At 50.0% G+C, this 280,420-nt stretch overlaps 8 protein-coding genes and 1 long non-coding RNA gene across 27 annotated transcripts in view; 4 read left to right on the top strand and 5 right to left on the bottom strand.

Annotated features, from left to right (window-relative positions):
* Window positions 1–5,875, top strand: part of LOC310692252 — a 24,004-nt gene extending 18,129 nt beyond the window's left edge. The window contains exon 4 of the long non-coding RNA XR_014518679.1: window positions 5,723–5,875. This is a non-coding gene — a long non-coding RNA (uncharacterized lncRNA). The remainder of the gene's footprint in view (window positions 1–5,722) is intronic.
* Window positions 5,222–49,614, bottom strand: MYH7 (myosin heavy chain 7). Of its 3 annotated transcripts, none has more exons than XM_083472449.1 (40): window positions 49,514–49,614; window positions 46,515–46,567; window positions 45,819–46,030; window positions 44,713–44,856; window positions 43,579–43,735; window positions 43,004–43,031; window positions 41,305–41,419; window positions 39,757–39,849; window positions 39,054–39,117; window positions 38,622–38,720; window positions 37,470–37,573; window positions 37,222–37,360; window positions 36,042–36,160; window positions 35,734–35,883; window positions 34,732–34,902; window positions 31,468–31,777; window positions 30,333–30,406; window positions 28,764–28,851; window positions 27,925–28,042; window positions 26,139–26,262; window positions 25,667–25,803; window positions 24,624–24,879; window positions 23,877–24,119; window positions 21,720–21,896; window positions 21,388–21,533; window positions 21,177–21,267; window positions 19,855–20,244; window positions 19,433–19,559; window positions 18,156–18,274; window positions 17,840–18,036; window positions 16,751–16,934; window positions 16,302–16,467; window positions 16,074–16,198; window positions 15,510–15,818; window positions 14,535–14,738; window positions 11,859–11,984; window positions 9,777–10,052; window positions 8,285–8,380; window positions 5,511–5,645; window positions 5,222–5,386 (listed from the first exon to the last, which is right to left on the bottom strand). In XM_083472449.1, the coding sequence occupies exons 3-40, from the start codon at window positions 46,020–46,022 to the stop codon at window positions 5,366–5,368; spliced, it is 5,826 nt and encodes a 1,941-aa protein (XP_083328575.1). In that variant the 5' UTR covers window positions 46,023–46,030; window positions 46,515–46,567; window positions 49,514–49,614; the 3' UTR covers window positions 5,222–5,365. The 3 variants fall into 3 exon arrangements, with proteins under 3 accessions (XP_083328575.1, XP_083328577.1, XP_083328576.1); XM_083472451.1 differs by having other exon boundaries at window positions 5,497–5,645; window positions 49,514–49,605; XM_083472450.1 differs by having other exon boundaries at window positions 45,819–46,032; window positions 46,518–46,567; window positions 49,514–49,578.
* A 10,316-nt stretch (window positions 49,615–59,930) lies between these two features.
* Window positions 59,931–70,882, top strand: NGDN (neuroguidin). The gene is made up of 11 exons (XM_083472802.1): window positions 59,931–60,071; window positions 61,806–61,865; window positions 61,970–62,041; window positions 63,307–63,444; window positions 64,391–64,475; window positions 64,585–64,637; window positions 66,496–66,619; window positions 67,139–67,307; window positions 68,817–68,973; window positions 70,045–70,108; window positions 70,726–70,882. The coding sequence occupies exons 1-11, from the start codon at window positions 60,021–60,023 to the stop codon at window positions 70,743–70,745; spliced, it is 993 nt and encodes a 330-aa protein (XP_083328928.1). The 5' UTR covers window positions 59,931–60,020; the 3' UTR covers window positions 70,746–70,882.
* A 13,195-nt stretch (window positions 70,883–84,077) lies between these two features.
* Window positions 84,078–139,389, top strand: THTPA (thiamine triphosphatase). The gene is made up of 4 exons (XM_083472884.1): window positions 84,078–84,451; window positions 134,298–134,407; window positions 135,924–136,556; window positions 137,895–139,389. The coding sequence occupies exons 2-4, from the start codon at window positions 134,344–134,346 to the stop codon at window positions 138,029–138,031; spliced, it is 834 nt and encodes a 277-aa protein (XP_083329010.1). The 5' UTR covers window positions 84,078–84,451; window positions 134,298–134,343; the 3' UTR covers window positions 138,032–139,389.
* ZFHX2 (zinc finger homeobox 2) lies at window positions 96,705–129,067 on the bottom strand. 4 transcript variants are annotated; one of them, XM_083472429.1, is made up of 10 exons: window positions 129,005–129,067; window positions 112,391–114,921; window positions 110,903–111,402; window positions 110,287–110,587; window positions 108,606–108,671; window positions 107,781–107,827; window positions 106,398–106,598; window positions 105,029–105,161; window positions 100,225–103,683; window positions 96,705–98,930 (listed from the first exon to the last, which is right to left on the bottom strand). In XM_083472429.1, the coding sequence occupies exons 2-10, from the start codon at window positions 114,864–114,866 to the stop codon at window positions 98,095–98,097; spliced, it is 8,019 nt and encodes a 2,672-aa protein (XP_083328555.1). In that variant the 5' UTR covers window positions 114,867–114,921; window positions 129,005–129,067; the 3' UTR covers window positions 96,705–98,094. The 4 variants fall into 4 exon arrangements, with proteins under 4 accessions (XP_083328555.1, XP_083328557.1, XP_083328556.1 ...); XM_083472431.1 differs by lacking the exon at window positions 129,005–129,067 and having other exon boundaries at window positions 110,356–110,587; window positions 112,391–119,572; XM_083472430.1 differs by lacking the exon at window positions 129,005–129,067 and having other exon boundaries at window positions 110,903–111,372; window positions 112,391–119,572.
* On the bottom strand, window positions 138,323–167,324 carry AP1G2 (adaptor related protein complex 1 subunit gamma 2). Of its 7 annotated transcripts, none has more exons than XM_083472592.1 (22): window positions 167,012–167,324; window positions 163,056–163,260; window positions 161,849–161,973; window positions 158,417–158,558; window positions 157,558–157,654; window positions 156,246–156,322; window positions 154,164–154,259; window positions 152,147–152,227; window positions 151,715–151,813; window positions 150,315–150,370; window positions 148,908–149,021; window positions 147,737–147,877; window positions 147,032–147,086; window positions 146,406–146,528; window positions 145,739–145,828; window positions 145,463–145,593; window positions 144,338–144,445; window positions 143,366–143,522; window positions 142,423–142,540; window positions 141,098–141,264; window positions 139,899–139,997; window positions 138,323–139,300 (listed from the first exon to the last, which is right to left on the bottom strand). In XM_083472592.1, the coding sequence occupies exons 2-22, from the start codon at window positions 163,257–163,259 to the stop codon at window positions 139,196–139,198; spliced, it is 2,385 nt and encodes a 794-aa protein (XP_083328718.1). In that variant the 5' UTR covers window position 163,260; window positions 167,012–167,324; the 3' UTR covers window positions 138,323–139,195. The 7 variants fall into 7 exon arrangements, with proteins under 7 accessions (XP_083328718.1, XP_083328721.1, XP_083328719.1 ...); XM_083472595.1 differs by having other exon boundaries at window positions 144,338–144,442; XM_083472593.1 differs by lacking the exon at window positions 167,012–167,324 and adding an exon at window positions 164,247–164,267.
* A 2,663-nt stretch (window positions 167,325–169,987) lies between these two features.
* Window positions 169,988–193,234, bottom strand: JPH4 (junctophilin 4). The gene is made up of 6 exons (XM_083472638.1): window positions 192,202–193,234; window positions 189,451–191,209; window positions 187,915–188,704; window positions 181,143–181,261; window positions 176,992–177,611; window positions 169,988–171,080 (listed from the first exon to the last, which is right to left on the bottom strand). Exons 2-6 carry the CDS (start codon window positions 189,827–189,829, stop codon window positions 171,000–171,002), a joined length of 1,989 nt encoding a protein of 662 aa, XP_083328764.1. The 5' UTR covers window positions 189,830–191,209; window positions 192,202–193,234; the 3' UTR covers window positions 169,988–170,999.
* A 188-nt stretch (window positions 193,235–193,422) lies between these two features.
* On the bottom strand, window positions 193,423–215,520 carry LOC310692189 (dehydrogenase/reductase SDR family member 4-like). 2 transcript variants are annotated; one of them, XM_083472853.1, is made up of 9 exons: window positions 215,388–215,520; window positions 214,979–215,153; window positions 211,497–211,674; window positions 208,995–209,096; window positions 207,937–208,007; window positions 206,734–206,785; window positions 203,296–203,430; window positions 202,127–202,182; window positions 193,423–194,543 (listed from the first exon to the last, which is right to left on the bottom strand). In XM_083472853.1, the coding sequence occupies exons 2-9, from the start codon at window positions 215,110–215,112 to the stop codon at window positions 194,429–194,431; spliced, it is 843 nt and encodes a 280-aa protein (XP_083328979.1). In that variant the 5' UTR covers window positions 215,113–215,153; window positions 215,388–215,520; the 3' UTR covers window positions 193,423–194,428. The 2 variants fall into 2 exon arrangements, with proteins under 2 accessions (XP_083328979.1, XP_083328978.1); XM_083472852.1 differs by lacking the exon at window positions 215,388–215,520 and having other exon boundaries at window positions 214,979–215,381.
* Window positions 215,521–224,509: 8,989 nt separating this feature from the next.
* The window catches only part of CARMIL3 (capping protein regulator and myosin 1 linker 3), an 88,088-nt gene continuing 32,177 nt past the window's right edge, over window positions 224,510–280,420 (top strand). For 5 of the 7 annotated variants that reach the window (XM_083472471.1, XM_083472470.1, XM_083472466.1 and 2 more), the window contains exons 1-19: window positions 224,511–224,656; window positions 242,579–242,673; window positions 248,069–248,119; window positions 250,597–250,656; window positions 251,563–251,684; window positions 255,461–255,558; window positions 261,217–261,287; window positions 261,998–262,071; window positions 263,517–263,592; window positions 265,380–265,468; window positions 269,507–269,601; window positions 269,704–269,790; window positions 272,606–272,715; window positions 273,463–273,540; window positions 274,548–274,624; window positions 275,143–275,247; window positions 277,871–277,940; window positions 278,154–278,235; window positions 278,995–279,091. In XM_083472471.1, coding sequence (XP_083328597.1) covers window positions 224,617–224,656; window positions 242,579–242,673; window positions 248,069–248,119; window positions 250,597–250,656; window positions 251,563–251,684; window positions 255,461–255,558; window positions 261,217–261,287; window positions 261,998–262,071; window positions 263,517–263,592; window positions 265,380–265,468; window positions 269,507–269,601; window positions 269,704–269,790; window positions 272,606–272,715; window positions 273,463–273,540; window positions 274,548–274,624; window positions 275,143–275,247; window positions 277,871–277,940; window positions 278,154–278,235; window positions 278,995–279,091 — 1,577 coding nt within the window. In that variant the 5' untranslated portion in view covers window positions 224,511–224,616. Of the gene's footprint in view, window positions 224,657–242,578; window positions 242,674–248,068; window positions 248,120–250,596; window positions 250,657–251,562; window positions 251,685–255,460; window positions 255,559–261,216; window positions 261,288–261,997; window positions 262,072–263,516; window positions 263,593–265,379; window positions 265,469–269,506; window positions 269,602–269,703; window positions 269,791–272,605; window positions 272,716–273,462; window positions 273,541–274,547; window positions 274,625–275,142; window positions 275,248–277,870; window positions 277,941–278,153; window positions 278,236–278,994; window positions 279,092–280,420 lie in introns of all 7 variants that reach the window. The other 2 variants (XM_083472469.1, XM_083472465.1) reach the window with 1 other exon arrangement.

Genomic DNA, 280,420 nt, shown 5'->3' with positions numbered 1-280,420 from the left:
TTCAGGTATTCCCGGACTACAACTCCCATCAACCCTGGCCATTGGCCAAGCTTGCTGGGGCTGATGGGAGTTGTAGTTCAGCAATGTATGAAAGGTCATAGTCATCCATTATGACTATGGTGAGAGAGAATTGTAGTCCACCCCTCACAGAGCTCCAATTCCCAGCATCCTCAACAAACTATAGCTCCCAGGATTCTTGGGTGGGGGGAAGCTGTGTGCTTTAAATGTATGGCATGCATGTATCCGAAACTGGTGCATACTGGAGAACAGAAATGCACATAAATGTCCCTCTCCACCCAGACTGTGTTGGAAGGTAGTGGTGTTCTTCTTCACTAAGTTTTTTAAACAGAAGGTGCGCCTTGCAGAGGATTTCCTGTGTTGGCCAACAAGGGCCTTTGAGACCCTTCCACCTCTGTGATTTGGCAAAAGGCTATTCCTGCTGTCACAAGGCTGGCACCAATCTGTGGTTTGGATACAGCATGGGACTTATAGGCTTTCTGCACAAAGGGCTGTGACTTGGGGGCAAAGCGCCGCAGGAATCACAAGCGCAGGTTTATAGCTGGGGTGGGGTGCTTGTGGGTCTCTGGGTGTCGCTGGGCTGCAGATCTCATTGGCCCACTGCTCCTGCCTGAAGCTCTGAGAACCGAGGCTCAGAGAGGAACGCCGGGCTGCTTGAAAGCGCTTTTGCAAAGGGCTCTCGCAAAGCCCCACAGCTGCTGTTTTCGGAGGCTCAATCAGGAATGCCAAACTGCTTGGAAGCGCTTTCGCCAAAGGGCTTCCTGGCAACCCCGCCAGGCTCCTGCCTGAGCCTCCCGAGGCTCAAAGAGGAATGCTGGGCTGAGCAGGATTTAACCCCCGTTAATCAGCTGACAAGTAGGGATTAAATCTGTGATCCTTGGGATGCTGAGGACCAATGCACCAGGTATCCCCATAAGACCAGGACGGGGACTTTTGCAGAGTTTAGCTTCACTTTCAACTGTCCCCAGAGGGGCTCATCTGGCGTCTTCATTACATATCTTTAGGCGCCAGGCGTAAACGTTTCTCTCTAACCAGACCTTTAGCTGATTAACATGCTATGGCCTTTTAATTGTGCTTGCAGATTGTTTCTGTTTTATTACTTTGCATTCTCATTTTCTATTATTGTGACAATTATTATTATTTGTCCAGTTCTGGGCACCACAGTTCAAGAAGGACACTGACAAACTGGAACGTGTCCAGAGAAGGGCAACCAAAATGGTCAAAGGTCTGGAAACGATGCCTTATGAGGAACGGCTAAGGGAGCTGGGCATGTTTAGCCTGGAGAAGAGGAGGTTAAGGGGTGATATGATAGCCATGTTCAAATATATAAAAGGATGTCACATAGAGGAGGGAGAAAGGTTGTTTTCTGCTGCTCCAGAGAAGCGGACACGGAGCAATGGATCCAAACTACAAGAAAGAAGATTCCACCTAAACATTAGGAAGAACTTCCTGACAGTAAGAGCTGTTCGACAGTGGAATTTGCTGCCAAGGAGTGTGTTGGAGTCTCCTACTTTGGAGGTCTTTAAGCAGAGGCTTGACAACCATATGTCAGGAGTGCTCTGATGGTGTTTCCTGCTTGGCAGGGGGTTGGACTCGATGGCCCTTGTGGTCTCTTCCAACTCTATGATTCTATGATTCTATGACACGAACCGCTCTGTGACCCTAGATGAAGAGCAGTACACAGTTTTAAAAATAATAATAATGTCTGCTGCCTTGTCTGAGCTAGCCGGTTTCCTGCTAGATTTCACCCTGTCCTCAGTTGACATCAGCTGATGGGTGGGTGTAATTTGGGGGGGAAATGCCTTGTGGGCCAAATGGGGTGCCCTGGAGGGCCACGACTGGCCTTTGGAACCCTGCTCTAGACCAGAGGTTGGCAAGCTAAGGCCCATGGGCCGGAAGCAGCCCACGAGCCGCCCCAAACTGAGCCGCCCGCTTGGCCAGTCCCCGCACACTGCGCTAAACCGGCACAGCGCGTCACGGAGACTCTCTTCCGTGGCTCCGGAAATCGCTTCTGCGCATGCCCAGACACCGAAAATCATAGAATCATAGAATCATAGAGTTGGAAGAGACCACAAGGGCCATCGAGTCCAACCCCCTGCCAAGCAGGAAACACCATCAGAGCACTCCTGACATATGGTTGTCAAGCCTCTGCTTAAAGACCTCCAAAGTAGGAGACTCCACCACACTCCTTGGCAGCAAATTCCACTGTCAAACAGCTCTTACTGTCAGGAAGTTCTTCCTAATGTTTAGGTGGAATCTTCTTTCTTGTAGTTTGGATCCATTGCTCCGTGTCCGCTTCTCTGGAGCAGCAGAAAACAACCTTTCTCCCTCCTCTATGAGACATCCTTTTATATATTGGAGCATGGCTATCATATCACCCCTTAACCTCCTCTTCTCCAGGCTAAACATGCCCAGCTCCCTTAGCCGTTCCTCATAAGGCATCGTTTCCAGGCCTTTGACCATTTTGGTTGCCCTCCTCTGGACACGTTCCAGTTTGTCAGTGTCCTTCTTGAATTGTGGTGCCCAGAACTGGACACAGTACTCCAGGTGAGGTCTGACTGCTCAGTCACTGCTGCTCAGAAGCGATTTTTGGCCTCTGGGCATGCGCAGACGTGATTTCTGGCGTCGCGCTGCACCGGCCCGGCCCACGGACGATCTCCACGGGAGTGATCCGGCCCGTGCCCGGTGAGCCTTGCCGACACCTGCTCTAGACATTCAAATAGTGCACCTGAAATTATCAGTTATCTGATTTCTTACCCACCTTTTGCTTTAAGGTCCCAGAGATATCCAGCGTTATAGCAACTTAAAAATAAGCTCAAAACTATGGCAAAGAAAATCTAAATCTTAGATATCCAAGTCCAGGAAGGGTAAAGATGTGTGCTTTCAGCATATGATGGAGACTATATAATGATGCAAAGCACACCACTTGGAGAAGGGAATTCCACAATTTAGGGGCTGCCACAATTATACTGTTAGATCTTTTTTAATGTCTGCATTATTCTTTTTTACTTGCGCGTAAATCAATTCAGGAATTTTAGTGACACCCAATACACAAATTTAATCAATCGAAAGCTAAGCCTCAAAGTCAGGGTTATAACCAATATTAGCGCCCCACTGTGTAAATCCACTGAAAAGAATGAACATGACTAAGGTCCGTTGATTCCAATGGTTCTAACTCTGAGTAGAATTCAGGCCACATTCGTGCTACACATTTAAAGTGCTATGATACCACTTTAAACTGTTGTGGCTCTCCCCGCCCCCCAATAATTCTGGGAACTGTAGTTTGTTAAGAGTGCTGCGAGCAGCTTGGAGACCCCTCATTCCCCTCACAGAGCTACAGTTCCCAGAGTCCCCTAGGAAGAGGGGTTGATCGTTAAACCACTTTGTTAATTGTAGCTCTAGGAGAGGAAGAGGGCCCCCCAACAACTCTCAGCTCCTTTAACAAACTACAGCTCCCGGAATTCTGTATGGTGTGATTGTGACCCTGTTATTGTTGTTTAGTCGTTTAGTCGTGTCCGTGTTTTCGTGGCCCCCTGGACCAGAGCATGCCAGGCACTTCTGTCTTCCACTGCCTCCCGCAGTTTGGTCAGACTCATGTTTGTAGCTTCGAGAACACTGTCCCACCATCTCCTCCTCTGTCGTCCCCTTCTCCTTGTGCCCTCCATCTTTCCCAACATCAGGGTTTTTCCAGGGAGTCTTCTCTTCTCATGAGGGGGCCAAAGTCTTGGAGCCTCAGCTTCAGGATCTGTCCTTCCAGTGAGCACTCAGGGCTGATTTCCTTAAGAATGGATAGGTCTGATCTTCTTGCAGTCCATGGGACTCTCAAGAGTCTCCTCCAGCACCAGAATTCAAAAGCATCGTTTTAGCAAATCTCTCTTCCTTACAAGGAAAGAGATTAGGCCCAATTAGCCAATAACAGGTGAAAGCCACAAGGTGGCAGCCGTTGTTCAGGAAGGGGCTTGAGATACTGCTAGAAAACTGGGCAAAACACCAACTCTGGATACTTTGGACAAAAGGGAACTTTGCCTTTTGCTGTGAATTTGGTGCTTCTACATCAGTGAAGAGGCAGACTCCCCCAGGGAGAAGGGGTTGGTCAAGGGTGCTGTCCTGAGAGGACCAGGGCTGCAACACAGAGGGCATCTCCAGGCTGCATTTTGCACGGAGAGATTCAGACACATATCCGGAAACTCGGGTTTGCACAATTAAGATGGATTTAAGGGCTCTGTCCCCCTAGTGCCACAAATCCTCTTAAAAAGAGAGAGGGCTTCTTGCAGTGATGGGAACATATGTTGGAAAGTGTGGGGCGAACGAATGACGGATGGGAATACATATAAATACCCCGCAAACAGATCAGAAGCAACACTCAGTAAATACCGGGAATAGCCTGACAGCTGTGTAAGCTTTGTGCAATTAAAAAAACAGGAGAAATGGGGTATAAACAGGTCGTCTGGATGAGCCCAGAGATTGTCTCTTTTCCTCAGGGCACAGATTTTCACCCCCTTATACTCTGGGGAAACCCAGCCCGATGAGCAGGGTACAATTATTATTATTATTATTATTATTATTATTATTATTATTATTATTATTAAGCAGCAATGCACCTTTCGTGCCACTAAATGCTTAGTAAAATCATGATTATTCCTTATAATTCTGATGTTTAGGATAAGAGTGCCATTGTTTCTGAAGCCCAAACAATACCACACACCAAAAAAAAACCCAGGCAGTACCATCATGTTTAGGGGGAACCGCAAATTTGCAGAAGGACAACAGAAAATCTTTAGGGGGGAGGACTACTAAAGAGGAAGTAATCCCTAAAAAGAAAAACTCAGGGAGGACTGGGCAGACTTTGTGGCCACTAATAACCAAATATCTGCTGGGAAATGAAGCAAAAGAAAACCAGGGGAAGAGTGAATGGAATGGTGTTTCCGGGGGAGGGCGGTAGAGCTCAGCTGGTTGGAGGACAGAGCTGGAGCACTTCATGCTGCAACATTTTATTGCAGCTCGCAGTTTGGTTTTATTTAAGTGATCTTTCAGCACCAGACCAAAAGGCTCCTCTAGCTCCAGCACAGTGATTTAGCAAAACGCCTCTCTTGGCTTGCCTCTAGCAACCGGCATTCATTCGCACGTACCCTGCGAGTCTTTATATCATATACCACTCTGGCAAATAGCCCCTGACACGTACAGAGACACACGGAACGCAATAGCTGTTTGATAGCCTTTATTCTACATTTCGGGGGCCGTGCTGATATACAGAGCGGGGGGGAAGCGTCCTCCACTGCCTTTCAGGTGTGGAGCTGGGGGTACACGTGTGATTCGAGGATGGGGGGCGTCTGATCTTCAAAAGGAGTTACTCCTCGTTCAGACCTTTCTGCAAGGGGACAGGGAGAGAGGAAGAAGGAGTCAGTGGAGAAATGCAGATATCAGGTGGCGGGGGGAAGAAACTGAAATTATAGGAGTTGGAGAGGAGCGATAACACACCAGAGGTTTCTCACCTTTGCCCCAATATCACGGCTCTTGGCCCTCAACTTGTTGACTTGGGACTCGGCGATGTCCGCCCGCTCCTCGGCCTCATCCAGCTCGTGCTGAACCTTCCGGAATTTGGCCAGGTTGCTGTTGGCCTGCTCCTCCTGGATTAGTGGGGCAGAGAAAGAGATGGGGCGAAATCACAATGGGGTGGTGTATTAAAGCTAGTTCGTCCTACCAGGGGGCATCGAACGGAGCCGAATGTTGGGAGATGCGAGACAAAACGAAAGAACCTTCTTCGCACGGTGCAGACTGCGGAACTCCCTGCCACAAGGGGTTAGCGGCGGCCAGCAACTTGCATGGCTTTAGAAGAGAACTGGAAAATTAACGGAGGGTAAGGCTGTCTGCGTCCAGGGACGCGGACTTATAAAAAATATTGGGGGGGGCCCGGGAAAGCTCATGAATAATAAATAAGCTCATGAATATGCAAATAAAGTGGCCCCGCCTCCTCGTGAGCAAATAGGGGAGAGCGTGCTGCGCCTATTAATCAGCTCCGAAGGAAATTGGGTGGAGCTTTTGCTCGGGAGGGAGGGCAGGAGGCATGCAGCCCGACCCTGTGCATTTTGGGCTGGGGGAGGGGCGGCGATGGCGCTCTGCTGGAGGGGCGCCGGAGATTTTTGGTGGGGCGGAGCCCCCCCAAACGAATTTTTGAGGGGGCTCGGGCCCCCTCAAGCCCCATGGAGTCGGCGCCTATGTCTGCGTCTACCGGAGACGAAAGGCTTAGGTTCTACCTCCGCTGTCAAATTGCTAGCTGCTGGAATCGCAAGTGGGGAGAAACTCTGTCCCTGCAGGTTGCTGGATGAGGAGGAAAAGGGATGGAAGGGGAGGCTCCGCCCCATTTTTCTCCAGCTCCACCCACTGTTGCCATAGCCACGCCCACTGCCAATGCCCCTTCCGAGCGTCAGGAGGAGGGGGGGTTGTGGGATCGCGACCCCACCCACACTCGCTCTCGCGAGGCTGGTGCCAGCCTCGCGGGAGACAGGGGATTCCCTCAATTAACATACCCTGTGGCGCCAGCCAATCGGCTGGCGGCAGGGGCGGGCCTTTGTAAGGCCACTTAAGGTCGGGGCAGCCCTTGGCTCGCCCCTTTCTTCCCTGGAGACGACGCGGTTTTCCCACCCACCCGCCCTTTAGGTTCTGCCACTGACCTTGCTATGGGCTTCGGCTGGTCGCCGCAAGGGGCCTGGTAGGAGTTTTTCCATTTGGCTAATTGGCTGGTTTTGTGAGCCACTTGGTTTTTTCGCCTACCTCGTAGCAAATCGTCACAACTCCCTCGGTTTTGGCGGTAGGCATTGGCCGGGGTATTGTCATGCAGATGAGGTTGGGGGGGAGGAACGCCATCACCTCCCCCAATGCTTGAAGGGTAGTTCGTTAAAGGACTCCGAGGGGCGACGCCTCGTCCGAAACCTACGGAGGCTAGGGCCTAAAGCGCGCCCCCGAGCGGTAACCCCTCGGGGAGCGCCTAGGGATATGCATCTCGGGTGGCTCCCCCTGTTGGTGTTTAACCCTTCCCGGTCAGACCGGATAGTCGGTTAGGGCCAATGCCTAAAGCCAATACCCTTCTTTCCTGTAATCAATAAAGTTGTGGCCAATTTCGCCCATTAACCTAAAACTCTGTGTCCGTTGTCTTCATTTATTCCACCTGTGGGGGGGGAGGGAATAGCCACACAATATGCAGCCCCTGACGCATTATTCTCAAAGGAATTCAGCCCTCAACAGGGAAATAAAAATGTTGCCCACCCCAGTCCTACAGTAAAGACCTTTAGACGAGCCTCGCTCCTCCTTTATGCCAGAACCTTGAGACAGACATAAAATGAGGAGCAGGGCCTTATCGGCATGGGCGCCCCTAGAATGGGATTTCCTCCTCTGGAAAGATGGTTATAAACCACTTCTGTCCTGACTAACTAACAGAAACAAAACAAAAACCTCTTTCCTTTTTTCCCTTTTCTCCCCCCAGCAGGCATTAGAGCAGGTGACGGTTGATTTTAACAGTCTGGCTGTTTTTAATCTTGTCATTTTACATCCTGCTGACATGTGGTTTTATTTGATTTTACGCCGCTTACAAGTTCTGATTCTAATGGAATTGGATATTGGATTTTCATTTGCTTCTGTTGTCATTTTTTTCCGTTCGGCTGCCCTGTCGGCGGGGACGGGGTGGGGAGAGGCGTAAACAAGAAATAAGATAATACTTCTGAGTGCGTGTAGCGCGAGGGGGGAATCTGGGGAAGATGGAAGTGCTCTCCGCAGTTGCCCACGGTGACCGCAAAATGCTCACCCGCAGGTCCATTTATTGAGGGACGTAAATGGGGATAATGACGGGGAATGGAGAAGCGAGGAGTGGATGCAGAGCTTAGTGGTTAGAGCACCTGCCTTGTGCTCAGGGTTCAATCCTCAGCATCTCTGGGTGGGCTGGCAGAGACGCTTGTCTGAACCCCTTGAGAGCTGCTGCCAGAAATTGCAGGCATTACTGATCTCAATACCAGTATAAGACAGTTTTCTGTGTTCCTAGGTGGGCCATGTAGGAGGCAGGTCATGACGAGTTCTCCCAGGTGTCAAGGAGGCAGAGGGAGCCTAGGAGAGTGTTCCTCAGCCTTGGGTCCCCCAGATGTTGCTTTGACTACATCTTCCATCATCACTGACCGTCGGCTAAACTGGCTAGGGCTGATGGGAGTTGTAGTCCAACACCATATGAGGACGGCGACCCGGGGCTGAAGGATGCCAGCCCTGATGGTTGCGTGCTTACCGCTTCTTCAGCCTGCCTCTTGTAAGCCTTGACTTTCAACTGGAGTTTATCCACCAGATCTTGGAGACGGACGAGGTTTTTCCGGTCCTCCTCCGTCTACAGCACAAAATGAAAGAAAGGAGAGACAGGCAGGTTATTTAGCTGAAGAAGGAAACTGACACACACTGCTGGGTTTACAGATTTGCCACCTCCCATGTAGTATTTGCAGGACTGCAAATGGTCCACGGAGGCTGGATTAGAAGGAACAAACTTTACCCAGCAGCCGTAGACGGCTACCAAACTATTCAAAAACTGAAACAAGGTTTTCTTAGGTTTTCAAAAACCGAAACAGGCCTTCTTAGTTTCCTTTCCCTGCTGGACTCACCCAGAACTGATTCTTCCCCCATACATCCATTCCTAAATGACTTTCGTTCCTGCTCGCATTGCATCCTAGAGCTGGCCTTACCATTAGGCAGCAATCAGCATTTGCCTCAGGTGGCAGATACGATAATCTTTATTGTCATTGCCCCATACAGAACAACATACATACATCCAGTTACAGATAGGTAGCCGTGTTGGTCTGCCATAGTCAAAATAAAAAATTCCTTCCAGTAGCACCTTAAAGACCAACTAAGTTAGTTCTTGGTATGAGCTTTCGTGTGCAAGCACACTTCTTCAGTATCAGTATTTTGATCTCCACACTGTGTGTGGTTATGTCTGGTGAGGGGGGGCACTATTGAGTTCACTGTTCCAGAGACATTTTTCCTCTCTAGAATTTAATCAAAAAACCATGCTTGGTTCCAGAAGCCGTTCCTAAACAAATCCACCTGTCTCCTGCAACATCTGGCTGACCTAATAAGTTACATTTATTAATTCATGTCTGGCTAACCTAATAAGTTACATGTATTAATTCATGTCAGGTGTACATTTTCAGTGCAACACACCTGAATTTTCATTTTCAGGAGAAGATATTACAGTGGTACCTCAGGTTACATACGCTTCAAGTTACATACGCTTCAGGTTACAGACTCCGCTAATCCAGAAATAGTACCTTGGGTTAAGAACTTTGCTTCAGGATGAGAACAGAAATCGTGCTCTGGCGGCATGGCAGCAGCAGGAGGCCCCATTAGCTAAAGTGGTGCTTCAGGTTAAGAACAGTTTCAGGTTAAGAACGGACCTCCGGAACGAATTAAGTTCTTAACCCGAGGTACCACTGTACCTCTGAATTCTCAACTAGTTTCAACTCTCCCTGTTATTCGAAGATCACAGAGCAACGCAGCTCTTCATTAGATTTTGTATGCCAACAGTTCGATTAGGTGATCTTAAGCTTGGCGAGATCGCCATCCTGATTCTAGATCTTTCCAGATCCCTGAGCCAAGCCACTAGCAATCGGGGGTGGGGGGTGGCGCTGACAATGTGTTCTGGAGGCTACTTGCTCGGAATGCAGTTAGATTGAAACATGGCTCAACTAGATGCTGTTCTGCATAGAAAGGAGGTCTGTGAGCCCCCGCACCTGGTAGGTGAGCTCCTTGATGCGCCTCTCGCACTTGCGCATGCCCTTGACGTTCTCAGCATTGCGCTTCTGCTCCATCTCCAGCTCGTTCTCCAGCTCCCGCACTCGGGCCTCCAGCTTCTGCAGCTGCTTCTTGCCGCCCTTCAGGGCCAGCTGTTCTGCCTCGTCCAGCCGCAGCTGCAGGTCCTTGATGGTCTGCTCCATGTTCTTCTTCATCCTCTCCAGGTGAGCGCTGGTGTCCTGCTCCTTCTTCAGCTCCTCCGCCATCATGGCCGCCTGGAGGAAGCAGAGAGAATGCAGAGAATTACCTCAGCCTGGCAAACCCAACGCTGGCCTTAAAAATCCCGAGGGGAGGAGGTGAAGGGGGCAGGAGCGCATAACTGTAAAGGTAAAGGGACCCCTGACCATTAGGTCCAGTCGTGGCCGACTCTGAGGTTGTGGCGCTCATCTCGCTTTACTGGCCGAGGGAGCCGGCGTACAGCTTCCGTGGCCAGCATGACTAAGCTGCTTCTGGCGAACCAGAGCAGCGCACAGAAACGCCGTTTACCTTCCCGCCAGAGCGGTACCTATTTATCTACTTGTACTTTGATGTGCTTTCAAACTGCAAGGTTGGCAGGAGCAAGGACCGAATAACGGGAGCTCACCCCATCGTGGGGATTTGAACTGCCAACCTTCTGATCAGGAAGCCCTAGGCTCAGTGGTTTAACCCACAGCGCCACCCGGAGCCCGTACTCTTCTTTATATCCCTGGACCACTTACAGTGGTACCTCGGTTTTTGAATGTCTCCGTTGATGAACATTTCGGTTTACGAACGCCCTAAACCCAGAAGTAAATACTTCAGTTTTCAAACATGCCTCAGAAGCGTAGCTGTCAACGTTTTTTTAAGGGAAATTCCCTTATTCCGAACAGGATTCCTTGCAAGAAAAGGGAAAAGTTGACAGCCATGCTTGGAAGTCGAACATGCCATGCGGCTTCCACTGAATGCAAGATCCTGAGGCCTAGCTGTCGGCTATTGAGTTTTCGGTTTTCGAACATTTCAGAACTCGAACGGTCTTCCAGAACAGATTGTGTTCGAAAACCGACGTACCACTGTATTCTGTCAATGTGACTAACAGGCCTCTCCTCATTTTCCACCACAGAGAGGATGGCTCCTTCCTCCTCTCAATAAATCAAAGGAAAAAGTGAATTCTGGGATATGCTCTCATTATCCTCACTAAACATGGTTCTACTAGTGGGGGAAGAATACAGTGTTCTGGGTGGGGGGGGGGCAACATTTTTTCTGTCAGGGCTGCATTCCTTAAGGAGTCCGCATGCTGGCAATGGGCAGAACTGCTGGTGGGTGAAGCCAGCAACGAAAATAGGCTTTTTTTTTTAATCCAGAAAAAGAAAAGAAAAAAACCAGCTCTGCTTCAATTTTCACCATGGCTACCTCAGATTAGAATTCCTGGTCCTGCGAAAATTCAACTCAGAACGAAGCGCCACTGAGTTAAATGTTGCTACTCTCAGGAAAGTAACTATACAACAGAACTACAGCAAATGAACAAAATTCCTTTCTGACTTTAGTGTGCTTCAGCGGACGCGCACACAGATGACTGAAATCTATGCGTTTGTTCTCAGAATGATGGGCCAAAATAAACCTTTGCCATATAAAACGGGGAATAGTTTTTTAAAAAAAGATCCCATCAAGTTATTTTAATCAAATAAAGCAATGCACCTTCCAGCTGTTTTGAAACTACATAGAAAGTGGGGGGAAACACTAGGAATAACCTAGAAAAAGCAAGGACGTTAACAGGAAGGAAGGGAAGATGGATCAGCTTTTGGGAGCTGTTGGGGGCCGCACATGATGAGGTCAGGGCCGCGGGTCACCTGCCCGTGTTGTAGTGTGCAGTTGAGGCAGCTCCTAATAAATAACCTTAGTGCAAATGCTTCTCGTCTGTCTAAACCCTGCCGGTCAGTGTAGACAACACTGAGCTCAATGGACCAATGGTTTGAGGCAGGTTTCCATGTTCATAAGGAACCCTTCCAGGTTGGAGCCACTGCTTCCATGGAGAAGAAGAAGAGCGCATCTCTCATTCCACTCACGTCCGTGATGGCCTTCTTGGCCTTCTCCTCAGCGTTCCTGCACTCCTGAATTGCCTCCTCCACCTCCGTCTGCAGCTGGGACAGGTCGGACTCCATCTTCTTTTTCTGGTTGATGAGGCTGGTGTTCTGTGAAACAAATACACCGTGGGGTTTTTTTGATCTAGGGCTGCTGGCCACCGGAGAAATAGGAGGAGCTGCCGAAATATGACCTCAGAAAACGGCTTCATAGCCTGAGGCAAAGGCAGCCACTCTTTCTAGACCTCGTAGCCCCCACTCCCCAATTTCTGAACCATCCTAAGAAATCCCACAGCACGCTGGTCTCATGGTTTCTGGAATCTTCTATGGACGGAAAGTCCATTCCCCCACACCAGAGGCAGGAGTGGCCGACCAGCGTCGTGGGGAAAGAGGGCCTTCCTAGGTGCGGCTTCCTTTCTGAGGGCCTGCGCTTGCCCCTTCCCCACAACCCAGATGTTTCTCTGGCAGCCTGTGGCACTGCTACCATCTCCCCCAGCTAAGAAATGGATGACGTGGAGCTATACCAAAATTTCTTAGCTGGTGGTGGAGCCTGCTCGCCGTTAAATTTCGGCATAACCCCTATCTACCGTGCTCCGTCCTACTTAACATCGCTCATGGCAGCGTCTCACCAATATGCCTTCATTAGAGCTAGGTTCAATGTTTTTCCAACAAACGTGCTGAGACATAGATTCACCAAGGGCCAAGTCCCTTCAACGTGTGCTTGTGAAATGAAAACATCTGAATCCCTACATCATGTTATGTTTATCTGCCCTATGTACAGTTCAGCTCGTGCTAGTATACTAAACTCCATAATCCAGCCTATGGCTGACAAACCAGTAGACCTACAGCTTGCCTGGGTTCTTCAAGATGTGGATCCCTATATTACCTTACAGGTTGCTAAATTCCTAACAGCCGTTCTCTCGTACAAGAGACGGAAAGGAATGTTAGCGGATTATTGATAGTTATAAGAATTTCCTACAATGACATCAGATATTGATTTTAGTGTAGTGCCTAAAATTTTAATCTTAAGCTTAATTTTTTCTTTTGAATTGTTAATATCTGTCCTTGTGAGCTGTGAATTGTGTTATATTATTTGTGGCTTGTACGAGCCCGCTGTTTTATTTGATTTCTTTTGTTGTGTTGTGCTTTATGATGGGCGTAAAGCCGAATAAACAAACATTCTTCCGCAGCTAAGAAATCATCTCCCGACTCCGGTCCGTGCTTGCCATCCCAAGCTTCTGCTACTGGTCAATCCATAAATCCATTGCCCCACACCACTCCTGAGGCAGTGGTAAAAACATTAGGATTATACGGTGAATGCTGGTCTCTGCTCAGAACGTTCTAGAAAGCCCAGGAGCAGCTCACCGGGCAGGGAAGAGCTGTGGCAATAGCAGTGGCATCACTGCCGAGGTGTCGGTGAGGTCAGGGCTGCGTGGCCGCACCAGGGAGGGCCCCAGTTTGGATGCCCTGATGCCTCGATTAATGAGAAGTTACTGTATTTTCCCGTCCCCATGTATAAGACTCCCCCTATTTTTGGGGACTCCCGTTTAAGAAAATGGGGGGGGGAGAGATCTATCCATGTATAAGACACCCCCAAATTTTGTACATTATTTTTGAGGGGGGAAACCTAGCCTTATACACGGAAAAATATGGTATTTATTTCATTAAAGTTATGCACCACTTGATTTAAAATAAAATAAAAATAAAGCACCTCAGAGCAGTTTGCAAAAACAATAAAACAATAAAATTATCAGTCATAAAGAGTTAAAAACAGCTATTTTTTGAAAAAAATCCTACTATTAATTAAAAACAGCTGTAAGCTAAAAACAAACAAACCCCAATTAACATGCTCCATAAGTGAGTAGGCCTGTGTAAACAAAAATGATTCTAAGCAGGCGCCGGAAAGAGCACAGGGAAGGCCGCACCCTGGTGTCAATCGGCAGGGAGTTCCGAAGCATAAGGTGCTGCCACACTAAAGTACCGATTTCTTACAAATGCAGGATGAGTATTAAGTCACTCCTGCGAATGCCACTACAGTGGTGCCTCGCAAGACGAAATTAATTCATTCCGCAAGTTTTTTCTTGTGAGTTTTTCGTCTTGCGAAGCACGGTTTCCCATAGGAATGCATTGAAAATCAATCAATGCGTTCCTATGGAGACCGTCCGGGGACAGAGGGGAAGCACCGCGGGCCTTCCCCTCTGTCCCCGGACCTGTTTTAAAGCCAGGGAAGGGGCAGCAGGGAGAATCGCTTCTCCCCGTTGCCGCCCCTTGGTTCAAAAGGGGTCCGGGGAGAGAGGGGAAGGCGCGGGGGCGCCTTCCCCTCTGTCCCCGGAGATTGTGGGGCTGGCAACGGGGAGAAGCGATCTTCTCCCTGCCGCCCCTTGCTTCAAAAGAGGTCCGGGGTGCGGGGGCAAGCTTCGTTTTGCGAAGCAAGCCCATAGGGAAATTCGTCTTGCGAAGCAACTCGAAAACAAAAAAACCTTTCGTCTTGCGAGTTTTTCATCTCGCGAGGTGTTCGTCTTGCGGGGCACCACTGTATACTGAGGAATCGCGAAAATGTACATAATAGGAGGGGATGTCTGAGGGCAGAAATTTTCTGTTTCTCGGCTGATCCCAATCCCGGAGGTTCAGTAACAGCCTTGCTTCTGAGGCTGCTCTTACTTGCGTGTGGAGGAGCTGTACTCTCTCGCTGGTTTCTATCAGCTCCTGCTCCGCCAGCTTTCGGGCCCGCTCCGTCTGCTCCACCACGGCACGCAGCTCCTCCAGCTCCGCCTGCAGCAGGTTGTTCCTCCGCTCCACAATGGCGATGTTCTCTTTCAGGTCCTCGTTGGCTCGGACGGCGTCGTCCAACTGTATCTGGGTGTCCTGGGAGGGAAAAGGAGGGAGTCGAGATAAGTGCTGGAGATGCAGTGAGACTGAGGCTGCGGTCCATCATGTGTGGTGGACCTGAAAAAGGGTAAAAGAGCATTGGGAAATAATTCACAATGAATTGAAAAAAATGTTTAAAAGTACTTTTCAAAAAAAAAACCCCAAAAAACCCAGAGTCCTTTTTGTTGGGGATAATTCAGATGGAAATTCCCAGGTGTCAAAAAAAGGTTATTTATGTATGCCACTACGGCGGCCCGTGTTTTGTTAGCCCCAAAATGGAAAATGAGCGAGGCTCCAGCTAAAGAAGAATGGCAGCTTAAAATGATGGAATATGTGCAGCTTGCAGACTTAACATATAGAATAAGAGAACAAGAAGAACATACATTTATAAAAGATTAGAAAACGTTTCTTGAATATATGGGGGGGAATTGGGTATGTTTGAAACCGTGGGCAGCATTAAGATAAATTAAATGGTGTAAATAAGTTTTGATGGCTGTAATAATGGAATACTGAATAGTTGATATAAAATATGCAAGGATTTATGTTATGCGAAATGAGCCGTGGAAAGAGAAGAAGGGAAGTCACTGATATTTTAAGGTTGTTTAAATGAATATTATAAAATGTGAAACAGAAAATTTAATAAAAATTATAGAAAAAGAAGAAGGGGGGCAAGATGAAGGCAGGGGTTGTGGGGAGGGAGAGATGAGGTACAAACTGAAGGGGGCTTCACCCCACTGGGGACAAGAAGACTGAACTTTCTGGTGTTACCTTGAGGTATCCCTGCAAGGTTTTGACTTGCTTCTGCGCCTCGGCCGCAATGCGGTTGGCGTGACTGAGCTGGATCTCCATCTCGTTGAGGTCGCCCTCCATCTTCTTCTTGACCCTCAGCGCCTCGTTGCGGCTGCGGGTCTCGGCGTCGAGGGAGGCCTGGAGCGAGTCCACCATCCTCAAGTGGTTGCGCTTGGCCTGCTCCATCTCCTCGTCCTTCTCGGCTAGCTTGCGCTCGATGTCGGCCTTGATCTGGTTGAACTCCAGCTGGGCCCGCAGGATCTTGCCCTCCTCGTGCTCCAGAGAGGCCTGGATCGTGGAGGGAGATATAGGGTAGAGGGAAAGGAACAAGGTCATGCCATGTCCTCCCGCATTCCTCAGATGAAAATAGGGGCGAGGAGAGAAAGGCCTGACAGAGAGGACATTTGTACATCTGTAGGCGAAAGATCGTGAGGGGAGGATGAAATGAATAGGAGGGAATGGAAAGAGGAAGATGGAAAGGCCAACTGAAAAACAAGATGGCCGCAGTGTCGCTTTTGGATCACAGCCAAAGGCCCTCCTCACCTCAGCCTCCTCCAGAGCCGCCTGCAACTCCATCTTCTCCGCGTCGAGTTGCTTCCGCACTTTCTCGAGCTCGTGGATGGTCTTGCCGCTGGATCCAAGCTGCTCTGTGAGGTCGGAAATCTCCTCTGCCGGGAACAGCAAAAAGGTAGGGAGTCAGGTGGCATCCGACAGGAGCGGGTATCGTTCGGGGCACGGGACGATTGGCCCCTGAGGGAGAAAAAGGCTCACCTTGCAAGTTCTTGTTCTCCCTCTTGAAGGTCTCCAGGTGCTCCAGCGACTCCTCGTAGGCGTTCTTCAGCTTGAAGAGCTCGGTGCTGAGAGAACGGGCCTCCTTCTGCGACGACTCCAGCTCCGTCTGGGACTCCTCGTACTTCTGCTTCCACTCTGACAGGAGCTGCGGTGGGTGATGGAGAAGCGGAGAGAGTAAGGTTTGAGAATAGCTATTTCTTGAGGCACTCCTAGGCCCGCTGCTCCCAACAACGAGCAAACGGACGCCCTTGAAGCCAAGCCGTTGTGGCGTACTGGTTAACGTGAGTTAAGAGCATGTGGCGCAGACGTGAGCTGAGCTTCACAAGCGTCCAGTACGGCCCAGTATCCCCACCAAGCAGAACTGGGGTACCCACAGCTGTCCCCAACCCAACCCTTCCGGATCATTCCCTCCACTTTTCCCGCCGTACTTTGTCGAAGTTCCTCTGCTTCTTGTCCAGGGCAGCTGCGGCCGCGTTTGAGCGCTCCACGTCCACCATGAGGTCTTCGATCTCGTTCTGCAGGCGGTGCTTGGTTTTCTCCAGCGAGGAGCACTTGGCGTTCACGGCCTCCACCGCCTCTTCGGCGTCTTGCAGGCGCTGCGCCAGCTTCTTCCTGACACACAAACGGGTCAAGATGACAGGCACCATAAGCCAATGGACGTGGAAGGAGCCCAAATCCATGACAAGGATTTGGGGCTTAAGGAAAGGAGATAATCAGAAGGGGCTCACCCCTCCTGCTTTGCTTAAAACCACAACTCCTCTGGAGGAATTAAATTTGGGCTGGAGTCAAAACGGTTGGATTCCAGCCCCAATTCAAGGATCTCGTAGTGCCGTCTAAAACCCTAGGCCACTTAGGCCTCAAGAAAGATGGCCTCCGTCCCTAAAGACTCTCTCAGGTGTTGAGATTGGCAGACCCCTTGGTACTTGGTCTACCCTCTAAAATGCAGGGCAAGAACTTTCTCTGTGGCAGCCCTTAAGCCATTGAATTCCCTCCTCACAGAGCCTAGCATCTTCAATGTACGGCTTTCGCTGTACACACCTCTTTACTTTCACCTATTTTGTTTTACGAGACCCATTTCTTTTGCTGAATCGACTGTCCTGTTTTCGGCTGGGACGGTTTTACCGTTCTACGTGTTTTTGTTGTTTCAATTGCATTTCCCCCCTTTACAGTCATACCTCTTGTTACGTTTGCTTCAGGTTAAATATTTTCAGGTTGCGTCCCGCAGCAACCCGGAAAGGGTTACTTCCGGGTTTCGCCGCTCACGCATGCGCAGACGCTCAAAATGACATCACACGCATGCGCAGAAGCGGCAAATCGCGACCCACGCAGACGCGGGTTGCATTCTGCTCATGTTGAGAATGGGGCTCCGAAACGGATCCCGTTCGCAACCAGAGGTACCACTGTATTGCATTGTTTCAACTTGAACATACAAGGGTGGGAAAGGGTGGGTGGTGCAACAGGCCTGTGGTTGTGAGGTGAGGCGAGTTGTGGGTCTCATTGCCCTCCGCCCCACTTACTTGGCTTCCTCCAGCTCCTCCGTCCTCTGGATGGCATCAGTCTCGTACTTGGTCCTCCACTGCGCCACCTCGGAATTGGCCTTCGACAGCGAGCGCTGAAGCTCCGCTTTGGCCTCCGTTTCTTCCTCATACTGCTCCCTCATAAGGTCGCAGTCATGGCGGGCCGACTGCAGCGCATGGGCCAGAGCATTCTTGGCCTGAGGGGAAGGGAACAGCCACGTGGCCTCAGTGACCGTCAGTCCTGACAGGACCAGTATCTACCCTTCGCGTTGAGTCCTGTGGACTTCCTTCCCAAACCTCTTTGCGTCCCCCTTACCTTAGCTTCTTCTTCCAGTTGCCTCTTCAGATCTTCCAGTTGCTGGGTGTACGTCAGCTTCCCTCGCGTCAGCTGGTTGATCAAAGCGTCCTTCTCATCCATCTGGCGGGATAATTCACCTAGGGAGAAGAGTTGGGGCGGAGGAATCCATTATCTCGGGGAGTTTTGTCATCGGAATCGGCAGCCATGTTGAACAGGGACCCCACAGGCTGACAGTGTCTGTCTCTACACGCTTCTCTTCAGAAAATGCTCTGCAGAGGGTGCCATCGAAGATGAACACCAAATTAGGTGGACTAGGTTTTTTTTAAAAAAAATAGAAGTTAGTGGCTAGCTGGTTCCCCCTCCTCCCTGCAGGGTTAAGAGTTAAGGCATGAAGGGTAGCTTGGGTCATTTATGTATTCAAGGTTTCTTTTGGAGTGGGGAGGAACATCAGAATGTTGGTTTTTAGCTTGGAAAGTACAGTGGTACCTCTGGTTAAGAACCTAATTCGTTCCGGAAGTCCGTTCTTAACCTGAAACTGTTCTTAACCTGAGGTACCACTTTAGCTAATGGGGCCTCCCGCTGCTGGTGCGCTGCTGCTGCGCGATTTCTGTTCTCATCCTGAAGCAAAGTTCTTAACCCAAGGTACTATTTATGGGTTAGCGGAGTCTGTAACCTGAAGCGTCTGTAACCTGAACCGTCTGTAACCCGAGGTACCACTGTAAATGAAAATGGTACAATGGTACCTCGTTTCTCGAATGTCTCCGTTGACGAATGTTTCGGAACCTGAACGTCGAAAACCTGGAAGTAAATGCTTCTGTTTTTGGACGCACCTCGGAAGTCGAACGGCTTCCGCTGCGTGTTTTTCAATTTCCTCAATTGAATTTGCAGGTCGCCCTTTGTGCCTCAGTTGTCAAACGTTTCGGAACTCGAACGGTCTTCCGGAATGAATTACGTTCGAGATCCGAGGAACCACTGTACGAGCAATCATTTTGAAAGAAGGGGAAAAGAGGGAGGGGTGATGAAAGTAGGGCGTGGCAGGAAGGAAGAAAAGAAAGAAAACTTTGAATGGATGGACGGATGAATGGAAGTTTAGGTAGGTGGGAACCTGGTTGCATCTGAGCAAAGATGGAGGAGAAATGGCTAAACCAGAAAACTGTCTGGGAGGGCCAGCCACCAAGCTATGGGAGAGGGGTTTTAGCTCAATGGTAGAGCACCTGCCTCGCGTGCAAAATGTCCTAAATTCAATCTCCATGAAAAAGAAGTCGTATGAACGTGCATCAGCCTTCTCTACTCACCATTCTCAGTCTGGAGCTTAGCTCGCTGAGAGGTGAGGTCGTGGACCATTCGCTGACTCTCCTCAGACTTGGCCCGGTGCTCGTTCATTTGGTCCTCAAAGGTGCGGCACATTTTCTCCAGGTTGGCCTGAAACCCAACGGCGAGAGGAGAGGAATAAATGTAGCGGTGAATGGAGAGTAGCAGCACCCAGTCAGAGGAGGGAACAATTTTAATTTTAATTCTGGAATGAAGGGTGCTCCCTCCGAATCTCATCCCCTCCCTATCTTTGTATCCCAGTCCAAATCAACCGGTTCGATGTCTCCAGGTTGTTCTCCCGCCGTGCTATAACCCTGCCGCAAACTGTGACTCCGCCCTCAGACCATGACATCACCTGCCTTGCCCCACCCCAAACAAACCCCGCCCCCATTCTTTGGCTTAGAACCTTGGCTTTCAGCAGCTGCTCCATGTTGGAGGCGACATCGTCCAGCTCCAACTTCAACTCGCTCTTCTCCTTCTCCAGCTTCTGTTTTACGCGCTGCAGGTTGTCGATCTGCTCCCCCAGCTCTGCCGCCGAGTCGGCGTGCTTCTTGCGGAGCGTGGCCGCCGTGGCCTCGTGCTGCAGAGTCGCCTCCTCCAGGTCGCGGCGCATCTTCTGGAATTCCGCCTCCCGCTTCTTGTTCAGCTCAATCTGCACGGACGTGGCCCCGCCGGCCTCCTCCAGCCGCTCGCTGATCTCCTCCAGCTCCCGCGAGAGGTCGGAGCGCTGCTTCTCAACCTTGGCCCGGGCTGTGCGCTCCGCCTCCAGCTCCTCTTCCAGCTCCTCAATCCGCGCCTGGACCAGGGAAGGAGGGAGACATTCTGTCAGCAAGATCCAGAAAAGCACGCTCCAGGAATTCTGTCGGCGGCCTCCATTTCAAAAGCCCAGGCCTAGATCCAGATTCGTGAAGCTTCCATGGAGGTTCAAAGGTCAATAACATCTAGGGGCACTGGAGGATTCCATTCAATCTAAATCTTTAAGTGGACTGACCCAATTTGCACTTCCTAGACTAATACATGGATCGGAACACAGTTACAGTCGTACCTTGGAAGTCAAACAGAATCCGTTCTGACTTCCAAAATGTTCAAAAACCAAACTGTGGCTTCTGATTGGCTGCAGGAAGCTCCTGCAGCCAATCAGAAGCCCCGGAAGCCCCGTTGGACGTTCAGGTTCCAAAAGAACATTTGTAAACCAGAACAATCACTTCCGGGTTTGCAGTGTTTGGGAGCCAAAGCGTCCGAGTTCCAGGGCGTTCGGGATCCAAGTTACGACTGTATCCTTCGGAGTGAATGAACGATGCAATTCTCAGCTCGTAAGGTTGCATCCAGAAATGCATTTCGTAGGAAAGTGCATGCAAACGTGTATATTTTAGAGGGAAATGCATATAATTTAAATGCGAGAGGTTTGTGAGTTTAAAAAAAAATGGCAGAAAACTGAGCAGAATGTAAAGCTAACATGGTTGCTAATAACATCCCCATTCCTCACAGCAGGTATTGGAGGTACAGAATTTCTCGAAAGTTATTGCTCTGTTGGATGCAGCTATCCTCTGCCCAAAAATATGACTCATTTTGGTCCTTAGTTACACACACACACACACACACACACACACACACACACAGATAGAGACAGACAGACAGACAGACAGACAGACAGACAGACAAAGGGGGAGAGAGACCACACCAGTGAAGTTGGCTTCAACGCACACCACCCTGTCATCAACCTTTTACCTGTAGCTCTTTGAGCTTCTTCTGCAACTGGATGGCCAAGGATTGCTCATCTTCAATTCTAGCATTGAGTGCGTTGAGCTCAAAGTCTTTCCTGGGGAAGACAAGAACCAACTTGCTACATCCAACCACAGAGAGGCAGGCAGCAGTAGAACAACAACTATCCACAACAAAAGGGAGGCGGGGAGTTGGCGATAAACTAAAGCACCCCTACTTCTTCAGCTTCTCGTCCAACTGCTGCTTGTCGTTCTCCAGGTCCATGATGCTTTCTTGGGTCAGCTTCAAGTCCCCTTCCAATTTCCTCTTGGCTCGTTCCAGGTCCATACGGATTTTCTTCTCTTGCTCCAGCGATCCTTCCAGCTGTTGAGCAAAGACAGTGAGACCCTGAATCCAGAAACTGAGAAAGGAATTGCTACTCCTCCTAAGATCAACAAAGTACTTGTGTGGGGGGCTTTTTCACTACACTGAATGCCTCCGACTACTTCAAGGAAGGTGCGAAAAATAACAGGCTGTCTCCCCTGCGAGTGTTGCAGTCGATGCACTTACATCGTCCACTTGCTGTTCCAACTTGACCTTGGCTTTCGTAAGGGTGTTGACCTTGTCTTCCTCAGCTTGTAGGTCATCCAAGGCTTGCTGGTGGGCCTCCTGGAGAGCTTTCTTCTCCTTGGTTAGCTTCACGATGATCTCATCCAGGCCAGCCATCTCCTCTGTGAGGTTCTTAGCCTATGGGCATATTATAATTTTGAGTTATTAGATGGAATCCTCGAAAGATTCCATCAACAGTGTCTCAGAAAATTTTTACACATCACTTGGGCAGACAGGTGAACTAATGCCAGTGTATTACAGGGTCTCTGTAGTATAGCGTATTTTAAAATGGGGTTTTAGAGTTCTTAGGGGTTTTTGAATGTTTTATGTAGTTTTGTAGTAGTTTTATGTAGTTTTTATGTAGTTTTATGTAGTTTTGTGGTAGTTTTATCTAGTTTTTATGTAGTTTTTCAATTTCATTGTTCCACAAGGGACAATGACAATAAAGATATCGTAATCGTAATCATAGTGGAAGAAGCAAAGCTCATCAGTGTCGAAGCAATGATTCTTCAACATCAACCTCATTGGACTGGTCATGTTGTGTGGATGCCTGATTATCGTCTTCCAAAGCAACTACTCTATTCCCAACTTAAAAATGGAAAGTGTAATGCTGGTGATCAGCAAAAGAGGTTTAAAGACTATCTCAAGGCAAATCTTTAAAAATGTAGTTTAATGTTTTTAAAGATTTTTAAAGATTTTAATCTTTAAAAATGTAGTTTGGATGATGGACTCAAGGGCATCCTGATCAAATTTGCAGATGACACCAAACTGGGAGGGGTGGCTAACACCCCAGAGGACAGGATCACACTTCAAAACGACCTTGACAGATTAGAGAACTGGGCCAAAACAAACAAGATGAACTTTAATAGGGAGAAATGTAAAGTATTGCACTTGGGCAAAAAAAATGAGAGGCACAAATACAAGATGGGTGACACCTGGCTTGAGAGCAGTACATGTGAAAAGGATCTAGGAGTCTTGGTTGACCACAAACTTGACATGAGCCAACAGTGTGACGCGGCAGCTAAAAAAGCCAATGCAATTCTGGGCTGCATCAATAGGAGTATAGCATCTAGATCAAGGGAAGTAATAGTGCCACTGTATTCTGCTCTTGTCAGACCTCACCTGGAATACTGTGTCCAGTTCTGGGCACCACAGTTCAAGAAGGACACTGACAAACTGGAACGTGTCCAGAGGAGGGCAACCAAAATGGTCAAAGGCCTGGAAATGATGCCTTATGAGGAACGGCTAAGGGAGCTGGGCATGTTTAGCCTGGAGAAGAGGAGGTTAAGGGGTGATATGATAGCCATGTTCAAATATATAAAAGGATGTCACATAAAGGAGGGAGAAAGGTTGTTTTCTGCTGCTCCAGAGAAGCGGACACGGAGCAATGGATCCAAACTACAAGAAAGAAGATTCCACCTAAACATTAGGAAGAACTTCCTGACAGTAAGAGCTGTTCGACAGTGGAATTTGCTGCCAAGGAGTTTGGTGGAGTCTCCTTCTTTGGAGGTCTTTAAGCAGAGGCTTGACAACCATATGTCAGGAGTGCTCTGATGGTGTTTCCTGCTTGGCAGGGGGTTGGACTCGATGGCCTTTGTGGTCTCTTCCAACTCTATGATTCTATGAAACACCGACAATTGGGAAACACTGGCCAGTGAGCGCTCCAACTGGAGAACAGCCTTTACCAAAGGGGTCATGGGCTTTGAAGACGCTCGAACTCAGGACGAAAGAGAGAAATGTGCTAAGAGGAAAGTGCATTTGGCAAACCCTCACCGTGATCAACTCCTGCCCGGAAACCAATGTCCCCACTGTGGAAGGACGTGTGGATCCAGAATTCGCCTCCACAGTCACTTACGGACTCACTGTTAAAACCGTGTTTATGGAAGACAATCTTACTCGGCTATAAGTGATCGCCAAAGAAGAAGAAGGTGGATGTAGGCAAAATTCAAGGTGGCACTGAATGGAACACAACAAAGGTTGGAGACTCCCAAAAGAAAACTCTAAGTCCACCCAGCACAGGAATCTCTTGGAGAATCAACTCTCCCGGCTGACAACCTTAATCCAGACCCAGCTGATAGTAGCAAAAGCTCCTTGGATTTCGCTTCCATCCCCGCTCACCTTGTTCTCCGTGGCGTGCTTCTCCTTCTCCACTTTGGCCAGGGTCAGCTCCAGGTCATCAATGTCCTTCTTGAGCTCCGAACACTCGTCCTCCAGCTTCCGCTTCTTGGCCGTCAGCTCGGCGTTCATCTCCTCCTCGTCCTCCAGCCTCTCCGTCTGCTCCTTCACCTTGGCCTCCAGCTGAATCTTGTTCTTGATCAGCTGGTCACAGCGCTCTTCTGCATCTGCAAGGTTGTCTTGCTCCTGGCAAAGGAAGAAGACACGCCCAAGGCTTTACTGTGAAACCCGGAGTTCATGGTGCTTTTCAGCCACTTTGCCTTTCGCGGTTAAGTAAAGGTAAAGGTGAAGGGACCCCTGACCATTAGGTCCAGTCGTGACCGACTCTGGGGTTGCAGCACTCATCTTGCTCTATAGGCCAAGGGAGCCGGTGTTTGTCCGCAGACAGCTTCCAGGTCATGTGGCCAGCATGACTAAGCCGCTTCTGGTGAACCAGAGCAGCACACGGAAATGCCGTTTACCTTCCTGCTGGAGCGGTACCTATTTATCTACTTGCACTTTGACGTGCTTTCGAACTGCTAGGTTGGCAGGAGCAGGGACCGAGCAACGGGAGCTCAGCCCGTCACGGGGATTTGAACCACCGACCTTCTGATCGGCAAGTCCTAGGCTTTGTGGTTTAACCCACAGCGCCACCCGCGGTTAAGGGAGAAGGTCAAATCATATCTTTGTTGCCCCATCGCCCCAACTTACAGCCTGCACTTGCAGCTGGAGGTCATTCTTCTCTTGGAGCAGGGAGACCATCTTCTCCTCCAGCTCCTTCCTCCGGGCCTCCGACTTCTCCAGAGCCTCCTTCAGCTTGGCAAACTCCTCTTTCATGGCCAACATCTCCTTCTCGGTCTCTGCGCTCTTCAGCAGAGGCTTGATCTTGAAGTAGAGCCTCATCCAAGGCCAGTTCTTGACCACCATGAAGGACCGGATGTTATACTGGATCACCAGCAGCGATTCCCTGCCAATCAGAGAAGGGGAGAGTTTGGAGTGGCGTGGTGAGGGAGGACACATCAGGGCACAGAACACAGAAAAGGCCACCTGGCCAAGTGGGAGACCACGCAGCCCTGCCTGAAACAGGAGGCTCCCTTGCAACAAGCAAGGTTGGGATTATTCCACCATTTTGCAGTTGCATTCAGTGCAGGAAGCACAGAATTCCACATCCTGAGAATGTAATCTTCCATAAATTTTATAGTCCTCAAGATTATACAGAAAGGCTTAGTTTGTATGTGAGCAGTTTCCTGAGTCCACCTAGTTCTGACTAAGGGAGGAGTGAGTCTGTCTATTTTGGTGTCTCTCAGCCTCCCAATTTCCCCTCGTTCAATTCTCCACATTAGTTTGCAGTTCTTTTTTTAGAAAATCCCTCGCAAAAATTCACCAGCGAGTGTTTACCGCGAGAGTATGCAATTTTGCCGACTGCACCCCCCCTTTTATGCATAGCTTCATGTTAATGTATTTATTTCCACTAATACGTGCGTTTCTCTGCACACTTCACCCTGCTATATGCATTTGGGGGCACATTACTTGCCTGGAGAACGGCATTTGCAAAATTCGGGGAGCTGTGAATCTTGAAGGATGACCAGGTTTCAGTTTCCGTAACCGTGAATTGGGCAGGTTCACTTTTAAATGAGAACTGGACTGAATTTCTCGCCTAATCCCTAATTCTAACCGGAGGGCTCCAACGTGCCCAGGCTATTCCCCATCTAACCACACCTACAAATTCCGGGGAAATCCACTAAGGGACTTACTTCCTTTCCATGATCTTCCTGACTTCTATCCTGGCGAGGACCCCGCGGGACTGGGCCTGGATGCGGGTGATGATGCGGGAGAGACGCTCGTCCCTCATCTCCTCCAGCAGACCCAGGAGACCAGCCTTGAAGAACACCTGGGCAAAAAAAGAGAGCATTGTGGTTGGTTGGTTTTTGTTTTAAGAAAAACAACCTGTGCTCAGACCCCTGCACAGGTTACCAATTTGCTACTGGGCCTATATAATTTCGCTTGCCCTGCTCTGTACATATTGAAGCTTAGGTCCTGTGCCTGTGTTTGTGTGTCACAGCCAAGCCAAACCTTACCAGGAACCTTGACAGCGGAGAAAACACATACCCCAACCCAGGATTAGCCCTAGCCTCCTCTGTTGTGAAGAGCCAATCAACAGCGCGACCCAGAATGATGATGTCACCGCCTTTTCCCTGTGAGGAAGTGTCTCATCCCGCCTCTCACCTTAGTGTGCCCAAATTTGTACTGGTTGTGGTCGATATCAAGGGAGCTCAACAGCTTCTCCGCCCCCTTCCTGCTGTCGATGAACTGGCCTTCGGGGATGGCGGCTGGGTTCAGGATGCGGTATCTGGGGAAGAGGAAAGGAAGCAGCGCTAGATAACCCCCGACAGCTTCCCTTCCATAGGCTTTTTCCTCTCAACGTGGGCAGATGCCCAGATCAAAGGCCAGGACCGTGTATATTTCACAACTAAATTGTGGCAGAATACTTGGGGCCCGGAGAATCTCATCTTTCTCTCTCTCATCAACTTTCTAGTCCTCATGACTGTGAAAGCAAGTTTGGAAAGGTGTGGCCCATGCCTAAATCTCAAGAAACTAGAGATTTGGGTAGGAATGTTCAAGAGGACTTCAAAGTTCCCCACAGAACCACCTGAAAATGTTGATGATCAGGGGCTTCCAGCTGAGCGCGCGCCATCACAGTCGGGGGTCTCTTCGTCGGAGGAGATCTCGGTACATCAAAGGTGAGGAAAACCACTCCAGCGTAGCGGACCCCCAGGAAAAAACTCAAATTCTGAGGACGTGGGATCCAGCGGGGGTCAAAAGCCCCCCCCCCCCGGCAAGCTCTGTTTTGAGCTCCGAGAGCGAGGGGGTTGGAGCTGCGACACAACGGATAGAACGCTTCCTTTGCTGGTACGAAGCTGCGAGACTGTGAGGCATTAGCGGTCAATTCTTCCAACGCTAAAATCATTTAAGGACTGTACCGTGAGTACCTTTTACATTTGGATAAAATGTTGGAGATCGAGCGGTATATAAATGTATTTACGGTCGGGCCTTGGGAGTCGAACGGAATCCGTTCCGGAAGTCCGTTCAACTTCCAAAACGTTTGAAAACCAAATCGCGGCTTCTGGTTGGTTGCAGGAAGCTGCTGCAGTTAACCAGAAGCCACGGAAGCCCCGTCAGACATTCGGGTTCCAAAAGAATGTTCGCAAACCGGAATAATCACTTCCGGGTTTGTGGCGTTTGGGAGCCAAAACGTCTGAGTTCCAGGGCGTTTGACAACTAAGGCAGGACTGTGTGTACAGCTATGATTTCTGCACCGCAGGGGGTTAGACTAGATGGTCTTCAAGGTCCCTTCCACTTCTACTGTAATGGGTATGAGTTACTCGTGCGTAAACAGGTGCCTTTCTCGGTTAATTTGCCTTGTTAAAACTTTCTGACTGCACAGCCCCTTCTCATGGTGGCTGCCTCAGTCACTGGCAGAATCCATCAGTGGGCGTTTCTTGAACCTCTTCCAACATAAAAGTTGTTTGACACCCAGTCTCCTCCTCCTCTCACTGCGTGGGAGTCTTCTGCGCAGGGAAGGCGTGGGTAGCAGAGGACCTGGGCTCTCCTCACTGATGTCCAGTGAAGAGTCCTGGAGCCCTCTCTCCACTTCCCCCGTCGGCCCCCCTTTATCCCTGGTGTTGCGCTGATTGGCTTCCCCCTCTACTGAGCTGTTTCTCCCCCTGTTGCTGGGTCCTTCGCCCGCATCATCTGGGAGCCTCCCCTTCGCCTCTCCCTCCGATGTCAGTTCCCTGACATCTACAATTCTCGGATTCTATAAAAGGCAGGATGCATTTTCTTTTTGAACTGAGCAAACATAACCCTGACAGTGAACTGCCATGCAGGCAACTTTCCTCCGACGTTGCCCCATTGCGCTCGGGGCACCCCCATATTCATGTACCTTCCCCCAGTGACACTCTCAGCTTTTCTGAAGCATCATCCGTCTTCACCACTTGAGAGTTAAGCCTACCTTTGACGGAAGTCCCCGTAGAGGATCCGGTTGGGGAACCCCTTCCGGCAGATCCGAATCCCCTCCAGCACCCCGTTACAGCGCAGCTGGTGCATGACCAAGGGGTTGTCCATCACACCTGAGAGGGCCGGAGAAAGGGGAAGGATGCATGAATGGGGGAAATCGGTCCCTACCACATAAGCACTTTAATCTAGTGATTTAAAAGCATTTCCTAACCACTTAAAATACTTCAAAAAATCTCTCTCACTGGGGTTACCCCAGTTACAATGGAAACCCTGATTGGAGACACCAGGGATTGAACCTGCGACCTTCAGTGTGCAAGGCAGGTGGCTCCAGGGACGCGGACTTGTAAAAAATATTGGGGGGGCCCGGGAAAGCTCATGAATAATAAATAAGCTCATGAATATTCAAATAAAGTGGCTCCGGCCCTAAATAGGGCAAGCCACGCCCCCCCGCCAGCCGATTGGCTGGCTGGGAGGTGTGGCCAGTCGGGATTCCCCTGTTCTCGCGGGATTTCCGGCAGTGCCTTGGCAGTCGAAGCAGCGAGGCAGAAGCCCCCGCCATTAGGGCGCGCGGCTGGCTGGCTGGCGAAGGAGGAGGAGGCGGGGGACGGCGGCGGCGCTCTGTTGGAAGGGCGCCCGAGATTATTGGGGGGGCTGACCCATGGAGTCGGCGCCTATGGGTGGCTCTACCACTGAGCTACAGGCCTTCCGCAAGGACTACAGCTCTCACCACCCCTGACCATTGGCCGTGCTGGCTTGGACTGATGGGAGTCCAAGAGAGAGGGAGAGCGGTGGGGCCCCAAAGGCATATCATACAAGGGGGACCTGGGATCTCACCTGGAGACTTCGTCTCGTTGGGGATGATGCAGCGCACAAAGTGAGGGTGGGTGGAGCGCAGGTTGGTCATCAGCTTGTTGAGGTTCTCCTGGGTGAGAAAGGAAGAGCAGGTGAGTTGAGATGGGGTGGAGGAAGGGGAGAGTCGAGGAAGGACAACTGGGGAAGGCAGGCAGGTAGCTGAGATCGAGCGAGTTTTATGAAAGAGGGCGGAAGGAGAGGTGTCCAGGCAGGCAAGGCAGAGGATGGGCAGATGGATTTGATTGACGGGGAAGGAAAGCAGGCAGAGAAAAGGAGTTATAGTTTTGCTGGAGACAGGAAGGAGGATAAGAAAAGGGGATTGGAGACCACAAGGCAGGCTTGGTCAACCTCTAAATCAGGCACGGCCAAACTTGGCCCACCAGATGTTTTGGGACTACAACTCCCATCATCCCTAGCTAACAGGACCAGTGGTCAGGGATGATGGGAATTGTAGTCCCAAAACATCTGGAGGGCCACGTTTGGCCGTGCCTGCTCTAGATGCTTTGGACTACAAATCCCATCAGCCCCAGCCAGCCGAGTTGCAGTCCAGAATAATCAGGATGTCTGATTATCGTCTTCCAAAGCAACTACTCTATTCCGAACTTAAAAATGGAGAGCGTAATGTTGGTGGTCAACAAAAGAGGTTTAAAGACTCTCTCAAGGCAAATCTTTAAAAAATGTAGTATAAACACTGACAACTGGGAAATATTGGCCTGCGAGCGCTCTAGTTGAAGGACAGCGTTTATTAAAGGTGTCAAGGACTTTGAAGACACTCGAACTCTGGACAAGAGGGAGAAATGTGCTAAGACAGCAGTTCTCAACCTGAGGGTCCCCAGATGTTGTTGGACTGCAACTCCCATCATCCCTGAGCTCTGGCCTTGCTCACAGGTTGAGAAAGGCTGTGCTAAGAGGGAGGCACAGTAGGCAAACCCTCACCATAATCAGCTCCCGCCCGGAAACCTATGTGCCCACCATGGAAGGACCTGTGGATCCAGAATTGGCCTCCACAGTCACTCACAGACTCACTGTTAAGACCTTGTTCGTGGAAGACAATCTTACTCGGCTACGAGGGATCGCCAAAGAGGAGAAAAAAAGAAAAAGTCCAAAACATAATATAGAAGAGGCTGGGATGGGATGAAAAGAAATTAGAAAAGATTGAGATGGACATAAGTCAGTGGCTGGGGAGAAGAGATGCGTTTGTCCACTTGGCCCTCGTTGTGGGAACTCTCAGTGGCCTCCACTGAAGGGAGGTTTGGGCGATGGGAGCAACAAGGCAAGTTTGGATCAGGCCTCGCTGGGTCCCCCAATAACATCCTTGTAACCCCTTTTGTTTCCAGACAGCCGACAAGGTTGGTGGTGATGGGGCAAGTAGACCTAAGGAGAGCGCTGCAACCAGAGGAAGCCCACCACAGAAGCTCATCCTCCTCTGGGGAAAGGGGTGCAAGGAAGCAGAGGAGCCCCAGGAGTAAGGAAAAAGCACAGCTCAAGGGCTGCCGCCTAAGGATGGTGCTGCCAGACTCTCCAAGGAAGCAGGCCTCAGGATATCCTCACCCGGTGCAGAGCAGACACAGTCTGGAAGGAAGAGCCCTTCTTTTTGTGGGTCGTTTTCCCCTTGGAATCAGGAGCTGTTTGGAGAGAGAAAAACGGGGTTTCAAGATGCAGCCTAAAGGGTGAGGATATGTGCAGAAATACCGGAATGCATTAATCAGGGAGGCGTGGGATCCAACAGGAGAGGGTCACAGGCTTCCCCGCTACAGCTCAAATATCTACATGGTTGGAGAGGACTCCCATGAATTTAAAGCCCTTCACGGCCTAGGACCCTCGTACCTACGGGACCGCCTCTCCCAGTACGCCCCACGGAGAGCCTCAAGGTCCATAAATAGCAACACCCTAGTGGTCCCGGGCCCTAAGGAAGTCAGATTGGCCTCAACCAGAGCCAGGGCCTTTTCAACTCTGGCTCCGGCCTGGTGGAACGCTCTGTCTCATGAGACCAGGGCCCTGCGGGATCTGATTTCTTTCCGCAGGGCCTGTAAGACAGAGTTGTTCCGCCTGGCCTTTGGCTTGGAGCCAATTTGATTCCCTCCCCCTCTATCTTTTTCCTTTCTCCTCCTGTGATGAGGCTGAATTTTAATATTTTAATGTTTCAATATTTCAATGTTGTATTTTAATCTTGTTTTTAAGTTGTATTCATTCAACTTGTTTTTATTATTGCTTGTTAGCCGCCCTGAGCCCGGCCTTGGCTGAGGAGGGCGGGGTATAAATAAAATTTATTATTATTATTATTGGTGGCTGGCCTGAAACTATATGCACTGTGACAAGGGCAGGGCACAAGGCTGACAAAGGGCTGCTGATTTTTATTGCAAATACACAACACTGTTTTGCTTTCATCGCAATGCCGGTGTTTGCTTTCGTTCGCGTGCCCTAGTAGGTCGGGCTGAGAGCGAGCGACAGGCCCAACATCGCCCAGGAAGCCTTGCGGCAGAGCGGGAATTCGAACCCCAGTCTCCCAGGTCCTAGTCCCACACTCCAATGGCCGTGCTGACTGAGAGTCACTGGGCTGCCATAGTATTAAAGCGAATGACTCCAAACCAGAGCCTTTGGTTTTCTATAGATCCAATCTCACGGACCGGAATGGAGTTTGGGATGCGGGCAGCCCGGCCTTGCCCCCTTCCGTTCCCTCCCTTACGTGCGTCCGATCCGGTGTAGTTGGCGAAGAGATGAGCCAGGAGCTTGAGGGACGACTTCTGGTAGAGCCCCACCACGGTCTCGTTGAGGGGATCCTTGTTCTTCTGCAGCCAGTGGTTGATGTTGTAGTCGACGGTGCCGGCATAGTGCATGAGGGAGAAATGGGCCTCCGGCTTGCCCTTGATGTTGCGGGGCTTCCCAAAGTTGGCCGACTTGCCCAGGTGGTTGTCGTACAGCTTGGCCTTGAAGGTCATGTCGGTGGCCTTGGGGAACATGCACTCTTCCTCCAGGATGGACATGATGCCCATGGGCTGTGGAAGAGGACCAGGTGTCAGGGGATGGAGGGCAAGGAGGATGAGGCACCAGCAGGCAGCTCCGCCCTGTGGCCGTTTGCTATGGACAGAGGAAGCTGCCTTATGCTGAGCTAGGCCATTGGGTCCACCTAGCTCAATACTGCCTACACGGACTGGCAGCGGCCCCCCAGGATTTTGATCGCACAGAAGCTGAGCAGGGAGAGTGTGATGGCCTGGGACTCGGACTTGGAACCAGAGGAGACTCAGTCTGCACCAGATCCTTTGCCTCAGGCATCATCTGAACCAAGTCTGGGGCCAGATCCTGAAGAGTCCCAGTCTGTACAGGTTCCCCTGCAACAAACACCAGCTGGGCCGAGTCAGGGGCCTGAGCCTGCCCTGGCTCCAGATGCGGGGATGACCTCGTTGCCTTCAGCTGGGCCATCACTTACAGCTGCTCCACTACCGGTTGGGTCAGGGGAGGCTGAGGCGGCCTCTGGGTCTAGTAACCCACCGACGTCTCCCGAGCTGCAGAGACTGAGGTCTGAGAGAAGGAGAGACCTGAGTACTCGCAGGAGGAGTGCTCGCCTTCAGGTGAATCAGGGAGGTGAGTCACCAGGGGATCAGGACCGGCCGATACCCCGACGAAGGTAAAAGGCTGTCGGACCCTGCCCCAGGTTGCGGGAGCAACATTGCTGTATGCTAGATCCTGCCTGAGATCCTGTACCTGTCCTTGCCTGGTTTCCTGCCTCATGTCCTGCCTTGGCCCTGTCGGACTGTCTCCCATCAGAACCTTTGGATTCTGGACCGGTCCTGGACCGTGTTTCATGGGTTACCCCCAGGCCCAGCACAGAGAGAGGCCAGGGATTGGACCTTCTGCATGCAAAGCAGGTATTCCACCACTGAGCCATGGTGCTTCTCTTTAGGGCATTCACCATAAAGAGCAGCAGCAGCATGTAATCGAAGAATGGTAGAGTCAGAAGCGCCATCTAGTCCAGCCTCCTGCAACCAGTGGCGTAGCGTGGGTTGTCAGCACCCGGGGCAAGGCAAGTAATTTGTGCCCCCTAACCCATGGATTTGCGCCCCCTAACCCATGGATTTGCGCCCCCTAACCCTAACCCCCAGATGTTGCGCCCGGTGCGGCCGGCCCCCCCTGCACCCCCCACGCTACGCCACTGCCTGCAACACAGGAAGAATCCCTGGCAGGCGGCCATCCAAGCTCCGCTTAAAAACCTTCCAACACTGACAAAGGAATACTCTGACTCTGCAGATTGTGGAGGCCACAGGTTCATATGTCAGGGCATCCAGATGACCTCAGGTGGTTCCCCTCGTTTAGGGATGGAGGGGAAATTTGTCCAGGCTGCTTTTGGAAAAGGGCCAGCTTGATTTGCCAGTCCCAGACTGAGTGTGCAGATTGGAACACAACTATTAAGTGGATTTTGCAGAAGTCCGAACGTCACCATGCATTCTTGGCGCCAATAAATGTATATAAAAATACAGTGGTACCTTAGTACTCAAACACCTTGGTAGTCAGACCCTTGGTTCACAAACACCGAAAACCTAGAAGTAATTTTTCCGGTTTTTGAACGTTTTTCGGAAGCCAAACATCTGATGCGGCTGTTGGCTCTTGTTTCCAGGGCGCCTGCACCAATCAGAAGCTGAGCCCTGGTTTTCAAACATTTCGGAAGTCGAATGGACTTCCGGAACGGATTAAGTTTGGTGCTTTTGTTTTTGCTATTTATTTTGCATTTTTGCTTTTGAGGCTTTTTTGGTTAATTTGTTTTTGTGACCGTGTGGAACCCAGTTCAGCTACTGATCAATTGATTGTGTGACTGCGGAAATGGATAAAAGTGATGACTATCATCAGTGCAGGTAAGAAATTTTTTTTTAAATTTTTATCATTTATAATACTATCTTATTTATTTTATAGTATAGTACATTGATTATTGCTTTCATTTTAGGATCAATGGTCTCATTGGATAGTAAGATTCATGTTAAATTGCTGTTTTGGGGTTGTTTTTAAAAGTCTGGAACCAATTATTCCGTTTTGCGTTACTTTCTATGGGAAAGTGCGCCTTGGTTTTGGAGCGCTTTGGTTTTGGAATGGACTTCCGGAACGGAATAAGTTTGAGAACCAAGGTACCACTGAATGCATTTTACATTTTTAAAATGCGTGGGGGGGGGATGCATATTTTGGAGCTGGGTGCTGAAGAGGATGCAAAAACGCACATTCCCGGGGGAAGAATTGTGCATGAAAGGTGGACAAATGCCAATTTCCCATGCATTCTTTTGAAAAATCCATGGTATGGAATGGGCCTATGATTGTGGCACATGTGAAACTGAGATGGAAGAGAAATAGACAGATCTAGTAATCATTGGGGGTTTTTAAACAGAGGTTGGATGACCCCCTGGAAGGGATTCTTTAGCTTTACCTCAGGGGGTTGGAATGGATGACTCTTGAGGGTCTCAACCCCACAATTCCATGATTCTACAATCATGGGATGCGGGTGGCGCTGTGGGTTAAACCACAGAGCCTAGGGCTTGCCGATCAGAAGGTCGGCGGTTCGAATCCCCGCTACAGGGTGAGCTCCCGTTGCTCGATCCCTGCTCCTGCCAACCTAGCAGTTTGAAAGCAAGTCAAAGTGCAAGTAGATAAATAGGTACTGCTCCGGCGGGAAGGTAAACGGCATTTCCGTGCGCTGCTCTGGTTCACCAGAAGCGGCTTAGTCCTGCTGGCCACATGACCCAGAAGCTGTACACCGGCTCCTTTGGCCAATAAAGCGAGATGAGTGCCGCAACCCCAGAGTCGGCCACAACTGGACCTAATGGTCAGGGGTCCCTTTACCTTTACAATCTCTTACTGCCCTACCTATCGACAACCTTGCCCACTCTGGCAGGCAATTGCCCCAACTTAGGCGTAAATAAGTGAAGTTGCCCTTTGGGGACTAAGGAGGGCGCCGGAGGCAAGGAGTCACCTTCTCGATGAGGTCGATGCAGGCCTGGAGGTCCATGCCAAAGTCGATGAAGACCCACTCGATCCCTTCTTTCTTGTACTCTTCCTGCTCCAGAACGAACATGTGGTGGTTGAAGAACTGCTGCAGCTTCTCGTTGGTGAAGTTGATGCAGAGCTGCTCAAAGCTGTTGAACTGGGAAGAGAGACGGGGGGAAGGAAATCAAGGAATGGCAATCTGTCCTCCCCTCCAGGTTGTCTCCCTCTACTTACGTGTCTTAACCAACCTTTTTCCTCATAAGGAGCCAAGGTGGTCACATACAGGTCTCCCCCTCCTTTTCAATCCATCCCTGCAACAACCCTGTGAGGTAGCTTAGGCTGAGAGGCAGTGATGGGTGCACTCAGTGAGCTTCGTGGCTGAGCAGGGATTCGAACCCTGGTCTCCCGGGTCCTAGTCTGGAACTCTAACTGCTCCAGCACACTGGCTCACTAGCCAGGAGTGATGTTGAAGGCTGCCAGTCTTTGCAGGAAGCCTTCTGAAAATTACCTCATGAACTATTTTGCATAGATTCATGAGTGGGTGGTAGTAGTAGTAGTAATAATAATAATAGTAATAATAATAATGCCACCAGAAATGGGGACCAGGCGGTTATTTGTCGGTCACGCTGGACCACCCATTCGTCTTTCCTGGTTTCCACCTGGCAAAGCCAAGCTAGACCACCCAGTTATTTACCGTATTTTTTGCTCTATAAGACTCACTTTTTCCCTCCTCAAAAGTAAGGGGAAATGTGTGTGCGTCTCATGGAGCGAGTGCAGGCTGCGCAGCTATCCCAGAAGCCAGAACAGCAAGAGGGATTTCTGCTTTCACTGCGCAGCGATCCCTCTTGCTGTTCTGGCTTCTGGGATTCAGGATATTTTTTTTCTTGTTTTTCTCCTCCAAAAACTAGGTGCGTCTTGTGGTCTTATGAGTGAGAAATACGGTACTCAAAATCTCAAAATGGATTCTCCTTGGAAGAGAACCACTTACATCGAAGATCTCAAAACCAGCAATGTCCAGCACCCCGATGAAATACTGTCGCGGAAGCTTGGTTTCCAGCGTGACATTGATTCTGGTCACCATCCAGTTGAACATTTTCTCATATACAGACTTGGCCAGGGCTCCAGTCGAGTAGTACACCTGGGTTGTTTTTTAAAAAGGGGGGAGGGGAGAGAGAGAGGTACATCTCGTTAACCAGCTAAAACAAATCTGGGAAGGTCGAGGGGGCAACCTGTGGCCTTCAAAACCTCGAAAGAATGCCCCCCCCCCCACATTTCACATACAGGTCTGTCTCTCACCTGCTGGACATTTTGCCCTTTGGTGACGTACTCATTCCCAACTTTGACCCTCGGGTGGCAGAGACCTTTGAGCAGGTCGGCTGAGTTCAGGCCCATCAGATAGGCAGACTTGTCGGCTTCTGGAAATTCAGAATTGAGGCAGGGGGTGGGTGGGGAGGAAACCACTCGGTTATACCACGGCTCGCCTTGGTTGAGGAACGGCAGAAGAAAAGACAGAAGGGCTTCCAAAAGCGAGGCAGCCTCAAAGGCGGACCCCGTGAGGGAAGCGGGCCCACCTCTCCCAACCTCTTGGGGGCGCTCGGAGTACGCACAGGATTCTGCTACCGACTTCTGCTACGTGTCAGGAAACCGAGAGGGCCTCCTTTCATTTAAATTCCATTTAAAATTATTAAAATGATCAAGGCTAGAAACAGGGCGGAGGCAGCAGGCAAGGCATGATGAAATCTTTAGGGAAGTTTTGGATGTTTGATGTTTTATCCTGTTTTTAATGTTCTGTTGAAAGCCGCCCAGAGTGGCTGGGGAAACGCAGCCAGAGGGGTGGGGTAGAAATAAATTATCATTATTATTTGGATGAATAAATTAATGAATAAGAGAGGCAGCTGGAATTTCTCCAGCTGCAGGAGGGTTTCATTGCCCTACGTGACTTCTGCCCAGGATTTGCCAAAACAAAAGGTAAAGGGACCCCTGACCATTAGGTCCAGTCATGACCGACTCTGGGGTTGCGGTGCTCATCTCGCTTTATTGGCCAAGGGAGCTGGCGTGCAGCTTCTGGGTCATGTGCCCAGCATGACTTAGCCACTTCTGGTGAACCAGAGCAGTGCACGGAAACGCTGTTTACCTTCCCGCCAGAGCGGTACCTACTTATCTACTTGCACTTTGATGTGCTTTTGAACTGCTGGGTTGGCAGGAGCAGGGACCGAGCAACGGGAGCTCACCCGTCACAGGGATTCGAACCGCCGACCTTCTGATCGGCAAGTCCTAGGCTCTGTGGTTTAACCCACAGCGCCACCCGCGTCCCTATATGCATATACATGTATCTATAATTTACACAGGTTGTGGGGTTCTGTTTTCTTGACGCAAAGGAGGCATCAGGTTGGGGAAGGCTGGGACAGACCATCCTGCCCTGCGACCCAGCATTCATTTGCCTCGCTTGCGTGTCGTCGCGAGCGTCTTCCCTCACCTTCTGTGCCGTCGGGCTCTGCCTGCTCCTCGCGCTGCTTCTGTTTGAACTTCATGTTTCCGTAGTGCATGATGGCGCCCGTCAGCTTGTAGATGGAGTTCTTCTCTTCCTGGGTGAAGCCTAAGACGTCAAAGGCATTCTGCGGGCGGAGGAAGCAAAGGGAGGGTTGGGTGTTGCTGCCCAGACGGCCGCGAGGGGTGGGTGACTCGCTTGGAATACGGCTTCTGCCCCCCCCCCCAGCTACTCACGTCAGTGGCCAGCAGCTCCTCAGCGTCATCGATGGACGGCACCGTCGTCTCTCCTTGGGAGATGAAGGCGTAGTCATATGGGTTATTGGTTACCAGCATCATGTCTGGGAAGGAAAGGCATTGGGCAGGGAATAAGGCAAAAGGAAGATTGTCCCTTTTCTTTTTTTAAAAAAATATATATTTTCATTTTTTTTTAATTTCCAATTTCCCCCTATATTTTTTTGCATCTTATTACATTTTTCCAATCCATTTTATCTCCTTTTTTACCTTAACTCATATTACATTATAAGTGTTACAACAATCTGACTAATGTTTTTAAGTATACAGTGGTACCTCAGGTGAAGTAAGAGGGAAAGAATGGGCACACTGGTGATCCATGTGGCAATTCCCAAACCGTCCGCAGGCCGGGTCCAGAAGGCAATTGGGCCTGATCTGGCCCTCGGGCCTTAGTTTGCCGACCCATGCTCCAGCTCAGCATTGTCTACTCTGACTGGCAGCCTTTCAGGCAGGGAATATTCATAGCTGTCAACCATCCCTTATTTGGCGGGAAAGTCCCTTATCCCAGCGCCGTGTCCCGCTGCCGTCCCTTATTGATGATGTCCCTTAAATTTCCCGGGTTTCAAAGGAAGCAGCTCCTCTCCCTCCCTCCCTGCCGGCCAGGGAGGAAGGAGGCTCCAACTGTGTTGCTTGGCTGCGTTGCTCACCCAATAAGGAGTCTAAGAATGACTGGGGGGTGGAGCTTGCATGCCTTGTGCCGATCAAATCGGCCGCCTTGCCTGGGGACTCGCCTTTGCTCAGCGCTTCCCAGCGGAGAGGGGACGGTGGTTTTCCTTGCTTCGTCCCCTTTGCCGGGTTGCTGCGCTGTGGGAACCACCGCTTGAGGCTTTGTTTGGCTGCTGGTTGACTAAAATCCCTTATTTTGGCTGCTGTTCCCTTATTTTCGAGGCTGCTGGTCCCTTATTTTCAAATCCGTAAGTTGACAGCTATGGGAATATCTCCCATCCCTACTATGCAGACGACCCTAGGACCTCCTGCCCGCAGACCAGGTGCCCTACCGCCGTTCTAGCGCAAACTTAGATTTCTACCGCGTACAGAACATCTCAGCAAGATCTCGGATCCAGGCCAGAGTGGCTCTCCTTTGCAGCAACTCACCCAGGAGCTCCGGCTTCTTGTTGGACAATATCTGGTAGTAGATGTGGTAGTTCCTCTCAGCTTTCAGCTGATTGATGACCCGGGACTTTTCCAGGAGGTCTGAGGAATTAAGAGGAAGTGAAGGCGGGGCAGTTGAAATGGAGGAGCAACAGCGAAAGGGGAAAAAATTCACGGAGGATAAAGGCTTCTAGCCAAATGTCCGTCTCCACTGTTGGAGGCAATATGAGCAGCTGGAAATCGCAAGAGGTGAAGATGTTCTTGCACTCAGGTTCTGCGTTTTGGGGGCTTCCCACAGGTGAGAACAAGGGGTGGGCTAGGTGGGCCATTGGCCTGATCCGGCCGGCAGGGCCTTACTTGCGACCTTACGTTAATTCAGGGAGGAGGGCCAGAGATCAGGAGAAGTAAAGAAGGACAGGCCTTTGGCAAACTCACAGGTCTCTATGTCGGCTGAGGCCAGCTTCCCCGTCGCCCCAAAATGGATCCGGATAAATTTGCCCTGGAAGAGAAAAGAAGAAACTGAGCAGGAGGTGCAGGCAGGGCGGGGGGAGCACAAATAATAATTATCTATCGGTTTTATTCTCCCCTCCCCAATTATATACCACTTGATGGCAGAGGAAACCTTCACAGAAGTTTACAAAAAAGAATAGAACAATGAAATTATCAGTCAAAACAGTTCGGAACAGCTATTTCAAAGAATCGTATTTCAAAGAATCATGCAGCTGTCCCATACGGGGATTTAACCTGCAACCTTGGCACAATCAGCTCTAACCAAGCAACCCAAAACATTCAAAAAAATAAGTAAACGATAAGACAAGAACGTATGAAAACACACAGCAATGTTCTAAATCTCGGGATTCTTGCCTAGACAGAAATGCGTTTAGCAGGTGCTGAAACGAGTCCTCTGATATCAAGTGGCAGGGAGTTCCAAAGTTTGGAAGCCGAAGCACTAAAAGATCTGTTTCTCACCATCGCAGAACGAGGGTGATTGGGCCCCTGTAGCAGTGCCAGTTCTGCAGGTGGAAGCGACTTGAGTGGGCCTATATGGGATTATGCAACCTCGTAGGCAGTTATTTTGGTAGTGTTTCCTCCCCCCCCCCTCGCCCCTGCCTCAAATTCCCTCTCGAGTGACACTCACAAATCGGGACGAGTTGTCGTTCCGGAGGGTCTTGGCATTCCCGAAGGCCTCCAGCGCAGGGTTGGCCTGGATGATTTGATCTTCCAGAGTCCCCTGTTGGTAGAGCGAAAGGTTAGAAACATTCTCTCTACCAGCTCATTATTATTCCTTGTTCATTTGCATGCCTCTTCATCGCCAAAAGTGGCTTACAAGTCTAAAACCAATATATTTGTATCTATAGACACATACAGTGGTACTTCGGGTTGAGAACTTAATTCATTCTGGAGGTCCGTTCTTAACCTGAAACTGTTCTTAACCTGAGGTACCACTTTAGCTAATGGGGCCTCCCACTGCCGCCACACAATTTCTGTTCTCATCCTGAAGCAAAGTTCTTAAGCCAGGGTACTATTTCTGGGTTAGCGGAGACTGTAACCTGAAGCGTATGTAACCCGAGGTACCACTGTATAGCAAGACTTGAATAAAATCCATAATTGCAATGTACAATAAAGGAAGCCCATTTAGAATAGCAACCAAAACAATGAAAGAAGGAGGTTTGAGTCATCAGATTTGGGGAATGCCTGTTTAAACATGTGAGGACCAGTGTGGTTTCATGGTTAGAGTGCCAGACTAGGACTTGGGAGACCAGGGATCAACTCCCCTCTGGGCCAGAAAGCTCGCTTTGCGACCTTGGGCCAGTCACGGTCTGTCAGCCGAGCTTACCTCACAAGGTTGTTGTGGGGGTAAAATGTGGAGGGGAACATCTTGGGGGAAAGGTGGGATATGAATCAGTGGCGTAGCGTGGGGGGTGCAGGGGGGCCGGCTGCACCGGGCGCAACATCTGGGGGGGGGCGCTCGCACTTGCAGCTCTCTGCCGCTACCTGGCTCGCTCACTCTCTCTCACTGCAGTGCTAGCTGTGAGAATCCGATCCGAGCCGCTGGGTCGCCGCCCACTGTGGAGGGGGTGGGTGCCAGGCGTGCGGTGCGGAGAGAGAGCGAGGGACTATCTGGGGGAGGGACAGTGCAGCGGCCGCCCAGCGCAGCGCTGAGCGCGGGAGAGAACCGCACCAGACCAGACCAGGCAGCAGCAAGAAGAAGCTGGCAGCGGCGGCAGGTTAGGGGGCGCAAATTACTTGCCTTGCCCCGGGTGCTGACAACCCACGCTACGCCACTGATATGAATATAATATCATCAAACAGCTTAGAGGTGGGAGGAGCAGGAAACGTGGTTAGCAGTGGGAAAGATACGACGACAGAAGTCGGTGGACAGCGGCAACTCCTTCTTCCTTGCCCCTCTGGCTTTCCTTGGCTGCTTGAAGCTCTGAGTATTTGTGGTCGGGCTGCTTTTCATGTGGTCTGGGTGCAACATGCAGCCATTGGAGGCTGGTCCTTTAGGCTCTCAACTAGCCCTCGCCTGCCTGCCTGCTTCACCTCTAGCCAATCAGGGGGTGGGTGGTTCCGCCTATCGTTTTCTCTGGCGCCACCTGGTGTTCATCTCCTGTCCTTCTGCCCTACGAGCCCTGGAGGAGGCCAGCCACCACTACAAGAAGCTAGAGCCAGACAAAACGGTCACCTTGCCAGTAGCCGCGGCTTGCTCCTTCTTGGTCCGGTCGCCGATGGCAGCGATCACCGCGAAGTACTGGATGACACGCTTGGTGTTGACAGTCTTCCCTGCCCCGGATTCTCCGCTGCGGGGTAGAAAAACGAGGCTGAAGAGCGGTTGCGTTTGTAGACTGATCAACCGATCAATCAGCTACATCCTCATCCCACTTTTGACTCAACATGGAGGCACTCCGGGTGGCTCTCGGGTGATTTCCCCCACTCCAAAATCAAGGGTATTTTTTAAAAAAATGTAATTTATTCTTCTAATATACCATGGCTGTTCTTAAGAATACAGGCGTCATGGACTGCCACTACAGCATCAGCCATTTTGTGTTGCAAATAAGGAATAGTATTGCAGCTTTGCAGAGAAACAACTAAGGCAAGGAACCTGATTTTTAATAGTTAAGTCTGTGGAACAAACGACAGCAGTGGGGAGGGAGAACCACCCAGTTTTGTGAATCTTCCTTGCTCAGATGGTCACCTGGCCAATTCCTGCCGCTCACCCCAGGAGACCAGGCAAGGAAGTGATAGTTCCGTCCAGGGACAGAACAGGGCAAATGAGAAAAGGGGGAAAGCGTGCGAGCTGGAGGTTTGCCATGGCGTCGATGGGTTTTAGGGAAGACCTGTTTAGGGAATTTTTAAATGTTTGATGTTTTATCATATTTTTATATTCTGTTGGGAGCCTCCCAGAGTGGCTGGGGAAACGCAGCCAGATGGGCAGGGTATAAATTGCTGTTGTTGTTGTTTTGATGGAGACAGCCAAAACAGCAGTGTCAAGAGTTGATGGCCCAACAACTTGGAGGGTTTAAAAATAAAATCAAGCAGTATTGTTATGTACTGAGTTGAATAGGATCCAAACTGCAGCAGTCTGATTGGTCCTAGAACAATAGGATCCAAAATGCAGCAGTCTGATTGGTCCTAGAACAATAGGATCCAAAATGCAGCAGTCTGATTGGTCCTAGAACAATAGGATTCAGAATGCAGCAGTCTGATTGGTCCTAGAACAATGCATCAGTATGATTGGTTGGCAGGAACCACCCAATCCTGCTCCAGATAGAAGTGAATCCACAACCTGATTGGCTTACAGTAGAATTCCGGAATTAGCCAATCATGTGCAGCCCATTGTGTAAATAATGTATATAAAGCAGATACTGTGAGGGGACATTCATTCATTCCTCCTCACCACTATGAGCTGAATGAAGAGCATGAAATCACTTTGCGACTCTGAGCATATTTCAAGTATGTAAATTTTATGAAATAAGATGAATAGACCAAGAGGCAGCCTTAGACAGAATGGCAGGTTTTAGGGTGGAAGAGCCATAACATCTGCTTTACATTCATAGAATCACAGAATTGTAGAGCTGGAAGGGACCTCGAGGGTCATCTAGCCCAACCCCCTGCAGTGCAGGAAACTTTTGCCCAATGTGGGGCTCGAACCCACAACCCTGAGATGAAGAGTCTCACACTCTACCATCCAGGGGATCCCAGGTTCATTCCCCTGGCTGGGAAAGAACCCTGTTGGAAAATCCTGAGGAGCTGTTGCCAGTCAGTGCGGGCAATATGGAGCTAGGTCTGACTAGGGCAAAGGCAGCTTCCTCTGCACCGGAGGGTCTTCTGGAGACTTTGTAGGGAGAAACAGAAAGGAGAGGGGAAGGGAAGGGAGGACTTACGTGATCAGGATAGACTGGTTCTCACGATCTAGAGAGATAGAGAGAGAAGAGTTGAAAGGGAAGAGAGGAGGGGAAAATGGAAGGGGAGAAAATGCAGAGGAAAATAGAAAAGCAGGGTTTTTGCTCCCCAGTTTCTTGCCAACACACACACACAGACACACACACACACACACAGTTTCTGCACCCTCCCCTATTCCTTAAAAGGTAAAGGTAAAGGGACCCTTGACCATTAGGTCCAGTCGTGGCCGACTCTGGGCTTGCGGCGCTCATCTCGCTTTATTGGCCAAGGGAGCCGGCGTCCAGCTTCCGGGTCATGTGGCCAGCAGGACTAAGCCGCTTCTGGCGAACCAGAGCAGTGCACGGAAATGCCGTTTATCTTCCCGCCGGAGCGGTACCTATTTATCTACTTGCACCTTGAAGTGCTTTCGAACTGCTAGGTTGGCAGGAGCAGGGACCGAGCAACGGGAGCTCACCCCGTTGCGGGGATTCAAATCGCAAGCCTTCCAATTGGCAAGCCCAAGAGGCTCAGTGGTTTAGACCACAGCGCCACCCACATCCCTCCCCCTTTTCCTTACCTGTCAGCATATACTGATAGGCGTTGTCAGAGATGGAGAAGATGTGGGGAGGGGCTTCGCTTCGCTTCTTCCCCCGGTAGGCAGCCACCACTTCCGCGTTGTAGACCGGCAACCACTTGTAGGGGTTGACGGTCACGCAGAAGAGCCCGGAATAGGTCTATAGAGGAGAGAGGGAGGAGGAGGGAGGAGGAAGGGCGTTCTGTAAGAAAATGATGTCTTATGGGGAATTAAAAGGGCAAGAAACTTGAAGGGTGGTGTGGGTAGTGAAAGGAAGCCGAGAACCTCAGGAGGCCTGGAATTATTACTTTTTAACCCTCCCTGCGGGTTTCCAGGAAACCCGACGACTGTCCACTGTTGGAAGCCGAAACCTGGGGTAGGTGGAATTCTGGTTTGATCCTGCAGGGCTCTCTTGACACCCTTAACTATCAGTGCCCAACAAGTCCACTCCAGCAAGGTGGGAATATTGCAGATTCTGGATAATGTTCAGGTGCCGGGTAAGGGGGAATGTCTGCCGCGCCTCTCAGCCCAGCGGCTGTCGTGGTGGACGGGAGGAGGAAGAGTCCAGCGTCACCCAGAGGCCTGCAAGTTTCCTACAAAGAAGGGCCGTAGCTCTGGGAGAGGACGCCTGCTTTGCATGCAGAAAGTCCCAGGTTCAAGATCCCTGCCTGACACCCTGGAGAGCCACTGGTGGTGATACTGAGCTAAAGGTAAAGGGACCCCTGACCATTAGGTCTAGTTGCGGCCGACTCTGGGGTTGCTCATCTCGCTTTATTGGCCGAGGGAGCCGGCGTACAGCTTCCGGGTCATGTGGCCAGCATGACTAAGCCGCTTCTGACGAACCAGAGTAGCACATGGAAACACCGTTTACCTACCCGCCGGAGTGGTACCTATTTATCTACTTGCACTTTGACGTGCTTTTGAACTGCTAGGTTGGCAGGATCAGGGACCGAGCAACGGGAGCTCACCCTGTTGTGGGGATTCGAACCGCCAACCTTTTGATCGGCAAGTGCTAGGCTCTGTGGTTTAACCCACAGCGCCACCCGCGTCCCTTAATACTGAGCTACACGGACCCAAAATGGCCTGACTTGAGATAAGGCAGATTGCTGGGTGCCAGAAAGGATTGTGCTCACTTACATAGATCATCCAGGCGGCGTAGCGCTCCTTGAGGTTGTAGAGGACGGCAGGTTCGTGCAGGAAGGTCAACATGGCCATGTCCTCGATCTTGTCGAACTTGGGCGGGTTCTGCTGCATGATCTGGTCTTCCTTCACCGTCACCGTCTGCGGAGAGAAGGCAGCGAAGCCTCAAGCCAGCGGGACAGACAGCGCCCAAGGGACGGCGAACCTCTTCCTCCCCCAAAATTGAACCCACCGGGTTGCGTCCAGTGCCCTCCTCAGAGCAGATGCAATGACGTTAACGGGCAGCACTCAGGTTCGCGGATTCCAATGGGTCTACTCTGAGTAGGACTAGCAATGGACACCACCTCTTTTTTTACTTGGGTAGCGGGGAGAGGATGGAAGGAAGCCATAGATGGGAAATGGGAGGGACACGACAGGGATGCCCGCTCGACAGAACAGGGGCAGCCGCACTAGAAGACCCCAGTCAGGGCATGGCAGCTGGCACTTCGCCTCACTGGGGAGGTGGGGGGCCAGAATAGCATTTATAAAAAGACAGAGGAGAGATCATGGGGGCATGGTGTCGGGCAGAAGGGAAGATGGTTGTGGGAGGCATTTTTTTAATGCCAAAGTTTTGGAGCACAACATGCAGAAGAGATACTACATAGGCTCCCAGCACGTTTCTGAGCACAATTCAAAGTGTTGGTGCTGACCTTTAAAGCCCTAAACGGCTTCGGCCCAGTATACCCGAAGGAGCGTCTCCACCCCCATCGTTCACTGAGGTCCAGCTCTGAGGGCCTTCTGGTGGTTCCCTCACTGCGAGAAGTGAGGTTACAGGGAACCAGGCAGAGGGCCTTTTTGGTGGTGGCGCCTGCCCTGTGGAACGCCCTCCCTTCAGATGTCAAAGAGATAAACAACTATCTGACATTCAGAAGACATCTGAAGGCAGCCCTGTTCAGGGAAGTTTTTAATGTGTGACATTTTAATGTATTTTTCATATTTGTTGGAAGCCGCCCAGAGTGGCTGGGGAAACCCAGCCAGATGGGCGGGATACAAATAATTTATTATTATTATTACTATTATTATACGATGGGATGGGCATGAGAGCACAAGAAACAGTCTAGCACCTTGCCATTCTCTGTGTCCGCGGTGACTTTGCCACCATCCCTGGACGTGATCTTGGCCTTGACAAACTCCAGCTTCTCATCCGGCACGAAGACGTCCTTCTTCATGTCAAAAGGCCGGTTCTGCGCCTCAATCCTCTGCTTCTCCGACATGCGCAGGTAAGGGGCTGCGGGGCCAAAATCGGCCATCTCGGCATCCGAAGACATGGCTGGAGCTGGAACGGGAACATTTCCAAGGTTAACAACCATGCAGCAAGCAGAGGCGTCCTCGCAGCAGTGAACAGGAGCCCGGGGCTCGTGGGATTCGAACCCGGGACTTCAAGGCCCAACGGTTGGGGATGGTGCAATTTGCCAACCAGCCACCAGGGGGGACCATCACCCCATGAGGAGGAGGTATGCAATATATGCAGTTCACAAAATGCCCATGGGGGGAGCTCCACGTTGCCCAACACACCTCTCCAAAAGGGAAGCTGTTGTGCTGCTGCCCCCAAGTGGACATTGGGAGGACTGCGCCGTGCTTAACGCCGCGCTGCCTCCTGGGCAAATATTCTGCCCTCTTGTGGGCTTTCAAAAATAAAACAGGTCTGGTTCTTCACCCCTAGAAGATGCTGCAATCTGGATGCCAGCTAAAAGCAAGCTGTGAATAAAACACCTGCCCGCAAAAGCAACTGCTCCTGGACAGAAGCGCCCCATATTTACCTTTTTTATTTTCCTAGGGTTCCACAGGAAATCGGCTACCTGGGGCCGGATGACTGTAGGCGAAAAACACAAAATATAGACGTGTTTATCCTCCCTGGCCTGCTCATCACAAACATATACGATATCTATAATTCTCTTCTTGCACTTTCCTGAGAATTTTCCTGATTTGCAATTCCTGAGCCAATACGTGAACAAAATCCTTTAAATTCGCACCTTGCCAAATCTTGTGACCTCAGATTTTGTGACTGACCTCGGTCTGCCATCAGAGCCCATCTGACGGCCTTCTTGCTTATACCCTGTCGAGCGAGTGACCCTGTCTGTCAGCTTCCTTCTCCTTCATCTTGGTAGAACTCAACAGGGAGGAAGGCAAGGGCAGAACTAAAACTCAGCGTCTCTACCTAGCATGGTTGCGACGGTCATTGGCTGTGGCGCCACCTACTGCTGGCCTCCTGCCTTGCGTCCCTGCCTCCCACCAGTTCCACCATTCCCAGTGGGCCCCAGCAGCAGGGAGGCGGCTCCATGGATAGAACTTCCTGTGATTGCGAATGGTGGGCCTGGAGGAGCGAAAGCCCCAGGCAAACATTTATGTACATGTTGCCCTTGCACATAAATCTTTGTGAAAAGTTTTCCTTCGTCCGAGGAGCTCGGGGCAGCATACACAGTTCTCCACACACATTTTATCATCGCACAACAACCCTGCGAGGTGTGTCCACCTAGGAAGTTGGGGCAGGCAGAGGGAGACTGGCCCAATGTCACCCTGCGGGGTTTGCGGCCGAGAGGAAACTTGAACCGTTGAGCATCTCACACCCAGTTCTGCAATAATACATATAATTAGCCCCATGCCTGCATACAGACATAAGAAACTGTTGCTGTTGGACTACAACTCCCATCATCCCTGGTCACCGGAGATGCTGGCGAGGGATGATGGGCTTTGTAGTTCGACAAACTACCGGCAAAAGGCTACACTCCTGGGTTACAGCCTGCCCCATAATGAGTCACAGCAGAAGCAGTACCGCCTTGCAAGTGTCAGTCCCCACGTGCAATTTTGGGCTAAAGTTAGATAGATCCCTGGTCTGAAAAGAGTCAGGAACCTAAAGTAGAGGCTTTCCCAGCCATCATCCGAGTTAAAATATTGTTTTGATGGGAGATGCCAGGGAACCCTGAATCTTCCACCAGCGATTCATGTGCTCAGTTATTGAGCTGTGATGTTCTAACCATCACTGTGCTGTGGGGCTGCCTAGATAAGAGCATGAGATGAGCCCAGCTGGATCTGAACACAGGTCCATCTGTTCAAGCATCCTGTTTTCATAAGAGCCAACCAGATGCATATCAGACGCTTGTAAGCAGGGCTTAAGCTCAACAGCGCTCTCTCCTCACCTGCAATTCCGAGCAACCAGTAGCACATAACCCATTACGGCAGGCAGATTTATTGTCCATGAATTTGTCTAAACCCCTTAAAACCATTCAAGGCTGCGGCCATCACTATGCCTTGTGGCAGCGAGTTCCACAGCTCAACTACGTGCAATCTGAAAACTGCTAAGCTCCCTGTGCGATTTGTCTCGCGCCAAGGTTGTGATTTTGCACAACCACTTCTAAAGGGGGGGATGAACAGCTATGGGTTCTTGAGACAGAAGCACCCATACAATCAGCTCACCAGTTTTCCTTCCAGAGGGAAAACAAGCTAGACTTATGGCTAGCACAAAAACAAAACAAAAACGGAACGACGATTCGTTATTATAAAATTTTTCTAGAATTCTCTCCTTGGGCCACACTGAAGCAAACCCGGGAGGAAAGTCCTTCGTTTCTCAACATACAGCCCATGGAAATTCTCACCCGATTCTCAAAGCCGCATGTAGGCAAGAGAAATCCCGAAAGATTTCAAAGCCTAAATTTCGAACTTAAGTTTTAATATTCAGTTGGTAGGGGAAGTCTAATGGAAATACTTGAGGTGGGGGGGGAGAGGAAATAGTGGAGTGTTGTCTTCAAAATTCAAACAAGAAACGCCTTTACACCACCCATTCTCAGGATGTAACCATTCTCAGAAGGATGGATGAAGTATTTAATGGTATAGCCACCAGCATCCAGATGAAATTCTCAGATCTCAGGATTTGCAGAATTAAGACACACTTTTTGAATTTGCTGGAAATATACAACCTGGCACACTCACCACTACAAACTCGCCTTCTTACACACTCACGAAAACACAGGCAGGGCTCTGTGCGGATTGGACACAATCCTAGCCCCTTCGTGCAACGCATTTTTGAGAGCCGCGTCCAATCCTCACAAGCCCCACTTAGGAAGTGTGCTTATTTGCATATACTGTTTGTTATGTGCGTGCAAATCTCTCTCCGAACACACGACTCACCAACGGGCGCGAACAAAGCCCCAATTTTGCACAGAGACCCCAGCCCAAACACACAAGCCCGTGTATATTTGCAAACACCGCAGGCCATTCCCAATTCCAGCCACTGTCTTGCGAGCCGCTAGCGTCAGGATTAAGAGCTGGGAGAGATCAGGGTTCAAATCCACAAAGCTCATGACTGAGTGACTCTGGACCGGTCAGCCTAGCCTACCTGGCCGGGTTGTTGTGGAAATTAAAATGAGGAGGGAGGGGGAGAACTAGGTATGCCAGCTTGAGCTCCTTGGGAGAAAAAGGTGGGCGATAAAGGCAGCATTCTACCATTTGCCTGCATTGCAAATGTGCAAAAAATAAAATAATCACGAACCACCAGGTACATTGAAAGCACACCTGGCTGCTTGGATTTCATTCCCTGCCCCCAGGATAGATTAGGTGGTAGATCATAAGACTCTTAATCTCAGGTTTGTGGGTTCAAGCAGGGGGTTGGACTAGATGTCCTTCAGAGTTCCTTCCATGGGTGCAAACTCCCTGCCTAGATTCTCCCATGCCCGGATGGCCAGAGCCCAATCACCGGCAAACACGATACCTTCTCAGCCGCCCCCAAACCCTCTAATGCGGAACAGCTGGCGTTGGGCCTTACCTGAGACCAGTGCAAGATGGGTGGGGTTGTAAGCTGGGTGCTTGGCCAGGACTCTTGTTATAAACCCCCGCTCCCCCCGCTCCCTCCCACCGGCCAGCCTCATATGGGCACACGGACCCATTCCTCTCTCTCCTTCCCCCCCCCAACCACTTCCCTCCCCACCACCCCAATCCTATCATGCTTCCCCTGGAACAATTGGAACAAGTCGTCATTGTTGTGGTATGAAGAATAAGAACAGGTTCAGGGAGGGGGGGGGCGGTGGACATCAAAATATCTTGGGACAACAGGGTTGAGATTCCAGTGGGGGGAGAGGAGGGGGTCTCAGGGGAGATGAGAGAAAGAAGCTGCGCATCCTTTTGGCAACCTAGGAATATTCCACTGCCCTCCCCAACGCTCTGTTTCCACGTGGAATCTCTTGCACACCCTCATCCATAGTTTATTGAACCCCCCCCCCAAAAAAAACAACCCTTAGCCATGGTGTATCTGAAGAAGTGTGCATGCACACGAAAGCTCATACCAAGAACTAACTTAGTTGGTCTTTAAGGTGCTACTGGAAGGAATGTTTTTATTTTGACCATAGTTTACTGTTACCCCTGCTACACCCCACCTGGCAGAAATGTAACGGGAAGAATCCAGAGAAAGGAAAATGTTGCGTCGAGGCATCGCGTTATTAAGTGCCGTTGATTTCGCTGCAACCCAAGCTCCGAAATGAGGGTTTGGGGATGGTTTTGAACATGGGTAGGCAAACTAAGGTCCGGGGGCAGGATCTGGCCCAATCGCGTTTTAAATCCGGCACGCGGACGTGTTTTTACATGAGTAGAATGTGTCCTTTTATTTAAAGTGCATCTCTGGGTTATTTGTGGGGCATAGAAATTCGTTCACTTTTTCTCCCCAAAATATATTCCGGCCCCCCACTAGGTCTGAGGGACAGTGGACCGGCCCCCTGCTGAAGAAGTTTGCTGACCCCTGGTTTTGAAGGTGTAACTGATTTATGTCCAGAGCCCCGAGTTGCTTAGGGGGGCTCACTAACCCCACTTGAAAACTTGTCACCATCCTCCGTTCCTCCCTTGATCCCGGAAACAGAATCAGGCAACGTGAATCTGATTTCAGGAACCTCATCTCAGGTGAAGCTTTCCTTTGCCTTCTCCTGAGGTCTTTTGCTTCCCCCCAGGCAACCAAAAAGCGAGTGCCGTCATTTTCAGACTGAGGGCCTCGGGAAGAAACAACTTTAGATATCCCCACGTTGTGCTTTCACTGCCTGAATTATCACTGGAGGAGGTGTTCATTTCGATGCGAAGTCTGGCCATTTCTCCCCTGGCCACTTTCCCTGTGCGGACTCGTTCCCTGGAAAATATCGTAAGAGGGTTTCTATTGAGAGAGGGATATATATTTCCCTATTTTAAAAATTATTATTTGAAAGCTGTTGCAGAGGGACATGATTTGGTTGAAAGGAGGGCCGCTCCTGAAAGATTAAGCAGTGCTTGAAACTTCCACCCACACAGGCGTGATAGAGGGACTTCATTTCTCCCCCAGAGAGGCTAAAAGCAGCTTCCAGGCAACGGGATTTGGGGTGGAGGAAAAGAGGCAGAGAAGGTTGAACGCTGCCCTAGCTCAGTGATAAGAGCATTCGCTCTGCATGCAGAAGGTCCCGAATTCAAATCCTGATATCTCCAGGGGAGAATGGCAGATATCCCTGCTTGGAACCCTGGACAGCTGCTGCCAGCCAGTGTAAGCAATGCTGAGCTAGCCACAAAATGGAACTATACCACCCAGATGCCTGTGGAAAACTCGCAAGCAGGATTCAGGCATAAGAGTCCTCTCCCCTCCTGTGGTTTCCAGCAGGAAAAGCGTTATTTCCTCCAACTGTGAAGGCAGCAGCAGATCTGATAGCACATCTCACATGTAGCAGCTGTCTTGCTCTCACTTTCACAGGGAACAGCACCGCTGGTCCCATTTTACAGCTGGAGAACTGAGGCCGAAAGAAACAACTTGTGCAATGCCGCACATTCGGTCCGCAGCAGAGGGTTGTTTACCTGCATGGACAAACTCGCCTTTTCCTCTTCTTTCGCTCAGGTGGAGAAAGTTTATGTATACGAGACTCAGAAAGTCCAGCTGACAGCCAAACCACGTTCTGGTTGTCTTTCGATTTATAGTTCGATTGCCCCGAGGCGAAAACATGAACCTGTTTAAACTTATGTAAGTTAAGAGAGTGATCTCTCAAACGGTACAAAATCCCTCAGAGCAGGACATAGACAAAACCCCAGCTAAGTAATATGTGGAGAGCTGCACTTGGCAGCCATTTTTTAATACTAAAAAGGAGGCTTTTCATTTGAGGGAACAGAGTTAATAGGCAGTAAAATCCAGATGTCTTTCCCCCCCAGCAAGTAAGTTTTAACCAAGTCTTTTCTTTTTTTCTTTTTAGAGAAATCCACTGTTTCTCTGGAAGGGCTTGAAAATCATTGCAAAAGCTATCTAGAGCAGCCGTGTAATGACATAAAAACAGTAGTAACAGAACTGCCGTACTTCTCCATCCTCCCACTCAACCCGTTTTTTTGCAAAATGCAACAAGATTTCGATTTCAAAATTTGGATCCAGAATTTGCAGGGTTGCGGGGAAAGCATGGGATCTATGCTAAGCCCAAACTTCCCTGGGCTTAGCTGCAGAGCCAATTTCAAACCACCGGGACTCCGTTCTGGAAAGGCAAGGCGAGTGTACCTCTGAGCATGCACAGAGTGGCTTTCCTTTGCCATTTTGCCACCACGCATAAGAGCCATAGCTGTCAACTTTTCCCTTTTCTTGCGAGGAATCCTCTTCGGAATAAGGGAATTTCCCTTCAAAAAAGGGAATCGTTGACAGCTATGATAAGAGCTTCCGAGCCTGGGTTTTCTGTTCCCCCCTTTCTTGGTTTTTAAACGTGAGAAGTTTGAAAACAAAAAAGCTGCTTTTCATTACACCCCCCCCCAAAAAAAGCCCTAGGCCTTTTAGCCCATCTCTGAGGCTGAATTTGGGTTTTTCCATAGCCTAGCCGAGGGGACGGCTGGGACCCTGGACTCCTTTGTCCCCAGGCAGGACTCCTGGGTTCTATTCCCGTCTCCCCGATGAGAGGCTATAATAAGGAGCCTTTGTGGCGAGGTTGCTATATAAGGGCCGCCAGAGGAGCCGGCCGCGAAGGTCACGCTGCCTCAATGCCATTCCTGCCTTTTGTTCTGGGCCAAGGGGGGGCCATCGGCGGACGTCACCCGCCGGATCGAGTGACGGCCTGGCGTGGCCGGCGGCAAGCCGAGAGGGGAGGCGAGGGCCTGACATTTGGGGAGGGAATGCCGTGAGGTGGGGGCGCAGGCCATGTCCTGGAAGGCAGAAAGGAGGCCAAAAGCCAGGAGGGCGGAAAATGCCCACAGACAACGCCGAAGGGAGGCCTGCATGGCGTTAATGGCCGGAAGGTGGCATCTCCTGGCACGGTGCCGCCCTGTTTGCTGGCGCTGTGCCCTGCCCCGGATTATGAATTGGCTCCGGCCTCCCCCTCGCACCTGCTCCCTTCTTTGTCTCTCGCCTGGGACCCCCCACCCTCTGCTCCCATGTGTCCATTGTCTGTCCAAATGCGCGGCACAAATATAGCCTTTCCAAGGTGCTCTCTTTTTCCACAGCGCCCTGGCCACCTCAGCAGAAGCGGGAGGGATAAACACCGGACGCCTCTGAAGAACTGGCCCTTCTTCTTAGTCTTCCGTTTCTGGAAATTGTGTTTTTGCGTTGAGTTGCCTTTCCTCCTCTAACCACTACACCCGGCTACCCTCTCGCCCTGGCTCCTAACCGGGAAGAGGGCTCCATCTCCGTGCGCCCTGAACACCAGCGACGCATGAGCATCGCTCAGCTGACCATAAAGACGCAATTAGGAGTCATTCGGGGCCTAGCAATTCAGTTGCCACGACAGGCAGGAATACAGTGGTACCTCGGGTTAGGTACCTAATTCATTCCGGAGGTCCATTCTTAACCTGAAACTGTTCTTAACCTGAAGCAACAGTTTAGCTAATGGGGCCTCCTGCCGCTGCCACTGCCCCGCCACCGGAGCATGATTTCTGTTCTCACGCTGAAGCAAAGTTCTTAACCTGAAGCACTATTTCGAGGTTAGCGGAGTCTGTAATCTGAAGTGTATGTAACCTGAAGCATATGTAACCTGAGGTACCACTGTATGTCATTGTCAATGGACGCACGGAGGGCAGGAGAGCTTGAGAAGCACAGCCCCGAACCACAAAAATTATCTCAGGAATTTGCATCACCATCCCAAGCTGAGCTAAAAAAGCAGACATCTCTGCAAGCTTGCTCTAACCACAAGGCCTGCTGCCCAATCTTTCGCCTCCTGAACCTGCTCTTTAGGCTTTGCTGTTTCCGTCAGAGAGGAGAGAGGAAAGGTCCCAGGAGTCCTGGCTCCTGACCCCCTTCCTTTACCCTGAGGCACCCCAATTTTCTTCCGACAGACCCCTGAAGTCCTAGCCTTCAGCGCTCCTCGCACACCCTGCTCGGACCACTAGGCCTCACGCGGCCCCCATTTTGAAATCTGAGCGCAGGACTCGGCGGTCTGTAACGCACGCTCACACTTCCGACAAGCCAATTTCCCCAGCTTCCCCCCAAATGAGCCATTTCTCTCCCCTGCCTGATGGGCACTGATGACTTTTTGGAGCCAGAATTCCAGCTGCGAGGATAATAGGAAAGGTTGTTCCAGGAGCCCAGCTGGGAATGTAATTGGCACGAAAACCATGCAAAAAAAACCCCCCACACCAAACAGAAGCAGCTTGAGGGAGTCCCCAGCTAACGAGAGGGATGGGGAAGAGGGAGGGGGCAGCCCTGGCAAGATGCCCCCCATTGCCTTCGAAAACAATAGGCAGGTGAAAGAAAGGCCAAACGTGGGCTGGAGAGACGACAACGGGATTTCTGGCGCACCCTGGCACTATGCGCCTGGCTATTGTTCCTGCAGCCCTGGCAAGATGCCCCCTCTGCCTTCAAAAACAATAGGCAGGTGAAACAAAGGCCAAACGTGGGCTGGAGAGACGACAATGGGATTCCTGGCGTGCCCTGGCACTATGCGCCTGGCTATTGTTTCCAAGCCAGGATAGAGCAGAGGCCTCGACAGGACAGGAAAAGATTGAGAGGTCAGCGGGAGGGAGCGTTGCACCACCGCACAATTGCGCCACCCGCGCGGCATGGTGGCCAAGGCAAGGCTAGAACTCGGGGCATGTGTGGATGTCAACAGAGCCAGCACAGACCACCACTAAAATGCACCTGGGTTACGTTCGCGGGCAAGAAGCAACTTAAGTACCCGCCAATGAATCCGCCTGCAAAGCGAAACAGGAAGGGCCTCGTAAGGTTTATGCACATCGTAGGAACATAAGAGGCGCTGGCTGGATTGAGCCAATGTCCCCTCTAGTACAGCTTCCTGTTTCCTTTTTTTTTAATAAGATATTTATTAAGATTTTCCAAATATTAAAAATAAATATTAAAAAATAATTTCCCAAAAATAAAAATAGAAAAAAATACAAAATAAAAATAATTAAAAACAACTCAATCTTTCCATTACTTATTTTTCATTAGCTTGTTTCCCGGACCTCCTCACGCCTCCCTTTTTTGTATTCCAATTCAATTTGTTGGTTCAGCAAATCCTTCCCCTCTTTGTTTATCCTAATCTTTAATCTTAAAATATTGTAACATTAAATCTTTACCTATTAGTAATCCATTTTTCATATTCCCTTATAGTATTGCAGCTAAAAACCACTTAGTTTCTATCCAACATCATTCTATCATTCATTAATTTTACAATATTTCTGTAGATAGTCTTTAAATTTCTTCCAATCTTCTTCCACCGACTCTTCTCCCTGGTCTCGGATTCTGCCAGTCATTTCCGCCAGTTCCATATAGTCAATCACCTTCATCTGCCATTCTTCCAGAGTGGGTAGATCTTGTGTCTTCCAATACTTTGCAATGAGTATTCTTGCTGCTGTTGTGGCATACATAAAAAAAGTTCTATCCTTCTTTGGCACCAATTGGCCGGCTATGCCCAGGCAGGTATGCCCAGCTTCCTGTTTCCACAGTGGCCAGGCAGTTGCTTTAGTGGAAAATCTGCAAGCAGGATTCGAACGCAAGAGCGCTTCCCCCTCTTGCAAACACCGGCAACTGTTGGTGCTTTCTGCTCAACAAAGTCCCAAAGTGATTTGCAACCAATGGGGTTTTTTTAACCATGAAATAAAGATCATGTAAAAGTTATTACATGCTGTGGTAAGAATTTTAAAATCTTAGATATATAATAAATGTTCATAAATGTACCAACCAAGCACATACAGGAAGACTGACCTGAAACCATTTTTGATTCCCAAACTGACCAAATGTTTTCTCTGCAAGGTCAAAGGAAAATGGAAAAGCCTCCCCATTGTCTTTTCCTTCACAAATACGGTCTTAAGGGTATGTCTGTCTGTGTTTGAGTAGGGTGAGCCTGTGACCTGGCTCAGGAACTAAGTATTTATTATTACAAAAGACTGGCCAGGCTTCCCAGGGTATCCAATCAAGTGAGCATTAACAGGTAACCTGTCAGACAAGATAAACAACGCACTCATATTTCTGCTGTAGACCGCCTTTTCTGTGATGTATGTGTGATTTATGTATGCTGTATGGAGGGGTGCTCTGAAGCAATCTCTCTCTCTCTCTCTCTCTCTCTCTCTCTCAGGCCTTGCCTTATATACCCAGAGCAACCTCCTGAGATGGGTAATGGCTCTGGGGGAGAACAGCTGCTTTGCCTGCAGAAGGGCCCAGCAGAAAGGACCAGGAGGGTGCTTCCCAGGGCTCTTTTGGGGAGAAGCCAGATGACTGTCTAAACTGGTATAAGGCGTAGGCGACCGTCATTCGCCTCTTTTAGCCCCGGCATGCTTGTTTCGAAAATATCAAGCAGATAAAGCACGCCAGAGTTGCGAACAGCAGTAATGTCATCTTCTGGTTGGCCAAAGGGATGTTATTTGCTGGGAGGGGGCCAAGTTATGGGGGAGCTCAGGGGGGAGGAAAGAAACGGCCAGAGGGAAGAAGGAATATTGGGAGTGGCGGACGTGGTCGAGAGAGAATGAAATATTGTGAGGACCCTAAATGGGGGGTGGCTGTGATACCCTCTGCACTTTTGCCCTTGCTGAGAAATACTTAAATACTTGCAGCTTCCACCCAGCTATCAGCGGCTTATTAAGGTTCTCAATCATTGACATTGCATCGTCGTTGCATATTATAGGAGAGCTGAAACAGCGACAAGGCTAACCCTCTGTGAATGCTCTGATCCACCTCTCTCAAACTTTCCTTCCACTTTGAAAACCCCTCTCCCTCTTTTAATGCACGGCCGCAATTATTATTTTTCACGTAGGAGCTAAACCCATGAAAGCGGGAAACAGCCAAACGGAAGGTGGGGACATTTATTTATTTTTAAATCAAGTCTGCTGCTGTTTTATTGGATTTGGCCTCTAAGGTTAGTTTCCCCCACCCCGGATTTTAGGTTATGCTTAAAGCTCTTAACATTTTGCAAGGCGCTTGGAGACGTCATATGCAGGTAGCAACTGAACAACTGACTTATTATTGATAATGATAAATCCATCAAAGAATGAGTCAAAACTTGGGGGGGGGGCTTTCTAGGGCGAGGACTGCACTCTGCACACACACCGTACATTTAAAGGACATGTTGTTGTTGTTTAGTCGTTTAGTCTTTTCCGACTCTTCGTGACCCCATGGACCAGAGCACACCAGGCACTCCTGTCTTCCACTGCCTCCCGCAGTTTGGTCAAACTCATGCTGGTAGCTTCGAGAACACTGTCCAGCCATCTCGTCCTCTGGCGTCCCCTTCTCCTTGTGCCCTCCATCTTTCCCAGGGAGTCTTCTCTTCTCATGAGGTGGCCAAAGTCTTGGAGCCTCCGCTTCAGGATCTGTCCTTCCAGTGAGCACTCAGGGCTGATTTCCTTCAGAATGGAGAGGTTTGATCTTCTTGCAGTCCATGGGACTCTCAAGAGTCTCCTCCAGCACCAGAATTCAAAAGCATCCATTCTTCGGCGATCAGCCTTCTTTAAAGGACATACGTAGCTTTAAATCATGGGAAGTGAATTTTGGGAGTTGTAGTTCTGTGAGGGGGGAAACTACAGTTCCCGTTATTGTATTTTTGGGGTGTGTGCTTTAAATGTAGAGGGCGCAAGCAGCCTCTGGAAAGGTGCAAGAGGGGGACATTATGAACAGCCAAGAAGAGACAGAGGGGATTGGGGTTCTTGGCAGCAAATTTAGCATTTGAACAATAGCAATGCAGATTCCTGGAAGCAGGAGGTGAGGGGAAGGAATGCCTGGCATCCCATTGTCTCTCTCTCTGACTTTTTACTAGCTGCCATGACATCACTCGCTCGTTGCTTCAGAGGAGACTCTGCCAGAGATGGGGGTCTCCACACCCTCAGTTCTTGCCAGGCACATTCTCAGCTGCGCCTTCGGGTGGTACCTGCCCATTGTCCTCGCGGCTGCAGGCCTGGCACCGAGGACCACTTGCGCTGCCAGCTTGGCCCTAGATTTAAACATCGTGCTAAACATACAACAGACCGGGGTCCCGCTATGCTGTAATTATCCCAGACTTTCTAAGCGCAAAAAATGGTTGTTCGCTTGCTCCAGTCAAGGGTTTCTTAATGGCGGCTGTACACGTGACAAGAGAGGTCTGTGGGTGGTACGTTTTTCCAGACCAAGATAAAACGAAGAACAGAATAGCTGTGTTTGTTCTTGTCGGGCCTACTGCGCAGGGTAGTTGTGAAGTCAAATGGGGCGCAGAAGGCACGCATCACAGATGCCACCTCCTTTGAAGGGCTGAATAAAAATGTCTCACCAGTAATAAATGGTGAGTCAAAACTTGCAAAAGTTGGCAATGGATTAAACCCTTCGTGGTGTTCTTTGCTGTAAGGTTGCAGTTGGGTGAAATGAGCTCCGGTCCACAAAAGCTCGTGCCGCAATCAGTGTCACTCCTTAAAAAGTAATTTCAATGACCTTAAAGTGGAAGAAAAAGAAATTTCTAGTAATTTCTAAGGGACACGGGTGGCGCTGTGGGTTAAACTACAGAGCCTAGGACTTGCCGATCAGAAGGTCAGCGGTTCAAATCCCCGCAACGGGGTGCGCTCCCGTTGCTCGGTCCCTGCTCCTGCCCACCTAGCAGTTTGAAAGCACGTCAAAGTGCAAGTAGATAAATAGGTACCGCTCTGGCGGGAAAGTAAACGGCGTTTCCGTGCGCTGCTCCGGTTCGCCAGAAGGGGCTTAGTCATGCTGGCCACATGACCTGGAAGCTGTACGCCGGCTCCCTCGGCCAGTAAAGCGAGATGAGCGCCGAAACCCCAGAGTCGGTCACAACTGGACCTAATGGTCAGGGGTCCCTTTACCTTTATGACCTTTGCTGTTAACGAATGATCGGCCACATCTTCACCTGACATATGCAACAAACTGTGTGACTGTACTGATTGCGGTTCTGTATCAACAAAGAGGGACAGACGGGGCTCGTCCGCCTGGGAAGGCAGCCCACCTAGGAGAAGGGAAGCTCTGGTGCTAAACCTCTGCTGCCTTCTTCGATTTACTTCAAGAAAAGGCTCAGGAGTAAATTTTACACAAATCCGCAGTGGAGTCCCTAAGATGGTTGCATGGTTCCTGGTATACCTCGTTCCAGAATCTCCTGCAGCCAAGCTGGTGCTAAACGTATTCTTCTGATTTCTTTGGACCACATCAGCCAGGCCAAGGTATTAAACAGTATTAAAATACAGCATTAAAATAAATAAATCCTTAGGCTAGAGTTTTGTCGGACCTCCAGAGGACTGCACGACCCTCATGGAATTGTAGACTTGGAAGAGACCCCCAAAGCGCATCTAGCCCAACCCCCGGCAACGCACGTGAATTCCAACCACTCCGATTCTCAACGCAAAACTCTTTTATGAATTGGAGTTGTAAATCGGAGAAGGTCCCGCAGATTGGGCTGCGTGTTTCCCGCGGGGCGAGTTTCAAGCTCCAATTGGCTGCTGCGATCAGAATCCCCGCCTCCTACTCCTCCCCCGCCCCTCTTCAATAGAATCCTGCTCGCACCTCTTTTCTCTGTTTCGCTTCGCAACCGCCTCTCCGTGCCTCTGATTGGCCAGCGTTGCCCGAGAGGCCCAAACCTTGTCGCCTCATTGGCCAAACGTTCCCCGCAGGAGGCGGCCTTTCGGGCGCTATTGGTCATTTCTATAGCAACGGGGCGTTCCTCTTTGTAAAGAGGCGGAAGTCGACGAGGCCCCTTCGCACACGGACATTCGCGGCTCCGCCTTGGACCTCGTCCTCCGCGCGATTGGCTGGAAGGGGCTCCCGCGGGGCCGAAGCCTTCCGACCATTGGCCCGAACTCTCGCGAAGGGGGGGAGGCTACGTTTTGATTGGTCCGCGCCCTCAAAGAAGGCGGGGTGTTCCACCCCAGATGATTGGAGGCTCCTTCCTTTCCACGTGGGAGTAGGAGCGATGGCCATGGCGGAGAGTCAGCCTGGGCCGCCTGCCTCTCTGGACCTGGGGGTAAGAAGGGGAAAGGGCGAGGGAGGGGCGGGAAGCGAGGCAAGGGTGCCCCTGAGCATGTGCAGAGGGCCTTGCTTTGATCTCTCAGTTCTTGCAGGCACGTTCCTGAATTTACACCAGCTCAGTTGCTTCATGATGCCAGTATGTAACTTCCCCCCCTTTTTGTCCAGCCCCATAAGATTATTGAACTCTGTTGTTTATTGTATGCGCAATTGTTTGTTTGTTTATTAAGTTTGTATACCGGATGTCTCGGGCTGGCTAACAGCATAAAAATGCAAAAATACGCAGTAAGAACAAGAACAGAACAAACCATTTACCGACACACACCCCTCCCACGAAAAACCCCATTTAAAATGTTATTTCCTTTTTTTACAACGCTCTTCTTGTCGGTCTTCATGTCGTAGCTCTTGATTTTACGGTGGTTTTATTTTTCAGTGTTGTACCTTGGTAACTCCTCTTAGAGATTTTTAATATTAAAAGAATGATGCTTTTGATTAAAGAATGCCATGCGGGGTTTAAGCCATTACCAACTGCTGATCCCAACAAATGGGGTTCTGGCTGGCTTCAGGATGGAGGATATTAGGATATCCTGTAGGCTAGAATGAGCCCAGTTTTGTCTTCTTTATTTCTTCTGTCCTGCCTTTTGAAAACCCTTTTCATTTGGGTTCTCATTTGATTTATCTCTCCGTTATCTCTACGGAAGTAGAAGTGGTGTTTGTGTGTGTGTAAAAAAAAAAAAAAAAGGCATCCAAGTTCCTTATTTTATATAGGTGTGATAATAATCTCTCATACCTAGAAGAACCTGCTTAAAGCTAATTTTGTTGGTTAGTAACTAAATAGCAAAGGTAATTTAAAAAAACCAAAAAATTCTGTACCTCTCACTTTAGAAATGAGCAGTGCAACTCTGTGCATGTTTTACTGGGGCTTGTAGAATTTCAGCTTCCCAAAATCAGGGGTGCCCTCGGAATTCAAAATATAGTTTGGTTGAATTGATATAATTAAGCTTTGCTCAGTAGGTAAATCGTGTGTAAAATTGATTAGCAATCATTTAAATGATTGTCAAGTGTTTACAGCTATATATTATTTTTAGACCCATTTCAGAATGTTTTCAGAACCATTTTTTAAGGCATGGAATGCGTTGCGTTAATCTAGGCCATGTTTGCACCACACATTTAAAGCACAATGACGCCGCTTTAAGCAGCCGTTCACGGTTTTCCCTGAAATAACTCTGGGAATTGTAGCTCCAAGAGGGGAATTGGAAGTCCCCATACCCCTCGCAGCACCCTTAACAAACTACAGTTAGCGATTTAAAAGCATTGTGTGGATGGGGCCCTTGTCTGGATGGGGCCATGGCGTGGGTGACGGTGGCTGGATATGCTTTACCAAGGGATTTTGGGGTGAGGTTCTAACAGAGAGGCCTTTTATATGAGGAAATTGTGCATTTTGGTATTGGGAGCAGTGAGGCAGGTGAGAGGATGATGGGGGAGAGAAGCCCGACCTTCTGCTCTCCAGAGATTTTGGACCAAAACCTCCATCATTCCTGGCGGCTGACTGTTCCTGGTGGGGTTTTTCTTCCATATCTGGAGCGCTTTCTGGTTCATTAAAAGCTGTGGCAGTGCGTTCTGGGGTTGTTCACCATATTATGGCCAGTTTGCTTTTCCCCGCTTGCTTTGGGAGGGGAGAGGTGCATATTTTGAAAATTTCCCCTCCTTTCTGTTTTCCTCCTTGCTCCAGGAGAGAGTGGAAGCAGATCTGCCGGCAGCCCTCGGCCTCTTGAAATCCCTCCAAGACCAGGTGAGGGGCACCTTCTTCCTTTTCCCTTTCCCGGCAGACATCCCATCTCCCATCCCTCTTTAAGCTTCACAATCTTTCTTATTTTGCCTCTTGCTGGGGTACAGGTGGTTGCAGTGACCCATCATGTACAGACTCTGGCGCAGAAGGTTCGGGCAGGAGCCTACCCCACCGAGAAGGTGAGTTGTTCTTGGAGGAATTTGGGGTGGGGAGCCTAATTCGCACCTGGCCCTGGCTTCTCTGTGACTGCTCCATTCCTTGGTATGGTAATGTGAAACCCCCCCCAAAAGGCAGGTGCCTCTGAGCACGTGAAGAGTGTCCTTCCCGTTACTGTGCTCCAGCTTTGGGGCAGGCCTCAATCCCCAGAGCATTCAGCTAAGGCAGCCCTCCCCCAAGTTTTATAATTCTGAAGTTTGAATGATTTTATATATACTGTATTTTTCACTCTATAAGACGCACCAGACCATAAGACACACCTAGTTTTTGGAGGAGGAGAACAAGAAAAAAAAATATTCTGAATCCCAGAAGCCAGAACAGTGAGAGGGATCGCTGCGCAGTGAAAGCATCAATCCCTCTTGCTGTTCTGGCTTCTGGGATAGCTGTGCAGCCTGCATTCGCTCAATAAGACATACACACATTTCCCCTTACTTTTTAGGAGGGAAAAGGTGTGTCTTATAGAGTAAAAAATACGGTAAATAACAAGCTGCCTGTTTATATGGACAAACTTTTCTACTTAATTTTGTTTCAAAAACAATCATATACCACTTGATTATTATTTTTTTGCAAATACCTCAAAGCCTTTTTCAGAAAGAATAAAAATGAAAATTTCTGTTTAAATAAATGTTAAAGGTGATAAAACATTCAAGAAATAATCAGAATCAATTTTAAATGGAAAGGCAGATTAAAATACGCATCAACATTCTGCATGTCTCGATAGCCTTGCCTAAAAAATGTTTTTAGCAAGTGCTGAAAACAGTACAGGAAAGGCCCCTGCCTGGAATCAATAGGCAGGGAGTTCCAAAGGTTAGTACCAACTGAGTATTATGGGACTCGCAACTCCCACCTGTCCCAGCCATCATGGCCTCTCATGAGGGATGATGGGAGTTGTAGTCCAAAAACTAGGGGAGGGGCACCTGCGTGGGAGAAGGCTATCGTAAAGAAAATACCATTGAATTCCCAAGGTACTGGCCACTGATCTCTGACTTCAAGTCTTTCTTTCCAGTTAAAAATGTCCCATAATTTCTCTTGTTGGCGTATTGGGGGGAGAGGCTCCCCCATTTATATATTTAACCAAGTCAAACCAGATTGAATAATGTGTGTCTTTCCTTGATACCTCTGTGTGAATGAACTTTATGCATTAGCTTTTCTGTCATGGCCAGAATCCGTGCCGCACCAGATTTCCCATGAGCTTCCAAAACCATCCCTTACTCTTTCTCACTCCCAGGGCCTCAGTTTCTTGGAAGTGAAAGACCAGCTGCTGCTCCTCTATCTCCAAGACCTCTCTCACCTGATCCTGGAAAAAACTTCGGGGAACTCCCTGGCTGACAACCCTGCCTTGCTGCGCTTGGTGGAAACCAGAACGGTAGGCGGGGGGGGGGGGAGGAGGCCTGGAATAGGGGGAACTTTTGCAGTGATGATTCCTTACTGAATTGGTTTGTTGCTTTGTTTTGCCCTGGGCGACCCGGAGCATCTTGAAGCCAACCAGCCAGACAGATAATAAAAAAGCTCACATAGATAACACAGGAAAAAAGAAATACGTTAGAAACATCCCACCCATTTCTAAAGGTCACAGATCGTTAAAGGCCTGTCAAAAGCTGTCAAAAGTTTCCTATAAATCCTCAACAGGCTCTTTTCACGGGTTACTCCCGGTCTCGAGAAAAGTGGTACTTGGTCAAAACAAATAAACTCTTGTCCTCCAGCACAATAACTTAGACTTTTAAATCCGTGGAATTAATAATTTTTGTCCAATCACGAAGAAAAACAACAACTCTTCTCACAACCTTAGTTGGCAGATCCTTGCTTTAAACTGTTTACAATGGGGGGGAGACGGACTTCCTCTTTTCACCTCCCCCGCTCGTGCCAAATCCGTAAACGAAATAATTTAAGTCCAGTTTCCAAATTACTCACGGGTTGTTGTTCTTGATTTTAAGTCCGAATTTTTAAAAGGAAGAAGTCAGCGCTCTCCGACAAATGGCATGCGGCTTCACTCGGCAGGGGAAGCAGAGGACTCACAGCACCACGCCGCTCCCCGTCACCCGTTCCGTAGCCTTTAAAAAGGCTCCTTTGCAGGTCGGGAGGGCGCTAACGGTGCCCGCCGAGTCACCACGTCCATGGGCATCCGCGCCCGTGGTTTTTAAGGGTCCCCGTGTCGCCGGCACGGCAAGACCCAGCCCCTGTCGAGCAGATTCCCTCCGGAGCTCGGAGGGAATCCGGCATTAGCCGATCGCGCTAACCCGGAAGTCTGAATTGTGGGTCTGTCTCTGATCAGGCTGCAGGCTGACCCCTCCCTGTCCTTGACATCTTGGCAGGTCTTGGAGAAGATGCGTCCCATTGACCAGAAGTTGAAGTACCAGGTGGACAAACTTGTCAAGGCGGCCGTCACAGGGGCCCTGGGTGAGACATGCGGACATTTGCAGCTTCAGAGTGGGGAGGAGGGAGGCAATCCGAGGGCTCTTCCGAGAGTGCAGCCTAATTTGCAATCCCGGGACACTTTTCTTTCCAGGCGAAAACGACCCACTGCGGTTCAAGCCGAATCCTGGCAACCTGATGAGCAAGGTATGACAAACGGGTGCTGGGGGCAGCTTTGGTTCAGGAGCAAGGCCTTCTGGGTTTGCCAGAAGTAGCGGTGGGCTGGCATTGGTCTGGGGTGGCATGTCTTTGCTCATTTTAGAGACACAAAATAGAAGGGCCTGTTCAGGGCCTGTTGTTTGGCGGGGCCTTATCAGTGGTGGCACCAGTTCTCTGGAGTTTCCTTTTCGGGGAGCATGAGAGCTTATATTTTCTGATGTCAACCAAACACAATACTTTTACCAGAAGCCTTTGTCTACCGTGGGACTTTACATCTGAGTAAGGTTCTGTAATTCAGCAGGTTTTTTTGTTCTTAGTTTAGAATTAAGAGATTTTTAAAAAATGCACTTCTTCTTACATCATTACTGCTTTTGATGTGTGCGTTTCTGCATCACTTTTAAATGAGCCCTTATGAAAATGTGACAAACTTCAAGATTTCCAAGTGGTTAAGGTGTGCCTCGTCTCAATTCATAGAATCATAGCTGTAGAGTTGAGAGGGACTACGAAGTTCATGTAGAGCAACCTTCCTCAATGTAGGAATCTTTTGCCTATTGTGGGACTTGAACCCACCACCCTGCGATTAAGAGTCCCGTGCTCTACCAACTGAGCTTCACTTTTAAGAAACTACTTAAAAGCTTCATTATTTGTTTGTTTCTTTGGTCTTTCCTGTTCCTACATTAATAATAATAATATAATAATAATAATAATTTATTATTTATACCCTGCCCATCTGGCTGGGCTTCCCCAGCCACTCTGGGCAGCTTCCAAAAGAATATTAAAATACTATAATACATCAAACATTAAAAGCTTCCCGAAACAGGGCTGCCTTCAGATGTCTTCTAAAAGCCTGGTAGTTGTTGTTCTCTTTGACATCTGGTGGGAGGGTGTTCCACAGGGAAGGCGCCACTACCGAGAAGGCCCTCTGCCTGGTTCCCTGTAACTTGGCTTCTCGCAATGAGGGAACTGCCAGAAGGCCCTCGGTGCTGGACCTCAGTGTCCGGGTAGAACGATGGGAGTGGAGACGCTCCTTCAGATATACTTAAAAGCTTCATTATTTATTTGTTTGTTTCTTTCGTCTTTCCTGTTCCTACATTAATTCTTGTATTTGTTGTTACTCTTCCCCTCTCTTACTCTCCGTCCCGTGAAGAAGTTTCCCACTTCCTTCAAGCTCCATTTTGTGGGGGTTTGATGTATTTTACGATCAGCCCTCCCCACCTTGGGTTCTGTATGTTGTTGAACAGCAGCCTCCCATCACCCCTGGCCATTGGCCATGCTGGCTTAGAATGAAGAGGGTTGTATCATTTTCAGATTGTGAAACACTGGGCATTGAATGATTGTATTCTGCCCTCCTTGTTACATCTGTACAGTGCCTCACCACCAGATGCTAGATACGCAGCATATAAATAAAGATTTTATAACACCTCGGTGGACCAGACCAAGGCTTGTGTATTCAAGAATCCCAGCAACCAAACGTTTATTTTAAAAAGGGAAGAATCACGGCAAACAAATGTTGATGTGGCTGGTTGGGGCCTTGCCTGTTCTTGAACCGATTGAGGTCCTGTCAGAAGGCATTTACAGTGGTACCTCGGGTTAAGTACTTAATTCGTTCTGGAGGTCCGTACTTAACCTGAAACTGTTCTTAACCTGAAGCACCACTTTCGCTAATGGGGCCTCCTGCTGCCGCCGGAGCACGATTTCTGTTCTCATCCTGAAGCAAAGTTCTTAACCTGAAGCACTGTTTCTGGGTTAGCGGCGTCTGTAACCTGAAGCGTCTGTAATCTGAGGTACCACTGTAATGACTAAAAAAAAATGCTTGATCCGTGTGATTTTCCTCTCTTAATTGCAGCTCGACGACTCGGAGGAGAGCGAAGATGAAGAAGCCGCTGGTGGCACAAAGAATTCTGGGAAGGGGGCGTCCAAAGGAGGGAGCAGGAAATATGTCCCGCCCCGCCTGGTTCCTGTACATTATGGTATGCAATTTGGGTAGCGGTAGAGGAAGGTTGGTCTGGCATTGCTAACCAGAGCTGGGACGCGGTGCTGGCAAATTTGCCCTTGCCCCACCCCAGAAGTGGCTGCAATTGAGCGGCTGGTAGTTGGCTGCATCAGGCCCATAGCTGTCAAGCGTCCCTTTTTTGGCGGGACAGTCCCTTATCCCAGCGCCATGTCCCACTGCTGTCCCTTATTGATGATGTCCCTTAAATAAGCTACTGAAGGTAATGGGGCCCTTTCTATGTCCAGCTGTCCTTTGTCAACAACAAATTGTTGCTGTTTTTTTTGTGTTGAATATATGCTATATGGTAATTTATGGACCTAATAGGTATCTAAAGCCATTTGCACGCAACAAAATATGTATTCTATCAAAGTAATTGTTGATCCCTTATTTTGGCTGCTGATCCCTTATTTTCGAGGCTGCTGGTCCCTTATTTTCAAATCTGTAAGTTGACAGCTATGGTCAGGCTGTGTCAGACTGTTGCTTCTCTTTGCCTCAGATGAAACGGAAGCTGAGAGGGAGAAGAAGCTTCTGGAGCAGGCCAAAAAGCGAGCGCTCAGCAGCTCCATCATCCGGGAGCTGAAGGAGCAGTACTCGGATGCCCCGGAAGAGGTCCGCGAAGGGCGCTACGCTCACGCCAGCCGGCAGAGCCGAGAGGATGAGCACCGGTTAGTTTGGAGGGGTGGGGAGCCCTGGGGAAGAGAGGGGCAGGAGTCCAGTGTGTCTTGGCAAGTGGAAGGGCTGTGAGAAGCCAGGAAGAGCTCGGGGGCTGGATGAAGCCCAGGATGAAGCTGGATTAAGCCTCGTCCAGCAGCTTGTTCTCACTGTGGTCCAGCAAATGGGAAACCCCGCGAACGTGCTGTCCTCACTTATGAATCCCAAGAACTATTATTTTGAGGCACAGGTGTGGTAGGAAATACAGTGTTACCGTGGTTGTCACGCGCTTTGGTACTCAAACAACTTGGAACCCAAACACTGCAAACCCGGAAGTGTTCCGGTTTGTGAACTTTTTTCGGAAGCTGAACATGCTCCGTTTTGAGTGCCACACTTCCGTTTGGAGTGTTACGCTGAGGTCTGCCTGTTTTTGCTATTTATTTTGCGTTTTTGCTTCTGCGGCTTCTATTTTGTTTTGTTTTTGTGACAGTGTGGACTGACGGATTGATGTTGTGACTGCAGCACATTGTTTATTGCTTTCATTTTATGGTTCCAAGGTCTCGTTAGATAGTAACATCCATGTTAAATTGCTGTTTTAGGGGTTGCTTTTAAAAGTCCAGAACGGATTAATCTGTTCTGAGTTGCTTTCTATGGGAAAGTGTGCCTTGGTTTTGGAACGCTTTGGTTTTGTAATGGACTTCTGGAACGGATTAAGTTTGAGAGCCAAGGTACCACTGTAGCCGGTTTGGACTCCGCTACATCTTGTGGTGAATTCCATAGTTTAGCCATCACCCATGGATTCTGGTATGAAAAGAGAGGGAAGAGAATCTTCCCTCCACACAATGCCTAATTTTCTGCGCTTCTTCTGGTCTGAGGGTTTTGGGTTTTCTCAGAGTGGAGCATGGGTGTTGCAAGGGATTCTGGGGGCTGTTTTCAGGCAGAGGGTGGAGCATGCTGGGAGATCAAGCTTCCGGGCTCCACGCCAGAGCTGCAAAAGCCACAGGCCCTGTGGGAAGGTTGGAGAGACTGCCTTTCAAAGCGTAGTCCAGCCCCTGTTGAGTGCAGGGATTCTGGAGTTTGAGCCTCGGTAGCTGCTGGCTGCTTTAAGAAAAAAAACCCACATTCTGAAGCAGTTTTCAGAAGACGTCTGAACGTAGGCAGGGTTGATTCCTGCCAAACCCCCTAGTGGCAGGGAGTTCCACAGGGCACTAAAAGCACAATCCCTAGTGAAGGCCGACTGGACCTCAGGGGTGCTGGGAACTGCCAGAAGTGCCCCCTCAGAGGGTCTCTGGATATCTCCACGGCAACTGGTCCCGCCTCTGAGCTGCTCTTCCTGCCAGGAAGATGATCTCCATGTTCAAATGAGTGGCAGGATGTGTGTGTCCAAGAGAGATCTTTCTATTGGTCCACAGCGGCTGGTGGAGCAGCCACATTCAGAGGCAGCGTACCTGCTAAACTTTTTTCGGCGTACCTTGAGTTTTGGTAACAATTCTCCCTGCCTTCCCCATGGCTTCATTCTGCAGGACGAACTACGAGGAGAGCATGATGGTCCGTCTCAACGTGACCCGGAAGGAGAAGGCGCGCCGTCGACGAGTGGGGGACCTGGGCTCGCAGCTCAGCTCCCTCACCCACTTCGGGGACATCACCGCATTGACCGGGGCAGCAGCCCCATTGGGAGAGGTGAGCCGTGGGTGGGTGGGTGGGCGGCTCTTGCCTGAATCACACAAAGTAGAAATTTGCAAGGTATTCATGCAAGTCCCGCTTTCTGAACTCAGTGCGTTCGCTGGAAATTGTTCGTGATGCGAGTGTTTGCATAGTGGATTGACGGTTTCCACTGATTCCCACAGGGAAATTTCTAGTGCGTTTCCGACTGTGGGAACTCTGGGAATTATAGCTCAGAGAGGCGAATAGGGGCCTCCTAACAGTGTTCTCGAAGCTACCAGCATGAGTTTGACCAAACTGCGGGAGGCAGTGGAAGACAGGAGTGCCTGGCGTGCTCTGGTCCATGGGGTCACGAAGAGTCGGACACGACTAAACAGCAACAACAACTTAACAATAATAATAATTAGTAATAATATTTAAACCCCAGCCACTCTGGGCGGCTTCCAGCAAAATATAAAAAATGCAATAAAACATCAAACATTAAAATCTTCCCTAAACAGGGCTGCCTTCAGATGTCTTCTAAAAGTCAGATAGTTGCTTATTTCCTTGACATCTGATGGGAGGGCGTTCCACAGGGCAGGCACCACCACCAAGAAGGCCCTCTGCCTGGTTCCCTGTAACTTGGGGGTGATGGGGGTGGAGATGCTCGGGGCCAAGGCCGTTTAGGGCTTTAAAGCACCAACACTTTGAATTGTGCTCGGAAACATACTGGGAGCCAGTGTAGGTCTTTCAGGACCAGTGTTATGTGGTCTCGGCGGCCGCTCCCAGTCACCAGTCTAGCAGCCGCATTCTGGATTAGTTGTAAATAACAAAGCAGTGTCGCGCTGCTTTGCCTGCGTCCCGGAAATGGAACCAGTGTCCATAAAATGTTCCCGCCATTCACTTTTCGAATGACATTTGTCTAGGCCTGCTTTGTGTAGGTGAACCACAAAGCTAAGGGTCGCTTGACGGTCTGCTTAAGCAGCTAACAGTCAGTTCAAAAATCTCTGTATGCGCGTCAAAAGATGCGATTTAAAATGCCGTTTGATGACAGCCTGCAGTTCCGTGTAAGGTTTTCATGTTTTCTTTCCTCGCATTCCCGCCTTTCAGGATTCGGGCCCCCAGAGGAAGAAGAAGAAAAAGGTCGGCATGAAACGAGGAAAGCAGAAAAGAGGTAAGTGTCATTGAAAGATTCTGGTTTTCTTGGCGAGGCGAAGCTCACCCTCGTCCGCACAGAGGCCCTGTCGAACCCTACACTTAAAGCTCTATGATACCGCTCTTGGGCAGCCAGGAATTTCCTTGAAGGACTCCTGGGAAATGTTGTTCGTCAAGCGTGCTGAGAATTATTCCTTTCCCAGAACTACAATTCCCAGTGTGCTTTAACATTCAGTCCCTCTTTCCAGGGAACTCTGGGAATTGTAGCTCTTTGGGGCAGGAGGAAGTAGGGGTTTCCCAGCAACCCTCAGCGCCCTTAAACTACAATTCCCAGGAGTCTCTGGGGGAAGCCGTAACTGTTTATAAAGTGCTGGGGCTACTGCTTTAAACGCACGCTGCTTGATGTGGCCGGATGAAAAGCAGGTTGGTAAAATTTGTACCTGGAGGGTACAAAAAAACTTTGCTGGAAGCTGTTCTGTAGCACTGAGTCTTCCCCCTCACCCCATGTCCCCCTTCTTGATGCCAGTTCCTCACAGAGGTCTAGCTGCATGAGATAACCCATGTACATGTCCTGTCCTCTCCTTTATACTAACTCACTCTTTTTTTCTTTCTCTTTCTCGTTCTACCCCACCCCAGGTTTCCGCAAGAGGCGATAACCCCCTCACAGTACTTGGGACCGATCTCTGCAACCCCCAATATCTCAGGATTTTTCACATCCATTAGATTTGGTAACAATAAAGCTCAAGCGCTCATTTCTCTTTTCCCTGTCAAAAAAAAAAATTTGTCGTGTTTTTCTTTCCATCTTGCGAAGGGAGGGTGGGAGAGACCCAACTGCAGGAAATTTTCATGGGGCAGGAGGATCAGAAAGAAAGCTGGGAGCAGGCTGGTTTGTCTCGCACAAAACAGAAGAAGAAGCAGGGAGGCAGTATGGTGCATTGGTTAGCGTGTCACACTACTAGGGTCTTGGGAGAGCCAAGGTTCAGCCATGAAGCTTTGCTGGGTGGGTCTTGGGGCCAGTCACTGCCTCTCAGCCCAGCCCCACCTCACAGGGTTGTTGGGATTAAATGAGGGGGAGAAGAAAGATGTATACTCCTTGGAGAAAAATAGGTGGGGTATAGTGAAGGTAAAGGGACCCCTGACCCTTAGGTCCAGTCACGGACGACTCTGGGATTGTGGCGCTCATCTCACTTTAATGGCCGAGGGAGCCGGCGTACAGCTTCCGGGTCATGTGGCCAGCATGACTAAGCCGCTTCTGGCGAACCAGAGCAGCGCACGGAAACGCCGTTTACCTTCCCGCCGGAGCGGTACTTATTTATCTACTTGCACGTTGACGTACTTTGAAACTGCTAGGTGGGTAGGAGCAGGGACCGAGCAACGGGAGCTCACCCCATCACGGGGATTCGAACCGCTGGCCTTCTGATCTGCAAGTCCTAGGCTCTGTGGTTTAACCTGCGTGCCTAGGTGGGGTATAGATGCAATAAATAAGAATAGTGTTTTCATTTCTCCTCATATTCTAGAAACTTGGTCTGTTTTTTCCCTTTGAAAATGAAGACTGGGAACCTGGGGGGGGGGGTCTCCCCAACCCCCAGATACCCATGGGGGGGACACCATTGATTTGGAATGGAAATCAACACAGTTAAATAATATATTTTTCAGTCGGGTCCGTAACCACTCGATCCCTCCTAACACCTGCTCCCCATGTTGATCCCCATGCCCCCCCCAACAAAATATGTGCCTTGCTCCCCTCCCTCTCTGCTCGCTGTCAAAAGAGGCGTGTAAATTCGCAACTCCTTTCTTTTTTTATCTCTTTTTCTTTTTTCCCTCCCCTTGAGCAAGGAAACCCCTTTTTAATTCGGGAATCCCCACGTCTCTTTCTCTCTCTCTCTCTCCCCCCGCCACCCTGCTTGTCTGGTTTAGAGCTACTGGCAGAATCAATGCCATCGACCTGGTTTTGGGGGGCCGGAGCGGGAAAGGGAATCCTCCGCTGCTTTAAACCCTGATCGGGCTAAGTGGAATCCGATAAACACAGGGAGGAAATCAATCGCCTGACACACTCGAGGAATTGGGGGGGGGGGGCGGCGCTGCTGGAGACAGAAGAAGGGGGGGCTGGCTTTCCGGCGAGCTTAGAGAGGGATTTCCACAGGATTGAGGACCAGGGCTGTTTGCAAGGGGTGGGGTGGGGGGGTTGAATTGCAAGGGCATCTTAATTGTTCTGTCTCCTCTACATGCATAATTTCCCTCCTCAGCTCAGAGGCCATTTTCTCCTGCGCCCCCCCCCCCCAAAAGACACAATATCTTGAATCCTAACCCCCCCCCCCCCGGCATGGGTTTCCTGAGTCAGCATCGGCCGCCATGACCTTTACCAGAGTGCAAAGGAGAAATAGATTAATTCATTAGCACGGTTTTTATCGGGAGGGGATTATGATGGGGGTAAGGGGCGAGGAGAGGCGTGAATGTGGGGGGGGGAGTGGGGTTTTAAGAGCAAGAGAGGGGGGGGCTCGCAGGCATGACTACGACTGGATAAAGGGGGGCCTTTTGTGGTTTGAATATCGGGTGCGAAGGGGGAAATGAGCAGGTTTTTGGGGCAGAACTGAAACTTAAGAATGAAATATTGGGATAAAGCAGGGAGAGTTTTTTTGGGGGGGGTCAGGCTGTAGTCACAAGGGGGGCATTGGTAGATCTCAAGGGGAAATGCGGCCGTAAAAGTGTTGGAATAGGAACTGGGGAGATCAAGGTTTGAATCCCCACTCGCCCCATGAAGCTCCTTGGCCAGTTGCTAACCTCCCTCACAAGGTGGTCATTGGCATTAAATGGGCACCTTGAGCCCCTCAAGAGGAATAAGGTGGGGCTGTGAATGCAATAAGATAAAATACTAAATATGTGAGGAGGCCTTGCTCTGTGGCCTGGTCCACCCGAGGCCTTTTTACACTCAAGAGAGCAAGAGCCACCTTTGAATAAACTGGTTTTTTTCCTGGGAGATCGCTCCCTGCCCTCAACCCACTGCCACCATTTCTGTAATCCCAGTGCACTTACTGGTTTTTCCTCCAGGTGGTGCTGCAGGGACCTCTCCCCCCCCCCCCAGTATCCCAACTCCTTTCCTCTTTGCCCCCCCCCCCCCAACCCGCCTCATTTTCATTCCATCCACGCATCCTCCGGCTCCCGTCCTCAAATTAATTTGGTGCCATGTATTGCTGCAGTTTCTTTCTCGCTGCATCCCCCTCCCCAGCCTCATCGCTCTCTGTCTTTCTGCCTTCTTCCTGCTGTCCGTCCGTTGTTATTTTTCCCCTCCCCTCCCCGGTTTTCCCTCTTCGCTCCCTCTCTTTTTCTTCATAAATTCTCTTGCGTTGCAGTTTGTTTTTTTTCCTGGCCCCTTCCCTTCTCCCCCACCCTGCCCCTCGCAAGCCCAATTCCGCGTCTGTACGTTAAATTCCCCAAGTGCAAAAGCATTGGGAAAGGGGGGGGGGGGCATGCAATGAAAAGCCCGCATGACAAAGTCATTTTATAATTTATCCACAGGGCCAGTGTGAGGCCATGCGTGATATCATTAAACACATAAGGGTTTTCCATTTGAAATAAAATACATCTGGGTCGCTGGCTTCCCCCCCACCCGCAATATCCAGGTTTTCGCCCCTCCACCCTCTGATTGTTCCTTACTGCTTTTTGACTTCTGTGGAATTGCTCTTCGTTTCTGCCTTTGCATTTAAGGCTGCAATCCCGTATTAATAATAATAAATTTCAGGAGACCTCCTCGGAAGCACCTCTTGCAATGCAAGGTCTATAAAGCAATTGCACTTGCTAAAAACACTTTTTGCGTTTTACCCGCCCTGGCAGTCATATTCAGCGGGCTTTACTTCCGAGTTGACGTGCGTCGAGTCGTGCTGTAAAGGCGTTTTTATTCCGCCCTTCCCATGGGGCTCGCGGCACGTCAAGCGCCGTTTCCCCCCATCCGCAAACCCCCGTTATCCTCACAACAATCCTGCGGTGTAGACTAGGCTGAGGAGATTGTGACTAGGCCGGGCTGAGCGTGACCGAGGCGAGATTTGAACTTGGCGTTTCTTTGTCTGGTCCATGCATGGGGGAATCTCAGGATCGTGGACTCTTTGACTCAGAGCAGGGGCCAGCAAACTTTTTTCAGCAGGGGGCCGGTCCACTGTCCCTCAGACCTTGCGGGGGGCCGGAATATATATTTTTGGGTGGGAAATGAACGAATTCCTATGCCCCACAAATAACCCAGAGATGCGTTTTAAATAAAAGGACACATTCTACTCATGTAAAAACACGCTCATTTCCGTACCGTTTGCGGGCCGGATTTAGAAGGCGACTGGGCCGGATCCGGCCCCCGGGCCTTAGTTTGCCTACCCATGACTCAGAGAATAAGACTGTGTACAGCCTCCTCCTTTGGAGGCTGTGTGTCTCTTGCCTGCTGGTTTTTGGGAATCGCAAGTCTGGGAGATGGGGGTTCAACAGCAAGTTGGAAGGCCACAGGTTTCTCCCCCAGACCAGCACCCTAAACTCCACACTGCTATTCACCCACCAAAAACACCTTCCTTGGGACAACGGCCTCAGCCATCCCTTTAATGCCATAGTTTGCACACTACAAAAAAGAGAATCTTCGAGCTGGAAGGGCCCCAGGGTCATCTAGTCCAACCCCCGGCAATTCAGGGATCTTGGCTAAAGCAACCCTGGCAGATGGCCACCCAACCTCTACTTAAAAACCTCCAATGAGGGAAAGTCCACCGACTCTTGTGAGGGCCTGTTCCCACGAGGAACAGTCGATATTTGGAGTGGCAAAACTTGAGGGTCTGAGTTTGTGAGAGAGAGACTTTCTGCTGCTTCCCCTCAGCCCCTCGCTGATACCAGCTGCTATTTTGGTTATCTTAGGAAGCCCCATGCGATATTCTGCAATGGTGGAGGGTGTTCTAGGAAAACAAGATGGAGTCCAGGAGCAGCGAGGGGCCTGGGGAAGCGACTGCGTCCCTAAAATTCAGAGGGGGAAAACAGTTTTGCAGGTGTCCTCTTTGCAGAAAGACAATCCTCTTGTGTTTACTTCTCTTCCCCCTGTTTAACTCAGTAAAGAATTATTGGTTTATTTTCTCTCTGGGCTTCGGTCCGCTTTGTTCCTGTCGCTCGGCTGCCATGACATGCCCGCAGTGGTAAGTTAATAGCACCATAAGCCTGCCCCAAAGGCCATGGCTCTTAGCTCAGCAGCCACATTTAACTTGTCTCTGGGCAATTGGCCATGATGAGCCCTCCCGGCCTGTCCGCAGACGTGTTGGGGGGAGATCAGATATATCACTCGGTGTGCTTGCACTGGGTCGCCCTCCGAGCTTGAACTTAAAAACGCAAAATTCTGAATGATGGGGAAGATACGGAAATTACCGTATTTTTTGCACCATAACACTCACTTTTTTCCTCCTAGAATGTAAGGGGAAATGTCTGTGCGTGTTATGGAGCGAATGCCTGCGGGTGGCGGGGGGGATCTGCTGCAGTCGTGAGCAGAGGATCCATGGTTCCCCTTCCTTCCCTCCTCTGTGGTTACAAAGCATGGATCCACATGGATCCTCAGGATTTTTGCATTGAGCTACTCCAAACTCACTGTCAGATCACATGTCTGTGGCCACAGCATGAACCACAAAAATCATATATCCACTATTTCGTTTAGAATATTTTTTTTCTTGTTTTCCTCCTCTAAAAACTATGTGCGTGTTATGGTCTGGTGCGTGTTATAGAGCGAAAAATACGGTAGGTAAATTGGCCAGACGTTTTATTTTGCAGTTTGATTCTGCAATGGTTGCTATTCTATAGGACAGAAATGGGGGGATATTTGGTGGGTGGGGCCACAGGTGAAAGGGGGTGGAGTGATATTGACTCAGAATCTCCTTTCTTGTAACTTGAAGGCGTTGGTTCAGGCCCTACCATCCAGAGCAGGAGAAAACAAGCTTGTTCCGTCCTCCATGTGATAGCCCCCGAGATATCTGAAGATGGCTATCATATCTCCTCTCAGTCTTCTTTTTACCAGGCTAAACCTACGCCATTCCCTCAACCATTCCTCATGAGGCTCGGTTTCCAGGCCTTTGATCATCTTGGTCGCCCTCCTCTGCACATTATTCCAGCTTGTCAATATCCTCCTTAAATTGTGCCGCCCAGAACTCGACACAGTACTCCCAGTCTGAACCAGACAGAATAAAATAAAAGGGTGCTATGACTTCCTTTCTATACTTCTGTTGATGCAGCCTAGAATAGCATTTGCTGTTTTGCCGCAGCATCACACTGTTGGCTCGTGTGAAGTTTGTGGTTCACTAAGACTCCTAGATCCTTTGCACATGCACTATTGGCCAGCCAGGTGTCCCCCATCTTATATTTATGCAGCGGATTCTCCATGCCCAAGTGCAGAACCTTACATGTGTCCCTATTGAAATTCATTTCTGTTAGCTTGGGCCCAGTTCTCCAATCTGTTACGGTCATCTTGAATCCCGATTCAATCTTCTGCGGCATTAGCTACCCCTCCCCAGTTTGGTGCCTCTGCAAATTTGATGTGAGATCCCCTCAATTCCTTTATCCAAGTCGCTTATAAAGACGTTGAATAACAATGGGCAACGTAGAGAACATGCCTGGAGGCTTTTATATTTCGTTTTCTATTTTGTTTCTATATTATATTACATTTCCGAGCACAATGCAAAGTGTTGGTGTCGATCGTTAAAGCCCTAAACGGCCTTGGTCCAGTATATTGTACCTGAAGGAGCATCTCCACCCTCATTGTTCAGCCCAGACCCTGAGGTCCAGCTCCGAGGGCCTTCTGGCAGTTCCCTCACTGCAAGAAATGAGGTTACAGGGAACCAGGCAGAGGGCCTTCTCGGTGGTGGCGCCCGCCCTGTGGAACACCCTCCTGTCAGATGTCAAGGAAATAAGCAACTATCCTACCTTTAAAAGACATCTGAAGGCAGCCCTGTTTAGGGAGGTTTTTAATGTTTTATGCTGTATCATGTTTTTAATATTCAATTGGGAGCCACCCAGAATGGCTGGGGAAACCCAGCCAGATGGGCAGGGTATAATAATAATAATAATAATAATAATAATAATAATAATAATAATTACTTTTATTTAAAACCATGGTATAATCATGGGCAGGGACGCGGGTGGTGCTGTGAGTTAAACCACAGAGCCTAGGACTTGCCGATCAGAAGGTCGGTGGTTTGAATCCCCGTGACAGGGTGAGCTCCCGTTGCTCAGTCCCTGCTCCTGCCAACCTAGCAGTTCGAAAGCACGTCAAAGTGCAAGTAGATAAATAGGCGGGAAGGTAAACGGCGTTTCCGTGCGCTGCTCTGGTTCGCCAGAAGCGGCTTAGTCCTGCTGGCCACATGACCCGTAAGCTGTACACTGGCTCCCTCGGCCAATAAAGCGAGATGAGCGCCACCACCCCAGAGTCGGTCACGACTGGACCTAATGGTCAGGGGTCCCTTTACCTTTACCTATAATCATGGGTTGCCAACGTGGCACCCTTGAAATCTTAGCCTGGTGCCAATGAAACCTCTGAGCCAAGCCCCTCACTGTCTCCTTGGGCATGAATTTCTGGGAATGTTTACTTTCTCCCCGCCTTGACCTGAAGGAGGAAGTTGGAAAAGTGACAATCTTTCTCCACTTCCTATTACATCTCTCTGTGCTTTTTGAGGCTCTGGCTAACTCTTACCCAGATCCCTTGAGAAAGCGAAGTGCGTAATACAGTACAATCCGGAGAAGAAAAGAGACCCAGCGGGGTCGGTGCCCGCAGCCCTTGCTCAAAAATCCCAGATGTGTCTACGGTGCGACCCCTGCTTTTTATATGAAAGCACGTATCGTCGCAATACTTAAAGCAGCATCAGTGTGAAAAAATAAAACAACTCAGGCATCCATCTCCGCTGCGAGAGATTTATTACAATGCAACTCGGGGATAAATAGGGGAAGTCGGAATGGTGGAAGAAGAACAATTTTTCATACTGTGAGACTCTCCATATTGTGCCGCCTTGCCTTGTTTAAGGAATAAAAATGGTGCTTTTTGTGCTGCTAGAATGCATAAATAGACTCCCCCCTTTTTTTGGCCTAACGTTTGTAATGGATCTAATGCCTCGGGTTGCTTGTGGCTCCTGGTGATTTTGTGGGATTTGGTGTTTAAGGAGGGGTAAACAGGACACAGGTGGCGCTGTGGGTTAAACCACAAAGCCTAGGACTTGCCGATCAGAAGGTTGGTGGTTTGAATCCCTGTAACGGGGTGAGCTCCCGTTGCTCGGTTCCAGCTCCTGCCAACCTAGCAGTTCGAAAGCACATCAAAGTGCAAGTAGATAAATAGGTACCGCTCCGGCGGAAAGGTAAACGGCGTTTCCCTGCGCTGCTCTGGTTCGCCAGAAGCGGCTTAGTCATGCTGACCACATGACCCGGAAGCTGGACGCCGGCTCCCTCGGCCAGTAAAGCGAGATGAGCACCGCAACCCCAGAGTCGGCCACGACTGGACCTAATGGTCAGGGGTCCCTTTACCTTTACCTTTAAACTGAACCCATGTCCTGTAATGGTCCAGCATAGTGCACCCTGGCTGAATTTCCTTAGCTCTGGACCACACAGAAATGTTAAGTAGTATCCATGGAAAGGGCTGCTTAGGATAGAGGCGCCCTGTAAAATGTAATCTTAAGATGAACGCTATGATTCCTCCATCGCATGGGGGTGGGCTGGATGACCCCTGGAACCCTTTCCAACTGTACAATTCTATAATGCCACTGACTAGAGGAACTCCTACTTGGCTTTCTTGAATGGCAGAATCCCTGCTGCGTGATAAGCAGCTTTGCCAACCTAGCCCACTGTGGACATAACACTAAACCGTAGTTTAGTGCAATCTTCCCCAACCTGGTGCCCTCCAGATGGTTGGGAGTAGGACTCCCATATGTCCCAACTACCGGGGCTGATGGGAATGGCACTCCAAAACATCTAGAGGTTGGAGGAAGGTGTTTTGACGTTCGGAGAAACCTCAGACTACCCCATGTCATCCGAACAATGGTTAATCTTAACTGTGGTTTGTTTGAATCGTGGCTTATAGAGAAGCTGCGTCTCCTCTACAAAGTAAACCATAGTGAATAATAATTTTTAAAAGCAAATTTGGACCCTACCTTTCCATCCAAAGACGCGACTGGCTGTATAAAATCCAAACACTTGTTATTTGAAGCGCTTTTAACTCTGTTCTGTGTCCCCAAAATGGCTCCCAGGTTGATTTATAAAGATCAGTAATACGACAGCCCCTGCCCCCAGGCTTGCGATCTTTAAAAGACATTGCATAAAAGGGGAAGGGAGGAAGAACAGGAAAAAAGCAAACCGAGACTAATTCTTAGTTTACAGTGGTACCCCGCAAGATGAACGCCTCGCAAGACAAAAAACTCGCAAAACGAAAGGTTTTTTCGTTTTCGAGTTGCCTTGCAAGACGAATTTCCCTATGGGCTTGCTTCGCAAAACGAAGCTCGCCCCGGGGACAGCGGGTCTTCTCTTTTGAAGCAAGGGGCGGCGGGGAGAAGCGATCTTCTCCCCGCAGCCCCAGGTCCGGGGACAGCGGGAAGCGCTTCCCGCTGCCCCCGGACCTCTTTTGAAGCAAGGGGCGGTGGGGAGATCGCTTCTCCCGGTGCTCTGAAGCCGGGCGGGGGGCGGGAACACCTGCCCCAGCCGCCCCACTTCGGAACGCTGCTCCGAAGCGGGGCGGGGGGCGGGAACACCTGCCCCAGCCGCTCCGCTTCGGAACGCTGCTCCGAAGCGGGGCGGGGGGCGGGAACACCTGCCCCAGCTGCCCCGCTTCGGAACGCTGCTCCGAAGCGGGGCGCGGGGGCGGGAACACCTTCTGAAGGCGGGCGGGGGGCGAAAGTCTTTGTCCCCCCTGCCTGCCTTCCCAGGGGCTTTTAAATCGCCCCGGACAGCGGAGAAGTCCTCCGCTGTCCCGGGGCGATTTTAAAATGCCGCCCGCCAGCATTTTAAGATCGCCCGGACAGCGGAGAAGTCCTCCGCTGTCCCGGGGTTTTTTTAAAATGCTGGGGGTGGGAAGAAAAGCCCTTGTCCCCCCCCCCCAGCCTTCAGAAGAGGTCCGGGGACAGACTGTCCCCGGACCTGGTCTGAAGGCGGTTTCCCTAGGAACGCATTAATTGATTTTCAATGCATTCCTATGGGAAACCGTGCATCGCAAGACGAAAAATTTGCAAGACGAAGAGACTTGCGGAACGAATTAATTTCGTCTTGCGAGGCACCACTGTACAAATTTCTTCTTATTGGAAATGTGGCAGCAGGGACCATTCAGTTTGTAACGTAAGGCTTCATTTTGTTATCGGCAAGTCAGCTGGCGAAGAGGGGGTGCGTAGCAAGCAGGCAGTGTGGCATGATCTCTAGTAAGTGGCACGTGCTCTGATTGGCTGTGTAGTTCTGAGGGAGCGCTACCTCTGTATGTTTAGTTGAATGTCTCTCTGCTGTGTACAAGGCCTGAAGTCAGAAAAACGAAACTTCTTTTGTTTCTCCTCAAATTATGCAGTTTTCCTCCGGAAAGCATTATCAGGATTTCATTTCTCTCTGGATACCGCCTGCGTTACTTAAGTGGCTTGGCTCACACTTCTAACAACCAGCTGGAGAGGAGAACCCAACATCCCTGATCTCAGAGGATAGAGCAGCTCTGCTTCCCATCTCGGAATGATGGAAAACAATCGCGGGTAACGTTACAGAAAGAAAAGAAACGGAAGAAATCTAAAAGCAAGACAGAACAGCAGATAAAACCCAGAACCCGGTGAATCAAATGTATTGAACAGCTGCTCCAACAACTAAGTCTTCAAAAGGCATCGGAGTACCAACAAGAAAGTTCTTTCTGGGCAGGCAAGTTCTAGCAGTGTTTGAACTGAAATCTGGGGCTGTTTCCAGCATTTGCGATCCTTTGGAATGAATGGGTATGACTCAGTTACCGTATTTTTCGTTCTATAACACGCACCCGACCATAACACGCACATAGTTTTTAAAGGAGGAAAACAAGAACAAAAAAATTCTAAACGAGACAGTGGATGTATGATTTTTGTGGTTCATGCTGTGGCCACAGACATGTGATCTGACAGTGAGTTTGGAGTAGCCCAATGCAAAAATTCTGAGGATCCATGTGGATCCGTGCTTTGTAACCACGTTTTAAGTGGAGAGGGAAGGGAAAGCACTCAAGGGACAAGGAGAAGGATGCTGCTAATAATGCAGAAGAGGGGTTTAAGGGGAGAAGAAGCATGCGTGGGGTGGGTGGAGAAGGATGCTGCTAATAATGAAGAAGAGGGGTATAAGGGGAGAAGGCTCCTCTCCTCTCCCGCTTTGCTCCTTTAAAGCAAGCAGGCTCTCTGTCCCTCTCTCCTCCCCACTCAGCAGCTCTTCTCCCGCTTTGCTGTTTCAAAGCGAGCCACGGAGGAGGGAAGGAAGGGGAACCATGGATCCTCTGTTCACGACTGCAGTAGATTCCCCCCCCCCCCCGGCCACCCGTAGACATTCGCTCCATAACACGCACAGACATTTCCCCTTACTTTCTAGGAGGAAAAAAGTGAGTGTTATGGTGCAAAAAATACGGTAATTACAGGGAATCTACTCTTGAGTCCAATTTAGTTGGATATAGCCCAAACATTCCCATCTCATAGAACTGGCCCACAAGAATTTGATCAAATTTCTGGAGTCCAGTGTTTTTTTTAGAAAAGGGGATTGTTCTAGCCCTGATGAAGGAAAATTGACCTTCGAATCCCCATCGAAAGCAGTTGTGGCCCTGCGGCAGATAGAGAGCCACAGACTCAAGGTGAGGTTCAGTCTAAAGGAAGCCCATTAAGGTCCCATTGATATTAGTTGGCGATAATATGAAATGTGATGAACTCCACTGGTGAAATCAGCACAGCAGGCAAGCGATTGACTTTAGCTTATGGGAAGTTTGCCCTCAGCTCCACCATTTAAAAACAAAGGGTACCAAACCAATTTTTGGGATGTAAATTTGGAGTTTTGGGAATTTTTTTTGCAATTGTGATTGGTTTCAGTGGGGAGCAAGTGTGTTTCAGCACTTTTGATTCTCTTTTCGTGTAACATTTCCCTCCTTGCCATTTCAGATATCTCTCGTTATTTAATTCGTAACGTTCATATTTTTGCCAGTTGGCCAATAATCTTGCCCTTGCCTCCCACCCCCCAAAAAACACTTTCCCTAAGAGGAATATTGGTTACATTAAAATATCTGGACACCAAACCCCAAGTTGTTGCTTTTTAATGTTTGCATCACAATTTATAATTACTTCTGATTATTGGCTTCCCTCCTTCTCAAGGTCCTATCCTTGCTCCCTCCTAACACTCTACTTTCCTCCCAGGTTTTTTTTTGGGGGGGGGGGAAGGCAAAACACTTCCTGCCCCCCATTAAATGGCACCCCCAAATCCTTGACTTTCTTTGCCCACTTTTCCCTCTGCCTCGATGCCCGCCGGAGATCCCTCTTCCGAACCCCTCCTCTTCCTCCCCCACCATTGCACCGTCGGAATGTTAATTAGCATCCAGGATTTAATTAATTCAGCTGCCAATTAGTGCGGTGGCGGGGGGGAGGGGTGCTGCAGACGGGGGGCACAGATGGTTGTTCCTGGGTTGGCACCGTGCCACTTTCAACGGCGGATAGGGTGGGCGCGACGAAAGCCCAAGGAGTCGGGTGTTTTGTGTGTGTGTGTGTGTTTCGTCTCTTCTCCGGAAGGGACGCCAGGCTTGGTCATGCAAACACACACATTCGCACAAACCCTTGTATCTCTCTCCCCCCCCCCCTCCCCGCGTGGTTGGCATAATGGGCTGGCACCTGCACCACAGGACATAACTGGAAATGGGTGCTGGAACGAGGTTGGCACCGCATGAAGGAGAGAGAGAGAGAGAGAGAGAGAGGGGAGGAAGAGAAAGGGTGATAGGAAAAGAGGGGGGAAAGGATGACAGTGTGGAGGACGAGGGTTTCGAAGGAGAGCGAGCGACGAGGGGAAGGGGGCAGAGAAGCAAGGGATGGATAGAACGAAAAAGCGAACGATAAGCGCAGGGATGGAGGGGGGAGGCAGAAGGATGGAGGTTGTGGGGGGGGTGTGGAGAGGAAGGAGAGGAGGTGGTATATGCCAGCCCGATACCCGAAGCGATTCTGCTCGGGGGAGGGGCGATGACAGCTGGCACAGAGCAGCCGCCCGCCCTGCCACCCTCCCTTCCCTCTGCGGCATTCGCTCCGCTCGCCAGCTTTAATGCCAACCGGGCAGGGGTGCTGGTGTGTAGGGCGGGTGGGGGGGGAGGCTGAGTGTGAGATGCCAGGTTGGTGCATGATGACAGCGAAAGGGAGTGGGGGGGGGAAGGAGCAGGCAAGGCAGCAAGCAGCAGCTGGCAAGGCTGTGCCCGCAGGGAGATGGGAGGCAAGAGAGAGGGCCAGAGCGAACGGATTGGCACCAGGGTGGAGGCTGGCGCGCCGCGTGCAAATCTCTCTCTTTCTCTCTGAGATGTGTGCGAGGGTGTGCGGCGCTTTTCGCGTGCTTGGCACCATGCCCCCCGGCTCCGCTCTCTCCGTTTGGCAGCAGCTGGCAGGTGGCGAGGTGTTGGGAGGCATGGAAGAGGCAGGAGGAAGGCGAAGGAAGGGAGAGGAGATGGAGCCGGGTGGGTGCTTTGGTGACGGGCATCTGAGGTTGCACCCGGGCGGAGCTGCGGGCATTTGGGATGAGAGACTGGGATTGACACTAGAATAGGATCAGAGAGAGAGAAGGAGAGAGGTAGACGTGGAAATAAAAGCCTGGGCAAGTGTGGGGGCGGGTGCAACTTGAGGGGTGCCATTTGGGGGAGAGGAAGGGCATCTGCCAGATCGTGCCGCGGGCATTATTGGCACCCAGATCAGTTCTGTATTAAACGTCCCTTCCTCCTTCTCTCTCTCTGTCTCTCCCTACCCAGCCCCACTCCCTCTTTTCACACTGGCACACCTGTGACCATCTGAAGTTGGCACTGAGTCAAAGCCGGTTGGGGCTGGCATCACCCGCACTGGCACGTGAACAGAGTCGCTGATCTTGGCACTGCGGCAAACGGCAGAGAAGCAGAGGAGAATGATAAGTCGCTGCCATCCCTGCTGCCTGGGCACAGCCTCGTCGCGGCAGGCGGAGACCCTGGCGGGCACGGGAGGACGTGGCGCAGGGGGAACGGGGCAGACCGAGCGGCGTTCGGTCGGGTAGACATCTTCCTTTCTCCTGCTCCTTTCCATCTATCTGTCTGTTTTCTCTTTCTCAGCCGTATCAATCTGCCACCATTGAACGGATGTCTGCAGGTCAAGACCAGGAGCTCGGAAGATCTTCAGTCTTCAGCCAACCTCCTTCGTGGACCAACAAGGTATAGACTTGAAATTTCTTTTCCTGCACCTCCAGGAATAGGAGTTGTGGGTTCTCTGGCAGCAGTTTTGGGAGAGGAGGGTTGCTGACATGATAAATGTTTGCATTTTATGTTGGGTGGGGCATATCGTAGGATGGGTATGGTGGTTATTCAACTACCCATAGCGAGAAGCTGAGCAAACGGTTTGTTCAGATTGGTGGAATGGGAGGCCGATGGAAGCCACCTTGGCTGTTCAACGTAGTTTTGATATTTTTGCTTATTGGGTTGTGGTTTGGCTACAAATGGTTCCATAGAAACGGTCCGCCCTTATCGGCGGAAGGAATGAAGTGTTAAAAAACCGGAATTATGAACCTTAATTTTTGAAGAAATTTGTTGAGGCTTTCAGGGTTTGCCTTCTTAAAGATCCGTATAAAAACATTTTTGTTTTCAGGATGCTCCTGTTTCAATTTTTGCCCCCCCCCCCTCTTCTAGTGGGGCTCAGGGGGGAAACAGTTTACTTTTACCCCTGCTGTAACGCTAGCACAAATTAAAATGTATATTAGGGGCGAGGGGAGAAAGAGAGAACTTCCAAGACCTTTGTGGCTCAAAAAGAAAAAAAAAATCTCTTAAAATGTTCCTCCTCATTTTAAATATTTTTAATTAACATTTTTTAGTGAGCTGACAACCTATAATTTTCCAGGTGGCTTAGAGGGAGGGGAACATCCAAACCAATTAAGAACTTTTTTGATGAAGATAATGGCCTTGCACTAATCATTAATATGATCAGTGCACAGTCAAATGTGTCCCATTAAAATCAACTAGAAACCAGCATCCCAAGAACTGGGTGGTTAATTCATATCAATTTGTGAAATTCAGCCCTTCTCCCCATTTCTTGTTAGCTCCTTCTTTGTTCCCTATTTTCTCTTCCGTTTTGCTGAAGCTTCTTTCTCTTCCCCCAACTTCTCGCTGTGTTTCTGTTCTGTTCTGTTTTGTTTGGTTTTTGGTTTTTTACCTGTTTCTTCATCCACCTTACCTCTGGGCTTCTGGGCTTCTTTACTTTCCATAATATCTTCCTTATCCTCAGACCAAAGGTCGTTGTGAGGCTTAAATTCCAGCCAAACTCCTAGTTTTCCCTTTCCTCACAGAAACCGGACCTACAAACATTCCAATAGCTTTGTCCCCATAGAACCTGGAGCACCTGAAAGCATTCCGTGTCATCACAGAAGCTCAGCCAATCACTGCTGGAGGCTTCAGCAGCACACTTACTGTGCAATATAGATACAAGCCAATTTATCGGTGGATCCTTATTGGTTCGGAGTTTATCTGAGATGTGTTGCTTGAGTCGAGGGGTAGTCATAGATGACTTACAAACCAAAGATGCCTGCCCAGACAGCTCTGATTAAAATCTGATTAAAACCCCACGTTTTAATCTGTGATTAATAAATTACTTGATTAATCATGTCTATCAAGTCTTCAGCCCTAATAAACTCTAAGAGACAATTTTCATCAAGGAGAATTATTTTCAATTTCCAAAAGCTTTAAAGCGAAACACGTTATAATTGTCCAGACGCAGAGAGTGCGTGGAGAGGACCCCTTTTCCGGTCTGATCCTGTGCCCTTTTAGAATTTCAGTTTTCCCCCTGCCCCTTTCCTGCTTCCTAATCACTCACTTCATCAGAGTGCCAGGTGGAAAATGCTACCCCACGCCAATTCCGGGGGTTTCGTGTGTGTAAAAAGAATTATTTTAACTCAGTTTAAATTACAAAATAAAATCCCTCAAGCCCCGATATTCATTTTGACGTATGAAGTCTTTAATCATTAGGATCCTACGTACCCCAAAGACTGCCTCCTCTGTTTTGCCCCAATGCCAGATTCAGCCATCTTGGACGCAGAGCAGGGTGGGGAATGTGAACTCCAACTCCCATCAGCCCCAGCAAGCATGGCCAATGGGCAAGGCTGATGGGTGTTGTAGTCCGACCACATCTGGCGGGCCAATGGTTGATTATCCCAAATACAGACAGAGGTGTTTTGGGCAGGTGAAGGGCAATCATTTTTACCCAGAAGTAAGTCCCATTGACCTCAGTAGGGCTCATTTCTGTAATAAATCTGCTTCGGGTCTCTGCCTTACAGATCCATTAAAGTCTGACCTGGAATGTCTTCCAGGAATGCCTTCCAGAAGAAATAATGCCTATTTATTTTATCTGAAGCATTTTTAGCCTTCTCTTTGGCTGGAAAAGGATTCCAGAGCAGTTTACAAAGATCAGTGAATTTCATATATATATATATATATATATATATATATATATATATATATATGGCTTTTCACTTGAATGTTTCCCAAGTCGTCTTGCAGCGTACAAATGAGACGTTAACGCCAAATGTAATAACAAGAATAAAAAGAAATTCTAAAATGCTTGTATGTATTAGGACAGGTCCACTCCGTCGACAAATAATTATAAAGAGAAGCCACCGACATACCCAGGAACCCTTCAAATTAAGGACCAAATGTCTGGTTTTGCCTGGCACCTAAAAGCAAGCCATGATTTTTTTTAGTTACAAAATTCTTATAACGACCTGATGGACTGGAAACAGCCGAACTCTGGCTTGTTTTCTGTAAATATGGTTAAGTGTCATGTCTGAATGCCCAGCTAGACCATCGCTTAAAAGGATCGCCCACCAACCCGGATTGTGAAACTGTGGTTTGCAGTGGGCTTCCAAAGTATGGTTTGCATGGTTGAGCATTCCAGCAAACCACAGTACATACGGCGATAAGCCGGTCTCTTGCTGATATCTCCATATGCCCGTCATCGAGGGCTGGTGCTTAGTTTAGTAACCTGTGCTGTAGTTTTGCTGTGCAATTGAGATAGCAGCGAGCGTTTAAGGCCACAAACCATAGTTAGCACGAACCGTAATCGTTGTGCCTGCCTTGGTTCCTTGTTTGGTAGCTAGAGTTAAGAACTGTGCATGTTTTTAAGCTTTTTGTATGATGGGCGTGAAGCTGGCTGGTTCACAAATCTGCCTGGCTCGAACGCCTCAACACATTGGGCTTTTTCTTTGCAGTTGTGATTCAGTGGTGGCTGTTTTCGTGGCATTTTGGTTTCCTTTTGGGTAGAATTCACCTTCCCTGAGTCCTTTGGAAAGGCTGAACTGGAAAGGCAACTTGCCAGCCAACTGAACAAATAGTGCCAAATTAGTACAGAAAGAGATCTCGTCATTCTTTGAGCCTATGTAAATGGGACTGAGGAAGTTCCCCTCTTAATCCGGGCTGGAGTTCTGTTTCCTTTCTTTCCTGAGCATCGGAACTGTATGGTAGTAGGTTTTCGACAGCTGAAGTAAATTCTTTGCGAATCTCAGGACCGGCACAGAGCTGCTTTGCACGTGCTGCTAAACCGAACTGTAGCTTAGCATTAAGGAGGATATTGACAAGCTGGAACGGGTGCCGGAAGACAGAGACCAAGATTATAAAGGTCTTTAGGAGGAACGGTTGAGGTAGTTGGGTGCCTGTAGAAGAGAAGACAGAGCCGCTATGAGAGCCATCTTCAAATATCTGAGAGAGCCAGTGTGGTGTAGTGGTTAAGAGCGGTGGACTCGTAATCTGGTGAACTGGGTTCGATTCCCCGCTCCTCCACCTGCAGCTGCTGGGTGACCTTGGGCCAGTCACACTTCTCTGAAGTCTCTCAGCCCCACTCACCTAGAATCATAGAATCATAGAATCATAGAGTTGGAATAGACCACAAGGGCCATCGAGTCCAACCCCCTGCCAAGCAGGAAACACCATCAGAGCACTCCTGACATATGGTTGTCAAGCCTCTGCTTAAAGACCTCCAAAGAAGGAGACTCCACCACACTCCTTGGCAGCAAATTCCACTGTCGAACAGCTCTTACTGTCAGGAAGTTCTTCCTAATGTTTAGGTGGAATCTTCTTTCTTGTAGTGTTTGTTGTGGGGGAGGAAGGGAAAGGAGAATGTTGGCCAATTTAAGACTCCTTAAAGGTAGTGAAAGACGGGATATCAAATCCCAACTCTTCTTCTTCTTGAGGGGCTGCCCCATGGAAGATGGGGACAAGCTTGTCTCCTGCTGCTGCAGAGGGTAGGAGACGAGCCAGTTTGATTCAAATCACAAGAAAGGAGAGTCCCACCAAATTTAGGAAGAACTTTTTGACCAGAAGAGCAATTCATGGTGGAACATGTGACCTCGGAAGGTGGCAGAGGTTGGATGGTCAGGGATTGTTTAGTTGTGGTTCCTGCTTTGTGGGGGTTCAAAATAAACCACAAGCCTGGGTTCAGGTGGCACGTTGAGCCAAACCATGGTTTAGCTCTCAGCAGCAGCACAGTGGCTGCAATTTCCACTTTTAACATTTATAGCTTAAACAGAATTTCATGTTGAGAATGGGGGAGCTCCTTTTGAGAGAAGGTGGCAAGTAGAAGTCTGGCTATGGTGCTTTCTCTTAAGAGACATTTTGCTTTCTTCATATTTATATACCTACTCAATTTATGCAGTCATACCTCATGTTGCATTTGCTTCAGGTTGAGCGTTTTCAGGTTGCGTCCTGCGGCGACCTGGAAGTACCGGACGGGGTTACTTCCGGGTTTCACCGCTTGCGCATGTGCAGACGCTCAAAATGATGTTAGGCACATGTGCAGAAGCGGCAAATCGCAACCCGCGCATGCACAGACGCGGGTTGCATTCTGCTCATGTTGCGAACAGGGCTCCAGAGTGGATTCCTTTTGCAACCAGAGGTACCACTGTATAGTGTTCCCATAGCAGAAGTACGCTAGGAAGCCAGTGTGGTGTAGTGGTTAGAGTGTCGGATCAGGACCTGGGAGATCAGGGTTCAAATCCCCACTCAGTCATGACGTTCACTGGGTGACCTTGGGCCACTCCCAGTCCCTTAACCTACCTCACAGGGTCGTTGTAGGCATTAACTGAGAATGGGGGTGAACCATGTACCGCTTGGAGGAAAACATGGGATATAAACACAATAAATAAGCTTTTCTGCTTTCCTGCTTAAGGAAGTTGGACGTGCCAGCCGGGTGGAGAGGTCGGTTGCCAACCTGCCCTCCATAGATCACCATGTGGTCGCAATTGGACGTGGACCAGTCGCAAAACATGCTTGGCGCCTTGGGGATTTCTGACTGGTTAATGTTTGCAGATGTTAGACCAGTTTCAGACCTAATAGCTGTGCCTAGCAACTAAAAGTTGATGGACATAGGCTAGGGAAGAATTTTCAGCCTCCCCAGAAGACTACAGTTCCCACGATTCTTTGGTGGTGGAGAAACACTCAAGAGCTGAGCAGGCTTCAAAATGTTGCAGGTCTATAGCACAGGTGTAGTTTTTGGGGTTACCAGTATGATGTTTCAATGCAGAGCATGTCATACATTTGGAGCAGAGAGCCGATGGGTGTCACTCGCCTTGTTCTCATCCATGGTGTTTGTGTGTATACAGATCTAGGTAGATGTGCAGTGGTGCCTCGCAAGACGAAAATAATCCGTTCCGCGAGTCTCTTCATCTAGCGGTTTTTTCGTCTTGCGAAGCAACCCTATTAGCAGCTTAGCGCTATTAGCGGTTTAGCGGCTATTAAAGGCTTAGCGGCTAAAAGGCTATTAGCGGCTTAGCAGCTTAGAAAAGGGGGGGAAGCGGAAAAAAACGCAAGACTCGCAAGACGTTTTCATCTTGCGAAGCAAGCCCATAGGGAAATTCGTCTTGCGAAGCGCATCGAAAAACGGAAAACCCTTTCGTCTAGCGGGCTTTTCGTCTTGCGAGGCATTCGTCTTGTGGGGCACCACTTGTATATATTTTGCAGCAAAAGAGCACTGATGAGTCTGTTGATTTGGTGATGCTGAATTTAATCAGCCCACGGTAAGTAGCAAAATATTTTTGCTCATCAATGCAGATAATGATCTTTGAATATCCTCGTAAGGTGAGATGATTCAAGAGAGGAGCCATTGTTCAGGAACCTGAGAGAAATTAGCGGAATATTTTTGCTAATCAATGCAGATGATGGTTTTCAAATATTGTCGTAATGCAAGATGCTTCAGGAGAGGAGAGGCTTGATCTGGAGCCAGAGTTTAGCCCCAGAACCTGTTTATTGTGCCAGAGATTGAGCACACTGAAACAAACAGCAGTGTCAATGTCACCAAGCCCATTGCAGAAATATCCATGGTGGACTGTACCACTCAGACTACAGATGGGGGAATCATCTGTTTGAATGCTTTCCCCATTGTGGGGGGAAATATTGCAAGCAAAAGAGAGGGTTAGATTAGAATGCTGATGTGCTCATTTTTTAAGAACAGGGAGGTGTGAGGGGGTGTTATTGGGACTTTCCAAGCTTGCAGTCTGAAATGGTGCAGTCTAGAAAGGACTGTACTCTGTGTTGTATCAGCTTGGAGTCGTGTTTTCGTTGACAGAGAAACAGAGAGCCACCTTCCTCCTGCCCTTCTCATTTGCCTTTCCCGATCCGTAGGGAAGACGTCAGAAGAAAAGTACCGTGAGTCCAGCGAGTTCTTAGACTCAGCTCTCCCTCCTCTGCCCAGACCGCAAACAGATGCCTTCTTATCATTTGTTTCTTCAGCTTTTTGATTCCAGCACAAACCCGTTTCTAAGCTTCACACCCCTAATGCCCCAGTACAGTCATGAGGGCTAGAAACGTCTTTTAAAAATCAAGCATTAATTGATCCTCTGAAACCAAAACATTTATGTTAGAGGCCAATCTTTGCCACAAACCCCAAACAGTATTTTTGCGGGGGTCAGTTCTGCTTTATTAATGTGTGTGTGTATTTTCATTTATTATGTGCGGGTCTGTTTTCAGCCCTGTTTGAACTCAATAAATACCGTATTTTTCGCTCTATAAGACGCACCAGAGCACAAGACGCACCTAGTTTTGGGAGGAGGAAAACAAGAAAAACAATATTCTGAATCTCAGAAGCCAGAACAGCAAGAGGGATCGCTGCGCAGCGAAAGCAGCGATCCCCCTTGCTGTTCTGGCTTCTGGGATAGCTGTGCAGCCTGCATTCGCTCAATAAGACATACACACATTTCCCCTTACTTTTTAGGAGGGGAAAAGTGAGTCTTATAGAGCAAAAAATATGGTAATTGGCGTGTGATAGTGAAAGGCAGGCATTGGGTCAGGCCTAGCAGACGTAGGGAGATTGTGGAGAGATCTTGAAGCTGAGATTCTAGCGCTGGTTGGGACTGTGCACAGGATCACTTGGCAGAGTCTGATTCTATTTCCCACCATCAGAAGTAATTATTATTATTATTATTATTATTATTATTATTATTATTTTCACCCTCCACCCTAAGGTCCCAGGGTGAGTTACAATTAAAAAGCAATATGAAAAACAGTTTGAAACAACCCACCAGTACAGAAATAAGGTGGGTCAAGAATTACGCACTTTTGAGTGCCGAAAGCTAGGATAAAGGGGTGCATCTTCAGCATTTGCCAAAAGCCATACAATGAGGGTGCCAGGTACACCTCTCTGAGGGAGTCCCACAACTTAGGGGCTGCCACAAAGAAGGCCCTGTCCTGGGCTGCCACCTCCCAGAGCTTGTGAGGGCACTGGAACAAGAAAGAGGGCTGCCCCTCTTTGCCAATCTAAACACCTGAGAGAGTCTGTATCGAAGGAGACTGTCTTTCAGGTATTCAGGGCGTTTACGGCTTTAAACACCAACATGAGCACGGTGAATTGGGCCCAGGGGCTTTTGAGATCTACAGGGAAGCCCAGCCGCTAATGTGGCCGCTGCAGTTTGCACCAGTTGAAGTTGCCATGTTGTCTTCCAAGGGCAGCCCCACATAGGAACAGTGGGGCTGGTGGCAGCGCAGGAGCCTCTGGCACAAAGCCAATGGGGAGCTGTGTGGGGCAGGCAGGCAGGCAATGAGTTTTGAGTTTTGTAGGCTGGTCCAAGAGATGGGGAGGGCATAGGGGGTGAGTTTTATCAGCTAGGCAGGAGCAAAGTAGGAGCTGCCCGGGGCTGAATTGATCGGTTAAATCTGAGCTCTTTGAGCCTCTTATTACACCAAGGGTGATGTTGACCCAACAATATAGCATTATCCCAGGACCCCTGAAGGTAGAAATTAATCTTAACGTGTCTTCTGTTGAGGGCTGTCTGCTTTCTATCTTTTGTACTCACAACCAACCTGTGAGGGAGGTGCAGCTGAGGAAGTGTGAATTGCCCAACATCGCCCAGTGAACTTCATGTTTGAAAAGGGATTCGAACCCAAATCTCCCTGAGCTGGCCTTTTGTGGGCCTAGATGGGGTATGGCGTATGTGGGTCTGCCCTATGAAATTTGGGGTGGTGAGTCAGGTTCTGTATAGCTTGAATAGGAGCTACAGTGGGGATGGGGAATTTTTTTTTTCCAGCCAGAGGGCCGCATTCTGATCTGAGCAATCTTTCGGGGGCCGCATGCCAGTGACTTGACACGGCCAGAGGGAAAAGTGAGGGGGGCAATAATTTTTTATTTTACGGTAGGCTGGTTTCTACATACTTTGCCCCCCCCCCGCCCTTGGGAAAATTCCCATGGTCTTTGCCCCCTTCCGTCAGCCCACTCCAGGGCCCTTTGCTCTGCCCTTATGTCAAAAGACTACAAATAGTCTTCTATCAATGTCTTCAAGATGGCGCCCGTTGCCGTGGCAACAGAAACAGGGAACCAGGCTTCCCCTGGCTTGAGAAACACAGGCCAAAGATGGCAGGCTACCTTCTCCCCGCACCCCACCCCTCAGACGTTTTAGGGTTTGGCAGAGAAGAGGGCGGGGTGGAGACAGATCGGGAAATGCGTGCGAATTCTGCCGCCATTACAAAACAATAGATGGGGAGTTGACTGATCAAGGACACGGCCCCAAATAGATGTCAGAGAAGTAGTGCACTTGCACCTCATATCCCAAGCCTTTAAAAATGGGTCAGCCCACATTGTACGCCGGTATTTATGCTCTGTTGCACATAAAATATTCCCTTTGCCCTTGACAAAGACTTTCCAACATGCAGCCTGTTAGCAGGTGATAACGCTCCTCTCCCATGCTGTGAAAATCTTTCCCCTCCCTGATTCCCAGATACCAAACACCAACATGGTGGAGCATCTTTCCCACGTGCTGAAGGTCCCGGGTTCAATTTCTGTCACTTCCAGGCAGGGCTGGGAGAGACCCATGGGCTTCCTCCATGGGGTGGCACCCAGCTTCCTGAAATCGTTGTCTTATTATCTCATTTTATTTTCTAACCATCCTGGGCGCCGTTCACTCCTATGAGAGAAAACAGAACGGATCCCCCTTGAGGATTTTTTTTTGGGGGGGGGCACCTAAATCTGCTCCTAGTTGATCTCAACCACTGAGAATCTCCTCTGCTATCTTGCACAGCCTCTTCCTGACTTCCGTTCCTTGGTCACACTCTAGTGTGACCGAATTTTGGAAAAACCATGGTGTTTAGGAGGACAGCATAGCTAGGAGAGGGCAGCCGTCTTGCCTGATGCCAGAGACCTTGTTTAATTTTCGAAAGTCTGCCCTGCTTTTCGTCCAACAGAAAACTCTCAAGAGCACCTGACGGTATGGAAATGAAAAAAGAATCAGAATAATCTTACTGGTGAACTTAGTTTAAGCCAGTAGCTGGTTTGGATTTCTTTGCAGGGTTTCCCCTTCCAAATCAACCTTACAAATTTCAGAATATTTGGATCGCCTGCTAAGAAACTGGCGCCGGTTGGAAAACAATATTGTTTTTCTTTCCACGCACATTTCTTGCTAAGCAAAATTGTTTTAGAACATTTTTGCATTAAATCACAGGGTTTGAGGTTTTATTGGGGTTTGCACCCATTATTAGCAGCGTTATGGAGAGGCAGATAACAGTCAGTGCTAAAGTCTCTAGCCCATCTAGAAAGAAAGTTATGAAGCAAATCTGCAATTGTTCTTATAAGTATTTTCTATTAGATGAGCCAGCCTGGCTGCTCCCGCCTTTTTTGGTTTTAAGCCAATGAGTGAAGTCATAGCTGTGATTGACAAGAGTCTGCCGATTCCCTTCTTCTGTCTCAATTTTCTCATCCTTGGGATCTCCATAATTTCCCCTTTCCCTGCAGCAACTAGGATGCGTCTTTCCTCTGGTGGGTTTGTCTGAGCTGTTTCCTGCAAATACTCTATACACAGTGAGTCCAGGCGGATGTTAAAGGAATTCCCCCCACCTTCAGATGGCAATGCAATAATAATAATAATAATAATAATAATAATAATAATAATAATAATAATAAATCTGCAAAGAAAGAGGCTTCGGCATAAACAACAAGCAATAAGAATTCACTGTATAGGCAATTTGCAGTATAGTGGTATACGTAAGAAGGGATTACAGTGGTGCCTCGCAAGACGAAAAGAATCCGTTCTGTGATTCTCTTCGTCTAGCGGTTTTTTCGTCTTGCGAAGCAAGCCCATTGAAGGATTAGCGGATTAGCGCTATTAGCGGCTTTTAGCGGCTTATCGGATCAGCTGATAAGTGGCTTAGCGGCTTAGAAAAAGGGGGGGAACCCGCAGGAACTCGCAAGACATTTTCGTCTTGCGAAGCAAGCCCATAAGAGATTCGTTTTGCGAAGCACCTCCAAAACGGAAAACTCTTTCGTCTAGCGAGTTTTCCGTCTTGCGAGGCATTCGTCTTGCGGGGCACCACTGTAGGTCTTACTCCCAGGTAACTGGGTACAGGACTAGGTTTTGGCTTAGGGTTGGCATTGAAAGCCAGCCTTCAACGGCTGTGTGGCAGGCAGAAATTAAGCAGGTTCAGCTCTTTCTAGTTTGGAAAGACAATTTGGGGGCGGAAGAGTGGTGCGTTCGAATTCTGCCGGTCGGGAATGACACAAAGCAGACGCAAACGTCATGCCAATCCGTGCCCTCTTTTTCAAGTGTGTTGGAGGACCCAGGAAAAAAACAACACAGAAAACCCTTTTGTGGCCCTCCTGTACCACAGGATTTCAACTCTTTAGCGCGCCCGTTTTGTGGCACTGCTTTCTCAAGGTATATGGATGATCAATTACCGACTAAAACAGAAGCAGCTAAGTCCTGCATCCCCCTTGTTAATAAGGGAGGGAGGGTGATACTGCTTTGGTTTTAATTATCTACTTGTGTTTTTATCTTGTATTTTATTCGGTGAACCTGCCCTGAGACCTTGTGACGAAGGTCGCTATATAGATTTAATAAATAATAACAACAACCCACATTCATTGGCACTGTGCAAATAAACCCCTAGATCAAGAAATTCACATAAAAAAAAAGTCGTTTTGGGTGCACATGAAAGATACTTTCCCTGCTTCACAGGAAAAAGCGAGACCTTAGATCAGTATCCAATATTTGTCTATTCTTCGGTGCTTTTACTCTCTTCCCTCTCCCCGCACAAATATATTCACCCAACCACCACCCTGCCAAAAGCATGTTCCCCCCGCAGACCATCTCTTTAATATAATTTTTATTTCTTTTTAATTTTTTTATTGTACCCCATCCCCCCCTTTAAATACACAACAGAAAGACATTTCCCCTCGCCCCATTCTGGGGTGCAGAGTTGTGGGGAGAAGGGGGGCAGTCTGAGGAAAACAGGGTGGTCTCGGAGGGTGAGCCGCTGTAGGAGCCCACCCCCTCTGGACGCCCCGAATGTAGTTCGTTTGGTTATTTTTGTGGGGGATTCTTTCTTTCTTTTTTTTGTAATCCCCCCTTCTCTACCCCACAGGTTTCCACTTCCATCAACTTCTTAAAATTCTTGTCCATCTTTGTTTTAAGTGGGAGAGGGCCTAAAAAACACTTGGCAGGTCGGAAGGGGGGGGGAACAGGGCTGGGGAAAGAAAAGAACGGGAGAAGGAACCCCAAAAGAACGGACACAAAGAAGGAAGAAAAACGTGAGGGCGTAACTTTTCTTCTTCTTCTTCGTCATCGTCGTCATATGTCTTTTTCTTTTAAAAAAAGATTATTTCCAGTTTGCTTTTTATTATTCCTTTTTGTTGGTGGGTAGTCTCTCTCTCAAACTGTTGGTTTTCTTTTTGGTTATTGTATAGAAGTTTTTTTTTTTTAAAGAGCTTTGGATTCATAAAGAGGGTTTTTTGTGTTCTTTTTTTTTTTTCCTTTTTTTCTTTTTTGCAAGGACGTCGGCACACCAGCACATGGCAGGTAACTGTGTGTGTGTAGACGGGAGGATCCTTCTGGTTTTATTTTATTATTATTATTTTCTTCTCTTTCTTTCTTTTTTTAAAGCCATCGGAGTAGGGGTTTTTTTTGTGTGTCGTTTCCCGCGCGGAGACGGAAGTCACGTCTATCAGGAGGAAAAAGACAGCGAGGTTGTTAGTTTTATTTGGTTCCTCAGTGCGGGCAGAGACCCAACTGGGGACGAGGAGGAGGAGGAGGAGAGAGAGAGAGAGAGAAGAGGGAAAAAATGGCAGGAAAGAAGAGGGAGAGGTGCCTTTCTTCCCCAGTTTGGTTGCTGTTCAAGTCGTTCAAAATCCATCAACAAGTTCGGGAGTCTGTCCATCCGTCCAGGCCGGGAATTATTATACACAATGGGCAGCACATGCTCTAGGAGGGGTTGGGGGTGTGGGGTTGGGGACTCAGTTTCTCATCTTTGCCCCCCTCCCCCCCCCTTAAGTTTTGTTTCCTTGGGTTAATAACTTTTCTTTCTTTCCGTCCATTATTTTTGTTTGCTTTTTTTTTTTTTGGCCTTTCTCAAGTCGGTAATAACACAGTAAAAGGGTGGAAGGTGAGAGAGAGTGAGAGAAGGAGCACTAAGCAGGTGTGTGTGAGAGAGGGACGGAGAGGGAGGGGACCAGGTTCGCACGAGGGCGTGCGACAGGTGTGCCGGCAGCGGTCACAAGCGTGTGTGGAGATGGGCGGTTTGGGCAGGAGTGTGGCTCTCGCACACATGAGGGGTAGGACTTTGGGCAAAGGATTCTGGGAAGCTCCCGTTGACACGAGGAGATGGCGCGGCGGCCTTTGCGGGCGAGGGAAAGGGGTCCTCTCCACTGGGGTCGGTATCCCCCAAGGAACACCTGTTGAGATGCCGGGGGACCCTTGAGGGAAAACATGGAGGACACCGAGACCTGAACCATAGACAGTGAGAGCCTCTCGTGCCTCTCTCATGTGAGGTACATGTGTATGCCACAGGAGGTGGAAGACTCTGGAATACACAGGCATGTGTGAAGGGACTGCGGGAAGGCGATGGGTTGGGCACCCATGTCGGATCCAGGATCCCTTTCTGGGAGGAGAGACCCTGGGAACTGGCGTCGGCTGGTGCACAAGGGGCAAGGGGCACGGTGGGTGGCAGAGGAGAACAGCTTCTGCACTCCATGCAGAGCGCAAGGCATTTCTGAGGTGGGCACTGTTGGGGGGCTCCTCAGGCGGCAGGCGGCATTTCTGTTCCGCACCAGGTCAACTGGTCTTCCCTCAAGGTGGCGGTGGGGTTGGGGGAGTGGGGTGGGACGGCTGAACATCTGGGTCCAGCTTTGCCCATATGGCTACCCAGGGGTCTGGGAAGAGCGTGGCCTTCGGGCAACTGGGTGTCGTTTCTTGAGTTTACTGGTGGCGGGGGCTGCGTGATGGGCGTTTGGTATGGGCAGAGGGCAGAGGGCACGCCAGGCGGGCGCCCTTCCCTCCGCCGGCTGGTTGGCTAGTTGGTTTGGTTGCTTAGTCCTTCTCTCTCAGTCGGTGGCAGTGTAGCATCCGTCTCTATAAAGCTAGTAGTGTCGTAGAGGTAGCGTTACTTTTTGGGCTGGAGTCCGAGTGAGGTAATTTGGATTCCTCTTTGGCAAACACCGATGCGGTTGCTGCGTTGGATCCGGCCTTGCGCCGGTGAGCGCTGGAGCGAAGGTGGGCCCCCAGGGCCTCGCGCCCGCTCACAAGCACCTCGCAGGCCAGGCAGTGGTAGGTGCACACGGGCACCCGCAGGGGGGGCGGGGCCGCGGGGGGCTGGCGCCCAAAGTAGCAGAAAGTGGCCTGGTGGGCGGCGGCGGCCCCCTCGCTCTCAAAGGCTGCCTTGCACTGGCGGCAGAGGTACTGGTGAGTCACGTCAACCGTGGAGATGCCAGGGGCCTCGGGCACCTCGACGGGCGGCTCGGGCATGGGCGTCGGGAGCAGGGGGCTGGGCAGCAGCCCCATAAGCGTCTGAGGTATGACGGGGTTCATGGGGAACAGCCCCTTCTTCATGCCGTAGAGCTGCTGGAAGTAGGCCCCGGGCAGCTGTGCCCCAAAGAGCGAGGGGGCTGCCGCCGTGGCTGCCGCCGGCAACGGGAAGGGCAGGAACTGGCCTCCCAGCAAGGCCGGCACGGCGGCCTTCAACGTCTTGAGGTTCTTCACCGCGGCGGTGGAGGGCACGGAGGGTTCCTGGGCTGAGCTGGAGGCGGGGTCTGCCTGGCCGTCGCCCGGGGAAGTCTCTGGAGCAGGTGCCGGCGGCTCTGTGGAGGGGCCAAGCTGGGCCGGTTCCGGAGTGAGGTGCTGAGGTAAGGGGGGCCCCGGCTGCGTGGAGGCCAAAGGGGTGCTCAGGGCCCCGGAGGAAGAGGAAGGGCCTGTTGGGAGAGAAAAGAGAGGTGAGTTGTGTGCTGCCTCCACCTGTTTCCTCAATGTTGCCTTTCTCCACTGGCTCCCTGCTTCAAAGCCTTAGGGACGGAGTCTTTGCAGGACGACGGGAGAGCCCAGCCCTCCTGGGATAGCTAAGGCTGGAGAGCATGAAACTCAGGGTTAATCTCTTGAAAGACTTACATTGGCTCCCAGTATGTTTCCGAGCACAATTCAAAGTGTTGGTGCTGACCTTTAAAGCTCTAAACGGCCTCGGCCCAGTATACCTGAAGGAGCGTCTCCACCATAGCTGTCAACTTTTCCCTTTTTTAAAGGGAAATCCTATTAGGAATAGGGGAATTTCCCTTAATAAAAGGGAAACGTTGACAGCTATGGTCTCCACCCCCATTGTTGAGTCCGGACACCGAGGTGCAGCTCTGAGGGCTTTCTGGTAGTTCCCTCCCTGCGAGAAGTGAGGTTACAGGGAACCAGGCAGAGGGCCTTCTTGGTAGTGGCGCCCGCCCTATAGAATGCCCTCCCATCAGATGTCAAGGAAATAAACAACCACCTGACTTTTAGAAGACATCTGAAGGCAGCCCTATTTAGGGAAGTTTTTAATGACTGATGTTTTAATGTATTTTAAATATTTTGTTGGAAGCTACCCAGAGTGGCTGGGTAAACCCATCCAGATGGGCAGGGTATAAAGAATAAATTTGTTATTATTATTATTTATTAGGGGTTCGAGTCCCACGTTGGGTCTTGCAGGGTGTTGGACTAGATGATCCTCTACATTTCTACAATTCCACAACCCAACATCTGCTTCCTCTAGTTGCTGAGATGGACACCCTCTCATTCTGGTGACAAGACACCAACTACCACTCTCAATGAACCACCCCAGATGCAGGGGGAAGAGGAGATTCCAGTGCCATTTTCACCCCAACCTACTCCCGACACGCACAATGGAAGCCTCGGGGACGGGACAGGGGGAAGGAAAGGCCATGCTAGTGGGAAGAAGAGGAAAAAGTTGGGAGAAGAGAAAGATTGTGTGGAGAACCAGAATGCCACACAGAGCGACTGCTTGGGATGAAAATGACGCCTGGGAACTTCCACGCAAAATGACAGAAGTGGGGATTAGGGTCAGAGCAGCATGTGGAGACCTAGCAATACTTCTGAAAAGAAGCGAAGCAGATATGGGTTTGGAAAGATCCCATAGTGAGTGGCAAACCTGTAACATGGCTTAATGATAAGGCCCTATCCCCAACCTCCTTGAACGTAACTTACCTCTCCTTCCCACCTCTCACTCACCTGGCGCAAAGGGAGCCATGCTTCCAAGAGAAGATGGCACTGTGGCGGGAGGCATGGAGGCACCCAGCCTGGTTGGGGATGGCGTCCCTTTGTCCGGCACGAGCTCATAGCACTTGCTCTCGCTCTTGAGCTGGGCCTTGATGGCCTCCTTGAGTCGGGCGAGGTGCCCGCGGGAGAAGAGGTGCCCACGGCAGGACACGTAGAAATCGTACTTGACTTCACAGTAGGGGCACTCGGCCTGCGATGGAGTGCTGGGATGCCCCTCCTCACCACCGCTGGCAGCCTTGGCCTTCTTCTCTTTGGCCCTGGCGTTCTGGAACCACACTTGGATCACCCGCTTGGGCAGCCCTATTTCCTCACCCAGCACCTCGCACTCTTGCATGGTGGGCGTTCGGTAGGCCTCGTAGCAAACCTTCATGATCTTCAGCTGCAGGCTGGACATCTGCGTGCGATACCGGCGCTGGCCCAAAGCGTCGTGCATGCCTCCAAAGCCGCCGTCCGCCCCTCGGCTCCGCCGGCTGCCGGAGAAATCCAGATCGGCCAGCGACGAGGAGGAGGAGGAAGACGAGTCGCTCATCTCCCCTCCCGACAGGCTCCGGTCTTCGTTCTCTTTTGGCAATTCTTCATCGGCTGCTTCTTCCTGCGCTTGTGGCTCCGCAGGAATCTCTGGCTTTGCTGGAGGTAGCTGTAAACTCACCGCAGAGAGGCTGGGCGCGAAGGCCGCTCCGTAGTGGATGGTCGGGTCTCGCGGCAGAGGACTGAACTTTGGGAAGGCGGAGGGGAGCACCGGCGAGGGCTTGCCGGTTGCATTGGCCGTGCTGGCGTTGCACCGAAACTGACCCTTCCTCTCGCGGGCTCTCGTGTTCTGGAACCACACTTGAACCACCCTCTTCTTGAGCCCAACCTCTTCGGAGATGCAGTCAAGCATCTTGCGGGTCGGGTTGGAGTCCTGCATGTACCAGCGGTACAGGATCTCCAGCTGCTCCGGCAAAATGGTGGTGCGCAGGCGCTTGTCCCGGGGGGGCTCGCTGTCCCCTCCCGCCACGCTGGCGCACTCGCTGCCGGTGGGCGACAAGCTCCCATCCTCGTGCTTCCGCTTCTGTGCCCGGGAGGGATCTGGGTGGGCGGCGCGGTCGCCAAACACCAGCGGGGCCAAATCCAGGGGAGGCTGGGGGGCAACCGGGGCTGGCGGAGGGCCGGTTGCTGGCATGTGAGAAACACGGTGGATATTGAGGAGGTCGGCGCTTGAGAATTTGGCTGTGCAGTGGTCACAGGGATGGGTGCTTGCACTTTCAGGAGGGGCTGTGGGTTGCTCCTCCTCCTGAGGTTTGTCTCCAGTGCCGTCAACCTTAGCTTCTCCGTCAGCCCCTGAAGGCTCCGGCGGCTGCTGTTGCTGCGGCTGCTGCTGCTCTTCTTCTTCCTCCTCCTCCTGCTCCTCTTCCTCGGGGCCCTCGTTCTCCTCCTCGGCCCCCTCTCCCTCCGCATCCACCGGCTGGTCGTTGTAGCACTTTTTAAGGTGTCGCATGAGCTCAAAGATACAGCGGAAGGATGCCCGGCATTTCTTGCAGGAGGGCTGCACCGCAGCACCTCCACCCCCCACGCTGGCCTCGCTCCCGCCGCATTTCCGCGCTTTCTGACGAGCGTTTTGGAACCAAACCACGATGACTCTGTTGGGCAAACCCAGCATTGCAGACAGCCGCTCCACCTCGCCATCTTTGGGGTAGGCGCTGCACTCAAAGAAAGACTGTAGGGCTTGAGACTGGAACTCTGTGAACTTTGTGCGGGAGAAGCGCCGGGTGGATGGGAAGCCCCCGCGAAGAGGCTCGGGAACCCCGGGCCCACCGCCGCCTTCCTCTTCCTCCCCCCGGAACCACAAGGATTTCAAGCGCTCAGGAGGCACGTGGGGGGTCTCGCTCTCTAGCGGCGGCACCACCACTGGCATGGGCTGCATTAAAAACGGAGGGCAGAGCGGGGGGATCTCCAGGGGCAGGGCGGCTGGCACAGTCACTGTGGTGGTGTCTGTGGCAGCGGCAGTGGTTGGAGCAGTTGTCGTGGCAGTAGCCGTCTCGATGGGCAGTGCCGGCGGCGGAGGGGGATACATGCTGTCATAGCTCTTCCGGAACTGGGCGGCGTAGCGGTTGAGCGCCTCAAAGGGCAGGAACCGCCGGTGCACATGCTCCTCGTGCGTCTTCAGGATGAGCATGTTGGAGAACTGCTTCCCGCATGCGCCGCACAAGAGCTTGCCCGCCGGCGGGCGCGGAGGTGCGGCCGGGGCAGGGGCGGCAGGCTGCTTCCCCTCGTTGTACTGGATCACCAGCTCAAACCCAAAGTTCTCCAGGAGGGCTTTGGCGGCCGTGCGGGATGCCTCGCTCCCTTGCTGGCCCCCCTCGGCCTCCTCAGCTTCGGCCTCTTCTGGCGCCTCCGGTTTGGAGCCGGCAGCGGCTGCTGGCGCCTGCTCTTCCTTGGCTGGCAGAGGTGGCAGCAGCACGGGTGGCGTGGCCGGGAGGGTCAGTGCCGGGGTGGCCAAAGCCAGCTTGGGAGCTACCTTGAGGTCGTGCAGGTAGAAGGGGAGCAGCAGCTGCTGTTGCTGCTGCTGGAGTTTCAGGAGCGACTCTGGAACTAGTGGGAAGGGCGGCAGCAGCGGTGGAGTGAACAATGGTGCAGGGAAGCGCTGCAGCTCTGCTGCGGACGGCGCCAGGAATGGGAGCGTGGGCACCTGCACGCAGCCCGCCTCCAGGAGCTTGGGGGCTTCCGCTTCCAGTGGTGCTTCACACGGGGGATCCGGCTCGGCGGCCGGCAGCTCCGCTTTGCCGGCGGCTTCCATCTTGGCGACGCGGGAGCGGGTCTGGTGCAGGACAGAGCGCATGTGGATCTCCAGCGTGGAGCTCTGGTTGTAGGAGACCCGGCAGGTGGTGCACTTGTAGGGCTTGTCCGAGGAGGGCTGGAGAACGCCGGCGGCGCCGGGCTCGCCCCGGGACGGCGCAGAGGGGTCGGCCGAGGCCTTCTTCATCTTGTGCAGGTGGGAGACGGAGTTGTAGTGGACCAAGAGGATGTTTTTCTGCGTGAAGGACTCCTTGCACACCGTGCACTTGTAGGGCCGGGCCGGGTCGAGGAACTTATCCAAGGCGAAATTGGTCGCCTTGCGGTAGGACAGCGGGTGCCGGGGGTCTTGGCTGGGCAGGGCGAGCGGAGAGGCCTCTGGAACCTCGGCTGAAGCCGGTGGCAGCGGCGGCGGCTCCTCCAACGGGGCGTTCAGATGAGGAGCATCTTCGTCTTCAAACTCCAGAGGAGCAACTGAAGGAGGAGGTGGTGGTGGCGGCGGCAGTGGAGGAGGAGGTGGAGAAGAGGTTGGGGGTGGCTTTTCTGGGGGGTCAGCAGGTGGAGCAGGGGAGGCTGGAGGAGGAGGAGTTTCAGGGCCAAGCACAGGCGCCGGAGAGGATTTCTCCCCTGTGAGTGGTGCTGATGTATGAGAGAGAAAGAAAAAGGAGAGAAACTACCATCAGTTTTTTCCTCAGCCTGTTTTGTCGCTCCTTAGCCAGGATGTAACAGGGACGCGGGTGGCGCTGTGGGTTAAACCACAGAGCCTAGGACTTGCCGATCAGAAGGTCGGCGGTTAGAATCCCCGCGACGGGGTGAGCTCCCGTTGCTCAGTCCCTGCTCCTGCCAACCTAGCAGTTCAAAAGCACGTCAAAGTGCAAGTAGATAAATAGGTACCGCTCTGGCGGGAAGGTAAACAGCGTTTCCGTGCGCTGCTCTGGTTCACCAGAAGTGGCTTAGTCATGCTGGCCACAGGACCCGGAAGCTGTACGCCGGCTCCCTTGGCCAGTAAAGCGAGATGAGCACCGCAACCCCAGAGTCAGCAACTAGCACAAGACTCTTAATTTCATGGTCTTGGGTTCGAGCCCCATGTTGGGCAAAAGACTCCTGCATTGCAGAGAGTTGGACTACGTGATCGTTGTGGTCCCTTTCCTCGTCCTCCCCCCGGAACCACAGGCATCTCCAGGGGCAGGGAGGCTGGCATCACAGTCACTCTGGCCCTGTCTGTGGAAGAGACCCAACTCTACAGTCCCTCGATTCTATGGTGCTTGGTCTGTCTTTCCCAACCCCACAATTCTAGGTGTTTGCTAGAGGGTTTGTCCAAAAACGGCTGGGAATCCCCAGGCGCACCTGCTAAGAGCAGGTGTGTTTCCTGGCAAAATGCAGGCCTCACTGCCTGGGGGGGGGGGGGATTCTTTTTATCCATGACGCTTTCCATACCTTGACGCTTCCTGCCTCATCTGTAAATGTAGATCTGTGTACATTAGCTGCTTGAATTTTTGTAGGGTGTGCGCGCGTTCAAATGGAGCAGGACAAGTACTGCCTTGGCCTCATTCCCAATTTCTGATATCTAGGAGGGCTAAATATTTGGGGAGTTTACAGCCCCTGCCCTGCAAGAGGGACTTGTGTTACTTAATATGCTTTGCTTCTGTCAGCGCACCATTGGATTGCGTTTGTACTGCTTCTCAAACCAGTACAATCGTTTGTGGCATCCTAAGAAGCCTTATGAGTTTCCCAGGAAGCAGGTTTCTAGTCCTCATGCCCTCCAGAGAGAGAAGCTTGAGAATAGGCACGGCAAAGCCGTTGATTAGTCCTGCCAGTAGCTGCTTCTTCCTGCTTAATTTTTTTTTTTTTTTTTTTTGGCAAGGGTTGCCGGGAAGGGGAGGTTAGGGTCAAGCAGGCTGCCACGAAATCCCTGGCATCTTGATGCTACCCTTAGCGGGTGAAAGGTGAAAGCTCCTCTCTTTGCAGCCCACACACTACTTACCAGCAAGAGGGCTTCCAGGTTCGTTCCCAGCCCCCTGCTCTGAGCTGGGCGTCCCGCCGGGCTTTAGTGGGTCAGGAGGGAGGTTGAGGCCGGGGATAACTTTGGTGGCAAAGGTCATTTCCACAGTAGTGGCCTGGAGAGAAGGGCAAGAAGAAGAAAAGGCAGAATTATATGAGCCAAAGGCGGGCTGGGGAAGGGAGGACCCAGTTATTAGTGATCATTTGGAGCAGGGATGCCAAACTCCCCAATTTATAAAGTATTTACAAAATGCTGCTCACGAATGGTGGAAACAGGCTAAAGCTCACCAGTCAGTGGAGCCCAAACACCTCCCTCCTAATGACGCCCCCACTTGGCTCTCTGGATGTTGATGTTGATGATTTATATACCACCCTATACCCGGAGGTCTCAGGTTGGCTCACAGAACAAAATCAAAATATAAAACCTCAAGATACATACAGTGGCACCTTGATTCTCAAATGCAGTGGTACTCAAACGCCGAAAACCCGGAAGTGTTCCGCTTTTCAAACGTTTTTCGGAAGCCAAACGTCCAATGTTGTTGCTGGGGCGCCTGTACTAATCAGAAGCCACGCCTTGGTTTTTGAACATTTCGGAAGTCAAACGGACTTCAAGAACGGATTAAGTTTGGCGCTTTTGTTTTTGCTATTTATTTTGTGGTTTTTGTTTCTGAGGCTTTTTCGGTTAATTTGTTTTTGTGACAGTTCAGCTACTGATGGATTGATTGTGTGCCTGCGGAAATGGATAAAAGCCCCCCCATCCAAACAATGACTATCATCAGTGGAGGTAAGAAAAAAAAGTATTTTTTTATCATCTACAATACTGTCTTATTTATTTTATAGTTCAGTACATTGATTATTGCTTTCATTTTATGGCTCAGTGGTCTCGTTAGATAGTAAAATTCATGTTAAATGGCTGTTTCAGGGGTTGTTTTTAAAAGTCTGGAACGGAATAATCCGTTTTCCATTACTTTCTATGAGAAAGTGCGCCTTGGTTTGGAAAGCTTTGGTTTTGGAACAGGCTTCCGGAACGGATAAAGTTTGAGAACCAAGGTGCCACTGTAATTGAAATAAAAAGAAGAACCCAATAACCCCCTGTTGTCCTCACCACTGGGTCCCCACATCTTCCCAAGCCCCTTTTGTCAAGCAGTCCCCATCTCTTTGACAGCAGCGTGACGGGCACAGACCCAACAGGTCAAGCTTTCCAGAGAAGGGAAAGCTTCACCTGTTGAATTACCTGCAAAGGGTTAGTGGCATGTGAAAAAGCAGTTTCTGTGATTGTATCCCCTCCACCCTTAATATGATTCCAACATTAAGCGGGGCAGGGAGAGATACCCACTGAGCCAGCAACTCACCACCAGAAGCAGCTTCTCCACGCATTCGGGCACCACGTTGTGAATGTGGCTGAGGTGGAAGTGGAGGTTGGTGCGCCCGACCAGCTGCTCCTGGCAGAGCGGGCATCGGAATTTGGGCTGCACGGCATGCTGGGAGACGGTGTGAGCCCGGACGGCTTCGGCTGATTGGTCGGTGTAATTGCAGTAGGGGCAGCAGAACACCTGCTTGGCCGGAAGAAGGTGAAGGGGGGGGGAGAGAGATGGAGGTCCGAGAAAAGAAAACGTTAGCTCCAGGAAGCAGGAGTCTGTCTCTTCCTGGCACCTGGGGGGGAAAGGGGGATTTGCATATATATCTTATTGAGGATTTGAGGGAGGAGGCATGTCGCTGTAGGCAGAACGAAAGAAAACAAAAAGTTTTTAATAGGGAAATCACAAAGGGCGATTAGTAATCATTAAAAAGATGGAGCTGACACATGCTTGCTCCCACCTGCTCATCTTGGTTCTGGGCCATCTTCGGAATAAAATAAATAAACTCTCTCCCCTCCCCACCCCCCAAAATATTGCCTTTTCTTACACGCAAACAAGCTAGTGCTCTAAGCTGCAGACCGGGGAATGTGTGTGGCTTAAAGGCCTTAGGCTGAATGATCAAAGAGAGACATGAAAGTGTCTGTGTCAGGATTTCACCTAAGGGCTGATTGGTATCTGCAGAAAGGACAAGGCGGGTCAAGGGTTGAGCTGAGCGAAAATGAGGGGTTCTTTTCCTTTCCTGGACCGCCAGGTCCGCGCCCGTGTGCTCAGTGGGGGGCAGCTGTAAAACGGGCATAATAAACCCAACGCTAGTTAACATCGAAGGGCTTGTTGCAAGGACCGATCTGATCACGTCTGCACAGCCTTGGCAGCGTTTTCATCTTGAGAATCACGGGCCTTTCTGGGCTGGGCAAGGGTGGCGTCAGAACAGACAGAGAAGTGGGTTTTCCAAACCCCTGGATTCATGGCAATGCAATGTTAACAGGATGGGACCAGTATAAGCAGACAATCCCATTCAAGAAATGGGCTTTGAAGATGCAGTGGTACGGTTAACATTGTGTATTTCACAGCTGGTCATGCCCAATTTGTTTCATCATGGTGGATCTCATTCCCCACCCCCCACCCCACTAGGCAGAGATACTGAATTTCTGTTTTTAATTCAACCATTTGGCCCCCCACCAGGAACAAGCAAGCAAGCAAGAAAAAAAATCTAATCTGCCAAGTGAAGTTTCGCTGGGATGTTTGAGGCTGCCGCCGTTGAATCGTGTAGAGAGAGGGTTAAAATGGAGGAGACGGGGGCTTCAGAGACACTGTGTGATTCCCCCACCTCTGCCCACCCCACCCACCCCGCAAAGCCCCCCAATAAGCACCACTCACTGTAGTGTCTCCCACACCTCCAGCTTTCGTTTCAGTCTCGTCAGAACCTGCAGGAAGGAAAGAAAGCGGGGGGAAACGTTATGGTGTTTTCCTGAAGACACTTTCAAAATGGCGGTTAAAAGCTCCAAGGGGCTTTGAGGCCTGATGGAGGGATGTGGTGAGAGAGGGGTTCTTGAGGGTGGTACCAGGCAAGGACACCCCCCTCCCACTACAGTGGGGACAGCTGAATTGGGGGGGGCATTGAATCAGGCACCCTTAAAAGGATGCCTTGGCGGCCCCCCGCTCAATGTAACCATCCCTATTCCTTGCAAGCGCAAGATATTTGAAATGCTGATTTTTAAAAAAATCGCCATAACCCGCCCTGGGACCATCTGGAGAAGGGCAGGTAATAAATTTAATAAGGATAATAAAAACAGCCAGCCTCACGGAAGCGAGGAGCGAGACTTGCTGGGACTCGCCCACAAATACCCCTGGTATTATTCCTTTTGCAGAAGCCGTGGTGGCAAAATGGGTCTCTGCACTTAGACAACACTCAAAACCGAGGGAAGGCATTGCAGGGTCTTTTCCTCATATTCCTGGTACTACAGCCGCCCTGGTTGGGGATCGCTGTACCTTTCAACAGGACACCGCCTCCTTAAGCAAGGGTGGCGCTGGGGGAATCAAACATTTTGGGTGTTTGGCGCCCCTGAATGGGAGGAGCCTTTCGCATGGGCTGCCGCCACGAGGGAGGGGTTAGGGGCGTGGCCAGAAATGTAGGCGTGGCTTCAAGGAGCAGCAACCTCGCCAGTGGGCGTGGCTTTGCACAAGAGGGGAGGAGTCACTCACCAGCCAGCTGGGGTTTATTCTGCGTTTCCTTTTCGGGGGGCAAGGTCTCCAGCACTGTTTCTTTCCCTAGAGATGGGGAGAGAATCACACGTGGGTGCGGGGTGGAGGGAGAAGGGAAATGGGGGGTGGGCTTTCCAGACGCTGTTGGACTCCACCAGCCCCCAGCCAGCATGGCCTACAGTCAGGAATGATGGGAGCTGTGGCCCAACTTCCAGAGACCTCCACCACCCAGATAGCCTGGCCGATATTCCTGCTCCTCCTCTTTCACCTGGGAGTTTGGAAGGTGGGGAACCTGGGGGTGGGGTGGGGGGAGAGGGAGACAAGAGAGGAGGGAATTCCGCCGCCGACGCTGCGAGAGCCGGCGTGACGCACGATCCAGGACTTTATCCTCGTCAGAGACTAATTAAACTCTCAACCCAAGTGGGATCGTTAATATCGAACGGACTTGCCTTCCCGCCCGGCAGTAGCAACCTCACTGCCATTGGCAACTCAATTAACACTATTCAATACACCCGCCAAGATGTTAAGACCTCCATTTCTCACAACGCAGGGTGTTCTCATCCGGCAACCCCCCCCCCTTTCCCGGTGCACACTTTTCCTATTGCCTTGTCCTAACTGCTTCAGATCTCCCCATATGCCTTCCCCACATAAGCAGCCACCCACCCCGGACACCGGCATCCTATGCTCTCGCTTCCACTAAGATCTCTGCTCAAAAAAATTAAAAATGATCCCTTATCCAGGACTGCTTTACCCACCCAGCCAATGCCACCCATTCCCATCTTTTGGCTTGGAGTCTGCCCTCAGGACTGGACCCCCTCACTAGCCTCCCCTTGACCCACACAGCTCCCCTTCCCACATTTTAAATGCATTTTATGCAGCTGATCCTTGTTGACACTTCGGCACACTCTCAGGTGTGCGTTAGGGGGAGGCGGAACATTTGCAGGGTCAACAATGTTTTGAAAGATAAATTTGAAGCTGGGAACGAGGCCAATTCGCATCACGTGGGGGGGGTGCCCGCCCTGGGCACCTGACGGGAGGTGGATGAGGGCAGCTACCAGCTAGGAGAAGGGGAGGAAGGAAGGAAAGGCGATCTCTATCCTTCCTCCCTATTTCTTTCTCTCTTCCCTTTTTCCTCTCTTCCTCTCCCTCCCCCCGCCCGGCTGCGGTCCCTACATCTCTCTTTCTCATTTCTCCTCTCCTTCATTCTTCCTGCGGGTTGCTAGGCAACCACCCCAGTATCTGTCATAATCCATTATGAAGCTGGGGGGGGGAGGGGGAGGGAGAGAAGGAGAGGGAGGTTGGCGGCGGTGGAAGAAGAGGAGGATGGAGCGTACAGCAGCTTCTCGCTTGAATATCTGCGGACACAGGCATGCATTAAACGCAGAGCAAAAGGGGAAGACGTGGCGAAGCAAAGGGGGTGTGAAAGAGAGAAGGGGGGGAGAAGGCGGGCAGACAATGGAGGAATGAAAGAGTATTCGGTATCCGACCTTCAGTTCTCCACCCCCCCCCCCAAAAAAAACCCAACTCCCACAGCCTTGCCACTTTGAACATTTGCAAGAATTGCTTTTTCTTCTCTCTCCAACTGTCAACCCTCCACATTTCAGCCCCTACTACTATTGCTGCTATTCCCCACCATCCACCATTCATGCCCTTCATTCAGTGCAAATCTGCAGCCTGGCACCTTCTGCGGGTTTGCCACCCTCTCCGGCGGCACGGGGTGCCCGCCATGGCCAACCTGCAGGGCCGTTACCAGCGGGGTTGGCGGGAGCAAAGCAGATGTATCTCTCGAGGCCTGGGGTGCCTTCTCCGTTCTGGAGGAGCTGCAGGCGCCACTGGCCATGGGAGTCGCGGTGCTGGGGAGACCGGAGGTGCTGGATCATGGCCAGGCGGTTCGGCGCGTCCGTGTTGCAAAGGAGGCAGCGGAACGGGGCAGGTTCGGGGCCTGGCGGCGCTGCCGATGTGGCCTCCATTTCCAGGAGGAACTAGCGGGAGAGAAGGAAAGAATTACAGATAGCAAGGACATAGGATCCGTTCAATGTTCCAGGTGGCTCCCTCTGAGAAATGGATCCCACCTGCCCCTTCTCGCTCCTACCCTTTTCCTTATGGCATGCCTCCATTCCTCTAAAGCCCCTCCCATTCCGGTGGCTCCACCCCCTTTCTGCTTGGCTCCACCCCCTTCCTGTTAGGAAGACCCTGAAAGGGACAGCTTAGCTCCTCCCCCACTTCAGCGGGAGTTGGAGGAAGGCCACTCCCTATGTCACCCACAAGCCCCGCCCACTCCCCTCAGACCCCGGCACCTTGTAGCCTTGCAGCGCCTCCTGGTGGCCAGCCCCCGCCACGTGCAGCCTCATTTTCTCCTTGCTGTTGGTCTCGTATTCGCAGAGATTGCAGTGCAGGTGGAGGGGCGGGCCGAGCGGAAGCTCCGCCCCCATGTGGGCCCCGAGGCTGCCGCCTTCGCGCAGGTGGGCCGCCAGCTGGTACTTGAGGGCGTGCTTGTCGGTCTTGAGGTGCAGCTGGAAGTTGGCCTTCAGCTGGGTGCCGTAGGCGCAGAGCCGGCAGCGGTGCAAGTCGCCCGACACCTCCTTCCACTCAGCTTCGGGCAGCGAGCGGGGGGCCGACGCATGCCTCAGGAGCGCTTCCAGGCTGTCCGTGTTGAAGGCTTGGCACACCAGGCACCCAAACAGCCTCTGGGGACCCCCCAGGTCTGGCGCAGAGTGGGGCGGCAGCGGGGAAGGTGGGGCAGGCTCTGGAGAGAGCGATGCAGGAGCTGTGGGGAGAAGGGCGGCAGAATGACTGCCTATGGACGGAGAGGGGACACACTTCAAAACATTATTATTATTATTATTATTATTATTATTAGTTTTTACACATAGGTAAAGGTAAAGGGACCCCTGACCATTAGGTCCAGTCGTGACCGACTCTGGGGTTGTGGCGCTCATCTCGCTTTATTGGCCGAGGGAGCCGGCGTACAGCTTCCGAGTCATGTGGCCAGCATGACTAAGCCGCTTCTGGCAAACCAGAACAGCGCACGGAAACGCCGTTTACCTTCCCGCCGGAGCGGTACCTATTGATCTACTTGCACTTTGACGTGCTTTCAAACTGCTAGGTGGGCAGGAGCTGCGACCGAGCAACAGGAGCTCACCCCGTCGCGGGATTCAAACCGCCAACCTTCTGATCAGCAAGCCCTAGGCCCTCTGGTTTAACCTACAGTGCCACCTGCATCTCTTATTATTAATTATTATTATTATTGATTAAATTCGCATGCCGCCCTCCATTTGTAGATCTCAAGGCAGTTCGCAACACGAAAATGCAATATGAAAAACACAAACTACATAATGGCAATATGCACAAAGCTGGGGAGGCAGCGAGTGAGAGGAGCAAAACAGAAAGGAGCTGAAAGAAAAACTGCACAGACCACAAAACAACAAAACGGGCGTAGAGACTGTGGTCACATTCACACAGCACATTTAAAGCTCTTTGATACCCCTTCAAACAGTCACAGCTGCCCCAACGTGCCCTTGGAGGTGTAGCTCTGCGGAAGGAATAAGGGGTCTCTTAACAGCTCTCAGAACCCTTAACAAACTACCAGGATTCTTTGTGGGAAGCCGTGACTGTTCACAGGGCTTTAAATGTATTGTGGGAATGTGGTCCATAAGGGAAGGGAGAGAACGAACTACACAAGAGGCCTGTTCATTATCAATTGAGGCTCCCACCCAGCCTTTAGATCCCATGTGGACAGAAGCAGCGGTGGCCATGATTGGGGAGGGGAAGCGACCATCGCTTACCTGAGCCCAAGGCAGCCATCTTCCTGCCAGCGGCAGCGTTGAGATGTGGGAAGCCTCCGTTGAGCAAGATCTGGCTTTGCTCCATGGGCTTGTCCCCCCGCAGGGCTGAGCTGCCCGCGGCGTGAGCATGGTGGGGGTGTGCATGGTGCGAGTGGCCGAGGGCCTGGGTGCCATAGAACTGGAAGAGCTCCGGCTGCCCCTTGCCCCCTGGCGCGGCTTGGGCCTGCCCCAGGAGCCCGGGCAGTGCCAGGGGCAGCCCCTGGTGGAGAAGGAGCATGTTCTGCATGTGCTTCTCGGAGGTCATGTGGATGCGCAAGTTGCGGGAGATGTTGGTTTCGTAGCTGCACACTTTGCACTGCCAGGAGGATTTGCCTTTCGACTCCTTCTCCTCGGGCGACGACGGGGTGGGCGCCACCGGGGCCGCCACCGAGGGGGCCCCGCCGCCTCCCCCCGTGGCCTGGTAGCCCTGCAGGTTGGCCAGGTGTTTGTCGGACTGCATGTGGATGCTGAGATTACCCTTGGTGGTGGTGGAGTAGTTGCAGGCCTCGCAGCGGTAGGGCTTGTAGCCACAGTTGTAACTCTCGCCCCGGGCCAGGCGAGGGTGCGGCCCGCCGGTGCTGCAGTAAGCGCAGTGGCTGTTGTTCTCGGGGTGCTTCTCCTTCATATGGACGTCTAAGGTCTGCTGGTACTTGTAATGCCAGTTGCACTTGGGGCATTTGAGGGTCTTGCAGGAGTTGCGCGAGTGGAGCAAGGACATGTGGCCGGACAAAGTCAACCCCGAGTAGGCCATGGCGGTGAAGTCTTCCCCAAAGGAAAGCGAGTGCCCTCCGTTGTGGCTGCTGCTGCTGCTACCGCTCAGCCCGTTGTTGACCTCAAACGTGGCGCTCACCATCTCGCTGGCCATCCCAACACTGACGGTTCCATGCGTCAAGTCGGCTGCGCCAGCGTCGTGGGTCAACCCAACCCGACCGGTGTCCGGGGTGGCGTTGGCTGGGCTGTTGTTGTTCACTTTGGTGCCCAGCCCGGAGCTGTTCGTCCCACCGGCTGACTCGGCGCGAGCGGTGTCTCTGGCCAGTTCTGCACTGGAGGCTTCGTTGGCCAACCCAACGGCTTCGTTGGCCAACTCTGCATTGGCATCTTCCTTGGGCAACCCTACGTCAACTGCAGCGTTGTTGCTGTTGGCCTTCTTCAGCGGCGTCTCTGAGAGGGGGGTGCTGGCACCCGTGGGTGGGCTTTGGCCATGTGAGCTTTGGTCTGGGAGAAGCTTCCCTTCCTCTTTCTGATTTTCGGCCGCCACTGCTGCTGCCTCCTCCTCCTCTTCCTCCTCCTTTTCTTCTTCTGGTTTCTCCTCCGCGCCTCTCTTTGCCCAGGGCTCGCCGCCGACCCTTAACTCTTTGGCATCTGGTGGCTCGCATGGTTTTCCTGGGCTCCCCTTCTTCTTCTTTTTCTTCTTCTCTTCCTCCTCCTCCTCCTCCTCCGTTACATTCACCCATCTGCTACACATTCGGACATTGAGGTCTGCCTCGGTGGTGGGCTTATTTGGTTCAAGGAAGCCAAGCGCGGTGCCTTGGAACACGGCAGAAGCCCCTCCAGACAGGGCCTGGCATTCGTCGGGGCTCAGCTGCGCCCCGTGGGCTACGCGGGCGTGAGCCGCCAAGGGGCGCCCCCGGCAGAAGGAGAGGCGGCAGATCAGGCAAAGCCAGATGGGTGGGGACGGCAGCTCCCCTTCTCGGCCAAGGTCGGCTTCCCCTTTGAGGTTCTCCTCATCCTCCGCCAGGGCGGCGGCAGGGGCATCTTTGGGTTTGGTGGGAGCGTTTTTGGCAGACATGGTTCGAGGGGGGGCCCTGGCCAGTCGGAAACTGTAGAAGGCGCCGTGAGGGGTCCACTCGCCTGGCGCTGAGGTATTCTGGGACATTTGGTCAGTAGACGTAAAGCCTTGGTTTGGGCCTCCACCGCGCTGGACGTGGAGGACGGACACCTGGGGAGATGCGGTGCTTAGGGAGCCCTTTGGTAAGAGAACGTGACCGCCGCTGAGGAGATAGGCCGAGCCCTCGGCGGAGAAGAAGAGCGGGGCCTTGTGCCCGCCGTCCTCTTCCCCCTCTCCGCCGCCTTCTGCTTCTTGCTTCTTCCCATCTTCTCCGGGTGGCGCTGCTTGCGGGGAAGGCAGTGGGTCTGGCGTCACGAGGCCGCAGTCGGCTTGGAGGAGAGGCCCGGGCAAGATGGCGGCCGGGAGCTTCGTAGAGCCGAGCGCCGCTTGGGAACCGGAGCAGGGCCTCATGGTGTCGTTGGGAGAGGGGGCATCAGAGGAGGAAGAGGAGGAAGGGTCCGAGAGGGGGGGTTCTTTGGTGGCTGGAGAGGCAGGAGAGTCCTGAGCGGGCCGAGGCGCGGCCCTGTCATCCTGCCCGTCGGCCGGGGGGGCAGCAGCGGAGCAGGAGGAGGAGGAGGAGGAGGAGGCAGAGTTAGAGGGGGCGTCCATGGCGGTGCGGGCGCGAGGGGTGCGGAGGGGTCATCTCAGCACGGGAGCCGAGACCCTGAAGGGGAAACAGAAAAAAGGCAGCCAGGTGTGAAATCTTGTTTCTCGTTCTGAATTCCCCCTGTGTTGGACTGTTTGGTGTGCAAAACAGCTGGAGGCCCCATTTATGCCACACGTTTAAACACAGTATCATAACCACACACAGCTTCTCTCAAAGAACCCTGGGAATTGTAGTTTAAGGGTGCCCCAAGAGCCACAGTTCCCAGAGTTCCTTGTGAAGAAGGATTGACAGTTGAACCGCTCTGAAAATTGTTGCTCTGGGAGGAGAATCGGAGTCTCCAAACAACTATCTGCACCCTTAACGGACTACAGCTCCCAGAATTCTTTGGGGGAAGCCATGGCTGCCTAAATGATACTGCTTTAAATACATGGTGTGGAAGGTTGCTTCATCTAAAGTGGCTTTAGCATAATTGAGTAGGAACATACGAAGCTTCCTTATACAGTCGTACCTTAGAAGTTGAATGGAATCCGTTCCAGAAGTCCGTTCGCCTTCCAAAACAATTGAAAACCAAAGTGTGGCTTTGGATTGGCTGCAGGAAGGTCCTGCAGCCAATCGGAAGCTGCGGAAGCCCCGTCGGATGTTTGGCTTCCAAAAGAACGTTCAAAAACCGGAACACTCACTTCCGGGTTTCAATTGTTTGGGAGCCGATTTATTCAGTAGTCAAGGCGTTCGAGATCCAAGGTACAACTGTACAGAGTCAGACCAGTGATCTGTTTAGCTCTGTGTTGTCTGCACTGGCCGGCAGTTGCTCTCCAGGATTTCAGGCAGGGTTCTCTCCTAGCTCTACGTGGATCTTTCTCCACGCCATCCAGATACTCTACCATGGAGATACATCCCTTTCCTAGACAGGCCTTGCTTGCACCCGCCACCAACCTCCTCCTCATCTCCATCCTATCCCCTTCTGGATGGGCAAAGTGATTGTGCAAACACCTGAAACAGCTTCCACCACTCTTGCCCCCAAATTATACTCTGGAGGAGCATTCTCATATCCTGCTCTCTCACTGATGACTGTAATATCATGGGATGTCTTGGGGTCCCTGCCAATCAAACTCTACGGGAGACCTCAGCTCGGCGGTGGAGCGCATGCTATGCTTGCAGAAGGTCCAGGTTCAATTCCAGGGCCCCTCAAGTTTGGAAGTACCAGCAGAGGACAAGAAATACTCCTTTTGTGGAGAGCCGTTGCAGGCCGGGGATAGGCTTATTGAGATATAAGGTAGTTCTTATACTCCTAGCTCAGGGATATAGTGCCTTCTTTTATGTGCAAAAGGTCCCAGCTTCGAGAATGGGAACTTATTCAAGCTGCATGTTGTCTAGCTATGCCCGTTCCCGTGTTAAATCAGCTCCCAATATGGGGAGAGGAGATCTGGTTATGGCAGGGTGGAGGTGGGTGGGTCAGGGACTCCTGGAAGGGCAATTGCAAAAACATGAGGACTCTGGGCAAACAGCCCGGCTACTGGGAAGGGGGGAAAGGCAAAAGGCTCCTCTTCTCGATCTGGGCTGGGGAAGGATTTGCAATGCAAATTAATAGCTTAGCATGCCAGCAGCTGATAAAAGTGGTGGAGGAGGCAAGGAAATACAGGAATCCTTCCATTCTGCAGCGTACAAGCACTAGGCAAATGCACCCATCCCCACATTCTCTGCTCAACCCCTCAGAGGTTCTCCTGGCAACTGCCCAGCCCCACTTGCAGTTTCCATTTCCTCCCACATTCAGACGGCCACCTCATCCTCCCACCTTCCTGGCACTCAATTCACCCCTTACGTAGTAGACATCGCTTGAAACTCCCGTTGTCCTAGGCGCATTTTGCGACGGGGAATCTCATTAGCTTCTGAGCTCTGGGCGCAGCGCTGCGCCTAAGATTTCAGATTAAAACTGCAGAGTGGAAGGAAAGGAGGAGGCTTTTTCTGCCTCCCCACTTCCAGCCACTCTCTGAAGACTGCAGAAGAGACCCTCTTAAGAATATTAGGGGGGTCAGTTTTGCCGTCCGCCCGCCACCCGGAAGAATATTAGGGGGGTAGGCAGGAGAAGGACGAGATGACACATATTTTAGTTGCAGTTCATTCATTTTCAGTGTTGTATTCTTGTTGTAAAAAAGCATGCCTAGACATCCCGTTGTTGCGCCCATAACCTAGTTTTAAGGTGCCATTTAGCTCCTCGCGTCCGTATCTCAGTTTCTAACACTGTATGCAGAGCATTGCATCTGAGCATCTGCAAGATGCCCGGTTCCTCACTGCTGAGAAGCCAAAGCTAATTCCCCAGACATCCAGGATTAGAGAGGGCGGGCTTTTAAGAAAAGCTTTAAGTTTGAAATTAAGGCCACGCGTACGCACACCTATCTACAGATCTCCCCAGGCCACACGGCGGCACGTGCCGGTGTGGGCCCACAGCCTGTTAGGAAGGGCAAACCGCAGCACTCGAACTCCACCCTCACCCCAAGTCCATCCGCAGGTCTACTCACTTAACACAAGTGTGTTTCCTGTACATTTTAAGCACCTTCCTCCATCACACAGCGCCAATATCCTCATTATCCTCATTTCAGTTTCTCCCCCAAAAAGCAATTCGACGTGACATTCTAATAGATCCCGGGCAGCAGTCAAAACCAGAGGCATAAAAACTTCTTCAGCAAAAAAGCCGAAACGAACAAACAAATACTGAATGCAGGGTCTTGGGAGAGAGATCCAGAAAGCTTCGGAGCCACCACCAAAAAGGCCCTATAAAACTCCTCATTTTTGTTTCCGTTTCCTTCAGTCACAACACATCAAGGCTACATATCACCCACTTGTCTACTTGTCAATCCACTTATCTCTTTCTCTCCACCCACCCACCCACTCCCCACCTTATTGAATAAAACAAGCTGGTCTTCCTTAAAAATTGTTAATAAACCGAAACGCAGATTACACAGAACGTTCTGGTTTGTACTGTTATTTCAGCAAATATCCCTTCCCAGGAAGGTTGTACTAGCCCAAATGTCTGCCACCTTTCCAAACTGATTCTGCAGCTCAGAGGGATGAGGGCAGAGGCTCTTCCAGGAGTTAGGACTGGCAGGTGTCAAAAGCCGACCCGTCCTTCACAGATCTGCCATTCCTTTGGCAGAGGCAGAGAACAGCAGCAGCAACCGCGATATCCTGCGGCGTTGCATTCCACAGATCGGCGGTGCTTTCTGCGTGAAAGCCATTTCCGTTTGCCGTGAACCTCAACCCTGCCAATTCCTGTGAACTTGACATACCTGTCCTGCCAACCCTTTGCCCCCAAAAAACCACATGACTCATCCATTTATCCAGCTCCAAATCCTCTCTTAAGCTAACGTTCTGCCACACCGCTAACGCAACCATGACAAGGCAGGAGTGTTTCCACGCAAGAGTTTCTCAGCTCCCCTGCCAATAGTGAATCCAAGCGAACCAAGATCAGAGGTGGGGGGACATGTGCGCCTCTGAGTTATGTTGCACACCCAACTTTAGCACGCCCCAGCCAGCATGACCAATGGTTAGGGATGATTTGAGTTCTGGCTCAACCTCTGAAGGGCCAGTGATGCTCTATCCCAGAACTGGCCTACTGGACGATCCCAACATTTGCCATGGTGGTTTTTGTTGTTGATGCTTTTAATTTTTTTTTATGTTTGCTATATACCCCCCCTGATGTTTGCTGAGAGGCTGGTATATGAATGCTTTTCTAAATAATAGTCGCTGTAAGTTTGTGGGGAGGGGGGATGTTTGCCCCTCAGGGAAATGAAACTTGGGGTATTCCCTCTTGAAAATCCCTAAACCCCCCCCCTCGTTTGACTTTTCACGGGGCGGCAGCCCCAGCCAAATTAAGTGTGGGCTGGCATGACCTTCCACCCCCGGAGGATGCTGGGAATTGAAGATAATTGGGGGGGGGGGCAAGGAGAGGAGATATTCCTTCGCCCCCGCCCCGCCACAAATAACACCCTCTGTATCAGTAGTGGGAGCCATGGCAACCAAACAGGCTTCAAGCCAGTTTCGACGGGGAGTGGAGACGGAGTTGGGGTGGCAAAGATACCAGCCGCACAACCCAACACACGCGCACCCCCAAAATCCCTTCACGTGGGAACACTCCTAGTCCAGCAAGCTCAATATTGTCCACTCTGGCTGGCAACAGCTTGGCAAGGTTTCGGGCCAGAGCCATGTTTTGCCCTACCTGAACCCGAGGCCCACATGTGCCCACATCTGCCTCCCCGGTTTCCACACAACCAGCTTCTCCTCCCTCCTGTCTGTCCTCCACACACAACCCCCCCCCCCTCGGTCGTCCGCCCACCTCAGCCCTTTAACATTATTATCTTTGCGTCCCAGGAGGAAAGACACCCTGTTAACTTTTTAATATTTTCTGTTCATTCCTCTGCTTGTAATGGAGGAAGGAAGAATTGGTGGCGAGGGAGGGGGGGTTAGAAAGAGAGGAAATGTGCTTTCTTGCGCCCTTCCTCTCTTCCCCCCCCATGCCTTTTCTCTTCCCCTCCCCCTTCAGAGGGTGGTTAGTCAATGCAAATTGTCTCATTAAGGAGAAAAGGAGGCGGGAGACATAATTAGGCGGCTGCTGCATATTTATTATGAGGGAGCCAGAGACACAAAGGCGTTTGGTGGGGAGGGGGGGTGAGTTGGTTGGGGATTGCATTGTGGGGGGGGGGGAGAACAGCGAGAGAGAGAAAAGGAGGGATGAAAGAGAGAGAGAGAGAGAGAGAGAGAGAGAGAGAGAACGGGAAGAAAGGAAGAAAAAAAAGGAGGAAGAAAAATGAGATATGAGATTGCAGGAGGCGTGATGTAGAGAATGGAATAGGAATGAGAAAGGGAGAGAGAGAATGGGAGTGAAAGGGGGGGTGAATTGGAGGGGGCAGAAAGGAGAAGGAAAATACATATAGCATAGAGAGATGCAGGCCCCAATCCTAAGAAGGAAAGTATTTCCTTGGGTCAGTGGGTTTTACATCTAGGTAACAGAGGCCACAGCCAAAGTGGGATTTGGGGGGTGGGGGAGAGGCAGATAGTGGAAGGATGTTGTGGGGGGGGAGAGAAATAAGGGGGGGCAACCCCAGCATGATGAAGTGGAGGGAATGCAAAGGACAAAGCGTGACAGATGAGGGAGGGAGAGGAGAGAAGAAGGCAGCAGAGAGAGAGAGAGAGAGAGAGAGAGAGAGAGAGAGAAATGGAGGAGATGAAAAGGGCGAGGGAGGGGATGGGGAAGGATTTGGCTTGGGGGGTGGGATAGAGAGAGAGAAAGTGCAGAGATGGGGAGGGAAAGAGGGATGGAAACCCAATGAGGAATAAATTCATGGAGGAGAAAGGGGGTATTGGGGGTGTGTGATGATGTTTGCATCCTCTTTGGATATATATTGAGAGAAGGCAAAGGCAGGCCATGGAAGAAAAGAAAGGGGGAAGAAGAGGAGGCGGAGGAGAGGTTGTTGTTGGGGGGGGGGTCCTCTCTCTCTCTCTCTCTCTCCCCATAGAGGAGGCGGGGGGGGTCCTGCAGGCGCAGAGGGGGGGAGGGGCTCCGCGCAGGGCGATTAACGGGGAGATTAATGTCTAGGGGTGACAGGGGAGGCAGCCAGAGTCAATAAAACGAGAAGCACAGTGACAGGCAGCGCTTTAAATTACCCTGCGCAGCGGGGAGGGGAGGCGCTGGCGGATCTCCTCTCCTCTCCCTCCCTCTCCCCCCCCAACCCACCCACCCAAGCTTGGGCTAATGCCCTTCAAGCCCCAATCTGTAAACCGTCCCCCCCCCAATAATTTTTCCCCTCAGCGCCTTCCTCTTATCAAATCTGCCTCGCCCCCCCCCCTTTCCTCTTCTCTTCTCCAGCTCCCCATCATCAAATATTTGCTAAACTGGTTGATGAGAGTCCTGTTAACATCCAGGAGACGAAAGGAAGAAAAGGAGGGGGGGCGGGTGAAGAGAAGGTTAAGGTTGGTTTTGACAACAGATTTCCAGCGTGGTCTGGAGGGGAGCTGCTTTTGTAAAATAAAAAGTGGGGGGGGGAGGCCTGATTTCCCCCCCCCCACTCTCTTTCCTCTAAAGGGCAAAAGGGGAGACAAGGGGGGTGAATATACAGACTAATGCGCCTCCTCTCCCTGCTTTTGTTTAATCCTGCAACACACTTAGGACTTCATTTGTATGTGATTTGCATACAATATTTAGCAAGAGGCATCCTGGGTTGTTTTGTGTGTGTGTTTTCTTTTTTGGCACTCTCCGATCTGGGAAAGGGGGGGGGACGGAGGAGGAGGGGGCAGCTGAAAGGCGCTCGCACACACACACACCCCTTCTAAATTGGTGTATGCAAATATATGCTTTTCTGCAAGGACTGGTGCATAAATTAATCCGAGAGTCAGGATGACAGAATTAGGTTAGCTGTCCCGTCAAAACCCCAACCTGCGCAAATGTGCATTAGACCTGGGGGCCAAATGGTGTGTCTCAAAAAGTTTCACAATGTGGGTTTCTTTCCATCCCAAAACCCAAATGAGATTCTTTCTGATTAGGGATCCGGTTGGGCGGAGGGAAGGGGGCGGGCAGAGAGAAAAGTCAAAAGTGTAAATACGATCAAAATGAGCACGGCTGCCTCAAGAATTCATCAATAAGATGTAAAGGTTTAGCGGTTGGCTTTTGGAGGTTGTAGGTTTGTTTGTTTTCAAATAAAAGTATTAAAGTTGAACTTCTGCCCCTTGAAAAATGTTCCGAGTTGTGGTTCTTTTTTTAAGTGGGTGCATTTGAACTGTGAGTTTTTGCTGAGTTTTTACATGTCTGTGAAATCTCATTTGAGTGCGAGAGGTGGGAAAATGCGCTTGTGAGCACATTCACGTAGTGTTGCAAAATATGAGGCAAGTGTCCTCTCTCTCCAAGGGCATCCGGGTCTTAAAAGACAATTGCACAACATCACAAGGAAATTATGGCAGTGGGGAGGCAGCGTGGGGCTGGGATCCCAGCATCTGCAGAAAGAGGGGAGAAAGAGAGACGTGGGGGAGGGCCTAATCTAGCTTCATGCTCTACCTATCCTGAAGCACTTCCTGGAGGAGAAGTTTTTAAAAATGCACATCTTCATGTTTTGTAAGCTCCTCCCGGGCAGGGACCCATCCCTTCCCTCTGCTTCTCTTCCCCTGCAAACGTGAACATCAGACCTGAGAAACTGTTTTTCGCCTGAGGGCCAAATTCCCTTCTGGGGACTACCTTCTCTGGGGGGCGAATGCCAGCGGTGGGCGGGGCCAGGGCAAAAGTAGGTGGAGCAACAAATGGAATACATTCTTTTCAGTTTGGAGGGCCACATTCGGGACCCAGGGGCAGAGGTTTCGCACCCCTCATGTGTCTCAGTGGCACCATGCAAGAAATAAATATCACTCGGAATAAAAGAGTTGCCTGCAAGCTTTTACGTGTCTGCTTTGGGAGGACTGAGCTATCCCAGCATCCCCCGGGGCAGTGGCCAGGTGTGGGCAGACTTCCCTTTCTGCTCCCTCCCCCAGAACACGTCCTCAAAACCGCATTATGCAGAAACCCCTTTAAAATAGCAGTGTAATCGGAGAGAGCTTTCCCCCTACACATTGCAGAGGCCTGCCCTGGGGCTCTGCAGGTGTGGACAGGCTAGAACCGGCGCACAGGTAAGACGAGGCAGGCCGCTAGGGCGGCATGATGTCAAGGGACTTCTTGCGCCAAGAGTCACGAGTGCGAGTCCACGTTCCCCACAGCTTCCAGCATGGATGGCCGGATCCCTGCAGAAGCAAGAGTCCCAGAGTGCTTTGCTGCATCCCAGAGGATTGTGGGACATGCAGGGACACCGCTTCCTCGCATCGTGAGCACCTGCCTGGAAATCAACACCTGACCTACAGCCCAGTGACAGCAGGTACCCGAGGCTAGATCTGTACAGGGTAGGCAAAATATCAGACTTCCACTACTGTTTAAAGCAAACCTTAATGTGGCGCTAAAAGGAACCTTTTCTGAGCTCCACATAAGTCCACACACATGTGCATATGTTTGCATAGCTTATTCCTGCCAGCAAAGCAAAGGGCCCAAGGGTGACGCTGGACACCCCACACTAGAAAGCCATTTCAGGCAGGCCTCCCCTTCTAACTTCCGATACAATCTTTAAAGAAGCTGGGTTTTCGATCAATAAGGGCTAGCAACTTGGCTTGCGATTTTTGAAAGAGAGTCACACATTGTGCTACAACTTATATATATGATGAACTAGCTGCAAGCAGTGGTATAGTGTGGGGGGTGCAGGGGGGGCCGGCCGCACCGGGCGCAACATCTGGGGGTTAGGGTTAGGGGGCGCAAATACACGGGTTAGGGGGCACAAATTACTTGCCTTGCCCCGGGTGCTGACAACCCACGCTATGCCACTGGCCGCAAGACTGTCTTGGTACAACGTTTGCCTCAACTGGGGGAATCAAGGTTGTGTTAAGCTGGGCACTGGAGAAGCTGTCAGGGACCTTGAGGCTTGTGGTTCGAGTCGAGATGTCCTACTAAGAATTGAGTGGCCCTGACGAGATTGTACAGCTGAGGGGAAAAGTGTGCGTTACCGGAATCGTATCCTAAGGGTGAGGGAAACTGTTCTGAAGGATGAGTGACTTGACTTGGGCCACAGAGCCATGGAAATTCAAGTCTCTACGCCCAGGGGACTACACTTCCTTCTCCCACCTACAGCTCATCTATGCTACTGCAACCGTGGGTGGAGTTGCAAATGTTTTTTTCACGGTGAAACAATCTCACAAGACAAACTCTGAGCATGTACATGGTGCACCGATGCGGCTCCCATGTGCACTAATGCAGCATACATGATCCAAGGCATGGCATACCCAACATTTGTTTTAAGCAGGCCAGATGTTTTTGGGACTACAACTCCCATCATCCCTGACCACTGGTCCTGTTAGCTGGGGATTATGGGAGATGTAGTCCCAAAACATCTGGAGGTCTGAGTTTGCCTATGCCTGGTTTAAAGCACACGACTTCTTGCAAAGAATCCTGGGAACTGTAGTTTTCCTCTCCCAGAACTACAATTCCCAGCACCCTGAACAAAGCACAGTTCCCAGGATTCTCTGAGGGAGAGAGAGATTGCAGAGATTACCGAAATCTAGATGCATGCCCACGTTGCGTCCTTGATTAACTCCTACTTTTGGTCACCTCTTCCACATCCTCCTCACAGGTGTCTAAAGGTGCCAAAGGCATCTTTACAAAGAATAATGTGTATTGTGTGCTTTTGAACTATCTGATTCTGTTGGCTCTTGAGGGCTAGTGACATGACCCCACTTTCTCCAGCTCCAGATTTCACCCAGCAGGCAACGGCCTGGGCAATTGGCTCTACCACCAGATCTTTAATGGCAGAACCGAGCTCTGCCTGTTCCTTCCATTTAGCCGGAGGCTCGATGCGCTGCCATTTTGTGGGGTGAGGCGCATGCTGGCTGCGCACAAACCTAGCGCAGCTATTTGGTTCTACTTTCCATGTGCCCCTGTACTGGCGCTCGAGGTGTCATTCCCTGGAACCAAACGGCCATGTAACCTGAGTGGCCAGGTAACTGGGGATTCCCAGGCATGACAGCACCAACCTTCTCGCGTTGTTTGACCCCAGATTCTGGTAATTCCTAGGTAAAGGGTAAAGGGACCCCTGACCATTAGGTCCAGTCATGGACAACTCTGGGGTTGTGGTGCTCATCTCGCTTTATTGACCGAGGGATCTGGCGTACAGCTTCCGGGTCATGTGGCCAGCATGAATAAGCCGCTTCTGGCGAACCAGAGCAGCGCACGGAAACGCCGTTTACCTTCCCACCGGAGCGGTACCTATTTATCTACTTGCACTTCATGCTTTCGAACTGCTAGATCGGCAGAAGCTGGGACCAAGCAACGGGAGCTCACCCCGTCACGGGGATTCGAACCACTAACCTTCTGATCAGCAAGCCCTAGGCTCTGTGGTTTAACCCACAGCGCCACCCGCATCCCAATTCCTAGGTAGGCTGCCTCTATATATGGAGGTTCAATTCAGCTGGGACGGCAAGAAGAAACCGCACACCCTCTCCCCTGCGAATTAGTCTAATCCCCTTTTCAAGGAATCAGAGCCTGCGACCATGCGCTGCACCGCAAGCAACGAGCTTCCGTAAGTTAATTATGCACTGTGTGACAGAGTCGGCCTCGCTGGTAGTTTGTGAGGTGTCTGCATGGAATTGATTTATTGACTAGTGTGGGATTTTAACCGTTCCTGGGGCTTCATCCGAGTCCGCCTCGGAACAAATCCTTCAATGGAGCATGTAATGATTCCTTTATTTTTTACAAGAGAGAGAGAGCGCCTCTGGCCACATGCAGAGTGCCTCTTTTTGTTTATTAGCTTGCCGAAATGTAGGCCAAACCCTCTGGGAAATCTTCCGGGGCGAGAGATCAGGGAAGACCAGGGTGTGGAGAAGCAACACTCTGCCTTCAACCTTGAGCCAGCCCACAAGCCTTTTAGGAACTGAGATGGGGCTTTGAGAAGCTTTGGAGAGCCAAGGCAGTGGAGGGTCCGAGGGGGGAGCGAGAGGCCAGGATCCAGGCCTCAAGCCCTGCCCAGAGACCTCCAGAAAGTCTGTGCTCCTCAAATGAAAAGCAAGAATGCGAGGGGCCCGCCTCGCAGGCTTGTTGTTTTTCCCCCAAGTCCATTGTAAACGCAAAACAGAAGTCCGCTATCATTTACAAATGAGCAACACACTTTGAACTCTGACACATCTAGCGTTAGAAGCAAACCGTTTCTGACACAGGCCAGCTTTTGCACAACCCGTTCACTGTTTTCTTGAGACTCGCATGTTTGGTGCTGCTTCACACACTTTGCCAGACCAAAGTGTCTCTTGGCTGCGTTTTCAATTTTTTTGCGGGCTGGGAGGAAGGGAATGGTTTTTTCCTCGGGTTGTGGCTTTGAAAGGACTTGGCAGCGCGAGCCGGACAGCTTTATTTTGTTTTATCTTTTTTTAATTTTGCGGTGTGTGTCGCCTGCCATTCCCCGGCAGTCGTGGTCACCTCTAACCTCGCCCTGGCATGGCACTGTGGAACGTATGCAAACTGTGCTCTTGCAAATGAAAGGAAGAAATAAAACTCAGAACGGCTGCGTGGGCAGGTGATGATCCTGAAGGAGTCATGTTTCAAACACAAAACCTGAGACTCGAAAGTGGGAGGAGGGATCTACAGGGCATGAAGATGCAGGACCCCTGCCCAGTGGGGCTTGGTGTGTATTAATATAATACACACACAAACACACACACCTCAACACAGATTTCTTTCCCAAAGCACAACCCCACTGAGTCCTGTCTATCTGTCCAACATGCCAGTATCACAGCTGAAATCCCTGGAATGACTTTCAGAAATCAGGGAGCATTCAAAAAACATAGCCCGAGGTGGTGGTGGGGAGGCATGAATCGAGAGCGGAAATGAAATTTCACACCGTTTAGAAAACTTGGCCAACGTTTCAAAACCCTTTTTGGATTCCAAACATGTGCAAATGTCACTTACAAAATTCAACTCTGAAAAATACTTGTCAATAAAAGCGGCAAGATCCACATAATCTCAACAAAACCAATACACACAAACACACACATATATATTTACACATCTTGCTCCCGTCCCGAGACTTAACTAGAATTTAAAATTTGCCATTCAAATCAAGAGACTTGGTTTTAAAATCACACTGGAACACAAAAGACGCACCGCAAATTAATTTCTGGTGAACTTGGACCTTGGGGAACCTAAGAAGCAGTCTCTCAACTCATGTTACTCTGAGCAAGTCACCCCCTCTCTCAAGCCTCAGTCTCCCCATCTACAAAATGGGAATAGCAGCGACCCATCACACAGGGATGTCATAAGGGCAAACAGGACTGACGAACCATAAAGCGCTTTTGTGCATTTTTTAAAAAGCGCTCAACAAAACAGCCACGAAAACATAGGATGCACACCCACGAGGACAACCCTGACATATGTCTTGCGAAGAAGTAAGTCCTACTGAATTGAAGGGTGCTTATTCCCAGGTATGTGGGGGCTAGGACTGCAACCTTCATGCCACCAAACGCCAGGACCAGCATATATGGAACACTGCTGCTGAAAGCAAAGACCAGGGTGCCTCTGAACATGGGCAAAGTGCATTTTGCTCGCCACTGAGTGCCCCCCTATTTATGGGATGGAGAGGGGGAGGGAACCAGATCAGAGGGCACAGCATTAAGTCTTGAACTCAAATGCACATATACAGAACAGAAACACACCAAATATATGTTGGAACTGGTAGGTGGGGCAGACGGGTGCAGAGAAATGTTTTGGTTCCTTCCAGACATTTTAATCCACCAGAACCCCTTTAGAGAAATCACCTATTCTTGCTCTTTGTCAATCCCGCTCCCCCACTTCTGGAGAACCCAGGAGTTCTGGTCCAGCAATTGGCAGCCCAACCCTGCTTTTAACTTTCTGTTCCAGTTTCAAATGCCCATCCCATAAAAGACCAAATTCAGTGACAGTTGCGGGAGAGAGAGAGATACGGGCAAGCGAGGTAGCACTAAGCGCCACAGAGCGAGCGAAGGCAGAAGGCGAGGGAGGCAGGGAAGGAAGAAAGATTGTAAAATCAATTAAATGAGTTGCTAACGGAGCGTCGTGTCGACAATCTGTCGCTGACTGGAAAATATGAGCTGCCCAAATACACTCCCGGCTTGCACACCTCTGCCAGGCGGCCTTGGCGGGTCCTTCCATCACTCCTGTCAGAGGTCTGAGCCGGGGACACGGGGAGAAGGGTCGGATCCGAAGCGAGGGGTCAGAAGGCCAAGCCAGGGGGAGAAGGAGGAGAGAGGGGGGGATTACGGGGTGGGTGGGGGTCGCTGTGCACCCAAGGGTGTTTTATGGCGCTGGATGGGACAGGTGGAAGGAGCCGGGAGATGGCAGAGAAAGGAGGGTGGGAGAAGGGAAGGGGATGGAGGGAGGCTGGCGAAGGAGGGAAGGAGGGAGAGGAAGACAATAATTGGAGAAAGGGATGTGTGATGAATGAAAGGCTCAGGGGAGGGAGGGGAGATGCAATCGCCTCCTTTGAGAGGGAGAGGAAAAGGGTAGGAGGGGAAGAAAGAGTGTGGCAAGGAAGAAGGGAAGAGAGAGACAGAGAGAGAGAGAGAGAGAGGGAAAGGTGGTCTGGAGGAAAAGGAAGGTGGGTGGGGGAATGGAAAGAAGTGCTGGCCGGGGGGGGGGGTCCCAAAAGAGGACTCTTAACAACTCCCCCGCCCTGAGATGGTGGCGATTTGGGGACGCTGGTGGGAGACCCAACACACACCCCTGCTTTTTTTTGGCGGGGGGGGGGGAGAAAATACACCGTCCCTTTCTTCCCACCCCCACTCCAAAAAACCACTTCTTCCTCACTGCCCCCCTCCAAAACCGCTTCAGTTTTGGGGAGGGAGCCCTCCTCTCTCCATCCTTTATTAGGGAGGAGGCAGGATTAAGACTCTGAACAAGAAGGGGACGCGGGAGCGCGCCCAGCCTCCTCCTCTCTCCCCCCCCCCGCCTATTCTGCTGTCACATTCAGAAGCGGCCCCCCTCGCCTCTCCGCTTTGCCCGGCTTGTCATTCCTCCACGAGGCTCCCTCTCCATCCCGGGAACCCCCGGCGCCCAACTCTCCTCCCCAGCCCGGCTCCCCTTCCTGCTTCGCCCGCCCGGCTCTCCCTTCCGCCGCCTCCGCCCGCACATTGTTCCGCCGTCCGTCCCCCCCTGCTCGCCATCCATCCTCCCTCCTGCCCGCCTCGCCCTGCGCCTCCGCCGCCGCCTTCCGCGCTCCCCTGCCCGGCCCTGCGCCCTTCCTTCCTTCCTTCCTCCCTTCCCTCCTTCCTCCGGCCGGCCAGCCCGGCGCGCTCCAGCCCGGCAGCCCCTCTCCATCCCCGCCTCCGGGCGGCTGCCTCTGCCTCTGCTGCTGCCCCCTTTGGCGCTCCGGCGCGCCGCGCTGCTTGCTCCTTTCCTTCTCCTCCCTCTTCCTCCTCCTGCCGCCGCTGCTCCTCTTCTCCTCCTCCTCCTCCTCCTTCTCCTTCTCCCCTTCCCCGATCCTCCTCCCGCCTTCTCGGCTCGCCTCTCTCCCCGCTTACGCGCTCGCTGGCTCGGAGCGAGGGATAGGAAATCGATGCCACTTACACCTCCGCGGGAAGAGAGAGGGGGACCAGCAGGCGCCGCTGACGCTCTCGGCCGCCGGGCGGGGTGGGGTGGCGGGCGGGCAGGCGGGGAGGGGGCGGCCCGGCTGGATCGGGGAAGGGGCGCGCAGGCGAGGCAGGGCTCTCCCTCGGCGCAGTTGTCAGCGCGGCTCCGTCTGGCTGCTGCCTGGCCGGCCGGCTTGCCTGGCTGCTGGCTGGCTCTCTCTCTCTCCTCCTCGGCGCCTCTCTCCTCCTCGCTCCGGCTCAGGCAGGCAAAAATCGATGGGGTTCGCCGCGCCGGGGCTTCCCCATTGATTTACACTCGTCCGCCTCCCCGCCTGCCTCGTTCCCTCGCTCCGCGGACCTGGCGGCTGCCTTCCAACACAATGGAATAATCAATTCAGCCCCGCGCTCGCCCCCCGCCTCCCCGCAGCCACACACACACACACAGCTACACGCAGGCACACACACACACATACATACACACAGCCACGCACCGGAGGGAGGAGCCAGCCGGCAGGTGCAGCCGAGCATCATGGGAAATGTAGTCCCTCCCCCGCCTCCGGAGCCGGCAAGGTCAAGGCTCCAGCAGCAGCCGCCGGCGTCAGCATCGTCCTCTCGCTGGCTGCTCGGATTTGCCTTTGTGCCTTTCCAAAGCAAGGCTGCTTCTTCGCGGCTTTGTTGCGCTCCGCACAACAACCCTGCGAGGTAGGTCAGGCAGGCAGGTGTAGGGCAGAGTGAGAAGGGAAGAGGTCAGATCAGGCCGCAAGGACCCAGCCTAGTGCAGCAAATGAGATCTGGACACAAGGGCTCTTTCCCCTTCAGAGGTTTCCAAGGACTGGTATTGCTGCCAGAGCACAGCCTTTGTGGCTAGTAGCCATCGACTGCCCTCTCCTCCTCCATGAATTTGTCCAAGCCTCTTTTAAAGCCATTCAAGTCAGTGGCCTCCTGTGGCAGGGAGTTCCACCGGCTAACCATCTGCTGTGTGAAGAAGGAGTTCGTTTTACCTGTCCCGAATCTTCGGCTTCCTGGCATGACCACGACATCTAGTGAGAAAGGGAGAGAAACCTTTCTCCATGCAAAGCATAATTTTATAAACTTCTATCACGTCGCCCCTGACATGCCTTTTTCTGCAAACTCCAAAATCGCAAGCGCTGCAACCTTTCTTCACAGGGGGGTCGCGCCAACCCCCCTTGATCAGAGCGCTGTGGCGCTCGGTTTCCTACTTCCAGGCTTCATCGGGTTGCAAGAAGAGGAAACCTTATCAGGAAGAGGCTTTGCTGTGGTCCAAGTCTCCTGCTGTCCTGATGTCTTATACCAGGCACAATGAGTCATCCACTTCGCCTAGTGTCTCTGGGACCAAGAAGAGCTTTCAGCATCACCCGATCCTTTTGGCTGGTAATGAAGGAACAGAATCTCGGACGTCACATCGTGAATAATAAGTGGTTCATCACTGAGCTACGGCCCACCCCACCATCATTATTATAGATGAGATACACCCCAATAAATAATTGCATTTATTTCTCAGCAAGGCGATTGCTTTACAGCATCTCTGCAAGGCCGGTCAATAATCTTCTCACTCTGCAAAGGGCAATGATTTTGCATGGCCTGCCCAGCCCCAGGGTGGTCTCTTCCCTTGGGGGTCTTCTGTCCACCCATAGCGCTGAGCCCGGGATTCCCGCCCTCTTCAGGGGTCTCCAGGGCAAAAGAGGAGAGGGATTTCTCCACTTTAAACTGTGCGTAGAAGAATGCCAAGAGCCATAGTGTCATCTACCCAAACTCCCCCCCCCACACACAAGGATTTGAGAGCCCAGACCTCTTTTGCGTCCAGCCAGGTCCTGTGATCCAGTGACAGACATTGCTGGTAGGGCAGAAGGCAGGGAGGCCAACATTAGGTGGCGCCAGAGAGCCAACAAATTAGTTTTGCGGTGTACAAGGACAAAGGTGATAGCCAGAGCCACCTGCCTTCGTAGGAAGGCAGGGAGATGGAGGCTGCCTTCAGTGAGGGTGGGGGGGACAATGACTGCCCCCCATTCATCTTACTGGACTGGCTTTGCTGCTGAGCTCCGTTTAACCCCAGGGTGGCTGCATCCCTGACCATTGGTCATGCTGGCTGGGACTGACGGGTTCTGGAGTCTGAGAACATCTGAAAGGCCAAAGTGCCCCCCCCCCCCCGCAATTTCTATCTAGAGCTGTCAGGCTTCTGGTTGTACATCTGGGTTTAGAAATTCTTAGCTTTCCTAGCAAGTTTATGGCATGGGAAATTCGGATCAGGGAATATCTAGGCTCTTAGACAAGGGTCAGCAAACCTTTTCAGCAGGGGGCCGGTCCACTGTCCCTCAGACCTTGTGGGGGGCCGGACTATATTTTGGAGGGGGGCGGAGAACCAATTCCTATGCCCCATAAATAACCCAGAGATGTATTTTAAATAAAAGCACACATTCTACTTGTGTAAAAACACCAGGCAGGCCCCACAAAGAACCCAGAGATGCATTTTAAATAAAAGGGCACATTCTACTCATGTAAAAACAAACTGATTCCAGGACCGTCCGTGGGCCGGATTTAGAAGGCGATTGGGCCGGATCCGGCCCCCAGGCCTTAGTCTGCCTACCCATGCTCTTAGGAGATTCCCAACTCAGAGCACTCTTGTGTGATCTTCCCAACTCAAGAAAGCATTAGAAGTTGGTGTCGTATAAGCGCAGCGCTTTGTTCCTGCCATCCATCATTATTTAAGGCTGCAACCCAATTAGAGGCATTTTTAATTGCTTAATCATATGAGCTGGAGCCGATTAATCAAATAAGTTATCGATTAAATTAGCATACATTTGCATCTGGGCGTTTCTGAAAACCCTGAACTTGATTTTCTGTGTTTTCATCATCTTTACAACAAGAGGGGTCATCCCAACTGAAGAGAAAACACAGAACGCCTCCTTTAAGGTAATCTCCAAAAGAATAGCTGGTTAAAGTCACACCCACCTCATATCTTTAGTGTACATTCCCACCCCAAAGAATTCTGGGAACTGTAGTTCACCCCTCCCAGAGCTATGGTTCCCAGCACCCTTAACAAACCACAATTCCTAGGATTCTTCGGTTGGGGGAGGCAGCCATGTGCCTTAACTGGACTGCTGTGTTCAAGAAAGAGTCTTCTCACAGCTTAGAAGCTAAGAAATTCATTTTTTAAAAAAATTATTAGTATTCTGAACTAGACTTGTTGGTCGCTTACAACACATTGTTGACTTACAACCCTTTTAAAAACATTATGCCATTTTTTTTTTTTAAAAAAGAATTATACAAATCTTGCAAATTTCATAAAGATTGCAACATGCAAAAATTGGCTGGCTCTGGTTTGTTCCCAGGTGAAAAATTTACTTGAAATAAACAGACAGTGATCAGGCTAATAGCAAAAGCCCTTTAATAAATGAGATATTATAGTGACCGCTAGCTGGACCAATCTTACAGGAAAAAGAAAGGTAGGTCGATGTCACAGGTTCTGGTTTTAATACTTTTCACAGCCAGGGAGTCACTCCTGACTCTTAATTACGCGTAAAAGTCTTAAAACAATTAATTGCCTCTACTTACAAAGGAACATACCTAAGGACATTCTCGAATTAATTCAAAAACAGGTCTGGCCATCTAGTCTGGAAAGGCAGTCTTGGGAGACACTTTTATTTACAAAAGGAATGTTTGAACGGCATTTGAATTTCCTTGTATTTTGAAAGGGTGGGAAATACAGGCTTTCCTGGGCCTGTTCGGTTCCATCTCCTGTCAATTTCACATAATCCTTCCTGCTCGTTATGGGATGTCAGCGCTTGATATGATTTCAACATAATCCACCTTGCTAGTCTACTTTTGCCAAAGAAGCCATTGAACTGCACATGAGTTTCCTGGAAAACCTAAAGGAGGACAAAATCTGGTTTTTATTATTTAGTTTTTTGAAAATTGTATTGTGTTATTAAAAACCTTAACAAAATTGGGGAGGGGGGATAAATAAAACCTAAAGGCCAGAGCCATGGGATGACCTTGGGCCGTTCTTCTGAATGATGTTATGATCTTTTCCTGCCATTGTGAAATTTTAGCACCCCATTCTATCTCTGCTGTTTCCCCAACAGAAGTTGGGGTCCCTGGCAGATCTCCCAGGCAGCTTAGCTTCTGCAAAGCTATTCTGTCTATTTGACTAGTTTCAATGAAGTGAAGAGGAAATAAAACCATCCATATTGTGTAGCGATTCTTTGGCTACTTCTGTCTGTGTGGCACACCTGCCTGCCTGGGATTCCTTGGGATATTTGGGGAAAATGGGGTTTGGGTGAGGAAGGCTTTTTACGACGCGCAGACATGCTCTTTATAGGAAAGGTGTACAAATGCTGGGAAATATTTCAGTGCAGGTAGATGTGCTTCTCAGTTTCCGGTCCAAGGTGTCAGGATTCATCTCCTGAAGTTTACCTCCTAATCAGCACTACCTGCTTCCATGTCAACTCCTTCTTGTCAGGAGAAAATACAAATATTTTTTTAATAAAAAGCCCATCACCCCGATGAGACACGAATCTGCAGTTGGCAACACCTTTTTTTCCTAGCCGAGCAAATATTGTTCAATCCATTCATCTAACGGAGCAATTAAAAAAAACCAAAACCCACCGAAACTTGGCTTTTTTTGAATTAATTATTATTAGTCACTTTGAAGAGTTCCGTTTCAGAGTGGGCAGGACGCAATATATAGTAGAAATTAAAGGGAGAGAAACGAAGAAGAAAAAAAGGAATTTCTCCCAGGGCTGCAGACAGAACCCAGCGTTGCCTCTCTTCCCCATCATCCTTCCTGGGGAACCCAGGCGTCCCGGGCCCTGCCTGGAAGGGGTTAAGCGCGCGCCCCCTCCCTCTTTGGCAATGCACTCCCCCCCCCCCCGCTGTTCTTAATTGCAGCTTTCCTGTTGCCGTGGCAACCGTGATCGAGGGAGCGAGACAGGCGCAGGGGGAGAGGAATAAAAAAAACAGAGCGCGGAGAGAGAGAAAGGGAAAAAGCGAAGGAAGGAGGGAGCAGCCGAGCGGCGAAAGCACCTGCTCGCCGGCCTGGAGGAAGGGGCGGGGAAACTACAACTCCCAGGCGCCTTTGCGCCACCCACCAGCAGCCGGCTTCGGCATCCTTGCCACTCTTCCTCTTCCTCCATTTGTGATTTACTTTTATTTTATTATTATTATTTTGCATGCTTTAAACTAAAAATTTAAATTAAAAAAATATGCATCGCTTGGTCTCCCTTTAAAGTTTGCAAAGTGCATTGATTCGTTTCTTTGCGTTATTTTTGCAGCGCATTCTTCTCGCTTTCTGGGCTATCCTCTCTGCCGGGCGTCGACATGGCGTCGGGCTCCGATGGCGGCGACGAGGCGGCGGAGTCTCCGGACTCCCCGGCCGATAAAGGTCAGTCGAAGGCGCCGAGGGGAAACCCCCGCCGCCAGGGGGCGCTGCTGCTGCGCGACCTGCAGTCGGCTGGCAGTGGAGGGCGTCGGTAGGGGGCGGTGTGGGGCAAAGGCAGAGGCCATTGGGGAGGGAGAATGCGGGGCGCAAAGTGGGTATTGTTTTTTTGGGGGGATAATCTGACAGCCACCCCACGCGGGGCCAGATTAAGGCATGCTGCAGGACCAATGCCATAGAAGCTAAACAAACTACAGTGGTACCTCAGGTTAAGTACTTAATTCATTCAGGAGGTTCGTACTTAACCTGAAACTGTTCGTAACCTGAAGCACCACTTTAGCTAATGGGGCCTCCCGCTGCCGTCACACGATTTCTGTTCTCATCCTGAAGCAAAGTTCTTAACCTGAGGTACTATTTATGGGTTAGCGGAGTCTGTAACCTGAAGCGTCTGTAACCTGAAGCGTATGTAACCCGAGGTACCACTGTATATATTAGGGCCCCACTCTCTTGAGGAACCTTGAAAATTTTAAAGGAAAAAACAAGTGGATGTACATTTCCAAAATATAAGTTAAAAAACAAATAAAATAAAACCTACATACAGCAACAGTGTTTTGTGGCTTTAGATACCTATGAGGTCCATAAATTACCATATAGCATATATTCAACACAAAAAACAGTGACAATTTGTTGCTGACAAAGCGCAGCTGGACATATAAAGGGCTCCATTACCTTCAGTAGCTGAGGGCCTCATCAAACCTAAATTCGGCCCTGTGCAGGACCCTAATTTGTGTCACATTCATTAGGACCCCATAGTTATGGCTCTGTGCAATTGTTGAGAAATAGATTTAAAAAAAAAAAAGAGCCCCCAGAGCATTGCCAGGAAAAAGTGCATAGAATGTAAAGAGTCCTACTCGAGGCTCCTTGGGGAGACAAAGAAGCATAGGGATTACCTTGTTGTAACCCGCCCTGGGAACTTCAGGTGAAAGGCAGGCAATAAATTGAACAAAATATAGCATTAAAAGATGCTTAAAACTAATTATGGTCCTGGCACAAGAATGGGGAGGAGGAGATCCTAAAATTTCTGTTCTGTGTCAAAGGCCAGGGTAAAGAGCAGTCGGCTAATTTCTACTTGATGGGGTTATAAATGTAATAATGCAGATTTTGACCAGCCCACCGTTGTTTAGAAAATTAATGAATTAAAAATCAAGGCTTAGGGTGGCCATTAAGTGGATGGCTGTCCGAGTGCCTTTGCTTGGCAAGCGATGACTTCCCCCTCTTCCCCAAAACCTCCGGGGTGAAAAAAAAAATTCAAGTCAAGGGAGTAGGTAAGACTTGAGCCTGGGGTTTATTTTCTGTCTCCTACTTTAGTAAAGCATTTCAAAAATTAAGCGTTCCGATCAGGATGGGGCCGATGCAGAATTGTGTCAGGGAATGTGTGGGGTGGGGAAATCAGATTTTTATATTTATGTACATATATATATAGGCTGCATCAGAATTAATTCGCTCCTGCTCCCTTGTACAGATTCCGCCTCAGGCTCCATTGAGGTGGAGCAGAAGTTCATTTTCGGGCCTGATGCCGTGCAGAAGCTGGAGGCGCTGGGGGCGCTGCCGGAAGCCAGCGTCTCCTTCCGCGACCGGTACTACGATGTTCCCGATTGGCGCCTCACGCTAGCAGATCATTGGCTCCGGCAGCGCGAAGGGGCTGGCTGGGAGCTGAAATCCCCCCTGCGGCCACTAGAGGGCGCCACCACTAGCCGGGGGCAGCAGAACCTTCCGGAACCGCGAGCCTGGAGCCACGAGCCGCAGCACCCGCCTCAGCCACTAGGGGGAGCTGGCAGGACACACCTGGCTACGCAATACCAGGAAGTGACCTGCCCCCGAGACATCGTGGCCCACGTCTGTGGCCTGCTGGGCGTGGACCCGGCCGCGGGTTGGCAGAGCGACGTGTCCAGAGCCGTGGAGGAGCTGGGCCTGCAGGAGTTTGCCAGCTTCGTCACCCGGCGGTGCAAATACCGCCTGGCCAGCCTCCGCCTGACGGTGGATCTCGACGAGATGGACTTTGGCTATGCCGTGGGAGAGGTGGAGGCAATGGTTTTGCGGGAGCAGGAAGTTCCAGAGGCTCTGGAGAGGATACAGGAGCTGGGAAGTCGGCTGGGTGAGGAGTTTGGCTATTTTGACCCAGGAAGTGCCCTCTTAAGCCCAGGAAGTGCCCTCTAGCCCAGCTTCCTGTTCTCAGTGGCCCATCAAATGCCACCCATTGGTGCCCACAGATAGGGCAACATCAGTGCCCTTCCCACTCACAACTCCCAGCAGAGCCATTGTGGCTCCACGAATTTGTCCGATCCTCTTCCAAAAGCACCTAAAGGTCTCGCAAATACTGTATTTTTCGCTCTATAAGACTCACCTTTTCCCTCTGAAAAGGCAAGGGGAAGTGTGTGTGCGTCTTATGGAGCGAATGCAGGCTGCGCAGCTACCCCAGAAGCCAGAACAGCAAGAGGGATTGCTGCTTTCGCTGCACAGCGATCCCTCTTGCTGTTTCTTGTTTTCCTCCTCCAAAAACTAAGTGCGTCTTGTGGTCTGGTGCGTCTTATACAGTGAAAAATACATCTCAGCTATCTGCCAATCTCCCATTCCCACCACCCTTCTGAGTAATACCCCTCCCCACCTTCTCACTATATAGAAGGGTCTGGCAACTTCTGTTTCAGTGTATCTGAAGAAGTGTGCATGCACATGAAAGCTCATACCAAGAACTAACTTAGTTGGTCTTTAAGGTGCTACTGGAAGGAATTTTTTTATAGTGAAAAATACGGTAGTTTAGTGGCAGATTCAGAAATGCAGGGTCCCCTCTGTGAAAGTCACAGCTTCTAAGATCATACCATAATCTTGTAATTATAATCGGGGGGTGCATCGCAACAGTGGGTGCAGATCTCCGCATGTTGCCTTCTAAGCTAGGTCTACTGTTTTCTGGGCCCAGGCGGACCATTTGGAGTGCTCCAGAACTTTCTTCCAGGGTGGCTCGAGTGGCGTTTTTCATGAGGTTCCCTTGTACGTAACAGATTCAGCCTGAATAGCTCGTTCTGTTGGAGCGTGGTGTTGAGAACGCCAAGGTTTCAGGTTCAATCCCCGTATGGGACAGCTGCAAATTCGGGTTGGACTAGATGATCCTTAGGGTCTCTTCCGAGTCTGTGATTCTATAAACTTGCACACAGGATACAGAACAGCTCCTTGTGCGCCTTCTGCAGAGTGACCCTAGGCGCCTATCCTCGGGGGCTAAAAAACTCTGTTTTCATGCTTCTTGCGTGGCTGTAGGACACTGGAGATGGGGCTCCTCACTTTGGGGGGGGGCTGATTAACAAGTCTTCCTCTTCTTAAGCACCCCTCAAAATATTATTTTTAAAGTACAAAATACAAACGAGAACTGCTTGACGCTTAGTTCCGGGTCTCACCCTGTTGCCAAACTAACGTTCTCCTCTCTTTCTGGTCTCCCCGGCAGGCCTGGATATGAAATCACTGATTCCTGGCAAGATGTCTGTCTACCTGTGTAAGTTCCGACCTGCACACTATGAGGCCCTCGTGAGAGCTGGGTCGCTGAGGAAAGTGAGAGCTGCAGCGGATGAGGAGGGGAACTGACTGGGGCTGGAAAAACGGGGCTGGGGGCTACGCTTCGGGCAAGAGAGAAAGTCCGCTACCTGAACCGAGAGGACAATTCGGACCACGTTCCTCCCACCCACCCCTCCTTTCTTCCCCCTCTGCCAAACCGTCCAACTCCATTCAACATCTGGAATGGCTTTCGACACCCCGCGGCAGTCGGGAGCCTTGCGTGACATCACAGCAGGTCAGCCAATAGCAGCCGGGCCTGGGCAGAGAGGCTCCCTGCTGCGAAACAGCCAGGCGTTTGCTCTGTTACACAAGAACATAGAATGCATTGAGAATATATTTATTCATGCTGAAAGCTCAAAGGCCGTTCAATGGAGAGTGGCAGGGGGCAGGTTTGAGAGATGGGGGTGCTGGGAGAGAGAAAGGAAGTCTGAGGGGTACACAGTGTGGCCTCGCCCAAGCTAGAACACACCCACAACCCAGGGGCTTGGAGCTGCCAATTCCAGCAACCCCATCTGGAGGGTGCCACATATTGTGGATCTGCGGAACTCACCGCCCTTGCATAGTGTAACAGCGCCCGACAGAATGCTAAGACAGGGCTTCCCCGGAGTGGTTCTTGCACTACTCTCAGTGTGCATCAACCGCAGCGTCGCTATCGCTGGGGCCAGCCAGCGTCTGGAAGGGAGGTTGGTTGGACCTACCAGCAGCACGGCCAGAGGTGAAAAAACCCAATCCGGCAATGAAGAGGGATAGCTGGTGTTTGTTTTTGTTAAAGAGGGCTTTCCCCCTCCACCCCCCAACCCACTCTTTATCTCCATCGATTTCCATTTAGTCTCGCTCAGTTGTTGTGGAGTTTCCCCCATCTGGCTGATCAATTGAATTGATCTGCCAGCAGCTGGGAGTGAGGAGGGAGAAAGGGGACTGGCTGAGACGGGGATTCCCCTTCTCCCGCCCGCCTCCCTCTTTCGGAAATCCCTCTTTGGATCCGGCGAGAGAGACGCCCTCTGCCCTTCCGCCTGTGCAAAAGGGGAGCACCCATGGGTGTTGGGGCACCCACCTGGAGCAAAGGCGCCACCTGGTGGTGAGATGGTGTCATTGCAAGGGTTTTTCTCCACCCCACCCCATCCCTTCCCTGGGAGTGGAGTGCATTTTAGGGGGACCGTCAAGGAGGGAGGGGTACAGTAGGCCGCTCGCTCTTCATTTCCAGGCAGCCTCGGGGAATGAGTTGATTTCCTTGATCTGTTGCACCAGCGCTCCAGAGGGCAGAGTGTAGGCAAGTCGTAACCTCATTCGGAGTGGGAGCTGGAATCAGAAAGGGATAAGACTTACTTGACGCTGGGTGTATAATCTCTGCTTACAAACATTAAAAGCTGTGTTCTGCAAAACAGAAAGCTCTGGATTCGATGCTGCGGAAACCCCAGCGTTCATTCCTTTTTTACGAGAGCTAAGCCGCTAGTCCTTAATGTTGCTGGAAGAGTGAGGGTGACGTGTGTTGTGTTAAATGGGGAAAGAGAGTGAATTCGGGCGGCTGAGACTGCTGGAGAGTACCCTCCTTGGAGGAACAGGAAGTGACATCACCCTGGTGCCTGTTACGCTAACCAATGTGAAGTCAACCGGCAAGGGCAGAGGAGGAAGTGACATCACTGCTGTCTTTGTGATGTGGGAGTGTGACGGTGCCACTTCCTGTTTTCAGCGGGAAACATCCTTCGGATGCTGCCAACAGAAGTGGCCTGCAGGAAGCTTAAGTAATAGTCTCTGCACGTCGCTTCACATGAGTAGAGGAAGTGATGTCACCACCTTGTTTAAGCGATGGCCAGGCAGGAAATGACATCGCTGCTCAGATCACAGGTTAATTCCCACTCCCTGGCCGCACGTATATCCCTCCTCTCACTCTTCTTACCTTTTTGGGGTTCAATACTCGGATGAGCTGGGTGATGGGGGGCCCCCCCTGGCCTGGGACTGTAGAGCCACTCGGGGCCAGCAGCTCCACTTGGAACGACTGTTAGAAGAGGAGCAGGTGAAAGTCCAAACAATGCGTATCATTTTTTTTAAAAAAGCTTTTGACCCCTGCAAAATCCAGGGCTGTTTCCCTTCCTGCTTTCTCCCCTCCCTGCCCTGCAGAAGGATTTCATTTGCAATTTAAAACATTATGGCTGACAGCATTATCCCTTTGTATGATCCTTTTTTAAACCCTCCTCCAAGTTGGCCATGACTGCCTCCTGTGGCAGTGAGTTCCATAGTTCGTGTAAAGAATTATCGTATTTTTTGCTCTATAGCACTCACTCTTCCCCTCCTAAAAAGTAAGGGGAAATGTGTGTGCGTCTTATGGAGCGAATGCAGGCTGCGCAGCTATCCCAGAAGCCAGAACAGCAAGAGGGATCGCTGCTTTCGCTGCGCAGCGATCCCTCTTGTTGTTCTGGCTTCTGAGATTCAGAATATTTTTTTCCTTGTTTTCCTCCTCCAAAAACTAGGTGCGTCTTATGGTCTGGTGCGTCTTGTGGAGTGAAAAATACGGTGCTTCCTTTTGCCTGCCCAGAAACCCTTCGCTGGGCAACCTCTGGCACTGGGAGGAGCATAAAGGAGGCTGCCCCTCCTTCTTAAGAACACCAGCAGATTTTTCTTGGCTGCTGGGTGAGGCCAAAGGGGGTCCCCATCTATCCCAGCATCCTCTTCTCCCGGGGGCCCAGCGGATGCCCCACTGAGGAAGCCCACAAGCAAGACCCCACGGCCGCAGCGGTCCTCCTCAGTTGTGATTCCCAGCAACTCATATTCAGAAGCATCGCGGCCGCTGTGGCTCGTGGCCTCCTCTACGACCTCGCCCAAGAAGAAGAAGAGGAGTTTGGATTCGATATCCCGCTTTATCACTACCCTAGGGAGTCTCAAACATTCTCCTTTCCCTTCCTCCCCCACAACAAACACTCTGTGAGGTGAGTGGGGCTGAGAGACTTCAGAGAAGTGTGACTAGCCCAAGGTCACCCAGCAGCTGTATGTGGAGGAGCGGAGACGCGAACCCAGTTCCCCAGATTACGAGACTACCGCTCTTAACCACTACACCACACTGGCTCTCCAACACTCTTCTAAAGCCACCCGGGGCCTCACCTTGGGGACGGCCACTTGCAGACAAAACCCGGCCACATCGTGGGGGGTCCTGTTGGAGACGGTGGCCGTGATGAGCAGCAACGTGGGCTCCAGCGGCGGCCGCTCCATGGAAAATTCGACCAGCAGGCCGTCTTGTTCGTACGCAACCATGCGGGCGATGGCGGAGGCTGCGGGGAGGGAAGGGCGGCCAGCTAAGTCTAGTTCCCCTCTGGCCAACCACCCTGTGAGGTACAGAAAGTCCCCAGAGCCATGCCAAGCCAGGGCACACCTGAGCATGTGCAAAGGGCCTTGCGCTCGCCTGAGTAACCCCAGGCAGCGTACACAGGACTGGCACTGTGACCTTCCAGCTCAGAGGCTGTGGCTTTTGGGTCCCCCTGGAGGAAGAGGCCTCTTTTGACCATTCACAATAATATGTGGCCCACATGGCTAAGCAGGGAGCAGCCTGGTCTTTTCTGTATTTTTCTCTGGAAATGCTGTGAGTGCCATTCGTAGAAGGGGTTTCATTGGACCCTGTAGCTTTCCCTTTGTTGCATTACTCAAAACAGAGCAGCTTTCAGTAATAATAATAATAACAATAATAATAATAATAATAATAATAATAAGTGCTATTTTTCTAGGAAAAAAGGAGCCGAACTCACCACAAACACCTCCCTCCTTCTCTTAGAATGGCAATGATGCCCACCTGGAAATGCCGGAACTTGAGTTCCAGCTGAAAAAAGCCCTAATAATATTCATTATTATTATTTCTTATTCCCTGCCCACCTGACTGGGTTACCTCAGCCACTCTGGGCGGCTCCCAACTGAATATTAAAACAGGATAAAACATCAAACATTTAAAGCTTCCCTAAACAGGGCTACCTTCAGATGTCTTAGAAGACAGGTAGCTGCTTATTTCCTTCACATCTGCTGGGAGGGCGTTCCACAGGGCCCTCTGCCTGGTTCCCTGCAAGCTCACTTCTCGCAGTGAGGGAACCGCCAGAAGGCCCTCAGAGCTGGACCTCAGCTGAACGATGGGGGTGGAGATGCTTCTTCAGGTATACAGGTATATTTTAGTGCTCATTGTTAAAACACAACAAGAGCGCTATAGCTGTTGTTAAAGGGGGGCAGTGCTTTTGCTCAGAAACACCCATGTGAGATGGAGCTCTCCTCACTTTATTTCTTCTGTCCTGAAGACCCCCAGAGGGCAGTGAGGGAATGAAAGAATATTTGTGGGGGGGGGGGGAGTTGTCCTTTGCAGACTCGCCTGAAAGGGTCTTGTCAAGAATCGAGCCGCAAAAAGCAAGCAGTTCCTTCCCCACCAGCAAAGAGCTCTTAGGTCAACATACCTGGGGCTTTCAGATCGCCAAGGAAATCGAGGAAGGATTCCACTGCCGGGGTGCCAGGGCTGGGCTGGGCTGGAGGGGGATCTGCGGGGCCTCCGAGGAGATCCAAAAGATCAGAGACCTACAGGGGAAGCAAGGGAGTGTTGAAGAGGGGGTGGCGAGGTTGGGGGGATTCCCATCACAGGGCACCAGTGCAGAGAGCTCTGGCAAAGGCATGCAGTGATAATCTGGGAAAGGAGAGGCAACAGAACCAGCACAGCCACTGCCGGGGGGGGGGGGCACATTAAAATAGGGCTGTGGGTGTTCAGACCACTTTAAAATTGCTGAAAGTATTTGTGGGTCACTTAGTGGTTTTTCAGCCAGTGGTTTAGCCATTTTTATGTTCTGTGCTAGATGTGGAAGCAAGCCAGTCAGCTGGGAGGCATATAAATGATAAAACCAATATTTAAAATTGATTAATTAAATATTTCTGCCACGGACTGCATGGATAAAGCTCACGAGCCACAGGTGGTTCACAAGCTGCACTTTCGAAACGCCTCCTTTAAAAATCAAGGCTTGAGTTCAGGTTTCACCCCCACCGACCCGGTTCGGTTCCAGTTCAGTTCAGCCTTTCTGTGGCGCAGCAACAAGCTCGCTGTCCGCCCAACTGATTCGTGTAAGGAAAGAGTCGAGATGATACAGGATTCCGGTTTTATAAAAGGAGGTGGGCCAAATTAACAGCTGGGCTCTTCAAAATCCAGCATTACGTTTGGGTTCTGCTGTGGTGCTGCCAGTCTAGGGGAAGCCAAGATTGACCATCTCTGAAAACCAAATCCTTATTTGGAATTGGTAATTCTGGATTACGCGCTGCTCCCCGCTCCAAAATGTCACCTTGCCGTCAAGTTTGGGGTTTGCCCTGCTCCCAAGTGCCCCCTGGTGCCAACCGCTTGCCAAAGTAATTCCCCACCTGGCCAGAGTCCTGTTGCTGGACGTCGCTGGGCGCTGGCGCCACCTCCAGGATTTGAGGAGCAACAGCGCCCTCTCTTCCATTCTGCTCTTTTTCGCTTCCTTCCTCGGCGTAGCCAGTTTTGTCGACTAAGGGCATCTTCTCCAGGACGGATGCTCTGGCAGGAAGAAAGGAAGAAAATGGAGAGATACGGGCCTTTTGTGGGGATTTATTTGGCAAGAGATGGGACGCGGGTGGCGCTATGGGTTAAACCACAGAGCCTAAGACTTGCCGATCAGAAGGTTGGCGGTTCGAATCCTCGCAACGGGGTGAGCTCCCGTTGCTCAGTCCCTGCTCCTGCCAACCTAGCAGTTCAAAAGCATGTCAAAGTGCAAGTAGATAAATAGGTACCGCTCTGGCGGGAAGGTAAACGGTGTTTCCGTGCGCTGCTCTGGTTCGCCAGAAGCGGCTTAGTCCTGCTGGCCACATGACCCGGAAGCTGTACGCCGGCTCCCTCGGCCAGTAAAGCGAGATGAGCGCCGCAACCCCAGAGTCATCCGTGACTGGACCTAATGGTCAGGGGTCCCTATACCTTTACTTGGCAAGAGAGTGGGGAAGCAGGGTAGGAGAGAGATTTTATCTGCCGGTGACTTGGCTCGGCTGTTTCCGCTGTCAACCCTCCTCACCCATCCTATGACCTGCGTGTCAGGAATAAAAGTTTCCAAACCAGATTTTGGTGCTGGTCTTCCTCTGTGGAGGTTTAGCCGCTGAGGGCTTCCTGTGAGCACCCACAAAGAATGTTTGCAAAGACTGTCAAGGCAGAAGGCCATTCGGAGCAAAGTTTTCAGCGCTCGAAGTTGGACAGGGTGAAATGGGGAAGCTAGCTAAAAAAATGGGTGTTGTGTGAATGGAAGCGCCCACACAGAAGGTCAGAATATGCAGAGCACCCGAGAACGAGAGCAGTTTCAGGCTCCCATCTTTTGCGAGGAGTACCTTAGGTGGTCGTACTTCCGGAAGAGGGCGTTGTACTCAACCGCCCGCTGCTGGAGCTCCACATCGTGGCAGCTGCAGTAAATGGAAACCAGGCTCCGGATCCGACTTCTCGAGACGGGCAGGGCAGGAAAAAAGAATTGAGGGGAAGAGGTTATGAGCAGCCTCTGCTTCGGGCAGAGAAGCAGGACACAGAATGAGGCGGGAAATATTACAGAGGCAAATCAGTTCAAAAGGCCTCACAGGATGGTCCAACACTTGCCACTGCTACACCCTGCCAATCGTAGAGTCGTAGGATTGTAGAGTTGGAAGGGAACCCAGGAGTCATCTAGCCCAACCCGCCTGCAGTGCAGGAATTGCGGAATCCCTGACAGATGGCCCATCCAACCTCTGTTTCCAAAACCTGCAATGAAGGAGAGCCCACTGCCTTCTGGGGGAGTCCTTTCCCCTGTCAAACAGCTCTTGCCACCAGAACACTCATCCTTATGTATTAAGTCAGAATCTGCTTGGCATTTGAATTCCGTGGGCTCCCAAAGATCACCAGTGGTTTAAATGTTTAATAGACTACAGTGGTACCTCGGGTTACATACGCTTCAGGTTACAGACTCTGCTAACCCAGAAATAGTGCTTCAGGTTAAGAACTTTGCTTCAGGATGAGAACAGAAATTGTGCTCTGGCAGCAGGAGGCCCCATTAGCTAAAGTGGTGCTTCAGGTTAAGAACACTTTCAGGTTAAGAACGGACCTCCGGAACGAATTAAGTACTTAACCCGAGGTACCCCTGTATTGTATTTTAATATTTTGTTGGAAGCTGCCCAGAGTGACTGGGGAAACCCAGCCAGATGGGCGGGGTATAAATATTATATTATTGTTGTTGTTATTGTTATTATTGTTATGACGTCCACCCCTGCCCCTGAGGCCTGGCTTAGGAAGAGGGGAAGTTGAGGCTGCGAGCCTAAACCAATCACACAATTCCCCACTCCTCCCAAAGAATCCTGGAAACCTTTGCTTGCTAAGGGTGCTGGGAGCTGTAGCTCAAACTACAACTCCCAGGGTTGCAGGCTATGGTGCGTCCGCAGCCTTAACCCGTGGCGAACCTGCGAGGGTGGGAATGTCGGCGGTGAGCTCACTTGATGTCGCTGCCCTGCAGACGGGTCCCGAGCTTCATGAGGGCGGTGAGGGCGTAGGCTCTGGTGCCCGGCAGCGAGAGGTGCGACTGCAGCACTCGCTCCAACATGGAGACCATTTCCTCTGGGTCCACCTGCCGTAGTGGGAGAGAAGGGGGAGAAAGAAGGAGGAGGAAAAGCCACAATGAAGTGGGGTGGTTTTTCCCCAGGGGGTGTGAGCAAACTTCCCCCACTCAATGTTCCCCGCAAAATGCCCACCCTCAATTTCTGACTCCTCACCTGAGTGGGCTCCACCTCTTCACAGCTGCCGTCCAATAAGAGGTTGCCGTATTCACCGATGCACCAGGTAGCGACTTGGACCAAGGGTTGCTGGGAGGGGGAAAAGAGAGAGGGAGGGCTCCAGCTGAAAAGGCTTTTCGATTAAGCAAGCCTACAAACCTGTACATTTGACGTGCATTTTAATATGCAATTCTGAAGGGTGGATTTCTTTTAGGGGGACTTTTTAATATATAATTTTATGGGTAATTTGAATGTCTTCTACTGGGATCTGCTGCCTCTGCTCGCCAACCTTTCATATCCTCTTAAAAAAAACACCTCCCACGTTATTTTATTATTATTTATTACATTTATATTTTCTCCCAAGGAGCTCAAGGTAGTGCACGTGGTTCTGCTCCCCCACAACAATCCTGTGAAGTAGGTTAGCTAAGAGACAACAACTGGCCCAATGCTGATAAGAGCAGCGTGACGACAGCCTTACATTTCTATTTGTATAGGAAGAACAGCTTAGAGGTTTTGGTGCAAAGCATTATAGAAATTCTGCTCAGTTAATAAAAAACTTTGAGTGGAACTCACTTGCAAGTAAGTGGGCACAGGATACATAGCCTCACTCTTCCCCTTCTGGTTCTCTATGCCCCGCTCCCCCATCACCCCCTCCCCAATCTCATACCTGAGAGATATCTTGGGTCAGGGCCTTGTATAGCTGTTGAACCGCATAGCCGTGAAGCTCCTTTGCCCCTCCGATGAGGTGGATGAGGTTGGGCACCGCGTCGTCACGTACGTAGGAGCCAGCCTGCAGAGATTAAGGAGAGGAACCGTGGGTGTGAGCTACGCTCATTCTCAGAGATACGTCTCTGCTTGGCCCTTCCTTCCCTTAAAAAGAGTTCAACAGATCCCTCCTCCTCCACACAAGCCCAAACTACCAAGGACTTGGCTCTGAAGGCACTCCAAGGAATCTGGGCTGCTATTGGTGGGCTCTATGTGAAGGGGGGAGGGCCTTGAAACTCACTTTTTCAACACACCTAGAATGGCAGTTTCAATGGGTGCTGGAAACAGGGAGAGGAAAATAAATATTAAAGCCTGAAAAATGTTCATAGTAGGGGGTGTTTTGGGTGCCTGAGAATGTCAGCTTTCTGTTTCTTGCCTCTCCCAAAAGAAAAGAAGAAAGTTTCTAGTCCAGATGGTGGAGAAGCTTCTTCAAACACAACCCCTTGCGAGAGGAAGGCCTTTCCTTGAGCCACACAGCTTTCCGCGGCTCCCCAAGGATCCTAGCCCCCACCCCAGCCTCCATCTTACCATGGTCAGAACCTGTAGGATGGTGTCGATGTGCCAACGCTTGCTGGGCGCAAACCTGAAGTAGGTGGGGGAAGAAAACGAGAAGAGCAGGAATGTCTTTAGACCTATTGCTCTGCCTGAAAGTGCCCCTCACGCTGTCAGAGCATGTCAATTTAAAGGGTGGAACTTAATTTTTGCTAATTTCTTCAGGAAGGGAGGGCCTTAAAAATACGTTTTTGGGTGTGAGGAATTCAAATCTGCTATTATTTTTGTGGTGGGACAACATTCAGCTTGGCGAATCTACGTTTGATTAGAAAGCACATAAACTGCTTTCCCAGAAAACCAAAGACTTTGATTTCGCCTTCTGAAAATGTCAGGTAATGCTGAATAATAATAAAAATGAACAATAATTTTTTTAATGTGCTGTATAATATAACTGCACGCGCTCGTTTGTAATTATTTCTGTGCAATTTTACATGCGTTTCACTTACCAAGGAGAACCAAATCTTATTAATTTAACCAAGACATCTTTTGAATTCCCAAGTCTTAGGTCACAGAATTGGAGAGTGGCAGGAATCCTTTGCCCAACGACCCTAAGATTAAGAGTCTCTTGCACTGCCATGAGCGCAAAAGCTGCAAAATTCAACTCCCTCCCCCCACCCAAAAAAAACCTGCCCTGGATTGCTCTACAATGCCCCCTACGGGCAACGGCCGGACCCGACTCACTTCTCAGCGGCCAGGAATATTCCGGAAGCGCAGTCCGACTTCAGCTCCGGAGCGCAGGTGTCCAGGAAAACCAGCAACTCTTTTGTGGTCGTCCTCACGTTGCTGCCGCTCACCAGGGCGAGGCTCAGCTGTAGGGCTCGCCTGAGGAAGGAGGGAGAAGCGAGCAATTCTCCCGACTCAGAGACATCGTCTCCCGGAGCCTCGGCCCTGTCTTTCCCCCTTGTCTTGTTGTAAACAAAAATCGCCCTTTTCCCTTACGGGGTATCCAAGAGCCCATTTAGAGTCCTTACATAGCTTCCCTATTGGTAGGAGAGAATAACAGAGGCCAACCAGAGAATATTGAGAAGCAAAGCAGCTAGTAAGCTTGGTCTTTATTGATCTGTTGCAACAGGGTGCTCCCCTCACCTGCAGGAGAGAGGAGCGACCCAGAAAAATGGCGTGCAAGGCCTTATAAAGACTTTTGAAATTGCCACCCTGTAGATCAAGACCACCCCCAGAAACATCATACATGCATCACAGAAGGGGTGTAACCTAAGACCACCCCTCAGATACATCGCACCTACATCACAGAAAAGGCGGTCTAAAACAGAAATTTGAATGTTGTTTTTCTCCTGTCTGGCAGGTTACTTGATTGGATTGCCAGGGGAGCCTGTCCAGTCTTTTGTAATGATAAATACTTAGTTCCTGGGCCAGGTCACAGGCTCACACCCTATTCAAATTACAGATAGTGTTGGTCTGCCATAGTCAAAATTAAAAAAATTCCTTCCAGTAGCACCTTAAAGACCAACTAAGTTAGTTCTTGGTATGAGCTTTCGTGTGCATGCACACTTCTTCAGATACACTTCTTCAGTATTCAGATCTGAATACTTCAGATTCTGTGTATCTGAAGAAGTGTGCATGCAAACGAAAGCTCATACCAAGAACTAACTTAGTTGGTCTTTAAGGTGCTACTGGAAGGAATTACCCTATTCAAACACAGACATACCCTTAAGACAGGATTTGTGAAGGAAAAGACAATGGGAGGTTTCCCACTTTGACCTTGCAGAGAAAACATTTGCTCAGTTTAGGAATCAAAACGACTTCAGGTCGGTCTTCCTGTGCTGATCTATGTACGTGCGGTTATGAACATTACCAGATATCGAAGACCTCGAAATTCCTATCACAGTCTCACCTCTTCACCGTGGGATCCGGGTCGGCCAGGCATTCAAGGACTGTGGCCCGGTGCCTCTGAACAGCACTGTTTTCTTCTTGCAGCAATTTCTGTAGAGATGTTAGAGCCACGTATCTAAAGGGAAGATTCCCCCCGACAAGAGAAAAATAAATAAATCACATCTTGAGAGGGAGAGCTTAATCCATCACATTTACATCCTGTGTTTCCTTCCAGGCGCTCGGGGCGATCCTTCGCCCTCGCTGTTTTATCCGCACAACAACCCTGCGAGGTGGGATAGGCTGAGAGAAGGGTGACTGGGGCCCAAGAATGCTTCATGGCCGAGCGGGAATTCGAACCCTGTTCTCCCAGGCCCTTTAACCAGGGAAGCGGCACAAAGAAGACCGTCCGCAGCCAATGAAGTCGGAAGCATTTCTCCTTGATTCGCTTCAAGATGGAAAGGGGACGCTGCCGGGTGGGAGGCAAGGGGGGAAACAGGCGGCTGTGGCATGGGCAGCCAAAATGGCGGCCGGCGAGGCCCTAAAACAACCTCTGTCAGGGCGGCCGGGAGATCCGAGCAAATCTGAATTAAGCGTGTGGCAAATTAATTTCACGCACTGTTTCAACGGGGAAGAAAAGACGCGCCGCGCCCCTGAGGATGCATTTTAATAGGCCGAGTTATCGCGCCGCTGCTTCTCATGCGCCGTGGAAAAGGGGTGGCTGCCTTATCTTGTGGGGGGGGGGAGATATTTGAGGAATTGCCTCCGTCCCTCATTTTCCCTCAGCCGTGAGGCCATTGGCGGCGACTCATGAGGTAACCTGAGGGTCTCTGGGCACGCTCCCTCTCCCAGACCGGCGTCTACAGAACGGGCCTCAAAGAATTAGGAGAAGGGGGCAGATCATGAAGGGGAAATAAGGGATCTGCAATGGCAGTGAGGAAGGCGAGTCGAGGGTTGAGACAACACAGCCCTATGCGCTGTGGGCCGGTGTGGGTCGGGGGCCAGAGCACTGGACCAGGAACCAGGAGACTAGGGTTCAAAAATTCGCTCGAGGCCCCTGATTGCAGGCGCCATCTTCCAACATCCTACCCTCTTCTCAAATTTCAGTGGTCCCAAGAAGATGTCAGGCCGCAGAATCAAAGAATCATAAAGGGTTCCAAGGGTCATCTAGTCCAACCCCCCGTGATGCGGGAATCGTGACTAGATCCTGCACGGCAGATGCCCTTCCAATCTCTGCTTAAAAACCTCTGTAGGAACCAAGCGCCGCGTTTTAAAAGGAGCCAGGGCGAAACGTGTTATAAGGAGACTCGGCCCCAAAATATATTTTCAAAATTCCGACAGGAAAATTTCAGGTGATTGTTGGGACGGCGTTTCCTCCCAGCTCTATCTGGGTCATTCCAGTGCTTTGTTTGTTTCGTGGTGGTTTTTGTACCTGATATTCCGGTCCTTGTTAAGGAGAAATCGCCCGAGGATATTTATAGCGAGAACCTGGGTGTGGAAAAGAGAAGTGTCCTTAATTCCCAAAATGTACCATTTGTATGAGCTGAGGGGGCAGAGGAAGAACGGAAAAGCTTCAGAACAAGCAGATTCTAGCTTGGGATAGCTGGATGTGGAAGACTTTGGGGCTTGGGGGCCGCACTCCCTCAAAAGCAACCTTTCAGGGGCCGCAGACCAGAGGCAGCAAGTGGGCGAAAGTGGCTAGAACAACAGATACAGGTCTTAGAATCATAGAATCATAGAGTTGGAAGAGACCACAAGGGCCATCGAGTCCAACCCCCTGCCAAGCAGGAAACACCATCAGAGCACTCCTGACATATGGTTGTCAAGCCTCTGCTTAAAGACCTCCAAAGGAGGAGACTCCACCACACTCCTTGGCAGCAAATTCCACTGTCAAACAGCTCTTACTGTCAGGAAGTTCTTCCTAATGTTTAGGTGGAATCTTCTTTCTTGTAGTTTGGATCCATTGCTCCGTGTCCGCTTCTCTGGAGCAGCAGAAAACAACCTTTCTCCCTCCTCTATGTGACATCCTTTTATATATTTGAACATGGCTATCATATCACCCCTTAACCTCCTCTTCTCCAGGCTAAACATGCCCAGCTCCCTTAGCCGTTCCTCATAAGGCATCGTTTCCAGGCCTTTGACCATTTTGGTTGCCCTCCTCTGGACACATTCCAGTTTGTCAGTGTCCTTCTTGAACTGTGGTGCCCAGAACTGGACACAGTACTCCAGGTGAGGTCTGACCAGAGCAGAATACAGTGGCCCTATTACTTCCCTTTATCTAGATGCTATACTCCTATTGATGCAGCCCAGAATTGCATTGGCTTTTTTAGCTGCCGCGTCACACTGTTGGCTCATGTCAAGTTTGTGGTCAACCAAGACTCCTAGATCCTTTTCACATGTACTGCTCTCAAGCCAGGTGTCCCCCATCTTATCCTTGTACAGGTTGCCACCCGAGCCGCACAAATCTCAAAGGTTTATGGAAACAGACGCACAGACCCCAAAGACCTCTCCATCCTCTTTCCAGGAAAGCGAGATTTATCACTGCGGTTCTCCAGCGAGGCAGAACTACCGGAGGATGGTGTGGCTTTGGGAGAGGACTTCTGGGGCCAAACAGAGACGTCTGGAGGGCCGTTTTGATATCAGGGGCCTGAAGTTCCCCACGATCAGTTTTGATCGTATGTGGGGTCTAGAAATGGGAAGCGCCATCATCGCACCAGGAGGCGCCCAGAATATTCCATTTGCACCCAAACAACCCAACATCCTCCCAAAAGATCTGAACGCAAGAGGTGCAGGATCAGCCCAGCCCACCTGGCCCGTACGAATCCCCCATACCCGTAGGCCGCTGGTCGAGCGGATGCCCATGATGGTCAGCACCGTCTCGTACAAGATGGCGTTGCCCACGTTCCGCGTTGTCTCCGTGTTGGTGGCCACCTGGGAAGAAGCGGAGGGGTTGGCAGCCTTGCTGGCTTTTGGTGTGGGTCGTTCCCCCGCCCCGCTCTCCCCCCGCAGGCCTTCACCTTTGTCTCCCTCTTCGCTGACGGCAACCACCCCCCCCAAATGGTACAGCCCTTGCTAACGAAGGGTTCTAGGTCATACAATCTAGACCAGGCCTAGCAAAGTTTTAATCGAAACGTGGAGGCTAAATGGACCCCCCGTTTTGTTCATGGTGAAGCGAACTCTGTTCTCCAGAGTCCTCTAAATGTCTCTCTTCCCTCCCTCACCCAGGGCACCCTTTCCAGCCCCAGCAACAACCGTTGGGCTCACCTGAGCCAAGGAATCGTTCATGGCGTCGCTGGCGTCTTCGTTGTCCTTTCCCAGAATCCTTAGCAGTCGCAGGATCTGTACCTGGGTGGAGAGATGTTATCAGGGAGGTGTGGATGGAGTAAAGCCCTGTTTAGGGAAGCTTTTAATGTTTAATAGACTATTATATTTTAATATTCTGTTGGAAGCCGCCCGGAGTGGCTGGGGAAACCCAGCCAGATGGGCGGGGTATAAATACAGTGGTGCCTCGCAAGACAAAAAGAATCCGTTCTGTGATTCTCTTCGTCTAGCGGTTTTTTCGTCTTGCGAAGCAAGCCCATTGACGGATTAGCGGATTAGAGCTATTAGCGGCTTTTAGCGGCTTATCGGATCAGCTGATAAGCGGCTTAGTGGCTTAGAAAAAGGGGGGGAGGGGGAAAAACCCGCAGGAACTCGCAAGACATTTTCGTCTTGCGAAGCAATCCCATAGGAGATTCGTTTTGCGAAGCACCTCCAAAACAGAAAACTCTTTCGTCTAGCGAGTTTTCCGTCTGGCGAGGCATTCGTCTTGCGGGGCACCACTGTAATAAATTATTATTATTATTATTATTATTATTATTATGAAGAGGAGGTGACTTTAAAAGGAGGCAAAGAGAGGGAAAGCTCCACTCTCTCCCTCAGCTCAGTCGCTGAGCAGTCAAACTCGCCACCCTTCTGGTCACGGAGGCATGCTAAGCCCAGCCACATTTTATTGTCTCACCCTATTTGTATCCCACAAGCTCGATGCCCCCTTCCCTCCCTCCCCATTTTATCCTCACAACCACCCTGTGAGGTAGGCTAGGCTGAGGCGCTGTGATGGGTCAAGGCCACCTGGTGAGTCACGGTTTGAACTCTGGTCTCCCAGCATCTGAACCACTAATCCCCACTGACTCAAGGCTACAGCTCCTGGTATTCCCAGGTGGTCTCCCATCCAGGTATTCACCAGCCCTGACCCTGCTTAGCTTCCAAGATCAGTCGAGATAGGGGTGTCCGGGCTAATACAGACGTCTCCCCACTTACGGGAGAGGGGTTCATAGCTGTCAACCATCCCTTATTTGGCGGGAAAGTCCCTTATCCCAGCGCCGTGTCCCGCTGCTGTCCCTTATTGATGATGTCCCTTAAATTTCCCGGGTTTCAAAGGAAGCAGCTCCTCTCCCTCGCTCCCTGCCGGCCCGGGAGGAGGGAGGCTCCAACTGGGTTTCTTGGCTGTGCTGCTCACCCAATAAGGAGTCTGAGAACGACTGGGGGGGTGGAGCTTGCATGCCTTGTGCCAATCAAATTGGCTGCGTTGCCTGGGGACTCGCCTTTGCTCAGCGCTTCCCAGCGGAGAGGGGACGGTGGTTTCCCTTGCTGCATCCCCTTTGCCGGGTTGCTGCACTGGGGAACCACCGCTTGAGGCTTCGTTTGGCTGCTGGCTGGGCTTTCTGCCTTTGGCTTTGAGGGGCTCAGAAGTTGAACCTACCTGTGCTCTGAAAATCCCTTATTTTGGCTGCTGATCCCTTATTTTCAAGGCTGCTGGTCCCTTACTTTCAAATCTGTAAGTTGACAGCTGGGGGGTACATTCCTGTGTACCACGTGAAACGGCATCTAAAAAGCCTGTAAACGTCTGCCATAAACCCACCACAATTGCTCCCTCCAAACCTCCTTTCTCAAATCCCAACAGACCTCCGAGGTCAGTGCAAAGGCTGACTGGATTGCAGTTGCAAAGGCTTCTGGGATTGCTAGCTGTTTCCCTGCTTCTTTGCCGAAGACCTTCCTTTTCCAACCAACTTTTAAGTGGAGTTAAAAAGATTAAAAAGGGTCCCAGCCTGTACCTGTAAATTGGATTTGAAATTGTTTTTATACCTGGTTTTTTTCTTTAATTGCTCAGTGTTTGTGCCCTTGAAACTCTCTGCGGGAAACAATTCTGAAATGCACTCCAGGTTCTCTTGAATTGCGGAAAGAAAGGCGAGACAGAAGCTCAGGGGATGAGGGGAGGTTGGAGGGGACGAGATCCTTTTACCTGCAGGAAAGGGTTGCTGATTCCTGAGATGCTGTGTTCCGGAGAGTAGCCGGCAACCACCAGGTTACGGAGCAGCCCCACTAACTGAGGCACAAACTGGAGGGAAACAAGAGAACATAAAAGCAGGGTTAGCAGAAGATCCGTCACAAAGCATCTGTCCTCCAGAGCCCTGCCTCTTGTTCCTCGCAATGCCCTCTCGCAAGAATCCCAATGCCCCTTCCTGTGGCGCTGGGTACCGTATTTTTCGCCCTATAGGACGCACTTTTTCCCCTCCAAAAATGAAGGGGAAATGTGTGTGTGTCCTATGGGGCGAATGCAGGCTTTCGCTGAAGCCTGGAGAGCAAGAGGGGTCGGTGTGCACCGACCCCTCTCGCTCTCCAGGCTTCAGGAAGCTATCTGCAAGCCTTGGGAGCCCGTGGGAGTTCCCGCCGAGCTCCCAAGGCTTGCGGATAGCAGCCTGTTTTGAGGGCTGGGGTCGGGGGAAGCTTGGGCTACCCCCGCCCCAGCACTGCGCCGGGGGGGGGGGAATAAAAAAAACTAGGTGCGCCCCATGGGCTGGTGCGCCCTATAGGGCGAGAAATACGGTAATTTCTCCTCCAATCCATAAAGCACTTTTGATCTCAAAATGGGGCAGTTCCAAAACCAAGGCAACTTCTGGTTTTTTGTTCCTCCTGACAGCACCGCCCTATTATACATGTAAGATCTGTGGACTTCAATGGGCCTTCCTCCCATGTAAGGTTGTTTAGGAGGGCATCCTCTGTTTTTTTTGGGGGGGGGGTTGTGGAACATTATTCCCGCCCTCCCAATTTATTTATTTGATTTTACATATTAAAATTTACAGTCACACCTTCCGAAAATACAATATTCCCATGAATCTTTGGACTTCTGTCCCTGGGTTCCGTTGTTAAGCCTTTTCTACTGCATCTTTTATACTGATCCAAATTATTTCCCCACCCCCTCCATGTATCCATAGTTCTCGTTACTTTACAACTGTTATTGCAATCCTGCTAACGATTTTAACTGTTTAAAGTGGTCTCCAAGGTAAATTTCCCTCATTCCTTATTAAAATTTTGGTCTTCCTGATTTCTGATCTTTCAGGTCATTTTTGCCATTTCGGCAGAGTCCGTCAACTTAATCTGCCATTCTTCCCTGCTGGGATTATGGTCTTCTTTCTGGGCTGGTAACATCCGCACAGCTGTCGCCACATACATGAACAGTTTTTTCTGTGTCCTTGGAGAATATTTTTTACTCTAAGGGCCACATTCCCTCATGGTCAACTGTTATGTACTGAGTTGAATAGGATCCAAAATGCAGCAGTCTGATTGGTCCTAGAACAATAGGATTCAGAATGCAGCAGTTTGATTGGTCCTAGAACAATGCAGCAGTATGATTGGTCCGCAGGAGCCACCCAATCCAGCTCCAGGTGGAAGTGAATCCACAACCTGATTGGCCTACAGGAGAATCCCGGAATTAGCCAATGACGTGGGGCCCATTGTGTAAATAATGTATATAAAGCAGATATTTTGGGGAAACAATTATTCCTCCTCACCACTATGAGCTGAATAAAGAGCATGATATCCACTCTTGACTCCGAGTATATTTCAGGCCGCATGCCACTGATGGGGGGAGCCAAAAGCAACACATGCAATTTTTACCTTTCTGTAGTAGGCCAGCTTCCACACATCCCCTTCCCTATCTCCCGTCCAGGCAAGCGAGAGTCATCCTCAAAATTTCAAGGATGGGTTCCAGCCAAAAACACGGGAGAAGGGTGGGAAGGGGCGTGTCCTGAGGGTGAAGGGGTGTGGCTTGGGAGGGTGTGTGGCCCGGGGAGAATCTCAAAGGCCAGATCCTTCTTGGGTTTGTTGCATGTTCTGGCCTGCCACAGCCCATCCCCATTTCCTGGTGGGCGCCAAACCAGTCCTGCTATGCGGGTCTTGAACCCGGGACTCAATGCATGCAAGGCACAGGCTCCTTGAACAGCAGCTCGCCCTCCCCCACCCTCCCCTGCTCAAAAGGCACATAGTCCTTGCGCATTAACTGCAACGGACGCAGGGAGAGTTGCCAAGCTCACAGCTGCCCCACCTTGCAGAAGCGGTCCAGGGCTTGCGGGCTCCGTTCACACATCTCTGAGATCAGCATGACAGCCCCGTGGAGGATGCCTGGGGGAGAGAGAGAGACAGGTAGGCCGGGTGCGGATCCTGCCCTGACTTCCTAAGTCCCGTCCCCTACCTTCCCAAGTCCCAGGCCCACCAAGGCTCCCCATATCCCGGTTTCTCTGCACCGCCAAGATGTGACAGGAGAGCGGCGTTTTCTTGAGATCTCCTTCAAATCGTTCCTTGAGATCCGCTTCTCTGGGGGAAAAACTCCCTCCTGGGTCCCTCCAGGCCTCATCTGCCCTTCCTAAGGGGGGTGGGTACTCATCCAAATCATGCAAAGATTAAAGGTAAAGGTAAAGGGACCCCTGACCGTTAGGTCCAGTCGTGGCCGACTCTGGGGTTGCAGTGCTCATTTTGCTTTATTGGCCGAGGGAGCCAGCATACAGCTTTCGGGCCATGTGGCCAGCATGACTAAGCCGCTTCTGGCGAACCAGAGCAGCACACGGAAACGCCGTTTAGCTTCCTGCTGGAGTGGTACCTATTTATCTATTTGCACTTCATGCTTTTGAACTGCTAGGTTGGCAGGAGCAGGGACCGAGCAACGGGAGCTCACCCCGTCCTGGGGATTCGAACCCCCGACCTTCTGATTGGCAAGTCCTAGGCTCTGTGGTTTAACCCACAGCGCCACCCACGTCCCTCATGCAAAGAGTAGCCCTACTGAAATCAACAGACCTGACTTATATCAATCAATTTTGGCGGGTTCACCGTGATCAAAACTGAGTCGAATACCCCTCTGAACTCTCCTCTCAACCTTCATCATCAAACACCCCTAGGAGAATCTCCCCCCGCCATCCCACTTCACCTCAGTCCTTCTCTTCTGCAACGGAGCAGTCGGCTCAAGCGTTCTGAGCAACCGAGGGATATCCAAGCACGCACGAGCGGGGACTTATTTCTTTATTTGTAGCTTTCTCCCCCAGCCCTAAACTCTTCGTCAGCAAAAGAAAGAAAGAAAAAGGCCCTCCGGAATGGCTTACACAGTGTCCAGTAATAAAACGCTCCTTGCCCTCTGACTTATAATTTAAGAGGCACGACACAAAAGGAAAAGAGGTTGGGAGGGAGAAGGAGAAAAGCAAACTCAGTCACTAGCTGCAAAGTTCTTACCAGAGCCCTTTCTGAAAGGCTCCCAGCAGCTTCTTTTCCGGTCAATGGGCAGGGCCAAGATGGTCTCCTCCCTTGCCATGACGGGGAGGGCGAAGAGGCGTCACCATAGCCCCAGCCGAAGGGACAAAGGAACTTACCGGTATTTTGTTCAGTCAACAGGTGTTCGCCGAGTCGAGTGAATACGTCTATAAGATCGGGCACCTTCCGGACAACGTGTACAGCACAGACCACGGCCTAGAAGCGGAGTCAGAGAGCAAAGGATTATGGGGGGGGTCCCAGTGTGCCCCACGGAACTGCCTTGCAGGCTGAGACCCTCCCTGCCCGCGGACTGTCTCGCCAGAGTGGTGCATGCTCTAGTTATCTCTCGCTTGGACTGCTGCAATGCGCTTTACGTGGGGCTACCTTTGAAGGTGACCCGGAAACTACAACTAATCCAGAATGTGGCAGCTAGATGGGTGACAGGGGGCGGCCGCCGAGACCACATAACACCGGTCTTGAAAGACCTACACTGGCTCCCAGTACGTTTCCGAGCACAATTCCAAGTGTTGGTGCTGACCTTGAAAGCCCTAAACAGCCTCGGTCCAGTATACCTGAAGGAGCGTCTCCACCCTCATTGAGGTCCAACTCCGAGGGCCTTCTGGCAGTTCCCTCACTGCGAGAAGCCAAGTTACAGGGAACCAGGCAGAGGGCCTTCTCGGTGGTGGCACCCGCCCTGTGGAACGCCCTCCCACCAGATGTCAAAGAGAACAACAACTACCAGACTTTTAGAAGACATCTGAAGGCAGCCCTGTTTCGGGAAGCTTTTAATGTTATTAGACTATTGTATTTTAATATTCTGTTGGAAGCTGCCTAGAGTGGCTGGAGAAACCCAGCCAGATGGGTGGGGTATAAATAATTTATTATTATTATTATTATTATTATTATTATTATTATTATTATTATTACCATTGGAATCTCAGCTTTTTAAAGAAAAAAATCTCAGCTGCGGGGTCTCACCTTCCTTCGCACGGAGGGCTGGCCAACCCTGGCGAGCTGCTCCACTTCGCTTGCCAAATCCCGGAACATGGCCACCGATCCCAGGGAGCCCAGCGTGCTCAGAGCTAAGCCTTGCACCCAGGCTGTGGGGTGCAGGAGGTCGCTATGGGGAGCAAAAGAAAGTGAGGTGAATGGAAGATGCAACAGTTTACCAAATATTCACATCCCCTGTCCGAACAGCTTCCCTCAGGCACACAAATCCCACCTCCATTATATTCCTTCCCACTTGAAATATACTCAGAGTCGCAAAGTGATTTCATGCTCTTTATTCAGCTCATAGTGGTGAGGAGGAATGAATGAAGGTCCCCTCAAAGTATCTGCTTTATATACATTATTTACACAATGGGCTGCACATGACTGGCTAATTCTGGAATTCTACTGTAAGCCAATCAGGTTGTGGATTCACTTATATCTGGAGCATGATTGGGTGGTTCCTGCCAACCAATCATACTGCTGCATTTTGGATCCTATTGTTCTAGGACCAATCAGACCGCTGCAGTTTGGATCCTATTCAACTCAGTTCATAACACTACTCATTCCCCACGTTCAACCCTCATTCCCTACCGATGGCCGCCATCTTTAACCAGGAGGAAAGGCTGGTGTTTTGAAAGACTTTTAAGCTGCCGTATTCTGGCTGGTATCCCAACATTGCATTTCAAGGAACCCACAGCGACCCAGTTCCCTTGACATGTCTTTCCCCAAGCCTCAAGAGTTGTTTTGAGTGGAACAGACAGAAGGAGGCAGACTCTCCTTCCTTGGAGGTTTTTCAGCGGAATTTGGGTGGCCATCTGTCAGGGATTCCTTAGCTGTGATTCCTTCATTGCAGGGGGTTGGACTAGATCAGGGGTCTGCAACCTTTAAGACAAAAAGAGCCACTTGGACCCGTTTCCGAAGGGGGAAAAAACTGGGAGCCGCAAAACCACTGCAACATTTAAAACAAATATATCTCCGGAGCCGCGATCTGACAGCGGGCGGGAAGGTCACGTCGGGACGGTGCGTGACTAACGCATGCACCACCCCCATGCGACGTCACAGCCAGTACAGCGCCCGCCACAGTGGGGAGTGTCGGGGCGCACAATGCGCGTCCTCCCCTCGCTAGTATCCGCCCCGGAGCCGCGGCAAAGGTGTAAAAGAGCCACATGCGGCTCCGGAGCCGCGGGTTGCAGACCCCTGGACTAGATGGCCCTTGTGGGTCCCTTCCAGCTCCACAGTTCTGTGATTCTGAATCTCAGCCTCCATTCCTTCAGAGCCCATAGTGCAGGTCCCTTCCCCTCCTTATAAATCTTCCAACTAGATTCCCAGGATTTTCACTGGAAGCACACCTGAATTGCCCACACTTCCAAATACCAGGTTGATACCTGTACATTTAAGGTGCTAGGACAGCACTTCGAACAACAACAATTTATTATTTATACCCAACCCATCTGACTGGGTTTCCCCAGCCACTCTGGGCGGCTTCCAACAAAATATTAAAATACAGTAATGCATCAAACATTAAAAGCTTCCCGAAACAGGGCTGCCTCCAGATGTCTTCTAAAAGTCTGGTAGTTGTTTTTCTCATTGACATCTGGTGGGAGGGCGTTCCACAGGGCGGGTGCCACCACCGAGAAGGCCCTCTGCCTGGTTCCCTGTAACTTGGCTTCTCGAAGCCAGGGAACCACCAGAAGGCCCTCAGCACTGGACCTCAGTGTCCGGGCTGAATGACAGGGGTGGAGACGCTCCTTAAGGTATATTGGGCCTTTGAGGCCATTTAGGGCTTTAAAGGTCAGCACCAACACTTTGAATTGTGCTCGGAAACGTACTGGGAGCCAGTGCAAGTCTTTCAAGACTGGTGTTATGTGGTCTCAGCGGCCACACACAGTCACCAGTCTAGTAACAAAGCCTTACCCCGGAATTATGGGAACTGTAGTTTGCTAAAGTTGCTGAGCGTTGTTAGGAAACCCCTATCCCCCCAGAGCTAAAATTCCCAGAGTAGACAGACAAGGGTTGACAGACATATCCGGGATTCTAATGATGAAATTAGAGTCCTGGAAGAATTATGAAAAATCGGCAAAAGATCAACAACTTTGGGGTTCATTTCCCCCGAAAAGCTCCACAACGGTTTGGGCGATTCCCCCCCCCCCCACAAAAAAGTTCAACAACTTTGTGTCTAGATATTTTACTTCTTGAAAAATGGCAACCTTAAGACAGACTGAATGTTAAACCACTCTGAGAACCTTAGCTCTGGAAAGGGAACAGGAGTCTCCTAAACAGCTCTTGTCCCCCCCCAACAAAACTACAGTTCCCAGGATCCTTTGGTGAAAGGCGTGACAGTTTGAAATGGTATCATAGCACTTTAAATGCATGGTGTGAATGTAGCCTTGGTTTCTTTCCCCTCCCAGTATAACCCTTAATCATAAGGGACGAGGGTGGCGCTGTGGGTTAAACCACAGAGCCTAGGACTTGCCGATCAGAAGGTTGGCAGTTCGAATCCCTGCGACGGGGTGAGCTCCCGTTGCTCGGTCCCTGCTCCTGCCAACCTAGCAGTTCAAAAGCACATCAAAGTGCAAGTAGATAAATAGGTACCACTCTGGTGGGAAGGTAAACGGCGATTGTCAGGGGTCCCTTTACCTTTATTATGTGCCATGGCACCCTGAGGAGCCTTGAATTGTGGTCAGGAGTGCCGCAGGCAACACTGGCCTCTGTCCCTCTTTCCTTCCCTCCCCCCTATGATGTCCTCTCACATTTCTGACTTTCAAAGGCTTGCCCAGATGTTTGTAGCAAAACTAATAAAAGCGAAAGCTGCCTCTGGGGCTGGCCATTGGGTGCTGGTTGCCAGGAGGTGAGACGGCCTTGAAGTAAGCAAGCAAGCGGGCGAGGAGCCAAGCCGGCCAGTCTGCCAGCCATTGCTGTTGGGAATGGACAGACAAGTGGGAAGGTGGGCAGGCAGGCAGGCATCATGCTGGCTTTTATTGTGCTTGCTGTATGCAATGCCTGCCTGGAAGCTGCGTGCCCAGTCCTGAAGGGGAGTCTTTCCACCACGCAGGCCTGGCCGCGCCCGCTGCTGCCACTACTGCCTTCCAAGCTGAGTAAGATGCTGGCCTCACCTTCACCTTTGGCCAGGCTCCAAAGGCTGGGGGCATCCTCTTCCCAGGCCCCCTGTGGGGCAGAGAGAGGAGGTGCCTGTCTTTGGGGCAGGGGCGGCGGCAGCAGCTGCCCAGAGGACCCCCAAAGAGAGTGGAGAGGAGAGGACCAGAAAGAACGTAGTTGGTCAAGGAGGCCGTGGATTCCAAAAGGCTGAAAACTTCTGCCCTAAATAATAGCTTTCAGTTCCCAAATTTGTACTAGTCCAGTGTGGGGGCACCCACTCTCTCTTTCTGCCCCCCCCCAACACTCTTTGGTTTCATCCCTCACTTCTTGATACTGTTGGTCAGCAGAAGGTGAGTGTCCTGCTTCTCATCTAATAGGAGGGCAGCGCCAAGGTAGCCGATCCGCTTTTCGTGGAAACGGTGGGAGGCGATTAGCTTCAAGCTCTCCATCTGGGTTCAAGACAGAATAAGGAAAGAAACACACCATTATTGATTACACCAGAACTACAATCTTCGACTGATTAAACCCCCAGGCTAAATCCCAGAACATTCTAGTTGGGGGTGTATCCCACTGGGACCTTTAAGGGTTGCTGTTCGGTGGTGATCGGCATTTGGGAATATCAGCAGAGGGGTTTTTGAGGGGTAGTTGCATATAAAGTCACTATAAGTGCATTAGCTAAAGAAGCTAAATGGAACTTGGGTTCGAATCCTCACTCGGCCATTAAGCTCACTGACTGACCATCTCGGTAGTGGCCTTCTTGGTAGTGGCACCCGCCCTGTGGAACGCCCTCCCACCAGATGTCAAAGAGAAAAACAAGACTTTTAGGAGACATCTGAAGGCAGCCTTGTTTAGGGAAGCTTTTAATGTTTAACAGGTTTTGTATTTTAATATTCTGTTGGGAGCCACCCAGAGTGGCTGGGGAAACCCAGGCAGATGGGCGGGGTATAAATAATAAAATTATTATTATTATTATTATTATCTGTTATCCTAAAACTACCTCACACGGTTGTTGCAAGCACATGTGAGGAAGATAAGTTGGGGGGCAGGGGGGTGGAACTTTGTACATCAAGCGCTGTATAAAAAGGTAAAGGGGCCTCTGACCATTAGGTCCAGTTGTGGCCGACTCTGTGGTTGCGGCGCTCATCTTGCTTTACTGGCCGAGGGAGCCAGCGTACAGCTTCTGGGTCATGTGGCCAGCAGGACTAAGCCGCTTCTGGTGAACCAGAGCAGCACACGGAAACGCCGTTTACCTTCCCGCCGGAGCGGTACCTATTTACCTACTTGCACTTTGACGTGCTTTTGAACTGCTAGGTTGGCAGGAGCAGGAACCGAGGAATGGGAGCTCACCCCATCGCTGTATAAATTTTATCAAATAAATAAAACACGCTTAGGATACTTTTGGAGCACTTTTAACAGCCAAGGTTCCCCCCCCCACAAAGAATCATGGGAACTGTAGTCTACCCCTCACAGAGCTACAATCCCCAGCTCCCTTAACAAACTACAGTTCCCCACATGCAGTGCGGGTGTATACCTGTCCAAAATGAGCAGGATAGCCCAGAATGTGGATGTAGAGCAACTTGGCTAAATTGGAGGCACGGGTGTCGGGCTCGTCTCCCCGAAAGGCCCCCCGAATCTTGGCGCTTTCTCGTTGGACCAGCTCCCGCTCCTCCGCCTGGGTCCGTGCACTCCGTATGGTCCGGATCAGGACCGGCAATGTGAGAGGTGCTTCCGGCATCCTGGAAGTGAAGAGCGGAATAATTTTTGGGGGGGGGCGGCCTTTGGCACGTGGCACCTGCAGGAACCTCAACTCTTACTCCTCAGCTCAAGCCCGAAAGACAGGAAGTAATAACAGGTTGCTTCTGAGAATGTGCAGAGTGCCTGTATTCCTTGGGTTTGGACGCAAGGCTTCCTGTTAGGAATGGATGCCAGCAACCTGCCGCTAGGTCTAAATCGCTTAACGCAAATTTAGTTCACACCCTTTGACGAGTAGTAAAAACGAAGTTTTCCCTCCCTCCAATACTTTCTTTCCACGTTTATGGGGAAGTAGAGGATTAATCCACATTTGCAGTGGAAAGAACAGAATTGAATTGGTTCCGTAAAGCGGCCCTTATTGCAGACGATTTCCGGATTGGAAATCAAAAGCCCTTTGTGGAGGCTTTAAGCTCAGTCGATATTTTTCTGCCCCCCTCAAGTCTCGAATTTCACTCCTGTACCATAAAAATCAGCCTCTCCCTGCCCTCAAACTGCCTCTTCAGTGTAGCCCTCACAACTGTGAATTTAAATTGAGCATAGCCTTTCAGATATTTCGGAGAAACTCTCTCCCCTTCCTCTTTTCCCTTAACCCCTCCTTCCACTTTGATGGACAGTTTAAAATGTGCATAGTTTGAATGAATCTGCATATGCATATGAGCTGCAGGCAAATTTAGTGGGCCACCAGACACCCCCACAGAACCCAAAGTCCCTCTCTTGCATGTTAGCACCCTCTTTTGGGATTATCACCCCCTTATCTTAACTCCCACCAGCACTTAATTTTTCATTCATTCCTTTTCTCTGGTCCTCTCCTCACCTGTCCAGAGATTCACTGCACACGGTTTCTTCTTCGTTTCACGATATTTTGGGGACACGCAGAGGGGCAGCTGGTGCCCCCTCTATCCTCCCCTTCTGCTTAGTCAACTTATTGCATTTCCGGACAACAGTCTGTTAACCAGCCAGGTAAACTCACCTGAACTTCTGCGGCTACCTGGACCCAGGGGCGCCCTCTGCTGGCCAGACCCAGAAAGGGACTTTTTCAATCGGATCCTTTTTTTTTTTAGGGCAGAGTTAGCCAAAGTTTAAAGCTATTTCGGAAGAGAGGGATCTGTTGACAGACAGATACGCCTTGAGCCAAAGAAGGGATCTTTCAGACAACCTGTTTATTGAGCACTCATCCTGATTTGTTTGTGCAGAGGTTATACAAATTGTGCCATGTGAACCTTATCCATTGCTTCCCAGTTCATTTTGCCATAGCTTTCCGTACTGCAAGAAGTTTGTTTTTGTTTCTTGTTTAAGCGAGCAGTTTGCTGTGCAAGAGTACCAAACCCACTTTAACTGTGCAACATGACTTTGCCAGTTTATGATCGAATTCCATATGCAAAACAGCACCAGTCTGGGAACAGACCATACCTACTGTTCATATTTAATGAATTTTTTAAATTTATTTTTTAAAAAGTTTGTAGTTTGTTGGGGGCTTATAAATATTATATATATATCATTAAAAAGGCACGGGTGGACTAGAGAATATGATCCAAATCCTGCATAGCTGGCCATGCATAAGAAGCAGATGTGAACTACCTGGGTGTACATTCACAAATACTTAGAGGATAAAGCTGTCAGTTAGCATGACAGCTAGATGCAGACTTTCCCTCCAGAGGAAGGATATTTTTGAATATCAGACACTGGGGGGAAACTGAGGCCTTTGGTCTGGTCCAGCAAGTTTATTCTTACATTCTTTGGATGGGCACAAAACCTTATGTTTCAAATGCCCTAGGCAAGTCTCTGATTTGCTAACAACAGGCAGCTCCACAACACTTTAAAAACACACCCAGTGCACATTTAAACCACGTGGCTTCCCCCGGTAAATCCTGGGAAACGTAGTTTACCCCTCACCGAGATACAATTCCCAGCACAGTCAGCATACTGCAGTTCCCAGGATTCTTTGTGAGGGCAGAAAATTGTGTGCTTTAAATGTGCGTCAAATGTGCTTTAGGTGTGTGGAATGCTCCCGGGCTACCTGCTCTCTCAGCAGAAGTGGCCTTCCACTTCTGCGCAACAGGCGGAAAGGCAGATGCCTGAATTTCCTCATTCCCTCACTCCCAGAGGGGGATCTTCCCTGTTGAAAGCCTGCTTGCTGCGTAGCTGTTAAAAAGATCACAAGAACCTTGCGAGGCAAAACACCACCACAGCAGCAGCAGCAGCCCTTTGGCCGTCAAGAGGATCTGAAGGGTGAAACTGTTGCTCTCCTGCTTCGCTGTGGCCCTTCAGTGGGTTGCAGACCTCCTGGCTTCTGCCCTCCAGGGCTCACAGAATCATAGAATTGTAGTCCAACCCCCTGCAGTGCAGGAATCTATGCAAAAGCATCCATGACAGGTGACCACCCAACCTCTGCTTAAAAACCTCCAACAGACCCTCCAAGTGTCCCTATTTTCCAGGGACGTTGTCCCGGTTTCTGATTTGGTCCCTCTTTTCCTTAGGACATCACTATTTTCATTGGCGAAATCTTGGAGGGCATGGAGATCTGACCCCCGAGCCATTTGAAGGCAATCTTGTATAGGGAAGTTTTTTTAATGTTTACAATACGATCATCTTTATTGTCATTGTCCCATACAGAACAACGAAATTGGAAAAAATCTACATCCGACATTCAAAAACCAACAAGCCTGCTATCCCAACCTGATTAGCCCCCTAAAAACTCTAATACCCCATTTTTAAATACAATATACTCCCACAGAGACTTCCTTACACTGCGTTTAAAACCAAAATCGCATTTGGATAGAAACTGTTTCTCAGGCGGCTAGTCCTAGTCTTTCTAACTCTGTACCTTCTTCCAGAAAACAGAAGCTGAAAGGGATCATTTCCGGGGTGCGCACTATTCTGCTCTATCTCTGCAGCTTTCTTATGTTTTATGGGTTTTTTAGTATATTGGAAGCTGTCCAGAGTGGCTGGGGCAACCCAAAAGAGATGAGTGGGGTATAAATAGTAAAATAATCATTATGGAATGGGACGTCCCTATTTTCATCGGAGAAATGTTGGAGGGTATGCTCCAAGGAAGGACAGCCCACCACTTCTTTTGCGAGTCTGTTCTACTGTCGAACAGCTCCTTCGGCTGGCCAGAGAGAGAGAGAAAGAGAAGCCAGCAGGACTCTATAATATCTCTCTGTAATGTTATATAATATATGAGCAGCCCAGGGACTTCTCCAATAAGGCTTTATGAGCGCAGCCATAGAGACGCGGCCAGAGCGTCGCAGCAGGTTAGAGGACTAGACCACGCCCCCCACTTCCTCGGCAACGCTCCCACCAACCACGGACATGGAACAAACCTCTAGACAGGAACTCCTCCACTGGGCTTCCGGTTTCGCTGACCCTTGGCGGAAGCGGCTACTGCCCTCCCATGGAGAAACCTGGGATTTGTGCATCGGACTTTCCCATTCCCACCCGCCCCCGAAACCTTCTTGGCGGAAATAAATAGTTCCGGTCCTTCGGGGTCCCCCCCTCCTGCACGTCTGAAGGCGGCTCCCTGCCTGGGTCGGCGCGGGGTTTTGTGCCTGCAACTGAGCTCTGGGTCAGACCGGGAGGCGCGGGGGGAAGGAATCGGCCAAGCCGAGCTGCCTTTGCTGCTGCAACAACCTGGAGTGGGATTTTATTTGGGGAGGGGCCGCAAAGCCTCCCCGCCCGGGCTAAGGGCTTGCAATGCTGGCGGCGGGCTACACTGCAGGGCTGTTGTGCGCTTACCTCTTGGCAGGGCCGGGGTCCGCAAGGCCCAGGCCCGGGGCTCCCGTTCAGCCGAATGAGCGGAGGGCGCCCAGCTGGCTGCCTTGGCACATCTTGAAGCGAGCGGAGCAATAGGTGGCAGGAAGCAGCCTGGGGTAAAATAGGCAGGTTGGCCCATAGGAAGGATTGCCTCAAAATATGCACTAGGGCAATACCTTCATTAGGCCGACCAAAATGTTCTGGTTTTTTGTTCTTATTTTGTGGTCTCTATAGCCACAGCAGGCTGTGTTGCAACCTTCTGAGTTTGACCTCATCCCCAAACTTGCCACATTTATTTTTTTTAATACCATCTTCAGGTGAAAGGGAATGCCCTCCCCAGGGAGGCCCGTCTGGCGCCTTCGTTACATATCTTTAGGCGCCAGGCAAAAGCGTTCCTCTCCTCCCAGGCCTTTGGAAAATAATAAGTCTGCTCTTCTAAACCGTTTCATGGTGTTGCGTGTATTGTTTTGGTCTGTCACTACAGGGTGTGTTTTTGTGTTTTCAAATTGCAAACCACCCCGTGATCCTCAGATGAAAGGCGGTACAGAAATAATATTAATAATAATATGTACCTTTTAAGTAATAATAGTGTTGTAACGAAGAGTACCAACGTTCAAGTTCTCCAAACAACCAGAAGAGCAATCAAAGTGATCCAAGGAGATAGAGCGACTGGCCTATGAGGAAAGACTGCCGCTTTTGCGGGGGTGGGGTGGTGTCATTGAGGGAAAAGGCGAGTAAGTAGTGGATGCGATAGAAGTTTATAGAACTGTGTATGTTATGTAGAAAGTGCGTAGCTAAAAGTCCCCCCCCCCCCAATAACACTAGGACTCACGGACATCCATTGAACCTGAATGTTGGGCATTTTGGGTGTTACGGCTAACCCCTTCCGTATCATGGGAAAGAATTGAGGAAATCCTTCATCCAGCACATAGTTAATCTATGGAACTCACTCCTACCTGAAGCGTAGGCCCCAATCTGGCTGGCTTTATAAGAGGATTCCACAAATTCACAGAGCGGGGAGCTACTGGTGGCTACCAGTCATGCTGGCTATGCTCTGCCTCTGTGGAAACTGCAGGAGAGGGGAATTCTTGTGCATGGGACCTGCTTGTGGGTTTCACTGATTTGATGGATGGATGGTTGGAATTTATATGCTGCTTTCCATTCATATGAATCCCAAAGCAGCTTACTAACAATAAATAACAGTGATGTAATAGAACATCAGGGATGTGGGTGGCACTGTGGGTTAAACCACAGAGCCTAGGACTTGCCGATCAAAAGGTCGGCGGTTCGAATCCCCGTGACGGGGTGAGCTCCCGTTGCTTGGTCCCTGCTCCTGCCAACCTAGCAGTTTGAAAGCATGTCTAAGTACAAGTAGATAAATAGGTACTGCTCCGGTGGGAAAGTAAACGGTGTTTCCGTGCGCTGCTCTGGTTTGCCAAAAGGGGCTTAGTCATGCTGGCCACATGACCCGGAAGCTGTACGCCGGCTCCCTCAGCCAGTAAAGCGAGATGAGCGCCGCAACCCTAGAGTCGGTCACGACTGGACCTAATGGTCAGGGGTCCCTTTACCTCATAGAACATCACAAGCACAGCATAAATCATGTATGACGTTACGGATCTGTGGGGACCCTCTTGGGGTGTAACGCTGGAAGCCCCTGCATCCTCGGGTTCAGGTTAGAGATAAGTGTAAATAAAACCATGTATCATAAAGACACCAGAGTCTCTGCTGCGCCTCAAAAGTTCATAAGGAAACACGGACTCTGATAAGCATGCCTGGTGCCCCTGGAATCTCACGCCACTCACGAGATTGGGGTGGTGTGTAATTAAAACATATGCCTGTTATCACTACACATGGCATAGCTCCCCCAAATGAAACACCCTTCCGTTTCCAAGCTTTTTATTAATATATTTTTATTAAATTATTTTTTTTCCTGCAAGACTTATTTAATGGTTTTTTTTTGTCAATCCCAAAGACACGAAATAAGAAATATCCAGTCAAAAAGGCAAACCAGGAAGAAGAGGGAGAAGAGGGCAGGGTAGGGAAGGGAAGTCTTCGGATCAAGGCCGGAGCAAAGCACTGGAGGAGACGGGGTGGGGGCAGGCGGTAGAAAACTCTAGGGAAGGGATTTTTTTTCCTGTTTTTTTTTTTTTTTGTCGGCTATACAGACATTCTCAGTATACACAGCACGCAGCAAAGGATCAGTCGCTTCCTCATGCAGAATCCAGGGAGGGGCTGAGCGGGAGATTCCTTGTGACGGACACCCCCAAAAATACACTAGAGGACCTCCGTCGTCATCCTGTATCTACCGATTCTCCTCTCTGGTTCCCAGTCACCCAGAACATGAAGGGATGCAGCAGGGGGGGCCCACCGAGCCTCCCCACCTGACTCCCTTTAAAGCCCTCTTTTTATTTTTTATTATTTTCTTTTGCCCTTAAATTGCCTCTCCTTGCCATCAGTAAGGCAGGACTTCCTGTATTGCACTCTTGAGCGCCCTGAAAAAGGCGGGACTTCCTCTTTTCCGCCCCTTTATTGCAGGGTCTCTCCTATTGCACTTCTTTCCAAAGGCACACAACTTTTGCCCCCATAGGGGTCAACTCTTATACCCTCTAGAAGGCAAGATCTCCCCTTTCCTCACGGTCAGGCCCTTCATTCTCCAAACCTCCTTCGGGATGGGACACCCTCCTTTTGCTCCTTTTGTCCCAGCGCTGGCCTCGTGCCACCCTTGCCCCGTGCAGGGGTGGCAGAGGGGCACCCCAAGGTGCTACACTCCCACCTGTCATATACACAGCAGGGCACCCTACCGTTTGCCTATCACCATTCTGCTGCAAGGGGAAAAAAGGGCAATTCCTAGTATGGCCTAGCAAATGCCCACTTTTCCATATTGGGACTTCCTGTATATGGGAATCGAGCAGTACCCCCTTCTCCGAAGCTGACAGGAATCTCCCTTTCACCCTCTCGTTAATTTATAGTGTTTTTATTTTTAATTATTCAAACGCTGCGAGAAAAAGGTTTATAAAAGCGTAAATAAAAAGTTCTCCTTTTTTGTTTTTTTGTTTCTTCTTTTGTCTGTTTTTGTTTGAAAAGAAGGTTCTGGTTCCCTCAGGGAAAGGATGTGGCAGAGAGAGAGAGAGAGAGAGAGAGAGAGAGAGAGAGAGAAAGTAAGAATATGAATGTGGAAAAAAGGGGGAGAAAGGATTTTGCAAACTCTGTTTAAAAGGAGCCCCATTCTTGGGATGGGTGTCCATTTTCTCCCGGCGCCATCTGCTGGTAGGAAAAAAAATGTGAGGAGGGAACAAATACGAATTGGATACCCTTTTCTTTAAGCAAACAGATCGCCCCCTTCTTTATACTTGTGTGGAGCATCTCTTGAGGGGGGGTTAATGTTCATGTGTACTGGAATGGTTGGGGGGCAGGGCTTTGTTAAGTATCAACCCCCCCCAAATCTTCCTTAGACGGTGGGGGGAGAGTTCTGAATCGACTCCTTAGGAGACAACGGGGATGCAATTTCATGGCAGGCAGGCAAGACTGGGGTCCCCTACAGTCCGTGGTCCCCAAAAATGTTTTAAAACCCCACAAGGCTCAAAACTCGCCCCCTTGGTCTCAACTCCCCCCATTAAGATAATTGTGAAAAGACCCCCCCACCCAGCCCGAGTTTCAAAGTGTGGGTTAAGAAAGATGGATTATGGAGCTGGGGTGAAAAGACCAGGAAAAAAGAGCAAGAAAAAACAGTGAAATCTCCAGTAGAAAGAGAGCCCTTCGTATGTAAACAATCTAGAAAGGTTGAGGAGGAGGAAGGAGGCAGCAAAGGGGTGGGGGGGTGTAAAGACGAGTGAAAAAAGAGAAAGGGGGGGGTTCCAGGAAGAAAGGCAGAGGATGGAGGAGATCGGAGTCTGTTACCAAACCGTCGTCGTGGGGCGTCGGGGGGGGGGGGGGAACGGGGTCAAAGGCACCCCCTTTGCCCCCACCCATCTCAAGTGAGGAGGAGGGAGAACAGGTAGGCCAGACTCACATCAATCAACAGGACAGCAGCAACGACCAATGGGTGGGCTCCCTGGAAGAGAGAGAGGGGGAAAGGGGAGGAGTCAGGCAGAAAGGCCAGCCCACATCCGCCGCAAACATAAAACGAAATTTCGCACAGATTCGAACATTCGCGCTCAATTCTCTCCCCCCTCTTTTAAAAAAACGTTTACTTGCATATTTCTGAGTACAGTGGTACCTCGGGTTAAGTACTTAATTCGTTCCAGAGGTCCGTTCTTAACCTGAAACTGTTCTTAACCTAAAGCACCACTTTAGCTAATGGGGCCTCCTGCTGCCGCTGCGCCACCAGAGCACAATTTCTGTTCTCATCCTGAAGCAAACTTCTTAACCTAAGGTACTATTTCTGGGTTAGCGGAGTCTGTAACCTGAAGCGTATGTAACCTGAAGCATATGTAACCCGAGGTACCACTGTACAAGTATCACTGGTGCCGATACAAACATTTAGGGGTGCCAAAACGTCTTCAGACTGTGAACATGAAGCCTTCAGATTAATCATTGGGACAAGCTATTTGTTTCTGAGTCCTATTCAAGGCACTTAACGTCGACATTGCAAATGACTAAATGATTTGGGGATCCCAAAACCTGAAGGCCTTTTTCCTCTTGATATCCTCCTGGTGTGGTTTGCAACGAAGAGCGGGGGGGGGGGGGGAATGTAATATAAATAAACCAAACCGAGGATCGCTAAGAAAGGGTCAGGGCTTGCTAGCCAAATAAATTCATAGCACTGTGGCAAAAATTCCCAGGATTCTTGGGTAGGGAAGGTGCAAAGCATATAATTTTCAAATTGAGGGGGGGGTACAGCACTGAGCTGGGTTGCTGCAGAACAGGGATGGGGAACCAGCCTCCCTCCAGCCATTCCTCCCCTGGCCATGTTGACGGGGGCTGATGAGAGCTACCAGTCCACCTGGAGATTAGGTTCCCCCATCCCTCCCTGGTCCTGAATGGGGTAACTGTGCCCCTGAAGGACCAGGTGCGCAGCCTGGGAGTCATTTTGGACTCACAGCTGTCCATGGAGGCGCAGGTCAATTCTGTGTCCAGGGCAGCTGTCTACCAGCTCCATCTGGTACGCAGGCTGAGACCCTATCTGCCCGCAGACTGTCTTGCCAGAGTGGTGCATGCTCTGGTTATCTCCTGCTTGGACTACTGTAATGCGCTCTACGTGGGGCTACCTTTGAAGGTGACCCGGAAACTGCAATTAATCCAGAATGCGGCAGCTAAACTGGTGACTGGGAGTGGCCGCAGAGACCACATAACACCAGTCCTGAGAGATCTGCATTGGCTCCCAGTACGTTTCCGAGCACAATTCAAAGTGTTGGTGCTGACCTTTAAAGCCCTAAATGGCCTCGGTCCAGTATACCTGAAGGAGCATCTCCACCCCCATCGTTCAGCCCGGACACTGAGATCCAGCGCCGAGGGCCTTCTGGCGGTTCCCTCATTGTGAGAAGTGAGGTTACAGGGAACCAGACAGAGGGCCTTCTCGGTAGTGGTGCCCGCCCTGTGGAATGCCCTCCCTTCAGATGTGAAGGAAATAAGCAGCTACCTTCTCTTTAAAAGACATCTGAAAGCAGCCCTGTTTAGGGAAGTTTTTAATATTTAATACTGGATTGTTTTTAACACTCGACTGGAAGCCACCCAGAGTGCCTGGGGAAACTCAGCCAGATGGGCGGGGCATTTATTATTATTGTTGTTATTGTTGTTGTTGTTATTATTATTATTATTATTATTATTATTATTATTATTATTATTATCCCGGGTGAAAAGGATGCAGACATCACCCAACATGTCTCCCTGGGGAAGGCTCAATAGCACAGCTGGCAAATGGAAGCTTTGGCACTGCTTCCTGCCCGTTTTCAGTTCTCCTGAAGCCACGCCTCGTAAGAGCGCTCTGTAAGCAATATCAAAATGGAACCTCCCTGTCCAGGAGTGATATATCTGAGCACCAGATTCCGGGTGGCAGCAGGTTGAGGGAGGGCCCTGCTGAGGAATTTGAATCGGAATATTGAGTCGTGATGAGCCTTGGCCAAAACTCTTCTTCAGCTCAAGTGCTCTGGTTTTTGGACGGACTGTGTAGTGAGCCCTCCTCTCGCGTTCCCCTTCTTGCTGCAGTGAGAGAGGCCGGGGGGGGGGGGTTCATTCGGGAAGGCGATGGGTGGGAGCTGCTCAGGCACCCCCAGCCTCCTTGCTGGGAAGAGGAGGGGCTAGCTATTTCTCCTCCTTTCGGCAGGGTGCCATCCTTTCGTGTGCAATTCCGCTCATAAATGAACAGTGGGGCGAATTACTCGGGAGTCAGCATTCCAGCCAGCCACGTGGGGATGCCTTAAATGGGGGGGGGGGAGGCACAATACACGGGACGGGTGTGGGGTGTCCACACGGCTCTTGACAACCACAAAGGGTGGGCAAATGTCCAAACGGATCCTTCGCCCGGATAACTGGTATCGTTTACTCTTCCTAAGCTCTTTGGGAAAGGGAGAGCGGCCCCTGGGGGGCGGCTGGACGCAGCTCTGCCCTCTTTGCTGTTCCCGACCAGGACCTCTGGATTATTTATGACCCGCAGTCCTGCTTGCCAGCAAAGTCCCAGTGCCCCCCACTGCGGCTCTCCAGCGATGGGCAGGGCCAAGCGTTGCTGCAGTAGGGAAGGAGGGACCAGAGAGGGATGCTGCTGAGTGCGGGATGCTGGTTGCTATGAGACGGGAGGAAGAATGCCGGCCAATCCCCATTGGAGGCCTGGCAACTAGGCTCCCCCCACCGCTCCGGCCCCTCCCATTTCTTCCTGCCAGTATCATCACTCCTAGGTCCAGGGGAAGGGGGGAAAAGGAACTCAGAACAAAACGTGGAGCTCAGGAAATAGAGAAAATGGAGGGAGGCAGGAAGAGAAAACAACGGAAGGGGACAGCGGTGGAAGCCAGACACTCTGTTCTCGAGGGCAGTGGGGCTTAGGAAGCAAAGGAATATGACAGTTTCAGGAAATGGGTTGAGAGGATGGAGGGTAAAAGGTTCTGATGAGGACCCAAAGGAAGGGGACTAGCTAGGATCTAATTGCTTCCAGTCTTTTGCAGCAAAAAATGGTGTCCTGTGGCACCTTAAAGACCTAACAATTGAACTGTTGCTTCCTCGGAGGAAGTAGGTCGGACCTATGGGGTCAGAATGGGGCAAGGACTCCCGGGTCTTATTCCTAGCTCCATGCAAGAGGGGCACAGTTACAGAGTCTGAATGTGGGGTGGGGTGCTGGGAAAAGAGGTTTGGGGGGGTTTCGATCCCCTGCTTTATAAAAGGGGAATATTTGGGGGTGGGAGCATCTGTGTATGCAGAAAAAGTGCTTTTTTCTTTCCGCAGATTGCAGCTCGACGCTGCGATTCCCACCATACTCTTGTGTTCAAAACACCAGGGCAAATCTCCAAGCCTCTGCAGGGCTTCTGTAGCCCCTCTGGGGAGACCCTACCTTAAAGAGATACTGAGAGACAGCACAGCGAAGCTCTACTGCCCCAGTTTTCGGTTTCGCTGCTACTCAGCCCAGGGATTTTAAGCTGCATGACACCTGAGAATCCCAGGTGGCTGCGGGTGCAAACTGGGTTATGGGAGCTGGGTGCCGAGTCGTCCTCTGGGTTCCTGGTGCCCCAGACCAGAGGGGGCAGCAGAAGGTGGGGCTGAGCGAGGCAGAGGTGGAGGAGAAATGTGATGTGAAGCAGGACATCCACCCCACCTATCCCCAAATTTCATAACTTCATTAGAAGCAGTGAATAGGCAGGAACCAAGTGCAAATACAGGGTTAACTGGCTCGCTATGTAGGGCCAAAGGGGAGGAGAAGCCTGTGGTGGGCGGGGCCCAGAGGCAAAAGTGGGCGGAGCTACGAATGCAAAGGTGAGCCTTGCACAGGTCCCTAGTTTCCACACTCCCACCTTGGGCTATCAACATATCATCCAAAACCAGTCCATATTGTGATATCAGTTTCATAATTTTTGACCTGGCAACATATTGCAAATCATGGTGTGTGTGCTATGCAAAAATCACAATGCAGGGAAAACTGTAAAACCAGCCAATATCTCTACAGAGCTCCTTTCTTATATCAGATGTTGTGATATATCGGTGTATCACAATATTTAGCTGGTGATATATCGTGATGTTGAGAACCAGGTATCACCCAGCCCGTGGCCTCCAGCCAAGAGGTATTGCCACAGACCAAAACACTTAAAAGAGGTTGCTAAGTAGGCCTGGTGAGAGGGGCGGCTTGGGAGACTCTCAAGGGCCATGTTGGAAAGCTTCGAGGGCCACATAAGGGCCACAGGCCTCAGGTTCCTCACCCTCGTTCTAGGGATTCAGAAAATCTTCCATGGCCATTACTCTATTCAAATCTGAGAAATAGTGACCCATATATATATAAGCATTTTCCACATCACTGGTGAGAAAATGAAGGGCTGAAATGGACGGTTAGCACACAGCTTATTTTGTGCCACAAAAACATAGTCCTGGCCCCTTTTAACAGAGGTTTTGTGCCTTTTAAGATCTGCGTGAGATGTAGACGTTCCACTGGCTCAGTTTTCCCTCAGCGTTCGAGGGACAGCTTCACGTGCTCATGGCCTGCCTACTAATCATCTGTCAAAACACACGCAGTGGTGGAAACCCTTTTTTGGAAATCGCAACAATGCCTGTGTGTTTGCAGTTATGACAGCACAGAAGCAACATGTTCTGCGATATCCAAACATGCCTCTCCAGGGGGCTCACTAGGCCTCACTCTCCCGAGGGCAAAAGTCCCAGCTTCCCTCCGTCAGGTTCTCCTATAAAGACAAACATGGATCCTTTCCCTGCTGTGGAAGCTGCCTCACACCATCCAACACAATTTTGCTGTCTCTGGCAGCAAATCTCCAGGGCAGAAAAATGCTATTTCCCACCTCCTACTCCTTTAGAACAGAGGTGGGTGAGCAGGGAACCTGAGGCCTGGAGAAGAAATGTGGCCCCTGGGCCCCTCTTTCTGGCCCTTAGGATTCTCCCAAGCCACACCCCCTCACTGGCCCTATTTCACACCATCTCTTGAGTCTTTCTGTCCGTGGCAATGCCTCTTGGCATTCATAGCCCCGTCCCACTTTTGTCCCTGGCCCCGCCCACCAACAGTTTCTCCGCCCCCTTGGCCACAACACTTAATCGGCCCCATCACCCTCCCTGAGGGTTTTTGCCTGCCTGGAATGTGCCCTTGAGCTCTGATAGCGCCTCGGGATGGATACAGAGGTTTGTATGTGTAAAAACGGGACGCGGTTGGCGCTGTGGGTTAAACCACAGAGCCTAGGACTTGCCGATCAGAAGGTCAGCGGTTCGAAACCCCGCGACGGGGTGAGCTCCCGTTGCTCAGCCCCTGCTCCTGCCAACCTAGCAGTCCGAAAGCATGAAGTGCAAGTAGATAAATAGGTACCGCTCCGGCGGGAAGGTAAATGGCGTTTCTGTGCACTGCTCTGGTTCGCCAGAAGCGGCTTAGTCATGCTGGCCACATGACCCGGAAGCTGTATGCCAGCTCCCTCGGCCAATAAAGCGAGATAAGCGCCGCAACCCCAGAGTCGGCCACGACTGGACCTAATGGTCAGGGGTCCCTTTACCTTTACCTATGTGTAAAAACACAGCTGTTGCCCCGCCCACTTTTGCCCCAGTCCCCGCCCACCACTGGCATGTGGCCCCTGCAAGATTCCCCTCCCTGGCCGTGTGGCCCTGGGAGCGAAAAAATCTCCCCACCCAAGTTTTAACAAACCCGGGACATTTCTGTCAGCGGAGGAAACGCTCTGCTGATAAGCAGCCGCCTCTTCTGCGACTGGGGAGCTGGGCGTCTCGTGGCCCCTGAGGATAGAGGGGGCCACATTCCAAGGCACCTCCGTCCTGTTTCACACCTTATGCAGCCTAGTGGGGCTACGGCAGCAGGAAAGTCATACGACCTGTGCTCTTACCTGCCTCTCCCTTCTCCGCACAGCTCCAGGGGGCTCCTCTCTCTCTGCCACGAAGGACCCCGTACCCCCAAGCAGTTCCTCGCTCTCCTGCTCTGGGGCCCCCGGACCTCCTGCTGGCGTTGGCTCCACCTGGGTCTCTGCAGGATAAGGCCTGGAAGCTGCTGCTCCTTCCTCCTCCTCTTCTTCCTCCTCCTCTTCCTCCCGGAGACTGCCGGAACTGCCGCTGGCGGGGCTGCCCAGCTGGGGGCGCCGTGGGGGCGCCCCTTCGTAATCTTCCTCCTCCGCCTCATAGCTGCTGAGCTGCTCCTGTTCCCCCTCCCACAGCCCCTCGGGGACGAACCCCGGTGTCCGGGAAGGGAAGCTTCCCCGGCAGCCCCACTCGTCCTCAGGGTCGGAGGCCTCCGGGGGGAGGTGCTGGCGGGGGCCTCCGTTCTCCAGGGGGGGCCAAGTCCGCCGAGGGTCCCCCCGCCAGGGCTGCAGAGGCGTCGGAGGGTAGCTGGGGGGCAAGCTCGGGTCCGGGGTGACGTCGGAGGGGGTGATGCCGTTCTCGTAGACCCGGGGGCTGTCGTACTCCTGGAAGTCCGTGTCGGTGCCTTCCGAATCTAGCCGGCCGCGGGGCTCTGGGGAAGGAGAGGAGCCTAGTGGTTAGAGCAGAAGGAGCCAGGGGGTCAGAGCCCTTGGTTCAAAGGCACAGGAAGTGGGACATTGCGAGGTACAGTAACCAGGGTGGCCAGGAGCTGGGGCAGGTGGTGGAAGGGCTCACACTCAGGATTCTGTCTCCAGGTGGAAGAGACCAAGAAGGGCAGAGCTGGCCGGTGGTATTTGATTCCTACTAAGTTAGCTAAAAGGAACGCGGGTGGCACTGTGGGTTAAAGCACAGAGCCTAGGACTTGTTGATCAGAAGGTTGGTGGTTCGAATCCCCGCGATGGGGTGAGCTCCCGTTGCTCGGTCCCTGCTCCTGCCAACCTAGCAGTTCGAAAGCACGTCAAAGTTCAAGTAGATAAATAGGTACCACTCCGGCGGAAAGGTAAATGGCATTTCCGTGCGCTGCTCTGGTTCGCCAGAAGTGGCTTAGTCATGCTGGCCACATGACCCGGAAGCTGTACGCCAGCTTCCTCGGCCAATAAAGCGAGATGAGCGCCGCAACCCCAGTCGGCCACGACTGGACCTAATGGTGAGGGGTCCCTTTACCTTTACCTTTAAGTTAACTAAAATGTATACAACAAGTTCAAATAGCTGCAGGAAGTGTAAAGAGAAAGAGGGTACCTTTTATCATATGTGGTGGCCGTGTAAGATAACAAAATCATTTTGGGAAATGATATATAACAAATTGAAGAAAATGCTTAAAATAACTTCTTGTTTTAAAAAAATCAGCAGCCTTTTAATTAGGAATTATAGGTACCAAGATCCCAAAAGAACAGAAAAGATTATTTATGTATATGACAACAGCTGCACGACTATTATTAGTCCAAAGATGGAAAGTAGTAACAATTCCGACTAAGGAAGAATTGCAAGGTGGACTATGCAGAGATGGCAAAATTAACTGGGAGACTCAGGAATCAAGAAGATAAGGACTTTAAAAAAGAATGGGGAAAACTAATAATTTACCTGAGAACACTGTAAGCAAATTAAAACGTTAGCTGGACTTTAAGAATCACTTGTAAAGCAACGAGGTTTATGTATAACATAGTTATGAGAAGTATGGAGAATATATTGATATCTAGACTGGTAAAAAAATTGTTATAATGGACCCATGTAAGGGGAGGGCAGTCACGAGATTCAGAGAATCTCATGGATTGATTGTATAAAGAATTTTGTTATTATTTTGCAATTAAAAAAGATTTCAAAAAAGAAGAAGAAGGGCAGAGCTGGCAACACAAGAAGTGGCCTTTCCCTGAGCCAGGCGATTGGGTTCATCTGCATCTCTCCAGTCTTTCATGCCGGAGTTCTTCCCAACCCTATTCGAGGATTAAACCTGCCACCTTTTGCATGCACTCCTGAGCTGCAGAGCTCCCCTTCCCCTGAACTCAGATCCAGGCATCTCGACTCCCAATGGGGTAAGTGACTATGGTTAGAAATTTTATCTGTCACCTTTATTTCCTCCATGTCATTGACTGGCTGGGTGCAGAGGAGGGGGGGGCACAAGTTGGGGAGCCCCCAAGGAAAGAAGGCTCAGAAGCATGGGGTTGGCGGTGGAGCACACAGAAGCTGAAAAGGAAACAGGGCTTTGTGAGTGGGGAGAGGCTGGGGCAGACAGCAGTCCAGACTCAGAGGCAGGAGAGGAGGGGGGCAGGAGACAGAGATGAGCCAGGCTGCTGAAGAAACCAGGGAGTCTCCCCCTCCTGCTGCAAACAGCTTCCCTCTCCCTGGTCTCCCAGGACACACAGAGAAGTGAAAAGAGCAGAGGAAAGACTGGTTGCGCTCAGACACAGTCTCCGATTGCTTGGGAAAACCACCCCAGAAAGGAGTGGACTTTGGGAGCTGTGGGAACGCAGGGGGACTTTCAGTCCTCGCCTCCCTGGGGCAAGACCTACAGGGAAGAGTTGATGGGATCGCTAGGCCTGTGCTGTTTTGGTTTCTTTGAATAAAGACACTGGTGGGTTTTTTAAATTGCCGGCCTTCACCTGACTCTGGCTCCTGCCATTCCAAGGAGCTTGAGGCAGGACACATCGGAGACACACACAGAGAGAAAGAAATAGAACACCATCAGCACACTTGGAACTTTGCTGAGTCCCTCAAGCAAAATAGAAAGATCTCTGCCTTCAAAGAGCTTACAGTAGCATTAGGGATAGAAACCAGGATTACTGAGCGGGTTGTGCGTCTCTCAGGAGGGAGCAAGGGAGGAGTCTAGGGAAAAAAGCTGATTTATGGTAGAAACCACACACAAAATCCTAACGTTGCATCAAAATCCCAACCTCTCTGCTGTGTCAGACAAAGATCAGTCCATGGACTCCAGAAAATAAGATAAGAAATACCCAAGTAATGCAGGGGTCCCACACGTACACCCCAATTCCTCTTGAAATGGAAAAATAAAAAGCACTTCTTACAGAAAAAATGGACGTGGGTGGCACTGTGGGTTAAACCACAGAGCCTAGGACTTGCCGATCAGAAGGTCGGCGGTTCGAATCCCTGCAACGGGGTGAGCTCCCGTTGCTCGGTCCCTGCTCCTGCCAACCTAGCAGTTCGAAAGCACATCAAAGTGCAAGTAGATAAATAGGTACCGCTCCGGCGGGAAGGTAAACGGCATTTCCGTGCGCTGCTCTGGTTCGTCAGAAGCGGCTTAGTCCTGCTGGCCACATGACCCGGAAGCTGTACGCCGCCTCCCTCGGCCAATAAAGCGAGATGAGCGCCGCAACCCCAGAGTCAGCCACGACTGGATCTAATGGTTAGGGGCCCCTTTACCTTTACAGAAAAAAATGTTCCCAAGGAAACAAATGGAAGTAAGGATGGATGAATCTACCAATTTTTGTTTCTCTGAGTTTCTCATTTCCCCAATATTAAGAACTGAAGAAGAGCCTGCTGGATGAGGCCAGCATCCTGTTCTCACAGCATCTGACCAGATGCTTGCTGGAAGCCTGCAAGCCTGACGTGGTGGCAGCCACATTCTCCCCCTCTTGTGATTCTCAGCAGCTGATATTCAGAGACGGAACGCCTATGACCGCAAAGCTAGAGCATAGCTTTTGATAGCCTTTGTCCTCCACGAAGTCATCTCATGTCCAGTTCTCCATTTTTCCACAGCAGCCGGCAAATCCATTCTTTGTGAAAATTCCTCAGCGTTTCAACGCAGATTCCAATTTTGTACACAAACATGCAAAGCAATTTCCCCCCAATAATCTGATCTGATCTAATCTGATCTCATGCATCTCCATCCACACTTTGGGTGGATTTTCTGCCCACATTTCTTGGCCGGGAAACTGCATTGCAAAATTCAGAGATGTGCAGATTTCAAAAGAGAGGCCGTGTTAGGTACGTTTTGCTTTTTACATGCAAACCTAGTCAAATTTCACCACCCCATATCCACCTGGAAGAGAGACAATCAGACATAGTGTAACCCCCAAAGCGTTCCTCCCGGAAAATTTGCCAGAGAGGCATTTATTTCCAGGGTAAACCCCCACTCCCCCCCCAAAAAACCACCCCAAACATCTCTCACCTGGCTCGGCTAAGATGGGCTGCAGTTCTTGAGCCAAAATTTTGGCCAGGCGGGCGGCTTCCAGGGCCTTCTCGGCTGCACCCAGAGCGGCGGCAGCCTTCAGACGAGCGTCAGCGGCTCTGCAAAGAAAAGAGGGCTTCAGAGAACTGCATGGTTGAGGTGGAGATGTGAGCATTTTTCTCACGACACCCTCAAGGCCAGCCCAAAACATATATTGGCTGCCTCAAGCAGAGCAGCAACTGCTGATCTCCCCCCTTCCAAAACAATAAATAAATAAAATTCAAGGTGTATTGTACACAAGGCCAACCAAGTTACTTTGTCACCTGGGACAGAAAACCAAACGCTTCCCCTTTCCTGGTGGTCAGGAAACAAAATACAACTTTTAAAAATGTCGAAATATATAAAATATATATAAAAGAAATAGTGTGCTATCTATTTGAATCTAGAACTTTTTAAAAATGACAGCCAAATCAGCTGCCTGAGGATTTCTGCCTTACACGGTCTAAGGCAAGAACTTGTGACCCTCTAGATCAGGGGTCAGCAAACTTTTCCAGCAAGGGGCCGGTCCACTATCTCTCAGACCTTGTGGGGGGCCGGACTATATTTTGGAGGGGAAAAAATGAACGAATTCCTATGCCCCACAAATAACCCAGAGATGCGTTTTAAATAAAAGGACACATTCTACTCATGTAAAAACACGCTGATTCCCGGACCATCCGCGGGCCGGATTCAGAAAGCGATCTGGCCGGATCCGGCCCCCGGGCCTTAGTTTGCCTACCCATGCTCAAGATGCTTTGTGGAACTCCTATCATCCCCAGCCATTACCCACACTAACTGGGGCTGATGGGAATCGTAGTCCAGCAAAAATGTCTGGAGTGCCCCAGGATCCCCGCACCCCAACCAGTCAAATGTTATGTCCAGCAATGGCAGACTTGGGCCTTTCAAATTTCAGTGGCACCCTGTGCAAGGCCAAAATCTGGCACACACACCCTGGTCTCGCCTTCTGCTCTGCACAACTCACTATGTCATAGTTGTGGCATGCTAGGCTCAGCGCCCAGTTCAGTGGCAATGACCGATCTCACTCCCTTTCCCACTTTTGTTTTACAGTGGTACCTCAGGTTAAGTACTTAATTCGTTCCGGAGGTCCGTTCTTAAGCTGAAACTGTTCTTAACCTGGAGCACCACTTTAGCTAATGGGGCCTCCTGCTGCCGCCGGAGCACGATTTCTGTTCTCATCCTGAAGCACTATTTATGGGTTAGCGGAGTCTGTAACCTGAAGCGTATGTAACCTGAGGTACCACTGTACTTACTTGCTTTGGGGTCCAGAAAAAGGGGGTGCGGCATTGTGATAATAAATAAATAAAAATGGACAACTAAATAGCAAAGCTTTTCAAGAACGCCTCTGCCTAATCTAACTCGGACCTCTTCCCGTTCTCTTGTAGGGCAAGAGGTTGATGGGAGTTGTAGTCCAAAAAAAAACCTGGAGGGCATTGCCACTTTAGAAGACCTTCAGATGAGTACATGGGGACAGGAAACCGAGACAGCAGGCTCAATCCCCAACCCACCAACTCATGAATTCATGTATGTGAAAATGCCTTTACGGTAGCAGCAAAACAGTCTGAGAAGCAACTTCTCCTACCTGAAACCTTCCAGAGGGCGGGAGGCTGGCAAAGGCATTGTCATTTATGCTGCCTGCCTTGGGGTTTTCTATTGAAAGGTATTGCAGAATTTGTAAATAGTATTTTATTTGTTATATATGCTATCTATCTGCCAAGGCTTTGAGACTCTTCTCCACATAGTCATCATCAGAGGTTTAATGGGGAGGTGTGAGGATGGCCTTTTAGCACCAAAATTTTGGGACGCAGTCTCTGGCAAGAGCCACCATGCTGCCTGTTTAGGCAGGCTCTGAAATATTATTTGTTTAAGACCAGCTATTAAGGTTCAATAACATGTTACTGATAGAGAACGTGTCAATTTCAACCTACAGTTTTAGTTCTGGTGCCTTCCATGGTGTCTGCCTTGTTTGTTTGTATTGATATTATAAGCAGCTTTGGACATAGGACTCCATGGGAAAGGGGGATATAAAGTGAATTAATAATAACTGCATGTGTCTAATAGCTATTAGAAACCACTGACCTAGTTTGCACAAAATGCTAAGCGGTGGTTTGTTAAACTATGGTTAACCAAAGAATGGTCTATTTGCCTGAACCACGCTTTGGTTACTGCCAACAAACCACAGTGCGAAGCCATAGATTGTTGTTGGCTTGCGAAGATTGGTTTATTTTAACTGGGCCCTGGTATCATGTGTAAATCCTGCCATAACTATGGTTTGCTTCACCATCCCAGAAGCTCGCTGAGCTATAAATGCCTGAGACAAGAGAGGCTGGAAAAGAAAATAAACTTTGGAGAAATAAGTCATGGTTTGCTTGTTTGTTCACCTGTGGGACAACTCGTGGTTAATTCATGGTTACTTAAATGAACTGTGGCTTAAACAAACCACGGTTTTGTGTCATGTGTAAACCAGGTCACTGTAGCGCCTGGCAAACTAATTCTGAAAATCTTTTGAACACCTCAAGCTATTTTATTGACTTTTAGAGAATGCATCTGTTAGGAAACCTGCTGCTTCTTAAAATATTTCCCAGAAAACAGAATTTATCTTTGGGCTCCTTCAAACACGATGAATGTTCTGCCATTCCTGTTTGGGGAAAGGATACACACAAATGCTGGCACTTTCATAGAATCATAGAGTTGGAAGAGACCACAAGGGCCATCGAGTCCAACCCCCTGCCAAGCAGGAAACTTTATTTCAGGATCTACTGCCCCAAAGAGACACAGCTGCCTCCTCCTTCCAAAGGATGATCGAGACCATCCTTTTCCAGTGGGATTTCTTTTTCTTTTTGACACAATACTGTGGTTTCTATTTTGTTCCTCTCCCCTGGTCTTTGTTCCATCTGCCAGCTGCCTAACTTTATCGTTGACATCGCCGCTCTCTTTTCTAATCTGCTGGTTTTCCTACAGATTTTTAATTTTTCTTGTATGCCGCTATGGGAGACCTTGGATGGAAAGCAGCAAAACAAACTCCTCTGGGAATCGGATCCTAGCAAAATGTGTCAAGCGTGAAACGGCCTCAACTCCTAGAAAACCGAGTCCCAGTTTCTTTTGTGACACAGCTCCTCTTTCACAGGAAGTCCGGGAGCTAAAGCATCGCTTTGCTTCATTTTTTTTAATAGTAAGCCTTATAAAGGAAGCCCCCCTCCTTTTTGCCCCCATGCTGTCTGTCTTTGAGCGAGGGGCATTGTACCACCATTTAAAATTTCCAGAAGTTGATAAGGATGAGAAACATCTAGGAGGGGGCAGGTACCCCTCAATCCCTTGCTGTACCCCAAAAGAAACACACACACACCACGTTCAACACATCTAAGCAGTGGTGCCTCAGAGGTAAATTCTGTCGGCGTCAGCGAGACTTGGCTCCTCGTGAGCGTCTTTAGAGTCAGCATTTAAGCATGGTGTTTTAATAGCTGCACGTCCCCAGTACGTTTCAAAAACCGTTTTCACAAAGCTAACCAAAAAAATATATATGAGTGAATTTTGCCAAGACTGCTTCGTTCAACAGCCAGTGCCTCTCCCACCCTCAGCCTGCTCTGCTCCTTGCAGAACGCACCAGTCTGCGTGCCCACCCTCACAACACCTTGTTTCTGATCACCCACGCAGCAACCTGCGAGCCACCTACACTTACAGTCTGCTTCTGCACAACGTAACAGCCCAACACCCCCACCCTCACCCTCCTCCACGTACCCTGTATCTCGTCCTACGGCTTTTACGCCTCCAAGCCAACTTCCCCCACCCTTTCCCCTCTGGGAACGTACCCTATGGTCTCCCCCTACCACCACGGGCAAGTGGAGATCACACCTGCCCAACTCATTCCCACCCCTCCTCCCACCCCTCTCCATCCCAGCCCAGCCTTGGTCCATGCCCAGCAGATGCTGCTGCTTGCTGTTGCCATAGCAGCCATTAGCCAATCACCTTGCCATTGGCCAGTTGCCTAGGAGACCAGGCAGCCTACACCAGGCTGCTAGGCCTTGGCGGAGCCTCTACCTCCCTGTTCTCCGCCCTGATAAGGCACACATTTTTTCCTCCCTTCTCTCTCTCTCTCTCTCTCTCAGGAATCTGCCTCACACCACGTCAGATCACTGGTCCGTCTAGCTCAGAATTGTCCACAATGACTGACAGCAATGGATCCCCAGGGTTTTCAGACCTGGAGTCTTCTCACAACATTACCAGGGTTTTGAAAGTGGGGACCATCTGTTTGCAAGAGAGATGCTCTGCCACCGAGCTATATGGCCCTTCTTTCTCTCCATAGTTGTCAAATTTTCCCTTTTCTTTCTATTCGGAATACAGTGGTACCTCGGGTTACATACGCTTCAGGTTACAGATTCCGCTAACCCAGAAATAGTGCTTCAGGTTAAGAACTTTGCTTCAGGATGAGAATAGAAATTGTGCTCCGGCGGCACGGCAGCAGCAGGAGGCCCCATTAACTAAAGTGGTGCTTCAGGTTAAGAACAGTTTCAGGTTAAGTACGGACCTCCGGAATGAATTAAGTACTTAACCCAAGGTACCACTGTAAGGGAATTTCCCTTAAAAAAGGGAAACGTTGACAGCTATGTTTCTCTCCCCACCCATACACATCACACACACTTTTCTGAAGCTTTGTGTGCGTGTGAAAAGCAGGAATTCAACAGATTTGCAAGTTAAAGGAGGGAGAGGAAGGAAGAATAGATGTTAAAGTGGAGGAACTGAGCCATGAGGAAAGCGTGTCAGATGAGCAGGGCAGCCTAAGAACATCTAAAAGACACATGGAGTCAAATGGGGGAAAATATATATATATATTGTGAAAGGGTGGGGGGAAATAAAAAAGAGGAGGAAATAAAAGTGAGTGGCGGCAGCCCTGGGCAAGCATCAAGAGCCATCAAAATGTCTTTGCTTTAAAGGCCAGAGATGGTCCTGATGCTCAGTCCATAGCCCCTCAAGAGTTGATATTCCTTTCACCTTCCAAGTGCCAGCTTAAGAAAAGTAAACTACTACTACACACAGGCTTTACGGTCTTCTCCCACCTATGGTTAATTACTTTTATAGCTTATTTTCCGCCCGGGAGGCATGCTTGGAGGAGTTTATAAAGGTATCCGTCCACGTCTGGGACAGGGATCCGGTTAAGGGAAGCTCTGCCAGTCCTGCTTTTAAAATGGCTGCCTCTGTGGTGAGGGAGGGGGAAAGATGGTTATCTTGAGCACCAGGAGTCAAGCACAGCCAGCTAGCAGCACTCCCAACTTCAGCTGGGCGACAGGGTTATAATCCTGCACTCCCAAACTGGAGGGAAGGGTGCAAAGTTAGGCAGGCAGAAGGACTCAGGCTATTTACGTAAGTCCAGATCTACAGGACAGAAAAAAGGCTTAGGCCCACACTTCTGAAGAAGAGCCCAGGAATCATCAGATAGATACACTTTTTTGGGGGGGGGGGAGGAAAACAGCCATCCCCAGGTGGTGAATTTTAGAATCCAAAATAAATTTGTGTTTTTTTTCGAAGGCGGAGATTTAATCTGCCCCCTAATCCCAAGCAAATATTAAATTTAGTGTGGGTCCCTCAGACCTATCGCAAAAATGTCAATGCGCCAGCGCGGTCGTAAACAAGCACCCTGTTTTCCCAATAATGCCCTACAGATCAATTCACCTTTCTCCAAAGTTACTGTTGCCCCAAGTTCAGTTCCAACACTAGCCAACAAAACATTCTTAAAAATTGCATGCATCTCCATAATGGGCTCAAATAAGCCCTTTTCTAACTTCGTGGGAAACTCGTTCCACCCTCTTATCTTTCCCAACTTTTTTTATAATCCTCCCCCCCCCCACCCCACAAAAACCCCTCAAGTGATCCATCTCCCATTGTAAAAACATACAAACATAAGAAGAGCTCTGCTGAATCAGGCCAATGGCCAAGCTAGCCCGGCACCCTGTCCTCAAAGTGACTGACACCTGTGGAAAATCCACAGGCAGGATTCGTACTCAAGACCACTCTCTACACCTGCAGTTGACAACAACTAGTATTCAGAAGTAATCCAAAAATCTACTGCTTATTGTTGATATCATTTTGCATATTATAACATTAATTTTTCTTTCAAAATTTACCTTATTTCTTCACTGTAGAGGCAGAGAATAGCTACAGTGGTGCCCCGCAAGACGAATGCCTCGCAAGACGGAAAACTCGCTAGACGAAAGAGTTTTCCGTTTTGGAGGTGCTTCGCAAAACGAATCTCCTATGGGCTTGCTTCGCAAGACGAAAATGTCTTGAGAGTTCCTGCGGGTTTTTTTCTCCTCCCCCCCCCTTTTTATAAGCCACTAAGCCGCTTATCAGCTGATCCGATAAGCCGATAAAAGCCGCTAATAGCGCTAATCTGCTAATCCGTCAATGGGCTTGCTTCGCAAGACGAAAAAACCGCTAGACGAAGAGAATCACAGAACAGATTCTTTTCGTCTTGCGAGGCACCACTGCATTGCGACGAGGAGCCCCCTGAATTTGTCTCATCCTCTTTTAGAGCCAATCTAGGCTGTCAGCTATCACTGCTTCCTGCAGCAGCGAGTTCCACAGTTCTCTCTCAAGACCAACACGGTTTGAAAGAGTTCGCTGGCGTGACCTCGGCTACCTCAGCGCCACATCCCCATAAAACTACACAGGAGGAGCCTCCCGGCACCTGCGCACCCACAAGCAACTTTTTTGCCCTCACCTGGCGATGGCCACTTCCTGCTTCTGCCGGGCCATACTGACCGCCCTCCTGGCCACTTCCACAGCCCGGTCCACCTTCTCCTTGACCTTGCTGCGGCGAAGCGGGATGAGGTTCTTCACCTTCCCACTCACTAGGCGGTTGAGCTTGTACTTGCCCTCTTCCTTGGAGCCGTCGGGGTAGGTCGTGCGGCCATAGCCGTGCCTGCGGTTGCCCAGCCACTCGCCCTCGTACCGCAGCCCGTTGGAGCGGCGGCTGACCCCATAGCCGCTGCGGCGGTCCACGCGCCACTCTCCGGCGTAGACCTCGGTGGAAGAGCCCTCGATGGTCAGCGTCGACGGCAGCTCCGGGGGCTCCGTCTCAGCGTAGCTGAGCGTGGTGGCCTCGCTCCCGGCCGAGCTGACCCCGGCCTCGCTCTTGAGGGACCCTCGCTTGCTCCCCAAGGAGGCCTTCGACTCGGCCCTGCGCACCCGCAGCCCGCTCAGGAGCAGGGAACGCCGGAAGAAGCCCCCCGATTTCTTCTTGGCGCCCTTGGGGAAGTCCGGATCGCCGGGGAAGGCCAAGACAAAGCCGCCCCTGGACCCCGAGGCCGGGCTGTCCCCGGGGAGCGGCGGAGGGGGCAGAGGAGGGGGCGGCAGGGGTGGAGCAGGGGCATTGGGGTCGGTCTCGCTGTGGAGCGACTCCAGAGAGGTGCGGCGCGGCGAGCGCACCAGGGCGGCTTGGCGGTAAGGGACGCTCTGGCGAACGCCGTAGCCGTGCCGCTTGCCAGACTGCCACTGGCCCTGGTAGGTCCCTGTGGAGAAAGAGAGAGGTTAGCCAGGTGAACAGGTTGGGGAATGCAGGAGACGCGTGAAGCAAGGAGTGAGGGAAAGGAAGAGAAAGTTGACCCAGTGGAAAGGAGGGGAATGATCCCCCAAACCTGCCAGTGTCTCCTAGGAGTACAGGACATGGGTCAGAGGTCCACACTATTTTTGTGGCAGGTGGAGAAGGGCTAAGGAATAAGGATGCAAAATAATGGTGGGCCTTATAGGAAACGTCCGCCTAGAAAGGACTGAGAAAACAAAGAAACAAGATGGAGAAGTGGGAGCGAGTTGATTTCGGTTTTGGGGGAGCCCATCCGTTTAGCATATTTCATCCTCAGGGGTGAAATGGCGGGTTTGGCTGAAGCGAGGAGTGGCATTTCCCAGGCTACTCATGAAACTGCATGGCCAAGCAGGGATTTGAACCCTTGACTCCTGGGTTCACAGTCTATCCCCAACACCTCTGTGATGGATGGACAGAGGGAGAAGCAAAGAGAACAGCTGGGTGATGAAGAACTATTGGTGTCCGTGTGGCAAGAGCGACAGAGCGATTTAGGGAACCGGAGAAGGAAGAGTTGGTCAAGCAATGAAGGAAGAGGAGAAATGGCGAAAAACAGTGTTTTGGTGGGTGGGGGAAGTGGGGAATGGGCCTACTGCCAACTTGACACTAGGACAAATGATGGGGGGCGGCGTGGAAAGGACTCCACCCTGCCTCAGGGCTTTTTATCGGCCTTCTCACCTCCGTCAGCGTACGTCTCCATGCCGTAGCCATCCTGCAGGCCCTCGCGCCACATGCCTTCATAGATGACTCCCGAGTGGCTCTCCCAGACGCCGGAGCGCCCCTTCAGCCCATGACTCCACTCCCCTTTGTAGCTCCACTTGCTCTTGCGCTCCACGCCCAGCCCACTCCGCTTCCCTTGGCTCCAGTGGCCTTGGTAGGTGTTCCCGCTGGGCCAGGTGTAGACGCCCAGGGATTCGAAGCCGCGGCTCCAGCGCCCGCTGTACTCCCCCTGGGCCCCGGGGCCTGTGCAGACGCCGTAGCCGTGCGCCCGGCCCTCCTCCCAGTCTCCCACATAGCAGCCGCCATCGTCAAACTCGAACCTGCCTCCGTTGGACATTCATGTAACGTATCTCCCCGGCCTGTCGGGCTCCAGTTACCCACGAGTCCCTGCGCGCATCTCCTCCGCTCCCCCTCCGGGGCGCCTCTACATGGCGCTGCCCCACACAGAGAGACCTCAGCCCTTCACGCCTCCTTCCTCGCAGCCAGGCATTGGGGAAGCCCTTCCTGCTTCTCTTCTGAGCTACGCCTTCAGGGCTACAGCCAGAGCGTGGGCAAGGCCTGGCTTTTTTTGGTTGCAGACATGTAAAGGAGCCACCGGCAGGCGGAGGCTTCCTGACCAGAGATTCACGAGGCTTCTCCGTTAGCTGGGACAGAGGAGAGCAGCTGGCTGCAGGAAAAGGCCAAGGTTTTAGTGGTTATGAGGCATGCAGTAGAGCAACACCTGTATTAAAAGTTAGCACTCCTCGTGCTACAGGCGTCCCCAAAGCCTTTGGTTTACCTGCAGGCGAACCCGGGGGTCGTCTTTAATTACAGAAGCATGGAGGTCTCGCTGTTTCTGCCGGTAGAGATGCAAGAACACGACAGCCGTTCCACAGCTTTCTGACTCCAAGCACACCAGCACTCCAAGAGATCTCCAGCTGTAGGCATACAAAAAGCCACACCTACCAAAACCCAGCGTTCTTCGGCTAGTGGTCCGTTGTGCTTTGGGAGCGAAAGACCCGAGCTGGTGTTGACTGTACAGAGCTATGGGGTCTTCAAGTTGTTCTTGGGCTGCAGTCATAGAAGGAGGGCTCTGAAACCAAGAGGATTTCTTTGGCTAGCACCAAACATTCCAGAGTTCCTAGAGGTCCCTTGTCTTCGGGGACAGTTTTCCTAGAGGTCTTCGGCAACAGGAGATAAGCACTCAAATCGGCTGTTTCCCGGCCTTCCACAGCTGGTGTCACAGTTTGGACAAGAGAGCTTAAAAGGGCCCTCTTGCCATTACAGGCAAGGGAGGGCCGCGAGGCCTTCGGTTTACAGGCATATACGGTGGTTAGGAATTGCGGAGTTATCGCGGTCGATGGAACTCCTTGGAATCTTATAATAGAGAGTAGACAGTCTGGGAGCTGACAGGCGGCTTTGACATTGTGTTCCCCAGGACCTGGTGGACGAGAAGAGGCAGTGGTACTGGCGTCGGTCAGCGAGCCTTCTGGAGGGCTCGGCTGGTTCTTGGCGGTGGTTATCAGGCCACGTGTGAATGGAGAAGCTGGGGTTCTCGGGTGACAGGCTGCAACAGGCGATGCTGCAGGCCTCCCTGCTTAGTGCCCAGCTGGGCGCATCGGGGGCTGTTCAGAGAAAATCGAGGCGCTCACAGGAACCGGGGAGCCTCTTCCCAGGGCGGAGGAGAGGCAGCGGGGCTGCCGAAGGAGACCACATGGTACAGCGGGTAGGGAACAACCTGCACCAAGAGACACATGGTTTTAGGCAAACATAACTGAAGTTGTCAGGGAGGGAGAGGCAGGCAGGCAGGCAGCCTTAGAGAGATGCCTTTTAGCATGTAAAGGTTTGTACAATGAATTAACTTTGGTGCTCTGTATTGGGATCAATCTCATAAGCATCACACACACACACACACACGTACGTACGTTCCTTTGCACCGCCGTGTGCATGCACACCCCGGCCACATACCGTAGGGTCATTTTTGTAAACAAGAACCAGAAAGCCCGTTCCGTTAGGAGCAGAACGTATTCGCGGCAGAAGCCAAGTTGACATCACTCTAGCAGAAAAGCGGAAAATCGCAGACACAGAAGGTACACACAGGTGATCAAATAGATCTCAGGGAAAAAAGCAGGGCACTCAAAACCTGTAAGTAGGAGAGGCAGAAGGGACCACTACTGCACGCTAAGTCAGCGTTATGTGCGCATGCACACACCTCACATATACAGAAATGTGGACACGCAAAACATTGTTTTAGCACAGGGGGGTAGAAGGGGAGCGGTTGTTGTATACACACCCCAGCATTCCTTATTAGCTGGCTGCTCATAGACATGTGCATAATAATTTAGTAGCCTGCAGATATGGAGACACAGGAACACACACTGTCTACTCTTCTGATGGACACAAACAGCATACAAAAGAGACCCACAAAAAGATGCAGGGGAAAAAAGCAGATTCCCATCTATGCACAACATGCACAAACCAAGCCTTGGCTACGAAATGCCAAAGAAAACAGCCCTGCCAAATGGAAAGAAATCTCTAGGAGAAACGGCACATTTGGGAATACAACATCGAGCGCCCAGGAACGGAAAGAACAGGTCTCAAATTTATTTCACGACTACGGCATGCAGAAAAAGAAATTGGGAACAACAGCTTGCAGATGCACAGGCTAGATTACCTAGATATATACACAAGAGAGTGGGGGAACACTGCAGGGCCACTTCCCAGACTTACCATGAGTTTATTCTGGAGCCAGCGGAGGAAAATAGGCACACGCTTCTAGAAAAGCGAGATAAGATAACAGACACACCCAAGCCTTGAGCGGGCGCATAGACAGGGAAGGAATCTCAGCTGGGAATACTGCCTGGCCGTGTCGGAGAGGTAATGCAGCCCAGCGTAGCAGGAAGGCAGAGAAGACGGTTTGTGTAGAAAAATAGCCACTGGAAACATGAGCCGCAGAGATAAAAGAGAGAAAAAGAAGCGGCAGCAAGGAGCAGCAGTGCTGAAATGTGTCAGCATAAAGGCTGGTGGAAGGAGTTGGGGGGGGGGAGAGAAATGAAAAGCCCAGCCAGAGGCAAAAAAAAAAAAAAAGAGGTAGACTCCAAATGGAGAGATCAGGTGGGAATAGTATGAAATATAGAGGATGGGGGGTGGGAAGGAGGGAGAGGAAGGCAGGCGAGCGGAGAGCAAGTGGAAATCCAGGAAAGGAGAGGCTGAAAATGTCAGCTGGAACGGAACATGAGAAGGAAGGAAGAAGGAACCAGGATAATGGAGATGGCAGGAGGCAGAGAGGACCTCAGGTGCCAGAGAAATGTCAGATGATGAACAAATGCAAGGCAAGGGAGCTGGCGGTGGGTGAACCCTCACCCAGACATTGGGGGGGGGGGAGGGAAGGGCAGCCTGTGGACCATATAACCCCCCTCCCCCAAAATGGAGGAATAGTAGTAGTATATATATTTATATATCTGGTGGGGTGAAGGAGGGGGAAGCCACAGAAGGCAATGTTAAAAGGAGCACATGTGAAATTCTCCCCCCCCCCCCGCCAAGAAGGGAGATGAACTGTCAGATGGGAAATGATCGGCGGCGGGGGTGGTAAGAGGAAGAAATGGCGAGGGGGGTGGGTAGGGAAAGGATCCAGATGGTGAGGGGGAAGTCTCCCAAGAAAACGTGGGCGTAAGTCTCCACCCTCCCCCCGAAAAAAAGGGGATGGAGGGATGTGGGGGTGGCAGTGCAGAGGGGTGTCCTGTGTTGTTAAAAGGGGGAGTCCTCGCACCAAGAAATCGTTTCCACTGCCTGCCCCCCACCTCAGGAGGGATCGACGTGAGGGGTGGCTTCGCAGCGTATAGTTTGGGGGGGCGAGAGAGGCTGTGCTTCAGTCAGGCTCCACCCTTGCTGAGAACCCCTTCCTTGGGGGGCTGGGGTTCCCCCGCACAAACAGAGGCGCCCACAAAAGGATTCAGTCAGAGACACACTTTTATTGTGAAAGTCGACAGAAAAATAAGGCACACTGGGAAACGAACAGGCGGAAAATCGCCACAGACCTGACCCTCCCCTCGCAAAAGACTTCCTGCGCCCCAATACTTTTCTGCAAAAGTGACCCCTAAAATCCGTAATACACGCACACAGACACCTCTCCCAGTTCTCGAGATTTTTGTTCTTCCAGAAGGGCCCCCCCAGTTACACAGGGAAGCATTTGTAAGCTGTAAGGCCCGGTTTTGCCAACCTGGGCCCCTCCATATGGTTCTAGACTACAACTCCCATCAGCCCCAGCCAGCAGAGGCTGATGGGAGTTGTAGTCCAAAAACATCTGGAGAGCCCAGGTTGGAAAAGACTGCTTTGGGTCATTCCCCATCCCAATGGGAACTGTGCTACCTGACGAACTTCATAGAGATTAGTGGCCCTCCAGCTGTTTTTGGACTACAACTCCCATCATCCCTAGTTAGAAGGAACAATGGTCAGGGATGGTGGGAACTGTAGCCCCAAGGCACCTGGAGACCCAAGTTTGAGAAACACTGATCTAGATGATACCAAAACTTCTTCCAACAAACCTGGACCAGGGATGGACTGTGTCCCTATAACTCCCTTTAATTTGTTTTAATTCATTTAAATCATTGTGAACCACCCTGGGACCTCAGGGTGAAGGGTGGGTAATAAACCAATCATAATTACCACCACCATACGGTATTTTTTAAAAACACATACGATCTCAAATGAGACCCAGAGATCAATTTCCCCCTTGCCATCTTCCCATTTATTAAGAGAGACGTCTGTGTCTCGCCCTGTCATCTCTCCTCTGGGGGAGCAACTGTGCCCCCCACTTCCAGTAGCCAAGCACCCCCTCCCCCCTCAGTCAACATCCCCACATCTTTATTCCTGGGGTGCATAGTGGGCAATGCGAAACCATCCATCTGGTCGTTCACATGGCTGAGTAGGAAGGCAGGCCGGACCCCCCCCCATCCCATTAGAGACGGGATGGGGCCCCCCCAGCCACCACCACGGTCTCCCCTGTGATGTAGTCGGCGTCCGGGGAACAGAGGAAGGAGACTATGCCAGAGCAGTCCGTCGGCTCTCCCATCCTAAGGAAGAGAGGGAGGAAAGGGAAACATCTGGTTAGCGGGCATTCCTGGTGGAAGCAAGGCAATGAAAGGATGTAGGGACGTGAAACAAGCCCGCAGGATCAGGCCAATGGCCCATCTAGTCCAGCATTCTGTTCTCACAGTAGCCAACTTGGGATGCCTGCATGCCGGACCTGAGCACAACAGCACTCTGCTCACATGAGATTCCCCAGTGAGTTGTTTTCTGTGGCCTCTTGACAGTGGAGGCAGAATATAGCCGTTGCCCAAGGGCAGGGCCGGGGAAAAGGAGGGGGCAGAGCCATAGCTGTCAACTTACAGATTTGAAAATAAGGGACCAGCAGCCTCGAAAATAAGGGATCAGCAGCCAAAATAAGGGATCAACAATTACTTCGATAAAATACATATTTTGTTGCGTGCAAATGGCTTTAGATACCTATTAGGTCCATAAATTACCATATAGCATATATTCAACACAAAAAAACCAGCAGCAATTTGTTGTTGACAAAGGACAGCTGGACATAGAAAGGGCCCCATTACCTTCAGTAGCTTATTTAAGGGACATCATCAATAAGGGACAGCAGCGGGACATGGCACTGGGATAAGGGACTGTCCCACCAAATAAGGGACGCTTGACAGCTATGGGCAGAGCCTGGTGGGGAAAGGAGATGAGGCCGAGGAATTGGAGGCAGGAGGAAGAAAGGTGAATCTAGGTAAGAGGAAGAAGATGGTGCCAACAAGGCCTGTGGATAACCAACCCCTAATCCAGGCCTGGATTTCATTGCTGTTCAACCCAGAACGACCGAGGCTGCAGCTGACAGATCACTCTAAAGTCTTGGGATGCTTGGATGTCCCTCGTTCCATTTCATTATCATTCTGTAAGTTTCTGCATCACCACCACTGCTCTGCTCTGCTCTGCCTTCCTGCGTAACCTGGAGAATTTCCAGAAGCAATTCCACAATTGCCACATGTGCAATTTTCTGCAGTTGTCTGTTTGCTTCTTTTCTCTCTCCCCTTTTTTTTTTAATTAGGCAACTAAAGCGCCTGAGAACCCTGATGCAATAACGATGCTTGCTTTTCGTGCACTGTTTAAACCAATGCGCAAATGCGCTGGGGCGCATTGGGGGGGGAGAGGAAGCACGCATGTGCACATGCGCAGTGGGCCAAGCAGAACACAGAAATAAAGTTTTAAAAATGAAAGCATAGTAAGATTGCTAAGTACTCCACGCGCACAGTCAGGTTATTCTAAATCATAGAATCATAGAATCATAGAGTTGGAAGAGACCACAAGGGCCATCGAGTCCAACCCCTTGCCAAGCAGGAAACACCATCAGAGCACTCCTGACATATGGTTGTCAAACCTCTGCTTAAAGACCTCCAAAGTAGGAGACTCCACCACACTCCTTGGCAGCAAATTCCACTGTCGAACAGCTCTTACTGTCAGGAAGTTCTTCCTAATGTTTAGGTGGAATCTTCTTTCTTGTAGTTTGGATCCATTGCTCCGTGTCCGCTTCTCTGGAGCAACAGAAAACAACCTTTCTCCCTCCTCTATGTGACATCCTTTTATATATTTGAACATGGCTATCATATCGCCCCTTAACCTCCTCTTCTCCAGGCTAAACATGCCCAGCTCCTTTAGCCGTTCCTCATAAGGCATCGTTTCCAGGCCTTTGACCATTTTGGTTGCCCTCCTCTGGACACGTTCCAGTTTGTCAGTGTCCTTCTTGAATTGTGGTGCCCAGAACTGGACACAGTACTCCAGGTGTGGTCTGACCAGAGCAGAATACAGTGGCACTATTACTTCCCTTGATCTAGATGCTATACTCCTATTGATGCAGCCCAGAATTGCATTGGCTTTTTTAGCTGCCGCGTCACACTGTTGGCTCATGTCAAGTTTGTGGTCAACCAAGACTCAAGGCCTGAGGAGACGTTTCAGTTGTGAGTGGAATGAAGTTTGTAATCCCGGCCCATGGGGTTCCCAATTAATTTGTTACATTTGCATCCCACCCCGCAAGAAGCTCAAGGCGGCATACATGGTTCTTCTCCCCCTCCCCATTTTATCCTCACAACAACCCTGCAAGGGAGGTTAGGCTGAGAGGGAATAACTGGCCTAAGATCACCCAGTGAGTTTAATTATTTGAACCAGCAGCCACGAAATTAAAAGACGCCTGCTTCTTGGGAGAAAAGCAATGACAAACCTAGACAGCATCTTAAAAAGTAGAGACATCACCTTGCGGACAAAGGTCTGTATAGTGAAAGCTATGGTTTTCCCAGTAGTGATGTATGGAAGTGAGAGCTGGACCATCAAGAAGGCTGATCGCCGAAGAATGGGTGCTTTTGAATTCTGGTGCTGGAGGAGACTCTTGAGAGTCCCATGGACTGCAAGAAGATCAAACCTCTCCATTCTGAAGGAAATCAGCCCTGAGTGCTCACTGGAAGGACAGATAGTGAAGCTGAGGCTCCAAGACTTTGGCCACCTCATGAGAAGAGAAGACTCCCTGGAAAAGACCCTGATGTTGGGAAAGATGGAGGGCACAAGGAGAAGGGGACGACGGAGGGCAAGATGGTGGGACAGTGTTCTCGAAGCTACCAGCATGAGTTTGACCAAACTGCGGGAGGCAGTGGAAGACAGAAGTGCCTGGCATGCTCTGCTCCATGGGGTCACGAAGAGCTGGTCACAACTAAACGACTAAACAACAACTCCTCCCAGGTGCTAGTCAGACACTAAGTAGGAGAGAGAACTTTGTTGGAAGAAAGAACTGTTCAGACCCGGTTACCTCTAAGCTGAGGATGTTTTTAAGGGTGCTGTGATCTTCAATTCAAAATGTTATGTCTTTCGCACCTGCAGTGGCGTAGCATGGGTTGTCAGCACCCGGGGCAAGGCAAGTAATTCGCGCCCCCTAACCCGTGGATTTGCGCCCCCTAACCCTAACCCCCAGATGTTGCGCCCGGTGCGGCCGGCCCCCCCTGCACCCCCCACGCTACGCCACTGCGCACCTGGAACCTGCATGGGTTCAAGTCAAGGGGAAAAACTGAGGCCACACTTGGGCCTTTTTAGTTTGTTTAAAGGTATGTCAGGGTGGTGGGGAGGAGAGATGACAGACGTGTATAAAAATTATGCACGGTTTGGGGAAAGTGGATAGAGAAATGTTTTTCTCCCTCCCTCATAATACTAGAATTTGCGACCATCCAACGTAGCTGAATATCGCTAGCTTCACAGCCAGGCAAAAGGAATTACTTTTTCACACAATGAACAGTTAAACTTTGAAATTTTGCCCCCTGCCCGCAAGAGGTGGCGACGGCCACCCATTTGAATAGCTAATAAAGAGGATTAGACAAAATTCATTACCCGCGGCCCTGTGGGATATCTTCAGGAGAAGAAAAGGCTAAGGAGTAAACCCTACACAAATCTGGAATGAAGTTCCTAAGGGGGTTGGATGGCGCCTTGCAAGTCTCCTTCCGGCAACTCCTGCAACCAGGCTGCTGCCAAACATATTGCTCTGCTTTCCTTTGGACCACATCAGCCAGGCTGAGAGGGGGGGTCTTGTTGTCTGGCAGCCCAGGACCCCCAGAAACACCACCCAGGCCTGCGCCCCAGAGAGGCCATTTTGGTTGCTGCTAACGCAGCAGAAACCATGCTGGAGGCAGCAGTTACAAGTTGCGGGTCTCTGCAGCCGCAGCGGGTGTTGCGATTCTCCAGTGGTTCGACTCTGCCCACGGAGGCACACTCCATTGTCTTTCCAGACAGGTGGATGCATAAAATGAGACAAATTCATGGGGAAAGTAAGGCGATCAACAGCTACCAACCAGAATGGCTAGGCTCCACCACCCGTTTGGAGGCAAAAAGAGCCAGTGTGGTGACGTGGTTAAGAGTGGTAGACTCGTAATCTGGTGAACCGGGTTCGATTCTCCGCTCCTCCACATGCAGCTGCTGGGTGACCTTGGGCCAGTCACACTTCTTTGAAGTCTCTCAGCCTCACTCACCCCTCAGTTTGTTGTGAGGGAGGAAGGGAAAGTAGAATGCTAGCCGCTTTGAGATTCCTTAAAAAGGGTAAAGGGACCCCTGACCATTAGGTCCAGTCGTGACCAACTCTGGGGTTGTAGCGCTCATCTTGCTTTATTGGCCGAGGGAGCCGGCGTACAGCTTCCAGGTCATGTGGCCAGCATGACTAAGCCGCTTCTGGCGAACCAGAACAGCACACAGAAACACCGTTTAACTTCCTGTCCGAGTGGTACCTATTTATCTACTTGCACTTTGATGTGCTTTCGAACTGCTAGGTTGGCAGGAGCAGGGACTGAGCAACAGGAGCTCACCCCATCGCGGGGATTCGAACTGCCGACCTTCTGATTGGAAAGTCCTAGGCCCACAGCACCACCCGTGTCCCACTTGGGACTCCTTAGGGTAGTGATAAAGCAGGATATCAAATCCAAACTCTTCTACAATAATGCCCATCACTGAAAATTGCAAGTGGGGAGACTGTCGTGGCACTCACGTCCTGCTTGCAAGTTCCCCCTAGGGGCATCAGGATGGCCACTGTGAGATCAGGGGCGAGGTGGGCCCTTGGCCTGATCCAGCTACAGAGATCTCCTCCTGCTCTTCTTCAACCAGCCTCAAATCTGTCTGCCCATTCTAGAGTCCACCGGGTGGCCGTTGGCTCCCAGATGAATTTCCCTAGGCGACAGCACCACCTATGGGGTCAAATTCCTGCAACCCCATTCCCCGGCCCTCGACTCCAGCCTCTCACACCACTGTTGCCAGCACCGAGAGCCCATACGAGGAAGGGGCACCTCTCCCCATCTGACCCTGCAATTATCCTCTGAGGCTCTTTCTTTGCATGCCTCCTCTGTGAGAGCCCTGGAGGGCAGCAACATGAGAACGGGCTTTTTCTGCGGTGGCTTCCTGCTTTTCGGATGCTCTCCCCAGAAAGGCCTGCCTGGCACCTTCCTTACATACCTTGACTTTTCTCCCAGATCTTTGTTTAAATAGCCAATCTATGGCCTTTCAAACCTTGCAGGGTTTGAAAAAACTGCTGCCTGTTATGTCATGTACTTTTTGTGTTTTTATATTGTAAACTGCTCTTTGATACTCATAGATGACAGGTGGTATAGATATTTAATAAATAAATGGCCTGCAGGTTGTGTCAGGACTCAGGCCTAGCTAGAGCTGCTTAAGACACCGTGGGGCCTTAATCCACATCCATCTTGATCAGTGTTGTCTACTCTAGGCGGCAGCAGCTCCCCAAGGGTTGGGAGGAGGGGGTAGGCAAGAGGGCTGGACCGTGTGCTTCAAAACAGGGGCTCTCTTCAAGCATAATTGCAGTGTGTGTGTGTTGGGGTTCTTTTTGTGGGTGAGTAGGGTGGAGTTCCGCAGGTGGCGCTGTGGGTTAAACCACAGAGCCTAGGACTTGCCGATCAGAAGGTCGGCAGTTCGAATTCCCGTAACGGGGTGAGCTCCTGTTGCTCAGTCCCTGCTCCTGCCAACCAAGCAGTTCGAAAGCACGTCAAAAGTGCAAGTAGATAAATAGGTACCACTCCAGCGGGAAGGTAAACGGCGTTTCCGTGCGCTGCTCTGGTTCGCCAGAAGCGCCTTAGTCATGCTGGCCACATGACCCGGAAGCTGTACGCCGGCTCCCTCAGCCAATAAAGTGAGATGAGCGCCGCAACCCGAGTTGGTCACGACTGGACCTAATGGTCAGGGGTCCCTTTACCTTTACCTAGGGTGGAGTTCATTGCTGTGGAGGAAAGGGTTAAACCTCCGCACCCCATGCACTGTGACACACACCCCCCCACACCAGTAACTGCCCGCCCCATTTCCACATTGCAATCAGGCTTGCAAAAAAATGGTTTTTGTAGGAGACTTTTCAAAAAAAACCTAATGGCTCCGTGTTTGCAGCAGGCGGGTTTCCGCGATACTTGCAGAGAGTGCAGCTGGGGAAAGGAGGGAAGGGCTAAACCTCCTCTGCCGAACTGTGCTCTCCGTGAAAATCATCCCTGCCACCCACTTCCATGCATTTATAGCCTTTTCCCAGCCTTTACTGCTGTGGGTTTGGGGTGGCGGCAGGAAGCGAGTGAATCCGTGCTTCTGGGGAGGGGCTGTAGTTTGGCAGCAGAGCACGCCCCCCCAGAACACAAATCAAGGTTTTTAGGCTTATCATAAGCTGGTTAAATAATAATAATAAAGATCCCACAATGTATTAACATTTTGTCACTCGCTTTCATACCGAACCTCCAGATAGGGCTGGGAATGAATGTTCCCGGACTGAAATCCAGGAGAGCGGCTGCCAGCCAGAGTTGACAATACTGAACTAGGTCTGACTCAGGATGAGGTGGTTTTGGATGTATAGCACATTCTGCATGCAGCGGTGTGCTATGTGCAACCAAGTGCGCCAGCTGGGGCTCTCCACAAAAGGCTCTTCACGAAAGAATGTGGCTCTCAATTTGAGAACGGTTCCCCAACTCTGCCCCTAACAAACGTCAAATGGCTCAGGACCGCAATACCTCAAGGACCGCCTCTCCCCCTATAAACCGACCCAGACCCTGTGTTCATCTTCCGAGGCCCTTCTTCATGTGGCTCCTCCGTGAGAGGTCGAGGGCAGCAATACCAGAACAGGCCTTCTCTTCAGTGGCCCCCGCTTGTGAGAAACTCTCCCCAGGGAGATTCGCCTGGTGCCTTCATTATACACCTTTAGGCGCCAGGCAAAAAAACCCCCCCATTCCTCTTCAACCATGCCTTTGGCTGTTTAATATTCTACAGGCTTTTAAATGAGTTTGTGGGAGGTGGGGCTTTGTTGCTTTTGATTATTTACTAGTGCTTTTATCTTGGGTTTGTTTTTTAAAATCATCTGAACCTCCCCAAGATCTTTTGATGAAGGGTGGTATATAAACCCAATAAATATATAAACCTAGAGAGACACCAGAGACCAGAACTGAGACTTTTTGCATACAGATCAGACCCCCTCTGACACAGCCAAGCCCCATTCTTCAGATGCATTCCACTGGAAAAAAAGGTAAAGGGTAAAGGTAAAGGACCCCTGGATGGTTAAGTCCAGTCAAAGGCAACTATGGGGTTGCAGCGCCCATCTCGCTTTCAAGCCGAGGCAGCTGGCATTTGTCTACAGACAGCTTTCCGGGTTGGGTGGCCAGCATGACTAAACCGCTTCTGCCGCAATGGGACACCGTGACAGAAACCAGAGCGCATGAAAACGTCATTTATTTTCCTGCCTATTTATCTACAGTGGTACCTCGCAAGACGAATACCTCGCAAGACGAATGCCTCGCAAGACGAATGAGTTTTTCGTTTTTTGAGTTGCTTCGCAAGACGAATTTCCCCATGGGCTTGCTTTGCAAGACGAAAACGTCTTGCGAGTTTGTTTCCTTTTTCTTAAAACCGTTAAAACCGTGCTTCGCAAGACGAGTTGCTTGTGCCCAACATTAGTGGGTGGGCGAGGGGCTTCTTTTAAAGGGGCCTCAGGGCCCGGCGGCCAATTCAAGTGATGTGGTACAGTCCCCTCAGATTCCGTTTGTGGCCCATAGCTGGCCCACAGACCTGCTGACCAGTGGGTGTTTGTTTGTGTAGTGAACGTTACCTCCGTATCCTCATGGTTTCCATCAATTTGTCCCCCATGGTTTTGTCCTGCCAGAGCTGGAAAGAGAAGATGCCCAGTCAGTTTGCCTCTATGATAAAACCAATACCCTGAATTTGTGCCTGTAGGTGAAGACATAAAAAAAATAAAAATAAAAACCCAGCCCAATTATGACAGATTTCAACTTCTGTTGACTTTGGGTTGGATTCAGACAGACAGCACTGCTCTAAACATTTCTGTCTTCGTGGGAGTCCAAGTCCAGCCCGAATTCAACGAGGCTCGCTCCCAGTTTTAAGTGCGTATAAGATCAGAGCTGCAGTTAGTTACACCTTGCTCCCGTTGAAATCTATGCCGTCAGAGGATAGGGTGCAAGTGAAACGCTTTAAAAAATAATACATTATAGAATAAAATAAATAAAAAACCAGAAAATTAAAACAGACAGAAGGGGCAGATAAAGAATCTCATTAAAACCCCCAAGAAACAGGAATATCTTGTCAGGTGGAATGAAGTGGAACAGACCTCTTCACCTCGGTCTTTGACACTTGAAACGATCCGTTTTCAGAACCCACCCTATTCCTGCGATTGTGATCTGTTCTGACTGCTTTACATTTTTAACTGTTGCAACCCAGCCTGGGAACGGTTGATGAACAGCTAGTAATAAATGTGGTTATAAACATAATCTTTCCAGGCAGGGAGTTCCAAAAGCTGGTCACTGACACACAAGATGGCTCTCTCTCTCTCTCCCCGCCCCCCATGCCCCAGCCAGGGGTACCTCAGGTAAAGGTGGGACATGTGAAAGATTGCAAAGGGTGGGCAGGATCTCTCGCGAGAAGCACGCACACACACTACAGCATGGGTTCCGTGATGGCGGAAGAAAGGCAAGGGATAAATACCACATTTTTCGCTCTATAAGACGCACCTAGTTTTTGGAGGAGGGGGGGGAATATTCTTAATCCCAGAAGCCAGAACAGCAAGAGGGATCGCTGCGCAGCAAAAGCAGTGATCCCTCTTGCTGTTCTGGCTTCTGGGGTAGCTGCGCAGCCTGCATTCGCTCCATAAGACGCACACACATTTCCCCTTACTTTTTAGGAGGGAAAAAGTGAGTCTTATAGAGCAAAAAATACAGTAAATAAACAGGAGGCACCTACGTCCACAGCTTCCCCGATACTCACAGGTGAGCTGAACTTGGTGCGGATCAGGCCGGGAGCCAGTGCGTTGATGCGGATGTTTCTGGGGCCGAGTTCGGAAGCCAGGGTGTGTGTGAGACCCAGGAGTGCTGTCTTGCTGACGTTGTAGGGGCCCAATCCCTAAGAGGAGGAAGAGATTTCAGGAGGCTGACAAGACCGTTCCCCTAAGGCGGCCTTCTTCAACCATGGGCACCCAGATGTTGTTGCACCGCAACTTCGGTCCTCTTCCTTGGGGAAGGGATGCAGGCCATCAATGTGGATGGCTTTCAAAATTCAGGGAGGAGAAGGCTATCAATGTTTACTAGCAATAGCTCCAGCTTGGCAGAGCCGTTCCTGAGTTGGAACCAGTTGCTGGGAATCACAAGAGTGGATGGCGTTGGTGAACTGATGTCCTGCTTGCATTTTTTAATATATAATTTTTATTAAATTTTCTGTCTTACAATTTAAAGTATTCATTTATACACCCTTAAGATACCAGTGACTTCCCTTCCTCTCTTTCCATGGTTCATTTTACATATCATAAATCCCTGCATATTTTACAGAAACTTCAGTTTTCCATTATAACAACCATCATAACTAACTTACACTGTTGAATTTATCTTAATGCTGCCGGTGTTTTCAGCTGTACAGTTATTTCCCGTACAGTGGTGCCTCACAAGACGAAATTAATCCGTTCCGCGAGTCTCTTCGTCTTGCGGTTTTTTCGTCTTGCGAAGCACGGCTATTAGCGGCTTAGCGGCTATTAACGGCTTAGCGGCTTTAAGAAAAAGGAAACAAACTCGCAAGACGTTTCGTCTTGCGAAGCAAGCCCATAGGGAAATTCGTCTTGCGGAACAACTCAAAAAATGCAAAACCCTTTCGTCTAGCGAGTTTTTCGTCTTGCGGGGCACCACTGTATATTCAATAAACGTTTTCCAATCTTCTCTAAACATATGTTCTTCTTGTTCGCTTATTCTATATGTTAAGTATGCAAGCTGTGGATATTCTGTCAACTTAAGTTGCCATTCTTCTTTAGTTGGGACCTCACTCGTTTTACATTTTGGGGCTAACAAAACACGGGCCACAGTAGTGGCATACATAAATAACCTTTTGTGACACCCGGGAATTTCAGTCTGAATTATCCCCAACAGAAAGGACTCTAGTCTGGTTTTTGGGAGGGAAAGCACTTTTAAACATTGTTTTCAATTCGTTATGGATCATTTCCCGGTACTCTTTTACCCTTTTACAAGTCCACCACATATTAAAGAACGTTCCCTCCACCTCTTTGCATCTCTAGCACTTATCTGATTCAGTCTTATACATCTTAGCAAGCCTACTCGGAGTTCAACACCATCTGTAAATAATTTTCAGGTAGTTCTCCTTCAAAGAACATGCTGTAAACTTCAAGTCACTTTTCCAGAGTTTTCCCCAGAGGTTAAAATCTATATTGTGACCTATTTACAAAGGTCACAACACCAGGCAGGTGTGGCAAGGTGTACAAGAATTAACAGGGTATAAATCCAAGGACTCCCTGGCAGACGAGGGAGGGGCATCCCTCGCAGAGGATTTGAATGCCTTTTTTGCCCGTTTTGAAGTAACATCTGCAGCAACACCTGTTGAGGCTTTACCAACACCACCACCACCACTCCCTGTGAAGGCTTTGCCATCATCACCACCATTACCATCCTCAGTACAAAGGAATATAGTAGACTCTGTGGAAAAAGAAGAGATGAGGAAGGTGTTGAAGGGAATCAACCCAAGGAAGGCCACAGGGCCGGATGGGGTAGCTGGAAGGGTATTGAGAGACTGTGCAGATCAACTAGCAGGAGTTTTCACTGGGATTTTAAATCGATCCCTAGCCCAGGCTATTGTTCCATCCTGCCTAAAGTCCTCTATTATCGTTCCAATAGCAAAAAAATATAACCCGGAAGATCTGAATGATTTTCGTCCAGTAGCACTCACACCTATAATCATGAAGTGCTTTGAAAAGCTGGTACGAAATTATGTCATTGCCTGCCTACCAAAGGGACTGGACACATTCCAATTTGCTTATAAAACGAAAAGATCGACAGAGGACGCTGTGGCGATTGCCCTCCATGCCGTCCTTGCACATTTGGAGCAGCGGGGGGTTATGCCAGACTGCTTTTTTTAGATTTCAGCTCGGCATTTAATACCATTCTACCACAACGTCTGATGTCTAAACTGGAAGATCTGGGGCTTCCGTTATCACTTTGTGAGTGGATATTGGACTTTTTGTCAGACCGCCCCCAGAGGGTTCGGTTGGGCCCTTATACCTCTAATATGCTTAAGACTAACACAGGAACACCACAGGGATGCGTACTCAGTCCGCTCCTTTATATTCTCTACACGTACGATTGTGTCGCTACTCACCCTAGTAATAGGGTTGTTAAATTTGCAGATGACACAACCGTGATTGGGCTCATCCATGAAAGGGAGGGTGAAACGGATTATAGAGATGAGGTGGAGCGGCTGACAGAGTGGTGCAGAGCTAACAACTTGCTCATAAATACAAGGAAGACAAAGGAGCTTGTGGTGGACTTCAGGAGACAGAAGAGCAACGTCCAGCCACTTTTGATTGATGGGGTCTGTGTGGAGAGGGTAACAACGTTCAGATTTTTGGGCACTGAATTACAAGAGGATCTGTCCTGGAGTGTCAACACAAGGGGGCTTGTGAAGAAGGCGCAGCAGAGACTGTACTTTTTGAGAATACTAAGGAATAACCATCTTTCGCAGAAACTGCTGCTTGCCTTCTATCACTGTGCCATTGAGAGCGTGCTCACTTATGGCTTATGTGTGTGGTACGGAAGCTGTACTACCCAGGACAGGATGGGGTTGTGCAGGGTTGTTAAGGCAGCAGAGAGCATTGTTGGCTGCCCACTCTCCACCTTAGAGCAGATTTATGCCACAAGGTGCCATAGGAAGGCACTGGACATAGTAAAAGATCCATCGCATCCTGGTCACTGTCTCTTCGAGCTCTTGCCGTCGGGACGGAGATACAGGACGATGAAGACAAGAACGAGCCGTCTTAAGAACAGCTTCTTCTCCAGAGCGATCTTGGCCCTGAATGGGAAGCCCGGACTTTGAAAGTCATCTAATCTCCCTTGCTGTATTATACTGTATTGTTTAATTAGTGTTTTTATGGAGCAGTCAAGTAATTTCATTGTCCCCGAAGGGGGCAATGACAATCAAGATATTATTATTATTATTATTATTATTATTATTATTATTATTATTATTATTATTATTTCCTATTGGGGCATCTGGTTAGTCACTGTGAGAATAGGACGCCGGATTAGATGTGCCGCTGGCCTGATCCAGCAGCTGGGATCTCCTAATGTTCTTACTACAGGAAGGGATGGGGAAGGTCTAGACCCAGAAGGACAAGGGCAACGTTGGCAGAGGAATGGAAAACAGCTGACTCACCGGAAACGGGGAAAAAGCAGCGATGGAGGAGACGATAACGATGGAGCCACCTCTGTAAGAAAAAAGCAGGTTAACAAGAGCGAATGAGGATGGAGGCTGAGAGGAGTCATGATGGGGACCACGTAACGTGAGGCGGACATCTGAAAGGAAAATTCGGCTGCAGAAGTGAGCCCTGAGGAAGGGTGACGGTGTCAGGACCAGGGAGAAGGGTGGAGTTCACCTCAGAAAAGTTGCTTGTGGTTCAAGTGTTGGCCATGGATCAGTGAGTCTTGGGTTCAAATCTCCACTCCGCCATGTAACTCACTGAGTGCTTTGGGGTCCATTATCACCTGAGAAATCAAACCTCTCCATTCTGAAGGAAATCAGCCCTGAGTGCTCACTGGAAGGACAGATCCTGAAGCTGAGGCTCCAGTACTTTGGCCACCTCATGAGAAGAGAAGACTCCCTGGAAAAGACCCTGATGTTGGGAAAGATAGAGGGCGCAAGGAGAAGGGGACGACAGAGGACAAGATGGCTGGACAGTGTTCTTGAAGCTACCAGCATGAGTTTGACCAAATTGTGGGAGGCAGTGGAAGACAAGAGTGCCTGGCATGCTCTGGTCCATGGGGTCACGAAGAGTCGGACACGACTAAATGACTAAACAACAACATCATCACCTGAGAAAATGGTTGGTGGTTACTGTTCCCTGAACCCACAGAGGGACTGAAAAAGTCTCAAACAAGGGTGTTGGCCATGAGGTCTAGCAACATGGCCTCAACTCTGTACCAGATAAAGGGCTACCGAGTCCCTCCCCCCAATAATTCCTCAGATGTGCTCCATAGTTCCCCCCAAATGTCAGTGGCCAAGCCACTGAATGGCTTCTGGCCTGCCTTTATGAAAGGTGACCTTCTCCGCAAGTCCCACAGGTCAACAGAACGGAGGCCTTTCCCCATCAACAGAAGGTGGGTGGACACAGGAAGGGCTACAGAAGTGGGACGTTTCACAATGAGGACCAGAAACTTGAAGCAGACATGAAGCGTGACACGGAGCCTAGGTGAGGAGCCAGAAGCTCACCACAGAACAGGTGGACTTGCAAGGAGATCTTCGTGGTTATCTGCTTGATTGGTGACCAGAATATAGACAAGAATTTTATCACTGCCACAGAAGACCCCTTGCCCAACCGCCAAGTTGCCTCTTCCACAACACACAAGCACAAAAACTCACCCCCTTTTCTCCATGTGAGGTACGACCAGTTTGATCAGAAGGGCTGCGGCTTTCACGTTGATGTCGAAAATCTAATTGAAGATGAAGGAAAGGAGGAAAAGGCTTTTAAAAACCGGTCACTTGCAAACCTCTCCCACCCACTGCCTAATCACTTTCCCCCTTCATTGTTTTTGTATAATTTATATATCGTTTGACTGTAAAAAAAGCTAAAGGCAATAAAATCAAGAAAAAAAATCACAACCGTACTTAAACACCCACCCACCCTGCTCTCTGAAACAAGGAGCTGAGAGAGGCCTTCTCTCCCTGAGCAGGAGGGGTGAACCGGCCATCCAGTCCCCCGCAGGGCAATGGTGTACCAGGATTTATTTATTATTTATTTTTTATCATTATTGGACGCGGGTGGCGCTGTGGGTTAAACCACAGAGCCTAGAACTTGCCGATCAGAAGGTTGGAGGTTCGAATCCCCGCGATGGGGTGAGCTCCCGTTGCTCGGTCCCTGCTCCTGCCAACCTAGCAGTTCGAAAGCACGTCAAAGTGCAAGTAGATAAATAGGTACCACTCTGGCAGGAAGGTAAACAGTGTTTCCATGTGCTGCTCTGGTTCACCAGAAGCGGCTTAGTCATGCTGGCCACATGACCCGGAAGCTGTATGCCGGCTTCCTCGGCAAATAAAGCGAGATGAGCGCCGCAACCCCAGAGTCGGCCACGACTGGACCTAATGGTCAGGGGTCCCTTTACCTTTTTTATTATTATTATTATTACACACAGCTTTCCCCTCCACAGAACTCAAGGCACATAGCTCTCCTCCCCATTTCACCCTCACAGCAGCTCTGCGAAGTCGGCTTAAGCTGAGAGCGAGTGTGAATGGATGGGACCCAACATGAGGCAGCTTCCTGCATCCCAGCCTTGGTTCGAGCAACACTGTGTTTCCCAGAAGCCTCTGCTCTATGCCAACTGTGCCGCATCACCCCACTGGCTGAGCTCATGCCCCTTTCCTGCCCCGAGGGGCTCATCCTCAGCACCTCAGTCCTTTCCCTCCGCCCGCCCCGAACCCCTTACCTTGTCCCAGACTTCTTCTGTGGCGTCCAGAGTGGAGCCAAAAAAGGGATTCACTGCCGCGTTGGAGACCAGTATGTCGATTCCTCCGTGGCGCTCCAGGGCCTGCAGCACAAGGCACAGAATGAGCAAGGCGAACACACTACAAATACAATAAATAATAAATAAATAATAATAATAATAATAATAATAATAATAATTTATTTATACCCCACCCCTCTGGCTGGGTTTCTCCAGCCACTCTGGGTGGCTTCCAATTGAATATTAAAATACAATAACCTATTAAACATTAAAAGCTTCCCCAAACAGGGAATCTCTGTTTAAAAACCAAGCCCCTCATAGAACATCAAGACAGCCTGGCTGCCGGGCTCAGGCCAAAGGGGGGGGCACCTTCTAGTCACAGAACCATACAATTATAGAGTTGGGACCCCCAAAGGTCATCCAGCCCAACCCCCTGCCATGCACCCAGTCTTCCCAGGGGCCAACCAGATGTTGTCTGAAAGAGACCTTGAGGTGGCAGTTTTTAGGATTTTTTTAAGTGTTTTCAGTTTTTTTGTGAAAAAATGTTTTATTATGAATATGTTTCCTTCAGGAGGAAAGGTGGGCTATAATAATAATAATAATAATAATAATAATAATAATAATAATAATAATAATAATAAATTTTATTTATATCCCGCCCTCCCCAGCCAAGGCCGGGCTCAGGGCGGCTAACAACATATAAGTTGAATACAGTAAATAAACCAATGTTAATAATGCACGCAACGCCCCGCTTCGCAGCACCCCACCCCTCGACAAACATTTCAATCCTACGGGATGCAAATTTGACACAGAGCTGCCCTGTTTGTAACGCAATGAAATTTCTCCTTGCCTGGGAGCAAGCAGAAGCCGTAAAACAGGTCTAGCGACAGATATCTTTGGATAGGAGCTGTTGGAAAAGGCATGCGCACAAAAGCATGTGGCAAAAAAATAAATCCTGGAAGCTGTAGTTTACCACCTCCAGACCGCTAGAATTCCCAGCGCCCTCAGCAAACTACAGTTCCCAGTATTCTTTAGGAGAAGCCCCATGCTTCAAATGTGTTTTATTAAATGTACAATGCGTACGCTGCCATAGGGCACAGCCACCTCGCCCTGCTCCTCCCGATTCTGAAACCAAAGAGTCTTTTATCGGTGCCAGCCAAATCAGGGATACCCCGTTCCTGGGAATCTATAGGTCTCCTGTTTCCCCATACAGTGGTACCTCGGGTTAAGTACTTAATTTGTTCTGGAGGTCCATTCTTAACCTGAAACTGTTCTTAACCTGAAACACCACTTTAGCTAATGTGGCCTCCCGCTGCCGCCGCACCGCTGCTGTGCGATTTCTGTTCTTATCCTGAAGCAAAGTTTTTAACCCGAGGTACTATTTCTGGGTTAGTGGAGTCTGAAACCTGAAACACATGTAACCTGAAGCATATGTAACCCGAGGTACCACTTTCCTTGGGAGAGAAGAGTCAGCAAGTCCACTTTAGAGACTTGTATAGTCCAACTCCTCCTGAGAGTTGGATGGGATCGAAGCAGGCGCTCTACCTGCTGTGGAGTGAAAGGCCATTTGCTCTCTTGAAATCAGAGCAGAAGAGAATTTGAGGATAGCATAAAATAATAATAATAATAATAATAATTTATTATTTATACCCCGCCCATCTGGCTGGGCTTCCCCAGCCATCCTGGACGGCTTCCAACAAAATATTAAAATACCGTAATAATTTAACTTAAAATAAACTTGACCCTCTTTGATTGGGGAACGGGGGAGAAGAGGAACAGAAACGGAGTGTGTAGGGCAGGCTCAGCCCCAGAGATTTTGGTGCCCGAGGTCGGTGGGTGGGTGGGAAATGCCACACAGTTTTCAACTAATAAAGGTGCAATCTTCCAGAACGTTCTCCTGTGCAAGCCTCGGCTTCTCTGAGCCAACATGGTCAGGCTGCCTTTGTGCGAGACCTACAAAATGGCTGCCTGGAGGATTCTGGGAGTTTTCTAGGCTGCCTACTCTGCTTGCAGCCGTTAGCTTTGCCGTCACCCGTCTGGAGGGCACCCAAGAGTCTTGGAGCGGCACATTGCAGGAGAAGACAGAGACGGATGGTGGGCGTCCACCATTACTGGTCATCCTATGAAGGGACCCTGGAGGGCGCAGTTCAAAACCCGCCATTCTCATTCTGAGGCGGGCCACCATAAACAAGAAAATAGGCCGCATCAATGCCATAAATTGAAATCATAGTACTTTAAGCAGTCGTGGCTTCCCCCAGAGAATCCTGGGAACTGAAGTTTATGAAAGGTGCTGAGAATTGCTAAGAGACCCCAATTCCCCTCACAGAACTACAATTCCCAGAGAAACTATTGCTAAACCACGGTAGCTCCGTGAGGGGAACAATGCTCAGTACTCCAAACTACAGTTCCCAGGATTCCTTGGGGCGAAATCATTCAGTGCTTTAAATATGCTCCCCCCCGCCTCAAGACAGCCTTGGCTCTCACCGCGTTGATAAGGCGCTGTCTGTCTTCGGCCTTCCCCACATGGCACACCAACCCCGAGACGCTCAGGTTCTCCGTCTGTAGCTCAGCGACGGCCCGGTCGACGTTGGCTTGCTTGCGGCTGCTCACAACCACGTGGGCGCCATCTTGGGCCAGGCGGCGGGCAATTGCTAAGCCAATTCTGTCAAGAATGTATAAGTTTACAGTGGTACCTCGGGTTAAGTACTTAATTCGTTCCGGAGGTCAGTTCTTAACCTGAAACTGTTCTTAACCTGAAGCACCACTTTAGCTAATGGGGCCTCCTGCTGCCGCCGCGCCGCTGGAGCACGATTTCTGTTCTTATCCTGAAGCAAAGTTCTTAACCTGAAGCACTATTTCTGAGTTAGCTTTTGTGTAACCTGAAGCGTATGTAACCCGAGGTACCACTGTATTGAGGAAATAAACGAGACGGGGGGGGGGGGAACTGTCTCCCCAGAAAAGGAGATGGGAACCTAAGCCTACACTGGTTTTCAGCACAAAGCTGGATATATTTATTACTGCTGTTTATATAGTAGTGATACCTTGGTTTACAACCATAATCTGTTCCGGAGGTCTGGTTGTACACTTTCGCCAATGGGGCCTCCGAAAAAAATGGGTTGTAATAATAATAAAAAGGGTTGTAATTTAAAAAAAGGGACACACACTTCAGGGTTTGACGTGGTTGTAATCCAAAATGGTTGCAAACCTGCCAGACAATAAATGTTGGAAATGTAAGGAGACTGAAGGAACATTTTTTCACCTTTGGTGGACTTGCCCAAGGGTCAAGGCTTTCTGGGAAATGATCTATAATGAGTTTAAAAAGGTATTTAAATATACCTTCCCTAAGAAACCAGAGGCCTTCCTTTTGGGCATTGTCGGCCAAAGGGTGTTAAAGAAGGATTGAACTTTCTTTATGTATGCAACAACAGCAGCAAGAATACTCATCGCAAAGCATTGGAAGACTCAAGATTTGCCCACTCTGGAAGAATGGCATACGCAACTGATAGACTACATGGAATTGGCAGAAATGACTGGCAGAATCCGAGACCTGGGAGAAGAGACAGTGGAAGAGGACTGAAAAAGTTTAAGGACTATTTGCAAAAGCATTGAAAACTTTATGAATGTTAAAATGATGCAAGATACAAAAGCAATATGGCATTAGTAAACTAGTGGAAGGGAATATGAAATAATTGAACTATAAGAACAAATATGAAATTGGAATAACATTATGTCAAGTATAAATATTTAAATTTTTGATAACAAGAGGTAAAGTTGGAGACATAATTGTTGAAGTATATAATTTAAAATAATTCTTAAAAGAAGGTGAAGTATTGCGGAATATGATTTTGTAATCAGGGAAACAGAAAAGGGAGACGTGAGGGAGTCATGAAAGATGATTATGAAAATGATATTCAAGAAAATGAACTATTTTCTTTTTTAATGTTTTTTTTGTCTGTATTTTGGTATGTTTCTTATGCCTTTTTTTGCTTTCTTTTTTCTTTTGACTTAAATATGCTGTATTGTTTGAATGTTTTAAAATTCTTAATAAATATCTTATAAAAAAAACCACAAAACGGTTGCAAACCAAGGTACCACTGTACTATTGATGTGCAGAAGACTTGGAGAATCGGTCTAGGTCCCTGCCCTGAGGAGGTTACAATCTATAGTTCAACATGGTGTGTGTGCGTGTCTGCAATTCATAGAAAGGGAAGAGAAGCAATGCCAGTCCAAGATGGTGACCGAGGCAAAGGACAAGATATCCCGCCCTTCTGTTCCATGTATAGAAGCCAGCTAGATTGGCAGCTGAATCTTACAGACAGCTCAGTTGGCAAAGCATGAGACCCTTAATTTCACGGTCATGGGTTTGAACCCCACATTGGGCAAGATTCCTGCAATGCAGGGGGTTGGACTAGATGATCGTCGGGGTCCCTTCCAACTATGATTCTATCTTAAGGCCTGTTCACACCATACACTGAAAAGTGCTGTGATACCATGTTAAACTCCCAATGAATCTTGGGAGCTGTAGTTTGTTAAGGGTGCCAAGCGATGTTAAAGGTAAAGGGACCCCTGACCATTAGGTCCAGTCGTGGCTGACTCTGGGGTTGCAGCGCTCATCTCGCTTTATTGGCCGAGGGAGCCAGTGTACAGCTTCCGGGTCATGTGGCCAGCGTGACTAGGCCGCTTCTGGCTAACCAGAGCAGTGCACAGAAACGCCGTTTACCTTCCCAATGGAGTGGTACCTATTTATCTACTTGCACTTTGACGTGCTTTCGAACTGCTAGGTTGGCAGGAGCAGGGACTGAGCAACGGGAGCTCACCCCGTCGCGGGGATTCGAACCACTGACCTTCTGATCGGCAAGTCCTAGGCTCTATGGTTTAACCCACAGCATCACCTGCATCCCTTGCCAAGCGCTTAAGCGACCCCAACTCCCCACACAAAACTACAGTTTCCAGAGTGGTTTAAAAATGTTCCCTCTAATTAGTTAATCATTGAGAGCTGGTTGTAATTTAGTGGCCAACAGCCTAATCCTGTGAATGTTTACTCAGAAGGAAGTTCCATTATATTCAACAGGGTTTATCACTGGTTAATTGCTGAAAGCTCTTGGCTCAAATCTCAGCTTGGTCTTTAACCTTCAACCCATGGGCTGTGTATGCACCATAGATCTGAACCCCCTGCCCCCCAAATCCTGGGAACTGTAGTTTACCACTCACAGAGCTACAGTTCCCAGCATCCTTAAACTAGTTTCAGGGATCAGGGGTGGTGTGTCTCGACCAAAATTGATACAATTGTGCCCAAAATAAGCACCAGTGGCAGCACTGCTTCTCTGCCACCTGAGGCAGTGGTATCAACCTGCCTAATGCCTGGGCCGGTTCCCAAAGGGATTCTTACACACGCTAAAATGCATGATGCGTTTGCACTCATGATCTTAAGAGACCCGATCCAGGCACTTTTCAGGGGAATAACCACTGCTCATCTTTTCAGGAAAGGACTCTTAATGGAAGGTGCAAAACTTTGTTCATTGAAAACACACGATTAAAACAAAAATGCTAAGGCGTTCTGATCTTTAGAAGCAGAGCTGGATACGGCTTTTAGGAAACACTACCTTAAAGACTTTCAATCGGATGCTTTGAGGGTTTTAAAAATCTCCGTTAAAACTCGGGTGGGTTCCCGTTCAGCAACAATACACACACACACACACAGACACACTTATCCCTTAAGCAGAGCGGCAAGAATCCTCTTTTTGTCTCCTCTTCAAAACCGATCCCGAGGGCTTAACGCGACTCGGAGATTAGCCGTGAAGACGTCCCCTCCCTCAATTCCACCGCCAGCGAAAGATGCGCCGGGGCAAGAGTGCCACTGAGAGCGCGCAGAGTGCTTCTGCCTCGCGGGCACCCAGATCCCCCCCTGCAAAAAAAAAAAAAAGCAACTCCTTCCAGAAAAGGAGCCGAGCCCCATCGGAGCTTACCCCTCGGTGGAGGCGGTCACCAAGGCCACCTTGTCGGCGAGGGTCCCCCGCGCCTTGGCCCCGGTGCTATTCATCCTCAGGAGGCGACCGAGCGCTTGCTTGGGCTGCGCGGAGCTGGCGAGGGCGCGCAACATCCTGGCCTCGCGTGGGTCCCGCCTCCCGTGGACTCTGGCTCCTGCAAGAAGTCCAAAGTGGCGAGGCTCCAAATCCAGCCTCCTCGCCTCTTCTCCTCCTCCCCTAACTTAGCACCGCCTGCATTGCAACAGACCCGTTTGCGTTTGCATTGCATTGCATTGCAACATTGGGCTCTTGCCCAAATCAGGGCTCAAATCTGCCCTTTGCTCGCTTTCCGGCTGCGCGTCGACTCCTTTGCAACAAAGGATCGCCGCCCCGCCCCCCAACTCCTCACCTGAGATCCTCTACCCGCGTGGGGAGAAACAGGAAGGGGAGCGCCCAGTTAAGCAACCGAGGGCGTCTAAGAAGTGGGAGGGTTTAGTCCCTATTTAAGCACTTTCGCTTTAAATGGGGAGCGCGCGCGAGCGCCCTCTGGCGGCCGACAGCCGCGGCCGGGCCGGAGGGGAGCGGCGAGGGAGGGGCGAAGGAGAGGAGGCCTTCCTAGCACCGCGATAACTCAGCGGGTGAGGCTCCCCGAAGCGGGAGGAGGGTACCCGACGCGTCTCTGAAAGAGTCTCTGCTCACGCCGGACTCCCTGTAATTATTCGGGAAGGAAAGGGGGAAAATTGCATCCTGCATTTTTTTTAATTGTATACCGCCTTTCAGAGAGCCAGAGTGGTGTAGTGGTTAAGAGTGGTAGATTCGTAATCTGGGGAACCAGGTTTGTGTCTCTGCTCCTCCACCTGCAGCTGCTGGGTGACCTTGGGCCAGTCACACTTCTCTGAAGTCTCTCAGCCTCACTCACCTCACAGAGTGTTTGTTGTGGGGGAGGAAGGGAAAGGAAAATGTTAGTCGCTTTGAGACTCCTGAAGGGGAGTGATAAAGCGGGATATCAAATCCAAACTCCTCCTCTTCTTCTTCTTCTATGTTATTATAAACAAGGCGGTTTTACAAACTGGAGAAACAACGACATAGACAGCAAAGATCCCACACGTAATAGCAATCTGATTCAATACAAAAAAAGTCACAGTAACTTTAAAAGTGAGAGATTTTACTTTCTTGGGCTCTATGATCACTGCAGATGATGACAGCAGATGGTGACGAAATTAAAAGACGCCTGCTCCTTGGGAGAAAGGCGATGACAAACCTAGACAGCATCTTAAAAAGCAGAGACATCACCTTGCCAACAAAGGTCCGTATAGTTCAAGCTCTTATGGTAGGGTTGCCATATTATTCCCAAAAGTAAAAATCTGGACAAAGTTGTTCAGTGTTTTGGGGGTGGGGACATCTCCCAAATAAAAATAAGTTTTTTTCTGGATTTTCAAAGATTTTCAAAGCATTTTTCTTTTTAAAAAATCGCCCTAGTTGCTCGGAAACCTATGTCTAGGTTTCCGAGCACAATTCAAAGTGTTGGTGTTGACCTTTAAAGCCCTAAATGGCCTCAAAGGCCCAGTATACCAGAAGGAGCGTCTCCACCCCCATCATCCTGCCCGGATACTGAGGCCCAGCTCCAAGGGCCTTCTGGCGGTTCCCTCATTGCGAGATGCAAAGCTACAGGGAACCAGGCAGAGGGCCTTCTCGGTAGTGGCGCCCTCCCTGTGGAACGCCCTCCCATCGGATGTCAAAGAGATAAACAACTACTGTACCTGACATTTAGAAGACATCTGAAGGTAGCCCTGTTCAGGGAAGTTTTTAATGTGTGACATTTTAATGTATTTTTAATCTTTGTTGGAAGCCGCCCAGAGTGGCAGGGGAAACCCAGCCAGATGGGCAGGGTACAAATAAATAATAATAATAATAATAATAACTTCTTGCTGTGTGGAACTGACTTCCCTTCCTAAATTCTAATGTGGAATGTATAGGATTTTCACCACAGAGATGCTAAAGGCTAGACTAGCAGCCTTCCCCCGCACCCGGTACCCTCCAGACATCCAATTTCTTGAGCTTTCATCCTGATCTGCTTGTCCATAGCTTTAATTGCGCACCCAGAATTAATTCTGATTTGTCTGCAGGGTGTTTATGCAATAGCTATTACTATGTTATTACTAGTTGTTACGCAATAACTATTACTATAACTATATATCTGGGTTTTCCCAGCCATTTTGCTAATTTGGTGGAAATCCGCCCATTTTGACAGTCTGATTAAAACTCCTTATGTACGGCAGCCCTAACACACAGGGCTGGACTAGCCCTCTCCTGCTGCGGCCCTTTGCCTGGCCACGGCCATTCAAAGGTGTATTGTTCCTGGTGATGGAGGCTCATAGCTGTCAACTTACAGATTTGAAAATAAGGGACCAGCAGCCTCGAAAATAAGGGATCAGCAGCCAAAATAAGGGATTTTCCAAGCACAGGTATGTTCAACTTCTGAGCCCCTCCGAGCCAAAGGCAGAAAGCCCAGCCAGCAGCCAAACGAAGCCTCAAGCGGTGGTTCCCACAGCGCAGCAACCCGGCAAAGGGGATGCAGCAAGGAAAACCGCCGTCACCTCTCCGCTGGGAAGCGCTGAGCAAAGGCGAGTCCCCAGGCAACGCGGCCGATTTGATTGGCACAAGGCATGCAAGCTCCACCCCCAAGTCGTTCTCAGACTCCTTATTGGGTGAGCAGCGCAGCCAAGCAACACAGTTGGAGCCTCCCTCCTCCCTGGCCGGCAGGGAGGGAGGGAGAGGGGCTGCTTCCTTTGAAACCCGGGAAATTTAAGGGACATCATCAATAAGGGACAGCAGCAGGACACGGCGCTGGGATAAGGGACTTTCCCGCCAAATAAGGGACGGTTGACAGCTATGCTTCAAGTGGCAGTGAGTTCCACAGTTTTAAACTATGCACTTTGTGCAAGTGACTTTATATCCTCTGCCCTGAATCTTCCAGAAGCCAGTGTTGGGACTGATTGTCGGAAACCACAGGAGGGGAGAGAGGGCTTTTGTGCTTGGGAATTTCTTAGAGGCCCCAGGGTGACCAATTTGGGAGCAGAATTCTGGACTGAAAGGGCCCCTGCCATACAGAAACAACTTTATACAAGCAGGGCTCAAATACGAAAGTTTGGTTGTGCTTAGACTCACCTTGTGAAGAATACAGAGAACATGAAGATTTGAGGGATTATGAAACAACCTAAGGAAGGGAAATGATGGAAGAACAGGTGTAAAAGCGAGCAAGATAACTAAGAGACGTGCGGTGAATGCGGTGGAAGTCTTTTATAATATTTTAACTAGGATTTATATATTGTAATGTTTGAAGCATGAATTTGGTAATATTATTGGTTATGAAAGGTATTTTTTTGGTCTTTTGTCTTTTTTTTAGTTTGCATTTTGGAAAACATGTATATAAATGTGTTTACAGTGTTATGTATTGTTCTTTGTTTCTCTTTTTCTTTTCTTGTAAAATTCAATAAAAATTAAAAAATTTAAAAAAAGGGCCACTGGCCTGATCCAGGAGAACTCCAGACATCCTTTTCACCACTCATTAATGGCAATTTGTGTTCATGATGGTTAGAAGGGTGTTTTCACCTCATCCTACTTCCAATACTTTTTGTGCTTGCAAAGGTTTTGGGGCAGACCTACTGCTTTGTTTCCAATTCGTGCATGCCCCATAATTCCCTGCTGAAATCCTTTTCATACCACAAATATTCTGGGTTTTTTGTTTTTTGTTTTAATTGTCCCGCTTTTGCTGCACTGCAGTGCAGAAGTTGCCCCTCCAAATGGCAATAAAGACATAACCTTGGGAAAGTCTCGTTGGCCCTCTGCCCTTAACAGATTTAGAGCACTCCCTCCCCCTTTTTTTATTGGGTCTGTTTCGGACTACAATTCCCATCACCCCGCAGCCAGCACACCTACTTCTGGGTTGCAACTCCCCTCGGTTGCCGTGCAAAACATCTGCAAGGCACCGGGATGGCAGAGGGTGATTTAGAGTACTTTTTAGCAAATCCTCAAACAAGAGCAGGATTTTATTTATTTATTTATTTTTAAAAAATCGTATTAGTTTTAATTAAAACAAACATCGTATAAAAATAAACATTGAAAAGAAACTTTTAAAATAAAAAAACAACTGTAACACTTTTCATGCTGTTTATTCTACTAATATAATATCCAAATGTGGGATTTCTCAAATCCCTTGACTTCCCTCTCCCCTCTCCATGGTTCCGATATTTCATTATTACCATATTTTTTGCTCTATAAGACTCACTTTTCCCCTCCTAAAAAGTAACAGGAAATGTGTGTGCGTCTTATGGAGCGAAGGCAGGCTGCGCAGCTATCCCAGAAGCCAGAACAGCAAGAGGGGTTGCTGCTTTCACTGCGCAGCAATCCCTCCTGCTCTTCTGGCTTCTGAGATTCAGAATATTTTTTTTCTTGCTTTCCTCCTCCAAAAACTAGGTGCGTCTTGTGGTCTGGTGCGTCCTATAGAGCGAAAAATACAGTAGTTCATGCATGTCCAAATTGTATTCTCCATCTATTTGTATCCAACTCTATCTTTCATTAGACTATTGCAAATGTTTTTTAGAATCCTGCTGATGTATCAACTTGTATACAACGCTTTGATAGATATGCAATAAATACCGGTACTTCCCATTCGTTGCAAGAGCAGGATTTTAAAAGAAACATCCACTAGGGGTCATCTGGACACACCATCTCCTTCTCTCTCTGCATCTTAAGTGTACGGCAGCTGTTCTTAAGCATCGAGAGCAGACCTTTCTGTATACCTTTTTGGGGGTCTCTCTTGCAGATGTATGAGACGCGGGTGGCGCTGTGGCTTAAACCACAGAGCCTAGGACTTGCCGATCAGAAGGTTGGTGGTTCGAATCCCCGTGACGGGGTGAGCTCCCGTTGCTCGGTCCCTGCTCCTGCCAACCTAGCAGTTCGAAAGCACATCAAAGTGCAAGTAGATAAATAGGTACCACTCCAGCAGGAAGGTAAACGGCGTTTCCGTGCTCTGCTCTGGTTCGCCAGAAGAGGCTTAGTCCTGCTGGCCACATGACCTGAAAGCTGTACTCCTGCTCCCTCGGCCAATAAAGTGAGATGAGCGCTGCAACCCCAGAGTCGGCCACGACTGGACCTAATGGTCAGGGGTCCCTTTACCTTTACCTTATTTGCAGATGTGCTCCCCACACCTGAGGCTGACTTTCCTCCTATGCAACAGAAAACCACTAGGTGATCACATCAGCAAATTAACCTTTCAACAAGTTCACTTCTGTTTGTAATGTTAACATAGGGGTATATAAGCAGCAAGGGGGGGTATGGAGTGTAGAGCAGGCATAGGCAAACTCTGCGCCCCCCAGATGTTTTGGGACTACAACTCCCATCATCCCTAGCTAACAGGACCAGTGGTCAGGGATGATGAGAATTGTAGTCCCCAAACATCTGGAGGGCTGAGTTTGCCTATGCCTGGTGTAGAGAATGGGGAAATGTGTGGCATTGCTTGAGAGTCATAGGCCTGATGATCTCTGAAGGGCTTTTAGTTCCCCCATCCCAGGCACAGATTAGTCATAGAATCATAGAATCATAGAGTTGGAAGAGACCACAAGGGCCATCGAGTCCAACCCCCTGCCAAGCAGGAAACACCATCAGAGCACTCCTGACATATGGTTGTCAAGCCTCTGCTTGAAGACCTCCAAAGAAGGAGACTCCACCACACTCCTTGGCAGCAAATTCCACTGTCGAACAGCTCTTACTGTCAGGAAGTTCTTCCTAATGTTTAGGTGGAATCTTCTTTCTTGTAGTTTGGATCCATTGCTCCGTGTCCGCTTCTCTGGAGCAGCAGAAAACAACCTTTCTCCCTCCTCTATGTGACATCCTTTTATATATTTGAACGGGTCATGTGGCCCGCATGACCCAAGCCGCTTCTGGCGAACCAGAGCAGCGCACGGAAACACCGTTGACCTTCCTGCTGGAGTGGTACCTATTTATCTACTTGCACTTTGACGTGCTTTTGAACTGCTAGGTTGGCAGGAGCAGGAACCGAGCAACGGGAGCTCACCCCGTCGCAGGGATTCGAACCGCCGACCTTCTGATCGGCAAGCCCTAGGCTCTGTGGTTTAACCCACAGCGCCACCCGTGTCCCTATCCTATATATGTTTTATAAAAAACAACAACCCAGAAATAAAGGAGAGATTACCCCCTTCCAAGGGAGTCCATTCCACTACCGAACCATTCAGAAAAGCTCTTCCTAATGTCTAGTCGAAATCTCACTTCGGTTCAGGTCCTGCCCTCCGGAGCCGCAGAAAACAAGCTTTCTCCATCTTCTAGATGGCGACCTTTTAGATATTTGAAGATGGCTATTGCATCACCTCGCTTGCTTCTGGGGAGAAAAGCAATGACAAACCTAGACAGCATCTTAAAAAGCAGAGACATCACCTTGCCAACAAAGGTCCATATAGTAAAAGCTATGGTTTTCCCAGTAAGTGATGTATGGAAGTGAGAGCTGGACCATAAAGAAGGCTCATCGCCGAAGAATGGATGCTTTTGAATTCTGGTGCTGGAGGAGACTCTTGAGAGTCCCATGGACTGCAAGAAGATCAGACCTCTCCATTCTGAAGGAAATCAGCCCTGAGTGCTCACTGGAAGGACAGATCCTGAAGCTGAGGATCCAAGACTTTGGCCACCTCATGAGAAGAGAAGACTCCCTGGAAAAGACACTGATGTTGGGAAAGATGGAGGGCACAAGGAGAAGGGGACGACAGAGGACGAGATGGTTGGACAGTGTTCTCGAAGCTACGAACATGAGTTTGACCAAACTGCGGGAGGCAGTGGAAGACAGGAGTGCCTGGCGTGCTCTGGTCCAGGGGGTCACGAAGAGTCGGACACGACTAAATGACTAAACAACAAAATGGCATCACCTCTGATTTTTTAAAAAGAAAATACATTGATCGGACAGACCCGTGTGTGTTTTTAACACGCAGGGTGCAAGTTCCTGAGTGAGAGATTTTCAGCGGTTCTGCCTGGCTGAGGAAGTGGAGGGCTGTGAACTGGCCCCAGCTTTATTTATTTATTACATATATATCCCACCTTTCCTTCAGATTCCTCAAGGAATCCTACATAGTCCCCCTTCTTCCTGTCTTATCCTCACAACAACCCTGTGAGGTAGCTCAGGCTAAGAGACAGAGACTGGGCCAAATTTCACCCAATGAGCTTCCTGGCTGAGTGGGGATTTGAATCCCTGAGTACAGGTTTGAAGCCTGGCTTCCCAGGTCCTAGCCCAATGCTCTAACCACTACACCACACAACCACCTCACCATTAGGCAGAATGAAGGCCCTCCCAACCACCCTTCTTTTAAACTCTACATTGGTGATGATTCGCACTCAGGGTAGTTACACACAATCCTTTTACAGTATTACTGTTTGTACCTGCAACAGTTTTGGAGACGTTCACTCACTCTGCGTTGCTTCTGATCGGTGCCTGTCCTGTAACTTCTTGCTGAAAATCCTGAAATCTTGGAGAGCTGCTGCCAATCAGTGTAGACAAAATAATAATAATAATAATAATAATAATAATAATAATAATAATAATACTACATTTTATTTATACACCGCCCTCCCGGCCAGAGCCAGGCTCAGGGCGTCTAACACCAATAAAATCACAGTAAAAACATAATGGGGGGGGGGACCAATTTAAAATACAGGTTAACATGCAATTTAAAATGCAGCCTCATTTTAAAAGTAGCCGATAGATCAAGACCATAAAGGGAGGGCAACATAAGGGTCAGACTGAGTCCAAACCAAAGGCCAGGCGGAACAGCTCCGTCTTGCAGGCCCTGCGGAAAGATGTCAAATCCCGCAGGGCCCTGGTCTCTTGTGACAGAGCGTTCCACCAAGTCGGGGCCAGTACTGAAAAGCCCCTGGCCCTAGTTGAGACCAATCTTTTTTTTTTAAAGCTATTTATTGAAAAAAAAAATTTAAATATAAGAAAAAATGAAAAATAAACATACAAAATAATAAACAGTTAAAAACACACATTAATTTTCAATAACATAACTTCCATACCCTTATTTCCTCCAACCTCCTCATACTTCCCTTCTTTGTATTCCAGTTCAGTTTGTTAGCTCAGCAAATCCTTACCATAAAATTTTTACCCATTTATAATCCTTTTTTTTTATATCTCCTAAAGCATTACAGCTGAAAACTGCTTAATTTCTATCCAACATCTCTCTAACATTCATCAATTTTACAATATTTCTTTAAGTAGTCTTTAAATTTCTTCCAGTCTTCTTTCACCGACTCTTCTCCCTGGTCTCGAATTCTGCCGGTCATCTCAGCCAGTTCCATGTAGTCGATCACCTTCATCTGCCATTCTTCCAGAGTGGGTAGATCTTGTGTCTTCCAATACTTAGCGATTAGTATTCTTGCTGCTGTTGTGGCATACATAAAAAAAGTTCTGTCTTTCTTTTGCACCAATTGGCCGACAATGCCCAAGAGAAAGGCCTCTGGTTTCTTCAAGAAGGTATATTTCCCCTTGCAACTTGGGACCTCCAAGGTGTTGTCATTTGTGGACCTTAAGAGCTAGCTGGGCCCCAATGACACGGCATGGTTTATGGCACCTCCTGCCGTTCCAATGCACCAGCTCAATACCTACAGGTGTAGACATGCACCTATCTAATAGAGGTTTCACGGAATTATAGTGTCAGAAGGGACCCCAAGGGTCATCTAGTCCAACCCCCTGTGGTGCAGAAATCCCAGTGAAACCATCCTTGCTTTGCTAACTTGCTTGCTTGTTTCTAAAATTTGTATACTGCCCTCCACCCATAGATCTCATGGCAGTTCACAACCTAAACACACACACACACGATGCACAATTAAAAATAAGAAGGCAAATAGAATTTTATTATTACGGTCACAGACCAGTTCCGGGTCACGTACAATATCAGGAAACTCATAAAACACAACAGGAATACATGGAATTGCAATTGGGTACAACAGAGACAATTCAGATATAGCAGCAGTGAAAAAAATTATTAAATCTTGATCACTAAAATATAACCTAAAATTATCATTTTGGTAGTACAGCTTGTTGTTCCCTAAGTTTTATGGCAGTCGCACAGAATTTGGCCACCCTTAGCGTGGTCTCTAGATCCTTCTCCTCTACCAGGAGCTTTAGACATTGGCGTTCGGACCCATTTGGAGATTTTTGTATAACAGGAGTGAGAAATACCGAGCGTGTATCCCCATAGAAACGAAAATAAGAAGGTGGGATTGCGGGGGTCAGACTAGAAGACCTTTGGGGGTCCCTCCTCAGCGTCTACAGATTTTTTTCCCCCCTCCCCGGCTACCTGCTCAGGAAAACCCGCTTCTCGCTTCGGGTGGGGTGGGAAGAAGGCGCTTGGCCAGGTACTGGGGTGGGGGTGGGGGGTGGAAGGGACCCAGGCGTCCGAGGAGCAGGGCGGGGCGGGAGGGAGGGAGTCTGCCTCCAGCCCGCCCAGCTGGTCCCCCGAGGGAGAGAGAAGGAAGGGGGGGCGGAGGGAGAGGGAGATCGGGGAGGCTGCGCAGACGCGCTCGCTGCCACCGCCGCCCTAGCCGGGCATGTGCCGGCTTCTGCCGCAGCCGTGATGGCCCAGGCCGGAGGGGAGGTCGCCCGGGAGCTGCAAGGTAGGGACCTACCTTTTTGGGGGGTGGGGGGGATGGAGTGGAGAGATCCCCCCCGCAGGGCTTCCCCTCTCCCCATCCATCCTCATCCCCGCAGCCCCCCGCACCACCCAGGGCACAATCTTTGGCGACCCCCCTCCTTCTCTCACCATCCCTCCAGCAACACTCCTCACCCCCCAAATACCCCGGGGAGAAATGGTCTAAAGGGTTAAATCCACCCCCCATTAAAAACACCTGTGGGTCCCCCTCCCGCACGCTGCCTCTCCCCCCCCCAATTCTAGCGCCCCATAAAGATTTAGGGCCACCCTCCTCAGTTCCCACCCTCCCCGGGGAAATCTCTCCCCTCCCCCCCCCGGGTTTGGAAAAAAAAACCCTTTACCTGCGTCCCTCTCATTCCCCCCCCTCTCCAACAGGTGAATTGGCTCTTCCCAAGGCACCCCCCCTAATTCTCAGGGCGAGCAAATGGTTGCTGCCCCAGAAACCCCCCCCCCCACATGGTACTCAACCCCATCGCAGGGAACTATGTTGGCTCCTCTTATTATTATTATTCCTGCCCCCCATGGATGGAGGGGCACTGCTCCATGCTCTCTCCCCCCCCAATAAGGACACTCCAAAGCTCCTAGCCGCTGCCCCACCCAGGTCAAGAGCCCCCCCCTCACTCAGTGCAAGGAAAAGGTCTCCCCTCCCTTTCTACACCTTCAGCCCCCCTTCAGTCGCCTCCCAACCCAGTTCCTAGGATGTGACCACTGTGATGCAAGCTCCCCCCACAGATATACTCACCCCCCCAGCTGAACCTCCAAGCTGTCTCTGTGCTTCTCTCAACACCCCCCCCCCCAAAAATAAATCCCACAGTCTTCCCAACCTACCTATCACCTTCCTGTCATTCCAGCTCCAGGGATAATCCAAAAGTCCGTGGGGATCAGTGCGTAAATCCTGCCTGCCCCCCATCACCCCACTTCTCTCCTCCCACCCCCTTGAAAAATCGCCTCCCTCAACCCCAAACCTTCCCCCCCTCCAATCTCCTGCAAGCTCTCATCCAAGGGGAATGCCCCCCCCCCTGTTTGCAGTTGCTTTTATGGCCATTGCAATTCATTTCTCTGCAAACGCCCCCCCCCCTGCACAATTCCCTGTTCAGGGGCCTGGATTTTCCCCTGCCCACCCCCTTCCCTGGTACTTAAGCCCCTTCCCATCTCTCTCTCTCTCTCACACACATAACATTCAATCTTGCAGGCTGTATCACTTAATGGCTCTTCAGGAGATAGCTGGGTCTCCCCTGGGGATGGGGGGGAGGGGGGCGGAGGAAGGGCCAGAACTCCTGGGTTCTTTCCAGGGGTAGAGTAGAGTGGGGGTGGGAGGTAAGGGGCGGCCCTGATCCAGGACTCCTGGGTTTCCGCGCTGGAAAAGGGAGCTGTTTCTCTGTAGCTGCTCACACCTTCTGCTTGCTATAATAGTGGATTTATTGCTGAAGGCTGCCTGTGGGTTAATGGGATGTCTCTTGAGGCTGTATAGGCTCTGGTGTGCCTCTCTCTCTCTACACACACACACACACACACACACACACACACACACACTTCCTGCTGTTGTCACTCCTGGCATGTCCCTGCTTGGGTATCTGGGAACAGGGAGGAAGAGAAGGTGTCGAGACACAACTGGGATGGTGTGTTTGTTTGTTTGTGTGTGTGTTTTGCAATATCCCTTTTGTGTGCATGCATGCGCACGGACGCACACCAAGGATCTCCCCAGGAGTCAGAGAGAAGCACGCAAAATCATGCACACGATTCTATCCCCCGAAACTGAAAAACACCATTGACACACCCAAAGTTCAAGTGAATTTCTCATCTGCCTATCTACTACTTTGATCTGTTTATCTGCCTACCTGCTGAGCCGGTGGTGGGTCATAGGAGAAGCTGGCTGCTAGCAGCTCAGACTGCTTGCCCCCCTCCAGCCCAGGATTGTGGACTCTGGCTGAAAGCTCTTTTCCAGGGTGTCAGGTGGGGCGGGGGGGGGGAGAGGTCTTTCTGCCCCCCCCATCATTACCTGGCATCTGAACCTTCGGAGGGGCCTGAAATGGGCCCCTCCCCAAATAGATCTGAGTCCGACAAATGCCATTCCAAACCCCCACCCCATATATCCACATAATCTGGCCTTGCCCAAGCGACCCACAGTTTACTCACAGGGGTCGGCTCCCTCCTTCCCGATCTCTGTTTCCATTTTTCCAGCCTGTCTTTTTAAGGCTGGGCTTCGATGTTAGTCCTACTCAGAGGAGACCCATTGAAATGAACAGGCCTCAGTTTGCCCCCAATCCCATCTGTTTCTTGAGTGTGCGAAAGGAAACAAATTGAAGGAAGCTTATCCTTTTTTTTTCTTTTTTACAATGCTTTCCTCTGGTCAATTTCAGTTGCAAAAAAGAGAGAGCGAAAAAACCTGTGTGTGTGTGTTTATGTGATGCTTATGAATGTTCTAGATGATAGCAGGAGAAGCTGCGAGCGCCTTCGGCATCTTCACACACACACACACACACACACAATGCAACCGCTTTGCTTCACGACAACAACAACGAAAAAACACATCTTCGCTCCAGAAGGAGAGCTTCCGGGGCTTATGCTTACGACTTCAGAAATCCAGTTTCCCATCTCGGCCACGTGGCGAGGCGGAAGGTGCTCTCTGCACGTGCTCAGAGGCATTCTCTCCCCTTGCAGTCACTGCACAGAGCCCGGCAGCAGGTGTTAAGTAAACACTGTGTTGCTGCTTTCGCCTTCTGCATTCATAAAAACCAGGCAGGGATGCTGTAGGGCATGACACACTTGGAAGGTGCAAAGGCGATGTCACACCACTTCCTGGGATTTCTCTCTCTTACACACACTTTCACACACACACAGCCTGCCAGATAGTAAATAAAATGAATGGAGACTCCTGTATTTAAAGCAGCGGGCACACATGACTGCTGTGTCTAAATGGCTGCTTTCAACTCCCCCCAAAATGAACGGGTGGAACTCAAAGCAGTGGCGGAGCAGACTGTATCACTTCACTTGGCAAAGAGGGGGTGCCGCTGTGCTATTCCCCCCCCAACACACGGGAAGGTGTCATTGGTCCACCCAGCTGAGTAGGTCTACACCACCGTTCTTCAACCTTGGGTCCAAAAACGCTGTTGGACTACAAAGCCCATCACCCACAGCCAGCTTAGGCAGCGGTCATGGATGATGGGAGTTGTAGTCTAACGACATCCGGGGACCCAGTAGGTTGCATGACACCCAAAAGATGCTTCATGAAGCCGTGGCTCATTGGTGGGGAGGCTGTGGCCCCCTGAAGCATGTTTGACCACAACTCCCATCATCCCCGAGCTGTGGGGCACATAGCGGCCAAAATGTTATTTAAGGTAACTTACTATATTCCTGAATCAGACCTAGACCAGGAAGGGAGACCTCCCCACCATTCCTTTAAAAGAAATTCACTGTTAATTTATCGCTTGCACATTTAACAAGGGACAGAGAAAGCGAAGAAACGAGAATTAAAAAAGAAAAGGGAAAGGGAATGCAATCATAATAATATAAAAAAAATACTAACTACAGCAGTAAAATGTTAGAGTCAGGAATGCTTCTGAATGCCAGAATGCCAGAGGAGAGGAGAGGGATCTTGTGTTCAAATCCTGATTGCAGGTTCCCCACAGGCTTTCAGCAGGCCCTCCTTATTTTCTTAAATCGCCCTGCGGACACAGCAAACATCCAGACATGGATCTTAAATTGAACATCATCCCTCCAGGCACCATAGAGGGATCCAAACAAGTTTGATGCCTACATGAAACAAGGAGCCGAAGCGCTGAGGCCCTCAGACCATTGTGTGATAGTTGGCAGTGCTTATCCTTCCAACACATAACTCTCGGAGCCAAGTCCCCTTATGTCGTCCCATCAGCCATAGCGACTGAGGCCGACGGGGGTTCCTCAACCACATGCCTCCTCGACCTAATGACAGGACCGGCTCTGGCGCCCAACCTAAACAGAATGCCAACCTGGTGTACAGCAGCTCTGAAAAGACTGGAAGTTTCCTTTCTGGCCCTTTCCCTAATGATTCCCTGTGTGAAGTCCATCTTTTTCAGAGCTGCCCCTCTCTGGGTTGGCATTTTCATTCAGCTATCCACCGTGACCCTGAGTTCCCTTTCTTTGGTAGTCGCCACCAGCCCAGGCCCCTGTCACTGCATATTTGAGGGGGTGTGTGTTTACATCCCTTTACATTGTATTTCCTTTCCCATTTTAACCCCCATTCCCCTGGTTTGGAAAATTCCTTTTGGAGCATCTTACCATCCTTTTGGGACGTGGGTGGCGCTGTGGGTAAAAGCCTCAGCGCCTAGGGCTTGCCGATCGAAAGGTCGGCGGTTCGAATCCCCGTGGCAGGTTGAGTTCCCGTTACTCGATCCCAGCTCCTGCCCACCTAGCAGTTCGAAAGCACGTTAAAAGTGCAAGTAGATAAATAGGTACCGCTCTGACGGGAAGGTAAACGGTGTTTCCGTGCGCTGCTCTGGTTCACCAGAAGCAGCTTAGTCATGCTGCCCAGATGACCCGGAAGCTGTATGCCGGCTCCCTCGGCCAATAAAGTGAGATGAGCGCTGCAATCCCAGAGTCGGCTACGACTAGACCTGATGGTCAGGAGTCCCTTTACCTTTACCATCCTTTTAGGTACGCGGGTGGCGCTGTGGGTTAAACCACGGAGCCTAGGACTTGCCGATCAGAAGGTCAGCGTTCGAATCTCCAGCCACTCTAGACAGCTTCCAACAAAATATTAAAATACAGTAATGCATCAATATAAAAATATACAGAGCCTAGGACTTTGCCGATCAGAAGGTCGGCGGTTCGAATCCCCACGACAGGGTGAGCTCCCGTTGCTCGGTTCCTGCTCCTGCCAACCTAGCAGTTCGAAAGCACGTCAAAGTGCAAGTAGATAAATAGGTACTGCTCCAGCGGAAAGGTAAACGGTGTTTCCGTGCGCTGCTCTGGTTCACCAGAAGCAGCTTAGTCATGCTGGCCACATGACCCGGAAGCTGTATGCCGGCTCCCTCGGCCAGTAAAGCGAGATGAGTGCCGCAACCCCAGAGTTGGCCACGACTGGACCTAATGGTCAGGGGTCCCTTTACCTTTACCTTTACCATCCTTTGGGGGGGGGTCACCTGCAAATGTGGGTCACCTCACTGCTGACCCCTAAGTTGAGCAAGTTCAAAAGCACAAGTCCCCCTTTAGATCCTTAGAGGACACCTACTTCCCTCCGTTGTGAGAACTGTGAATTTGGTCCCGATCTGTGCTTCCTGTTCTTTAGCTAGTTCTCCATCCCTACTCATCCTCTCACTCGGTTGCTCCTAAGATGACGAAAAAACCTTTGGAACTTGTTGGAAACTCTTTTAATGTCCAAGTGCACAATGTCTACCCAATCAACACTCTCCTCGTGCTTATTGATATCCTCAAATATCCCCAAAATGTTAGAGAGGCGGGACTTCCTGTTACGGAAGCCATGCTGCTTTTTCTTCAGCAAGGCTTGTTCTTCTTCGTGCCTGAGGCCTTCCGCCAGTTTACCTGGAATGCCGCATTAAGCTAACTCTATAATTTCCCGGATGCTCCCTAGATCTCCTTTAAAAAAATTAAAATAAATCAGTGTTAGATTGGCTACTTTCCAGTCCTCTGATACGAAGACCGACCTAGGATCAAATTAACATATTTTTGTTAGAGGATCAGCAGTTTTGCTTTCAAGTTCTTGGGTGGATTCTATGTATCTATACGGAATGATTTGTCAGTTGTTCATTTTGCCAAGCCTCTGCTTAAAGGGAAAGGGAAAGGGACCCCTGACCGTTAGGTCCAGTTGCGGACAACTCTGGGGTTGCGGCGCTCATTTCGCTTTATTGGCCGAGGGAGCCGGTGTACAGCTTCCGGGTCATGTGGCCAGCATGACTAAGCCGCTTCTGGTGAGCCAGAGCAGTGCACGGGAACGCCGTTTACCTTCCCGCTGGAGTCGTACCTATTTATCTACTTGCACTTTGACGTGCTTTTGAACTGCTAGGTGGGCAGGAGCAGGGACCGAGCGACGGGAGCTCACCCCGTCGCGGGGATTCGAACCGCCGACCTTCTGATCGGCAAGTCCTAGGCTCTGTGGTTTAACCCACAGCGCCACCTGCATCCCAACCTCTGCTTACCTTACACAAAATCAGTTTTTCAGATCCCACTCCACAGAAAAATGGGTTCAGGCATGGGCGTGTGTGTGTGTGTCCTACATCATCTTAAGTTAGACACAGATTAATCCTGCTTTTCTATAACCTCCATTTTTCTCTCCTTTCTCTCCCTTGCTGCCTAGTGGTCCAGCCACCCCCCCCAGCCCCTGATGCGTTTAAATATACTGTTTTGGTTGGCTTTAATGCCTTTATCAATATGCCTCCCAGATTTCCTCTTCACTTCCTTGCTCGCCAACGTCACATTTGCTTCTCCAGGCTTTGTGCTTCTTCTTTTTCTGTTCTCCGCAGTTGGGCAAGCCTTCAGTTTTTTTTGAAAGAAGCCTTTCTTCCCCTTTTCATAGCTTCCTCGACGCTGCTAGTTAACCACATTGGCATCCGCTTCAACTTGACGGCATTAAAAAACCACTAAAAATTAGCTTAAGCTTCTACTAGGGTGGTTTTAAATAAGCTCTGTGCAGTTTGGAGAGATTTTACCCACTTTATCTCCCCTTTCAGCTTTCCTTCTATTGCCTCCCTCATTTTGGAGAAGTTTATTCTTTTGAAGTCAAATGCGGCTGTGCTTGGAATCATATCTGGCTGTTGTCTGCTTGCGTTTGTGTTGAATTGCGTTGCCGGTTGCTGCTTCCAGTCGGTTCAACGATATGCCCATCTCATACCAGGTTCTAGGTGCTACTTTAATTATTATTATTATTAATTAAAATTTTATACCGCCCTTCATCCAAAGATCACAGGGCCATACGCAACGTATTAATATAACACTTCCTTCTCTTGACGCATTCCTTTTTTGATAATAATTTTTATTAGTTTTCAATTACAACAATCCAATAATATCCTCATTATAACAATGCCAAATTATAATACAATTAGTAATGCCGATCATTGCCAAATTATACAATTTAGGTGGGCCCCCCTTGTGCCAGAATTGATGATTTGATTATTCTCTTTGTTTCTGCATTCCTTATAAATTTCAATTACACTCCAGTCAAAATACCAATCCCTTATACCGCAACTGCAGTTTTAACTACTTCCATTCATCTTGATGGATTTCTGGTTTCCTTCTCCATCTCAAGATCACCCTTAGATTTCTGGTTGGGGGATTGTGGAATTGTGCCTCCCCAGGGCTCAAATTATTTCCGATTCAGTATTCCTACACACAGTAGGTGTAAGAGGTAATTTAGGTCATGCTTGCACCATGAGCCAAAAACCCTGTCATAGCAGTCCTGGGGAATCCTGGGAAGTGTAGTTTGTTAACCTTGCTGGGAATTGTAGCTCTATGAGGTCAGCAACCGTCCACAAACTACAGTCCCCACAAGTCTTTGCAGGAGGTAGAGAAACTGTGACAGAGTGGTACAAGAGTGCTCTAAATGGATGTTGTGTCTGTGACGGACTGCTGCTGGAGAGGCAACTTACACACCGTCCGAAAGCAGGATAAAAGAGGGTTCAGATCTGCGTAAAATCTGTATATTCTGATTCCTATGCAAATTTAGAAAGAATTGCTGTAATTTAGATAGAAGTGTGATACATCTTGTCATAGTGGGGGAAGCTATGTTTGTTGTTGAAGTGCTAACTGTTGACGGGCAATTTTGCTCTCCCTTCTTAGGGTTTTGTACTGGTTTTGTACTGGACAGCCTTTCAAATAGAGGAGCGCCTGTCTAAAGTAGGGCAGCCGGCCGCAGTTGCTTAATACTACTACTAATAAATTTATTATTTATACCCCGCCCATCTGGCTGGGCTTTTCCAGCCACTCTAGGCAGCTTCCAGCAAAATATTAAAATACAGTAATGCATCAAACATTAAAAGCTTCCCTAAACAGGGCTGCCCTCAGATGTCTTCTAAAAGTCTGGTAGTTGTTGTTCTCTTTGACATCTGGTGGGAGGGCGTTCCACAGGGCGGGCGCCACCACTGAGAAGGCCCTCTGCCTAGTTCCCTGTAACTTGGCTTCTTGCAGTGAGCGAACCGCCAGAAGGCCCTCGGCGCTGAATCTCAGTGTCCAGGCAGAACGATGGGGGTGGAGACGCTCCTTCAGATATACTGGACCGAGGTCGTTTAGGGCTTTAAAGGTTAGCACCAACACTTTGAATTGTGCTCGATGTGCTCCTCACTCCTCCTCTGACATGCCAAATTCTCTTTCGCTTTGAAGATTTCCTAAAGCGAACCAGGAAACCGTGGTTTGCGAACCAACCGTGGTCTCAAGGCATCTAGGGCCGGCTAGTCTCAGTGCAGATGCAACAGTAAACTGCGGTTATAGCAAACTATGGAAGGGAGAAGGGGGAATTTGCATGTTAGGTGGGAAGAGGAAAGGGGAGCATGCAAGCTTCTGCCACATTCCTGCTTGTGAAACCGTGGTTTGGCGTGCAGAGAGGATTGCCCCTGAAACCAGATCGCTATCACCGCCAGAAGAGTCGAGGCTCTTACAGCTTCACATCTGAAATCCCAAGACCTGCAAAATGTCTCAACCCACGCTGCTCCTTGATGCGCCAGCACGGAGGAATAATTTATAAAGATGCCATCAGTAATCCAAAACACGGACCTCTCTGCTGGGACTGGCTCTTAAAGAGCGTTCAGGAAAATGCAGATGTGTGCGGCGCAGAGCAAATAGGAATCCGTCTCAAATCATCCCCCCACCCCCGTCTCACATGCACAGCGCTAATGCTGCTTTTAACCAAAGCACACCAGCTCTAAGCGCCCATTTAAATCCCCTAATCCGGCTCAAAACAAAATTGCAAAGGTGACCCTACCAAATCACTAAAAGGACACGCCGCAGGTTGGTGTTGCTGTGTGTATATTTTTTTATTAAAAGGCTGCAGGCATCTGCCAGGGCTTTCGGTGTGGAGCAAAGGGGCGTTTGTTGCCTCAAGCCTTACGATATGCATTGGCAAAACTTCCTCCCGTCTTGAGGTTTTGTTGCCCAAGAGCCTCTCTGGGTGTTTTTGTGTGGGGGAGTGGGATGGGTTGCTTCCCCCCCACCCCTTTTCTTGAGACATAGCACAGTTCAGACAGGAAGAAGCCAAGACATGGAAATCTAAAAATGAACACCGTTTCCCCTTTTCCCTGAGCATAATTGCTCACGAGAGAAATTAGGTCACAGCACCCCAATCCTAGATGCTTCTTCTTCTTCCCAAAAAAGGACACTGTGAGGGTTGCTGCTGTTGCGATCTATTTGTCCCGCCTTCGCGCTGAGAAGCACTGGGGCCAGGATTTGGGGAGGGGGCTTGGCACCCTCTGATGAGGTATAGAATCATAGACTCATGGAACCATAGGCTTGGAAGGGACCCCAAGAGACATCTAGACCAACCCCCAGCAAGGCAGGGATCTCAACTGAAGCATTCACAAGAGATGGCCTCCCCACCTCTGCTTAAAAACCTCCAAGGAAGGAGAGTTCGCCACCTCCCGAGGAAGGCCAGCTCCTTACTGCCGGAAAGTTCTTTTTGATGTTTCGTTGGAATCTCTTTTCTTGTAACTTGAAGCCATGGGTTCGAGTCCTACCCTCCAGAGCAGGAGAAAACAAGCTTGCCCCACCTTCCACATGACAGCCCTTCAGATATTTGAAGATGGCTGTCGTATCTCCTCTCAGTCTCCTCTTTTCCAGGCTAAAGATACCCAGCTCCTTCAACCGTTCCTCATCAGGCTTGGTTTCCAGACCCTTCATCATCTTGGCTGCCCTCCTCTGCACACACATTCCAGCTTCAATCCTGGCACCCAGAACTGGGCACAGTGTTCCAGCTGTGGTCTTGAGCAAGGCAGAATTTGGGTGGCACTATTACTTCTCTTTATCTGGACGCTATACTTCTGCTGATGCAGCCTGGCATAGCATTAGCTATTTTGGTGATGCATCACACTGTTGACTCGTGTTCAGCTTGTAGTCCACCAAGACCCCTAGAATCCTTTTCACATGTACCGCTGGCAAGCCAGGTGTCCCCCATCTTATATTTGTGCACCTGGTTCTTCCTGCCTAAGTGCAGGAAGTGCACCTGACATTTGTCCCTACTGAAATTCGTTTTGTTCGTTTGGGCTCCAGTTCTCCAACCTATTAAGGCCACCTCAAATCCTGATTCTGTCTCCTGTGGTGTTGGCTACCCCACCCAGTTTGGTGCCACCTGCAAATTTGATGAGCATCCATCCCCTCAATTCCTATTTTGGGAGAGCTGGCACCTAGTAGGCCACGCGCTGATTCTCTGTGGAAAGTGGAAATTGTTGCACCCTTAGGGTGGCAGACCCTGGCAATAGTCTCACCATACCACTTTCTGGAGCTTGGCCCTGCCTCTAGGGAGCTATGGGGAAAGGGAATGGTTCCCCCCGCCTCAGGCTGGGCTGAGAGAATGAATGTGAGCAGCTCGGGGTATTGAAACAGGCCGAGTCAGACCGATGAATCACACAGATTCAGCAGCCATCTTCCCCTGGGGACGGGTGTTTGGTGCCCGTAATACCCATTACACAGTTTGGGAAGTAGCTGGTGATTCGAGAGATTGATGGCAGAGAAGGGCTATGGTTGGCTAACAGCTAAACCAGGTGATTCAAAACATCAGTGATCAGAAGCAAGATGCTTCTGAACAGCAGTTGATGTGGGAGACCTCTGCTGCCTTGTGGGAGAAGAAAAGTCTCAGGAGTAGTAGTAGTAGTAGTAGTAATAATAATAATAATAATAATAATAATAATAATAATATTTATACCCCACTCATCTGGCTGGGTTTCTCCAGCCACTCTGGGCGGCTTCCAACGGAATATCAAAATACAATAACCTATTAAACATTAAAAGTTTCCCTAAACAGGCCTGCTGCCTTCAGATGTCTTCTAAAAATCTGGTAGTTGTTGTTCTCTTTGACATCTGGTGGGAGGGCGTTCCACAGCGCGGGTGCCACCACCGAGAAGGCCCTCTGCCTGGTTCCCTGTAAACTTGGCTTCTCGCAGTGAGAGAACCGCCAGAAGGCCCTCGGCACTGGACCTCAGTGTCCGGGCAGAACGATGGGATGGAGACGCTCATTCAGTAAACTATACACAAATCCGTAGTCCTTAAGACAGTTGGATGGCGCCTTGTTCACCTCCTTCCAGCAACTCCTGCAGCTGAGTTGGTGCCCAATGCCTTGCTCTGCTTTCCTTTGGACCACATCAGTGAGACTGGCAGGGGGGTCTTGTCGTCTGGACAGCCCAGGACCTCCAGACACCCTGGCCAGGCTTGTGCGCCAGGGAGGTCACTTTTGTGCTGCTAGTGCGGCTGTTTGTGACTTCGCCCCCGGAGATACACTTCATTGTCTCTGGAGACAGACAGATGCCAATCACGCAAGCCAAAGATCAGACAGCGCATAGTTCAGCTATGGAATTGGCTCCCACATGGTGTGGTCATGACACCAGCTTTGACCGGGCAAAAAGAGGATCAGAGAAATTTATTCTCACATTCTTACACCTAGATCAGGGGTCGGCAACCCGCGGCTCCGGAGCCGCATGTGGCTCTTTTACACCTTTGCCGCGGCTGCGGGGAGGATACTAGCGAGGAGAGGAGGCGCATTGTGCGCCCGACACTCCCCACTGTGGCGGGCGCTGTATTGGCTGTGACGTCACATGGGGCGGTGCGTGCGTTAGTCACGCACTGTCCCGACGTCACCTTCCTGCCCGCCCACTACATTGTAAGGGGCATGTACGCCGGTCACTGCATTGAAAGGGGGCATGTACGCTGCTCACTGTTTTGAAGGGGAGTGAAGAACACACACACACACAAAAAGGTAACTTGTTAATTTAACGTTTATTTCCATGAGGAGGAGTAATTCTGAGGGGTCAAACAAAGAAATAATAAAATAGTGACAAAAAAGTTATTTTTATAATGACGAGTTTTGCGGCTCCCAGTTTTTTCCCCTTCGGAAACGGGTCCAATTGGCTCTTTTTGTCTTAAAGGTTGCAGGCCCCTGACCTAGATATACTGGAGGGGTTGTGCCTCAGACCCTAGACGCTTGTCGTGCGAAGCCCAGTGTCCTATTGCAGAGCTATGTCCCGTCCCCCTGTTGAGGGAAGGGCATGCTGTGTACGCTCAGAGGCACTCTTTTTGCCGTCCACTCGGTGTGTGTGCTCAGGAGACGAATTCTGGTTGCTTGGCTACTTATGGCCGGATGGAACGAGGGATTCTTCAGATGAACAGTTGTGAGAATGGTGCTAGGTGGTTGCTGTGAGCTCTCAGTACAAAAATATGATCGGGGTCAGCAAACTTTTTCAGCAGGGGGCCAGTCCACTGTCCCTCAGACCTTGTGGGGGGCCGGACTATAGGTTGCCACGATTATGACCCGCATTTTTGGCAAAAACACTTACTGGGACCAACCCCAATGTTGCCCAAATGTGATTTTTTGGGGGTGGGGGTGTTCCCTCATACACCCACGCTGCTTCCTTTGCGTTTTACGCATTGACAGTTATTATTTCTCTCGTAAGGCGGGTTAGGGGGATGAGGTGAGTGCGCCATTCCCGTCAGCCCTGGAAAGTGTGCACACATGTGTGGGTGAAGGGAAAAGCCGTTGGCCACGCTAAGTCAGGCCGGCGCCGCTCAAGCAAAAACGTTCTTTTACCCGCGTGAGAGAAGACGAGGCGGCGGCGGCTATTTACCTTTCCATGGCTCACACCGTGTAGCTAACAAGCGCCCCCCCCAGCAGAGCGCATAAGTGCTTGAGAGTGCAGCTGCCCAGGCGCTCCCCGCTTCCTTTGGTGGGGAGCACCACCGCCACAGACACCAGCGGGTGTTGCTCCCGAGGCGTCTCCGAGCTCCTGTCGCCGCAGCTGCCCTTCCTGAGGTCAGTCGCCCACAGCTCCATGGTGGAAATCCGAACTGTGGCTCCTTTCCCCTCTTCCCCACCCTGGAAGAAAAGATTGCTGTGCGAGTGCGACGGACGGAGAAGGTGCCTGTCTCAAGCAGCCGTCCTCCTCACTTTTGACCCCCAAGCCTGGCTGAGTCGCAAAAACCATGGTGCGCGCACTATGCTGGCTGCCTGGATTCCCGGACCGTCCGTGGGCTGGATCTAGAAGGCAATTGGGCCTGATCCGGCCCACGGACCTTAGTTTGCCAACCCATGAGTATGATCTTGTGCTAAAGCAGCGGTTCTCAAGCTGTGGGTCCCCAGATGTTGCTGGACTACAACTCCCATCATCCCTGAGCTCTGGCCTTGCTAGCTAGGGGTGATGGGAGTTGTGGTTCAACAACATATGGGGACCCACTGGTTGAGAAAGGGTGTACTAAAGGAAGGCACTGATCCTAATCTATGGGGATGCTCATAGCTGCAGAGCAGTGACTGCCCAGCCCAGAAGAAGGATGTTGGGAATCCCAAGCAGACTAGAAGGCAAGCGAAGGCAGGGATCAGCACCTTGGAGAGCGATCTAGGTGTGAGTTTCAGGACCATGGCCAGCGATCCTGCAGCAGAGGTAGGGCATGCATGTTGTCTCAGCAGAGCAACTGGCAGAGGCCTTGAGCTATGCATTTACTGACTGAGGCTCTGCCCCCTGAGAGTTGCGTTGGGCCAAGTAAAGAGCTCCTGCCTTCCTCTTTGACCAGGGGTTGGAGGGTGCAGAGAACCTCTTTCAGTCTGAGGACTGTGTTCCATGGCGAGCAGCCCTCGGGTTGTGGGCAGGGCCAGAGGCAGAAAGTGGGCAGAATGACAGAGGCATCTATTTATTTCATGTAGTTGGTGACTGTGCAGCCATGAAAAGGCCAGCGGTTCCTACAACCCCTACGCTTATCTCTCCCATTCTTCATCCAGGCAAGCAAGAGGTGTTGTCACACACCCGGGGAGGCTCCCGAAGGCCTGATAGAGAGAGCTGGAGGGCCATATTCCCATCCTGCCCAAGATCTTGGGGCTTCATAGAATTGTTGAGTTGGAACAACTCATCTAGTCATCTAGTCCAACCCCCTGCAATACAGGAATCTCAGTTCCCAATTCAAGCTGTGCAGATGTCCCCTCCGGGTTCTTCTGCTCCTTCAAACAGTCTGTCATGCCCTCCACCAGCTCCACTCAGCATCCCCAATGGTCAGGGAGAATGGAAACTGTAGTTCAACAGCGTCCGGAGGGGACCCTGCTGGCTTCCTTGAAGCTACGCACTCCTATGCTGGGGGCCTGGTCTATTGATGGAAGCCACGACACTTAGGCCAGTTTGAAAAGCCGTGAGGAAAATGGCCTCTAAATGGCATGGCAACTCCTAGTGCTGCTACTTGCCTTTTATATTCCTTGATCTTGCCAACACTCTCCCTAATGGTCTTCAGCCAAATTTGATTTCCCATCTAGGCCTTGCCAGCAGCAATATTGGTTTCCTTTCCCCTAAGATGGGGAAACCACCCAGGGGGGAAGCAGGTTTGATATTGCTGGAGCGTAAGAAGCCGTCTCGGGTAACATTAGTTTTTCCACCACACTGGCTTGGATCTTGTCCCAAAATAACAAGCTGAGGAATCAGACTGTAGTAATATCGCAGGCTAATTTCTTAGCAGAAGGTCTATTCTCCGATCTTAATGTCATCTCTAAAACAGATGGCAAACAGTCGTTGCTCTGCGGGGAAGGGGAGAACTCTGCATTTGCTCAGAGGCATCTTATCATTGTCATTATTATTATTCACTCACTCATTCATTCATTCCCTATGGGGAAGGGCTTTTAGCTCAGTGCATGGAACATCGGTTTTGCAATCAGAATGTCTCAGGTTCAGTCCCTGATAGGACTGAGAGAGCCATGCCTGAAACCTCCAACAGCGGCTGCCAGTCAGTGCAGACAGTACTAAACTAGAGCTAGCGTAAGGTAGCTTTCCATGATCTTATATTGTTCCATTGTCGTTCGCGGTATTTAGCTATCATTATTATTCTCAGTATTGAGCGGATTAATCAATCAAGCTTTAGTTTGAGTCGGAATCCGCTCATTCTCTTTTTGTCGTTTTCACCCTGGGGGAGGGGAACCCCAGCCAGTGTGGAAATGTTGTAAGGGGAGAAGAGTCACCAGTGGGATTTCTGCCTATCGTGCAGCTGCTACGTAGAGGTAACATGAAGCAGACTGAGCCACTTGTTGGACTCTTGTCCGCCCAAGCCGGCATGACCATTGGAGTAAGGCATTATGGGAGTTGTAGTTCAGGGCAGGGCAATCTTAAATAAGGCCCATTAGTAAGCCCGACTGACTCACTAGCAGGGATGTGGGGCACAGATTTGTTTCGTTTCTCTCTTGTTTCTCTCCCCCCCCCCATTATGTTTTATGGTAGTTTTATTCATGTTAGCCGCCCTGAGCCCGGTTCTGGCCAGGGAGGGCGGGGTAAAAATAAAAAATTATTATTATTATTTATTAAATGCAACCCTACCTAATTTATTCTTTACAAAACAAGAGGCCATCTGAAACACAGCCGTGGACTTCATGGCAGGGTGTGGATTTGAACCCGGGTCTTTGCAAGCTCGGGGCGCAGGTGGCGCTGTGGGTTAAACCACAGAGCCTAGGGCTTTCCGACCAGAAGGTCGGTGGTTCGACCCCCCGCAATGGGGTAAGCTCCCGTTGCTCGGTCCCTGCTCCTGCCCACCTAGCAGTTCGAAAGCACGCCAGTGGAAGTAGATAAATAGGTACCACTCTGGCAGGAAGGTCAACGGCGTTTCCGTGTGCTGCTCTGGTTCGCCAGAAGCGGCTTAGTCATGCTGGCCGCATGACCCGGAAGCTGTACGCCGGCTCCCTCGGCCAATAAAGCGAGATGAACCCAGAGTCGGCCATGACTGGACCTAACGGACAGGGGTCCCTTTACCTTTACCTTTGCAAGCTCTCGTCCAACACTAACCACCATGCAATGCATCATGCAGCCTGGCTCGATGGCACGAGTCGCCTGTAGTTATTTGCTCCGTTCCACCATTTTTTTCCCCTTTTGGTTTGGGCTGATCGGGTAGGGGAGCTAATATGGCGTATGAATTGCGGACCTGCATTCGGACACGACCGAGGGGGTTTCAACCGGCCCTGATCATCTCAGAAAGACATATCCGACCTGGGAGCTTTGTGGGCCTCACAACGCCTGTGTGTGAGAGGTGGTGGTAGGGAAAACCTCAGGGAGGCCTCGAAGCCTCTTTCCCTTCTCCAGAGGAACTGGGTCCTCCCTTCCTCAGCTGTCAGGACCAATTTGTCTCGGCCGCCAGGCCTGTCGCCTCCAATGCTTCGCCCCAGTTCCCTGCACACCCAGCGAGGACACCACACACACAAAACACACAAACACACGCTCATTCTCTTTCTCTCAGCTCACACCAGACAGAGGCGGCCGGTGGCCTCAGTTTACCCCGAGGCGTTGTGAGTCGGAAAGAAGCGGTAGTGGGGGACGGTTTCATCCTGTACGCTTTTGCTTGGCTGAAGCGGAGAAGCTACCCGGAGCGAAGCCATTGATTGAACGGCGACTGCCTGCCTCTGGCGGGTCGATCCGAGCTCCTGAAAAGTCCTCCCTTCAGCTCCCAGGACAACGCGATGGAGCAATGCCATGAAGAGAATTCCTCCGGGCATGCGCAGAGCGCCTTGCTGTATTCCACGTCGCTCCTTAACACATTTGGGACCCCCGGATCGGGGAACGTAATTTGCAGGAGTCCTTGAGCCCCCCAGGACCTCTTCCTTTAGAAACTATGTGTAGGGTTTAATTTGATCAAGAGTGCAACATCTGAAGGCCGCCCTGTTTTTAATGTTTAATACTGTATTGTGGTTTTTAATATTCGGTTGGGAGCTGCCCAGAGTGGCTGGGGAAACCCAGCCAGATGGGCGGGGTATAAATAAATTATTATTATTATTAGGGTCTCTGTGCCGTAATAAAGAATATTTATTTATTTATTTATTTATTTATTTATTTATTTAAATTAACCCCAGAATCTCTTTCTTTTAAAGTTTTTGCTACAAAGGCAGGGGCCCAGAATGCTTGAAAGCCTGATAAGAAAGAGACCACTATTATTTTATTTACCGTACATTTTTATCCAGATTTTCTTATTCCCCCTCCTGTTTTATCTTCACAACAACCCTGTGTTGTGGGTTGGGCTTAAGAAAGTGGCTGGTTTAATGTCATCTAGTCAGCGTCATAGCTGTGTGGCTATTTGAATTTGGGTTAGGAAAGGGCTAAAAGGATGTAATTTGGGGGGGGGGGGTGCATAATCTCTCCAGATTCTCAGTCACATTTCGTTTACCCCTGGTGTGTAGAGGCTGAAATCATGATTATAACTTTATATCCAGTGGGGCATTTGTATGTTCTGGAAATGTTGCAAAATCTGCAGAATCTAACGTGTGTGGTTTTTTTTTTTTAAAGAAAAGTGATTTTCATATTTTGCTTCAGGACTCAATCTTTGAAAAGCTTAAATGCTTTAAGCAGTTGCGTAAACATTTTCCGGGAATACCCCAGGATTCCTCACAGGCAACTCTGAAAACTAGGAGAACAGATCAGTCTCTTAGTTCTTTTTGCAGACATGAAAAAATACGTTTAGAGGCAGCAGTTACCTTGGTGGGGGAGGGAAAGGCACTCTGCACGAGCTCAGTGGCACCCTTCTCATTTATTCGTTCCCAAAATCCCAGACCCTTGCTTTTCTTTGGAAAGCTGACCTGAATTTCACTAAGGGAAGGGCAGACAGGGCAACTCAGCGACTGTCCTTCCTTCCTGACACTGGACAGCGGAGGCTTATAGGCTCTGGCTCCCCCTACTGGCTGCCTCCTTGCATTCTGCCCAACCAGCCCCATTGAGTCCCAGCCTCCAGATCCTAACCTGCTCCGCTTCCTTTCCAGACAGCATCCGGAAGTTCCTGAACCGGCCTCCCATCCACCTGCTGGTGAGGGTGAAGCTAGAAACCAAGCCGAAGAAAAGCGAAGACAGGGTGCTGGTGAGAGACTCCCGGGGAGTTTGGGGACCAGGTGGTGGTGGTGGTGGTGGGGAAATACCGTATTTTTCCATAATAAAAAAATTCCTTCCAGTAGCACCTTAAAGACCAACTAAGTTAGTTCTTGGTATGAGCTTTCGTGTGCATGCACACTTCTTCAGATACACTGAAACAGAAGTTGCCAGATCCTTCTATATAGTGGGAAGGTGGGGAAGGGTATTACTCAGAAGGGTGGTGGGAATGGGAGATTGGCAGATAGCTGAGATGAGCCTGTTGACGACTCTTAACGACTGCAATAGGTCTTACAGGAAAAGGCAAGGGGTGAGAAGGTGAAAAATGGCTTAGTCATGTATAATGAGATAAGAATCCAATGTCTTTGTTCAGACCAGGTCTCTCCATGGTTTTAAGTTTGGTAATGAGTTGCAATTCAGCAGCTTTTCTTTCCAGTCTATTTCTGAAATTCCTTTGTAGTAAAACAGCTACTTTGAGATCTTGTAAAGAATGTCCTGGGAGATTGAAGTGTTCTCCTACTGGTTTCGTATTTTCCCATGTATAAGACAACCTTTTTTTCCTGATTTTTTTTGGGGTGATAAATTGAGGGTCGTCGTCATGCACGGGTTAATATGCTAAGATCACTGCAGATGGTGACAGCAGTCACGAAATTAAAAGACGCCTGCTTCTTGGGAGAAAAGCAATGACAAACCTAGACAGCATCTTAAAAAGCAGAGACATCACCTTGCCAACAAAGGTCCGTATAGTCAAAGCCGTGGTTTTCCCAGTAGTGATGTATGGAAGTGAGAGCTGGACCATCAAGAAGGCTGATCGCCGAAGAATGGGTGCTTTTGAATTCTGGTGCTGGAGGAGACTCTTGAGAGTCCCATGGACTGCAAGAAGATCCAACCTCTCCATTCTGAAGGAAATCAGCCCTGAGTGCTCACTGGAAGGACAGATCCTGAAGCTGAGGCTCCAAGACTTTGGCCACCTCATGGGAAGAGAAGACTCCCTGGAAAAGACCCTGATGTTGGGAAAGATGGAGGACACAAGGAGAAGGGGACGACGGAGGACGAGATGGTGGGACAGTGTTCTCGAAGCTACGAACATGAGTCTGACCAAACGGCGGGAGGCATTGGAAGACAGGAGTGCCTTGCGTGTTCTGGTCCAGGGGTCACGAAGAGTCGGACACGACTAAACAACAAAAGTGAGGGCTGGTGCTGCGGTGGTAGCAGGGAAATGTTGGAGGGGAGACTGCTTACCCACTCTTCCCAGTTTAGGAAAAGTTTTTCATGAGTGCCAGTATGCGGTGTATTACGGCACCAGTTCTGTCAGCCAGAGCGGGGTGGGGGGATCGTGGAGAAGCTGCTCAACAGCTCGGCGAACTTACAGAAGAAGCTCAACAACTGCTGAGGGCTCCCCCGAAATAGGGGTCGTCTTATACATGGGGTTGTGTTATACATGGGAAAATACGGTAATCCCGGTGGTGGCTGGACTGCTTTGCAAGCTGCTGGTTTGCTCTGGGCTGCTAGTGCCAAGGCTCTGCTCTGGCAGGTATCTGCAGCGAGGCCCCCCCACCCAACTCAGCTCAGTAGTCTTTGGACCCGCTTCCTCCTTTTCACCTTTGGAACTACCTGCCACTTGCTCTGGGCGAGGTAATGGGGGGGCGGCTCAGGAGGAGAAGCTGCTGTTGTTATTATGTTATGTCATGTTTGTATTTTGTAAGTTTTTATTTCATTTTACTTTTTATGTTTTTGTTTTATCTTACTTTAATGTTTTTATTCTATTGTTTTGTTTTATTTTAATTCATTTTCTTTTCTTTTATTATAATTCCCAGTGCTTTTTTTTAGTAAAAAAAAAAAAAAGTTTAGAGGTATTCTCATTTTGACTCAAGAAAATCACCATTTTGTAGTTCAAATCGGGAAAAATAAATACAGTAAATGGACAAAAGTAAAAAGATTCACAAAATGTTTAGGGGTATGCGTACCCCCGCGTATCCCCCAGAAAAAAATCACTGATAATTCCCATGGTGGGATAGCTCAGTTGGTAAAGCACGAGACGTGAGCTCGAGCCCCACACTGGGCAAAAAGATTCCTGCGTTGCAGGGGGTTGGACTAGATGACCCGTGTGGTCCCTTCGAGTTCTACAGTTTTAAGATTCTCTGTTATACTTGTTTATTTATCACACTGATATCTTTTGTTCTGAGGTGGGGGAAATAAATAAGGGAGGGACCCTGGGCCACAAATCGTAGGTCAACTCCACATCTCACTCATCTCACACCCCCCAGCCCAGAGATAATTCCCGCCTTCTCAGATATACTCCCAAATACAGTAGTGCCCCGCAAGACGAACGCCTCGGAAGACGAAAAACTCGCTAGACGGAGGAGTTTTTCGTTTTCTTAGCCGATTCGCAAGACGCATTTCCCTATGGGCTTGCCCCGCAAGCTCCGGGGATAGCGGGGAAGCGCAGCGCGTCTTTCCCGCTGTCCCCGGACCTCTTTTGAAGCAAGGGGCGGCGGGGAGAAGATCGCTTCTCCCCGTTGCCAGCCCCGCAATCTCCGGGGACAGAGGGGAAGGCGCGCGCGCCTTCCCCTCTCTCCCCGGACCCCTTTTGAACCAAGGGGTGGCAACGGGGAGAAGCGATTCTCCCCACTGCCCCTTCCCTTGCTTTAAAACAGGTCCGGGGACAGAGGGGAAGGCGCGTGCGCCTTCCCTTCTGTCCCCGGAGATTGCAGGGCAGGCAACGGGGAGAAGCAATCTTCTCCCCGCCGCCTCTTGCTTTAAACAGGTCCTGGGACAGAGGGGAAGGCGCGCGGCGCTTCCCCTCTGTCCCCGGACGGTCTCCATAGGAACACATTGATTGATTTTCAATGCATTCCTATGGGAAACTCGCAAAAAGAAAAAACTTGCGGAACGAATTAATTTCGTCTTGCGAGGCACCACTGTACGTAGTTTATTTAATTTCATACGTGCATCTTCCTCCCCGTTTTATTTATCTTTACACCACTGATTGTAAATAATATCTATGTGGTGAACAAAGGAGTTTATAGAAACAAAGAAAGAAAGAAAGAAAGAGCGGTATAAAATTATTATTATTATTAATTGAATTTATAGATCATCTTATATACTGGGAGTCTCAGGGCGGTTCACAGAATAAAATCAAGATGTAAAACAACAAAATACGCAATAAAAATAAAAACAACAACCCAATAGACCCCCGCAAAAAGGACATAGGATGTCAGACAGAAATCAAATTTCATCTACATGACAACCCTGTCACGTAGAGTGGGCTGGAAGAGTGACTGGTGTAAGGATTTGAACCCAAGCCTCTCCAAATTCCTGGTCTTGGGCTACATACACCCCAGGCATTTAAGTGTCTGGGGAACGGTGCAGGGAACTGTAGCTCTGTGAGGGGCAAACTACAGTTCCCAGGATGCTTTGGGGGAAGTCCTGCGCTTTAAATAATATGGTGACACCAGGCGCTATTTCAGCTCCCTCTGACTGCTGGTCCCTTGTCCCTTAAGCAAACCAGAGGAACAGAGACGGAAAGGGTAAAAGACCCTCTAAACAAAGTGGGAAGTTTCTGAAATCGTTCTGGGGGCCACTCACACTGGCCCCTGTCCTTCCTCCCAGTGGTATGGCCTTGGGGAGCGACTCACGACCCTTCTTCCCTATTCCTCCCCCCAGCCCATCATTTCTTCTCTTCTCTCAAACTCTCCAGCTCTCGAATCCTGTCCTCGCAAATTAGGTCAGGGTTTGCAAATCTGCTGCCGGCAGCAAAAGTGGAGGTCGCAGGCAGGAGCAGACAGGGGAGGGGGCTGGCGGAAAGGAGAGGGGGGGACTTTGCGTCGGCTGATGCAAAAAGAGCCTATAGTTTCCCACCACCCCGTCCCGTCCCCCCCAAGGATTCGGAAGAGGGGAGGTCTTGGCAAAAATGGGGTCTGGGCCAAACTCCCTGCAACGGTGTCTTGAGCCTGTTTGTGAATTTGCCAGGCCATCAGGAGCAGTTAACCTCTAGGGCAAAAGGGGACAGGACACCCCCCTCAGCTGAGGGGCAACAGGGTGATCTTCCAATCACTGCATCAGAGGACTCCCCGCCAAAAAGCTACCACCTTCCCGCCCCCAGGTGGGTGCCAGGAACACCGGAAATCCATGCCTTTGAAAGGTTCGCTACAGGCCAGTATTCAACAGGTGCAGCCACGGGGTTGAAACGCTGCACCTGTTGAATTTCCACCTTCTGCCCCACATTGTGATTTAAGGCAAAACGTGGCGACTCCATTTACGGGTCTGGAGAGCGAGTGGAGTCAGTGTGAGTTTTCCCCCTAGTTAAGTTCTAGCACAGGGGTCAGCAAACTTTTTCAGCAGGGGGCCGGTCCACTGTCCCTCAGACCTTGTGGGGGGCTGGACTATATTGGGGGGGGGGGATGATGAAATTCCTATGCCCCACAAATAACCCAGAGATGCATTTTAAATAAAAGGACACATTCTGCTCATGTTAAAAACACACTGATTCCTGGACCATCCACGGGCCAGATTTAGAAGGCGATTGGGCCGGATCCAGCCCCCAGGCCTTAGTTTGCCTACCCATGTACTAGCACATACGCACCCTGTTTTTTCCTATTGGCACAGTTACACATTTGTTTCCTTGCTGTGACCCCCTGATTTCTGGAGTGCCCTGAGTACCATCATGGCTTAGAGATGGAGGAGGAGAGCGAGAAAGACTTGGCAGGCTGGGAAATCAGTAATTCACTTCCCAACACTGCAAATGTGATTTCCAGCAACTAGCATAATTTTTAGCTTGCTAAAGGTTTCTCTAGGTTAGCAGCTCTTGCGCAACTTACTCGTGAAGCTGTCGAGAGCTCATGCGCTGTAATAAACAGGATAATAGAACTGTAGCGTTGGAAGGAACCCTGTGGGTCATCTAGTCCAAAACCCTGCAATGCAGGAATCTCCAGGACAGACAGCCATCCAACCTCCGTTTAAAAACATCTAATGAACGAGAGTCCACCACCTTCATTTCACCACCACTGCACATGGTAATATTTTAATTCTGAATTTTCAAAAATTTTCGCCACGCACCCTGGGACCCGCAGGTTGGAGGGCAGGTAATAATGACACTAATTGTTAAAAGGCCAAATGGCAGACTTGGGGAAATGGAACGCTTCCCTGCCAGAATGTTGCGTCAGAGGCAAAATGTCTTCCGGAATAAACAAGTTCAACGCTCATCAGTATTCTAGAAGATCCAGGTTGGGGAGACATGTTTGGAGAGAGGTGGTGTCTGGAGAGACACAGATAGCAGAAGGCAGAAAAAGCAACGCAACTTCCACATGAGGATTGTGTCTCAAAGGGAAACAGAAAAGGATTGTGCTGTCGTTCACCTCTTCTGTTCTTCGCCCTTTTTCCAACAGGTGCTCACCACTTGGCGAATCTATCTCTTTGGACTAAAGGTACCAGCCAAGGTGAGTGGAAGAACAAATGAGAGATTTTGTGTGTGTGATTTAAAATACATTTATACCTCTTTACACACCGTACATTTAAAGCACAAGAAAGTATAGTTTTTGTTTGGGAATTGTAACTCTGTGATGGATAAACTACAGTTCCTAAGATTCTTTTTGGGAAATAAAGTGCTTTAAATGTATCATTGTGTACATCCCGATCTCTGAGCAGTGAGAGACTCCTTGGGTCCCAGTGCTTACCCCAGAGTTCGGTTTCCTTGGGACGAAGGTCCATAGAGACATTGGTGTTTTTAAGATAAACGGTTTTATTTACATATATAACCTGGCTCACTCCCAGAGATCTTGCTTCCCCATTAGGTTATTAGGGAAGCCCCAAACAGATCACTTTGGGATCCAGCACAGAGCAAGAGAAGCCTTTGGGTCTCCGGCTTCCAGTGTCAGCCAAAAAAACGTACATCTTGGCCTATTGTTCTCCATCGGGTGAGGTGGGAGAAGGCCCGTCTCCATGGCAACAGGGCAACCGCTTTGGACATGTAAATGGCGGTACTTAACTTGCCAGCTAAAGCCGTTACCTTCACAAAGGAACTGGCTTGGGTTTCTTCTTATCCATTCTAACCTCACGGGTACAGGATCACAGGCTTAGAAGGGACCCCTGGGTGTCATCCAGACTGACCCTTGAGGCGTTCCCAAAGTAAAGGAAAGATTGAACTCTGATTAATAAGAATACACACAGAGGCTTGAACCAGCAAGACTCTGGGAAGGGTGCGTATAATCATCTCTGTCTCCACCCTCCGGCCCAGGTCGTTTTATTCACAAAAGAACTTTTTACAGAGTGTTCGTAAGAGCCAATCAGATTTCTTCTGAGCATTTCAACAAACCCCACGTGGGGACAAAGTTAAACTACCAAAACGAATTACCGTATTTTTCGCCCTATAGGACGCACCGTCCCATAAGGCGCACCTAGTATTTGGGGGGGGGGGGGAAATAAAGGGGGAAAAATTATTTTCCCCCCAGGCGCGGGGCTGGGGCGGGGGAGGCCCGAGCTTCCCCCGACCCCAGCCCCCAAACAGGCAGCTCTCTGCAAGCCAAGGGAGCCCAGCGCTGGCTCCCGCTGCTTGCGGAGAGGTCCGCGAAGCCTGGACGCGCTGATCTCAGCGCGCGCAGGCTTCGGCATGCAGGCAACTCTCTGCAAGCAGCGGGAGCGCTCCCGCTGCTTGCGGAGAGGTCCACGAAGCCTGGAGAGCACCGACCCCTCTCGCTCTCCAGGCTTCAGCGAAAGCCTGCATTCACCCCACAGGATGCACACACATTTCCCCTTCATTTTTGGAGGGGAAAGAGTACGTCCTATAGGGCGAAAAATACGGTAAGCATACATATTTCTGGGGTAAACAAAACAGAACTACAGTGGTGCCCCGCAAGACGAATGCCTCGCAAGACGGAAAACTCGCTAGACGAAAGGGTTTTCCGTTTTGGAGGTGGTTCGCAAAACGAATCTCCTATGGGCTTGCTTCGCAAGACGACAATGTCTTGTGAGTTCCTGCTGTTTTTTCTCCTTTCCCCCCTTTTTCTAAGCCGCTAAGCCGCTTATCAGCTGATCCAATCAGCAGATAAGCCGCTAATAGCGCTAATCCGCTAATTCGTCAATGGGCTTGCTTCGCAAGACAAAAAAACCTGCTAGACGAAGAGAATCACAGAACGGATTCTTTTCGTCTTGCGAGGCACCACTGTACAAAGGAGTGGATTTGGCAACCCCTGAGGTCATAAACAAGCAATATACATGATAAGAAGGATGGCCAGGAAGACAGCGATCATTATCACCTTCAGGTGAGATCTATTTCCTGGCCCTAAGATTAACATAACTTGCCCACTATCTTTATGGCCCATGATGCCCTCCTGGCAAGCAACTGGAAGCAACTGGGCTGCATATGTGACTGGTCAAGAAAGAGAAATGGTCAGGAGAGAAAATGGCCAGAGATGCAGAGGGTTGTGGGATTTGATCAGAAATTATTGTCAGTGAATTAAACCCAGTCAACACAATGCATTCATCGTGGACACAATGGCTTGATGCATATTTTATAATTCCTCATAGTAATCCCACCTGACCCCACACTCTGGATATTTGCACTCCTACAGACCTTCCCCAAACCTATAGCAGTATGATGCGTATGCAGCCTAACAGTCATAGCTTCCTCCAGAAAATCCCGGGAACTGTAGTTTATTTATTTGTTATTACATTTATATAGCCACCTTTATCTTCCAAGGATCTCTAGGCTTCTGGCTCTCCTCCTCCATATTTCGTCCTTACAGCAACCCTGTGAGGCGGTTGTTTATGCCTCAGAGAGCTACGATTCACAGCATTCTTAAAACTCCCGTTCCCAGGATTCTTCAAGGGAGGTTATGCACTTTGAATGTGCACCGTGGACGCGACATCCGCTTCTGTTGCGTCGCAACAAGTGACTCTTCTTTTCCCTCCTGCACAGCTCGAATGCTCGTTCAATGTCCTGGAGATCCGAGCCTTAAACGCCCTACATCACAACCAGGTAGGAGCAGGGGGCATCTCCCGCAAAGGGGTGCTCTTACGATACGATAATCTTTGTTGTCATTGTCCCATACGGAACAACGAAATTGAAAAAATCTACACCAGACATTCAAAAACCAACAAGCCTGCTATCCCAGCTATCCCAGCCTGGTTAGCCCCCCAAAAACTCTGATAAGGTAAAGGGACCCCTGACCATTAGGTCCAGTTGTGACCGACTCTGGGGCTGCGGCGCTCATCTCGCTTTATTGCCCGAGGGAGCCGGCATACAGCTTCCGGGTCATGTGGCCAGCAGGACTAAGCCGCTTCTGGCGAACCAGAGCAGCGCATGGAAACGCCGTTTACCTTCCCGCCAGAGTGGTACCTATTTATCTACTTGCACTTTGACGTGCTTTCGAACTGCTAGGTTGGCAGGAGCAGGAACCGAGCAACGAGAGCTCACCCCGTCGCGGGCATTCAAACCGCCAACCTTCTGATCGGCAAGTCCTAGGCTCTGTGGTTTAACCCACAGCGCCACCCGCGTCCCTAAAAACTCTGATACCCAATAATTAAATACAATGTACTCCTGCAGAGACTACCTTACATTGCATTTAAAACCAAAATCGCATTTGGATAGAAACTGTTTCTCAGGCAGCTAGTCCTAGTCTTTATAACCCTGTACCTTCTTCCAGAAGGCAGAAGCTGAAAGAGATCATTTGCAGGGTGCGCGATCTCTGCAGCTTTCTTATGACACCTGGAAGCATAGATTTGATCCAAGGTGGGAAGAGTGCACCCAATTATTCTCTCCGCAGTCTTAACAACCCTGGACAGCATTGTCTTTTCCCTGACCGTGCAGCTCCCAAACCACACATGATGATGACATTGGTGTCTGTCGGGAGCTGACGACCTTTTGCCTTCCTTCCACATTCAGATCCTGGTGGAGACAGAGAAGGCCAACTACAGCTTGAAATTCCCCACCCCGGAAAGCGCTGACCAGGTCACGAGGCACGTCAACACTTCCTTAGCCAAAATCTTCCCTAGCCCAGCCTCTGTGTGAGTATGAAGAAGCCGTAGGGCGGGGAGAACATTGGCTGCGGGTGGCGGGGTTGCCAAATTCTCAGCCGTTCGCTGTAACTGCGCCTTTTACGACAGCCTTTGTGTGTGGGCGTGAGCAGAGGACCAAGGTGTGCTTCCGTGTTGCGGAAAACATGGAGGCGACGATGATGATGATGATGATAAACTACAGTGGTACCTCAGGTTACATACGCTTCAGGTTACAGACTCCGCTAACCAAGAAATAGTACCTTGGATTAAGAACTTTGCTTCAGGATGAGAACAGAAATCGTGCTCCGGCAGCGCGGCAGGAGCAGGAAGCCCCATTAGCTAAAGTGGTGCCTCAGGTTAAGAACAGTTTCAGGTTAAGAATGGACCTCCAGAACGAATTAAGTACTTAAGCCGAGGAACCACTGTATAGAAAAGGCCAGAATCGCACAGCACAATTCAAAGTGTTGGTGTTGACTTTTAAAGCCCTAAACGGCCTCAAAGGCCCAGTATACCCGAAGGAGCGTCTCCACCCCCATCGTTCTGCCCGGACACTGAGGTCCAGCTCCGAGGGCCCTCTGGCGGTTCCCTCCCTGTGAGAAGCAAAGCTGCAGGGAACCAGGCAGAGGGCCTTCTCGGTGGTGGCTCCCGCCCTGTGGAACACCCTCCCATCAGATGTCAAAGAGATAAACAACTACCTGACATTTAGAAGACATCTGAAGGCAGACCCTGTTCAGGGAAGTTTTTAATGTGTGACATTTTAATGTATTTTTAATCTTTGTTGGAAGCTGCCCAGAGTGGCTGGGGAAACCCAGCCAGATGGGCGGGGTACAAATAATAATTTATTTTTATTTTTTTATTTTTTTTATTATTGTTGTTGTTTATTTTCTTGTCTGTGTGGAACTGACTTCCCTTTCTAAATTCTAATGTGGAATGTATAGGATTTTCACCACAGAGATGCTAAAGGCTAGACTAGCAGCCTTCCCTCGCACCCGGTACCCTCCAGACACCCAATTTCTTGAGCTTTCATCCTGATCTGCTTGTGCATAGCTTTAATTGCACATCCAGCATTAATTCTGATTTGTTTGCAGAGTGTTTACGCAATAGCTCCATGGCTGGAGGCTGGGTGCTTCTGAAAACCAGTTGCTGGAAGCGGCAGGAGGGGGGAGTGCCGTTTTTCTGTTGCCCCCAGGTCTTGCTTGCGGGTTCTCCTTGCTTGGCCGCCTCGAGAACAGGCTGCTGGACTAGATTGGCCCCTGGCCTCATCCAGATGCCAGTCTCTTCTCATGCTTTTAGACGTCTCCCCATTAGCAATCCATAGCCCCTCATTCTCCAAGCCACAAAAAGTCTTTCTCTTTTTTAAAGTGGATTTTTTAAAAAATGCTAGGCCGTAAGAGTGCTTCAGACCACTTTATATCTGCGAATCTCCAAACTCCCGGAACGCACTTGACTCCCTCTTGTGTGCCCCACAACTCCTGTTCGTTCCAGCCAGGCTCCAGGGGCTCTGGGAGTTGTAGTTCAACTTGATTTGGAGGTTAGAAGAGGTTGGCACAGAGAGAGACCACCCTGTGCCTGCTGAGAAATATAGCTTTTGACAGTGGGGTTTCTCCCCCACCCCCCAAATTGTTTTCACACGAATTGATTTCTATCTTCTGGGGTTAACAACATCCTTGCAGTGGCGGAGATGGCTTGGCCCCCAAAGCCACCACCCCCCTCGTACCTACGGGACCGCCTCTCCTGGTATGTCCCACAGAGGACCTTACGGTCTTCAAATAAAAGCATCTTGGAGGTCCCGGGCCACAGGGAGGTTAGGCTGGCCTCAACCAGAGCCAGGGCTTTTTCGGCCGTGGCCCCGATCTGGTGGAACGCTCTGTCACAAGAGACTAGGGCCCTGCAGGACTTGACATCTTTCCGCAGGGCCTGCAAGACAGAGATGTTCCACCAGGCCTTTGGCCAAGGCACAGTCTGACCCCCTGTCTCCTTCTGTAATCCTCATAGAACTCTAGCCCAATGGTTGCCATCAATTTGAGTTGAATTAATTTTATAAGGAAATGATTTTAGAATGTTGTACTGTTTTATTGTTGTTAGCCGCCCTGAGCCCGGCTTCGGCTGGGGAGGGCGGGATATAAATAAAATTTATTATCATTATTATTATTTTTTATTATTATTATTATTTTGTCATGCCTCACCCTTAATCCCAGAAAGCCTGAGTCCATGGTTGTTCTGGTGCCCCCCCATTGCTGGTGTCTCATAAGCAGAGCTCTGCTGGAATAGGTCAAAGGACCCTGTGGCGCAATGGGCAAGGCACCTTGCTGTTGACCCGAAGGTTGGTTGTTCGAGCCCACCAGGGGCGGCTGTGGGCAGGATGCCTGCATTTCAGGGGGGTTGGACTAGATGACCCTTGGGGTCCCTTCCAACTTCTCAATTCTATGATTTCAAGAGTGGTGGTGGGGAAAACCTAGTCCAGTATCCTGTTCTCACAGAAGCCGCAGCGCGAAGCCCAAAAACAGGACCAGCGTGAAACAGCGGCAAAGCTCTCTCCCTGCTTGCAATCCCCAGCAACTTGTAGCAGTGGCGTAGCGTGGGTTGTCAGCACCCGGGGCAAGGCAAGTAATTTGCGCCCCCTAACCCATGGATTTGCGCCCCCTAACCCTAACCCCCAGATGTTGCGCCCGGTGCGGCCGGCCCCCCCTGCACCCCCCACGCTACGCCACTGACTTGTAGGGCTCCATTTCCTGACCCAGACAGCTGAGTTCTCTTGCAGGGGGATTAAAAAACCCCCTTTTTGAAAGAGTGGAAGGAGAAGGCAGGCAAACAGGCGACAAGTTGTTAGGTCGGGGCAGGCAGACGTTTGGCCCTCCGGACATTGCTGAACTACAGCTGCCGTCATCGCTGGCCATTGGCAGTGCTAGCTGGCACTCATGGGCGTTGTAGTTTGGCAACACCCGGAGGGACCAAAAAGGGTCCCCCACCACTGCGTTAGGGAAGAGGCGACCCCCAGATTTTCAGGGGTGTGCGCATATCCCTCGCACTTTCAGTGCAGCAGTGTGGCAGAGTGGTTTATGGAGAGTAGCCCTAGGAGTTCAAATCTCTGCTCAGCTATGAAACTTTACTGGGTGACCCTGGGACAGTCACAGTTTCCCAGCCTAACTTATCTCACCGGGTTAGGATGTCCCTATTTTCATCGGAGGAATGTTGAAAGGTGTGGATTTTTGTGAGGATTAAAGGGGGGAAACCATGGATACCACTTTAAGCTCCTTGGAGAATGCATGTGTGGATCAATCGATCAATAACTTGTCATGCACTTGTGATGCAGTATTTAGACAAGACTATCAGATCAGTTAAAGATTGGTGGCGGTGGGACTGTTACTATGATTATTTTATTGTTATGCTGTCCGTTGTTGTGCTTTTTTATTACAGTGGTACCTCGGTTTTTGAGCGTCTCGGAAGCTGAACGTTTTGGTTTTCGAACACCGAAAACCCGGAAGTAATTGCTTCCATTTTCGAACGCGCCTTGGAAGTCGAACATGTTTTTCCACTGCATGTTTTTCAGTTTTTCCAATTGAACTTGCAGCCAGCCCTTTGCGCCTCGGTTTTCAAACATTTTGGAAGTCGGACGGTCATCTGGAACGTATTGCGTTCGAGAACCGAGGTACCACTGTACTATGCTCCGTAAAATGTGTGTTTAATGTCGTACACAGTTACACTGAGATCTTTTGATTAAGGGAAGTATATAAATTGAATAAACGATAACAAAATAACTTCTCCTTCTCCTCCCCTTGTCGCAGCTGCCTCATACGCCATGGGACCGTGGAGACCCCAGAGACGCCGCGGGACATGTCCCCCAACTCTGAAAGCTCCAGCTCCACGACGCACAGCATTTGCGGTGAGGGGGGAAGATGGAGAGGCGAGGGGGGGGTGGCGGCCATTGGGTGTGTGGAATGTTCCGGAACCTGCCAGGGTTTTCCTCCCGCTTCCCAGCGCCCAGAGAGGCAGGTGGTGCGATCTTCATTCACAGGAAATTATATGAAATTTTAATTACAGCCGCTGCATTATGCACTTAACCCACTGACCCGAATCCCGGAAGGGGTGTCCTGAAGAAAACACAAATTGCTTTCCTGGATCGGGCAGAAAAGTGCATTTAGCCCAGCCTTCTGTCTCCAGGGCTAGCAGCCAAATGGGCCTCGGAGGCCCACAACCCGGGCTTGGCGGTCAGAGGCATCTTCTCAAGCCTGCCTCTTAACAATGGGTAATCAAAGGTATATTGCATCAAGGCAGGCAGAGGTTTTCAGCCTTTCTGAGTCCACGGCTCCCTTGATCAACTGCATTCTTTCTGCGGCACCCCTGTGGGGCTCAGGAGCCCAGTTATGTTACCCCTTGCCTGCAGAGCAGGCAGACCCTCACACCCCTTTTCAAACGCCCTTCTCTCGGATTCCCCGCCTTGGGAGTCCTCTGGGCAGCTGCTCCTGGTCTCTGAGCTGCCCCCCATGACCCATAGATAGGTGCTTCTTCACACTGCCCCACAGGGGCCTGGGACTTGCCTGTCTACTCCCAATGTGGGTCGTATGCAGCCTGGGACCCACGTACCTACGGGACCGCCTCTCCTGGTATGCCCCGCGGAGGACCTTAAGGTCCACAAATGACAACACTTTGGAGGTCCCAAGTCGCAAGGTGGTTAGATTGATCTCAACTAGGGCCAGGGCCTTTTCAGTACTGGCCCCGACTTGGTGGAACGCTCTGTCACAAGAGACCAGGGCCCTGCGGGATTTGACATCTTTCCGCAGGGCCTGCAAGACGGAGCTGTTCCGCCTGGCCTTTGGTTTGGACTCAGTCTGACACTTATGTCTTCCCTCCCCTTATGGTTTTGATTAATAATAATAATAATAATAATAATAATAATAATAATAATAATATTTATATCCTGCCCTCCCCAGCCAAGGCCGGGCTCAGGGCGGCTGACAAGCAATAATAAAAACAAGTTGAATGAATACAACTTAAAAACAAGATTAAAAGACAACATTAGGACATGGAAACATTAAAATGCAGCCTCATCACAGGAGGAGAAAGGGCTACTACTAAAATGAGGCTGCATTTTAAATTGTATTTTAACTCGTATTTTAACCCGTATTTTAATGAACTGTTTTTTCTCTTTTTCTATTGCGTTTTATTGTAATTTTATTGGTGTTAGCCGCCCTGAGCCCGGCTCTGCCAGGGAGGGCAGGGTATAAATAAAATTTTTTTATTATTATTATTATTATTATTATTATTATTATTATTATTATTAACAGCAAGGGCTGGGGCCAGCACCTTACTCACTTTGGGAGGCAGCAGTGGGCCCTGCGAGGCCTGCATGGTGGAATGGCACCCCCTCAGCACTGGGCACTCAGCTCCCAGGCAGGCATTGCACACAGCAAGCACATGAAAGGCCAGCACAGTGCCTGCCTGTCTGCCTGCCTGCCCAGCTTCCCACCTATCTGTCCATACCCAGCTCTACCTCTCTTTCAAATCAGAACCAGTGAAGGCGGTGAAGGTCCTGTGTGAGTGCCTGGAGGCGGTTGGAGGATGGATGGCGGCGATTGAGGTTGAATCCTGACAAGACAGAAGTACTGTTTTTGGGGGACAGGGGCGGGCTGGTGTGGAGGACTCCCTGGTCCTGAATGGGGTAACTGTACCCCTGAAGGACCAGGTGTGCAGCCTGAGAGTCATTTTGGACTCACAGCTGTCCATGGAGGCGCAGGTCAATTCTGTATCCAGGGCAGCTGTCTACCAGCTCCACCTGGTACGCAGGCTGAGACCCTACCTGCCCGCGGACTGTCTTGCCAGAGTGGTGCATGCTCTGGTTATCTCCCGCTTGGACTACTGCAATGCGCTCTACATGGGGCTACCTTTGAAGGTGACTCGGAAACTACAGCTAATCCAGAATGCGGCAGCTAGACTGGGGACTGGGGGCGGCCGCCGAGACCACATAACACCGGTCTTGAAAGACCTACATTGGCTCCCAGTACGTTTCCGAGCACAATTCAAAGTGTTGGTGCTGACCTTTAAAGCCCTAAACGGCCTCGGTCCAGTATACCTGAAGGAGCGTCTCCACCCCCATCATTCCGCCTGGACGCTGAGGTCCAGCGCCGAGGGCCTTCTGGCGGTTCCCTCATTGCGAGAAGCAAAGCTACAGGGAACCAGGCAGAGGGCCTTTTCGGTAGTGGCGCCCGCCCTGTGGAACGTCCTCCCATCAGATGTCAAAACGATAAACAACTACTTGACATTCAGAAGACATCTTAAGGCAGCCCTGTTCAGGGAAGTTTTTAATGTATGATATTTTAGTGTTTTTTGGTTTCTATGGAAGCCGCCCAGAGTGGCTGGGGAAACCCAGCCAGATGGGCGGGGTATAAATAATAAATTATTATTACTATTATTATTATTATTATTATTATCCCAACAGCAAGCGCTGGCAGACTGACTGGCCGGACTCCCTCCCTCACTTGCTTGCTTACTCTGAGTCTGCCTCAGCTGCTGGCCACCAGCACCCAATGGCCAGCCCCAGAGGCACCATTTGCCTGCAGAGCTTGTAGCCAGGGCTGCAGCAGCAAACAGCTGTGCAAGCCTTTGGGAGGCAAAGACATGAGAGGGCGTCAGAGGATGGAGGGAAGGAAAGTAATTTAAAAATTAATCCAGAATGCGGCAGCCAGACTGGTGACGGGAAGCGGCCACCAAGACCATATAACACCTGAAAGACCTGCATTGGCTCCCAGGACGTTTCCGGGCACAATTCAAAGTGTTGGTGCTGACCTTTAAAGCCCTAAACAGCCTCAAAGGCCCAGTATACCTGAAGGAGCGTCTTCACCCCCGTCGTCCAACTGAGGTCCAGCTCCAAGGGCCTTCTGGCAGTTCCCTCACTGCGAGAAGTGATGTTACAGGGAACCAGGCAGAGGGCCTTCTCGGTGGTGGCGCCCGCCCTGTGAAACGCCCTCCCACCAGATGTCAAGGCAATAAACAACTATTTTAAAAGACATCTGAAGGCAGCCCTGTTTAGGGAAGTTTTTCTGTTTGACGCTGTATTGTTTTTGATATTTGGTTGGAAGCCGCCCAGAGTGGCTGGGGAGACCCAGTCAGATGGGTGGGGTATAAATAATAAATTATTATTATTATAAGAGGGACAGAGGCCGGTATTGCCTGCGGCACCCTTGACTATCATTCAAGGCACCCCAGGGTGTCACAGCACACTGGTTGAGAACGACTGAAAACAGGGAAGCTCCATGTCAGGCTAAGACATGGGTAGGCAAACTAAGGCCCGGGGGCCGGATCCGGCCCAATCGCCTTCTCAATCCGGCCTGCAGACGGTGCAGGAATCAGTGTGTTTTTACATGAGTAGAATGTGTGCTTTTATTTAAAATGCATCTCTGGGTTATTTGTGGGGCATAGGAATTCGTTCATTCCACTGCCCCGCCCCCCAATATAGTCCGGCCCCCCACAAGGTCTGAGGGACAGTGGACCGGCCTCCTGCTGAAAAAGTTTGCTGACCCCTGGCCTAAGAGATTCCATTTTCTCGCTGCCTGTGACAAATAGGGGTTTGGATTGAATTTGACAGTGACTCCCAAATCCCCCCCCCCAACGGATGACTTCAAAATTCCTAAGGGTCTTGACGGACCACTTAAATTGTTTTTCTACCTGTGGTAGCATTTGTAATGTACTCTGCTAGGGAATTAATGCTTCTTAATCTTGTTTTTATCGCTCCTTTTATTTCTCACGCCCTTCATTTTATTGTATTGCAATTTCAATCCCACAGAATCCAAATTGCAATACAATAAAACCAAATGTGAGTGATAAAGATCCAATTGCAAATCAATAGGAGCCTTGAATGCGACGGGTGTGACGCTCCCATCTCCAAACACCAAATCCACAAGCCACCTGGATGAAGTTTGTGGATTTCTGGTGGTCCACAGACCACAGCATGGGAACCTCTAGGCTGATAGATTTTCAAAGCTCTTCCGAGCCAGCCTTTGCCGCTGCATCTTGTGGCTTTGAGTTCCACATGCTGTTTTGCATGGGGCAAGGCTTCCTTTTGCATCTCCTGCGCAAACCAGCATGCTTGCAGCCGACCAAGATAAAGATAGCACACCAGCTATTTAGCAGCAGTCGATATTGGGTGGGTGGGTAGGGGGATATATGATCCTGTGACCCACACGTGTGGGGTGAATCACCAAAGAATTGGTGGGTGTCTAGATTCAAAATGCTGGGCTTTACACACTCTTTAGCAGAAGAGGAGCCCCAGCAGCAGAATTTGAACTCACAACATTAAGCAGCAGTATCGTGGAGAACGCAGCCTCTTGAACCCCTTTCATATCCCGTTTAGTTGCATACAGCGCTCCCCATTTTCTACCCCTCCAAGCATTGATCAGACTACACCAGTTTAGTAAACTTAAAATGCTTTACTTACTAAATGTTCCAAAAGTCAGATTTGTGCATTTATCCAAGCAGCAGCAAGGAGAACACAGGCAGAATATTCTTGGGCAGAAAATACAGAAAGATATCTTCAAACACATGCTCCGAGCTTGGAGAAAACGTCCTCCCTGGTGGATGACATGGCACAGAAAGGAAGGAACAGGAAGAGAAGGCTTCACTTCCCCTCACTGGAGAAAAGGGGGTGTGACCTAGCTGAGTCTAGGAATCGGCCTCTGTGGTCTTAACCCCTTCACGCATTAACTAGCACTCGTGCCTAGTTATGGTTGACTGCAATTTCCCACACACCTTGGCTAAAGAAATGCATTTTGCAGGGAGGAAGAACCAAGAGAGGCATGAAGAGGGCGAAGGAGAAAGTAGCGTCACGCAGGCACAGTCTCAGATTTCTTGGGGGAAACTTTGGAGAGAAGGAGACTTAGGCAGCTGTGGGAAGCTTCAGTCTCTGCAACAGCTTCATAGGACTTAACAGATGGACATAAAAACCAGTTAAGAGACTTATGCTGCAAGATTGGAAAGGCAATCCTGGTTGGATGAAAATCTGACCTGCTTACACTTGTCTGTTTCGTTTAGACATCTCTTTAGACTGCTGATATTAATGTACAAATTTAAAGCACAATGGATGAAATATTCCTATTACCCACCGGCTTTTATTGTAGTGGCTTTAATCATTATTATCTTTTCACAACGACAATGATTTTCATATTTTTTAAAAAATAAAGGGAAAGGGAAACATTGGGTTAGATTCAAGTTTTCCTCACCAGGAGGGGAGAACCATGTACGCCACCTTTTTTGCTCCTTGGAGAAAAAAGGTGAAATGGGAATGCAAGATACAAAGAAGTTGGCCGTGTCGATTCATTTCTGTGGGTCTTCTCTGAAGTAGGACTTACGCCAGACGTTTGGGTTGTATTCCACTGGCTTTTCCTCAGAGCACACCCACCAGAGTGAACAGCCGTGGTGAATTCAGGCCTGTGAATTCCAGTAGGTCTACTTGGAGTAACAGTTAGCTGAAAGATGAGAATGTTTACAAGAACGAGGCCTTCGTACGAGGATCCTGAGCGATAATATGCGCCCTTTTGCTTTTCCTCAGGAGGCTTTTCGGAAACCTACGCGGCTCTCTGCGACTACAACGGACACTCTTGCCGAGAGGAGGTGCAATGGGTAAGTCGGTGGACCCGATTCTGAGGTGCCCTCTCCGATAACCTTGAGCAGAGAGACCCCCTTCGCCAGAGCAAGGGGGTTAGCGATTGTATCCTGAAAAAGAAACCGCCAGGAAAGTAGCAATTGCTCAGGATGTGGCTGCTTTGTGGCTTTCTCACCTCCTCGCTGGCCACAAGGACTTTTAGGTGGAGCAACTCGCACGGGGTGGCGGTCCCCACCCCTTCCGCCTCGCCCAGGGGTTTGTTGCAAATCGATGCACCTTCGCTCGGTTTCCGAAACCCTCGCTTCCTGCTCTTCTGCTCAGAAACAATATGCAAATCTGCTCTGGGAGGTTTCTGGGCGAATGTGACAGGCAAATCCAGGCCACAGTCAGTGATGATGGCAGCCTTGGATAAATATGTGTGTGGTTTTTTTTTTGGGGGGGGGTTGTAGCGGGAAGTTTGGGCTGGAAATAGAGAACCTAGGGGTGGAGAAGATCTGGCAGCAGAATGGCTTCATGTGTGTTTTGTGGGTGTATGAAGATGGATATATTATCTTGGTTTTTGTGGTGGGTTTACCTCTTCCTCCATTCAAAACTCTGAATTGTTGTGGGGGGACAGGACAGGAGGAGAAAACCTTCTTATATTGCCCTGAGCTCCTTAAGGGAAACTATATTAATCATCAACTGATTTCTTTTCTTTCTGGCTACCTTCTTATCCCTCGCGCTGCAGGACGTGGACACAATTTACCATTCCGAAGACAACCGGGAATTCAACCTCCTCGATTTCTGTCACCTGGAAAGCCGGTGAGGAGAAGCCACGTAAAACCACCTCTGTTAATAATAATAATAATAATAATAATAATAATAATAATAATAATAATAATTAATAATTAATTATTTCTACCCTGTCCATCTGGTTGGGTTTCCCCAGCCACTCTGGGCGGCTTTGAACATTAAAAACTCGCTTCCCCCTACCCTACCCTGGTCCACTCTCCATGTAGCCCCACAGACCTCAAATCCATCCTCAAACTGCTATGCGCTCACTAGGTGACCTTAGGCAAGTGCCTCAGTCTCTCCCCCTTCTATCTGCAGTATGGGTCTAATAGTGCCGGCCTACCTTGGAAGGCTGTTGTGAAGATTGCCTTGTGAAGCACCCAGGTCACCCACACCATACATTTAAAGTACACGGCTTCCCCCAGAGAATTCTGGGAGCTGTGGTTTGTGGAGGGTGCTGGGAATTGTAGCTTGGGCCAGGGGCAAACTGCAGTTCCCAGGCTTCCCCTGGGGGGAAGCGATGTGCGTTAAGTGTACAGCCAGTGCCGGATTTATGTATAAGCTAAACAAACTATAGCTTAGGGGCCCCCATCTCTTGAGGGCCCCAAAAAAATTAAAAGGAAAAAACCCCTGGATCTACATTTCCAAAATACAAGATAAAACACAAATACAGTGGTGTCCCGCAAGACAAATGCCTCGCAAGACGGAAAACTCGCTAAACGAAAGAGTTTTCCGTTTTGGAGGTGCTTCGCAAAACGAATCTCCTATGGGCTTGCTTCGCAAGACGAAAATGTCTTGCGAGTTCCTGCGGTTTCCCCCCTCCCCCCCTTTTTCTAAGCCACTAAGCCGCTTATCAGCTGATCTGATAAGCCGATAAGCCGCTAAAAGCCGCTAATAACGCTAATCCGTCAATGAGCTTGCTTCGCAAGACGAAAAAACCGCTAGACGAAGAGAATCACAGAACGGATTCTTTTCGTCTTGCGAGGCACCACTGTAAAATGGCTTTAGATACCTATTAGGTCCATAAGTATAGCATATATTCAACACAAACAACAGCAACAATTTGTTGTTGACAAAGGACAACTGGACATATAAAGGGCCCCATTACCTTCAGTAGCTGAGGGCCTCATCAAACCTAAATCCTGCCCTGTTGGGCCAACATAATTAACAGGGCACTGAAATATTACAGAGGTCGAAACGAAACATTGCTAAGGGAAGTCGGATATAAAACACGCATTTCAAACGGCACAATTAGCAAGAGAATAAAATCAGAAGAGAAGGTATCTGCTGCCGTCGCCGATGGTGGTTCATGGTGGGCAGAAGCTCGGGCCCCGTGACTTGAGTCTGCACTGAGAGGCAGCCAAGATTGGCTCAGCAGCCTTAGCTTTTTGCAGCTGGAGTCAGTCCAGGCAAGGACTTGCCACTCCCTCCCCTAATCCCATTTCCCTCTCCCCCCTTTCTGCTTCTCCTCTCAGGGACTTGGCTCTGATCGTGGCTGCTTTGGCATACAACCAGTGGTTCACCAAACTCTACTGCAAGGACTTGCGGCTGGTAGGTCTCCCAAACTGTGGGCAGGCAGCTGGGTGCTGATTGGGTCTGGAGGCAAGGAGGCTACCATTAGGTGGCGCCAGAGCCCACGACCGGCAGAGCCAAGTAATTCAAGTTTGGTCCTCCTCTCTGCCGAGTCCTGCAAAGGCCACTCTTGAGACGAAGGAGGAGGAATTCTGACAGCCAGTGACAACCCTGGGACTGGTTTTTAAGCAGGAAGGCAAGTCAGGGGCTGGCCAACAGCAGTGCAGTGTAGTGGTTAGCGTGCCAGACGAAGATCTGGGAGAGACCAGGGTTCAATTTCCCGCTCAGCCCATGAAGCTCACTACTGGATGACCCTGGGTCACTCTCACTGCCTCTCAGCCTAAGGTAAAGGTAAAGTGACCCCTGACCATTAGGTCCAATCGTGGCCAACTCTGAGGTTGTGGCGCTCATCTCGCTTTACTGGCCGAGGGAGCCGGGCGTACAGCTTCTTGGTCATGTGGCCAGCATGACTAAGCCGCTTCTGGCGAACCAGAGCAGCGCACGGAAACGTCCATTAGCTAAAAACCATTAACTTGAGCACTTGAGCCAATGTATAACAGGAACCCAGCTGTGTAAACAAAGCCCTCTCCTTTATCAGTCCGTGATGCTTAATGGATGGCCTTGTCAGTTCTGAAGTGGAGACGGGACGGCAGGGCTGGGGCTTATTTTATCTTGTAGGTTGTAAATATCTTGACACACTGACGCACAGACTCTGCAAGACAGGGTCTGTCAGCCCCCACGGCTGGAGATAGAGATGGCGTCAAGGGAAACTCCTATAGCTGAGTGACCCTCTTAACCCCAAGATAAGAGTACAGGAACAGGAACATCTGTTTATGGTCATGGATGTCAACTTACGTGTATGAGGCTGGATTCCTGGGGAAGGGGGGAGAGGGTGCCTGGAGGATATATATATACTGTGTGAAATCTCTCTTTCTTCAGACTTGCTGTAAACTGACCACACAAGTGCCTTTCTGCTACTCCGGAGAGCAGAAATAAAGAAAATAATAATAATAATAATAATAATAATAATAATAATAATAATAATAATAATAATAATTTATTATTCATACCCCGCCCATCTGGCTGGGTTTCCCCAGCCACTCTGAGCGGCTTCCAACTGAATATTAAAATATTAAAATCAATACAGCATTAGACATTAAAAACTTCCCTAAAGAGGGCTGCCTTCAGTTGTCTTTTAAAAGTAAAATAGTTGTTTATTGCCTTGACATCTGCTGGGAGGGCGTTCCACAGGGCAGGCGCCACTACCGAGAAGGCCCTCTGCCTGGTTCCCTGTAACCTCACTTCTCTCAGGGAGGGAACTGCCAGAAGGCCCTCGGTGCTGGATCTCAGTGTCCGGGCTGAACGATGGGGATGGAGACGCTCCTTCAGGTATACTGGACCGAGGCCGTTTAGGGCTTTCAAGGTCAGCACCAACACTTTGAATTGAAACGTACTGGGAGCCAATGCAGATCTCTCAGAACCGGTGTTATGTGGTCTCAGCGGCTGCTCCCTGTCACCAATCTGGTTGCCGCATTCTGGATTAATTGCAGTTTCCGGTTCACCTTCAAAGGTAGCCCCACGTAGAGCGCATTGTAGTAGTCCAATGTCTTTCTCGGAATCAACCTTGGTGTCTTTTGACTCCTTCCTCCCTCTCTGGGAGCAACGCTCACCCTACCAATCGGTAAAGTCTAAGAAGGCTACACCACCCCGTTCGAAGCACCCACCACAACCTTCCCTGGCACCCACACCTCTTCTTTCCTCCCTAGGGCTCCGAGGTCGCTGAGCAGGTTCTTCACACGGTGAGCAAATCCCACCACCTAGAGGAGCTGGTGCTGGACAATGCGGGGTTAAAAACGTGAGGCATTGCTAGATTCACCTTTGCGCCGCTGCATGCGGATTGGGGGCGGGGGAGAGAGAGTCTTCCGGTTTCCGTAGGATCCTTTCGGCCGGGGCCAAGCCCAGGGGCGATGCTGAGGGTACGCCGCAAAGTTCGGGTCCAATTTTTGCGGTGTGCACCTTCAGCACTGGACTTTCTGCACATTGCTGTACTTTCAGTCGCAGAGAGCCTATTGCTATTTCTATTGCTATTTCATCACTTGCAGTCTGCACCGGTGGGAGGGGCTTGGTGGAATGGGCGGGGCTTGGTGGAATGGGCGGGGCTTGGTGGAATGGGAGGGGCTTGGTGGAATGGGAGGGGCTTGGTGGAATGGGAGGGGCTTGTGGATGGTATCCCCTGACGTTTCCTGTTCTGGGCACGTAATGCAGGTCTTTCTGTACCTGCGCATGCACACCTTTTCAAAGAAATATTCATAAATCCCAGTAATGTCATTTTAAGGTTGCAGGTTTTTCTCCCAATATGGGGCAGCTGCGTATTCCTGCAGCGCAGCGAGTTGGACTAAATGATCCTCAGGGTCCCTTCCAACTCTGCAATCCCACAATTCTTTGAATACTCTGGGGTTTTGCTGCACTGCCGCAATAAAAACATACCACCTTGCAAAGGTGTGTACACCCTAAAAGATGGGTTTAAGGCGGGGAAACAACCTGTAAAATGAATATCAGTTGAGTATACAAGCGCATATACTAGCAGCCTTGTTTACCATAGTTTGGAATGGGCAAAATTGAAGTTTATTCTGGTTTCCTTGCGAGGGGATATAGTGATTTCTTTCTTTTTGAAAAAAAAGAAAACAGTACTGAGACCTTGTGGAAGGGTGATATTCACCTGACTTAAGACTTCCACTATCATCTGTCTGTCTGTCTGTCTGTCTATCTATCTATCTATCTATCTATCTATCTATCTATCTATCCATCCACACCAGGCATAGGCAAACTTGGCCCTCCAGATGTTTTGAGACTACAATTCCCATCATCCCTGACCACTGGTCCTGTTAGCTAGGGATCATGGGAGTTGTAGTCCCAAAACATCTAGAGGGCCGAACTTGCCTATGCCTGATACACACACACACACACACACACACACACACACACAGCTGTACCTCAGGGTCACGGGTCCGAGCCCCACGTTGGGCAAAAGATTCCTGCATTTCAGGGGGTTGGGCTAGATGACCCCCCAGGGTCCCTTCCAACTCTGCAGTTCTGTCGTTCTGATTCTATGTGTGACTCCCTTCTAAACATGCTGAGATTCCAGCGCATCTTCCACATGCGGCTGTGAGTATCAGTTGGTTCCCTCAGGCTGCTGTGAAACAATATAGCAAGAGAACTTTTTTTTTTTAAGCCTGAAATTAAATTTTAAGCAGCAATTAAATTTTTATTTATGATTTTCATTTTTATACATTTCAATAATTTTACAATCGTTTTAACATTTTGAAACTTGACTTCCTTCCCTCTCTTTCTGCGGTTCCTTAAATATTTTTTAATATATTTTATGCATATTACAAATTAACTTAACTTACTCATTTATTTTTCTACTTTAAATATATACTGTACTCACATAAAATGGTAGGCTATTGCAATAATCCTGCCAATGTTCTTATCTGTATACTGTTTGTTTGTAAATATTTGATAAACCATTTCCATTCTTTTATAAAAAGTTTGTTACCTTGATTTCTTGTTTTTCTGGTATTTTTTGCCAATTCTCTGCAGTTTGGGTAGTTTTGTCCCTATAATTCCCAAAAGGAAAGCTTATTATTATTATTATTTACAAACGTTATTTTAAACATATTTTTCAATTCATTATATAACATTGAAAAATATTGGCTGGCCTTTGGACGATGACAACATCATGTGGACACAGGGTGGGGGGGACGACCCCTTTCAATGCCTGAATGACACCCATTCCAAATATACTATCATCCGGAAGCACCCTCATTGCATTCTGAACAGATTAATCTGCTTTTATTTTGCTTTATATCCCCATTTTCGTCGGGAACTCAGCACGCAGAAAGTGGAGGTTTAACCCGTCCCTTCCCCAGCTGCGATCCTGACGGAAAGCCGTCCTTTCCCACCACCTTCTTCCACCCCCGGTGACAATTTTTAATTCAGGAAGGGTTAAACCTGGTTTTAGAATCGTGTGTGCAGTTTTGCATCTGGGAGCCTTTGCGCTCTTGAGTTCAGCGGATCTCAAGAAAGCGATTGGTGGTACATGCGTGTGTGTTCAAAACAGAAGCTGTTATATACCTTTGTGCAAATTAATTGAAACAAACAATGTAGCTTATTGTACAAAACTCACTTACACATGTATAAAACTCACATATACGTACATTAGTAACGGATATGACCTTCGCTGTTTTTAAGCAGCATTTGAACACGGTTTGGCATGGAGTCTACTAGTTTTGAACAGTTACTGTTGATTTTCGGATCCCTGTGTCACACTTGAATCAGCGCCTGAATGAGCTTCTCTGTAGTCGTACAGTCTACAGCAGTGTTTTTCAACCACTGTTCCGCGGCACACTAGTGGCGAGGAGAGGCCGCCCAGCGCGGGGCTCTCGCCGTCTGCCTGCCTGGCTGCCTGCGAGCTCGGCGGGCAGCGCCTCCGTCCGCAGCGCCCGCCTCGCGGCTCTCATTCCCTGCCCCTGCCAAAGCTCACCCAGCCAAGCCGCGCTCTCCTTCCTGCCTCGCTTTGCTGCCTCCTCCCCCCCCCCAAGCTTGGAGGTTCCCCGGCGCCGACCCGCAGGTTTGACCCCCTCCTCACACCTGTTCGCGCTCCTTGCACGGAATGGGGCGGATGGGGAGGAACGGGGCTCGCCGCTGCCTCCGCTCGCCCTCCCCCCCTCCGCCGGCGGTCCCGCGATTCTTGGCTTTTTGGCGGTTGGCACAGAAGGAAGGCAAGGGGGAGGGAAAAAAATTGAAACTTACACTTTCGTGCGTCCCTCCCGGCGTGACGCTGCGCGCTGACGTCACGGGGCTGTAATGGTGGTGTGCCTCGAGATTTTTTTCATGAAACAAGTGTGCCTTTGCCCAAAAAAGGTTGGGAAACACTGGTCTACAGCACGGAGGCGACTTTTGCACATAGCCCACAAATTTTCAATGGGATTTACGTCCGGGGAATTCCCCGGCCAATCAAGTACCTGTATTTGCTTCTCTGTCATGAATTTCTTCATCACTTTCGATGTGTGACAGGGGGCTATGCTGCTGCAGTGCCCCATTATCATCAGAATTCCTCGGGTTAAGTACTTAATTCGTTCTGGAGGTCCGTTCTTAACCTGAAGCACCACTTTAGCTAATGGGGCCTCCTGCTGCTGCCGCGCTGTCGGAGAACGATTTCTGTTCTCATCCTGAGGCAAATTTCTTAACCTGAGGTAATATTTCTGGGTTAGCGGAGTCTGTAACCTGAAGCATATGTAACCTGAAGCGTATGTAACCCGAGGTACCACTGTAACTCTTTTCCATCTCTGGAGTACAGTGGTACCTTGGGTTACATACGCTTCCGGTTACAGACTCCGCTAACCCAGAAATAGCGCTTCAGGTTAAGAACTTTGCTTCAGGATGAGAACAGAAATCGCGCGGCAGCAGCAGGAGGCCCCATTAGCTAAAGTGGTGCTTCAGGTTAAGAACAGTTTCAGGTTAAGTACGGACCTCTGGAACGAATTAAGTACTTAACCCGAGGTACCACTGTAACTCTCATAGAACCTCAATATATTGTGGCGAGCGCATCATTCCTCCTATTGGCTGCTGGCTTCTGACACCATAATGATCAACTGGCTTTTCGTGTTTGTTTTGAGTACAGGATTATGGGTAAGATAGAAAACATGCTTTGTTTCAATTAATTTGCACAAGGGTGTGTATGAACAAATGCAACCATCTTAATTATGAAAGGAGATCTCACTCCTGTCTCATCTTGGCCCTGCGACCCTTGATTCAATCCAGCTTCCCCTGTGACTTCCCTGCTGGGGAGCTTTCCTCTCACTTGTTTTCATCTCTCCGGGTCCATTTGCAGAGATTTCGCCCTGAAACTGGCCTGCGTCCTGGCGGAGAACCCAAACGCCGTCCTCCATGCCCTCACCCTCTCCCACAACCCCTTGGAGGACAAAGGTGAGGAGGGATCCTAAACCAACAAGGCCTTTGGGGGTAAAAAAAGCTTCTCTGCTCTTTGCTCATCTTCGCCCCACTTTGCTTCTCGTCCCCCTTGAACAGGTCTCAGCGCCTTGAGCCAGCAGCTTCTGTGTTTCCCCAAAGGCCTCAGCAAACTTTGCCTTTCCAAGACCAGCATCACTGCTAAAGGTACGCTTGGCAGGGGTGGGCAAGCTCATAGCTGTCAACCGTCCCTTATTTGGCGGGAAAGCCCTTTATCCCAGCGCCATGTCCCGCTGCTGTCCCTTACTGATGATGTCCCGTAAATTTCCCGGGTTTCAAAGGAAGCAGCTCCTCTCCCTCCCTCCCTGCTGGCCAGGGAGGAGGGAGGCTCCAACTGTGTTGCTTGGCTGCGTTGCTCACCCAATAAGGAGTCTAAGAACGACTGGGGGGTGGAGCTTGCATGCCTTGTGCCAATCAAATCGGCCGTGTTGCCTGGGGACTCGCCTTTGCTCAGCGCTTCCCAGCAGAGAGGTGACGGCGGTTTCCCTTGCTGCATCCCCTTTGCCGGGTTGCTGCACTGTGGGAACCACCGCTTGAGGCTTTGTTTGGCTGCTGGCTGGGCTTTCTGCCTTTGGCTCGGAGGGGCTCAGAAGTTGAACATACCTGTGCCCAAAAAATCCCTTATTTTGGCTGCTGATCTCTTATTTTTGAGGCTGCTGGTCCCTTATTTTCAAATCTGTAAGTTGACAGCTATGGGCAAGCTAGAGATTCCATACGTCCAGAATTTCCCATACATATCTGTGGGGATGTTCAAGGTGGCAGTAGAGGATATATTGTTTATTAATATCCTTCCTAACTTATGCTAGCAAGTTCCTTTACATAGCAGAGTTACATTCCCCCTTTTTACATGCACAGCAGATAGCTGGTCGCAGGCTCGTACGAGCCTCTCGCTATTATACAATTCAGTCCGTCTCAGATTGAATTGTACGTTCCTGGCAAGTTGCCTTGAATCCCTCTTAAAAGAATAACGACGCCACAATCTTATGCAAAGTCAATAAAAGAAGTTTACTTACATGAGTTCACAGTTGGATTCCTGAAGGCAGACTTAGTTCCAAAATGTACATGTGGATCTACCCCATATGGGGGAATAATCCCAGTGCTTCTGCTAGCAAAGCAGTCCTAGCGAAAAGCTGGTCAAATGAAGAAGGAAGTCAAAAAAGGCAAACGTTGCTGCGTGACTCGTCCTTTTGTTACCTGGACAGGTTAGGCCACGGCCACCTTCTATCACATGCAAAAGGAAGGATGTTCCAGCCAGGAGGAACAGGAAGTTTCGACTGGCTGGAGCAAACTTTCCCTCGCATGTCTCCTCTAGCATTTCAAGGAATGGCCAAACCTTACGCCAAAGAATAAACGGACATAAATCAGACATCAAGAATCACAAAACAGAGAAACCAGTAGGAGAACACTTCAATCTCCCAGGACATTCTATACAAGATCTCAAAGTAGCTGTTTTACTACAAAGGAATTTCAGAAATAGACTGGAAAGAGAAGCTGCTGAATTGCAACTCATTACCAAACTTAAAACCATGGAGAGACCTGGTCTGAACAGAGACATTGGATTCTTATCTCACTATACATGACTAAGCCATTTTTCACCTTCTCACCCCTTGCCTTTTCCTGTAAGACCTATTGCAGTCGTTAAGAGTCGTCAACAGGCTCATCTCAGCTATCTGCCAATCACCCATTCCCACCACCCTTCTGAGTAATACCCCTCCCCACCTTCTCACTATATAGAAGGATCTGGCAACTTCTGTTTCAGTGTATCTGAAGAAGTGTGCATGCACACGAAAGCTCATACCAAGAACTAACTTAGTTGGTCTTTAAGGTGCTACTAGAAGGAATTTTTTTATTTCAAGGAATGTTGTACTTGACTGCCTCTCATGGATCACATCCCACAATATCTGGGATTCATCTGTTGGAAATTGCAGAAATTACAAAATCGGTGAAGATGTCTGGGAGAACACGGACATATGGCAACCTTTGTTGGAAGAGCTGGGTTTTTTGGGGGGGAAACTTCCTAAAAAATGGCTCAAAAACTTGTGTGTCTGGATTTTCACTTTTTGAAATGTGGCAAGCTCAGTGGGCACAGGAAAAAAGGAGCGTTCACAGCACTTTTGGTCCAGTTTGCATTTAAAGGCCACCTCAGGCGGTTCCTATATTATTAATAGCTGCAGTATTTAGTAGATTGACGCATGAAGTCAAAATTAATTTGTTTGTGTATTTGTTCTATTATGTTTTTTAAATTTACCAGCTGCCTCATGACCAAAAAAACAAAGAAGATTTATCGGACCTGGGGAGAGGCTTCACCAGTTGGTTTTCTGCCTGTCATGCAGCTGGCAGGCAGAGGCAATGTGAGCCAGGGACCTAGGGCACAGGCACCTCAGTCAACATGGCCCTTGGAATGAGGCATGATGGGAGTTGTAGTCCTGTAACATCTGGAGGCCCAGAGGCCTAGGGCTGTGCAGTCCCAGGAATGTTTACTCATAAGTAAGCTGCACTGAATTCCCCAATAAGGCTGACTCACTATTAGGGGTGGGGGACAAATTAAACTCATTTCTTATTTAAGGATAAACCTGATTTGCACTTTGCGAAATAATATGCAAACCGAAATTTAGCCATCCTTCAAAAATTGGCTTATCTCTGAATTTTGCAGTGGAGCTCTTTGGCTGAATAATTTGTACCAAAAAATATATATGCATAGACATGAGGTAAAACGAGCACAAAAATGCATATATTGTGAAGATAGCATTTATATGGGGTGTATTAGGCAAAATTGTGTACAAGGAACAGGTTTATAAGGAGAAATTCAGACTCAAATACTGAGGAATGTTGATAAGGTTTATTTTTGTTTAAGTAATAATCGCGAACCACTTCCCTCACGAGTTGTGAATGGGGGAAGCGTCCAAAGAGCTACATAAATTGAATGGTGGTGACAGTTTGTGGGCCTGTTTTCCTTTCCCAGGACTCGCCATTCTGTGCCAGACCTTTGGAGCCAACCCAGCCTTCACCAGCTCCCTCCGCCATCTTGACCTGAGCAAAAACCCAGGGTTACTGGGGACGGAGGAGGCGAATGTGAGTGACCTGTAACTTTTGAGGTGATGCAATTGTGGTGCATTTGTATTGGACGGCCACACATAGCTCTGCTTTCCTAGTTTTTCTGCTTAGTTTCCTTAGTGTTATCACCCTGGCTACATTTGCACGATACATTTTGTGCGCTATGATACTGCTTTAAGCAGTCCTAGGTGTCCCCCAAAGCATTCTGGGAGCTGTAGTCCAGTGAAGGTGCTGAGAGTTGTTCGGAGACATCTATTCCCCTCACAGTACTACGATTCCCAGAGTTCCCTGGGAAGAGAGCGACTGTTAAGACGCTCTGAGAATTGTAACTCTGCGAGGGGAATAGGCATTTCCTCACAACTCTTGGCCCCCTTAAACTACAGCTTCCGAGATGCTTTGGGGGAAGAAAGATTGATAGATAAAAATCTTTATTTGCGTCAGCCGCAAGCCATAGCAAAGGAATCAAATACAGCAAAATACCGATATAGCTAGATGGCTGGCTATACCAAATACAGGGATACCTTGGTTTACAACCATAATCTGTTCCGGAGGTCCGGTTGTAAACCAAAACAGGTTGTAACCCAAGGCGCGCTTTCGCCAATGGGGCCTCCAAAAAAAAAGGGGGGGTTGTAATCCAAAAAAATGGATTGTAATCCAAAAAAAGCGACACACACTTCTGGGTTTGACGTGGTTGTTCTGCCTGGTGTCACCACCGCTCCACGTGCTTCGTCCCCTCTCACCCCTTTCCTTTCCCCTCTTTTTTAGGGCTTCTATTCCTTCCTGGCCCAGCCCAACGCACTGGTTCACCTGGACCTCTCGTCCACAGACTGCGCCGTGGATGCCGTAAGGTTTTAAGAGAGCCGCAGACTCCCGGGGCGGGGGGGCAGGGGCAAGGGTGACGTGGAAAGCCTGCCGGGTTACGAGGTGCCGATGTGGGAAAGAGCGATGGCCCCAGCCCTTTGGCGACCGGGATAATTACTCACTCCTCCTCCTCTTGGGTGTCCTTTAAAAAAAAAAAAATTATTAGTTTTTTTAACATATCATTTCCAACATCATATAACATAATTTCTTATCTTATACAATATTTTTGACTTCCGTCAACTCCTCTGATGATTTTCCGTTTTTAGCACTTGTTCTGCATTTCTTAATTTCTCTATTACTCTGAAATATCATTAACTAATAATTCTCCTCATAGTCCTTCTTGCAATATTTCAAATAATCCTCCTTCCAAAACTTCTTGCAATCCTACTGGCGTAGTCTGTTCATTACCATTACTTTTCAAATAGTTTGTATATTTATTCTGGTCTTCTAAGAATCTCTGGTCCTGCAGGTTTCGAATCCTTCCTGTTAATTTATCTAACTCTGCATAATCCATCAGTTTCATTCTCCATTCTTCTTTCGTCGGTAATTCTTCTTGTTTCCATTTTTGTGCCAATAATATTCTTGCTGCCATCATTGCACATAAAAACAATTTACAATCCTGTCTATTTATCATCTCCTACAATGCCGAGTAAAAATGCTTCCTCCTTTTGGGTGTCTGTCTATCTTGTCAGTGTCTGTCTTGTCAGTGTCTTGTCAGTCAGTGTCTGTTTGGGTGTCTGACTATCTTGTCAGAGAGCCAGTGTGGTGTAGTGGTTAAGAGCAGTGGACTCGTAATCTGGTGAACCGGGTTCGATTCCCCGCTCCTCCACCTGCAGCTGCTGGGTGACCTTGAGCCAGTCACACTTCTCTGAAGTCTCTCAGCCCCACTCACCTCACAGGGTGTTTGTTGTGGGAGAGGAAGGGAAAGTGATAAAGCAGGATATCAAATCCAAACTCTTCTTCTTCTTCTTGTCTATCTGTCCCCATAGCTCTTTGGGGCGCTGTTGCACGGCTGCTGCCCACGGCTTAGCTACCTCAACCTGGCACGGAACACCTTCTCCCACAGGTAAGGAACTCCCTTCGTCTCTCTACCCTCTTTCCGGGAGACCCTCCGGTCGGATCAACTTCTGGATGCTCAGAGCGGCGGTGGCGGGGTGGGGGTGGGGTAAATGGCTTCTCTGATGGCCTTTGACTTGGAATTAGTTTGATTCCCTCCCCCTCTTTCTTTTTTCCTTTCCCCTTCAGTGATGGAACTCCTATTTGGGGACTTCCCTGGCTTTTTTCTGTCCCACGTAGGACCAGTCTGGATAGTTAGCTTTGGTGAAGACTTGACATTTTCATCCCCCAAAAAGTTTTTGATTTGAGTTTCCACTGAAATGAGGCTGTGTTTTAATGTTTCAATGTTGTCTTTTAATCTTGTTTTCAAGTTGTATTTCAATCAATTGTTTTTATATCGGGTGTTAGCCGCCCTGAGCTCGGTCTTGGCTGGGGAGGGCGGGATATAAATAAAATTTATTATTATTATTATTATTATTATTATTATTATTATTATTATTATTATTATTCCTCTGTCTCCCTCTGCAGGAAAGGAAAGGGACTGCAGCCATCTCTCAAGCAGTTTTTCTGCAGTGCCTATTCCCTCACCTATGTGAACCTGTCAGGCATCAAAATGCCCGTGGAGGCATTACGGTGAGCACCCGCCACTCCCCCCCCCCCTGCACCCTGTTGCTCCAAAAACACTGTGCATGTGCACGTTAAGACACTAGTACGCCTTTAGGTTTTCCAGCTGGCCAATTTGAGCGCCCCCTCTCTCGGGTTGCCGAGTCTCTGGAACACAGAAAGACCCCTTAAGGTTGACAATAACAATAACAATAATTTTCTTTGTATCCTGCCCTCCCCGGCCAAAGCCGGGCTCAGAGCAGCTAACATAATAAAAATCAGTACAATATATAATATGCAAGTGAAATAACATTCAACATTCATTAAAATAATATAGAATATTAAATATGGCAAATCAAAATGGAGGATTTTGCAACACTGAGCAAGATCTCTTTGATTTTATGAGTGAAGCAAGAAGAAAAAAAGTTTTATAGGATTCAAACAAGAATGAGCTTCTTTTTTGAGTCGGACCTTTTGGTCTGTCTAGCTCAGCATTTCGTACACTGACTGGCAACAGGCGCCCAGGGTTTCAGACAGGGGGTGTTCCCAGCTCCTGGAACTTGTCTGTGTGCAAAGCTCTATCCCTGAGGTGTCTTTGAGACTCATGAGATGGGGTGTAGTGACCTCAGGCCAAGGGGGACCTCATGATGTCATGGGGCAAAACCCTAATACATGGAATGTGGTCCAGTAGTAAGGACAATGACATCATCATCATCATCATCATTATTATTATTATTATTATTATTATTATTATTATTATTATTATATTTGTACCCTGCCTAGCTGACTGGTTTGCCCAAGCCACTCCGGCCAGCATCCAACAAAATATAAAAACACAGTAAGACATACACCTGACATTAAAAATGTCCCTGTACAGGGCTGCCTTCAGATGTCTTCTGAAAGTCAGGTAGTTGTTTATTTCCTTGATGGGAGGGCGTTCCACAGGGCGGGTGCCACCACCGAGAAGGCCCTCTTCCTGGTTCCCTGTAACTTCACTTCTTGCAGTGAGGGAACTGCCAGAAGGCCCTCGGAGCTGGACTTCAGGGTCCAGGCTGAACGAAGAAGAGACACAAAGACCTTGGCGGATGAGAGCATTTCTGTGCCTTGCCTGTTGCTCTGGGAAGGGAATAGCGGCTTCTTCATAACTCTCAGCACCTTTAACTACACTTCCCAGGATTCTCTTGGGGAAGCCATTTCTGTTTAAAGCGGTATGATACTGCTTTAAATGCATAGTGCGGATGGGACCTTCAACACGTGGACATCGCCAGAGTGAGGGTGGCTGGTGTAGGGTAACAGGACTAGCTAGCTCCCAGGACTTCTGAGAAACTACAGTTTCCTGCAACATTCTCACATGATTGCCATGACAAACCTGAGACTGGTTCAAGCTTCCAGTGCCACGTCCATGGGCTCTGCTGCCCTCTGCTGGAGGGAGGCCCCGGCTATTTGAGTGATATCACCACCTCGGAAAGCTGTAAACTTTGTACTGTTTTTTATGTTGTTAGATTTTTACCGTGTACAGTGGTACCTCGGGTTAAGTACTTAATTCGTTCTGGAGGTCTGTTCTTAACCTGAAACTGTTCTTAACCTGAAGCATCACTTTAGCTAATGGGGCCTCCTGCTGCTGCCGCGCTGCTGTTCTCATTCTGAAGCAAAGTTCTTAACCCGAGGTACTATTTCTGGGTTAGCGGAGTCTGTAACCTGAAGTGTATGTAACCTGAAGCGTATGTAACCCGAGGTACCACTGTATATATATTGCTGCACAATGCTTTATTATACTGTGTGTATAGAAACACAAATGAGGGTTAGACAAATTCGCGCAGAACAAGGCTCTCAGCGGTCACTGGTGACAATGGTTGTCGTCCCTTGCGCAGAGCTCAGTGGCAGGAGAGGTCAGCCAAGCAGCCAAGTCTTGGGGGGGGTGTACTTGGCTGGAGGCAGAGTCTATATACAAGGTCCAGTCCAGTCCTAAGGTCAGGAGTATCTCAGTTCACTTAGTCAGAAGATCCGGGGGTCAAGAAAGTTGAGGGTTGCAAGAAGCAGCAAGGTCTGGCCAGGAACGACAAACGTCATTTCCAGCAACTGACTGAGGCTGGAAACCCTGTTTAAGAACCAGCTGGTTCACATCAGGAGCAAGAAGGCTGATCAGCGGCAGGTGGAGTCACTCTGCTTCCTGCCCCTTCAGGCTGCTGCTCAGCAGGTGAAGCAAATTCCTGGCCCGTGACAATAATGGCTGTTCTCTCCCTCTGCGTCAAAGGAGCAGTCAGTAATCAGACAGTCCAAAGATGGTGTTAACTCTTCATCAGCAAAAATACAACCTCCACAGACTTGGTTGGATGTCCGGCCTCATGAGCATAGCTGCTCGTTCCCGGTGGTCTTCCTCCGTAAAAATCATTTGCTGAGATTGAAAGTCCTCTCCGCCTCCTCAGGGTTTTTCCCCAAGGAATCGGAGACTGCGCCTGCATGTAGCCAACCTCTCCTCCTCCCCTTTCATGCCTCTTCTGGTTCGGGGTAGGCCACAGAATACCAGTTTCTGAGAACCGCCAGCAGAAAGAGTTGATGTTGAATTTTCTGCATGCAGAGCAGGATTTCGCTCACTCAGATGTCCCTAGTTCGCTTGTTCAAACCACAATATGTCCTTGCCTTCCCCGCTCAGGTCTCTTTTCCAAGGTCTGTCGGCCAACACCCACCTCAGCGAACTCCACCTGGACCTGAGTGGATGTGAGGTAAATCGGGGTGGGGCGAATGGGGTGGGCTTCTTGTGCAGACGTCTTCTCAGAGAGGAGGCGTTGGGGGCCGAGCTGCTTCCATGTGAGGCGATTTACCTCAGAGCTTCCCAGCATCCATTTGATACGATAGGCCTCTTGAGCTCCCTTTCCTCTCTGAGTCACTCATTAAATCTCTTTCTCTCTCTCCGTCTTCCTTTCCTTCCTACCTAGTTGCGCTCCCCGGGAGCTCACGTCCTTCAAGAGCAGCTGTCTGGAATCAGCGCCTTGAGTAGTCTAGATCTTTCTGACAATGGTGAGACCATGATGCTCCCCAGCTGCTGCTCCTGCCTTAATAATAATAATAATATTTTATTTATATCCCGCCCTCCCCAGCCGAAACTGGGCTCAGAGCGGCTAACAACAGTAAAATATTGTGTTTGCCCTTCCTTGTTGCAGATATTGATATTGTGCAGTCTGAAGTGACTAGAAGCATAAGAACTGACTCCTTCTGGAATAAATCATTGTCCAGACCCATTTTTAAAAAATATTCAAACTTTTTCTCTTTAAAATAAAACAGAATAAAGCAAATCATGTGTCCGAAATATCCATACATGCCTTGTGCTCTCCAGCACAGGCTTGCAAAATACGAAATAATCCAAACAGACCTATAAGCAAAGGTTTCTCTCTCTCCGCAGCTTGCATTCCAGCCTCCAGGCTATTTACTCTCCCTTCAGGAGAGCTTCATTTTACATCTTCACTCCGTTGAGTTTGGGAGAAAAGACTCACAAAGGCAGCTCCCTTCAAAATGGAGATTTGCAACCCAATACCTCTCACAATATGATCTAAGGTTACAACCCTTATGTGTTAGCTACCAGAGAAACAACAATCAGTTATTCATTAGCAAAAGCTCAGAGTGCTCTCCTTGGCTTTAATATAGCCCCATGGTGGGGGAAAACCCCATGTTGAATCTACTGCAATATACCTTCAGCCATTTTTCATTTCTGTGTCAATTAAAGCATTGTACTTAACATTCCTGACCTATTCTGCCACTCCCTCCTTCTTCTCATGCCAGGCTTCGACGCCGACTTGCTGACTCTCGTCCCGGCGCTAGGCAGGAACAAGTCTCTGAAGCACCTCTGGCTGGGCAAGAACTTCAACGTTAAATCCCGGTGGGTTTATTTATTTACTGAATTTAAATACCGGATGTCAGGAAACTGACATCAGAGCAACAGGCGAAGGAGAGGCTCTCTGATTCTGCAGGGGAAGGAACAAGCACTAGGGGGAGACGCAGCTTGATGGAGGGGGAAGGAAATCAGCGTAACACCAAGGAGCCAGGAGAGCAAATGGGAGAAGAGGTGGAAGGGCTCCGGGATTCTTCCTTGGAAGTCAGTGAGGAGAGCCCTGGTCCTCCACTACCCACGCCCTCCTTGCGCAGGAGACTCCCGCGCAATGAGAGGCGGAGACGATTGGGAGTCAAGCAACTCTTATGTTGGCAACGGTTTAAGAAACGCCCACAGACAGACTCTGCGAGCGACTGAGGCAGCCACACTGAGATGGGCTGTGCAGTCAGGACGGTTTAACCCAGGCAGCCAAGCTCCAAAAGGGGACAGTTTACGCACGAGTAACTCCAAACCACTACACCACCCTATACCTGGAGGTCTCAGGGTGTTTCACAAAACCTGCGCTACATAGAGGTGGATTTAGGGGAGCACAAACGGTTGGCCCACACTGGGCGCTGAGCCAAGAGGGAGCCGCAGGGTATACTGCAATAATGACGAACAACAGAAGACGAGAAGCATTTGGGTGCTGAATGTTGGCGTCACACAGGGCACCACTGAAATTTCAAAGCCCAAATTCCGCCCCTGGGCCATGTCGCCCCTGGGTTGGGTGATCTAGGACCACCCAGGGCGATGGTGTCATGCTGTAGTTTATCACTAGGGGGCGCTGCACTTAAGTTGCTTCTTCGTTTGGAAGGTTTGTGAACCGTTTGACCATAGAGATCTCTGATCGATGTACGAGATGTTGATAAAGTGCGGCTGAAATCCACAATTTTAAAAAAAGAAATATTCACAAGTTGATGGTCATTAAAGCACAGGGGGAAACCCAGCGGATCTCTGAAAACAAACAGGAGGTTCCGTTTTCTGGAGAGATTGGTCAAAAGGCAAGCTTGGTTCCATCTTATTAAGTTTATTCATGAAGAATCAGAAGACCCACAAGCCCCTGGTGATATATGCAAACATATGGAGCAGTTCTGCGGCGGAATCATTTCAATATATACTAAAAAAAATCACGCATCCACTGTTTCGTGGGGCCGCAATGGTGCAAAAATGTGGTTACAAAGCACAGAACCACATGGATCCTCAGGATTTTTGCATTGGGTCACCCCAAATTCACATCAGATCACATAGCATGTCCATGGCTACAGCCTGCACCAAAAGAATCACGCACCCACTGTTTCGTAGGGCTGCAATGGCACAAAAATGTGGTTACAATGCACG

This window comes from Podarcis liolepis (assembly GCF_965112155.1).
Source record: "Podarcis liolepis genome assembly, chromosome: 13".
NCBI lineage: Eukaryota > Metazoa > Chordata > Lepidosauria > Squamata > Lacertidae > Podarcis > Podarcis liolepis.
Note: the sequence above shows the minus strand (reverse complement) of the source record. Positions and strands in the feature narration are given on the sequence as shown.

What these genes read in the sequence shown, in the direction of transcription:
- THTPA (XM_083472884.1), top strand. Translation starts at nt 134,344, where the DNA reads ATGGCGTCGGGCTCCGATGGCGGCGACGAGGCGGCGGAGTCTCCGGAC. An exon ending in GGACTCCCCGGCCGATAAAG is followed by an intron (nt 134,408 to 135,923) that starts GTCAGTCGAAGG and finishes TCCCTTGTACAG; the next exon opens with ATTCCGCCTCAGGCTCCATT. An exon ending in GGAGCTGGGAAGTCGGCTGG is followed by an intron (nt 136,557 to 137,894) that starts GTGAGGAGTTTG and finishes TCTCCCCGGCAG; the next exon opens with GCCTGGATATGAAATCACTG.
- MYH7 (XM_083472449.1), bottom strand. Translation starts at nt 46,022, where the DNA reads ATGTCTTCGGATGCCGAGATGGCCGATTTTGGCCCCGCAGCCCCTTAC. An exon ending in CTATCAGTATATGCTGACAG is followed by an intron (nt 43,032 to 43,578) that starts GTAAGGAAAAGG and finishes CTATCTCTCTAG; the next exon opens with ATCGTGAGAACCAGTCTATC. An exon ending in CTGTGTCTGCTCTGCACCGG is followed by an intron (nt 28,852 to 30,332) that starts GTGAGGATATCC and finishes TTTCTCACCCAG; the next exon opens with GAGAACCTCAACAAGCTGAT.
- LOC310692189 (XM_083472853.1), bottom strand. Translation starts at nt 215,112, where the DNA reads ATGTTGCGCGCCCTCGCCAGCTCCGCGCAGCCCAAGCAAGCGCTCGGT. An exon ending in GTGACCGCCTCCACCGAGGG is followed by an intron (nt 211,675 to 214,978) that starts GTAAGCTCCGAT and finishes CATTCTTGACAG; the next exon opens with AATTGGCTTAGCAATTGCCC. An exon ending in GCACCAAGTTCAGCTCACCT is followed by an intron (nt 202,183 to 203,295) that starts GTGAGTATCGGG and finishes TTCTCTTTCCAG; the next exon opens with CTCTGGCAGGACAAAACCAT.
- NGDN (XM_083472802.1), top strand. Translation starts at nt 60,021, where the DNA reads ATGGCCATGGCGGAGAGTCAGCCTGGGCCGCCTGCCTCTCTGGACCTG. An exon ending in GCTTGGTGGAAACCAGAACG is followed by an intron (nt 63,445 to 64,390) that starts GTAGGCGGGGGG and finishes ACATCTTGGCAG; the next exon opens with GTCTTGGAGAAGATGCGTCC. An exon ending in CTGGCAACCTGATGAGCAAG is followed by an intron (nt 64,638 to 66,495) that starts GTATGACAAACG and finishes TCTTAATTGCAG; the next exon opens with CTCGACGACTCGGAGGAGAG.
- JPH4 (XM_083472638.1), bottom strand. Translation starts at nt 189,829, where the DNA reads ATGTCCAACGGAGGCAGGTTCGAGTTTGACGATGGCGGCTGCTATGTG. An exon ending in GGAGACGTACGCTGACGGAG is followed by an intron (nt 188,705 to 189,450) that starts GTGAGAAGGCCG and finishes CTTTCTCCACAG; the next exon opens with GGACCTACCAGGGCCAGTGG. An exon ending in GCCCATCTTAGCCGAGCCAG is followed by an intron (nt 177,612 to 181,142) that starts GTGAGAGATGTT and finishes CTCCTTCCCCAG; the next exon opens with AGCCCCGCGGCCGGCTAGAT.
- ZFHX2 (XM_083472429.1), bottom strand. Translation starts at nt 114,866, where the DNA reads ATGGACGCCCCCTCTAACTCTGCCTCCTCCTCCTCCTCCTCCTCCTGC. An exon ending in GATGGCTGCCTTGGGCTCAG is followed by an intron (nt 111,403 to 112,390) that starts GTAAGCGATGGT and finishes CTCCGTCCATAG; the next exon opens with GCAGTCATTCTGCCGCCCTT. An exon ending in GAGGTGTGGGAGACACTACA is followed by an intron (nt 106,599 to 107,780) that starts GTGAGTGGTGCT and finishes CCGGCCAAGCAG; the next exon opens with GTGTTCTGCTGCCCCTACTG.
- AP1G2 (XM_083472592.1), bottom strand. Translation starts at nt 163,259, where the DNA reads ATGCCGGAAGCACCTCTCACATTGCCGGTCCTGATCCGGACCATACGG. An exon ending in TGAACGATTCCTTGGCTCAG is followed by an intron (nt 151,814 to 152,146) that starts GTGAGCCCAACG and finishes GCTTCTTCCCAG; the next exon opens with GTGGCCACCAACACGGAGAC. An exon ending in CGGAAGTACGACCACCTAAG is followed by an intron (nt 143,523 to 144,337) that starts GTACTCCTCGCA and finishes TCTTCCTGCCAG; the next exon opens with AGCATCCGTCCTGGAGAAGA.